General features: G+C 32.9%; 1 protein-coding gene across 1 annotated transcript; it reads left to right on the top strand.

The window, feature by feature from the left end:
• Window positions 1-67760: 67760 nt before the first annotated feature.
• Window positions 67761-199489, top strand: LOC129222798 (uncharacterized). The gene is made up of 4 exons (XM_054857343.1): window positions 67761-68109; window positions 124891-124960; window positions 130615-131195; window positions 198863-199489. Exons 1-4 carry the CDS (start codon window positions 68041-68043, stop codon window positions 198884-198886), a joined length of 744 nt encoding a protein of 247 aa, XP_054713318.1. The 5' UTR covers window positions 67761-68040; the 3' UTR covers window positions 198887-199489.
• Window positions 199490-288358: the final 88869 nt, after the last annotated feature.

Raw genomic sequence — 288358 nt, 5'->3', positions numbered from 1 at the left:
CTTATCGAATTCTGTAATCTTACTATCATTTTATTCCACTCATGATAAAAATTAAAAGTGGTTTAACTAAAAACACGAAATCTCGCCAAGGCTACTTTGCTCGCACAATACTAAAACTATAACCCTAAACAAATTTGGCGAAACCTTTCAGCTGAGAATAAAAGGAATAAAGTAAATTCTTTCTCGGTTAAACATTTTTCATTTTGTTCTACGATAATAAATTCAAGAAAATATTTTGCATACTGTCCATTCCAACTAAATGCTGCTGTAAAATATGATTAGTTAAATTAATTTAAGATTAAAAAATACTCATATTCTTACAAATTCATACAAAACAATAAAAATTTTTACCTGGTATAACGTTATCCAATTTTGTTAATCCAGAGTTTTCTTGTTTACGCTTCCACCATTTAATACTTTTTTTGAAAGAAATAAGGAAAACTAACATTATTTTGAGAAGCTTGAGAATACTACTAAGGGACGAATTAATTTCTGTAGCTGAAAGCAAACTAAGACACATCGATTGCGTTAATAAATACTCAGAACAAACTGCCTGTGTTTACGTCAACAGACACACGTGGAACGCAACGTGGCAATGTTTTAGTTCCATCGGCAGTTTTGTAAATCACCGCAAGGTAACGTATTCGAGCGCTGGAGTTCCGAATACCAGGTAAGGTTTTTTTTTTTAACTGTTTTGTGTGAATTTGTAAGAATATGGATTTTTTTTTAATCTTAAGTTCGAAAGAAGGATTTGAGAACATTAGAATTAGGGCTTTCATATCCGCCTAATTTAAAAATAATTAATCAAACCAACCTAATTTACTGCAGTATTTAGTTGGAATGGGTAGTATGCAAAATATTTTCTTGAATATATTGTCGTAAAACGAAATGAAAAATGTTTAACGCTGAGAAATTTTCCCCGCCAAAATAGTGGGATTATAGTTTAGGGTTATAGTTTTAGTATTGTGCATGTCAGTTAAACCATATTAATTTTTTATCATGAGTGGAATAAAATGGTAGAAAGATTACAGAATTCGATAAGTTTAAAGAAATAATGTTAGATCAATTGAAAAGAAAACTACCACCATATATCCGTGAGAATTTTGTTGATGGCATGACATAATTAAATCATAACGCAGAAATTAGAAAAATACGGAATAGAAAAATTTTAAATTAACCGATTCGGCAATTTGAGAAAAATAACTCAGCTACAAATGCAAAACAATTAGCGCTAGCCAAGCAAGGCAAAGAAGTATCATCTTTTGATAATAATTCGTAATGTCATATAATTAAATTATCTAGCATTAATTGTTATTCTTGTCAGGCCACAATTATTATTTAGTTTTATCAAGAATTGATAAATATCGAATTCAACATCGTGGAAATGGCTGCTTAGAACTATGAACTACGTAATTTGCATTAATTTTTGACGTTTAGTTAAAGTTAGTAATGCTTCTTGAATTCTCATTTCTTTCTACGTGGGTCAGAATATCATAAGTCTTTGAAAATTAATTTAAAAAGAATAAAGCGAAAAAATCATGCATACGAACAAAATTTACTAGGCTTATTAGCATTTTCTTCGTTACCCACGTGCGTTTGTTTTACCTTTTTCGTCCACCATTAGAAAGTGGATACAATGCCCCTATAGTTCGTCAGAGTTGCGAATTTATTTATTTATTTATTTTAATTTTTGACGTCAAAGGAAAAATAAAATTCGAGACGTTTTATTTGAAATCAAAAGAGCTGCAAACGGTGTTTCATAAAATATATGTATTTTGATGTGCTTTTTATTTGTTATTATTTTTAACTTATTTACTTTTAAAAGTTTTTTTTACGCAGCTAGCTATTTTGCTTGATGAGAGAGGGCATATTTTGTTTTGTTTTGTTTTTTTGAAATCAGCTTTAAATGTTAAAAAGAACGTTCGACATAATCTGCAGTCTTAGCTAGTTAAGGAAATGCTAATCAGATGCTAGAACGTCAATGTTGATAGTACGGGAATGTAGGCTCGTTTTGTTTAGGACTGAACTTCTTACTATATTATGCGGGAGATGAATTTTCATATTCTAATTATAATGCGTATTTTGGTTAAATTCTTTTTCTACAAGAGAGAGAGAGAGAGAGCGGGACTTTCACATTGTTTTAATGTATCGCTTATTTTAGTTTATATCAAATTTTTCCAAGTAGACTGCTCAACTAACTCCCAACCAAATAAGATTGCTCAGGGGTTGACAAACACCAGGGAACAGGAAGTGGAATCCCGTAGTATTTCAAAAACGTTTCGCTTGCAAAAAATGTTAACTTTTGTACCTTGAAATCATTTTCGAACATTTTCATTGGAGAAAAAAGAGCATTTAAAGCATAAAAAGACCTGGAGAATAGAGAAAATTTGGAGCAGAAAAAAGCCTCTCGTAATTGAACGTTTTGTTTTAAATGTGCTTGGACAACAAATATTGAAATTTTACAAAAAGTCCGAATGTGCTTTCGAACCACAGTCACTCATTCATATTTAAGAATATCAAAAAGCATGCAACGATGGAAAACAGTTTCGTTCGACGATGGTAACTAACGATTAATCCTTCTCTTAACCGTATGTTTATCTTTACAGCGTATTTTCGTTTTATTTTGCTCAACAAATAGATTATTACTTTAAACAATTGAAGAAACATTTTCTCAGAAACATAAACGGATTTTTTTTTTTAATATTATTTTGGTAATTTTTAGACACGTTTTTTTTTTCCATTTTCAAAGGTATTTTTCAAGAAAATTTTGTTCAGAAATATTCTAGTTCTGTTTATTACAATGCTTAAAAATAAGTTAGTAATGAGACCTAAACTGAAGAATGTTGACTTTCGCCTGTTTTTCCACGGAAATACTCTGTCTTTTGGCGATATCTTTGGTATTAGAATGTTATTTACCGGCAAATGTCGACATTTACCAGATTTCGGACTTTTACGGTAACATATATAATGTGCGTGCATAGTGTGTGTGTATCCAGGTCCGGATCTATAAGGTTTGGACCCCCAGCAATAAAATCTATAGGGCCCCCTACCCAGAGTTTAACAGTGTATAATTGCAACGTTAGTAAGTATTAGTGCTATATTTTTTTTAATTATTTTTTTTCCAATTTCATGGGCTGCTGTGTCTCTTAAGGACTCCCTCCCCCCCCTGCACTGCGGGTACGCAGATCCGGGCCTGTGTGTATTTAAGTGTATGTACAAATAGTTATGTAAGTTAATAGTTATGTGAAATCATGAAAAATAAAAGAAATTTCTATATACATTTTAATAATTGCAAAATTGTGCCATAGATATCGTATATTGCCATATTTGTTGATGAAATGTCGCAGATTATTTGACCGAAAGCGGAACTGATGCCCAACAAAGGGAGGATGTTTCACAGTTAAGGAAGGAATAGCCTCAACCCCGCTCATGTGACAACTTACTCTGCATTGCTTGGAGATTACAATGGAAGCAGCCAATTCAGCTCGGAACACGCTCGTCTGTTGTTGATGGGTCGCATTTGTGTCGCATTCCACTGGATTAAGCTCTAATTACTAGTAGCAGTTTCCTTACTGATATGCTTCCGAATTGTGTAGATTTGGTAAATTACACGTCTTTGCAGCATCAGGGACGTAGGTTCCGTAGTAGTTCATGGCGTATTGTTCTTTTTTGTTGTCATTATGGCTTTTACTTAGCAATGATAGATTATTTTATTTTCCATTTGAAAAATATTTTTGAGCAATCAAGTTTGCTTATTGACTTTGATATTGCAATCATTTTAAAAGCTTTTTTTTTTTTTTTCAATTTCTGTCTTGGTTGGGGGAAAGTTTTTATCTTTGTCTCAAGTAAAAATGAGAAGAGCATTAATAAAGTTGTCAAATTCATTTCAAGGCTGAACTTAAACAAGCACAGATTGGTGGATCTTTTTTTTTTTTTTTTTTTAACTTTTCAAATTGAAAAAAAAATTCCTTGGTTCAAATAATCAGCTTATAAGCGTGTTTAAAATCTTTTTTTTCTTTATGTATTAGTTTATAATAAATAATATAGATTGTAATAGCCTAGTAACACTTTGTTGAAATGCTTAATCTAAACTCACTTTTATTTAAAAAAACATTGCTAAACAATTTATTTATTTATTGGCAGACATTTAATCTTTTTGCATCTTAATGTTTATTCCATTTTTATATTTGAATCGCACTTTTTTCCTATGTGATAGATAATTTATTTTTAATGATTGCAATGTGTATTATAGAATAAATTTAAAAATAGTGTCATGAAATCAATTTAGAGTACTTTTTGTGTGATTGTGTGAGTGTACTGATGCACGAGGTTCATTTTTTTAAGAGTCTGGATAGTTCATACAAAGTGGATCAATAAATCTGTTTTTATGAAACAATGATCATTACTTCTAAAACGTATCTTGTATAGCACATATTTTTGCACAACATTTTTTCTTGTTAAAGGGCTTCCTTGAGACTACGAGACAATTGTACGCAATGTATTTCGAATTTGGCACGCAATGTCATATTGGGCTTGTTTACAAAGAAAATGGCAAAAATTAAGAGCCCTTTAACAATGAAACAAACAATTGCCCAATAGTCCCATCATAGGTAGTTCCACTCTAAACCCGCTGTCTACTTGATAAATTAAAATGTCTGCCCCCCCCCCCGATCCACTTTCTTTCCTACCAATCATGTTAAATTTCTTCTCGCGGTTTGAAAATATCGCCTTTGAGGCGACTCATTGGTCAATGTAAACGTGCCCTCAATTGTTCTCTAAAATTCGTTTATGTAAGGTTGCTTAAAAATTATTTTATTAAGTTTAAAAGAAGGATCAGTTCCTCATTAGAAAACTATGACGGTTGCAAAACTGGTTGCACAAAACTATTGTGACATTTTGTCGATTGTAACCACATGGTCATCTAACGAGAAAGCCGCCATTTTAACCCAGACGTGAAAGCTAATGTATTTGATTAAAATGTAAAAATTTTAAAAGGTAACGAACAAAATTGTATTCATTACTCTTCTTAATTATAATTTTTAATTAAACGTATGACGTGTCCCGTGCAGGAGAAAATGAACGTTTCTTCGTGGAATGATCTCACGTCCATAAAAGTGCCTAATTTATTGTTACGACTGATTATCTACTTCTACTTCTTCGAACGCAAAACCAAGCAGATTTAAGATAAGCTCCAAAATATCTATCAATTAAATTCATTCTCAAGTACTTGCTTTTTTTTACGTGACTCATTTTCACAAGAGTTAATATTTATTCAAAAACAAGTTTCACAACCGAAAACTAAAAGCGCCGGAGAGAAAGAAAAATATAAATTCTTAAATCCTGAAATGCATCCCTATGTCAAATTCGGATTTTTTGGTTTATTGAAAGAGCAGAAAAAGTAAAATATACAAAGTTTAAATGAAAGCATTTCCTTTTCTTGGAATGAAATATCGTCCTTCAAAAACTCTGGCAAGAACTTAATCAAATTTTCGTGCGCTTCGGGGATAAACTGCTTTTTTCATTGTCCTAAAGAAAGATTTGAAAACAATTTCATGAGAGAAAAGTAATTTACTTCTTGTCCTTTGGCTTTCAGAAGATCAAATTAAGAATGAAAAATCAGGACGGACGATTCAAATTCTAATAAAACGGCACGACGAATTTCGTATGGTTTATGTTCCAAGCTCAACAGTTGCTACTAAGCTCGACTGCAATACAAATATAGCTGTACTTTCTGTAAATAGTTTGTTAGGGTTTAAAAAAACGAATTCATCTCATTTATGTGACTTGCTGTTTGTTAAAAACGCAGCGTAGATAAATCCGTTGCGGATTTACATTCGAATTTTCAAAATAAGTCCAAAACACCTTTGCATGTACCCTTTTGCTTCTTCACTTAAATAGTTTCTGTAAATTTTAAGGAATTATTAAGCTAAGGTTAAAAAGTTTATATATATATATATATATATATATATATATATATATATATATATATATATATATATATATATATATATATATATATATATATATATATAAGAAACACTATTATATACTGTATTTATTATCTGGACAAGTCAACCAAAATGAACTTCACATTTTGGGATTTTTTCATTTTTTTTGGTTTGTTTAAAAGAATTTTTCTTTCTTGTTCAATCCTTATATTGCTATCAAATATATATATATACATTGTTCTATAATTCTTTTATGCCCACTTGTAGAATAAATTACCTTTAAATAATATTTTTTTTTTTATTTTATGGCCGCCTTCTTACTGAACTGCAGCTTCCGAGAGCTATGGTGGCTGGAGTTATGTGCTCGGAGATAAAGAGAGACTGGAGGAAAGAGAGGAGAGCCGTAAAAATATCTGTCGAGCTTCACGACATGCAGTATGCTACAAGATCATGCAGTATGCTATAAGAAAACAAACGTTTTCAATGTTAAAATGTTAGAGCTTCCTGGCATACAAAGCTTAATTTCTACGTAAGCGAAGATCCTGTATTTCGTTTTTTTTTTCCTTTAACTTTTCCGTTTTTTTACGTGCAATATTCTTGTACGTAGTGTTTTTTTTTTTTGTATGTACGTGTGTGAACATGATTTCAGTAGAGTGTAGGACTGCCGTACTTCTTTTTCCGGAAGTGAAACTCTGTACATGTATAGAAAGAGGATGTTTATGCATTTTAAGCCTTTTCATTGGAAACTCATACAGTAATTATAATCCTGCTTCGTCGTTTTGAGTGCATAAATCTTCAGGATACAGCAATGTCAAAATCGTTTTACCATCTTCAAAGCATTAATAGTATTTGGATTTATTATCTTCTAATTTTGAGTGAAATGCAGTATCGTTACGCTAAGAGTCAAACTATTAACGTACCTTTGATAGACATAAATTAACTATCAATGAGTAAGCACAATAATCTACAAAAACTGGCTGATTCTAAGTTACTGCATATGTACAGTCGTATTCGTTTATTGCAAAATCGAAGAGAGCAAATAAAAATTTCGTTATAAAAAGACGAATAACGCACAACACAATGTGAGGTGGAATTGAAGCTTTTGTGATATAGCCATATACTCCCTATGCACGGTTCCACTATAGGAAAGGTAAAAGGCAACATTTGCAGAAATGAGTGTTTTGATGTTGGAGGAAACGATGTTTTATATTTCATACTAAAAATTGGGAAATGCTGTAATTTGATGCTTTCTTCGTGTTTTACTTTCAGCGGCAACCAAATAAGCAAGCTTACACAATAAACCTTCAGTACAATACATGACAAAAATACAAAAACAAAAACTAAAAATGCAAAACGAAAAAAAAAATTACAAAATGAAAAAAAAAAATGAAAAAAAAAAGTGAAAAATGAAAAAATTGCCAAGATTGCCCTTTATTTTCCCATGGCAGTATGAATGGGAAATAATGTTTCTCTCAATGAAAATTATGAAAAGAAAATCTTTCCAAAACGACACATTAATACTCTTCAGTAAATTACCGTCCATTAGAAAGGGCTAAAGCAGAAATACATGAAATTCAAAACCAGCTCAGTCATTTCCGAATATACCATGCCTTGCCTTCAATCTTCGAGTTGAACCGAACCATTGCTTCGGTCACTCGTCTGGTCTGTGCTAATTCTATATTAGCTACCAGTTTGTTTGGCACTCTTGGCTTCCTTAAGAGGTTTTCCATCTCCAGCTCAGTCGCTTTCCTATGCCGGGCTGATGAGTGCTATAAGCACGAAACAGCAGTCCTCGGCTGAAGTGACTGAGCTGGCGGTGAATTTTATGTACAATTAATAATCTATTTCATGTCACAAAATGATCGATTAAACTTACTAGAACTAAAATCAACCATAGCAACACAAGAAATAATAATATTCTAATGAAACAATGGCAGTAACAGCCCATAATAAACCACAACTATGTCAGTGGTAGCTCGGAAATCCTATTTCCAATTACTTCTGAAATGCATCTCCAGCAGGAAATGACAATATTCCAGTCACAGCGGCCATTTCATGAGTCCTTGAACTTTCTCAAGACAACCACCTGTTGATTAATGACGTATAGTTCAAGTAGTTTGTTCATGAACGGAACACTAATTACATCAAGGCTCTTCGGAAGTTTCGCTCTAATTTCAAAATAAAATGTCTCAACCCTTCGTTTCGTACTTTCAACTAGTTCAAACTCATCGTTGATTTCAAGCGATGAAACAAAACCTTAGGTCTACACAAAATTTGCTTTGCATTTTTAAAATATGTTTAGTCGTTTTATTTTTCTTTCTCTGAATGTTTATAAACATACAAAATGATTAAATATAAGATAGGAGGGTATTAAAAATTTGAAACGGATGCTAATTTATGCACATCTGTGTAGTGAACTAATCAGTAAGACGTGTTGGGCACTTAACTGGAGGGTCCTGGGTTCGATGTCAAACGGTAGAAGATGTTCCACGCTCACGATTGGTGACTAGGGCACATTAAATCGGTTGTGGTAGCAAAACACCAAATCATTTTTTCTTGAAGTTCTGATTCAGGATTTGCTCAGCTAGTGGTCTAGGTTTAAAAAAAAAAAAGAAAATAAAAAAAAGCTGTCTTCAGGGCCCCCTTTAGCCAGTTAAACTACGTACTCTGGTGTTCGAATTGATTGGGACAAAGCTATTATTTTGCGATCTTTCCAGTTGATTGCCAAAAAGGTTCAGTAGCTCCCACTAAGTTGTTCCAACTGGCTTAATGTGCTCTGGATTCCAGTTTTGATTGCTTAGAACTAGTTCAGGTGAGAAATTACAAATATTAAACAGTTCTTTAAATTGTTTCTATGAGAAGAGGAAGTTACATTTTGCATTCGTTCATTTTAGTACTCTAAAAATGGATATAACTCCTAGAAAGTTTGCAAAGAAAATCGTACTTAACAGCGACGCATCTATAGCTGTAAAAAATACTACTTTCATGATTGGTATTAATATATTGAGCTTCTCCGGGCGTCTGAAGAAAGGTATTAACTGAAAGATTTCCTCCTTGAGAAAAGGGCAACTGTGAAGGAGAAAAGAAAAAACTCCGAAGTAGGATCAGTTCCGATTGTGAAATATCATTATTAGACTAACAAGAACTAGCCAATGGGCGATTCTCGAAAAAATGTCCCGTGCGTAACGCTAAGTTTATTTTTTCCAGGTAACCAAAAGCCTTCAAAAAATTATGCTGTTGGGGAACTATACATTCTTTAATATAATATCAAAGCATAACAGTTAATCCCATATTTAATTTATAGTTATTTGAACAAAATAAAAAACTTAGTGTTACACACGGGACATTTTTTCAAGAATCACCCCAATACATTCATGAGGTATTTATTGCCAATTGGTATTCATTGTTCGAGACCGCAGCGGAGACCTCTCACTGTTGGTCAGAAGAGAAGTTGACAAAAGTTCGATTTTTTATTACCAACCATAGGAAATATGTTTTTACCTCCATGGATTTGTACCTGTTAAGTCCCATTATCTTTAGCACTGTCCCCCTTTAACTCTCTAGATGTTATCCCACTATAGTAAAAGAATGGAAAATGTTACTTTCTCTTATAACGAAAACAAACTAAAGAATTTTTCAATATTCACGATTTTTCATCAAGATTAGTTTTAAGCAGTCAAAATTGACATCCAGATGACTTCAGACAGACAGAATTGTTTATTGGAATCCTGTGGAGCTAGCTGGCAACCTAGTTGAAAGTGTCCTTCAAACACTGTAGTATATTGCCGTATGCATCAGGTAAGGGGCAATAACTGCAAATTTTTCATTTTTAATTTTTTTTGCATTTTTGTCATCTACTGTACGTTATCTTTATTGTACAAGCTCACGTATTTGGTTTCCGCTGCAAAAAAGGAGCGAAAAAAAAAGGCAATTCCAGTACTTTTCTACTGTTAGTATTGAAGCCACCTCACATTTCTTAAAATATCTCGAAAGCTCATTTCTGCAGATACTGCCATTTACCTGTACACGCCAATATAGTGGTGGGACCCTGGGGTGTATTGTAGAATATATGAAACATTATTATTCAAATAAACCTACTATTAAAGTATCTAAAACTTTTTACATCTCACTATCCGGTGACAATAGGGGCAACATTCGAAGGAAAAAAACAGCATCGGAGAAAATCAAGATTTTAAGGCATCATATTTAGTTTTATCTCTTTCAGTTGCTTCTGCTGGTGGTTTTTAAGCAGTGAAAAATGGATCTTGAAACCTATTATTATTCATACAGTAGAACTTGAATTATCCGAAACTCGTATAAACGGAGCTCCGTCTTTCCAACATCTGTTTTCTTCAATTAAAATTTTTTTGTAGGTGAGTAAACAGTAAAAAAGCCATTGATGCCATACATTCCAGTTTTGGGCAACGAGTTATTCGTGTGTTTTCAGTATTTTTTTCTTTTTCAAACTTATCAGTAAATTTTTCGAGCGTTAAATATTTCTGATTCTCAAACAGCTGTTAAATTCAAAAGTGTGATTAAGCCTGAAAATAACTCTTGTTTTATTTAGCAGTGTTTTAACTACGTTGTTATGTTAAAAATTGAAGAACAAAACAAAGTTGGCTGTATTATGACGAACCCAATAAAAGTTGAAGTTTACAATGTTAAGTCTTATAAAATTTGTTGCGTTTTTCGATCATTTGTTGAAAAAAGATACTGCTTAAAATTATATGTGTAGATTATTAAAAACATCCCATTTACTCGTAGTAGGTGTTTTGTATACGTTTGCGTATTTAACTCATTGTTAAAGTTTCTATTTCCGCATTTTTAAACAGCTTCTTTTATCCAAGCTTTTTAATTTACTGAAAATGGTTCGGTCTATAGAAGTTCTACTGTACTTAGAAGACATTGATTTAAACTACCTTAAATCTAAAAATGCATTAATATAAAAAGGAAGAGCTTGAATCTATAATATAAACCATATTAAGAATATCTTAGTGCAATCTGAGACGATAAGTGTTTAAATAACTTGTGTAAAACATCCGGCTGTGATTCCGGATTTTCAATGGAGTCCACTTCAATTTAGGAACCAACATGACTTACCTTTGATTGATTTTGCTTGTTTTATGTTGATATGAAGACATTTAGGGTTTTTTATGCCTACCTAATATGCAGGGTGTATCAGTACAGCATTTACAGACTTTCATGGCAGATAGAGTGTACACCTAGACATCGGGAAATCACTTAGCAATGCATGGTCGGAAATGCTTTCCTGACGCGATAGTGACGACACAAAGCACGAGAAAGACAAGACAAGAGGAGAAAACATGTTAATTATTTTTAAGGCAGCAAAAATGCTGGTAAGTTTTTGTCTGGGTACACGATAGATGTCGTTGCTTCGGTTTACGCATGCGCACACGCGGTTTTTGTTGCCGCGCTCGCTTTGACGTTCGATCTTCAATGCGCCGGCAATGTGAGGCATCACGACCTAGAGTCATAATTTCGAACACCTACTTTGTTGACGATCGTTGACTCCTTCATGTTCTTTTTTCTTAGTTTTTGGTGTATTAAAAATAATAAACATGTTTTCTCCTCTTATTTGTGGTCTGTCTTTCTTGTGCTTTGTGTCGTCACTATCGCGTCAGGAAAGCGTTTTCGACCATGCATCGCTGTTTGATCTCCCATCGTCTAGATGTACTCTACCTTTCTTGAAAGTCTGTTAACTCTGTACTGATACATCCTGTATAATATTGAAATAATCTTATTCGAAGCTTTGCTTGCATACTAGTCTTCCCTCAGTGTAGTGAATTGTGAGAAAAGTTTTCATTTGAATGTTAAAATGATCGTAATCAACAAACTTTCAAAATACTTATGCACAGGTAATATTTAACTATAGTGCCTAGAAAGAGTAATGTTAGTAGTTAGTAGAAAGGTTTCAACGTCAATAAAAAGTTTTCGGACATCCGATACTGATTTAATGAGAGGATAATCTACTTTAACACATTTGACAAAATAGTAGCATTGATTAGTAAATTTTCTCCTACTTCAATAATGATCTTTTTATCGTCGATATTATTTTCCACATAATTTCCATTATAATACAAAAACTACAACATTTGGAGATTTTTTAAATTTTATACAAACTTAATATTCGTTAGTCAAATTAATAAGAACACTTTCATTTCTAATGGATTTATACGTGGTTATTTCAGTTTCATCTGCGGAAAGATCAAGTTTTATTTTTTTAAAATAGGGAACATTTTTCTTAACTGCATATTTCCTGATGAACATTTTCTTAGGTAATTTTTTAGTTAAGTATATTGGCAGACTTGGGAAAATTGTCAGAATTGCCTCATATTTCCAAAAAGGTTTTTCCCGAGGCACCAAAACTTCCTCACCATTTATAGTATGCTTAAAATGCGTTTCAATAAAATGTTTTTCGAAATGCAGAGCACAAATTGAGCAATATTTATCAAACACTTTATCTGACCTGGGAATTAAAGAGTTCCACTTTTTTAGTTTTTCTTCATCTGCTGGAGCTTTAAAACGCGAAACTTTTTTCTTGCATGATCTGTACCCACTTTTGCACCCTGGTACGAAACAAGATCAAGCTTTACTTCTTCTAATGTTCCACTTTGATGTCTCCATTAAAAGCCTTAAACGCTGTTTTATGAAATATTCACGAAATATGGTAAAAAAGATAAACACGGAACTAAATTGCAACAAAATCCCGCGTCTACTAATGTAAACACCACGAAATTTAACGTGCTCCTTAACCGCACTGCCCTCTAGCGGTTTTCTTAAGATTTATCTTCAAGAATCGCGGGGAAAAGAGCACTGGTCGGCACACTACTCTTTATAGGTGCTATAATTTGACGGTTTTGGTCTGAAAAAACCATTGACTAATAATAAAAGTATACCGAGCTATGGCAACCCTTTTGCTGCTCACAAACCAAACCATGTGACTGGTGTGTATCCTAGCAACGACGGGAGTTGATCGTAGCAGACGACGTCTTCCAAATCATGGATTTCTAAGAAATCATGTTTTGCCAAGAACTAAGCTTTAATTTCGTATTCATAATACCCAAGTGCAAGAAAAATGGTTCACTATTGCTGTGCATTTTCTTGCAAAGAAAAATATGAAAAGAATTAGCTGTAACATTTCACAAGTATGCAGTATTATCAATATTAGATTTTATTTAATTTCTTGTAATTTTTATTTTTCGAGCCGTGTTTCGCTATGAAGTTTACAACTATTTCTATGAAATATTAAATTTTATCCGTGAAACACATTGGGATACATTTTATACACTATTTTGCTAGCTTCTGGAAGTATTTTTATCCTCAGAGAAGTGAAATGCATTTTGAAAACGTTTTTAAGTGTGAGCAAGTTAGTCTTAATGTTGGCGCAAATTTTTTCCCGTCAATTTGAAAGATCCCCTTTTTAAACTGAAAACAATCTTGATTTTTAGTTTTCGCTTTTATGTACACATAAAGTCTTTAAATAATTCGTATTTCTATGTCGAAATTTCGAAATTTCCGAGAATATCAAATTTGTTCCATATTAATTTGTGATGACAACCGTTTAATTATACTTTGACGGTATTTAGACAGTTTGAAATACCAAACTCGTTTTCGGAAGACAACTTATTTCTATCATATTGATTTAAGAAAGTAAAGTGGGAAAATAATTCAGTGTTTAGTTTACTACAGTGGCGGATTTCTTAATTAGCTACTATCTAGTATAGCTTACGGGGGACAACTTCTTTAGACAGCAAATTTTTGAAATTTTAAATTCTTTCGGCATTCATTAGAAACGTAGTATCCCCTAATTTCTTTCATTTTTGCAAAAAATGTAGCACAGGCAGTAATTGTTTCAGCATAATATAGACGGCAATTTGTTTCAACTTGTTTGTGGCGAACACTTGTAGTTAACACATAACATTACACTTAAAATGATTAGTACCAAATGAAATAAAAGTTACTGAAAATTGTGATCTAAAACTAATTACTAATGTCAAAATAATTCATAACTAAAAGAAAAATAGTTCAATCTTTTCACCTGGAAAAAAGTTATCATGAAAATCCATTACGTCTCAAAATAGAAGTCGAGTGCCAAACTATAGGTAATGCCGCCATCTAGCAACCATGCTGCCAAAGTTTTCGCCAAGCCACACACACCAGTCACATGATGTATCTCTGAACCAATTTCTTCATCAGCAAGACTGGGAAAGCTCGGCCTACTCTTATTCTTAGTTTATGGAAAAAACATATTGTTGCTAACAGAGAAAACAAAATTTAATCGTTTTTAAATTAATCATTTCACATTAAATATTTTTTATCAATCATTTAACAATCACTTTATCTGCTTCTCATAGTAACATGTGCAGCACTGACGACCAAATCTGAAAAGAAATGACCTCTAGTCAAATGCTTTATCGCAGTGGAACGAGCCAGTAAAGAAATGATTTCTTGAGTAAAAATAGTATTGTGTAAGCAATCAAAAGAAAATTTAAATTAAACAAACCAAAGAGTAAAACTTTCTTTCTTCGTAAAAACCATCTATAACGAAAAGAGTTGGAACTTAATCAAAACTTTGCAGTCCTTGAGGGATAAAGGGAAGTCTTTCTTGGCGCTCGCAGAAAATTCGCAAATAAACTTTGCGACAGAAAGCAATTTACTCGGTTTTTTAAATCGTTTTTGGTTTTGAGAGGTTGAAGCATTTTCTGTAATACTAAGCAAACCCCTTTAGATTCGGAATTATGAAATCTTTAAAAAAATATGCTTTTATTTATTCGACAGTGTACTATGGAAAAAAGTATCTTATAGACAAAATTTCAAGTTTGTAGGTGAAATTTAAAATTGGTTTAAGTTCAATATTCCGGACATATATTTTTTAAATGAATATTTCAGACAAAAAAAAAGGTGAAACATCAAACAAACTCCATTGTAAATTTTATCCAAACAATAATAAAACATATATAAGCATTTGAAAAAAAATATTTTTTTTTTTGAAAAATAAGATACAAACTTAGCTTTTTCAAAGAGAATCCAAGGTTGGAAAAATGAGCCAGTTTAGATCTCCTAACCCCTATTTGGTAGTATTATCAATCCCAAAAAAAAAAAAAAAAAAAAAAAAAAAATCTTACACAGATAATGATAAGGCGGAATATAAATAGTTGACCACAAAAAAGATCAAGTAATTTAATCAATTATTAAATAATTAGCAGATGTTTAAAACTCTTGTCCGGTATACCTGACGCCAAGTCTGAAGGAGTTAAAGGAAATTGCAATGCAAATTCTGTGTTGAGAAACATTCAACAATAATTTTCGGCAGTTGTTCGGCATGTATTTCAAAGCTTAACTGTATTGGCCAAAACTCGTGTTCATCTTGTTTTATTTATGTTGCTAAACTTATCTTCTCAAATTTTGTAATTCATTTAAAAAATGTGAGACTTATTCTATTTGAAGTTTACTAACGTTTCCATTTGCTTGCATGGATAGTTTTATCATAACCGGAAGGAATTTTGGGTCAAAAATGTTTTATTTCACCCCTTTTAACAGCGGAACTACGTCTACTTTTAAAATGAAATTATAGCTCTATAGGTAAAAGAAAGTAGGCTCTCTAAATTTCTTTGCAATAAATATTCAGAAAAGCAAAATGAATACTAGTCAACTCAAATTTGAGCTCCGAGGTGCTCATAGTTTAAATTAATTCCATACGAATGAATAACTAAGCATTGGTGGGATTTTATAATTATGTTCACTTTGCAAGATCATCTGAAAGGAAGCCACAAGTACAAATTCAATTGGAATGAAACTTTCATTTCATAAACGTTTTAAAATGGTTTTTTTACGTGTATGAAACGTTTATGTGTAACAAGGGCTAAATGTAGTTAAAAATTTGATCGTCACAGGCCTACCGAAAGGAAGAACGTATAAGCGAACTTTCACTAACATATTCATTGTGGCACCTTCTTGTTAGAGTTCCTCCGTTTTCCTAACAAGTTCAAAAGAGTACCTAGAAAGTTAATTTTGTCCTTCCTTTGGTGCACAATTTCAAACTGCAGTTTTATGCACTTTTTAGTAAAATCGTAGATGCAGTTTTGAAAATATTGTGGTTTCGATAAGTCAGCGAGTTGAAATGGTATCCTGGGTAATGACGTCACCGTTGTCGCAATGTCCTAACTGTCTGAAAGAGATATTCTTAGCCTACTGTTAGGAAAAGCATCAAAACCTAGGACATCTCTTTGAACAACACATGTGTACAAAACATTTCGAAATCAATCGAAATAAATTAAAAGCAAATTTTTTTTCCCCATTTGGCGATCTTTGTTTTATTTGCCTTTTTTTTAAAGCTTTTATCTCTGAGTGTTTTTTTTTTTTTTTTGGTGATTAAGAGATTTTTTTTTATTTCTCCCTCTCTCCTCCTTCCCCATCCCCCCCCCCAAACAAAGCTCTTTTTGAGACAATTTTACACGTAAAAAATTTCAGAATAATTTTGTCCACGATCTTCGAAACTAAGTTTCCTTTATTTGTTTTAAAGGGTGTAACATTTCAAAAACATAACAATATAGAAAAAAAAAATGAAACCTAAGAAAATATATATGTGCAATTTCAATAGATAAATATTTTGCTCCGAATTTCAATTTCATTGAATTAGTTTATTCTTAAAAATTATTTACTTCTTTTGGTACAGCTATTCTTTAAATGGATATTCGTTTCCAAGTTTCGTTTGATTCAAATAGAAATATACATTGTTTAATTTAATGCCGTAAAATAGTTTTAAGCTCTAAACAAGTATCTATCGTTCGCGTGCCTCGTTTCAAGAAAAGTGTTCTCACAGGATTAAAATAAAGTCCCTTTTGTTGACTTTAGAAATATCTTCCAGTATCAAATATATTTCCATTGAATTTTTTTTAAACTGCTGATAATTGTGGCGAGAGTTCTAATGTTTCCCTTCGGACTAACAATAGGAAGAAATATTTATTTTGAAAATAGCTTTTGTAACAAATAGCTAAACTGGATCTCTTGAAGTAGTCTTAACGGGCACTTTTATTTACATTTAAGAGAGAGAAGTGCTTTTATTCTATTTAAGGATGGCACTCATATATTTTATCTGTATCTAAAGTTACAAAGCTTTTAGAGAATACAAAGAATAAAAATATAAATATTACTTCGTTTCCACTTATTTCAAATAGTCAATTATTATTTTTAAATCATTTTGCAAGCAGCAATCTGCAAAAAAGTCGGAAAATAACGTGAAACTTACAAATATGACACAGATTTATTTCATAGCTTTATTTCTGACGGAAATAATAAATGAAGTAAGTTCATTTAATGATGAACTATTCTAACTGCTTGTCTAAAAGAAATATATTTTCAAAATGTCATTGGTCTAAAACCTAGCACTAGTTATTAACCGTTTCAGTTGGAATTATGAAATAATTAACCAAAAATGTTGATATTTGGTACACAAGGTACTATGCTAAAGAGTATCTTAAAGACGAAATTTCAAGTTTTTAAGCAAAAAATTAATAGAGTTATGATGGGTCTAATATTCTGGACTTGTATTTTTGAAATTAATATTTAAGATTAAAAAAAAGATGAAATATCAAACCAACTTCATTGTAAAATGTTCTCCAAACAATAATAAAACATAATATAAGCTTTTGAAATGATTAATGAAAGATTGTATGTTTTTTAAAAAATCAGAAAGAAAACCTCGTGTTTGCGTTGAAAATCCAAAGTTTGAAAAATGAGCCACTATCCATCTCCCAATCCCTCTATGTTAGTGTTGTCAATCCCAGAAGGAAAAATTCTTTCGCAGATAATAGTAAGCAGCATGCAAAGAGTCAATTACAAACAAAACCAGGTAATTTAATCAATTATTAAATGATTCGCAGCAGTTTAAAGTTATGTCCGGTATAATGGACGCCGGATCTGATGCAATATACCAGCCAGCCCGGTTATTATGTCTAGAGACTACAGTTTTGTTCTTGTTAGAACTCGTCAGTCTGGAATAGTGAATAACTAAGCTGGAGGCAGATGTCATCTCATTGAAGCTGAGAGTGCCAACGCCAACTAATTTAATCTTACCAGCGAGTCTCCGCAGCATGGTGCAGATCGATTCGTGAACTGCACCATTAGTTATTATGTTGGAAAAATTCTTATTTGCTTTATGCAGGGATAAAAACCGCTGAAGTATTTAGGGAATTAAATTATGAATACATTTTTGAAACTTTTTCCGTATATTTGGAAGCTCATATCAATAACAATGGTTACAGTAATATTAAAACGAATTAATGATACTTAAAACGAGTTGTGTTTTCTTATTTTGGTCATTTATAGTATTAAAATATATCAAGCAATATTTGCTGCATAACTGCATTAAAGCAGCATAATACTATATGTTGCTATGGTGCAGTAAAATAGCAATGTAAATAGTTTTATGTTGCTATAGTTTTATGTTACAATGCAAAAAACTATTTATATTATAAACTATGCAAAAAGATATTTAGTGAAAGCGCCTTGGTCTTGAACTACGAAGCTATCTTTAATAAAGAAGGTATTGGTGTGACCTGGGGTGAATTAAAAATATACTCTTTAAGTTTAAATTTCAGTTTAAAAGACAAACGATTAGTTTGCCGTCTTTTCCTGTTACTTGTTATGTCGCATTTAAAAGATTGAAAAATAAACATACGCACAATTACCTTTTTATATATTTTTTGAATACATATTTTTTTCCTGTTTCTTTCAAAATGTATCATGCTCATTAAAAAAGTACTTAAATTTTTACGACGGAGCTAACTGCTCCTAATCGCATGAAAGAATATATTTTGTTCAACTGTAACAAAAGAAAATATATTCTTAAACGTCTGACTTCAAGTTTTTCTCCTTAATTTGTGCAACTAGAATAAAGCTGAAATTGAAGATTTCAGCAGTGGTTGAATAACTCCAAACGAACAGGCGAAAACGAAATTTTTATTTGTCTCTGTTCATAAAATTCCTTATGCACTCGACAAATAAGTACAGTTACATTTTTGTTAGAGAAAGAAAAAATATATAAATTGAAATTAGAAGTGGGGAGAAATGATAGGAGCTCGTATGGCAAGATAGGAAAGTTAATCTTAGTCTTTTAGAAAGAAATGAACTTGTCTGTTCCCGACATTTCTCATTTGCTCTCTGAACATTTTTTATTTATTTTTATTTTTTTCTTGGTTGGTTTCCTTTCTGAATTGTATTTATCTTTTCTTTTTCTTCTCCAACTAGGTTTATTTATTTTATTTATTTCTTAAATATTTGGCGATCTTTATCAAAAATCAAATGATATTTTGAGGCTAACAACAGAAAAATGTCAGACAACCAAGAATTTATGAACATTTGAAAAAAAAAATGCCCCCATCTTACCTGCAATATCTTTTCACCAAAAAAAAAAAATATACTTAAATACTGCAGCTACGAATTTTTCACGTTATAGAAATTTTATTCATTAATATATTACTATGTACGCTCACTACTATATAAGTAAACAGTTTAATAGTTTAATAAAAGACACACTCATTAATTTAACGTATGTAACCATTATTAATTTTGAGTTAACGGAATTAGACTACGTGTTGTTCGAGTGCGAGATACACTTGACAGCATTTTGATATGTTTGAGATGACTGCAATGGGGAGGTCCTGGGTTCGAATCCTGGCTGGGGCATAGATTCACACTCTCTCTACTGTCCTTGTTCTTTCTTTGTGTGAAAGTGTTGTTTTGCTGTGAATGGTTGTTTACCCTATAAATGGGTCTTTATGACATGTGTGTATTGTGGAAGTTGGACTTTACACCAAATTACGGTACAGTTTTAAAAATGAAGCAGCGCACCCCAAATTGCCAGCCTGCCTGGCACACTACAACAACAAAAGAACAAAATGTATACCGTAGAAGCGGGTGACTATGGTACAGTTTTAGTACATTTCTGACTGTAATTACTCAACATACATCCGAAAAAAATGAAGTTGTGGTATGATTATAATTTAGGACCTTGACTTTTGATTCCAACCCTGAAATAATTGAAACTTTACCCACATCCCCTCCAGGTCAGTTTTTCTTTGTACTATTCTCTCCCTCTCTTTGCGGATGAGAATGGTCCAGAACATGTTTCAACGTTTTCACATAGGTTTCTGTCGCTTGTATCAGACTCTACCTACTTATATTTTAACGGGAGAGTTGTAGATGCAAGTTATGCTGAAATTTAAACTTTGGAGAGTCAGGTACATCATAAAATCGAGATAAACCAAAAGCTTTATTTTCTTCATAATTTTTGAAGATGGATACCAAATTTTATCTATTTCAAGTCACTGCCAAAACTTACCTAACTTCGACATTGTTGAAACTTTCAACTCACTTGCATTTGCACCCGTGATTTTTCCTGGGTACATTTTTCCCTAATAACCCAACTCACCCTCCAAAATTTCGACTAATTACTGTACCATACTCACCCTCTAAATTGTAATCTTTACACATTTGTAACTGTAGCAACATCAAAATATTTTATTCTTGAATGAAAATTGGAGGTAACTTTGTATAATATGAAAACGAAAGGTACATACGAAATTGTGATTCCTTCTGCAATATAAGTCCATCAACATAAATTTCCTAGCTACCTACAAACACGTAGCACCAGTTGTTCACCACAAATAAATTAATTCAGAATTACCAGCTTATTCGTCTGGCGGACCGTTTTGACAGTGATAACAACTCTCTCACTACCAGAGAAGGTTGCACAATAGTTCCTATTTTAACTGGGCTAGTCCAGAGCGCACTACGAACGCTTATTACGCCAAAACTGGGGTTTGTACCATTTTCACTCTCCAAACCATTCTCGCACGCTTTTGCTACGGTACAACTAGTATTTAAGCTAACAGATTTAAAATTTTCTTCCCACACTATCTTGACAGGGGTGCCCACCAAGGGGATGGGGGAGTCACGGCGCAGACTGCGCCTTTGAAATTTTTAGGGGGGTGTTTTGACTAGGGTTTCCAATTCCGAAATCCTGAATCCCGCGGGATTTCGCTCTCAATCCCTCAGGATTTCCAATTCCGATTTTTTTCCAAGTGTTTTCCAGCTTTTGCCGCTCATAAAACGATTATTTTCACAAGCATCATCTCAAGTTTGAATCTTCTTCCTCGTATATCTGCAAGAAGAGCAAGTGAAACTGAATGTCTCATATGACTAATAATGGATTTACCATTTCAGATCACAATAAAAAGAGAGTATATTTTTCTGCGAATGAATTGGTATTATCATTTGAGGTTTCAATTTTCATACGTTCAGCAATTGAGAAAATGCGTAAAACTTATAAGCATTTTAAAAACCATCATTTAAATTTAAAAATCCAGTAAAATACGCTTAAAAAATAGAGCAAGTGTTATTACATATTCTAAAACCCGCTGAGTAGCCTATGGAATGTTGGAGCACTTCTGTAAGCTATAGTAATGCACTTGAAAACAAAAGGTGCCCTCCAAAGAAGAAAGCAATTAAAAGTTTGACATTATTTATGCATTCGGCACGACTTTAAAAGGGGTGACAGAGACTCGTATGAAACCCAGGATGACTCATGGCAGTGCAGTAAAAACAGCTCTGCTTATGTTTTTGAATTCCTCTTTAAAGTGAGAGGTAACATTAGCGAAGTTATCCAAACACTTTTACTGAGACTGCGACTTGGTAAATGGTGAAATGAAATCAAGCAGTATTCACCTCCTCTTGCTGTAATGAATCAAATTCACTGATACAGTGAACAACGTTAATGAAGCAACAAAGGTTTTATTGATGCAAGTTAAATTGGATACAGCAAAACACATATCCAACAGACATCGTTTTTGTCCAAAATTTGCAGTTCTTGAGCCCTGCATACGAAAAGAAAAATCTATTTCAGAATGTCATGAGGTTGAGGCAGATATTTTTCAACCTGACCACAAGCATTTAATTTTATTAAAACCAATTGCAGTGGAGCCAAAGTACGTGTTTTCATCAAGCGCATTTCTTTTAGAGTAAAAATCTTTTACCATTCCATACGAGCGGCGCACCAAACGATAATTGCTAATTAGGACCTGACTTTGTAGTGCTTTACAATTGCTGTTCGGAATTCAAAAAGACTACTAGTTCCAAGTAATAAAAGGCAGTCCATCTTAAAGAACAAAACTTTTTCTCTTTGTTCTTCAAAAAATTCAATTTTTATGACAAAGTCAATCCCGCGGAATCCCGGGATCCCACGGGATTAGTACTTTACAATTCCGAAATCCCGTGGGACTAAATTCGGTGCGGAATTCGAAACCCTAGTTTTCACAGGTATTTTTTTTTTATCTTCGGGGGGGGGGGATATTTAGGATTTGGGGGGGGGGCTTGCTCTTTGAGACGAGAGCAATCCTGTACTTGGGTCAAAGCTAACCTAGCAGCATCGTAATGCTACGATTAGAATCCAATTAGCCTTCACAATGCCTTCACAATGCTGTCAGGTTAGTTTTCCTCAACTATAGATACCATTTTAATACGTTTGAAAAGAACAAAATGGATGCAGTACTAATATTTACACTCACTGATTTAATGTTTCCTATCATTATAAAATTCAAGTCAATGCACTAAGTCGCGGTCGAATTTTAAACGTTCCATGTTTGGAAAAAGGTGATTTGATGAGTATTACAGATATTTGCATAAATCATAGCTCGATGCATGCTTAAAATGAGGGCGTTGCATTAGAAAACTTTATTTCGAAGTAAACATGGCTAGAATCGGTAGTTGTGTTCGACGAAGTGATGTAACAGAGTTCAAAAAGGGGCAAATTGTTGACCTGTACCAAAGTGGGACAAAATGCAAAGACATAGTGGGGATTAATGGTATGGGATTGCGAACTGTTCAAAGCAGTGTTAAAAGTGGAAAGATGGCGAAGAAGCTACCTGTTCGCGACATCTTTGCAAACGTACGAACCTTGTGATCTGGACGAACGTGACCGGCGTTCTCTGAAGGGATTAGTGAAGAAAAATCGCAAGAAATCGACAATTCAACTCACAGCACTCATCAACGAGGGAAGTAAAACAATTTCCAAGCGCACAATGCGACGAGAACTTCAAACATCGGGACTCAGAAGCTGTGTTGCAATAAGGAAGCCACTTGTGGGTGCCATTATTCGAAGAAAGAGACTGCAATTTGCAAAAGATCATAAAAATTGGACTGTTAATGATTGGGGAAAGGTCATGTGGTCCGCTATGTCAAAATTTACGCTGTTTCAAAAATCAGGGGTTCGAAGAGCGCCACACGAAGCAATGGACCCTACATGTCTAGTTCCCAATGTGCACTTTTTCCGAGGCCCAGACCACCTCAATCCAATCGGGAATCTGTGAGACGTACTCGAAAAATATTTAAGATCACACACCACACTTCCTTCATCTATCGAACGTTTAGGAGACCTCTTGATGGAATTGTGGGCCAAAATAAAAACGGATACTCTACAAAAGCTCACTAAAGCTATGCCACGGCGTATGAAAGCTGTAATACGCACAAAAGGTGGTCCAGCCAAATAAAGGCATGCGACTTTTTTTTTTTGGACACGTAGTGTACATTTCGATTACACGCTGTCCATTTGCATGCCACACTAGATGATAATTAACAATTTTTGATGAGATCAAAAGAGATACAGACTGGGCCTAGCTTTGCTAGGCCTAGAGCCTTTTTTTGGTTTGAAATTAAACTTATAATAACAGTACCTTTGCACTTCGTATGCAAATGTCAAGAAATTTATATTGCAAAGTAAAAGCTTCCTTAAAAAAAGAAAAAAAAAAGCTCAAAATATCGAAAATTATTCAATAAATCAGAGCAATGAGTCAATTACCAGCCCATGTTAAATCAGCGAGATATCTTGTTTAGAATTTCTAGGAGGTATGTTTTACCGAGCCAGTTCATAAACTGAAAATTAACAACAAATATTGTTGAAGCATTGGCAAATTCTATTAAAATAACTGAGTTACTGCAGTTCGGGAGCTTAAAAGTAATTTTAAATACTATAACAGAAGGTAAATGGTGTTAAGCAAAAATGAAATGACAGTTAAAAAATATATATATTTATTTTACTCAATTTTATTTCCTTTGGGAAAGTATTTTTATTTATTTATACCTTTATATTATTCACCTTTTCTTATTTTAACTAAACCATTCTTATTTACTTATATATTTTACTCTTTTTTACCTGACATAAAAAGTATTTTGTATCTTCGACCTTTTCCTATTTCCTGTAAACCATCCTAATCTATTTTACTTAAGTTTTTTTTTTTTTTAACTTTAGATTACCGTAAACGCGGGATTTGGCTTCAGTGTTCTTCTTTGGCCCAAACTGAGAAAAAGATACAACGCTCTCTGCTCTATCTGTAAAGAGTTTGTTAAATATCGGCTGAAGAACATTAATGTTTTATGTAATAGTGCAGTTGTACTTATCGTTTCCGTTAAGGCCTATATTTAAAAATTTTGACGAAAAAATACATCTCTCAACCTAAAATCTTGAAAAAATCTGTCAGAAGGATTTGGAAGTGGCCGATAGTTAAAGGTCCTTTGTTTTACAATCGATGTAAAACTAGAACTACACTTGCAGAAACATGTAGAGAGCAAAAAAAAAACTTATTTTTCCTTTAAACAAATATGTGTGACTCAAACTTCATATTAAACGTCATTTTTCTTTCAATGAAATATATTATTTCGTATTAAAACAATTCTTTCTTTCGCTCCAGCTAACTACACAATGATACTAAACAGGGAAAACTACCTTGAGCCAAAGAAACCCAAACGCAGCTATAACTTAAACAAATAAAAACAATTGAGAAAGAAAGTAACACTTAAAAAAAATAGGATAACTGCTCAAAAATTATAAATTACGAGTAACGTTGAAAAAAGTTTCCACAACTTAGAAATAGGAACAGTAACAAAATTATTGAGAAAAGATGAAAAAAGTTTCAAGGTGCCAAACTAACCCATATTCAGTTTTTACTCATTTGTTAATTTATGAGTTTTTTTTTTTTTTTTTTTTTTTTTTTTTACACATACGACATGGATTCCTGTTCCAAGTTTTTTCAATGCAAGGTGTTTTTGTTGAAATTTTTAAAAATATCAGTTATGAATTAAGGAAAAATGTAATTTTTAAATATTTTCTCAACAAATTACTCCACCACAAACAGCAAAGACCAATTCCAAAGAGAAATGTAAGCAAAAATTTAAACGGCGGAATAAAGAATTTCTAAGGAACAAGGGAGAAGACACTCTAACAGACAAATAAACCGGCTAGTGAAGTTCGGTCGGGTGACTTAAGTCCAAAAAACGTATAAATTAAAGGGGGGGGGGGAGAGCAAAACAGAATACTTTAAAAATATGCTGAAAACTGCAACTGAAATTTAAAAAGACTATGACATCAAAAGCAAATTTAAACGCGAAAAAAAGCGACACTAACAGATTCTTTACACCCGCAAAAAAAGTTCAAAAAAGAAATAAAGTTTTTAAAATTAATTATTTAGGTGAAACTGTGTTAAGATAGTATTTCTTAAAATAAATTTAAATACCTATTTTTTGTAATATTGTTTGAGAAATCGATGATTTCTAAAAAACTTGAATCAATTTTCCCTTGCTCTTTTGACTTATTCTAAAATCACCTTAAAACCAGAGATTTGCTGAGTTTTATAGTTTCAGTAGAAATAAATAACTTTAAAATAGAGAAATTAATTTCATCAATTTAAAAATATTGTAGTAATGAAATAAAATTAATTTGCATTTCATATTAATGTAAGATTTTTTTTTTTTTTTTTTTGCTCTGCTAAAACATGGAAAGCATTCCTTTTCAATAAGTTGGTCAAAATTATTTTTTATGCCTATGTATTCTCGTATTTGGTTTTCATTAACTTTTTCTGCTGTTTCTTGAAGGTGTTCCGTACGCGATTAACAAACGTATGCGGGAAACTAATGATTTTTGAAAATAATGGGTCTTTCCTTATTAATTAGTTTTTTTCGCAGCACTCTCTTATTAATGATTCGTAATGTTTTCGACGAATTCACAAATTAAAAAACTTTTGTCGCAAAAACTGTAGATCCTTATAAAGGGTATTAATCCAATTGTGTGTTTCAATGCCAACATCGAACGTAAAATTACTTGAGACTTAATAATAATGAATATCTACTTTGTAAGCGTAATTTTTTTTTCTTTTTCTTTTTTTTTTTGCTTCTCTGTTAGTGTCTCAGCTTGTTTTCGTAAAATAATAGCAAGTTCACCACGCAAAACAACACACACACACACACAAAGTACAGTTTGCAATATCTTGTCACTTCCCGTATTGTGGGAATTTCTCGCATTGTGGGAAATGCAGAATAAATGTTTTATCGTGTCATAAAAGACCTTAATTTATATTAGAATTCTGAAAATGATAGCATGAGAAAAATACCTGATACAAGTAAAATAATACAGACTAGTTGTTAACAAAGACATATGCGTATATTCACAAATATAAATAAAAGTTCTTTTACCTCAAAAAATAACGGGCTGATGTGTGCACCACATAATTTAATTTTACGCCAATTTAGTAATCTTTAATCATTTTTAGGAATTTACCAGAACCTTGCCTCATTCGGACGTGTCACTCACGTTAAGGAATCTACTAACATTTCAAATATTAATTAGTTTGTCGCAAACCGATGCAAAAAAAACGTTTTAAGGAGTTTACGTTTGCCAATACCGACAGTTTTAATGTAGTTCAATGGATAGCTGTCTAAATATTGCCAACAGCGCCAAATTGAAATCAAATTCGAAAAAAATCTTTTTTTTTTTGCTAAAGATTTTATTAATTTGGTGTTATATAGTCAAGTTGGCGGCAAAATTGTGCGACGAAAGGTTTGGCAATATATCGCCAAATTATAACATAACTTGAGTTTGCATTGAAATTAGCACTGACTCTATCCCAAAAAATGTAAAAGACCCATTTTGGAACATCCAAATGCAACCAAAAGAAGAGATGCACAATTCTAGATTCCACTAAGAGTCTACATACCAAACTTCAACTTTCTACGGCATACAGTTTTTAGTTAAGCAAAATATGTACATACACACGTACAGACGTCGCGAGAAAACTCGTGGTAATTTACTCGGGAATCATCAAGATTTCGGGGGTCTATCCTTTTTTAGGCACATATACATGTTAGGTCGGGCCGAAGAAACAACATACCATTCTTTAGCAAAAGGAAAATTCAGGCCGATATTTGAGTGAAATTTTTTGTTTACAAATGCAGTACTTCCTTTCCAATGAAAGAGGAAATAAAACAGCCGTGAAGATAACGGAGTTACATTAAGTGTTAAAATAAAATTTTTAAATTGAGAGTAGGGTTTTTTTCTAATGTTCAAAATAAAATTTTACAAAACATATTCTTTCTGGGTTTTTTTTCTTTGCTTTCATCTACATTTTTAGTTGTACTGTATCCCTACTATAAAAATCAGAACTTTTTTAAAATTATCTTCAAAACAAGCTTCTATGAAAATATAGAACTCATAAATTAAAAAAAGTATTTTTCAAATGAACAAGATGGTAATTCAAATAATATTAGTCAGTTCCAGAAAAATTTTCTGATGAAAATAGATTTGGAAATTATTTATTTCTTCCACTTTTATAAAATCTACAGTAAAATTCGGATGAACCAATTAAGCGCTTACGTGAATCGAGTTTTAAGTATTAAAGCACCTTATTAAGTTAGAGAAGATTAAAAAGATAGTAGCTTAATCCTATTTAAGAAAGTTTAGCATTCCAAAATGGAATCAGTTATTCATCCTTCGAACTCTCTTAATTCTATTTGCTTAAGAGTCTTAAATCCACAAATGAAATTATCTAATAACATCGTAATTCAAGTACTTAAGTTTATTTTATGCATTTAAGTATATGCTTAAAGGAATATACTCAAAAGAATTCTAGCCTACTTTGGGAAAATATTAATTTTGTAGTAGAGATGAGAATTCAATACCAATCTTTTTAATTTTTTATATCTTTCTGAAACTAGTATCGAGAAATTAAACAGATTATGTGTAACGCCAATCTTAATTTAAATATTTATTTTGAGTTATGTTTCTTAGCATGAAACTGAGTTGAGCTAATCTAATTAAAAAAATTGTATCTTGTTTTGTAAAGGATTGCCTCATGGAAGTCAATTAGCTTTTCAGCTAAAAAGTTCAATCAACATTTTACTTCTGCGGATTTAAGCATTTTTTACAAAAATGTTGGCAATAGGAAATAGAGTTAATCATTGATAGCTTTTTCGAACAGACTTCAAACAGGAGACATATCGATTCATAACGTACATAAGTTCTTTTTTTAAATTATTTTTATTATTTAATGCTATTCTACTACTCAACTTGTGAGTTTTGTTTCGCAAAGATAATACGATGGAACAAATCTTGATTTTTTTTCTCTCCTCAAATCAATTCATTTTGTACCCAAATTTGGTATTCTGTCATCAAAATTTTATTTCTTCCAAAATTTAATGCTGACAAATAAGGTAGAGTATTTCTGACGTGCATCGCATGCTAAATAAGACGTCTTTTAAGAATTAGAATAATTTTCGATCCAATTTGAGATCCACGTAGTTTGAAACTTCATAGCAAAATAGAAAAGGAACGCCAATCCTTTTTTGATACATTCGGAAGTAATTGCCTGTGTTCTCTGAAAAGCAAGAGCTTAATCAAAACTCCGCAACACTCCCGAGATCAAGTCGCACCGGTTTTCTTCTTCATTCACCACAAGAGATTTGAAAGCAAATTCGTAAGGGAAAACCAATTTGTTTCGCGTTCTTTGATTTTGAAAGAGACTCGTTGCACAAACGTTGTAGTCCAAAAAACAGCGACGGAAGTAAAATTTGACTGCACGTTTTCCTTGAGACCTGTATCAACATTTAAATACCCCAGCATCTCTACAGTTGCGTACTATCAACTATTTTTGCATTTTGTTATGTTTTAGATTTTGTAAGAAAAGCAGGTCTCAGCAGTCTTAATTTTGTAAATGTAGCTAAATTTTACCAAATGCCAAATTAAAATCTGTAATGTGTTCTTTTTTTACATATTGAATAGGTTAATTGGATTTTCTGATAGAGTAGTGTTTATAAAATGTTCAGTATAAGCTACAATGCTTTCGTTTTGACAATGCTGAGTAAATACTGAGTAAGGTTAATTATATTTTATTACAAAGAATTTTTGTCAAATACTCAGTATAATTCACATAACTTTCTAAAAAGGATTTTGGAACAAGCTAATTAAGTTTTCTGAGAAACAAGCATTGTAAAGATGCCTTAGGAAATATTTTTAAGAAAAAAGAATGTTTGAAAAAAAAGATCAGAAATATTTTGCGCTGAAATAGAGAGAAAAACAAAACATCGAAGTAAATTGTCAGTATAATGCTGTTAATAGCTATTTCAAGGCGACTCAATATAGAGTGCCCTAGGTTTAGCTAAGAAATACTTATATCCCAAAGACTGTATATCTTTACATGCATGAAACCAAAGGTTTCCTATTAAACTGAGGCCTATAATTTTATGAATTTGGGTAGAATCATAAAGAATAGACGGAAAGGGTAAAAATGGGACCGGTGGATGCATATATAAAACACTAGCATAAATGATTATAAAATGACGTTTACTATTAAAATAATTCATTTAAAAAATACTTAAGAAAAAAGAATTTTACGTGGGCTTAATTACTTATTTTGATTGTGCAATGGTCACAGTTTTTCCTCATATCTTACAAAATTGGATTATATAGGGCAGCGTTAGGCAACCCATCCATCGCAATCGACCGGTTGATCTTTATCACGTTTTCAGTCGATCGCAATAACATTCTGGACCTTGTTTTTTGTCAGATTACCATCAATAAGCATTATTTATAAAAAAAAATTGGTTCATCTTCTTAATTAAAAGTTATTTGAATATTTTTCGAAACGTTTTATAATCACTAGAAGTGCCACAATTTTTAATTTTCAAGAACAAAATAATTTGTTGCCTTTTATTCTTGAAATATGTCCACAAAAAGTTACTATGGATTTTCAGATGAAATTTGGCACGCATGTTTTACAAATTTCTGAAATAGGAAAACATTGCTTTAAATGAAATTTTATCAAAGGCATAGCGAGTGGAGGATCACCCCCTCCCCCTCCCCTTTCCAAGTCAATCTTGGTGTTTGGCAAATCTAGAAAGTAGATCGGAAGTTAATTTAGGTTGCCTATCGCTGAATATGGTGTTCATGAAGTATTGCAATGATTAAGAACATTTATTGAAAAAAAAAATCTATTTAAGAACTACGCATAGCTATTTTTCTTTTACTTTGATCCCTATCTCATGAAGCATATTTCAATTGATACAATATTAGCTAAAGGTTTGTTAGAGGTGTTAACGTAGACATAAAGGTGCTAACGTAGAAAACATAAAATGGATCTGAGTGTATTGGGAAAGAAACTCCCGGGGGCGCCGCGAGGAATGTGTAGATTGTCAACCTCCAGAACCTTTAGTTTTAACACATACAATGAAATCCCGTTACAACAAACTTAAAAGCACCACAAATATTTTTCGTTGTAACGGGAATTTCATTGTAAAGGAGTTCAAGCACTGCAACAGCAATTACTTTGGGACTAAAAACTCATTTCGATATACTGGTATTCGTTGTAACGGGATTTCACTGTATTGTCAACTCTAATATGACAGCTTATATCCGTACAAGGGATGTTATTATCAAGCCCTCTCTCCAGAGTAGGTAATCTCTGGGTGTGCTAGTTCCTGGAACGAAGTTGAAAATCATCTAAATCTTCTCAAAACGGTATGAAAAAATAAATAAATAAATTTTATTTATCTTAGCAATGTTTTATCATCATAGCAAAGCTGCACACACACACACACATACTAGACATCAATCGCATATTTTAGGAAAATTATTATTTTTGGTACGAAAGAATAATTTTTAACTTACGTATTTTATGACGTGAACCACAGCTTCAATGCAAAACCCCCCGGGGGGGGCGTAGATAGTGGCAAACGCCACTAACACTTTGAACAGTTTCTGGAATGGACCAATTTCAAACAAAAATAGTCAGGCCGGACGCAGGAAAGATCCTAGATATCTTGGAATTTCAGGATCGCAAATCGCAAATGACCTTGATATCCGGGCTTTCTCCAGAGCCTAATCATCCTTGATATACGTACCATCCTGATATCTAACTTCTAAATAAATTTAGCTTATTTTGCTTCTATGCTTTTTTTCTTCATAAACCATTATATAATAGCTTAATCTTCATAATCGACTAAATCGAAGGACTATGAATTGAATGTGTGTATGCACAGAAGTATTAACATTGTTTTGACGATAAACAAAATTCCAGCAAGGTTTATCGACTTGAGTCGGGTAAATACCGGACTATTAACGCACGCAAGTCACTGTCATTTTAACTCGAGAAAAGTTTGCTAAGTTATGAAATATACTTAGTTAAAATGTAATATGCGTAACATACTATGGCATAGTACATAAAATACAGGATCCAGGTAATTAAAACATAAAAGAGGAGATCCCCACCCCCAATTTGGCATAAGCAATTCTACTTACACAAAAGTGACAAAATGTTCAAAAATGACAAATGAGGTTACAATATTGAAGAATGCTCAGTTGCATTATTATATTGTTTTATATACCATACAAAAATATATATTCAGATAGTTTGAAACTTTATCAAAAGGACCATAAGTGCAGATTCATAAGTAAAGAAATTCCTTTTATAAAATACTAAAGTGAACAGAATTTAAAAAACAAAAAATGTTAATAAAGTCATTATCTTTTATAATAAAATCGGAAACTAGAAAATATATGCTGTAAAATGTGCAAAGATTAAATATCCTTGTACGCTTAAAAATATAGAAACCAAAAACTTGATCATGATTACAAGAGAAATTAAAAATTTTATGCTACTTGTGGCATGTTAACATCAGTAATTTTTGATGAATTTTCAAACAAACATTGTCTTTGCATTTACTTGTAAACAAAACTTAAGACTTAAACCAACTTGAATAAAAAGAAAAGAATAAAAACGAAAAAGTCAGAACAACATACCCAAACATAACTTCTTCTTCTAGTAGTTTATTTGTTACACTTATCATAAGCGGCTTTTACCACAAATTATCCCAATTTCACGATCCGATAGGCTGGAGATAGAAAATACTGCATTGTAACCAAACATAACATTCAGAAAAACGCTTATCGGAGCAAGGGACCCCGGACCTTTAGATCTTCAGTCTAACGCTCTCCCAACTGAGCTATTTCTTCTTCTTCTTCTTCTTCTTCTTTCCAGCGTTTCCACGCAAATAGTTAGGTGATATGGAAACAGATTCCTTCCACCCTTACTGAGCTATTTCGGCACCGAAAAACGCTCCATTGTTTTGAAAAACGTGGGAAACTAAAATGTGATGCCAAACTTCAGAAAAACAAATTTTACGGTAAATGCGAACTATGAAGCCTCTCTAACGGTAAAAATTATCACTCACGTAATACGTACGGTGAAAAAAAATCGAATGTTTGACATAGAAAAATATGAAATGTTGTGACTTTATCACATCAACTGTAAAACATTTTTCTATTCTATTCTATTCTATTCAAGAGTCACAACTGACTTCAACTGCATTTATGTCGAGGACTGCATACTGAGTGCCTTGCCTCCATTGTTTTTATATACCGATAGATGGCAGCACCATCACCGGATCGAGCAGTTAATGAGAATTTAGAACTAGTCCAAGAGCTAATAGCTACCTGGTGCTAGCACCCCCAGAGGTATCGTTTCACTTGGAGGACATTGAGACCACGAGCATATTTAACGTCGCCCAGTCTCCTTTAATGACGACGGTGGGTCTTCGACCAGCAAGGATCGAACCCGAGGCCCTCCGGCCCCGAGTCCAATGCCTTACCCATCAGGCTACCACGGCTAAAACATTTTTAATCACGTATATGTGTCCTAGCCAAACGGTCAGAAAGACTAACTCCGAGAGCTGCCTGCGCGCAGTGAACTTGATTATGGGATCGATTCCCACTTTCATCCTGGGTGTTATTTCCTTTGGGAAATGAATTTTGCTTCGGTTTGTGCTATCTGTGCCGTTCATGGATCTACCTGTGGAGCTGGGTAAAATGTGTGTAATCTTAATATTTAAAAAGAAAACTACTTCTGCTATCGGCGTTTTCATAATAATGTCTCAAAAATTAATAAACGGGGCTTTTCAGTTAACTGTTTCAGAATCCTAAGAGGGATAGGGTACATCGTGACGACTTGAAATCATATAACAATGTGGGGTCGGAAATTATCAACTATAAACTATCAAAGGGACCTCTGGCCCTCAAACTATGAAGGACTGCGTGCCAGGCGCCTTGCCTTCAGAAGACAACACAATAGATGTTGGTGCCATCTTTGAACAGTTCGGGAATTTAGAACCAGGCCAGGAGCCGAATAACTTTCTGGTCGGGTACCCCCAGAAGTATCGTTTCACTTGGAGGACATTGTGACCACGAGCATATTTAACGTCGCTCAGTCACCATTAATGACGACTGTGGATCTTCGACCAGCGAGGATAGAACCCGAGACCCTCCGGCCCCAAATCCAATGCCTTACCGATCAGGTCACCACGGCCCCAGGGTCGGAAATTATTTCGCGACCCGGGAAATTTGAGATATTCAAGACTGTTTGAAGTTCCATGCTCCAAACATGTGAAAAGTGCATTGTAGCCGTTGGAAAAAAAACTTTGAGCTCTTACTTTGATCTATGTGCCCTTTGCTTTTTATATGCATTATTAAAAAGATTTTTAGCTTACGGTCTCTTTTCCTTGTGGTGCTTCTGTGTACATCACCGCTTGAGAAAAGCATTTCCGGCCCCGCATTGCTATATGATTTCGAGCTGTCACGATGCACTCTACGCCTCTGTTGTTGTTGATATTTATGACACTCAGGAATCCGACCCCGAATAGCAATACTACTCAATTTTAAGGCAGAAGAAGGGTACGGCTTTCGTTTAACCGAGAGCCTCTATCTAGGTGGAAGCCCGATTTGGCTTAGACTACACGATAGATGGCAGCACCATCTATTGACAGTCTGATAATTTAGAACCAGACCAGAAGCCGAATGACTTCTGGCCTAGCAGCCACAGAGGTATCGTTTCACTTGGAAGGCTTGGCGACAACGAGCATATTTAACGTCCTCCAGTCACCTTTAATGAAGATGGTGGATCTTCGACCGGCTAGGATCGAACCAGGGAACCTCCGGTCACAAGTCCGATGCCTTACCGATCAGGTCACCACTACCTCTTAGGAGTTCTGAAACAGCTAGCTGAAACACACTGAATATTGAAATGATAGCAATATAATTCGCATTAACAAAATCAAATAAATCTATTATTTGCAATTATTTTGGGAATAATAATGTAGCAAAAATCAATGAAAATCTTATTTGAATTATTTGAGACAAAAAGGCATTTCGTGAATATAAATTTCAACGAAAAACAATCAACGGGAGAACACGTGCCTCCATCTTATGTCAGTTTTTTATCCATATCCAGTTTTTTTTTCTCAAAAATTAATTTCAAAGAAATAAGAACAGGCGGGATGAAGAATATTAACGTGTCATATGAAACAATTTCTGGAGGAAAAACGACGGACGACATTTTGAAAATTCTTTAAGAAAAGAACTTTTATACTCCGACATATTTACGTTTAATTTCTATGATTAAGAAATAAAAACAAGTTGTTTTGTCTCTTATTTGAGAAAAAACAAGAAGCGAGTTTCTTTTTTCTTTGTTTCGTTTTCATTTTCTGTTTCAGTTGCCTCTTTCTAAGTGGAGTTAATTATTTTTTAGGACATGATAGTTGGAAAGCAAAAGTCAAAAAGAAATGAGCAATGTAATCTACGAGAAACGAAACAACATAGAAAAATTAATTTCTCAACTGAAAAAAAGTAGGATGCCTGTTTTCGACATCTCATTTCTTCTTCATTAGAGATTTCTTTTTGTTTCAATATTTCTTGTCTTGTCGTTATTGCTAATGAAACTTTTTCAGTTTTCTCATTTTTTCTCAGCTACCAATAGAACCAAAGCTTTCACAAATGCACAAAGGAAATGTCTATATGATTGTTTTGAGTTGAAAAAAAATGATTTTTTAGTTTAATGATATGATATTTCTTTTCAAAAAACTACAATATGGAAAATAAGGGGAAAACGCGTACACAGTTAAAACTGCGATTTGTACATTGCGCCTTCACGTGTGTAACGTTGTAGCACCGGAGGAGACTCCATTAACATAGTAGAACTCGCGTGCCAAGCAGCACACAAAAGGTCTCGGGGGGGGGGGAGTAAATGATCGATCCCATCTATTGACTTTTGCTTAATACAATTTATAAATGCAAATTTTAACAAAGTTCAATGTCCATTTGAAGGGCTACGGGGAAGAACGGTCAAAGTCCACGTAGATTATTACAGTCAGCATTCAAGAGAAATATTATTTGAGCAAGATTCCTCATAACGAGTGAATTTTAACAGGGAAGAATGAGGCTAACTTGGAAACGATTCGAGATTTCAAGCTCACAACCGTAATGAGGAAAATTTGATCATGGTGGACTATGATCATTCTTCCCCGTGGCCCTTCATTTGTAAGAGATATTTTTCACTTAAATAGCAATTTAAAAGACTTCAAATTGATTACTACTACACATTTTCAAGAAATAATATAATTATTTTATGCGTGTTCTGTAATTGTTACTGTTCTTTATGAATAGAATGATTTTTCAAAGCCTTATTTGTCCACATGAAGTGGTTAAAATGTTTTTAAAGAGAAAGTCCTTCATAAGTTACTAATCTAAAAACGATTCACACTTTTTTACACAAAAATAGCTAGAAAATCAGTTTTAAAACGATTTGTTGGCAGACATTTTTAAATTGATAAACGGCATTCTACAGTGTCGGACATATGATTTGTACTATTTCGCAAGAAAGCCCGAATATCTGTTGCACGGGACATTCTACACTGTTCTATTACACGTATACATTTGCCGGACACATGAAAAAATAGCAACATACTATTTCAATTCTGGGCAATAAAGTATCTCAAAAATTAAATACAGTGAGACCTAAGTCGTCTTTCAGATTTTGAAGAAATAAGAAAAATAGAGTTTTCAAATACCCTTTTGTTTAAATTGGTTTATCTCCGACATGGTCTTCTGAGAAAAACAAGCAAAAATTACCATTTCCCAGAAGAAGCAGGTAACCTGGTTTCGACCAATTTTACTTCATCCACACATTTCCCCAAATTTATATATTTGTTTCCACAGCAACATTTGTCTTTCTTAGCGAATTCCTTTTCCTATACATTTCGTCACCTTTAATACCTTTACTGATAGAAAAGCCGGCATACCTCGTAATTTTTTTTCTTTAAATCAGTTCCTTTCGTTTTCATTTATTGATTCGTTTAGGATTCATAGTAGTTAAAATTTTTAGGCTTTCATGTACATCGTCCGTTCATTTTAAAAGTAACTTCCGAATATTACATTCACTAATTATAGTTAACGACAAATCTTGAGTGTTGTAAGTCGTAAATATCAATGTTAGTTGCATAATAGTTTTTTTTTTCCTGAATACCAGCCTACTTGTTAAAGATATGTTCCGTCAAACAACTAACTACGAATCCGCCAGAGACGTATATAATGTAATTAGCTGCGAGTGGTGTATTCCGTTTTGTGTTAAATAATGTAGGGACACCCCAAATCAAATTTGCATATTGCTGTGAAGTGCTAACTATCACGAGCAGGAGTTAGAAGTTGAATAAATCAATCAGTTTTCTTACTAATAATAAAGCTGAAAGTCTGTATCTCTGTCTGGATGTCTGTTACGCGCATAGCTCCAAGACCGTTCGGCCGATTTTCATGAAATTTGGCACAAAATTAGTTAGTAGCATAGAAATGAGTACCTCGAAGAGATTTTTCGAGAATTCAATTTTATTCTTTTTCTGTTCTAATTTAAGAACATTTTACCGAGATAATTATTATAACATGGACGAGCAAATTCCCATAACGTGGAAGAGCAAATATTACTACAACGTGGATGAGCAAATTATCATAACGTGAACGAGCAAATTACCATAACGTGGGCGTGCAAACAAACATATCATATTGGCAAGAAATTCATCATCCATGATTTGTAAATATACAGACAAACCAAATGACTTTTTAACTTTCTACTTCGGACAAAGCCGTGCGGATACCGCTAGTAATAAATACAAGACGACTCGTGCAACGCGTCGGCAGCGGCGGCGCCGGCGGGTTCAAAATTCTATTAAATCTTTCTGATTTTTTATTTTGATAAGTGCTAAAAGTGATCTCCTCAGTATTGATAGTAGGACGAAAATAAACTCCATTGCGATTATTTCCCTGCAGTGAAATCATAAAATTATGGCTTTAAAACAATGAAAATGATAAACGTATTATGCAAGAAAAAAAACTGATATTTAAGTATGTTGTTAATACGACATTGCTTTCCGTTACTGTGATAGTTTATATTAATCATTTTTAATTATTTCTGTATCATTAATATAAATTACTGCTTTTGAAGCTTATTGAGGTACATAATAACGCCTCTTGGTTACAAATACGACACAACTCGGAAACTATTCAGAAGAAACGACAGCACTGAAGATGTTTTGCTTAATGCTCATTTTAATTTTCTTTATTCTCAAACACAGCAGTACGGTCAAAAAAATATGATGTTATGTTTTCTGGTTAGTTTGTGTTGTCTAAACTGACAATGTATACTTTAAGTTCAAAAACGTTTCTGTTAAATCATGAAATTTTAATGAAATTCACCACTGATTGCATAACTCAGAGTTTCCCAAACTGTGCTTCGCGGACCCCTGGGGGTCCGTGAGTCCATGCCCACGGGGTCCGCGGTGCTATCTAGCTAAAACATTAAATATAATTGAGATTAAAGGAAGAGTAACAATATATTAATTCAAAAAGAAAGCACAGTTAAGGCAGTGAGAAGCAAAGGGATTTAAATAACAAAATTAAAAATTTGAAGATAACCAGTACACATGGTAGGTGAACATTTCCTCTCCTTTGGGGCAAGATAGTACTGGTAGCCATGATAGGTGCTGTCATACAGCATGATTTAGGGAAAAAATCAATGAAAGTTTATCTAGGAGCTTATCTTTAAAACGCGTTTTAATTAAAACTTGAAAATGCTCATTTGCATCCCTTTGCTTCTCACTGCTTGAGTTGAAAAATCATTCCACATCTTTCACCAAAACCGAGAAGGTCTTGCTACCATTCGGGGGAGAAGTGGAGGAGTTGTCTTCAGTTGTCAAAAAGAAAGTACATTTAAAGAGAATAAAAAAGTTCTTGGAATATACAGGTACTTATCAAAATAATGGAAACACCTATAAATAAAAGTGACATTTTTGAATGTGCTTCGTACGTAATAAAAAATAAAACTAGATATCTGGGGTTTTTTTTATAAATAACAATGTACATATTCTGGTAGTATATGATGGATTAACTGAAGTTCTGGGCGCCTTGGATTTTTTTCAAGCGCGTGAAATATCGGACCTCTCAAATTTTAAAAGAGGCCAAATTGTTGGAGCACGTCTAACTGAAGTGTAACTGAAACATCTCAACTTTTTGGTGTTTCTAGAGGTACAGTATCTAAAGTCATTACATCATACACTGTAAAAAAAATCTGTAAAATTTACGGAAAAAAACTGTCAGCCAGGACGCCAGTTTTCTTCCGTTTATTTTACAGAAATCTTCGGTATTTTTATTATTTATTCAAGCTGATTTATTATTTTATGAAGATTAAAAAATGAAACTATACTTTTATAAATACATTTCAATATTTACTATACTACTACGAAATACATGTATACAAAGGTAAATTTCCGAATATGCCTCTGTAACAGATGACAAAAAAACATAATAATAAAATATTGATTAGGATGCAATGAAATGGAAGTTGCAAATGATTTAAGACTTACTCGCTTCAAATAAATATAAGATCAAAAAACTCGAGCACGAGAACCAAAATCCAAACAGGCGGGCGAAATTTCGAAGAAAAACAAAGTACGCGGTGAGGCGATGGTAACAGTTAACGCTTATAACCGGTTACAGATTCAAAAAAACAGAGAAATAGTGTATTTTATTACTAACAGTTTTTTTCTGTAAAAAATACGGATAACTTCTTCAAAATTTACAGTTTTTTTTTACAGTGTACACGCAGCGCGGTAAGACAAGCTCGGCAAAGCAAAATAGTGGGCGGAAATAGAAGCTTAGTAAAAGAAACCGACGGTATTGAAGAGGATTGTAATGTCTATAAAAAGCGGACAATATCAGCAAAAATAAGCAGAGAACTCAATCACCATCTGGATTCTCCAGTGTGAGTGATTGTAGTCAGAAGGCACCTTTATCAACAGAACATTTATGGCAGAGTAGCGATTCCCAACACACTTGTCACAGAGTGTTTCAATTATTTTGATAGCTAACTGTATATCTTGTATATTAGAAGGAAATGGATTAAATGGTGTCAAACTATTTTCTTTCTTTTTTTCTTTTCGAGTCCAGGGGGGGGGGGGTAGTAATTTTTTTGGAAGGGGTCCGCGAATGTCTAAAGTTTGGGAACCTTTGGCATAGTTTATACGCCACCACACACCAGTCATGTGAACTATCTTGGCAATTTTTGGCAAGAAAGAGCACATTGAATTTTTATTTTTACTCAATAATTAGTACGTTTCTTTGCCTTGAGATTTATGAGTTCTGTTACCGGGGGGAGGTATGGTTTTAAATTTCAAAAACCTCTAAATATGCGACGTGGTTTGTTAGTTTTACAGACCCTTAGTTGAAGTAAAATAGCAGACATTTTCAACCTAATAACCTTAGTCAATTGTTCAACTTTTCAAAACATAGAAAGATGCTGAGCATAAGATAATTTTTTATTAAAACCATGATCAACTAAATGAAAAATAAATCTTAAACTGTACATTATTCGCTGGGAAAAAGTGACACAAACAAATATAACTAATCTCAGAGTTGAAACACTATGTATCAAAACATAAAAAAAGATCCACTGACAGGTTTTGAAATTTATTTTTTTGAATCCGTTTTTCATAACAGCCGTGCAAAGACGTCTTTAAAATAGGAAAATAAAAAAAAAGATTATAAAACTTGTTATTTTACTAACTAAATGAAATGTTAGATTACTACAACCAGTTTCAAGATATGTCAAAACTACAGACCTCATGTGCATTTCCACCTCAAACGAATAATAAAATAGGAGTTTCTCTTTAATTTTTCATTATTCTTAGTTGGCAACTGACACATATCTGCAAATTTAGTTTCAGAATTAATTTGTTAAATAGTAAAACATAAAAAAAAGTCCACGGTTAGATTTTCAAAAGTATTTTTTAAACCAGTTTCATATAACAATCGTGACATCTTCAAAATGGATTTTCGAAAATTTAAAAAAAAAATGTTATTTTACTAACTTAATAAAATATTAGATTACTACAGTCAGTTTTCAAGATACTGCAGAACCATAGATCTCCTGTGCCGTTTCGAAATTTCGTAATTACACATTCTAGCTCGCAGCAACAGTCGAGGCCTGGAGATGATATTAAATGAAATTCGTCTAGCGGGATTTCTATTAATTTCAATTTCTAATATATGCTTTAATATTTTGCTTCTGAGAGTGAAAATTCAATTACAAGTTAGAAGGTAAATTAAAATGAATTTTTCCAACAGTTCTCTACTATGTTATTATTAATCCGAAAGTCAAATACTTTTCCGCTGACTCCCTTTTGTGCATTACGCTTTCTTTTTCTTCATTTTCTACCGGTAGAAGAAGGATAGTTTTTAAAATATGTTAATCAGCACGTTTTCCCTTAATTTAGGACTCGAAAAATATGTATTTCAAAATCAGAAGACCGAATTTCTTAACGGACAATTTTTTAAACAGTTACATGAAAATTAACTTTTCTTAGTGTCTGTACCTTAGATTTATTTCAAACTAGTGGTACCCGCACGGCTTAGCCCGTAATAGAAAAATTAAAAGGTCTTTTGGTACGCCTGTATATTTACAACTAATGTATGGTGAATTTTCTCGCCAATTGGCTTGTACTCATGTTACGGTTCCACGTTATGTTAATTTCGTATCTCGCCAATTGGCTTGTGCCCGTGTTACGGTTCCACGTTATGATAATTTCGTAATTTACTCGTCTGTCTTAAGATAATTTTGTTCTTAAAATTGGAATATAAAAAGAACCACATCGAATTTTCGAAAAATCGCTTCGATGTGCACACCCCGATGCTACAAACTAACTTTGTGCCAAATTTCATGAAAATCGGCCGAACGGTCTAGGCGCTATGCGCGTCACAGAGATCCAGACATCCTACAGACATCCAGACAGAGATACTTTCAGCTTTATTATTAGTAAAGAAGATATGATAAAATAAGTTTGCGTGTTTGGAAAAGACTGATTGGCATAAATATGTTTTTAAAAATACCCTAAAAATCACGTAATATATTTTTTTAAATTTAGCATCGTATTGCATCTTTGTTATAGAATTATATTTTCTTTTAGATTTCAGATTTAATATAATCGTTTCTTTTTTCTTCTAAATTAAAGTGGGAGAAGTGCACGAAATGCTTGCTATTTTTTCAAATGTTTAAAAATCCTTTCTTCGAAACTACCAAGAATGTAGTACTGTTGGTAGTAACATATTTGAACATCGTTTGTAAATATTGCATTTCAGTAAAGTAATTTACCTTGATTTTGAAAATGAACACATTTTTACTTACGTGTCATTTTTTGCGTTTGTGCCTTAACACATCACTTTAAACCATGCATTTCTGTACAAAAAGTGCATGTTTTAGCACACCACCCATCCAAGGCATGTGTGTGTGTATTTGTCTGGCTCTTTGCGTGTCCGTTTTTGTATGCGTGATAATAATTATAACAGTTATTCCAATTGTGTTATGTGTAATAATTTCTAGCATTTTTTTAACACCTACTCAAGAGTTTTTAGAAACTCTTGCATTGATTAAAAAACAAGAAATAACACAAACAATGATCTTTGCAACGATCTGAACACGCCTCTCACACACTTTTTTAAAATTTGTTACGAAATGCGAAAACAAAAATAAAAAAGAATAGATAAGAGGCAAGTGATTTCCGTGCTATCTAGTTATATGCAAAATATAAAATTCTTTATTCTCCAGTGGATAACAGTAACAATATCTCATACTGAAATACTGGCCACCTTTTAAACTCAAAGTAATAATCGATGAATTTATTTTTTAATAAATTGAAATTAATAATTCTAAACACTTTTAATTAATGTAAGTATCATAATTTTAACTAATTTGTTCATCTGCAGTGCACTTTGAATTTGGTAAAAAAAGAGACTTGACGTATTTTGTACGCATCATACAAATTATTAATGAATTTTCGGGGTACGATCAGGTGGTGATTGGCAAGAACTTTTATTCGTCATGTTTTTGAACTTTCAATCGGTTTGAATATTGCTATTTATTATTTAGAATCAAAACTTTAAAAAATATATATATATATAAAAACATTTATTGTAAGATGATCCATTTGTTTGAAACAAAAAGGGCAAGGCTTGGATTGGAATCATTTTTATTTGCTCTATCTTGTTGAGTTATCGAAAGAAAAGTTTTCATGCCTTAAATTGCACACATAGTTGCATTCATTTAGCATTTAGCTAAAATTTTAAACTTAATTGAAAAAGTCTAGAATGAAATTTGGCAATTTAACTCCTTTTAATTTCTCACCTATTTAAATGAATAATCTTTTTTTCAATTATATACTACTAGTATATGAGCAATAAATTGAACAGCATCATTTATGCATCAATTGCACTAGAACAAAAGTTAGTACATGTTCCGAAAGTTAAGATACATATTTTCTTTCCATATTAAGCAAGATAATCAGCTTTCATATCTTAACTTCTTGACTACACAAGAAATTATGATCATTAAATTGATTTTCATGCACTACTAATGCATATAATTTAAATAAATATCAATCACCCCACGATCTCTCATTTTTATAATCAGGGATGAGCATTGTTATTAACACTGAAAGTTTTACATCGCTGCTTATCTTTCAAAATTAACGGAAGTTTCCCAAAGTATTAGATTTACCTCTGCTAGTCAAAGAAAAAATGTTTGAGATCTTTGATTATTTAAACAGTTCTTATTTTCCTCAAAAGTTGTTTTATTTACGGTCTCTACACCTTATGAAGCATGTAATTCTTGAAAATACACACTCCGCAGATGCTGTACTTATTACTTTTATTACGTACGTGTTTTAAGTTATGTGTTTAAGTTGTCTTAACTAAAAAGGTAAATCAAAAACTTATTGCTAGATCTAGGAATTAGTGGAAAACATGAATAACTAATTTTAGTTTTGGAGTGGTCTAACAATTCAAAAGTCTTCGGTTCATGGCTTCAATTGAGCTGGTAAATTTCCACGATAAAAACTTCATTATAAGGAATATATCACAGCAAATTAATGATTCTGAAGACGATTTAATTTTTGAACAGTCAAAATTCATATAGATACATTTAAAGAAAAAATATTTTCAACTAGTGCTCCCTACAGGAGAGGAGAAAACCCAGAAAATCCGTGAAACGGAATGTTTACGTCTATTAATAACAATAACTGATTTTTTTGGAATAATAAAAAAATCCAACTGGCTCTAAATTTAAATTTTGAGTCGCAAAATTGTCCTTTTCACACATTAAAGGGAAGTTTTACACTATTTTTTCTTTTACTTAAGTCTGATAGTTGAACATCCGTTACTTAACACAACTTTCATTTTCGAGGTATATCGTGCAACGCCGAACAACGCAGCTAGTTTTCTATAAAAAGAGACAGTAAAGTGTTACAAATATTTTTGAAGATTATATAACGTTGCCAGCTAAAAGGTTATCTTTACTAATAATAAAGCTGAAAGTCTCTCTGTCTGGATGTCTGGATCTCTGTGACGCGCATAGCGCCTAGACCGTTCGGCCGACTTTCATGAAACTTGGCACAAAGTTAGTTTGTAGCATGGGGGTGTGCACCTCGAAGCGATTTTTCGAAAATTCGATGTGGTTCTTTTTCTATTCCAATTTTAAGAACAAAACTATCATAAGATGGGCGAGTAAATTACGAAATTATCATAACGTGGAACCGTAACATGGCCACAAGCCAATTGGCGAGGTACAAAATTATCGTAACGTGGAACCGTAACATGGGTACAAGCCAATTGGCGAGAAAATTCACCATACATTTGTAAATACACAGGCGAACCAAAAGGCCTTTTAATATTTCTATTACGGGCAAAGTCGTGCGCGTACCACTAGTTAGAAATTAAGCATGCGTTTAACTAAGAAATCTTAGGATCTATCATAAAGAAAACAAAAAAAAAAAAAAGCTTCGTCAAATTTAAAATGTTCATAACAAATTCGACGAATCCTATGTTTTTATTGAAATCTGCCTGTGTTAGTTTTATATTAAATTTACGCTATGATTTTCAATAACGTGGCTCTTACAATTTCAGAACTTCTGAAGATTCGCAGAACTAGTTTAACTCAGGAGATCTGAAACCTATCTACAGATGTATAAAAGAAAAGACAACATAAAACAGACTCGATATGAGAAATTTCAAAGCCTCAACTTTCGTATGATATATATAATGCGGCGCCTGATACTGTTTGAAGTACCACTTGAAGGGGAGCAATATGGTTGCCTTTAATGGAGAAATATTGCATTTCTCTCGTCGTATCTTTTTTTCCTTTTGTTTTCAAAAAGGTACTACGAGCGGAGTTTTTATGGCGGCAAGAATGTTATGAAGAAACCAGATTGTTTTTACTTCTTCTCAAAAATGATTCTTTTGCAAACTTAAGGTTGAGTTCTTTCGAATTTTGTTGGAGGAAGATCGAAGATTGTGAAGAAAGAATGGTTTTTGAAGGAAAGAAAGCAATGTATTGAAATTCTTATTTAAACAACGAGTATGTTAATTTTAAACTTTCCAACTTCATGAGTTTGTGATGAAACGTTTCTGATTCCTAGAATTAAAAATAACAAGTTTATTATTGTTATTAACAAAAAAGACCAACTGTTCAACACGTAATTCTTTTTAATCTTACTGAACGGTGTACAAGCTCAAAATAAGGACATATAAAAAGAACAGCAAACTCAATATTTAGATTATTTTTATACCAGAAAAGAGAAATTGAGAAGATCTTTTGGATATTTTATTTCAGTATTTGTTTCTAGAATAAATTTAAGTATTTTTTTCTGGAATAAATTGAAATGAAATATCAAATCTTTTGTTTGATTTGCTTTGTATGTAATTTGTTGCAATTTGTTAGCTAAATACTTTTAATATATCAATGTAGAGGGGAATGAGGGGTCGAAACGTCCCTTTTTATAAAATGATCCATCTTTCCATGGATACCAATAGCGACTTTGTTTCAAAAAGTACTTTTAATTGTTTTGTTTTTCCAGCATATCAATATTTATTCTGGGAAGCATTTTAACATTCTTCCTAAAATTCTTTTTTGATGTGCGGAGGAAAATGAATTAGTTGAGATAACTTACCCTTTTCAAAACGAAAAGTTTCGACACCTGTTTTGAAAATTACTACACATAAATAAAGAACAAGATAATTTATGTGTAAAAAAACTTGCATTGAAATATTATTTTTCATTTTTGACTAAAAAGTAAACTATTTTGTTTATTAAAATTATTTCAATTTTTAATAATCAAGTTTTAATAAATTAAAATTATTTCAATTTGTAATGTATTTTTATTCATTAAATGAATGTATAAATAAACGAATAAAGGAATAACTTATGAAACAACAAATGAATAAATAAATAAAGCTATTAATGTAAAGGAAAAAATAAATGAGTGAATGAATGAGTAAAAATAAGACGAAAGAATAAAGAAGTGAATTAATAAATGAAGGAATACAGTTGAACTAATTAATGAATGAATGCGTAACTGATTTAATAAATGAATGAATAAGTAAACAATAGAATTTTTTTCACTTTGCACCATTCATTTAGCCTCACGTAGACTTGGGAAATTGTATTAAATATTTAAAATCAAAATGTTCTTAATATTAACTGAATAAACATTCTACAGTAGACATCAGTAGACCTCAATTAATACAGAAAATGTTAATTACAAAAACACCATCTTTTTATAATAACGAAATTGGGCAAGACAACGAGCTAAGCACACTTTCATTCATTGAGCAACAGGGAGGTTGGTATTTATCAATACACAAAAGTTTTTTTTTTCACTTGTTATGAATTTCTGGAATTGAAATTGTGCTTAGTTGCTCATTTGCTAGTCCATTTCTCCTAACTTTAACACTTTTTAAGTTGCTTAAATTTTGCAGTTAGTGCTATGCCGAAAGTTTAAACTTAATGAAAAAATGGTCATTAATTCACGAATTTGATGGACGAACTAACTGCTAACTGAAAACGACGGATTAAGCGTACTTCTTTCATTGCACAATAAAATGTTTGATATTTAATAATACACTGAAGTTTTTTTTTTTTTTTTACTTCAGAGATTTCTGAAAATAGGTATAATTTCTAAATGACTGCAGAAAAAAGTTCATGCTGCACGAGACATTACCCAGTATTGAAATAAAGTATTGCGACTATAAGTCGCACAAATTTGTAGAGAACTGAAGACACGTGTTTTGAAGCCATGAGCTCAACTGTTTTGGATTGAAAAAGACTTCCTTGTAACCCCGAAATTAGTGTCTGCAGTTCTTTGCAAACTTTTCCGATTTAACACTAACATTTTTCTTTTACTTTTTCTGCACAAAGGTATTTTATTTCTTATCACCCATCATTCACTTCATTCAAGCAACATTTTTATACGAAATAATCTTCGCACTATTGAAATATTTCTTATGAAATAGTACTTAATAGAAAACCAAAGCGATGTATACGGAATTAAATATCAAATTCCGCCCGAAAGAGTTGACTAAATCTTATTTATTAAGTCGAGATTTCTCATAAGACACAAATACGTGAAAAGAAATACTTTAGACAAAATAAATTGGAAACAGTAAGATTCAAAACGAAAAGGTTGAAAGAGAGACGTCTTTGAAAAATCCTAGGATTTTGGAGTGGCGTAACACGTTTTCGCACTCAGGGAAAGGTAAGTCGGTCTTTTCAATTTCACTCTGACAAATTACTTTTATTTTATTTATTTCCTTGCTTCAAGTAAATACTAAGAATACATCTTTCCAACGGATCTTTGTTGATTCTCATTTAAAATATGCTTCCATAGTGTTGTCTAAAAATGTCCTCTGCTCCATTTACTCTGTTGCTATAAATTATGAATTCAATTTTAAACTATTTTTTTATTAAAATATTATTACTCACTGTCGTTGTAAAATTGAATGTGATTTTTATTTAACTGCGTTAATTTGTGTTAAATGCTTTATTTGCTCCGATGTTGAAAATCATGAATTCATTTTTACACTATTCATGTATGAAAATATTGTTACTCACTGTCGTTGTAAAGTTGAGTGTGATTTTTATTTAAATAAATGCTTCAATTAATGATTAAATGCTTTATTTGCTCCGACGTTATAAATTATGAATTCAGTTTTAAGCTATCTATGAACTAAATTATTATTTCTCAAAATCATTGTAAAATTGAATATACTTTTTTTTGTAAATAAATGCTTTAATTAATGTTAAATGCTTTCTTGCTCTGATGTTATAAATTATGTATTCAGTTTTAAACTATTCATGTTTTAAAATATTATAACTCACCGTCATTGCAAAATTGAGTATGATATTTATTTAATTCAGTGCTTGATTTTTAAGCTCTTTTTTATTTTATTTTACTTTATTCATGACTAAACAGGGTGAATCTGAAAAGTGAGCAAAATTTTAAGAGATAGTACAGTGCACCTAGGTAATTCGGAATCACATAGCATTGCAGGGTCGGAAATGCTTTCATCATGCAGTAGAGGGCGTTCTACGACCTACGGCCCGCACACCACATTCGGGAACGAAGCTGATCGTGTGGTCCGTGCATTGTTCCATGTTATAAATCAACAAGAAGTTCCGTCTAGAACTAAACGTGTCTACTTTTTCGAATAGCCATATCTACTTTCTAGTATCTGATCAATATTCCCAAAAATAGCTAAAATCACAAATTGTTTCAAACATATTTTTTTAACATTTTAAGCTGATTTCTAGGAATAAAATTTGCCTCACTCGTCTAAGAAATTAGATACGTAAAAAAAATAAATAAACAAATAAAATAGCAGCACCATTTAAACAAAGATGCTAATACACTGTTTTCCATTAGAAAAAAATTCTTTAACCGATTTCAAAAAGAAAAAAATAATAAAATTAATAAACTAATTAAACTAAATACATCATATCAAAAAAAAAAGTTTGTTTTTCCCCTGTTGCAAAAAAATTATTTTTAAATGAATTAATGTACTTTCCAAAATAAATAAAAAGAATAAAATGTCAGCTTAAAAAAAAATACTTTTCATTGTCAAAAAAATCGTCTGCGCATATCTTAATGCAGAAACATAAAGGGCTTCGAGTTTATCCACCGAAAGCTGAATACCTGAATAAAAACTTTAGAGTGAAAATAAAAACAAGTCTTATTAACAATAATTATTTCACAGTTAAAACCATGGCTGCGGATTCGGAGTCGGAGTCAATTTCAGTTTGGAATATTAGAGTCAAATTCGGGAGCCGAAGGTATTCAATTCAAAGACTCAGAATTGGAATCGGTCATTTCCCGTAGAGTCTGCAACTCTGTCAATGTTTGCGGAGTCAGAGTCGGACCTATTTTGAGACAAAGGAGTCGGAGTCGAAATTCCAAGAATTGAAGTCAATAATTTTTCCTCCGTGTATAAACTTTTGCCAAAGCTACGACATCAGAGTTGAAGTCGGGGAGTAGGAGTCCGACTAATTGTCGGGAGCAGGAGTTGGAGTCGGAGTCAGGAGCCCTAAAATTCTCGGAGTCAGAGTCGGGAATTTGTCGTCAAGAGCTATTTCCAACAAAATTTGTTTGAAGTAAATCCGCCTTCAAAACGGAATCTGCATTGACTTTCAGTTTCCCCGTAGGCGCTAATGTTAAGGGATTTGAACTGTTCAAAATTGAACGGAAAATTGTTCAAATCAAAAAGATATTTTATATACAAGTTTTTCATCAAAAGCTTTTTCCTACAAAGTTTGAAGCAAATTTGCTCACAGTTCGGAATTGCCTTGCATTTCCTCATAGGCGCTAATGATAAGTTTTTTTGAACTGTTCGAAATTGAAGGAAAAATAGTTCAAGTCAAAAAGTGAAACATAGAAATAAGATATCCTCGCTGAAATCTTTCGAACAAAAAAAAAAAAAAATGTTCGAATCGGACTATTCACTCAAAAGTTATCAGAGGGGGGGGGGGGCAGACTGACGGACCGACAGACAGACTGACCGACAGGCAGACCGACAGGCAGACCGACAGACAGACCAACAGACATTTTTTCCCATCTCAATACCTTACTTTCCAATTTTTAATTTTTCAACATTTATTTAATTATTACTATTATTATTTTTTTTTTTACTTTTTTTTTTCGTTTTTTGTTTTTTGCGATATTTTCAAGATGCATTAAGCCTTCTTCCATGCCTTTTTCTTCTTTCTCTGACTTTTACTGGGAAAGTAGGCTAAAAAGCACGATTTGGGAAAATGTCAGCCAATTTTTCAGCCAAATATTCGATACTAGTATGAAGTGCGGCCCTCGGGTAGAAAAAGGTTGGACACCACTGCTTCAATACATTTGTAGTTTTTTTTTTTTTTTTTTTTTTGTGAAAAAAAAAAAAAAAAGCTTTTGAGTTAAGTATAGCAAACTGGATTTCTTTCGTGGTTGCTTTTTAGCGACGCAAGGTCAAGATTTTTTCCGGGTGGAAAAAGGGGCTTCTTGCAGCACCAAAACATATGCATGCAACAATGTTTCGATTTTTTTGCTTCGGTAATGTTAATTTTATCATCTCATTGCATACTCTACTCGAAGAGAAAACTTTTGTTTTATCGAACTCCCTCTATTGCATGTCTGACCCTGCAATGCTATGTGATTCTGAATCCTCTAAGTATTCTATACCTCTTAAAATTATGCTTACTTTTTCTGACTCACCCTGTATAGTTAGTCTGCAGTGGGCAGGTAAACGGTAGTATCTGCAGAAATGAGTTTTCTAGCTATTTGAAGAAAAGTGTGTTGGATTAAATACTAACAATAGGGAAATGTTGGAATAAGACGTTTTTTTCGCTCCTTATTTTCAGTGGAAACAAAATAAACAAGATTGTACTAAAATGCTAACGTACAATAGATGACAAAAAGTGCAAAAAAAAAAAAAAAAAAAAAATGAAAACTGACGAACTTACAAACTTTTACTTGCCCACAGTAATACTGTTTGAGCAATCAAAGATGTTTTATTTCTTTCGGATGGTTATATTTGATGGAAAGTACACTTTTCATGGTTTTCCTTTTTTCTCAATCAAATGGAAATTGACAAAAGGTACTTTTCCGTTATAAAGCACTACACTTGGCACATTTTTAGTTACAGGAATGTTTTTTCCCTTCAATTTTTATATTGCTGCCATGTTCAATCAAAGTTGCATAGAATGCACTTGTTTAGTGAAAACATGCATTATTTTATCTTTTAAATTGACTTTTAAACGAAACAAAACATTAAACACGACTATAACCTCCTTTAAAATAAATAACAAATTGGGATTTAGTTTATTTAAGCATGGAAGAGTACGATAATCCCAGTAATAATAATATTATAAACCAATACTCACGCACAAGTCATTAAATGAGATGAAGAGTTCCAATGAAATGATTCGTTAACTAATTAAAGCAATGTTGAAAGCGAAATTTAAATGTGAAACATTGCATCAACTGAATAAAACAACACTAAACGCTGCACTAAGCATTGCGTCTGCTTAAAAAAGGTGACTTTAAAACTCTATTGAAATGCAAAATATTTTACCAAATGAATATTTTAAATTATTGGGAAAACAATAAAAGTTGCATTAAAATGCAAGATTAAGCATATTAAAACGGAAGTATGGTGAGAAGCGATGATTTTCTGTTTTCTCCAATTTAGAAAGCATACAAGTAGCCAAGTATCATTAAAAACTATTGTAGGGGCTTATAACATAAAAGCACTTAGCAAAAAATGTTACACAATGAAAGAAAGAAGTCCATGACAGGTAAGACAGTGGGTAAAGGTACCTTTTGCACAAAAGGATTGCTCTTTTTGTGCAAGAGGATCATCAAGATTTTTCATGATTGAAAATGAGAAAAAAACCTGTTCAATATTAGCACTGCTTTTGGTATTTGTTCTTTTACTTGTAACTGCAGTGTCAGGGAGAAGAGTTTCAGTACAATGAAACTAATTTTTAAAAACTTTTTCTTTTTTAATTTTAGCGTACATGAGCAAGAAAGACAAACTTGAAGAAACAGAGAGTTTGTACCAATACTGAAAAATTCACATTTTATGATCAGAAAACTACTAATTATAACTAAATATTTTTGTTTAAAAAAAAAGAAAGAAAGGAAAAAAAGAGAGAGAGACATTAATTTTTTGAGTTTACTGAGCTGCAACCGCTCAAATATCCAGAATTTGAAAAGGGAGAGGTCTGAGAAATGTTTTTGATCGTTGGCTATATTTTCAAAGAAAAGTCTTGTCATGATATGCGTCAACTAGTGTACTTCGGTTAGATATCGACTGCCCAAAGTTCTTTTATTTGAACTTTTAAGCAAATTTTTTTTTCAAGCAAAACATTTGGTCTTATTCATAGTTCAGCATTTTTGAAAGTGGGGAAATAATAAAGGCAAAGTGTTTCAAAAAATAACTTGCTCAGATTCAGTTTTATACCACAAAATATATAAGAAACTGTAAATTTTTAAAAATATAAATAGTTTACTATAATCAAGTTTTACGTTTTTCATAAAAGTTTGTTATCAGAAACTTAAAAAAAAATTCGGTGACTGTGCTAAATTTCTCAAAAACTTTAAGGGATAACGAGAGAGTGAAAATGCGAAAGCAAGACATTTTATAAAGGAAAAAAAGGGAGGGAACATTATTTTTATATTTATTCTCGAAAAAAATGTAAACGAACGCATTAATTTTTTTTATTCAATTCTATTTCTAATGGGGGGGGGGGGACTTACCCCAATGAAGTCTGCTCGAGTACAGCATTGATAAGTTGTTTCAACGACTATTTTTACTGTTCGAGTTTCAGTCATTGTTGTTGATGAACAAAATAAAAGCTTCCAAACACTAACAAATTGATAAATTATGCTGAGGTCAACTCACTCCCCCCCCCCGGGCGATTGCACACCCCTTAATGCTGCGTTGATTCCTCCCGAAATGAGACCCCAATACCTTCCACTCCCTCCAAACATACAGACGATATCAAAAATCCTCTCGAATTAGTCCCCCCTTCCCTAAGAATTTCAATCGCACGATCTGCATAACCCTTCCCCTCCTGCAGATAACATTAAATCATAAAAAATAGTTCCATCTTTTCATCGTGTTTCCTATCAAATTGGATTGCAAGTAGCAACGTAGTTAAGCTATTTACGTGTGGTGCCATCTATTGGTGAAAATATAATTGAAATCGCTGTGTTGTAAAAAATCAATATCTTTGTGGGGTTTTTTTCCGTTCAGCTATATTTTCGCAAGAAAGTAAAGACAAATCATAAGTATGAGCTTAAAGAGAGAAGAAAAAAGAGTTGTTGATTGAAAACCATTTGAAAAAGCTTTAAGATATTTAGTTATATTTCCGGTAAAACGTATATATTTGAATGCCAATGATGAGAGACGCGATGAAGTTTTAAAATATTAGGCAAACGGATAAACTTTTTTTTGGAAGTATGGAAAAAAAAAAGTTTCAAAACAGGGTCGTCATTTGGGAGATAAGGGGGTGGGGAGTTCAACTGACCCTACCTGGATTTTGGAAATATAATGTAATTACGCATTTTGTTCTTTTTCCCGTACGATAAGTATTGAATACAAACTCTTTGCCCCCTCCCCCCTTTTCTGGAAATTTTTGAAATGATGGACCTGGTATTAGAGTTCAAAATAATTTTCTTCTCATACAGAACCGCAATCACAGTTTTATTTATTAATTTTTTAAAAATGTTTTAAAGCTTGATCTTTTATTTCCTAGTTAGACAACTTAAAATATTCTTGTTAAGTTAGATAAAAATTAAATGAATCGTTTTCAAAAACTGCTTGTTCTAAAATGTAACCAATTTTAAATCGAAAGAGTAAGGTTTTTTTTTTGTTTTTTTTTTTTTTGAATATTTTAATTGATAATATATTTATTTTAAAAGTTTTCTTAGCAAAATAGTTTTTATTCTTTCCAATTGTTTTTTAATAATGAAAATAACGAAATAATATTTTAATAGCTGTAACTTGACTGCGAGAAAATAAAAAATGTTTTCTTATTTCTGGTATTTATAACCACTATGAATAAAAAAAGGTTATTAAGAGTAGTAAATTACATCTAAAGTCCTTATCTTAAGGCCTTACTTTTAAGCATTAAAAAAATTAAGAGACGAATATCAAGTAACTGCATTTTAAATTTTGAAATGTGTTTAAAAATTGCAATTTGCTGCATATTATGCAAATATAACTAATATTATTATAATAAATGCAGAAATTAATAATGACGTATTATTTGTCATCTTTTGATGGTAAATACTACTATGACTATTTGTGGACAATATTTCTAATTATCAAATAAAATAAATAACAATTACTTGTTTTAAAACTTACAATAAGTTTGATGCTTACTGTTTCCAAGTGGGACTTCTGCTGTTTAGTATCCTGATAAAAAAGATAAATTTATAGAAAACCCTAAAACTGTGCTGTGTTTGTAGCTTTATGAGGATGAAATGTAAAATAACTGTAAATAATGTATTGCGAATATACAATGGTAAATGACGATATATAACATTTCTTTTTGTGTTTTGTATGCAAAATAATTTTAGGCTACGGCTTGGGATAAAGAGTAAGTGAGGAAATTAATTACTGACTTATTGTACGTAAAACAAGGGGCGAACTAATCAAACCGATCAAATAATTTGTAAAAGTTCGTAATTTTATTAGTTATTTAACTAAAGAAATGAACTAACGAGTAACTAGTAAATAATCGTCCTGGAAAATTTTTTATAAATAACATGCGCTATTATCTAATAATAGTAAATTTTTCAATAATAATTTTTCTCCCCCACAAATAGGACATTTTGTTTCTTTGAGATATTCAGAACCGCAACACCGTGTCAACTTTACTGGAAGGGCGTTTTTCAGCCGCTGTACCCACATCGCGGTAAAACCAGATTTACAGAGAAAGTGAAGGAGCAAAATCACAACAGAAGCCAATCACGGTGTCGTATCAACACGATTTCCTATCAAATTAGAATAAAGGCCGTGCCTACGTGGCAATTGAATCAATAGAATGAATTTTTGAAGAAATTACAGTAAAAGACGTTACTTATACAATTTACAGTTTAAATATAACAACATATGATTACGCCATTTTGAGATTAATTTGCTCATAAGAATACACGAGTAATAATAACATTAAAATAAAAAATATTAAATAAATAAATTAAATTAGTTGCTAGCAATATCAGTATGAATATTAAAGAAAAGATTTAATTCTGAACTATCGGTAATTCTAAAGTTTATCGTATTAACTAGAAAGGAAAATAGCAGAATTCATAAAGTGTTGGACTCAAAGCTGTTTGCTTCCGACATTTTTATATTATATTTCATTTATTTATTTATTAATTTTTATATGTTGCATTTCCCAAAATTATTTGATTGGATGCATTTCTTTCTTTCTTTCTTTCTTTTTTTTTTTTTTTTTTTTTTTTTGAGTGTCTGATTTTTTTTTTTTTTTTTTTTTCAATACTTAAACCAGGAAAAACTGTAATGATTCTTCAGACGTTCAAGCTTCGAAGCTCTTGCAGTAAAAGTTCAGAATAACCCCAAACTATGAAAATATCTGTGAGAAAAGGGAGAAATCAGTTAAAAGTCTACGCATTAAAATAACAGTAATATAACATTCAGTTTCAAGAACAGAAAATGAACGGAACGAATTTAAAAAAAAAAAAATGAAAGTCACTTCTTTAACTTAATAAAACACAGAACAATAATTCATTTTTGTTTCATTTTTTCTTACTATATTAAACTGTTTCCGATTGTTTCTAAAAGAAGTAATTAGAATGATTAGCAGGTTCACAGCAAACTGAAAATTTTTGGGGGAGGGGACAGATTTTTAATTTACCGAATGAGAATCCAAATTTTGCCGATATGATAAAGATTGATAAAATGAAGCTAGTACAAATATCACACATCATAATAACTAACGAGAAGAAACATTTAAAGTTATTAAAAATTATTTGACAAAAATTAAAACAAGAAGAATCTCAGTATTCCAATATTGTTTCCTAATTTGCCGAAACATCATCGAAATTTGCCCAAAAAGGAATTTTTCAGACCTTACTGTGACCTCCTATAGGGGTGATTGGGAACGTTAGGAGGCACAAGTGGAGAAAAAGAAAAAAAAAACGTTACCTTCAGCATGTAGAAAAAAATTGAGAACGCAATAAATCAACTAGAATTACATTATTTTTACGTTTTCATTAAAATAAAAAAGAAAAATTTATCTTTCGAGAAAGATATAATTAAACATGATTTCTCAATTTAAAACTCTAAATGTATAAATTTCTATGAAAAAAAATTGTTGAAGAGGATATTTAGTAAATTTAAAACTGCTTAGTCAACATGAGATTTTCAATTTTAAAAACAGACAAATATCAAACTACTTTAGGTGCATTACGTTAGTGGTTAACTTAAACAGGTGGTCATTTTCTAGAGGTTCATTTATCTCTACTAATAATAAAGGTGAATGTCTCTCTGTTTGGATATCTATGACGCTCATAGTGCCTAGACCGTTCGGCCGGTTTTCTTAAAATTTGGCACAAAATTAGTTTGCAGAATAGTTTGTAGCATAGGAGTGTGCACCTCAAAGCAATATTTCAAAAATTCGAGTTTGTTCTTTTTCTATTCCAATTTTAAGAACATTTTACCGATCAAATTGTCATAACATGGGCGAGGAAATTATCAAATTATCATAACGTGAAACAGTAACATGGGCGAGCAAATGAACATAGCAAACTGGCGAGAAATTCATCATCCATTATTTGTAAATATACAGGCTAAACAAATGACCTTTTAACTTTCTACTACGAGCAAAGCCGTGCGGGTACCGCTAGTAAAACATATGACTAATTCTGTACCTGAAAAAAGCAGCAACTTAGAGAGGTGGTCAACTTATAGAGGTTGATTTGTATAATACAGGATTAATTATGTACCGGGAAAAAAATGGAAACTTAGACAGGTGGTCAGCTTACTAGGGTGGTCAATTTTACAGGTTTTACTCTATCACGTTTGGAGCTTTTACATCGCTAAAGATCAAGGAAAGTTAGCTTTAGTTTTGAGATGAGCTGTTTTGAACGCGTTCTGAAAATCGTAGTATCCTTTTTAGGAGCTGTCCATAAGCGATGCCACGCTTTTTATGCTATATTTGACCCTCCCCCCCTGCAAAAAGTGTCACTTCACCTAATACCCTCTCCTCCCTTTGTCCCATGTTACGCCACATTACATAAGCATTTGATTATGAAAAATGCTTGATGTCACACTTCTCGTCCCCCCCCCTTCTTCCCCCTGTCACGTGTTACCCTATATTACGAAGCATATTTTTATTTAAAAAATGCGTAATGTCACGCTTTTTATTACCCCTCCCCTACCCCTTCTCTTCCTCTTGTCACATTCTACGCTGTATTACATTAGCATATTTTCATGAAAATTCCTTGTTATGATGTCAAACTTCTTGTCCCCCCCTCTTCTCCCTGTCACGTGTTACCCTATGTCACATAAGCATATTTTTATTAAAAAAATACGTGATGTCACGCTTTTTATTACCCCTCCCCCGCCCCTTCTCCTCCCCTTGTCACATGCTACGCTGTATTACATAAGCATATTTTCATAAAAATTCCTTGTTATGATGTCAAACTTCTTGTTACCCCCTCCCTCCTCTCTCTCCCCTTTATCACAAGCTCACAACTTTACGAACTCCGCTCCCTCTTTAAAGCGTGACATTATTTCTGCCAACGCCTTAGTATTTTAAAACATTAATAATGCTGTGAACTATGAGGCATAGAATGAAGAACATATTGTCAGTTTTTAGGAATGATATTAGGATGGTCATTTTCAAAAAATATAATGACATTGTCGAATTTTAGAAAAATATTTTTGAACAGATTTATCTCTTGAATTGAGTTAATGCAGAAATAACATTTCTAAACAAATCCCACTTCATAAATAGTTCCTAAATTACTGGATCACTAAGCTTATCTTCAAAAGTAAACTCAAAGAAACAAGAATTCCAACAGAAGCAAGCGTATGTCTTTAACCTTTGAAAATCACAACTTGTATCAAATTGTTGAATATCATTTTATCAATTGTTATCTCATTCAAAGGCAGAAAGCAATTTTACTCTGCATCCCAAACATCTAAGCATTCCTTAAATCGCAACACCAGTAAATCAAAGCATAAGAAAAAAATCGAACTCTCTTTTTTTCCCATTAAACATTCTAAAAGGCACGAAAGTCGTCCGACTGTGAATTCCGAGCGGGAGTAGATGAATATCAAAGGAATCGATTTCCGATTATTTTTATAAATTCAATTTCATTCCGTTTCCTCTCTTGCCCAAAATTGATACCTAGTTTCATTAAATTAACCCCGCTCCAATGAAAGACAGATCAATGAAGATCAAAATCTGCTTAACTCTCATAACTCAGCGCAGTGCACGAGGATTTATAATGTCAGTGAAAAGATTATTTTTAATCCACTCATCAATACACATATATTAAATCTGATATTTATCATCGGACCATAATTTGATATCCCTTCAATGGGCACTTTGTAAGAAAAATAAGCACTATTATTTATACTGAGCTATCTCGTTCCTAAATTAAATTTTGCGGCTTAGAAGTAATCAGGTCTTGTTTTGGTTATCATATTTTCTTTGGGATATGAGGAAAGTTGCAGCAATATTTTTTCGATACGGACCGATATTATTCGATTTTGAATTGGATTGAAAGCTGGGGATTTTATTATCATCTCGTTTTTATTAATATTTCTCTATAATTTAATAAAAATAATGTAGTTTGCATAAATGCGTAAAATAATTGAAGGGATGCAAAGAAAAATTAATATGTATGTATATTTTATAAAAATGAAGACAAAGAGAAGGAAAACATACAACAAAAAAGAGCAGGAAATAAAGGAAAAGAAAATATGCATGATACTTAATTGTATATTCAAACTAACGAACTACATTTCTTTTCTTTTGATAATGATATTTAATTCTCTCAATACAAAGGTTTTAGCGTAGATTGCAAATTTATTATCAATCTTAAACCAATATGTTTTTGCTTCAAATTACAAGTAGGTTGTCCACTTTGTATCAAGTTCTTAATTTATTGTATTATTTATTTATCAAGCGATTTTAAATCAAACAGTTTTTACCTAGAAAATTGATGATTTAGCGTCTAGAAAGATGATTTTGAAAATATAAACGTAGATTGAATTAAAAGAAAGAATTTTGAACTGACTGTTTCAGTTTTTACGTCGTGCCAATTTTAGAAAAGTCTATTATGAAACATTCTTATAGAACAGGTTTAAAAAAAACATTTCAGCTTCGTTGAGATATAACGAAATTGAATTTTATTGATTTCGAAATCGTAGTTTCTTGGACAGGGGACTGATCACTATAAGAATGTCATAACTCACCAAGCAACATTGCGTATAAGTGAACGTTATTTTACTAAAAATGTTAAAATACCTTAAGAACTGTCTGGAATTGCATTTCTTAAAGTAGTATAAGAGACGAATGACCATATAAATGCTACCGAACAATAACGAACAAAAGTATGTTGTCCTTTATTAAAAAGTTGAAAATTCTTTCGAATATGTCGATAGTGTATTGTCTAGGAAAAGGGTGGGTTTTCATGGGAATCCTACGAGTCCTCCGCTCGAATACTAGAATCTTAAAAATGCAGCCGGAAAAGTCATGAAATGTAGACCTTTTCAATTTCCAATTCTCGTGACTTTTTAAGGCTTGATACCGTTTAGGTTTCAAGACTTTGAGCGCTTAGAAAAGAGGTACCTATAAGTGTCCAAACGCTCCGCTGGAATATTTTTTAAACTTAAATGTGAATTATGATCCAACTCCAAAAGAGTAGGACCTGATAAGCAAAAAAACGGGGCTCCGAGGTTTATTAAAATTTTGTAGCCTTTTGGAATTACCTGCTAGCTCGGTACATACTATACAACGAAGAAAATATTTAAAAACATTCTTGATATATTTTTTAAAATTAGAAACTGTTGTAAAGAATTCGTTCGTGATTAAACCAGTCAGCTTTTTTAAAAATATAAATGTAGATGAAGTAATTTGAATGAGCTCCCAAAAACGGTCATCCTAAGAATGATCTTTTTGGCATCATAAAGATTTTTTGGCTATTTGTTATGACAACTCAGCTTGCTCATTTATTTCCCTTACCAATGACTAACCAAAAATAACCTGTTCCGTCCTTCCCCGTCCCAACCCCTCTTCATCTGCCTCCCCCTTTCCCAGGTCTAATCATACCATCTGGGACGTCAACGTAAAATTTTCCTTATAATCCTTTTCATTGTTTCCTTATTACTTTCAGCAGTGTCAAAATATTCCAGAAATTTCAAATACAGTGAAACCCTGTTACAACGAATACCAATACAACGAAATATTAGTTTCAGAGAAATAAATTTTTAGTCCTAATTTACTATCAATTAAATTGCTTGAATTCCATTATAACAGAATTCCCGCTACAATGAACAAAAGTTCCGGTCTCTTGAACTTGCAACAAGATTTCACTGTATAAAAAATTCTGTAAAAATTTCTGTATGAAAATTATTTTGAATCCTTTCCCCCTTCTTAGCAGAAAGATTTTCTAAGTATTGTGAGTGATAGCGACTGCCCAGCTAACATACTTCTCTTTCCAATGACTAACCAAAATTAACCAGCCTCCATCTCCGTCCACAACCACTCATTATTTAATATATTTACTAATATTTTATTTTGAAATTTTGAACCCCGCCCCCTTTTTTTTGTTAATTTTTGCTAAATTAAAATTATTAATAATGGATAAGTAAAATATGTTCTATCAAAAAATACTAACTGCATTGTGAGCGTGTTAAATATAACATTGCGAACTTTTCATATGTTCTAATCAGGGACGGCTCTAGTAATCCGGCCGCCCTAGGCGATATTGTCAAGCACGCGACCGCCCCCCCCCCAATTGAATAATAATAATAATAATAATATGAAGTAATGATATTTTAATAAAATAAAAATAATGGTAAAGTGTTTACAGTGGGATTGTTTCCTTCAGTCAAAAGTACTACTTTTAGTCACTGAAATTGATAGAATGAGTTTAAAAAAAAGGACCCAGAAAATATTTTCATTTTTCCAGCAGTTATTTTTTATTTAATTTTTTTTTTTTGAATGTCCGATTTTGAAAACAAGGCGTGGTCTTTATAACGTCACAAATGATGGAATTTGGCGCATCTTTTTATCACGTTTCCACGTTTTGCTAATCAAGAAGCGAATTAAATATTGCGCTCTACGCTTGCTATCAACCTTATCGTTGCCAATACACGTGAGTAAAGATGCGAATTAAATATTTTGCTCTGTGAATGGCAACGCTGAATGGCATTTCATCATTTGTGATGAGCGTAAACAATGAAAGCGCACCGATTTAAGTATTTTTTTTAAGTTTAAACTTAACTAAATTATTTAAAAAATGGTCAGATCCTATGTTTTTAAGCATGCTCTTTCAGAAAAAATACTTTTAAAATTTTGGAAACGACACCATTATAGGGAGTTTGGAGTTAAATTCCAAACAGGGTTTTCCATATCCAAGCACTGGTACACACTTTAAAATATATTTTTTATTAACATTTAAGTAGTGCATCTTATGGCGCTGAAACAGATATTAATATTTTCAAACGATTTTTATATATATAAATCTCGCAATTATCCGTCTCTGAAAGTAAATTGAATCTCTAGTTTACTTTCGAACTATGTTTTGCGTATCTAAGCACTGGTACACTCTTGATTATTGTTATTATTATTATTATTATTAATACATATTTTTAGCATTGAGACAGTGAATCTTATGGCACTGAAACAGTTATTCATACTCTTAAAAAAAATTTAATTTCGAAATTTGCCACGTCTAAAATCTGCCGCCTAGGTCGCCTACCCCAAGTGCCGGGCCTGTGTTCTATACAGACATAACAATAACTCATACATAATTTGCTATGAGCAATAACTTTATTTTATGTTTCAGTTATTACAAGTTTATTTTACGCATAAAGTACAGCTAAAAAAAGCACAATCTCTTTCGTTTTTCTTTCTATTCCACTGCCAAGATATCTCGTTGAGAAATCGCTCAATAGATGGCAGTGCAATACTGATCATTTTAAAGCATTCACGAAGGAAATCTTTCTACGGATGCTTCATTTACGCCTCGTTTTTGGAATTGCAAACCATTCCAGTTTTCCCAGTCACTGTCAAGGTGTGAAAGTTCCTTCAGGGGAAAAAAATTAAGTGCACATAAAAATAATACCTGTGTGGGAAAAAAAAGTGAACGCGAGATGTTGTGTTTGCTCATGCAGGACGAGTCAATATTTCAACTATTAACTCCTCTTTTCCTTTGGTTTTTATTATTTCGTTGTCCATTTTTTAAAGATAAAACATGGTTCAGTAGAAATCAAATAGAAAAATTTTCTTTCTTGATGCTAACTCCGCCCTCGTTTCAAAGGATTTCTTTTTTTTTTTCGTTTGTTTGATTTAAGCAAAAAACGCTAAGCTGCGATTTAAAATTGCATTGATCAACTGAAATTGTGGAAATAAAAACAAAAAACTTTTCAAATTAAAAATGGTAATGGTACTCTATCAACCCTCCCCCCTTCCCCTTACACACACAGACGCTCACAAAATACAACAGTTTAAGTCCTTATAGAGCGGTGTATTTTGTATCTTAATCTTATTTTTATATTTTTTTTTTCTTAACTAGATGCAATCCTTTAAGATATTTTCAATGAGAGAAATTTCTTGATGCGCTTTTTCCTCGAAAAGTTACCTTGATTTTTTTTTCCTGCAAATTTGAGTAAGCATTAAAGTTTTGATTAATTAAAAAAAGAAACAAAAATTTGATTTTGTCACCGGTTATATAACAACCAAGGGCAAACAAACAAAAAAAAAGAAGAAAAGAAACGCTTTTTACGCATATTAACACTTGCAAATTTAATCATAAAATCTGTTAAATTTTCATTCTGTTACTCATTTCATGTTATCAGTCTACTGTTTTTGAACTTTACTACAGTCACACCCGTTTGTAAGTTATAAAAAGTGAAATTACTTACATTTTGCGATAGCGTTGATTCCCCGTTACGTGTTACTGTGTATTATTTAACCTTTTAATAACGAAATTATGGCTGCAACGAAATTTTTATTTAGTTCATGCGAATTCGCAATAAACGGGCGTGACTACTCTCGGGCGAGCAATTCCGTTACTCTGGTTCCCTGTAAATAAGTAAAAAAAGGGGGAGGGGGAGCAAAATTACCAAATCAAAATAAGACAATCATCGCAACCAAGTGTCTTCTAAAAGACAAAAAAAAAAAAAAAAGGAAATTTCACTTTATTTTTTTTTCTTTTTTTTTCCACCAAACCATTTTTAAATGTAAAAACTAATCAGGTGTATCCCGAACGTAAGTTTTTGGGAGAACGGAATTTTTCAATAAGCCGGATGGAAATATTGGCGAATGGTTAAATGTGGGTAAGAATAATGGGGCATCTAATGAAAAGGCTCAACATTTAAAATTGCAGTGTTGCAAGTATGTTTCCAAATTTGCCGAATCATTGGGAAAAAAAATCTGATTAAGTATTTTGGAGGTCGCAGTGACCTCCTGTGACCTCCCATCGGGGCACTCCTGAAACTAATGACTAAACATTTTCAAAGTGCGATTCCAGTAAAGGAAACGGAGGTGTGGCCAGTTTTCTTTATAGGCGTAGAACAAAATTTTTTTATGAAACAATAAAAATCGACATGAAAAACTAATCTTTTGTGTTCATAAAATTTGGTTTGATATTTTTTTCTGATGCCGAATAGAGCAACAGAAGGCGCCTTTCTTCTACCCAGAAAAAAAAAAAAAAAAAGAGGAAACTTCCCTGACATATACTTTAAAGCCAGTCACAGGGAACTATTACAAACAGCAAAAATTAAAAATGACGATAGGATATGTTAATGGGGGCCGGGAAGAAGCCAAAATTGTTGTATTTTGTGTGATTGATGACAAAAAACTAAGCCCTTGTCCTTTTAGCACAAGCCAAGCACCCTTACGCCCCCAAACCTTATTTTTTGGGAGATGGGAGAAATTTTCAATTTATCGAACGAAACTCCGAATTTTACAGAATTCTCTAAGAGGCATCGTTAAGAAAAAAGGATCAGTTTTGCAACACTGTATCCGAAAAAAGAAACGTTTTGGGAGAGGTCAATGTGACCTCCCATCAGGGCACGCTTGCAAGGTGTTGAATTTCATAACTTCTGGACAAATGTAGTCATTTACTCCACAGCGGAAACGCATACCTTATTACAATATTCCTTCAGACTTTGTGCTTACGAGGTTGTTAAAAACGATTTTGATGAGTAGGTAAGGTCCTGAGAAAAGGACTTCTGGGGCCGAAAACGCTCTCGAAGCTTTTAGTATTTTCTTTTCTTTTTTTCCTTTTTTGCAGCTTGAAGTCAACCCCTGTTTGAAGAGCCAGGGTAATTCTTTCTTCCTGCAGGTCTTGCTGGTTGACCTGAGGGAGAGATTGTAAGAAGTTAAGCTGCTTCTCAAGGTCACTGTTCCATAAAAACTTTTGCGTAGTTGTAAAAAGGAAAGAAAGTGGATGTAAGAAAAATGTGTTCTTTCATGTATGTAGGGGAGTGTATTTGAAACATAAAAATGTACCAAACAACTGCCCTCCGAAGAATCTTTTTTTTTTCTTTGGAAATCTTTCTTGAAATAAAAATTGCATTTGAATAAGAACGAACAACGTTATGGAGCATAACTTTATATATGTGTGTTTCATTTAAGAATAATTCCATTTTAATAGATTTATCATTTGATTTCCAAACCACCATGTCAAGAGTTAAAAAATGTTATATTCTGGTTTCATTGCATGAGTTTTACGAAGAACAGGGACTTTTCTTCTATGTAATGTAATTATACTATAACACAGTTTACTTATTAAAATAAGTAATATTTTAAAAATTTTGATATGTAGAAGGAAGAATACAAAACGTGTCTCCTTTTCCTGCTCATTAATACTGCTTAGTGTATGCTTAGTATATTATGTTACAGAAGAAGCATAGCGATGATTACATATATTTTTCTTCTTAGTTTCACTGTCCGTGAAATTTATTTTGCATCACGTGAATAATACTTAATTTCATTATTTTCATGAAATAACTTTTGCGAAATATAATGTCATTTTGTTGGTGCTTAACTTCCTGAAAAACCAATCAAACAATATTAAAACACCAGTGTACATGATGAGTTTTGTCTGCTACCGTTTTTATTTATCTATTTATTTTTTTAAGACCTTGTGTACTCAGTCGAAAACGAAACTTCATACAGTATAAGAGTATTATATACAGGTTCAAGATGTTTGGTGAATGTGTGCCATTTTATAACTCATATGAGCATTCATTCTTCCATGTTCTTTTAATTAAACGAGAAACATGGCTTAAAATAGTACGTTTTCCTATTTCTGAGAAGTCAAGTTTAATAGCTTGTCAAAAATTATCTTAGATTTTACGTTGACTGTGGTCATGGAGCAAAACCCTACAAAATTCCAACAGTAGCAGACAACATCAAATTAATATGCTTAATATTTACATTAATTTTTTGCGTATATGTAGTTTGTCCTTTTTTTTTTTTTTTTTTGTTCCTGATAAATGAGTGATTTTTAATGTAAACATAGTTTTAGGGTAAGAAATGCTTCATTTGGTTTGGGGGGAAAAACAAGTGCCAACTAATTTTGGCAGAATTTGCAACCGACAAAACTTCAGTGTTATCACACATTTCACAAATAAATATTTTGTTTAAATAGTTAAATATTTCTAATCTACTCTTATCGTATTCCGCTATCAACAGCTATTCTACCAGAACATGCTGGTTTTTTTTTTTTTTTTCTAAACGACTCGTTCTACCCGTAATCTTTACTGTAGATTACTGATTTCGATTCACCGCACCAGCTCCCTTCATCCCTACGTCATCTTCAGAATCTCATCCTCTTCGCCTGCGTTCGAAGTTCGTTCTACCCGCGCCTCCAAGCAGTCTGACTACCTTGCCATTCGAACCATCCCCCGCTCCTTCCCTATTCTTGGCAGTTTGCCAAAACGCTCGGCTTGTGCTTGTACTTGCTACTACGCCAAGGCCTTTAAATTTCAACTTTTTTTTCCCTCTTCCTCCTTTGTCTTTGCTTCTCGTATCTTTAACTACAAATTTTCGTTTCGCGGTTCTCTGTAACTATACCTGCAGCTGCAGGCGTTGTAATAATTTACAACGGGTCTAGTGTAACTAATTATGGTGAAAGAAGAAGTGTGACCAGTTTTGAGACAATGGGAAAGGTTATATGTGTGTAGAATATTTTTCATAGAGTTTCAGAAAATTGAAAATGTGCTTAGTATCACGTTCAGTCAGAATGTAGAGGTGGTCGGTCTCGGAAGGGGTGGGGGGGTGGGGGGGGGGTCATGACGCAGACAGCGCCATCGAAACTATTAGGGAAATATTCCTCGGAATTATTTTAAATTAGGGGGGGGGGGTCATATTTAGAAGAGGGTGATCATCGCTCTTGGGGGAGAAGGATGGGGGAACCTTGCAAAAAAGGTTTTCTTATTTTTTCCATACATCATCTCCAAAATACTGGTTGAGTACAATGTTTTTAACTGCACAGGATACTTGTAATACAAACCTAGTTGTTGTCTTGTGTAAACAATGATTATCGTACTTATCATTATAAGCGTACTGCCCAGAATAGATGTTTTCCCTGTCTCTACTATCAGTTGCCTGTTTTAAAAAATCAGGTATGTAATGTGTATTTTTGTAAATCAGGCCCGTCATACTAAAAATCATGCCATAACGTAAATTATACTAAAAATCATCATCATATTGTAATCATAAAAATTACAATATAAAATTATGTAAATTTTGTACAAAAAATAATGCTGATGCACTTTAATGTAAACACATTAGCTTCCAAAGTCAAGGGGGCAATTACCCCCTCCCCCTTCGGACCTCCCTAAATGACGGGCTTGGTGTTAAACCGTTGAAAGAGTGACTGGCTGGCACTATGTTTTTATGAATGCGACTAATATTTTATCTATGCTTCAATTAATACTATCTCTAAACTTCTTTTTGAAAAGTGTTTTTTCAATTGCATTCTTCAAAAAGTGAGTTATATATAGTTTAAACTTGTTTCTCTGCTTTAACATGAGACACTTGTTCTCTTTTCAACTAAATTCGTATGTAATTAGTGTAAATTAGGGTAACTAGTGAAAGTACATACTTTTGAACGGAAAATATTGATCATTAAACATACATAAAAATGCTCATACATAAATATAGAATGCAAACATACATAATTACGCAACGCAGAAAATAGTAAGTTTGTTATGATAAATGTGTATTCCTTATGTGCGAAAAGAATATTTTGTCATAATTTGAGAGTTTGAAAAGGAAAAGATTCAATTAATAGTTTTGACTTAGTTAAAAAGCCACCATTATGAATAATAAAATAATAATAAAATAAAAATAATAATAATAATAATTAATAAACAAATAAGGGGGGGGGGGGCAATGATACGATAGTATTCGTGTTTCTAATTACAATTATTAATAATTGTTGCGCTTTCATTAAAAGTTCAAATAATAGAATTGTTTATACAGCTACAGCCCTTTCAGGTTCTGCTATTTTTACATTACTCGAAGCACTATATTCTCACAATTTAAATAGATTCAGGTTTTTTAAATTGAATCATTTTCAAATGCTAGTAGATATGTTTGATATGTTTCTCACTCATAATGTGTTTCCGGTAAAATGCATAAAGTGTTCTCTCTGTTAACCTGCAACTATTAAGTGTTTATCCTAATTGCGTTAATTAATTTTGAAATTAGTGACTTTTTTTCTCTAGTTATTCCATCAGAACCCTACATTTGCTCTTATTTGTGCATTGAATAGTATTTCAAAGTGCTTTTGAAAAGAAAAAAAAACAGCAATTTTCATCCCCGATCTCTCTAAAAAAAAGTGACAAGTGCCAAATTTCCCATTCACTGAACGCCTCCGTGCCAATGGAAAAGTCCCCACGTCTCCCCAATCTTCCCTCTCAGCAGTGGCACGGTCCTCCCAACTTCCGCCTGTGACGTCATCTGCCGGTCGAGTAAGTCCCGAGCGCAGTCTTCCCCTGGCTTAGATGGACGCGAGTTACGGTCGCGATTGCATGTGAGAATCCGCGTGCGGCAGATCCCGATGTGACTCCTGTTATGCTGCACACTATATATTCTGTGGCCGTGAGCGCACTGCCAGCACACTGAATTCACGGTCCGGCAACGCGAGATGCTTGCTGCTGCTGCTGCTGTGGTGGTACCAGAGGGAATGCTTTTTTAATGTTGTACTCGGAACTGGAGACCCGACTTCGATTTGCGAAACCACTGCGGTACCCGACCGGTGGTTACCCAAAACTGTGATTCTGGTTTTTTCTGAGATGCTCAGATATTTGACGCACAAACTTCGTACACAGTCTCTCAATGAAACCGAAACGTACCACGTCAAGGTAAGCGATTTTCAATTTGGTACCACGGGACTGTGCGCTCACAAACATGACACTCACTGACACACGGACATTTTTAAATCACTTTTTTTTTTCTATCTACTCTTCACATCCGAATACACAGCTACTCGGAGACATCGCTGTCATCGCAATTGCTGTAGTATTTTCTTAAAAATCGTTTGCATCTCAGATACAATAGGCTATCTCAAAAAAAAAAAAAAAAAAACTTTTTAGAAATATATTTAGGAAAAATTCCCCTTATGGAAATAAATATCTCTTCCGAACATAATTAAAAAAGATTTTTTTTAATGACATAGTTATTTTTATAAACCGGTTTCTTTCAGGAAGGTCAGCTATTATGCCTTTCATGTGCACGTAATAGCCCCTTTTCACACCCCTGCGCTGTTCGCTTTTTTCAACATTCTTATATAATACTTTCAAAATGGACCTATAGTAGAGCAGTACATTTCAACAGTAGTTTATAACGCATAATTTTAAACAATTTTTCCATCCGAGCATTGGCTGAACTTGTGACACTTAGCAGGATAAAATTCTACTACAGAACGTTAGCATCTTGATCATGATCTGTAGTCAAAAATGTTTGTTTGACACTTGGACATTGGAAATACTGTCATAATTAAATTGGTAGGCTTAGTACGTACTTAATGCACTAGGAAAATGTTTGCTTTAAGGCATTTCAGGAACTGATCGCTAAGACGTTATCTTTTGAGCAGTTTCTACTAGTACGCTTTTTGTCAGTTTTATTGACTTCACTTCCCGTGAAGATTTGAGAGAAAACGTTTTCGCTGATTTGAGCAGTTCTCGTATCGTCTGTAGCGAATTTCGATACTTGGCAATTCTTTTTATAACTTTTGTTTAGTTTTCAAAGTATATGAAAGAGAGTGGATTTTTCAAAGCTTTATTTCGGAATTATCTTTGAAAATATCTCTTTTGCATACTAGGAAACTTTGCTGGTTTTCCATTTTGGCAGCTATGTCTTATTTATATCGCTACTTTCACACTTGGAATTCAAAGAAATGTCGACTTTTGCATCTGTAGGTGCATAAAGCAGTTAGCTGTATTGATCATAATATTTTCTCTTTATTTTTTAAAAATACAGTTCAAAAGATTTGCTTATTGTGTCGGTCAGCATTTGTACCGGCCGTAAAAAATAATAATATTAATAATTGCTAAAACAAATCGTCTTCAGCAATTAAGCCAGTTACCAGCTAAAGTATTACATTTTAAGATTTATTTTTTAAAATTATTTCGGAAAATTCCCTGCCAGTAGTTGCCACATTCAAAAGTTGGAAAGTGCAATAAATATTCTATCAAATCGCAGGTTTGCAACTTTTAAGTTTTTCTCCCCCCCCCCCCTTTTTTTTTTGCTCGATGCACTGAGATTTTCTATGCATTTGTTGATCTTACCGTTGGACATTTTAGAGAATGAGTCTCGAAGTTAACTCGTCGATAAAAATTCTTATTATTTACATTCACTTTCAAGTGTTTTGGAAATTTGAGTTCCTTTTGCGGAATATTAGCGAGAGAAAATCCAAAAAATAAAAAACCAGAAAATAAATTAAAAAGGAAAAAAAAAAGAGAAGGAATCGTACTATTTTATAACTATATTTTCCCCAGTGCAGATCTTAACTTCTCCTGCTCACAGAGTGGCCTTGAGGGAAAATAAGCAGAATTTCGTCGAACGTCATTTCGAACATTGCGTTCGTTTGGATTTGTGTCAGGAATTTTTACGGAGATAAATATTTTTCTGACACTTGTGTTACGTAACTGCCGGTGGAATTCTCTGCCTATATGCTTGTTAATTTAACTGTACATACGAACTACTAAATTTTAATGCGCGATCTTAGAGAAAACTTGATTGCGGAATTAGGTCAAACGAACGATTCTCGAAGAAAATCGTTTAACAACCTTCAGGCTTGAATTTTTTCCCTTTCCATTTTAACTTGTTATGAATGCTTTTTATCGAACTAAGTATCTTGTTTTGCCAAAGAAAAAAAAAACTTAAAGAATTTGTTCTCTGAAGTTCCACGATGCGTCAATGGTTGTTTCAAAGGAACTCCACCTGCGTTGGAACATTACAACAACCATTAATCAACACTCCTACAATGCGGAAAATGAAGATAGAATGTTTCTCGTTGCATCTAGTGAACGATAATTTTTGAACCTTCATGGTTTTCCATTTTGTACCAATTGAAACAATCGAATTTTAATAGAATGAACGATCATTTATGATCAGAACTCTAAACATCGATTGGAAACGATTGAGTTTTTTTGCAGTAGAATATATTTTTCTCGTTTTCACCCTAATGAACTGTATCATTTCTTCTGATGATCGATTTTTCGTGCTTTGAGATTCGACGCTTTACATTTGAGAATTTTCAAAATGGATGGGTACAGAGTGTCTGGTTTTTCTCTTCCGTTGAGAAAATGGTTCTTTGTGTAGCTGAACGCGCTTCATCATCGAAAATAATCTTCTTTATGTTTCGTCACCATGCTTCCCGTTTAGTAATAAAATATTTTTCATTTTTTCTTTCCACAATTAGAGTTTTTGTTAAAAATACGCTTAAACAAATTGCAAAATACATGCATGGACTACTCAAGAACTCTTCAATTTATTCATAAGAGAATTCCCTACCAACTCCCTTCCACAAATTTGGAATTGCATCTTTTTAATATTTTGTACTATTGGATTTATTCAATGTGTTTCATTTTCTCTACATACATCTTGCATTAAGTTTTTTCACTTCATTCTTGATCGAAGAAAAACCTTTTTTTTAAGAAAAAATATTATTTTTAAAATAATCGCAACCGGAACGAGAATTATTTCTGAAGTGTGACAACGTTATTCTTTAGTTTAGATTGAATATTTGTTTTATAATTAAAATTACTTTTTTTGATGCTTTTGATATCAGCGGCCTTTGTTTTTTCGGCGGTGTAATAGAAATATTTTTTACTTTATATTTTTGTTTTGACCTCGTAAATATATGTACTACTTTACCCCATTCACAAAATAGGCATATATATTGATCTTACAATAATAAATTTCAAATGCAAAATTCGTTCCGTTTAAATCTCATTTTAAGAAGATCTGTATTATCTTTATGCATAAAAATTAATATATTTATAAGAGAGAAAGAATTCGAGAGAGAGAGAGAGCGAAAGAAATAGTGCGAAGAACCGTAGATCACGATACTTGTCGTAATAAATAAGATACGGACTTGCAAGGTTTTTTTTTTTTTTTTTTTTTTTCGCATAGCAGGTTTTCAAAATATTTTATCATGTGCTTGTCCATTATTGATTTTAAATTTTTATTGTTAATTGCAAAAAAATCTGTAAAACACGAAAAATTAAAGTCTTAAATATCACGCGTAACAAGTGTCTCCCCCCTCCCCTTTGTTTTAAATGTGTTTATTAGCAATAGAGAAGCAGAATATAGTAATTATCCCCTTAAAATATGAAGTAGAGCACTATAAGTTTTTAAATGTATTTTAAAAAAGCTACTTACAACTGATTAATGTAGATAGAGAAAATGGTCCGCAATCATGTGTATAAATTCATTGTTACCCTTAGTGTGATTTGAAAACTTATTAATTCTTTCATTTCGAAAATAATAATAATAATAATAACATTGCTTGCGCGACTTTTCTTTTGACATACGAAAATTACTAATTTTAAATGTATGGAAGACCTTTTTAGTTTTTCGATTAAAATAATCTTTAAATTCGATCTTAAACGGGAACAATACGGTTCAATTTTTATGATATAATATAATCGCACCAAAATTGACTTATTCAGTGTTACAACTTTGCTACACTTTACTTAGAACTTTTTTCCCAAAAGAAAAGTTAAGTATATACCCGAGTTTTAATACCCGTAATTTTAAATAGGAATAAATCGACGGTAACTAGAAAATGATATTGCATTACATCATTTTACGTATTGTTTTGTCTGGAATAATCGCAGAATATTTTTATTTCATAGAGTATTTTATGTGAGTCAATAAATACGACTCGTGCATTGCTTCTGTCTAACGGCTTAATGATTTGTGCTACTCAACTCGCTCAGAAATTAAAATCGGTGCCACTTTTTTCATGTTCTATCAGAGCTATGAAAATTCGGGTATAAGTTAAAAGTTCCGTTTCTTGTATGAAATTTATCGGTACTCATATTGTCAATTCTTAATATCACCAGATTGTACTGCCGTAGGTAGGTAATGGGTAGTAACTGCAAATTTTTCATTTTTTTTTTGCATTTTTTGTCATCTGTTGTACGTTAGCTTTATTGTACAAACTTGCTTATTTGTTTTCCGCTGAAACAAAAGGCGCGGATAAAACATCTAATTCCAACGTTTTCCTATTTGAATCCAACACAAATTTCTTCAAATATCTCAAAAACTCATTTCTACATATACTGCCGTACAGCAGTGTAGTTGAAGCATTTTTGTTTGTTATTTAAAAGGTGTGATAAAGGTCCCGTCTTTTATCCAAAATGCTATCTTTTGTGGGCTCGATGTTTAGAAATTTCATATCCAAATCACGTATACATTTGACTCTTTCATTGTAATCGACACATTCGATTCGCTATTAGTTTCATTTTTTAGTCATTGCATTCTCATTCCATAAATAGCTACTCGTTTTTTTTATCCCGAAAAATATTTTTATAGTGGTTAATAGTTTGAAGATCCAGTTAATATCTGAACTGAAATCGATTATTTCTTTAATGATTTCTCTTTCCATACCGACAAATGAAATAATTATGCATATTAAGAGCACAGATAATTAGAAATGAAATAATTTTTATTGACTACGGCCTTCGTGTTTTTCGATTCCCTTTTTTATAAATTGATTTTTACGCTTTCTCATTTTTATTTGTTAATTATTTCAAATTTGAAACACAGCGGGAAACATCAGAAGTTATTATAAAGTTACCCTTTGGTCCTGATGCGTTCAATTTCAAAAATAAAATTTAGCACCTGTAGAAATTCGTTGCATCTCATCATTTTCTACGCTTTCTTTAGAAAAGTTCAGTGCGAAAATACATTACTTGAAAATCTGGAAAAGTTGATTTTGAAGTTTAGAGCTTTCTTTCTTTATAGCTTTTTTATTTACGCAATCAATTTTTTGAATATTTCACTGTGGTGCTGTATTAAAGGTGTATGGAAGTTTTAATCGTAAATTTTGTGTGGATTTTATTCTGGCTTCCATGTAAAAAGCAAAAAACAACATTCATTTGATCAAAAATCTCCCTTTTTTTTCCTATATTAACTTCATGTGTACGTTTTACGTTCTTCAGTTGCTCACAAGTTCCATGAGTACTAAACTTTAAGTTCAGTATTAGCAGTAATATTTTCAACCCCGCGACAATCGTATTTCACTCTTTGAAAATCGTAAATACGCCTCAAAAATTCAGTCATGCGTATTTTTACGCTTTCTATTTTAAGTAAAAGTTCAGCATAGTGTAAAATCGGCGAAAAAAAGCAACTTGAATTTTCAAAATATCACACTTGAATATTTTTATTTCTTTTTACATTTAAAATGTTAAACATTTAATGAATGTTTAACATTTAAAATGTTGACCATTTTAAAGGTTAAACATTCAAAACAGTACACCTCTTTTTCCGTCCCATCTTCTATCTCATGCTTAGAAAGCTATGTTAGATTATTAGATGATGATACTATTCTGTTTCATATATTTCACCCCTCTAAAGGAGCAAGAGGGCAAAGTAGTATTTTCGCATCCTGAAAAAAAAATATAGCAATGTTTCTGAGTGTTCGCAAACATTCTTATAGTTGAAATAAAAATGAACGTCTTTAATTCTGTGTAGAAACTGAAGCATTGCTGAATCTTTCTGTTCCACGTAGAGTGACAGAAATGGAATATGGCAAGTGTATTCAACTTTTCAAGTTTTGGAACTCTTAGAGCTTACTGTTTTCTTGAATGATCCTTGAAAAAAAATTTATATCTTAAGTTTTATCGTGCTAGAATTTATAAAATTATTGTTGCATCTTTATTTTAGCACAATACAAACATCTTAACGAGATTATTAAATGAATAGGTAGTTCTTTTTTCTTTTTTTTTTTTAAATTTTTTAAATATATAATGAACAAAAAGCTACAATAATTTCAGACAAATGAATAATAATAATTTTAAAAAATTTAAAAAAGAAAAAAAGACTCATATTTGATAATTTTTGTTGCACAGTATGTTTTACGTCTGGAACCTTGTTATCCTATTTATAAAATATTTATTTATATTTAATTTTGAAAACTAACCGCCTTTAAGAATTCGAACTTTTATTTATTTTTTTTCAATTAAATTTTACTGAAATTTTCGCTTTTTGATAAGTCAAAAGCTTTCACTTTCGGAACCCCCGTCAAAGTTCCACGGAACCCTACTGTTCCGCGGAACCCAGGTTGAAGACCTCTGGGAAACGGCAAAAAGATGCCACAGCTTCCTCTTTGCTATCTAATCATCTGTTGATTAGAAATTCGATCTTAGTTATCATTCGCAAACGAACAGCTTTTCCCCCCTTTATCGAATCGTACACGTTCGAGCTCGTTGAGGTTTGCTTTTCTTTCTTCTTCCGCTCGTTATGCGGTCATTCGCACAGCGGCGGTTTTCATACGCTACTAGCCCAAAAGTAAAACTAAAACGTGCTCCCGATTGTATGCTCTGTTAGTTTTTTCACAGATATTCCGCTTAATCGGATAGCTATTCGATTGGGTGAAAGTTGATTTGGTCTGAACTCTTTTGTTCGCAGGAAGCCTTCACTTATCGCATTAGTGATGAAAATGTATTACAACCGCTTCCTTTCTGAAAGTCGCGGTTTTTGATTTTTTTTTCTTTTCTTCTTATTCTCTTCGTTGATTTAGTGAGTGTATTCAATGCGCAAAGGGGGAAATTCATTGACACCATTGCGTTGTAAGAAATCAGAAAATATGTAGCAAATATGTTTTAATAATAATGAATGACTTATTTCTCGAAATTCGTAAGAAATTTGAATATTATTTTTTTGCTATTAAATATTTTCTGATGCGCGGAGTTGTTAAGAAAGCATTTGAATGCTCTATTTCATTGACGCTATTGCGAAATCTTTGTTCCGAGAAAACAAGAAGGTTTAGAAAATATAATTTTGAATAAAAACAAATGTCTTATGTCGCGAACTTCGCAATTTTAATATTATTTTCTGCTAGTATTAATATTTTTGATACAAGTTGTTATGAATGTAATTAAAAACGCTAATTCACTGACAAGTCACGTAACAAGAAATTAGAGAAAAAATGTACTAAGTATATTTTAATAATAATAAATACTTTTTTTTACGAAATATATCAAAGAACTTTATTTTTTTTTCCTAATAATAAATATGTTCGATACGAGGAGTTTTTTTAGAAAATGGAATTAAATTCATAATATCATATCATTTTGATTGGCTATTGCGAAATCCTTGTTACAAGAAACCAGAAAAAGTGCAACAAATATTTTATTAATAACAAATGAATTATGCTTCTTAAGTAATTTAAATATTATTTTTTGCTAATAAATATATTTGATGGTAAGAATTGTCAAAAATGCAATTATATGCGTTGCTATATTTTTGCTTAAATTAAACTTCATCTTTATTCTTATTTTTCACTTACTTTTAAATAGTATTAAAGCTTTTCAGTAAATCTTGGAAATCTGTGTAGTCTTCTTCGTAAGTTTTATTGTAACGTCCTTACAATATAGAATGTGCATTCATAACAATTTTCGAACGATATTCTAACGAACTATGTCGCAGGATTCGATAAAGCTAATAAATCTTGTTGCATGTATATTTATTTAATATAAAGTGTGCCTATATTTCATTATTCAAGATCAAAATTGTCTTTTAAAACGCAGTGCAGTAGTAAAATCAAATGTTGCATCACAGACTTTTTTAAATAATCTGTAACATTTTCTTGAGTTTTGAATACTACCAAACTCTCCTTTTTTAAAAAAAAATTCTTTAAATGTATTTCAGAATTTTCGCGCAAGCTTCTTTATATGATCTTCCAATGCATAGTAATATCGAGCATTAAAATTTATAAGAGATATATATGCAAACTCATGAGCATTTGAAACAAACGAATAAAACAAACAAAAACCAATGAGCTTGATTTTAAATATACTTCTCCATTGCTCCTAAGAAAAAACGCATAGTTTTGCTGCTATTATTTTTTTAATCGATATCATACGAACGGATCATTTTCAGTTTAATAAGTTCTAATAATTTTAATTCTGAGTATTATGAAACCTTTTTTCCCAACATTTAAATTTATTCAAACAGCTGAAAACAATTCAACAGATCTATGGTAAAAGTCTAAAGAATATTAATTTAACATCTGATATAGCATTTAACATTAGTTAAAAATAATAATTTATTTTGGAAATATTTACCAGTAAATTTGAAAACTAGATATACATCGGCTGCCAATTCGCAACTCCAGAGCTCGAATACGTTACCTTGCGGTGATTAACAATACTAAAGAAAAAGGTAAAACATTATATTCCACGTGTTTTCTTTGGGGTAAATTACTGATTTCAGACAGTTTGTGGTGTAATGTAATTTCAGAACAATAGACAAGAAAGCTTTCCACAAATGCAATGAAAAATTACTGCCATTCACTAAGCGTCAAAGCTAGTTATAAGTTACGGCATTTGTTTATTTTACCTTTTTCATCCGCCATTAGACAGTGGCTGCAGTGCCCGCTATAGTTTATTGGAGTTGCGAATTGTCTGTAAAGATATCGTATTAACTTCAATTTAGCAATCAAAATTGCCGTTTTCAACCAAATTTGAGACTTGATATGTTGTTGTTTTATAAGCTCTCTCATCAATGATTGGAGCAATATATAGTTTTGCAAAGCACAGCATAGGTTTTCGTTTGCATGATTGTCTTTTCGAGACAATATGTTTATACAAAAAAAAGACAAAAAAAAAAAAAAAAGAACGGAACAAAATGACGGCGTTGTATAGTTTGCACGTTTTGTTGATTCCGAGAGAGATCTTTTCGAAAATAGTTTACGTTTTGTACAAGGCATTACCTTTTTATCTTTTTTTTTATCTCTGTTTCCTTTTAAATTGTTTTTGAAACGTGGAAGATATTTTTCAGCGGAAGCATACATAACAAATGTTTAGTTGAAAATCCTGTTTGTAGTTCTGCCTTATTTTTGCATATCCGCTCCACTTTTAAAATTCATATTCGATTTTGCAGATTTTTTTTTCTTTCCTTGAACTTACTTGTAATTTCTTATACTCCTATATATTGAGAGAATGTTCTTATATTGACGAAACAGTGGATTTTATTTTTTCCAGCATACATGTTTGAATTTGTGGAATTTTTCGTTCGACAGTGCGCGACATTCCATGTTTGCTTGTGACGTCACAGAAAGAAACCGTATGATCATTCTAATGCATGAAATATTTGAGCTGAACTCGAAGCCGGTTCCATCCAGCTGGTTCTAGTTCTAGCTCGTTAATTTCTGAAAATATCATCTCGAAAGATTTTTGTGCTGTGAAACTAACGCGTACATTCGCTGGAATGCTTTAATTATGTTTGTATTGTACATCGATGATTTTAAATTTTCTATCATTTCGTCTAAATTAATCAAACTGTTGCCAATTTATTTTTAAAACTTGTTATAATGTCAGAATTATTATTTGGATTATGATCTACTATTTCAAACGAATGATTTAAAATTTAATCCGATGAAAATAAATGTTGACAAACACGAAAATGCTTATAATTTGTTCGTCATATCAATTATTTTCAGTAAATTCCATCTTTTCATTTAACATGTTGTTTGACAAAGTTTTTTTTTTTTTTTTTTTTTTTTTGTAAGAATTAAGGGGTTGCCGGTGATTTTTTCTAAAAGTGAAAAAGGAAGTTCTAACTGAAATATAAAGACCTTTTTATTTACTCCGACTTGTAGTCTAAGAATTTCTCAATATATTTGCCGTTAGAATCACGAATATAACTAAAGCAAACGGTACAGTAACGGTAATAAAAATTTGAATGTATAGAAAATTATAGATAGACGTCGTGTGTCGCTTCCGGTCAACAAGTTTTTTTTCTTTTTAAATCAAATTATGTCACATGAAGTCCCCGGTCAACAATGCTTAAACACATCTTTTGTGAAACTCGTATGTATCTTTTTTACACTTTGAATAATTTTTTTTAACATCTTTCACTTCGAAAACGGAAAAAAAATCTATAGATATAACACCTTAACAAATTAATTTTTTTCGTTTATTTCATAATTTTATTTTAGTAAACGAGTTTAGTTTTGTAAGATTTTGGTCACAGATATTCTAGAATGTTCAATATTCCCTCAAGTTATTTATTTCTTAATAACGATCTAAATTGGAACTTCTATAAAATCTTGAAAAGCTATTTTAAAACGGGGAAAAAACAGGTTATAACATGTAAAACGGAGATTTCATATTTTTAAACTTTAGAAATTAGCAACAAGTGTTATAAGAGGGAGAAAACTTCTCAGTACACACCTATATATATATGTATGTACATATTTTTTGTTTGTTTGTTCATGACGTAGTTTATGTTTATAATTTTATGTGTAGATTACAACATGGAAGTGAATACAACAGTAAGGAATTGCAGCATAATATCAAATGTTTTTACGTACACTGAATTTCATCTAGTAAACTTTACGTAATTGCTTTTGTGTGCGGAGAAAATTTTACAATGTATTATGAATGAACTCTTGCTTCTGAAAATAGAACTTTTGCTTGTTTTGTCGTTAATTAAAATAGTTTTGTTTTACTTTCTTTTTCTACCACGTCTAAACACTTTTTTTCTCAATTTGTGTGCTAATTTCTTTCAGGGTTATTTTTTCTATAGATATAAATTTTGAGGATGCTTTCGCATTGTTGACTAAAATTTATTATTTTTAGTATTTTCATCATTTATTTTAAATGTATTTATTCTGGAAAATTGATGCAATTTCCGTGAAAATTGTTCTTTTATATTATTTTTTTGAATAAGCTTTTAAAGAAAAATTTAAACGTAAATTATATCAATGTGCTATAATGAATGAAATTTAATGTGTATTTGCAAATGTGCGTTGTATTAAAACATTTGAACAGGCTAATTTAATACCTTTTTACCTTCAACGTATTATAAAAACGTTACTAGCAAAAAAACATATATTTAATTTTTCATACAAGATTTACCTTTTGAAACAATTTCCAATAACACAGTTCAAAAAAATGGTTTTTATTGTATCATTACGTTATACTGTATGAGATTAAAAGCGTTCGCAAATTTGCATTTTATTAAATCATGAAACAGGACTATCTAACCGACACCTTTCCCCTTCAACGTATTTCAATAATGGAACTAGCTGCAAGCATAAACTTCTCTCTTTCCAGTCTAAATTAACTTTTTTGAGTATAGTTTCAAAGAGAAATTCAAACTTAAATTATTTATTGTTACATTATTCTGTATGAAATTTATGCAAATGTGCATTGTATAAAAACATAAAATAGGGTTATCTAATACCTTTTTACCTTCAACGTATTATAAAAACGCTACAAGCAACAAGTATATATTTCACTTTTCAGACGGTTTTAGTACTGCAAAAAGAAACTACATTTTTGTTTCATTCTATTCCCGCTGGATTTTAAACTAGCATTATTCAAATGCTTCTCCACTTGCAGCAATCGATCGCAGAAAGCAGTCGGCATCGTAACTTCTATATAATTCGGTATAGCTAGAGAATAGTCGACTTTTCTCGCCGTATTCCAATTTTCGGAGGGAAATTTTGCGCAATGTGTTTCTAAATTTGAAAATATGTATCTTTTAAAGTTGCTACTTTCACAGACAGTTTTTGTGTGACAAATAATCGCTCATTTTTTACACAAAATAGTAGCAATTTCGTGCTGACTTTTTTTTTTTTTTTTTAACCAGTAAGTTTTTGGCTAATGCTTGTTTGGTAATAATAGAGATTAATATGTTACGCAATCGAATACTGTTTACTTCTAGAGCTTACGAATTACCTTGTAAAATCAAATAAAAAAGTAGCATTTTTCGTTGGCATCGTAAACAACGAATTTAAACGTATTTCGTTGGAAATAAATACTGTATTTCCTGGCCACATGGGGACTTTTTTTAACTCTAAAGTATGCATGTTAAAAATTCAGGAAATGTTCAGGCCAACATTCCAATAAATTGAGGTGTTTACGGTACGGAGAATTTTTTTTACGTCCTAAAAGTAAACGATTATACCGCCAATTGACACTTTTTGTGGTGCACAGTTCAAAACATATTGTCCATTTTTTAGGCTTAATTTGCCTTTCGGCATTTCGGTTAAATCGCAAGACTATGGATGTCGAGAGCAAGTGAATCAAATTCCGCACTTAGTATCCGTTTAATCATCACAGCTGCCCAACTACACATACGATGCAACTTTTTAATTTTCTCTTATCGTAAAAATTTACATTGAACCACGATTTTACGATAAAAGACACTGTCAACCAGGGTGCTGCGGAGTCAGAATTGAACTGATTTTGAGGTAAAAGAGTCGGGTTTGGGAGTCGAAGGCTTTAAATTCCAAGAGTCGGAGTCCGCATTTGTCCACAACTCTGTCATAGCTAACGAGTTAAGAATCGTAGTCGGAGTTGAAGGGTTTTAAACTTCAGGAGTCGGAGCTGGGGTCAGTCAATTTCCATGGCGACGGCAGGTCCGCACCCCTGCGACCAACATGAATACCTAATCTTTTTACCGTACATTTTCAAGATTGTTTTCACAGTGGGTCAAGTCATCTTACGTCAAATAGACTGATGCTATAAATTTGTTATAATATTCGATGGCAGATTCACTTTTTCCCAGGGATGTGGAGTCGGGGTCAGAGTCTAAGAGTCGGAGTCGAACTGATTTTGGAGTAAGGAGTCGGAGTCGGGAGTCGACGGTAAAAAAAATTCAAGATCCTTAGTCGATCATTTTCCCGCAAAGTCTGTAATTCTTCCAATGCTTGTGGAGTCGGATTCGGACTGATTTGTGGGTCAAAGAGCCGGAGTCGGTCATTTTTACTCCGGTTCCGCAGCCCTGTTTTTTCCGCATTACCTACGGTCAATTGTTTTTGCTTTTCTTCAAAATTTCGTTATCATTGCTTTGAGCCTTGAAAATATGAAAATCGCGTATGATTAGCAGTAATTTTAGTCAGCGTAAATTTCTGGATATCTGCAAAGAATGAAAAGTTGATAAATTTTCCGTCAATAGCTCGGATTTTTACTACATAAAATGTTACAATCAAAATGGTTACTAAGCTTATTTTCTCTCTAACCCAAATATCTTTCGTAAACTATAAGGTAATTATCTCAGTGCACATTTTGTTCCTTTGCGTCTGATCCAACAATTTCTGTGTAAATTCTAATTTGATGAAAAATAGTGTACCATTTACACCTTAATGACTGATCCAAGTACTTTTTTGTGTCAATTCTTACTTGAAAAATACTGCGTTCTTGGCGCTGATTCGTCGCATCCAAGTAGTTTTCGTAACTTCAAACTTGATAAATCACTATGCGGTTAACTCAAGTGCTTTTCGTTATTTCTAACTTGATGAGTCACTGTTCGTCTTTTATTCCGGTTTTTCTGATCTAAATAGTGTTCGTAAATTATTACCTGATGAACCGCAGTACGTCTTTTGCGCCAATTCGACTCATAGGTCGGGAAGTACGATAATTCGATAATGGAGTGGAAAGATTTTTTAGGTGTAAGTAGAATCATTTATTTTTTGCCCTCCAGACGGGATATTTATCAATTTTAGGCTTCTGTACCTGTAATAATAAAAAATGGCTTTTTTTTTTTCAAATAAAGCTTATGAAAGACTAATACACTCATAGTTCCAAGCCGTTCGAGGGGAAAAAGAAACCGTTGACGAAAAAGAAAAATGCATCTTTTGCTTTTTGAGCAATTTTTCAATTGCGTTTTAATTCTTTAGTATTCATGTAAGTATGAATTCATTATAGATGTAAATAATGTTTCAGTAGCGGTTAAATATACCAGTTACATTCTGGAACGTCGGTTGAAGAATGTTTGTAAAAAATAAATATATATATTTTTTAATCCAAAATTAAAATTTGTACGGTTTGGAGCGTTCTAGGTTAAAAAAATTCCGTAATGCCTTTTTCCGTGCAATCAAGTACGAGTACTTCACCTCCTTACTGAGTTTGGTGAAGATCTCGTGAAAATGTAGATTTGTAAGAGGAACATGTTTCCGAACACACGCACAATCTGCTTTACTTGTTAGATCAAATGCTTCGTTTGAGAATTTGTTGAAACTTTGTATGCATACCAAATTTCAATTAAGTTCGTTCAAGAAAAATTCATATATGTATTGAAAAGACTGCTACTTGGGAGTCCTAAGTCCCCCACCCCCTTGGGAGTCCTAGTCACCCCCTAGTCCTGCTTAGCTAGGAAAAGACAGATTTGAACTACTCTTGTTGAAGTGAGGTCTCCATATGGAGAGGAGTCCAACTTTGGCCTCGATAGATGGCTGCTCCATCTTTATGCGTTCAGCAAATTTTTAAAGGAGGAAGGAGTGTATCCAGGAAATTTGCACCCAAGGTAACTTCTAGCGACCGACCACTGGGCTTTCGCACTCACGGATTGTATGCTTCTCTAGCAGCGTCTTGATCCGAACAGGAAACCATCTGATCGTGCCCTTTCCACTTAGCTACCGACGATTTTGGTCGTCATAATCAATTTTATGTGAAAAAAAAATTTATTTTTTCATAAAAACAGTACCGGAACAGCGTTCCGGTGCGTTGCGGCACCAAATTACCTCTCATGAAAACATATGTACACAAGATAATATCTGTGCACACAAGCATTTATCTATTTACTTCGGAGTTTCGGATGGAAAAAATCAGGTTATAGGAAGTGCTTTCAAACTGAAATTTACTGCACGCAGGGTATTGTTATAATTTAGATCGCAGCAGATAATATAACAAGTTTGTGCACTGTGTTGCTCTAAGTTAAAAAAAGTACCTAATGGCAATATTACTTGCTCAATGGTTCTTGAGAGCATGTATTGCAATATTTGCATGCAGAGCTAGCGTGACGTTCTTCTTTATAAAACGATCCATTGGTTAGAACTGCCTTAACTATTCCATTTTGATAACCTGTAGTATTGATCTTAAGCGACATAACGCAAAGATCTTTTTGTATCTTTTGTTGAATGTCATATTTGGCTGTTTTTGCCTGTCACGCTTTAAAATTCGTTTCGTAGTTGAACGAACTTTTTACAGTGCATATTCATTAGTAAAAACAGATACCTATTGTTAGTGCTGGTTTTCAAAATTGTGTTGACTATTTTGATGTGTTTGTATGAAAATCATATAACTAGCTCAGTCAGTATACAAGATTGGAATAGTCGGGAAAACTGGAAATTTCGGAAGAATTTTTTCCCCCGTTTTTTAAAGATTAATTTCCGTTCGAGAAAAATCAAAACTTTCTAAAACGTAGTTGTGTATTCAAAAAATTATAACATTTAGATTCCAATGCTTTTTTTGTTGAAATATTATAATATGTTCAGTATCCACAAGGAAAACATTCACTAAAATGTAGTTTTGTGTAACAAACATACATAAACACGCACAATCTGATTTATTTGTTTGTTCAAATGCTTTGTTTGTGAATTTGTTAAAGCTTTGATATCAAACTATGCTCGTTTCGCTCGGAAACCCCCGTTAATAAGTTAATTTCCCTGTATAAAGTATTATTTGCTACTTCTCTCATTAAAGCTGTAAATGTATACACAGAGCAGGCTTAGTATATATCAATAATATCAATTAGTGGATTTTTTAAGTTAAAAATATTAATATATTTTCGTTTAATGTTTGTGTGTATGTGTACAAGGTACACACATATATACGTATAAATGCGTGTACAATAAATGTCTTACAACTTATTTAAAAATTTAAAAAAAAAAACACTGTCGAAAAATTTGATTTATAATTTAAAAAATATCACATCTTGCTCAAAATTTATAACTGATGACTAATTGGTTACTAGAACTGGTTTGACTAATTTAGATAATATTTGGTCTTTTGAACACAGAAAGCTACTGACCTTTTTTCTCAAATATTAAAAGTTTTATGATGCATAGTTTTTTTAAAAAGAAAAATTTATATGGATTGCAAAAGAAAAAGCAACATGGATTGCATATATATCTTTTAACCATTTGTTTGTCAGAAAGTTATAGCTATTAAATGCATTTTAATTTGTAAAAACGCATTTTTACCATTTTTTATAGCAATTGTAGTTTTAATCTAATTAGAGATGCGCACTAGGGTCAGACACAACTTGCGCCATTGAATACTTTGGGGGCGGGGGGTGTTTTAGGGGGCCTTCGTCTCTTTTTGGGGTGTTTTATCCGTAGTAGGCATTAAAGTATCGTGTAGCATTTAAGGAACGTAGGAGAATAAGGTACCTCAATATACGTGTGAAACAACTCAAGGGGTTCCAGGGGTAGTCCAGGGGTTCTGAATCCCCCCGAAATGAGTAAGAAAATTCTAAATTGAAAATGTTCATTTTCCGCACGTAACTTTCCTGTTCGAAAACATTAAATTATTGTTATTATTTTTATTTATATTTATTTATTTTTTTTAAATTTATTTATTTATTTATTTTTTTTTAAGATCCGTGAACCAGTGGTAATGTTGTAAGCTCGGAATCAGAAAGCTTTGAGCTTGCATCATTGCGGTTTCTTTCTTTCTTTCTTTCTTTCTTTTTTTTTTTTTTTGTCTTCCTAAATGATTACATCTATCTACCTTTTAACATGCTCGTATAAGAATATAGAATATCCTTGATAAGAAACATTACCAAGTTGAACACTTTGCTTCGCTTTAAAAATCTTATCAGGTACAGAATTAAAGTTCTTCTTAGATAGATTACGGTCACGGTTAAGGTTTTAACAAGGAATCACTTTATACAAGGACGAATGGACGAGTTTTGAAAGCAAATCTTAAGTGCAGCGAGTCAGATTTCGTTCGCTTTCGATTGCGAATCTGAAGGAAAAAGCATTCACGAAAGCGAAATTGTTTGTAATTAAAACTAAGTTTCGTCGCAAATGAAGAAAATCATGAAAGCAGAGAGTCATTTAATTAAAAGTGACGCGCACGAGGGTTTGACTCCGAAAGCTGTTTAGAATTCGCATTTGTTTCATTTGGATTGGGTGCTAATGTTTTTCGTGATTTCCTTTCAAAATTAAAAATATCCTTGAAATGTACAAATGCATGCACCAATGATGGGCATAATCGAGAACTTTTGATAATCGAGATCTCGGGAATCGAGCACATCTGATAATCGAGTGATTAATAATCGAGATATTTCCAAATCGAGAAACCGAGCGATATATAATCGAGATCTTTTGAAATCTTTTACTCGAGCGATCGATAATCGAGATCTTTTGAAAGCGAGAACTCGACCTGTGAATATCGAGAACTCGACCTGTGATTATCGAGAACTCGAGCTGCGTTAATCTAGAACTCTAGATGTGAAATCGAGAATTCGAGATGTGTGAATCAAGAACTCGAAATACGATAATCGAGAACTTGAGATGTGATAATCGAGAGCTCGTGACAATCGAGTTCTCGAGTGATCTTAAATAATCGAGTGATTCGATTATGAGAACTCGATTATGCCCATCACCCGCATGCACGCATGCATATATATTACTAAAGGATTTTTCAAGGAGTGAAAATACTCCTTGATATTTTGTTAGAGGAGTGATTTTCCTCATTGGAGGCGTGAAATACTGGAAAATCCGAATGCCAATACGAAGAAAAAATCCATTTTAACAAAATAGATGTGAGTTCCAAGTTACTTGCAATTATGTTGCTTGAGTTTCATTGCAACAAAATCCCCGTTACAACGAGCAAAATTTACGGTGCATTGAAGTTCGTTGTGACGGGAGAAAACTGAGTACGTAAACAGTATAACTGTCTAAAGATAAGGTGCAAAATGGTACGGAAAGAAAATGTGTAATGGTTTGATTTTTTAAACCTTTAGAGTGTTTACATTTTGAATTAAAAGCGATTTTAAAATGATCATATGTAATATTTTTAAAGTTGAAACCACCCTTTCCTTTTATTTTCCCTTGTGATAAATTTTGTTAAAAAAAAAAAATTCGCGGATACACGCGTGACTGAATTCTTGAGGATTATTTTCCATTTTCAATGCGTGAAATAAATTTGTAAAGGCGACAAAAATAACCCGTCATTTTTGTATATGTTCGTATAAATATAACAAGGACGACTCCAGTTTCTAGTTATGAAGAATGTCATTTCCCGAAAGGGGGAGAGAGGTCATAAGTGCCATTTTGAGCATAAGTAGGGGGTCCAGGGAGAAGTTTTCGAAATACGTTCCCAAAGAACGATTTCAGGCCATCTTTAAACACTTTAGAGGAGTTCACGATCCCTCTGACTCTCGCTGGATTCGCGTCTGAAATGCACTGGGCAAATTTACATGAATGCTCGCTGGAGCTTATCTGCACTTTTTCTTATTCGGTTATTTCTTTTACAAATTCGATCATGGGCGCCGCGAGCTTAAATTTTTGGTTGGGCGGAAATTCTCAATGCAAATGGAACTCCAAAGTTTGTCGAATGATGATAGTTTTGCCGAATGGAACTCCAAGTTTCACCGAATGATGATTATTTTGCCGAATGGGACTCCAAATTTCACCGAATAATGATAAGTTTATTGAACGGGACTCCAAGTTTCACCGAATGGTGATATTTTTGCCGAATGAAGCTCCAAATTTCACCGAATAATGATAATTTTGCCGAATGGGACTCCAAGTTTCACCGAATGGTGATATTTTTGCCGAATGGAACTCCAAATTTCACCAAATAATGATGCTTTCGTCGAATGGGACTCCAAATTTCGTTGAATGATGATGACTTTTTCGAATTGGGTTCCAATTTTCGTCGATTCATGATAATTTTTTCGAATGGGGTTCCAAATTTCGTCGATTCATGATAATTTTTTCGAATGGGGTTCCAAATTTCGTCGATTGATGATAATTTTGCCGAATGGGACTCCAAATTTTGTCTAAAGATGATAATTTTTGCAGAATCGTGAAACAAAATTTGCCGAATAAGGAAATTTCTGGGAGGTCATAGTGACCTCTATAAAACCTTCCATTGGGCCCCCTGCATTCAACGTTTCAGAATATGCTTCCACTGTCTAGTTCAGTGGAATATAATGTATCTTCTTGGTTAAACATATATTTGCGCATGTGTAGTAGAATATTAAATTATGTACAATTGATAATCAGAACATTGAGGAAAGTAAGTTTGAGGGCTTATATTTACATAACAAATCAGAATTGATGATAGTCGAAACGTTTATGTGTAATTAACTGTATTCCAAATAATTATCATACATATTTAATTTAAGAATTATTTTTTAACTAAATAGCTTTTTTCAAAGTAACTAGTTAACCAATTTTAATGTAATGGAGTTGTGTCCTATTCATGTTTATTTCCTAACTAAAGAGAGGACAATTTCATTGGTTTGTTTCTTTAACTGGGAATGAGCAAGCCATGTTTTGGAAAAGTTTGAATGCAGTTTCAGTAACCTTGCATGATTACCAAGGTTGCAGCCAACAACTATACAATGTTAACGATGTTTGAAATGGTGAAACTTATAATGAAACAAAGCTGACTAAACATAGCCTGAATCTAATTTTAGTTACCTAAACATTCCGTTTTCCTGAGAATTAATGCTACTTTCTGTCGCGGAGATTTAAACAGCGCTTGAGAGTCTGAACTTCTTGACAATATGTTATTTTTTTCCCCTTTTGCTATATACATTGTATAATATTATATTTTGTTTGGGTATGATATGTATAAATAGTACTATTAGAAATAATTTAGCTAAATTTGGGTCGGTCTTTGGTCGTAGTTGGTTACGTTTATTTCTGGAGTAGTTCTACTTCTGATAGTTAAATGGACAAAACTAGAGCAACTACCAGCAGGCACCTTGATGAACGTTAGTGCAAAAATTTTCGACACATCGTGAATTTTTTTTGGAATAACCAGTTTTTTTTTTTTAAATATATATATAAATCTTCTTTTATAAAATTTAATTGCGTATATTTATTGTATCGAGTACTTTGGACGTTCTATCTCTACCCACACGGCCGTTGGCAGATAAAGGGCAGTAAGGGCATTTTTTCCCATTTTATTTTATTTTATTTATTTATTTATTTAATTGCATTTTTCCCATCTATTGTACGTTAGCTTTATTGTACACTAGTGGTACACGCACGGCATTGCCCGTAGTTGAAAATTAAAAGGTCATTCGGTTCGCCTGTATATTTACAAATAATGGATGACGAATTTCTCGCCAATTGACTATGTTCATTCGCTCTCCCATTCCACGTCATGATAATTTCCCAATTTACTCGTCCATCTTATGATAATTTTGCTCCGGAAAATGTTCTTAAAATTGAAATAGAAAAAAAAAACAAATTCGAATTTTCGAAAAATCGCTTCGAGGTGCACACTCCCAAGCTACAAACTAACTTTGTGCCAAATTTCATGAAAATCGGCCGAACGGCGCTATGCGCGTCATAGAGATCCAGACATCCTCCAGACAGAGAGACTTTGAGCTTTATTATTAGTAAAGATAAAGAAACTTGCTTTAGTCTCCGCCATGGAGAAAAAAAACCGTTGTAAAAACGTCTAAATCCAATATTTACCTGTTTTTAGTATTGAATCCAAAACGTTTTTCTTCAAATATCTCGAAAAACTCACTTCTGCAGATACTGTCATTTACCTGCCTACTGCGCAGCACACTTCTCTTTCTGAGCTCAACTTTGCCCATACTAGGGTGATTTACACAATAATTACATCAAACAACTTCCCTATGATCTGTTTATTTTTCTCACTGAAACATAACTCTTTTACACTGATCAGAACTACATTTCCAAAAGCAACGCTTTTTGACTCTCTATGGAAACAAACTATTATTTCTACTAATGAAAATTTTAACGACTCGAAAATTTTCAAATATGAGCTTACTTACAATTAAGCTTCAATTATAAGTTTAATAGCTTTCCATCGCATGTAGATTAAAGAACCATTAAACGCTATCCATCTGTTATGCATTTTCCATATGTTTAAATCGAACGCTTAGCCCAACCCCCATGCCGTAATTTTCGATGCTTAATTGTAATATCTTTGCGCTGTAACAACTTCACGTATCAAATTACATTTTAAATCGTGGCAATGCGAGGAATGCTTCAAATGATTATTTCGTATAAACCTGCTTTGAATATACAATGCCAGTGGGTTGGAACTATGTGATAACGTGTATTGGTCTTCACGAGAGGAATTACCTGTGTTATAGTCGTTACCGAAATTGCAATGATGTTTGGGATAGTGGGGGTGTTTCCTTCAGTCAAAAATACTACTTTTACTCACTGAAATTAATAGAATAAGCAAATATAAATAAATAAATATTAAGAATAAAAAAACATGGAGCCAAAAAAAAAAAAAACTTTTATTTTTCCAACACTTATTTTTTATTTAATTATTATTTTTTTTAACGTCAGATAAAAAAAAAAAAGACGTGGTCTTTATGACGTCACAAGTGATGTACTTTGGCGGACTACTCCATTGGTGAACTGAATATTTACACTTTGCTGTCAACCGCAGTGTAGCTTGGAAATAGCTTGAAGCACATTAGTTGATTTACGTATTGGTCAGTTCATCTATAATCAGAAATATTACATCATGCAAAAGCTTTTCATCTATGGCAGCTAATAAATATCTTCATAAGCTGAGAATAGTAGCGATGGTAGTTTTTTAATAAGTAATACCTGCTTCTGAAAAACGTTAATTTTACGAAAATCAAACTACGGGATCACCAAGAACATTGTGCGATGAATCACCAAACATTTAAATCCATCCTAAACTTTTGATATGGCACATTTAACCCTTCTAAACTCGCGGCAAAACAAGTGATCATCGAGCGTGAATATTTTTCTCGCTCCACCTACTTCATTAAAAAAAAAAGTGTTTTTTAGTTCAAAGTATTTCATTTACTCTTCATTCTTAACAAGTGCAACATGAAATTGTAGTATTTCTTGAATGAAATATTTGATGAAAAAATATTTTTTGTAATTTGTCCTCTAGATGTAAGTATTTCGCTGACGGCGCGAGTTCTAGAAGGTTAAATGGAGCTTGCGAGCCAAGGTCGGCACCGAACCCGTGACCGAAGGGTCGCAGATTCCTTACTGGCTGGCTCAGAATTTCCGTACATGCTAATGGGAAACGATGCGATCAAAATCTGTTGTGGTCACTAAGGCTTATAATTCCTATTTAAAATAAATACTTCTGGCAGTTCTGGAGCTGGGGTTGCTGGACTCTTGGTCTGACACAAAATTATCTAACTGTCAATAAATGGTTCTTCCATATATCTTGTGTTGACTAAGCTGAGTCGAACTTACACCCTTTTGGTGCTGGTTAAAATTGAATCGCGCCTGCCTGCGCTAAAAGATTGAAAGAAAAAATGCATTCTGCACGCAAACCTTATGGGAAGAGCTTTGCTTTGATTTTGGTGTAGAACTGCTGTCCACCTCTGGCAAGTTGAGCTCCGATGCCCGTCCGATTAAACGATTCCATTTGCTGAAACAGGGGTGAGGAAAAACGGCTTAAGAACTTACGGATTTAGTTTCTAGTGTTATTTCTCATTTGGAGAATAATATAACTCAGGTAAGAAGTAGTAAGCGGTACAGGATTTTTTCGCCAGTAAAAGGGTTGCAATGGTAGCTCAACTCAGCGTCTAACAATTCCTCGTCTTACTGATTGCTCTCCTTTGAAAGAAATGGACTTGCTCAAGGCCATAACTCAACTTCTCAGAGTTGGACATTAGACAAGTTTAGCAAAATTCAGTTGCACCTCACATGGAGCCTTACGGCTGTTTATGGAAAACTAAGTATTTTCTTCTTGTTGGAAAATGTGTCAGAAAGACCCCCTCCCTCCCGATGGAACTTAAATGGGAGGGGGGGGGGGGCGAAGATTGTCCTGAAATGGAACAATGTTTTATTTGTAAAAAAATGCATGCAAAAATGATGTGGTAGTTTTAATGTGAAAGAATCTCAAGTACTTCTTCGCCTCATTTATTTTTTTTACTGCCATTTAAAAGCGATTCTCAAAATTTGAATCTTAAAATAATTTTACAGGTGAAATAGTTCCAAGAAAAATCATAAAGCCCTGGAAATAAAATTAACAAAGCGGGCTGCTAATCCGATTTTAAAGATTTTGATTCCCCTGTGGCTGGGAGTTCTGCTTGCTAATGGAAGCTCTGGCATTACATAACGTGGCTCGAACCGTCAGTTATGTGCGTGTAGTTTGCTCTCAGCGAGTAACGAAAGAAGACTTAAACTTTTTTGGCATTCGTCCAAGAATCACACACGCTCGCTTTGCTCTGCGCAAAAGCTGATTCCCCCACTTCTCATTTCAAAACCACTTTTTTAGCCTCTAATCTCCAAGCATAGAGCCGAATAAAATTTTACGATCCCTTTGACAACTGGAATTGATGTTCGCGTAATTCAGCTACAGGTGTGCGTGTGTGTCCCCATCAATTTTATGTGTTTTTTAATTACAGGACTACAAATTCGTTCCTTTACAGGAATTTATTTACGAGAGCTTATTGTGTATACAGCAGAAACCGGTAATCCGGTATAATTGGTATGTGTTCGGAATACGAAATTTTCGTTGGTCAACATTTCTTTACAAATACAAATGCAACTATCTCCGTATGCGACTTTCTATGGTTTTGAGCAAAATCTTACTTTTTTTTTGTTTTGTTTTGTTTGATAGAAATGCGTTAAAGTAAATTGTTGTATGTGCAGTGAATTAAACTAGGCAATGCATACCATTTATACGTTTCGGCAAGCATTGTATACAGATATATCTCGATGAGAGGTCACTGGGATCTCCTCAAAATTTAAAATTTTCGGCAAATTTTGTCTGGCTATTCCACTATTTCTGTAAAATTCATTCGGTAAGTTGCGAATTTACACTCTTATTTTAAATTAAAGTGGGTATTTATGTATTTAATATTAAAATGACAGGCTTTTCTATGTTCAATGAATTTTGTCTTCTGTTCTAAATTTAATTACTGTCGTCACCTTGGCAAAATACGGTTACGTATAAAACAACGCAGAAAAAAGTCAGATTCTTTTTTAGAAGAAAGTGCATTAGTCAACATTTTATTAATTTATATGTTTTTTTTTTTTTTTTTTTTTTTTTTACGTTAATCATACACGAGTCGTAAAATATTTTTATAGCTTAAAAAGTTTCCTCTATGAACTTGTTTTCAACGTACCGCAACCTTTAATGTTCCAATTAAAATATGTTTTATTTCTTGTTACTTTTTCCTAGAGCACATATTGACTTTCTATAGAACGTTGATGCTCCGTAGAATCTGGAACAAAATGCTACTCGACACCACAGCTCCCTTTCGCATGCCAGCACATTAAGGTCAGAATTTAATTGAAAACAAAATTTAGAGATGAATTAGTAGAAGTAATTGTAATGCATTTAAAAATCATTAATTTTGATGTCGAACGTGTACCCTTAGTGGAGTTATTTATTTAATTCGGCGCGGGATGTGCGGTGGTCCTTTAATTTCCCCCCCCCCCCAGGCGCGAGTCCTTCTCTTTCTTCTTTATCCTGCTTTCATAACTTCTGTTAATTTTCTTTTTGTTACTTGGCCTTCTGTTCCTGCTTGAAGTTGAAGTAATCGCTGACTCAATAAACCGGCTTTTTTTCTTTTTTTTTTTTTTGCCGAACTGCTCGTTAAACCGGTTCATTTGGTATCGGTAAAGCAAAAATTTTATTGCTCGCCCTAGCGATCTATTTTTTTTTTTTTTTTTTTTTTTGAATTTCTTGGCTCTTTGAAAGGAAAAGCTCAAAATCGACTCTAGACTAGATTAATAAGTAAAGGGGTAAAGCTCTGGACTAGGGGTTCTGAAAAGTAGCCACTAGCTACCAGAGTCACGAAAAATTATCGCTTTTGGTAGCCATTTTTTAAAATATATATATTTAGCGCAAAAAATACATAACCTGTAGGAAGTTTGCTTCGAATTACGTTGCCAAAGTGGAGTCGACTATTGGTTGAACGTCTCTGAATTGGAAGCGTGTTGTTGTTGCACGATACACGATATGAGTTTTATAAAAAAAGAAGCAAATGGTCACCACTTTTGGCGACTAAAACTTGATTTCTTGGTAGTAATTCTCAATGAAATAACCACTCGTTGGCGGCTGGCGACAGCTAATCTAAAGCTTTATAAAAGGAGCACTCTTTTTTTTCTTTTTTAAGTTAGGCTGTGTACGTTTTTTTGCTACATCGTAGTATAAAACTGACCATTGTGCTGTTTCTTAAATTTTTAAGTCAACAAAATAGGTAAAGTTACAAACACATTGCATGGATTAAAAGTCATCGTAGCTTATTCGTTAGGTCGCTGGACTTGTAACTGCAGGGTCCAGGGTTCGATGCCAGCCGATCGGATACCTTCCGTATTGGTGACTGGATCACGTAAAAAATGTCGTAGTCAAAGTCCCCCAAGTTTCCAATAAAAATGAATACTTTTGAGGTGATGGATGAGCAGTGGCTTCGGCCCTTAGTCTGGAAAAATGAATAACAGGGCTGCCCTCAGGGTCCTTTTAGACCGGTTGAATCTCGTGTAGTGATAGGTACGGGAGAGCCCTGCAGTATAATGCAATGAAGGAATTCTACAGGGTCGAATTGATTCTCTTGAATCGTTCGATTCTATTAGATTCTCCCTTAAATATTTGCTCTCCGAACAAAATATTTCCGATCTAATTCATTATTATGTATCGTTCCACGTTCTTTTGCTTCAGCCTCGTCTGCAATTTCTCAACGGATACTGAAATAACGAAGACTTCAGATGATTGGCGGTAACAGTTCGATTGGTCTGTGCTTTTTCGAACAAAATCCTCCACTTCACACAAAAAGTGCTTCGGAAGCGTTATCGGACTACGTGTGGAGTTCATTAAGAAACAATTGTCCGATAACTTCTAAACAATGTTCGTCCCACCGTTTCCGGGGTGCATACAAGCGTGGCAAGTACGTTAAGAATTAATGGACGCTGTGATTTAATGGTCTGCTTGCTTCTGGAAACAACCCCCAATCGATGACTGCAAAACAACAGAAGGAATATTTCGCAGGGAAAAATCCATTTATTGGCGATCAGCGCGTATCTTTGGAACATGCTACGTTGGGTAAAATAGAAGTTCTTGAGAGTCTGTGTGTATCTCTGCCTGGGGTTAATGGTCTCTCTAGACGCTCGTTATGAATCGTTTTGTAATAAAGAATATTGAATGATCGCTGAATTTCTTAGTGGGATTGAAATTGCGATTTGACTTTTATCTAGTCACGGATCTGGGTCAACGCTGATCCTTTAAACTCGCTGGGCTGAGTGAAATAGCTCTTATACATGGCGGTCATTCTGGGGTTGGGGGGGGGGGGGAAGCAATCCCTTCAAGATGACGGACCTGCTCCTATCAAATTGTATGGAACCCCGACTTTCCGCAAAATTCCTAGTAACGTTGCCATTCCATCGAATACCTTGGCATTGCGTAGACCCGCGTATCTCAACCTTTTTTTTGGTTCATGAAATGCGAAAATTTTGAAAAACCGTTCACAGATCGGCGGTTTTTATTACTATTATTATGGTTAGTGTTAATATTAATACAAACAAAACTTGGTATTAAAGAGCGGCCTCGTAATTAGTTACATTTTTCTGTCATGTCATTTACATACATAACGTAAATGACATGACGTAAGGATGAAAAATCCTAGAAACTTGTTGGAAAATTCTTCACAAAATCCAGTCTAGTAAAGATCATGAGCAGTAACCAGTTGTAAATGTGAGCGCAACTTGATACTGCCACTCTTCAAAGACAAAATCATGAAGTTTAGACCCTATGACTTCAGAAATTTTGTAAAAATATTTTACTATATATTATTGCTTTGTTAGGAAATTTCTCTCTCTCTCTCTTTTTTTTTTTAAATTTTTTTTTTTAACGATGACGGATAAAAAAGTATAATGTCCAGTCACATTTTCCGCAGACCGCTGCCGTTCCATCGGAACAGCTGAAGACGTAGTACAGACATTCTATGCAACGACTAGGTACCATATAGAAGGCAGGCGATTCATACATTGTCAGTAACGTGCATTTCTCTCTAAGCACGTTTATAACCTCTTTACTCCCGTTGTGGATCACTAGAAAATTAAAAAATCGCGAATCTAGGTAAACACGTATCTTTAAAACTTGTTGCGTGAAATAAAATAATAAAATTTTGTGAAATTCCTGCATTCAATAGTACAGATCATTCATTATATGAAAAAATATAATAAGTTATGCTCAGATATGTTATTAAGATGTCATATGTTAACGCAATGTATCAAGTTTTTTCTGAAAAGGTGTAAATGTATCCGAGAAGTTGAATCATTTGCATCAAGTTCTGTCGCATCTATAATTATGTTTAATTTTCCGGTACAAAGTATTGCTCTATGTTTCTTGTTTTCTTTTTTCATGTAAGACTATAACAATCTTAAAAGTTTTACTTTGAAATGAAATACCAGTGTAATGTGATAAATGCTACTTAGTCAGAAAATTCTCTGCTTTTAAACAAAACAAGATTTTGATATTTATAAGAAATTAGCATTTTTCTTGTTCGTTTCATTTTAGATTTGTGCACACTGAGAGTACTAAATCCCTTCTTCTTCGAAAAAAACTATTGAAGTTTTTTTTAACAAGTTCTTTCCTCTTATCAGTAACAAACAATATGTTTTCTGAAAATTATTTAAATTTAGCAGCATTTTTTTACATTAGATTGTTGCGTAAATTAAGCGTTTTTCGTACCATGTTCGGGATTCATGCTCTGCCGAAAATAGGTTTGCATTTGAAATATTCGTCAATAGATGGCGCTAGTAGCCATTTCATAGAAAGGCGCGAACTATTTCATTTCAGAATTCTTAGAGCTATATATGTTTTCTCTTTACCTTTTTTGTTTTCAATTTGCACTTTTCCGTAGTTTTTTTTTTTTTTTTTTGTGAATTCAAATTTTTATAAGGAAATCGCTACTTATCAATTCTTTCTTGCACAAATAATCAAATTTTGTGTTTGATGTATCAATCACTTTGATTATGAATTCGTTCTACGATTTTCTAAATCAGATAGATTTATACTTATTATTATTTTTATTTGTATTATTACTAAATTAATTAATTCATTCATTTTTGCAAAACTGAAGTGTTTTCTTCCTCTTTTTCTTAATGAACGAATTTGTTTTCCGTTCCCTTTGCTCGCACTCGTACTCGTTTTATATCATTAGCACATTGCTTTTCACGCAACCTCTAACTTCATTTTACAAATTTGTCCTTTCGCTGTTCAAGTCTATACTATTTACAAAAGATATATTACCAAAAATATATATCATTATATTAAGTTGAAATTAGTCGTTTGAAGGAATTGAAATTAAGAGTTTAACGATTGAATTGAATTAACGATCCCTAATTATTTGTCCCTTATCATTACAGTAAATGTCCGCTCCCGCTGTATATACTTGGAACCTATGTCATACGCTATACGCGACACCTTGTTGAAAAATATGAAAAATTGGCTTAAACGCATAAGTATTTTTTTTTTTATTACAGAAATTGCACTTTATACGGGTTTATTTTATTTATTTATTTATTTTTTTCGTTTTTAAACTGATAACATTCAAATATGTATTATATATTCAGTAACTAATGTTCTTTGTCGAGGTTCGTTTACGTGAGTGTAATTAAATCCTTAACTCTCTTTCGAATTCGTGACGGAGTAGATAAGTCACCTACAACAATTTTGTACAACCGATACAAAATGAGTTTCTTTTAGCCAGTGTCGGCTCCTTTCATTTATCTATTCACTTTTTTTTGTGCAATTTATGATCTGCTCTTCGTTTGTTTTAATAAAATGCTGTCTCTTTCCTTTATTTCATTTATGGATAGGTACAAATAAGTATCAATGTTTTGCCCTGTTTGAACTTTTGGCAACGTTCAGGCCAAGTAGATCTGCTTCAACTCAAAATGGATTTCTTTCGTGGTTTGAGTGAAATGAGCATGTAGCAATGTTTTCTGACTGGACAATCCTTATAGTTTGCTCAAAAGCTGTTAAAAGAGTACGATGTTACTGCTTGATTATTACAGCCGGAGAAATGTTTCATCGCTACATTGTTACCATAGAACATGTAGTGGACAATTGAAATTAAAACTAAAGAAAGCGAATAGTACTTTCAATATTTTGCAAGTGATTTAGTCACATGTATACTGTTAAAAATGAATGAACATTTAAAGGCAAATACTACCCTTAAGTGGAGTTTTAACAGTACAGAGCACATTTTACGGGAAAATGTCGGTCGGTAAGCCAAGTGACTTACACCGATAAGCGTATAGTTCACTTTTCCCGTTCTCTCGTCCAGCACCATTCAGCACCGACGAGGCATGGTCTATATCACACCTCATGCTGCTCCAGGTTCACATATTAATTAATTAAGGGGAAAACTCCAAGCTGGGCTGACACCCAGTACGGGACTTTCCCCGGCGCAACGCACCTCGACCGGAGACCACTATCGACTGTCGGCCTCCAAACCCAGTAATAAGGGGCCTGCTCCGCTGACTCCTCGTGTGGCGCAACCTAAGGCCTATCGTTAACGGGTGGAGAAAAGTAACATTCAGTATCAGCGAACCGTTCTGTCAACGATGAGAAGTCGGGTTCGAATTCCACTGCTCGTTCTTTTCAGTCAGCGCAACTAGCTACGCCATTTTAGGTTTTCTACCGTATAATTTTGCAGTAAAATAGGACTTTACGGTTAAAAACTGGCAACATATGAATACTAATACTGTTTTCTGTAAATTTTAATTTTTTTTTCACTGTTTATGCATATTAAAAAAAAAACGTAAAATGCAGCCTAACTTAGTCGGTTATTTTTGTAGTGTTTTAATATACGTAATGCTAATGTCCGATAAGAATCAGCTGTCATCTTGGCACTAAAAATCGCTTTGGCAGAATAACCCTTTTGAAGCTCTTCCAAAGCTAGAGGAGGGGGGAAAAATACCTCGTTGTTTTCCTTGCGCATTCTATTCATTTCTGTGTGAACTGATGCAACAATTTGTTTACCAAAAATTTAGTCTTTTAACACCGACACTTGTTTTGATTTGCTTGTTGAAACGGGGGGGGGGGGGAGAGGGGGAGTAAAATGTTCTTTTTAGAAACATTACTTAGGAAAGTAAGGTTGAAGGCGGGGAAAATAATGAAAGAGAGAATAAGGTAGGAAAAAAAAAAGCATTTTTCCGATTAGAAATATTTAGCGGTAGGTGAGTGCTGGGGACGTTGGATGCCGTTAAATTACCTTCGTGGCAGTCTAAAAATGGCTCTGCGAAGAAAAGAATTTCCTGCAGCGAGCACGCTGCGTGAAATTGACTTCCCAGAAAACCTTTCTTTCAAACATATTTCATTACTTCTTTTTTGTTGACCTCCCCCCTTCTAACCTTCGTGCATCTCCACCAGAGGCAGCTGTTCGTCTATTGCCATCGCGCGTTCTGAAACTTTGCCTTGCATATATCGTCTGGTGGCTGGAATCTTCTTCCGCCATGTTGCTTCCACTTTTCGGTACGTGGGTTTAAAAATTTAAAGCTCGCCGCTTTATTCATTTTTGCATTTTTGCTTTATTTATTCATGTTATATTTTTTTTCCAGCCTTATCTTTTCCCTATCCTTTTTCTCCGTGACTTCAGATAAACGCCATTACTCTTTGAAACTATCGCTTGCTCTTTTAAGCCGAGCCGCGGTTCGCTTTAAGAACGGCGGATGAGAAACTTTTTTCTAAATCTTTACAGAGCGATCGTTGATGAGAAAGATAATATATTTCTTCAAAAAAATATTTTGATCCAGGAAATTCCCGAAGTTTTCTTGTGGTGTATAAAACACCTGGAATAAATCAAAGAACATGCTTTTAACCGAAGCGCTTGTAATTTTGTTATCTTTTATAAAATACAGTTTCTAAAATGTTCTTTGGTTTTTATCTTCTCCTTTGTTCTTTTATCTCGATATCGATTTAGATTTATGTAATCGTGTGTTGTAAATTCTTTTCTTTGTACAACTCGAAAGATCGAGACAATAATTCAATATGTATTGTGGTTTTGGCAGCAGCTTTTGCTTACACCAGTTGCTGTGGGCACCAATGTGTTATTTGTTCTCTTTTCTACATTTTTATTACATAAGGTCTGAAGGTAATCTAACATTTGAATTTATTACTCTTGTTTTATTTTTGTGATACTGGAATGTTGTATTCTTCTCCACAAGTACCATCAAATAAATTTGAGAAATAAAAATGAAATGAAAAAGAAAAAGTGGAAAAAAATATGCGTTTGAATGGTCATTGTGAAACGTTCGGTGTTGTCAAACTCTTCGAAAAGGAAATCCTTTGATGCAAAAAATAATAAAAGTATTAATAATTCGAAAAATAAATTAAATTAAAGTAAATAGCGCAGTAGTATCCATATTGAAAAAGATTAAGCTTTGCATTATTCAAAGACTCGCAGTTTAACTGAAGTTACATGAAATCAACTGATGAGTTTCATAAATGTGTTAATGCTTTGAGACCTTAAGGAAATGTATTTTCTCTACAACTTTAAAATCTTGCTTGTCTCTTTGATAATTTTCGTAATGAAAAAAGAGAAAAACGAATTGGACTGCAGAAATTGTTTAAATTTCCTTCATTTCTTCATCAAAGCATATTTTAATCAATTCATGGCATAAAAATGAAAAATTTATTGATTTTTTATTTGAATTTTTATCATCAACTGAAATTAAATTTTCAATTTTAGCTATTTTTTTTCTTGACTTATTGTTAATATTATTAATATTTTAATGAAAATAGGTCATATCCATATTTACTCATTAAAAGAGCTATTTTAATCATTTGTTTTTCTGAGTAATTTGGTTTGCAGTCTAAGAGTGGAGAACCTTTACACTACCATCTGTCTATGATATGCTTATTTTTCCTGATTAAAACGTTGGAGGTAGGCTTGATTCCGATATCGAATATTGTATGACCATCTGGTGTGAAAAATAGTTATGTTTATTTTTCACTTGTAGATATTTTTAGACTAAAAGTAGTATTAAAATTCATTATGAGATAAAACTTTTTTTTTTTTGAGGGAAATTAAGGATCGACACTGCATTTAGAAAATGAATGTTTGGGGCACAATTTTAAATTATCGCGCTTTTTTTTAAAGAAAAGAAAAGTCTAAATTATAATTCGTTATTCTTTCTTTTTTCTTAAAATTCAGTTGTTTAGTTAACTGTTACTACATTTTTTTATATTTATATTTGTCAAAGAAAAAAAAAGAAAGAAAAAAAAAACACGCGTCAAATCTTATGTTTATACATTTGTAGCGTGCAAAAGAAACTTACTAAATATCACTGATTTATTCATTCAAACTTGCTTGCGCGATTTGAGATTGTTACACAATGCTCGCCACTTGCGATATAATTTTGCAATGTATCTGTCATTATTCCCATACTTAAAGTAATTTCAAACCACTATTTTTTTTTATTACTCGGCATAAATTAGAGGTGTTATTTTTATTTGTAACATTTTTTCGAAACTTTAAATTTTTTTTTCCTTTCAAATACGCTACTATAAGAATACTCAGAGCCAATGGCCAACGGTATAAAATCCGCTGCAGAAACCTTGCGTAGAACTTGAAGGTCGGGAGAAAGAGAGAACGAAAACCATTGAAGGTTGCGTTTACTACTCCGGAACTACGTCATACGGCGCATTTTGCGCGGGAAGCGGCGCTGCAATCAGTTTTGAAGTTGTAAATCGAAACTCCCTCTCTCTCTCTCTTCACTGCTGCCAACTTCTCGTATTAAAATAACGCTCCGAATGCTTTCACGAAAGTGCTGTTCTGTTCTATTTCCTGGAGCCCTTAGCTTGGTGACCTGCTTGTAGAGCTAGCTACCTCGCTTTCCGAACTTGATGGATTTTTTTCTCATGTTATTATTTTTTTTTAATGGAAGGTAGAGAACATACTAGTTCTTCCGGGTTGATGTCAATCGTCTGCTATGGAGAATTTCATACGTCATAACCACTTTTTCAGGACTTCTCTTTTCCACTTATTTTTTTTTAATTTTCGGATGATTTATTCTAGTTTTGAACTGAAAAATGTTGAAGATATTTTGGATTAACTTGTATCCTAAAAGCACTGAGGTAAACAGCCTCCTGAAAATAAATGTTAATTTTCTTTGCAGTCAAAAAAAAAAAAAAAAAAGAAAGAAAGAAAAAGAAAAAATAAATCAGTATTTTATTTTTTGTCAATTAGTGAGCTTTTCAATAATTAGAGAAAGATAGAAAAATTCTTTCTGCATTTCAAACACGGAATAGACTTGAAGTGTAATGATAATTTCTCCATCCAAAGCGTCATCACTTGCTTTTGCTGAAAATATGAAATGGTACGCAACTGAGAGTTAAACCAATAAAAAAGCTTGGAAAGATGAGATGATTTCTTCTCATTGAAATTGTCAAAACTATGTTTAAAAATCTGAAAATCAGAATAAAGAAAACTAATTTAAAATTTTTAATGAACCTTGGCAGAGTGCTTCCATCAATTTCACATGCTTCCAATGTATTTTCATATATTCTTCGAGAAGAAGGCAGAATAGTGAAATTTCAATCGACCAAAGTGTAGTTCACGGGACGACAACTTTTTTTAGTCATGACAGAGCCACATTCTGCAATCATATGAATTAATTTCCTAGGTGTAATGAAAAGAGCAAGAATAAATTGCTTCAAAACAGCATCCTTAAAACGCTTAAAAAAAAAAAAAAAAAAAAAAAAAAAAGTCAAGGCTAAGAGATAAAATATTATTCAGCATTGTTGACATTATATAAAAAAAAAAGAACTCAAGGCTAAGAGATAAAATATTATTCAGCATTGTTGACATTATAATTTTGCAATTATGAGATGATTAGATGATTAACAAAAAGTCAAATTTTACTCTTTATTTATTTATTTTTTCAAACAAAAGTTGCTCAACTAAAAGTTTGGTATTTTCCCCATTAAACGATTCATTAGAAGTTTTCACCAATCTATTATACGGGTTTGTTGACCTTGTTTTCCTCTTATTCACTCTTCTTTTCCAGCTTGATGCAGCTGAAATTAGCTTAGAAGACTACTAAAGAGACTATGTAGATAGTTCAAAAAATTTAACCTTCACCAGATAACGCAAAAACATTATAGATGCTAGCTTTAAAATATAATTACGAAAGAGGTCGAGGTTGAATCCTTTTTGGAGAAGCTGTAAAGTTTATTTTTGAAGGGTTTTCTTGTTTTTTGAAGTGGGATTACTGAAAATTTTGGAGCATGTATTTTCCGTAATGAAAGAAGAATTTTAAAATCTTCATTTCATTTCCAGAATTTTATCGACGCTAGTAGTTTTTTTGTTATTCATTTTTGTTTTGAAACACTTGCGTATTCAACACGATGGTAATTCTTTTTCAAACTATGTTATTTCATAATGCATCTGATAGGTTTCTTAGTTTAATTAACTCAAGTTCTAATGTTTTTATTTATTTCTTTATTTTGAACTGTCGTTTTTATCCTATAACCAATCACTTTTTAATTATTCTGCAATTTCAAGCATGTAGCTACTTAGAAACACCTTTTATTATCGTATCAAAATGGTTTTCCTAAACTTCATTTGAGTATTTAAAAAAAAAAAGTCTGTATCAGTTTTGCGTGGTTTGCTGATAAATCTACATTTTTAAGCCTCCTATTTCGTCCAATAACTCTTTACAAAATTCTGACGACTGTTTTACAGAAAAAGTAATCTACTGCTACTTTTGTCAAAACGGTCAAAAGCTTTTAGTTATTTTCAACACTCTCATATTTTACTACACACAGTATTTTTTCAACCGTTTCGTAGCGCTAAAAATTATAAATTTGTAGCTATTTCTTTTTTTACCTATATTTGTTATCTTTGTAATGTTTTTACAGATAAAAATAATTTAAATTGGTTTCAAACCACTTTGAAAAAATTCAATGTCTTCATTTCAAATCAAAACTAAGTAATCTAAATTCTATTTTTTTATTTAATAAAAATCTGTCAACCATGGTGTCAATCCTATAAAGGTACGGTCCCCAAACTATACTTTTTCAAACTGCAGCATTGGTTTCCTATTGATTGTGATGTTTTTATAGCTAAAAATAATGTAAATTGGTTTGAAACCGCTTAAAAAAATAAAAAATCAATGTCTGCTTTTTAACTCAAAGCTATCTAAATAATCTAAACGGACTTTTATTGTCTAATTCACCAGGATATCGACCTTATAACATGTGCGTTCCCTAAAATAAACTTTTTCAAACTAAGGCATTGGTTGTCCACCCATTTAAATACAATCAACGCGTGCTCATCAATTTGCAAAAATGTTTTTTAAAGTTATTACTTTATATTCAAAATAAACTTTTAATGGTTAAAACATTTCTTTGCGCAATGCAGTTTTCCCCCCTCTAATTTCTAAACAAAACGTTCTAGGGCATGAAATGTGAAATAAATTTATAAACAATTGAATGTTTGTCATGCAACTATGAAACATCAATTGAGAAAAAAAAGTTGATTTAGTGGTTTTCAACGTCAAGTTACTTGGATAGATTGTAAACATTAATTATCTGACTCAATGGGAAAATGTTTTGGGTTACAAATAAAGGAAATAATATGCTCCATTAACTTTAATAGTATTAGTTGACATTTATTGCGTGGGTGAAATCTCTTCCCATGTGAAATCATGTTTGACGAGGTAATTCAACCCTAGAAAGGACCTTCTATTTAAATTCTAAGCAACAAGTTCCATGTGCTACAAGTTTTGAAAAAAATCTGTTAGTCGTACAGCTATAAATCATTGACAAAAAAGTTAACATAGTGTTTTTTTAACGCCTACTTACTGAGAGAGATTGTTTACTTTAACTTTCTTGAGAAACAGAGAGAAATGTTCTATGTTACAAATAAAGGAAATAATATGCTCCATTAGCTTTAATAGTATTTAAATTTGCTGACATTTATTCCGTTGATAAAAACTCTTCTCATGTGAAATCATGTTTGACGAGGTAATTTAATCGCAGAAAAGTGATTCACCTTCCTTGTAAACATCCCACGTGTTATGTTAAGTAGAAGTATAAGTTTTATACTAGTTATATCTATATTTAGGAGCAAGTGTTATTATTTTGTTTGCGTTGAAAGTAGTTCTTTTACTTTTCCATCGTGTTTGCCCTCGACGCTCGTTTGGTGGACAAGACTTCTTCGCCAACTAGAAGCACTAATAAAATACAGTAGAACTTAGAGGAAGTGATATTAAGGAGACTGGAAATTTTTCCCCTCGAAAAGAGGAGCCCTTTTTCGGATGTATTTGAGTTAATGTATGATGTAATGGTATAATTTTATTTTAAACGTAAACTATTAACATTAAGTATAAAAAACATAAAATTATACTTACTAAATAAAATACATAATTATTCAAATTTCAAAAGTTATTCTTTTGGTAAATAAAATTTAATCAAATTTGGTAATGGCATTGTTTTGTGACATACAGAGATTATTTTTTAGCTATTCGTCAGATCATGTAATTTGCAATTCAATTCAATGTTTAATGTTTGTATTTCATGTTTTTTACTTAAAGCTATTTATAAGCTGTTCGCAATCAGTTCGCCGTCCCTTGAATAAATTACAGGGAGAAAGACTGAGCTACGGAGACTGAATCGGATGCTTTAAAATTCCAGGTGTCTGCGCCGGTAATTTTTCCTCCAAGTCCGCAAACCTGAAAAATAACGTAATACAGTAGAATCTCATTATTCCGGATTAATAGCGGATCCAGGTAGTCCGAATTTACGAAAGTGCGGATTAAACAAAATAACCAATAAACTGAGACGAGGTACATAAACTACTGTATGTGCGCAGTAAAAATTGTATTTTTACTTCAAGAGAATGAACCATAAAACTGCATTACAGAAAATTACTACAAAAATGGAAAGGCCTAAAAAATACATTACTTCGCTAACTCGCCCTTTATTTATGCAGTATGGGGATCAAAATATATGATGCCCGGATCAAGTCCGGTTTAATATGATACGGACTAATCAGGGTTTACTGCAGGACTGCGGAGTCAGAGGGAAAATGACCGACTCTGGGAATTTTAGAGCCTCCGACTCCCCTACACCAAAATTAGTCCGTCTCCGACTCAGGAAGCACCAGCAGAGTTGCGGACAATGACCGACTCCTACTCCGACTCTTTGAATTTTAAATTTTCGACTCTCGACTAATTTATCCTAAAATCAGCTGGTTTACTGTACTACCATAACAACGTTTATGTTCTGAAAAAATTCCTACTTCGGAAAAGTTTTCGAGAAAGTACTTGTTACAATATAGTACTTTTTGCCATAGTGACGTTCATATTCTCACAAAATTCCAATGTTTGAAAAGTTTTCGTGCTAGTACTTGTTGCGTTATAGTACTTATTGTCGTAATGACGTTCATGTTCTCACAAAAGTCCAACGTTTGAAAAGTTTTCGAGATAGTACTTGTTGCGATGTAGTACTTATTGCCATAATGACGTTCATATTCTCAAAAATTCCAACGTTTGAATAGTTTTCGAGATAGTAATTGTTGCGATGCAGTACTAATTGCCATAATAACGTTCATGTTCTCGGAAATTCCGACGTTTGAAAAGTTTTCGAGATAGTACTTGTTGCGATGCAGTACTAATTGCCATAATGACGTTCATGTTCTCGGAAATTCCGACGTTTGGAAAGTTTTCGAGATAGTACTTGTTGCCACAATGACGTTAATGTTCTCAAAAAATTCCAACGTTTGAAAAGTTTTCGAGACAGTACTTGTTGCGATTTTATACTTATTGCCATAATGATACTCATATTCTCCAAAAATTCCAACGTTTGAAAAGTTTTTGAGAGAGAACTTGTTACCTTAATGACGTTCATGTTCTCAAAAAATCCCAACGTTTGAAAAGTTTTCGAGATAGTACTTGTTGCGAATGGAAAGTATGAAAGGTTTTGTTTGAACTACTTTTTCTTTTCGCTCTGTCACTACGTTCGTTTACCATTTCGAACGAATCTCTGCTCTTCCCTGGAATGGGATTAACCCTTTCTTCTCGGTCGACGAACAAGCGGACGAGGCTATGTATAACGCGCATCGTTCCTCATGCGTACGCGCGTAACGCACTGGCGTGACCAAACAAAAACCGAGGAAAGTTGTTCCTGGTCGCGAAGGACGCGTCATGCGTGTCGAGACGGGTGTCTCATTGGCATAAAAGGCAAACTATCAGCGAGGAAATTGGGAGCATTGCTAGGTTGCTCACGAGTGAGCTGCTTTCAGATTTATGGTGATTAAAAGTCCGTACTCGGATATCCATATTTAAATCGGTGAGAATGGAGTGGTGAAAGGGGATGTTTGAGGCTCAGCTATGGTGGAATTATGTTCACAATCCTTGTTGTCGAATTCGCGAGCTTCCTGATGAGCGTAATCCATTGTTTTTCGTGGAATTTTGACGCAATTTCGTTGAGAGAGTAAGAAAGAAAGGATTACCCTAGCTAAGTCGCTTCAATGCATCACAATGTGTTACTAGATTTGAATATCATTTGATGTTGTCGCACAGGGAATGGTCAGAAAGGCTGTTTGAAGTGCTTAGAGCCTCGTGCAAGAGTTTGTTCAAAAAAAAAAAGTTTGTTCCAATTTGTCAAAAACAAAAGTTTTTACAAGCTGTTACAAAAGAATTTTTGCAAATAAAACGATCGGTTTTAATTAGACGAACAATACTTACTATTTAATCTGGGATCTTCCGAGACGGGTGTCTCAATGGCATGGAAGGCAAAAAAGTCTCTTTGGATCATCTAGAATCTTGTTCAGGAGTCGTTTAAGCCGGTGAATTTGCAATTTGTTTCAAAAGGTTTTTTTTTTTTTTTTTTTTTGCAAATTAAAGGGTTGAGTGTTATTAAAACGAGAACTTCATGATGCGGAATATTGATTCTCATTATGCTCTAAGTAGCAGAAAAACGATCTTTGAAGAAGTCCACATCAAGCAGTAAACAGTGAAAAGGCCGAGAAATAAAGAAATCTTTAGCTACCCAAAGATTACGTATTGGTATCAGAATACGACTCAAAGCAGGTGCTCAAAGTGATGGTCAGCATCGAAGGGAAAATACTTTTTTTTTTTAATCATTGTAGTATTTTAATACTGGCGTTGCTAAGAAAAAATGTGAGAAATTATAACATTTTTTTTAAAATTAGGGTTGATGTTCAGCGGAAAGGGGAGGGAGGAAAAGTAAAAGAAGAACTTGATTCCTTCTAACGGGAAATTGTTTTCTAAAATCAACCTTTACGTCTACTGGATATGACGAAAATTTTACCCCTCATTTTAAACTTATTTACGGTTTAATATGGGCCAGCATTCGATTTTCCGAATTCTCCAATTCTCCTTGTTAACTCGCTCGAATATTAATGTGTGTGTTTATTATCGGCAATCCAGTGCAGCATGAATTGGCTTAAAAGTACAATTTTACGAAAACATAAAATACTAGTCTTTTTGCGCTTTATGTTCCGCAACTGCGTTATAAATTCCAATTCTTTCCATTTCGAAAAACTTCGTGAGTTCGAATATGCGCCTAAATTTTTTTCCCTAGAAGAATTCTTGTTTTGAAAACTAAGTAGTAAATATTTCAATGCATATTTTATTTTTAAAAATGTTCTTTAGAAATTGGTTCTTTCACATATCAACCACAACCAGTTCTTTCTCTACTCTAGAGTCACTCTACCTTTTGCTCATGAATAATATTTGCGTTTTTCCTAAACTTTGAGATGCTTCTAGTTATATTTTCACAACGTATCCGATTTTGCTCAAGATTTATGTCTCTATAGCTTGGAGGTAAAATAATACTTGACGCAAAATGGGCTTTGCTGTGAAAATATTTATTTTTATTTTGGCATCAATATTTTCTTAATTACCTTCTGGTGGTCAATTGCGTATAGTCTCAATCAATATTGAAAATCAAAAATTTGATTTTATGGAAAGAGAAAATATTTGAATGTATACCACTATTCATATTTCATTTTTTTTTTTTTTTTTTTTTTTTTTACAGCTGATAAATCGCATTTTAGCGCTTGGAATAAAGTCATTTTGGTTCTTCAACTTATTTTCCACGAATATCGTTATAAGTAAATTATGCATCACCATAACACATGCCTTTTGTGATTAATGATTCACTTACGAATTCAAAAAACGATTTCACTTCTACCTTTGTTTAAAACCTATATAAATATACTTCTTAAAAAACAATTCTGTGTAAATGTTCTCTTAATTGAATAGTGTGTTAATGGCAATCTGTCACAAGCAGACGATCGTTTCGTTTGAATGTCTTTTCTGTTTGAAAAATTTGACGAACATGCTAACTGAAAACGTAATGACTGACGTCACGGCATCCCCCATTTAACGGATGGATTTAGCTTCTAACTCTTAATGGATGCGTGAGTTCTATGAGCATTACGTGCATGTTGCATTTCAAAGCGTCCGTTAATGTGTTATTTAGTGTCATTATGCACCATTTGAGTATGAAGTAAATACCTGTTAATACTTTCCTAAGAAACATTCTAGTTTTGATAGTAATAAAAAGTCAATTGGCAACAGTTTGGGTTCTTTACGTTTGCGATTCCTAACCTTTCACTTCACTTGAAAAATGAGCCGCATGTATTACTAATGTTTTTCTTTGATTGAAGAAAAAAAATGTGGGAAGGTTGGGTGTTGAAAGATTGCTAGGTGGCTCTAATAGCATTAATAAAGTGAATCCATTACAGGAGTTGATACTTTTGCGCATGCGCTTGTCTTGCTTCAATCGCAACCATTTGTATGTGTATTTTTTTATACATCACATTTTATAAGTCACAAATTTAAATAAATAATTAAAATACTGGGTAACTTTTGTTTTAAGTATTTAGGTTTATACTTTAGTGTTTACTGTTCTGTTATAGAACTTACATCATCAAAGGTTTTATTACACAAATGTTATGTTATGTTTCGCAACAATTTTATAATTGTTTTTTTTATTGTTTTATTACACCTCTCATTAAAAGATAACATACATTAAACGAATGAAACAACTTTTTGCTACTTATTACAAATAAGCGGCAAGATAATTTTGCATGTTTGTTTGCTGATATAACGGGGATTTTTAATCAATTCAAATCAAGAGTACTTCCTGTGCAGCTATACTCTTTTTTTTTCTTTTCTTTTATAATTCATTTATCTGAAATTAGTAAAGAAAACGCCTTTGGAAAAAATTAATATACAAATGTTGTTTTGTCTTTTAATTCGATGCATTTACTTTTCATTAGTAAAAGTTTATAAATATTTATGTGACGGAACCATATATCAAATCCCCTAATACTCGGAAAACCGATTTTTTGCTAAGAAAAATTAAGAGAAGATGCTTTAGAAATTGTTTGGAGAGATTTATAATGGCTGCCATTCTTTTTCCTTTTGATCTGTTAAGTTATTTTCTATTGAATTCACGTCAAATAAATTGAAGAGCCATATTCATTTCCTAAATTGAAAACACGATAGCGATCTATCTCCGGTGTCTGAATCGAGTTAATTTGACTTGATGTTGATATTTTATTTGTGGAGCCAAATAAAAAATTTTAAATCTCATAGAATTGTTATTAGCGTTTATGAAGGAGTTTAACAACTCTAAATTTCCTCCTAGTCTTTCTTCTTGAATAATTGAATTTTGTGAGTTTTTTTAATGATTGTATTTGTTCTTTTTACATTGTCATTTTCAGAGTTTTGCTATTTTTAGATTTTCTTTTTTCATTATAAGAAGTATTACTCCCCCCCTCTAATGTTTAACTTTAACTGCATGTTATGTCTAATTTTTAGGGTTTAACTTTTGTAACCCGTTAGGATAAGGATCGTCTTCATTATTGTTTTCATTTTCATTTCACTTAACCTTGCTATTGTCTTTCATTTCTGTCAGGCTGTCCTATCTCTTTCGCTGTTCTACAGGAGAGCAGGGCCGGATTTAAACTTAATGGGGCCCTAAGCTATTTCAGGTAAGGGGCTCCTTTTGTATGAACAACGTTTCTCTCGGTGGTGTAAAAGGCATTTTATTCCCCATTAACCCCAAAGCAATATTTTGAATTTTTTGATCGTGTTTTAATATGTTGTCCCTGATGTTCTTTTTGGATTGACCTTAGGAGGGTATGGCATCAAGCGAGTGACTCAGGACTCCCCTTTAAATAGACTTTAGAATATCTCGAATTATAGGGGGTCCGGGAGATTAGTCCCCCGGTGAAAATTTTGAAAAATAGATATCAAATTCTGCATTTTGAAGCCTTATAAGACGTAGTTGGAACTACAAAACTATCAAGACAGAAATAGGCAAACAAAACAAAATTATATACCCTCCCAAATTAAGATAACACACAGTAAAAATTGTTTTTGATTCGACAAATCAATGACAGCAGTTGACAGAGAGAAAGAGTGTGGGAAGAGAAACGATAGTGCATTGTTACTTGCTCACATTGGCTTTCGGTACAATTCGTTTTTAATCATACCTCCAACCCACCGATAAATACAACAATAATTTAAATATAAAAAGATCAATAGTAAAAAATGCTTTTAAAAGAAATGGTGTACAGATTTAGTAAATGGGTAACGAGAGAGTAACATACTGTCGGTTTGAACAATTCATAATTTAGACATTTGATAAGAAATAAAATTGGAGTCTAGTTTGCTTATGATTTTCAAAAACTTGTAAAATTATTTAACGCACTTCATTTGTACTTTCCAGTCTCCAATATTTTAGTACTTGATTGTAAATTTTTACAGTCCTGTTCTAACTTAGTAAGAAACAGCTATTTTAAACTTAAAAGAAAAAATAAACTGTAGATTTCTTATGACAACTTTTCTTCAGTCGCAAGTGGGGCAGAAAACGAAAAAGGAATTGAGGTAATGCATTTTTTTTTCGTACTAAACAGATTGACAATTGTGTAGAAAAAGCAAGATGGTGGCAAAAGTGCTGGGACTTTTTACCCCTTCTTGCTGGAAGGGAAAGAAGTAATTTGGAACAGGTTTCAACTTCTTTTTTTTTTTGGATGTTTGGGTTTGGCCATTTCTTGGCCTAATTTTACTGTACTAATATTGTTGTGACTTAGGGAAAAAAAACAGCATTTGCATTTCAATTTTGTCCTTCACTATGTTCCCGATGCCTGCCTTTTCTGTTCAAAAGGATTTCCTTCTATTCATGAAAGATATACATTATAATCATCTTTCTGGAAAGCACCAGAAACATCCTCTCGTAAAGTAGGAAAAGTTTTTTATTCCATCATTCCCAAAACGGAAAACGAGATAATCTAGCTGGGATCTATCTGCACATTTTCTAATAATACCCCATTATCGATTGTTTCTCTTCTTATCTGTCCACATTGCTTTAATCTTGCCAAGTGCTCTAATCCGCTTATCTCGAAAGTGAATGTTGATTTAGCTATTCTGTGGAAACTTGAAGCAACACGCTCGCTTATGAAAGAACGCGGGTTGTGTATGGCTCTTTTTCCAGCCCCTTCATCCTGGCAGCACGTGTGTGCGCGTTTCATTCATTTGGCACCATGCCAAACAGTCCCCAGTGAAGTAACAAGGTTAAATTATGTATCCTCTGTTAGCGGCTGCTCTATTTCGGTTGGGCTCGCAGCTCTCCTACAGCGATTTACTATGATATGAGTTTTTCTACTTCACCACGGTTAGGTAAGCTGCACAGGGGGCACTTGCAGATTCAAATAGTTTCGGGATCAGTTTTGCGTCATGATCATTTAAGAGAAGTCGCGGTGCTATTTTTCTCTCTCTTCCTTTATTTAACTCGCTGTCAAACCTCACGATTTCTTTTGTTGTGGAAAAGAAACAAGATTAGATGGATCGCGTTTTAGGTTTAGTTTATTTGACTGCTTCTTTAGTTCTAAGCAAGAATTATCTTTTCTCTTCTTCATAATTGGATTTAATTTTATGTTCTTAAAAGTAAGAGTTTCATATCCTATTTCAGATTTTTTGCACAAATCTTTTGATAGAAAGAAAACGTCTTCAAGATTTTTGTTATTTAGAATCAGGAAGCAATTCATAATTTATGATTTATGTAGTGTCCAAAAAAATTACTATCAAAAGCATAACTTAAACTAAAAGTCTCAAATTGAATATTCATTAAAATATTTTCTATGTAGTTTCAAATGTTTTAAGTCCAAACCATTAGTTATGAAAGAAAATAGAACTGAGACTTAAATTCATTTTTTTTCAGAATTTTTAAGTAATTTTAGCTATGTGTTCCATCTTACGTGTATCTACAGCAGGGATGGATACAAGGGAGGGGCGATCGTCCCTCCCTTGAGAGAGTCTCCACCGGAAATTTTTCGAAAATGAAGTTCAGAAACGCAAATTTAGACGAGTTTCATTGATGTTGGGAAAAGAGAGGTTTGGGACCCTATCCCGGAACTGTTTCGGAGTTCAAGTCCGAAACTTTTGTGATTAATATATTTGTAAAGCAGTATACATAGTAAAAAGTAATTAATAAAAGTCAATCGCCTCTTCCTTGAAAAATTTCTGAATCCGTCCATGATCAACAGTTATAGAACTTTTAACGAATTTTTTGTTTCAGTAACAAAAAAAGCTTCTGTATTTCCTTTCTAACCATCCTTTTTTTTTTCTAAGAAAACAGGTAGAAACTTAGGTGATGAATTAAAGTGTTTTAATTTCATTACGATAAAATTTTGATGCAAAGTTTTTCAATTAAGAATCCTCAGAGAAGGGGCACGGGCCCTTCCCCATTGTCCTCGCCTATGCCTGCAAGTAAATATGATTTATTTTCATACTTATCCTTCCACTGGTTCCGAGAAAAATAGCTGAGGGGCGCTTTCGCGACGAACACTTCCCATTGTTTGGACAGTACAAGCCGTGCATGTTAATGAGACATAAAAAGGGCTACTCTCGAGTTTGTAATGAATCTTCTTGGAGGGAAGAATCGCGTTTTCTTTTCCCGCGCAAGATATCACAGAAGGGCTCTCCAGCCAGAAGTGAAGTCTAGTCTCGGTGGCACTTGCCTGAAGTGGCCATTCTTTTTTTGCCATAAATAATAATAATAATTATAAATAGGTTTCCGTTTTTGTTGCCGTTTCTGAAGAGAGGGACGAGAAGTGCGAAAGGTTGTCTAGAGAGAAGCATCCAACGATGATTGATTTAGCGCAAAAGTGGCAGGAAGTCGGAAATTATTATTAAGTAACCCTTTTTTTCCTCTCCTGTTTGTCTGATGCCTTCCTCCTGAGGAGGTTTGAAGAGTCTTGTCTCAGTTTTTGTTTCCCATGTATTCTTAATTGCCATTTGTTGGTATCACAACGGTCTGGAGCCGGAAAGAGTGATGCGAGTTGGTGTTGTTCTTTGGTGCACTTAATCTGTGAGTTCTGATTTTAGGGGACGGAGGTACAGCTTATTCCGGGACATTATATTGTGTGGATTATTTATCCAGTTCTACTTTAATTCTCACATGCGTAATATTTCAAACTGATTTTTAGGTAAATTATAGTTGTTTGTACATTTCTACTTTTTAGCTGTGACAACGATGGTTCTTAAATCATGAAAAACAACAACAACAACAACTTGTTTTTGATTTGTATAGAAATAAATTTTAGACATTCCTTCGAAGACACAATTCTACATGTTACATTGAATCTTTATGAAATCTTAGTTGTCGTAACATGAATGCAAAACATATTCTCTCTCTCTCTCTCTCTCTCTTTTTTTTTTTCATTTTCAACGCAACCCTTCTGCAACATTTCATCAAACTCAGCTCCTGCTCTTGTTGAAAGAAGTATTTTCCATGAAAAATGAAGTAAAAGGCATGATGAAAAAAAATGAACTTTCACAAGATTAAGTCTAAATAAAAATCTGAAATAAAAAGTAATCTTCGAATAAGTTTTGTATTATACAGGGTAGTGATGGAGCTGGAGGGAAAATATGTGCGACTCCGACTGCTGGAATTTTATAACCTTATTGTTCTCATTTAACGGTCCTTGGCGTTGTGGTTCCTGTTTCAGCTTGGACCAGGGGCAGCTGCAGCCCCACCGTCTTCAGCTCCTGAGCACTAATCTCCCATTAGCCGCTTCTCCTGGTCGGTGGCGTCCATGTCCTACACACACACACACACACACACACGCTCACAAACATATACGATCACACACACGCATCGTTACGCACATACGCACTCCCACACACACGCCGTTACACACATACACGCACATGCCTATAGTGCCTACACACTGGTCTACGCACACACACAAGCCTATACATGCACGCACGTGCGCCTGCACACACAACCGTACGCCCGTAACCGCCCAGGAGGAGAGGCAGGCTTGGGGGGACAAGAGCCGTTTCTAGAAACAGTAACTCCAATGAGTAGGGTCCTGTCGTGATTGCGAAAAACATAATTTGAATTCAAAATTTCAGAATTCAAATTAATTTCATTTTTTTATCCCCAGTTATAGTCCGGATCTACGACTCCGACGTCAGCAGCCCTGGTTCTACAAACTTGGCCACGTACCTAAAGCGACAAACTCACGGGGGAATAAAAGGCAACTTACTCTCCCTTGTTTTACTTATTACTGTAAAAGCGGTTATTTTCGCGGGCTCGTTGTAATCGCGAAAATTTAAGCCTCGCGAAAGTTTTGAACTTTATAGTGTTACTAGGGTACCCGCACGGTTTTGCCGTAGAAGAAAATTAAAAGGTCATTTGGTTCGCCTGTATATTTACAAATAATGGATAATGAATTTCTCACTGATTTACTATGATAATTTACTCGCTATGTTATGATAATTTGCTCGATAAAATGTTCTTAAAATTGGAATGGAAAAAGAACAAAATCGAATTTTCGAAAAATCGCTTCGAGTTGCTCACCCCTATGTTACAAACTAATTTTATGCCAAATTTCATGAAAATCGGCCGAACAGCCTAGGCGCTATGTGCGTAACAGACAACCAGACATACAGACTTTCAGCATTATTATTAGTAAAGATGATTAACTTTCGATCCTGTCGTAAAATGTTCAACTCGCGAAATTACCGATACCTTCATTTTTGCGAAAATTACTTTTCACGAAAATAAGTGCTTTTGCAGTTCTAAACTCAACAGGTTGTTAAAATTCTGTGGGGCTGATGAGCAGACGAGCTGAATGTGTAATGCGGATTTTGAATGACTTAAACGTATTACTGCATTCCTCGCACTAGAAAATGTTTATGCCCTACAGAATGGATGCAATGTCTGGGATGAAGTTATCCAAATTTTGTCAGGAAATCATAACATCCCTAATGTGCTCTTACAGAATGCGAAGGAAATGCATTGCGGGAAAGTCTTCTCCCTTCTATCTTAAGTATCCAGATTTCAGACGACTTTTAAAACAAACGGCAATCGTTCCTCGTCTCCATTCTAACAAGCCTCGTCTTTGTCGAAGAAGAATTGAAGAGCGGGCGGGTAAAAATACGACGTTTCTAGAGTTTTAAATCATTTGTAATCGAAGCAATTCGAAGGAAATAAATAACAGCTCATGGAAGGGGGCTGGGGGTTGCTTTAGAACGAGCGATCGAGCTGAAGAGGCGGCGGACGCCTCACTGGAAAGCATAGCGGAAAAAGGAGCAAAATTTCCGATTCGGAATCCTGCGGAATTCCAAGTAGCGGACGGCGCCACATAACTGGGTTGTCATGAATAAAATAGGAACAAGAATTGCGTTTCTGCGAAAGTGGTGCACCCTTATCACAACTTTATCCCATTGCAATGGTTTCATTTACGATAAGGGACTTCTGTTGTCCGGATGGGGAAGAAAAAAAAAAGGTTATGGGAAAAAAATGGGGGAGATATTTCACTGGCTGCAGATATTACGAAGTAATTTCAGTTGAGGAATTTATTAACTTACTTATCTGCGGAAGATTATCTACTTATGTTATTGTTGTGCAGTTCAACTTCCTCCACAAGCGCGGACATCTTCATTACAAAAAAGGAGCTTAAGATAATTAAGAATTAATGGCGCAATTTTTTTTATTGGATTTAAGAAAGCAGAAAACTACTGCTCATTAATAAGATTATACATTATCTTTTAATGATATTATGCATACAGTTTTCACAATTTATTAAATTAGTTAATTAAGGTACATTGGACTTTGTTCCCAAGTAGATTATTTATGTATTTTCATTAATTATTTTTTATAGTTTTATGTCGTTCAGTTACATGAACGGCAGCGAATTCCTTCAGGTAATTTAAGATGATTAGCGTTTAAAGTGATACTGAACGTTTCGATTTTAATCCGATTTTGTTATGTAAAAATATTTTCTTAATTCCATTATGATGTTTTTACCTTTAATGATACTACGTATATTTTTTTGCAACTTATGAATATCATGATAGTCATATTCTTTACGCAATCACTTAATTAATTGTGATTTATGCAGCATGCTCTCAAAATAAGGATGCATCTTTCAAGCAAAATATTTCAGTAGTATTACAAGAAAAAAAATAAATAAATAAACACATAAGTTATGACATGACTACTAGAGCAAGAACTGCATGAAAACGGCAAATTTTCGAAGAAGCTCTACATTACTGAGTTTTTTGATCACTTTGAAATTCTTTTCATTAAAAAAAGTTACAAAAAATGGTTTTGCTCTTAAAGAGAATAAAAAATCGGGTAAAAAATGAATTTTTCTCGGAACGCCAATTTTTTTTGTGCATACTGAATGTGTATTTTTTTTTTTTTTTTTTTTTTTTTTGCATAATATCTCCAAAACTATTAAAAACACTATAGAAGGCCAGTCGTGTTTTTATTCAGATGCTTATTTAGGTAGAGATAAATACTTTTGTGCATGTTTTTTGAATTTTTATTGCATATTTAAGAATTTTTAGTGCGTATTGCCATAATTTTGTTGTGCATATAATTCGAGTTCTAATAATTTCTATCTTCTTTTTTTTTTGTATAGTCAATGGGTCGGTCCGAGTTTTTGAGCTTTTTTTTTTTTTTTAAAATCTTTTTCCCCAATAATACTGTCCAATCCAAAGACCATTCTTTCGAATGGTTTGTATCTTCATCATGTGTTTGTAGTCGGCGATGTAAATATTGGTCAGAAAATTTGACGTAGAAAAACTGATGAACTGTTTTTAAATATAATTACTTAATGTGCCATTCTTTCATTTACATTGGATATTTTGTTCTCCAATAGATTAGGAGCTCAATGTTTTTTTAATCCCTTTATATACTTCTAATGATAGAAAATTACTTTATGATTTTGGCAACATACTTAAACATATATATTTATTAATACTGGGCGAAATAAGTTAATTTGTTTCTAGAATTCTCGAATTGGTACAAAAAGTGCTTCGAGAATCATTTGTTTTCTGTTTAAAAAATATTCATGTTAATAAAAATATTCAGAAAAATGGCGTTCAAAGTAGAAAGTTACATATTCTTATATCCCAAGGTAAGAGAGAGAGAGAGAGAGCACTTCGTTTTTACTTTTACTTCGCAAGTTCAGAACGAATGGCTCTCGTCTCTTGACCAGGGCTGCCAGATTTAAGAACAGTAAATACGGGACAAACTTCTAGGAGTGAAGGGGGGGGGGGCGTAATATTTTTGAGATTGAGGGCAATTACTGGATATGGTGCATTTTTAAGTGGTGCTTTCCGACGTAGAACGTCTCTTCATGATAAATCTGAAATATTCAATCGTATTCGTAATAAAGCATTAAATCTTACAAAATGTCGTCGATCAAAGTATAAAAATTGTTTCCACTGCGATTGGCGATATATTTCCAATATTAGTCAATGAGCAAAGAGGAAGCAATCATTCGGCTCCTCATGGTCTGCCACCAAAACAAAAACCAAATTAAAACAAAATAATTTTTGTGTTTGCTGCCACATAATTTTCTTATTGCTCTTTATTTCATTTTTTGTTTTTAGTGTTATTTTTTCCCTTAAAATAATGTTTCGTTTTATTAAACATTGTCAGTAGCTAGAATACGGGACTTTAGCCGTCCCGTATGAAAGTTCCCCGGGACGCGGGACAATTTTTTAAAATACGGGAATGTCCCTTGAAATCCGGGACGTCTGGCAACCCTGCTCTTGACCTAGATGACAAAAATAACATCATAAATGTTTGCGAATCTGCATATATTCTTTGTTTTTCTTTCGTAATGTTTCCACAGTCGTGTCTGCTCTTGTTATGAATTACGTAATAACTTCAGCCTTGCATCCCAAGATATGAAGGGTTCATTTTTTTTCAATCGTGGCTTATTTTTATATTTCTTTTCTGTTACTTAATTTCATTGAAAAAAAAAAAAAAAAAACCCTGAGATTCATTTATGTTCTGAGGTCTTAAATACAAATTATGTTTTCTGGAACATGAATTATTATAGGATCCTCCTGATTAAGTTTCTTGTTCCTACAAATGGAATGGAATGGAAATTGAGAAGCAATCGCACCCGTCATACGATGACTGGTGATTTTCTAAATTAAGTAATACGAAGCACATCCCTAAAAAGAAATGGTAATTAGGATGCGGTAATAAAGATACAGCTGTTATAGCCAATTTACACCCATACACGTACCATAAAGATTGTATTTACAGCGTATGACGTTATGAAAACTGTAGAATTATTTTTGTGCAATTTATTAGACTACTATTTCTACTATCACTTTAAGCATTGCTTCATAAGATATTGCTTTTTTACCAAATGTTTTTTTTTTTTTTTTTTGCAAACCAATTTTGGTCTAAATTAAACAATTTTTTACTTTAAAAATTTAGATTTTAAAAAAAAGTTTAAACTTTCTATAATAGTTTTGTGTAAAAAAAAGTAAATGAATAAATAAAATTCAATCTATTAAACAAAAACATCAAGCAGAATATTTAAAAAAAAAAAGCTGTTAAAATATAAAATCTTGCCATTTTCCCCTCCCCCACTCTTTTTTTTCCTCTTTTATTTAAATCCATCATTTACATTGTATGAGTTGGCAAACCGCATACATACATGTATACAACAGAAATATTTCTCATTTTTAATGTATGAACCGCATTATTGATAAATGACGAGTTGGAAATAATGTTTCTCTAAGTCAATTTCATAAATCTTTCCATAGTGAAAAAGAGTTTAGTGGGGAAAACTAGCAATATTTCATCTCCTCCAACTACGGAAATTTCTTTTGGCCCCGTTTTGCGAATAGTTTATCTGACGTTTCAAAATTATTCAGAAACAAATCATCCAAGGATAAACGATTTTTTTTTTCTAGTTGAACACAGTGATAAAAACTTTGCGGAAATTCACATTTTATGTATTCTCCAACTATTAAAATATTTATAAAAAAACAACAAGTTATAATATTTGTGTTCTGCTCAACATTAATAAAAAGAAAGTAAAGGATTACCCACCATTTACTGGAGAAAGCTAAGTCAGAAGGGGGAAAAAAATCAGGAAATTACCCGTCGTTGTAGCAAATGGTTTTAAAATTTTCCATTAAACCTTTTAATAATGAACGGGAAATAGTTTTGTTCACTTTTATTTACCTACGCATCTTCGGGTTGGAAAGCTGAAATATTGATTGGAAAGGACGTTCAGCAACAAATAATGGCGGCGACTTTTCCGTAAGGCTAATGATTTTCTTTTCTTTTTTCTAAGTTTAAAAATAGATTTTAATGCATTTCTCAACATGAAGCTGTATTCTTTTCATCGCATCCGTCAGCAGCGATTGATTGCTTTTCATTCGGGTTCTCTTTGGAAGTTACACTGACAGGGCTAGGAAATGTTTTTGCCCAAATACGATGAAATATGGTCGGGGGTGCTTGCTGACGTTATGAATAGGTCCTTTGATGACGGTATTTACTCTCTTGCGATGAAGACGTGTGTACTGCATTGATTGATTTCGCCATTTTTTTTTTTTTTTTAGTTTTCAACATGTGTGCGCAAATCTGATTGGAGATTAAATTTGCATGCCTTGGCAAATCTCCTTGATGTAGATCATGGCTGCTTAATTTGCAAAGGACACTGACAGGGCTAGGAAATGTTTTTGCCCAAATACGGATGAAATATGTTTGGGGGTGCTTTCTGGCGTTATGAATAGATCCTTTGATGATGGTATTTACTCTCTTGCGATGAGAACGTGTGTACTTCATTGATTAATTTCGCCATTTTTTTTTTTTTTTTAGTTTTTAACATGTGTGCGCAAATCTGATTGGAGATTAAAATTGCCTGCCTTGGCAAATCTCCTTGATGTATATCATGGCTGCTTAATTTGCAAAAGAACTCGTGGGAGCTCAGTCTTCGCACTTTATTTTTTCAATTTGTGTCAATTTTCTCTTTATCGGCAGAAATCAGGCTATTTTCGCATTAAAATCAGTTCTGAAAATTATAGGGCTGCAACACTATTTTTGTTAGAAATTTCGCCCTGATGTAATATTTGACCGTGAAAGACCAAAATTGGAAAATCTATTTCCGCCGTTGATGCACCGGAGATATTTGGTTTTTCGTCGATGCCTTTGGTATGTTAATGTTGATATTGACCATCAACGGTCGACATTTACCAGATTTCAAAATTTCACAGCAAGATATATATAAATAGATAGAGATAAATCTAATATTTAGTCAAAGAAAACTACTTTGTGTCGATTAGTGGTCCTCAACCGGTGGTACGAGAAAATCTTTAAGGAATACACGGCAAACTTCTAAAATTTAGACAAGTTATATTTTTAAACATTTTTTACCCTTAACGTTAAGACTCTGGTGTCTCAAAAACATGAAGAAAAGGTTATTTATAAATCATTTTTATTCTATAATTTAGAAAAAACATGAATTTAGATATGTCCGGTCCTTAGGGCTAGCGGAAATAAAATCGAGACAATTTGCGTTAAAAAAGATGAAAGCAACGACTTTCGAAATTTTATAGTTTTGGTCAGAAGAATGTTGTGAAGAGATATAATAAGTTTTCTTTTTTCTTATAAGGCCGTAAATGTATTTATTTCAAAAGACAAATATCAATAAATTCAGTCTTGAAATTTAAATACCAAGGGAAATGGCTAATAACGAGTGATATCTAAAAATACGTCGGAATAAATTATTATAAGCGGGGGAAAAAAGCAATGAAGAGAGAATAAACTACTATTTAAGTGAACAGGGTATGATTGTCTTTATATTTTAAAATAACCTGAAATTAGTGCTCATTTCTAAAATTTAAGAAAATTCGGATGTAAGCAAGTCGAGTACCAAAAACACAGATCTTGATGCTGATTTTATTAAGTATGTGGTTGATATTCTACTTATCCCTTCTCCTCAAATATTAAGGGAAAAAAAAGGCTTTTTAATGAAAAGGGATGCATAAATAAACCTTCACATTGCTTAACAACTTCCCTAGCTTCCCGTGTTTACGTCTGAGAAACTATCACTTTAGTTGGGGCAAACCTAACCTGGCAGCGTCGAAAAGCTGTGAGTGGGATCTGCGTAACTTTCGAAATGCTACCAGGTTGGGTTTGCCAAAACGATAGACTGACTCTTCATGTTTATTCAAAAACTACAAAATCGTCCGTTAAGAAATGACAGGCGAAAATTGCTTCTACATTTGAACGAATGCCTGTTTGACGATATTTTGATAGTTGAAATTTTAACCCGAACTCCAGTGAATCGACCCTAAACTCAAGCAGATAGCGTTCATTATTGACCACTTTTTCGTTTCTTCATGCTCCAAAAATGAGTCTTACCAGAAAAAAAGGTAAGTTGCCGGATCCAGTTCAGCCTTGTCAAAATAAAGCATTTCCCTGCATGTCAAACATTACCAAAAAATATTGTCAAATTATAATGCCATGGCGCGAGTTTCATTGTTTGGTGGACTCGATCAGTGCGTTACTCGATCCCTGTTATATAAGGATACCTTATTCCCTTTTTATCCTTCAATTAGAAAAAACGAGAACCATGTATTTTGACGAAAGTCAGTAGAAAGTTAGGAAATGTTATGATAGATAAATTGTAGTTAAACAGTTAAATTTTAAAATCTACTTAAAGTTAGCGGTTGAAAAATTGAAAAAAAAAAATCTCTCTTTAATTGATTGAATCTTGAGACTGGTATGACCATTAGTAATCGTCTGTGCTCTTTCATCAAAATCGCTTAAACGAAAAGAGAAAAGAAAGAAAAAGGTGTGTAGAAGCCAAAATGTCAAGCAGTGTGTAAAAGAACATTGCAATCGGTATTCTGTCCGTTCTTACGTCCATTGTTGCGCATCGCATTCAGATAGGCTTAACTTCTCGTTATACTTCTGGATAAAAAGAAGAAAGAGAAAATAACAATACGTGGATAGAGAATAGGAAAAAATAAAAGAATAATCCTCGAAATCTATCAGTGGAACAAAGAACTGTTTTTGTTCGCTGAATCACAAAAGACATTTGCTTTTCGGTTTTCGGTGGGGGTGTGCTCTTGACGCGACAGCTAAAGTAGCTTTGATTGAATAATTATGCAAAGCAGGTGCCTCCTAGTTCATTAGCGCCATTGTTCGCCTTCACGTTGCCAGATTCGCCCTTTTCAATTCGGACGCGGAAGAAAAATTGCAATAACTTCTCCCGGTTGCAGTGAACATTTCCTCGCTGAGCAAATATTTCACGTTTGACGGATGTTTCGCGCAAGAACAACAATATACTTTGAAATTTTAACGATCGGTAACGTATTTCAGGATCATGGATGTTTCGAATTAGTTTAAGCATTTGTTCGCTTCAGAATTGAGAATCCTTTAACAGAATTTTCTGAAAGTCGTTACGAAGATTCATTGTTCTTTATTTTTTACTTACTTAACCTTTAATGATGAAATTGCCGAGCTAAATTCGATCTCTTTGTTGCAGGACTTTGTTACAAAGTATTTGATTAATACCTTTTCTTTATTCCGGCGTTTCCAAATTGAATCACTTTTATTTTCTGCTTTTGTTTGTAATTCTTGGAGAAAAACATTTTTTCTATTGACATGTATTTCACAATTATGCGAGTTATTTGGGGCCTTTCCTGACCTTGACCTACTATTTTTTGCTTTTCACCATATGTGCTACGAAATATAACTCACTTTTCATCTTATCTACTGAGAAATTCATTTCTCACCAATTGAGGCATTGAGACCCAGGGCCAGGTTAAGTCATGGGCACATAGGGCACAGGTTAAGGGCGCCAAATCTGTACCTTAAGTTGAAAAAAATGGAATAATTTCAAATCGGACTTAAGTAACATAAAATGTTAAATAGCAACAGCAAATGAAAAAAAAAAACAAACCTCATTCACAACTTTCAAATCCAAAATATTTTATTCCTTTATTAAATTGAAAACCGGAGAAGGGCGGGGGGAGGGGGAAGATGCACCAAATACAGTTCGTAACCAGTGCTTAAAGATGTCATAGTCGAGCCCTGGTGAGAACCAAATGGATGTAAGTTCCAAAATTAAAATTTTGGAGATAACCAGTGCAAATAGGGGAACCTCACGTCTTCTTTGGAGCAAGAAATGGCACTAGTAATCCTGGTAGCTGCTGCTATACAACAAGATTGAGAAAAAATTTCAATGAAAACCTATCTAGGATCTGAATTTTAAAAGCGTTTCATAAGAAACTTAAAAAAATCACTTACATCCCTTTGCTTCTCACTGCCTCAAATGTACTACGAAAAGTAATTCACTTCTCACCATATCATATCAATTTCGAAATATCACTCGCTTCTCACCAATTTCGCGAGGGAATATTCGATTCTCCAATTTCATTTAAGTAACACTGGAATTATTTACTTTTGTTTGCACGAATTACAAAACAATCACTGTCCACCTAAAAGCTGGAGTTTCAACCTACAACTCACTCTGGCAGGTGGAGAGACTGTCATGTGGCTGATAGTACCGTGATTCCTCACTAGGTAAAAGCGCTAGTTGATTAGAGTGCATGGCGCAAGGTACACCATGGTCAAGGTACAACAATCTCCCCTACACCAATTATTTTGGATAGGCTTACCATTTTCTCTTAGTAACGAAAATACCTTTTAGTAATTAATATTTTGTATTCGAGTTTTCCTTTTAAATTTTATGTTCTCAAAAAATGAACGAATTAAATTGCCGCCGTTGTTTTACTTATTTGGATTATAGAAATACTGTGCTGTGTAATTCCTTCAAACAGAACCTTGAAGTTAACAAGCAAAAAGTTCTTCGATCATATAATTCGTCTTACCATGATGAAGTTTCTAGATCAGTAGCAAAAGGATACGTACTTGTTTGGGGAAGTATAAACTAATATCTTTTAAAATTGGGTCAGTGTCGGTCAACCTTGTATAACTTGGAACGAGTCACTTTATCTGCCATGGTAGTTTGATTTTTTGATTCTTAATTTGATAAAACGAAATTGTAAGTGATTTTCAAGTAGGCTTTTTATTTTCTAGATTAAATTAGTATTTTAACACGTGCCCCTAATAGTCCATTGACCAAGTAGCATTGCAAATTTGGGTTTTTCAATAATGTTTTTGTTATATATTTTTTTGATTACTAATAATTTTTATTGTTATTTGCAGACAGACGATGATCGAGATTCTGGGACCGAATCAGACGACGAAGGTGCTGAAATCGAAGAGCTCCAGAAATGTGAGTAAAAAATTCGATAACTCTTATTTACACGAAAGGTTTTTAATTTTTGTGACATTTGTCTTAGCCACCATCGTAACCAAAACTCACTTTTGAGCTAGCTCAAGGAAGATAGCCTACATTCTTGCCAATCATCATATTGATCAGAAAGCAAAGAATAACAAAAGAATATTGGTGGCATTGAGTAACAACTAAACGTTAAAATAAATAAATAATAATAATAATAAAAACTATAAACTACATTACAGATGTATGCTTTATTTTTCTTATACATTTTGCATTTTATGGTTGTTCGAAAAGATTGTCCGTTTTTAAAGTCTTTCTTATATTTTTGCATTGGGGCTTATTTTAAATCAAGCAACATTTTAGTTTTCAAATTTGAAGTATGATTTTTCTGTAGATATTTCAGTTGTTTTTGTTGTTAAGTTTAATTTTACTCTCACTAATTTAAATTTGAACTGAGCCATTTTCAACTGCTCATCAGTTCATCATTTTACATTTACGGGTTCATTACAGCTTCAAGCATGTACTGTTGTCTTAACGTGGTCACCTGATTTTTTTTTCTTTTTGACACCTGAAACTTCATTTAGTATAAATCGCACAGACTCACTAACGAGGTTGTGGCACCGTGTGCTATACTTTTTATTTAAGAAAAGGAGGTTTTAATACAATTATAGCCAGGGCCGCCGAGAGCTTAAGCGGACCCCTTTTCCGTTTCATTGCTGGGACCCCTTCCGCCCATGGAAATATTTACTTTAGTTTTAGTGCCAATATCTGGTAATATTTTAACTATGTAATAACACCTGTACTCCAGTCAATTCCAGTCAAAAAAAAAAAGTATCCCTGAAAATTATAGAATACTAGCTGTACCCGACGCGCGTTGCTACGCCAACAAAAAAATACATCATTATACTGATTTTCATGACAATCGGTTGAACGGGGCAGAAGTTGCTACTCTGCAGTGCCACCTGGTGGCGAGTGGCTTCAATGAGCATATTATGAACCTTCTCCGTGTAAAAATACATATATATAGCAATTTTCATAATAATCGGTCCAGGTATCAAGTGAAGCCGTGACTATACTCAAATTTTGTGCTCACGCAGTTTGCAATATCAATCAATCGCTAAAAATATCAAATAGAAAAAGTTTTAAATCCCCCCGTTGCATGAAAATTCATAAAACAATAAAGAAAGAATTTATTTGTTCAAACTCAAGAAAATGACAACAGCTAACTTCTTATCAATGAGATCTTTCACGCGAATTAATTTTTGCAGCCGATCATTTTATTCGTATTTATCCAATGGATTGTGACTTAAATTGGAATAAAAAAGGAACTACCGATCGGATTTTTTTCGAACTGGTCTATAAACATTCCCAGTACCAAAAATAACAAACGGTGAAAGTTTCAGCCAAATCTGCCGGGTAGTTTTTGAGTTCATGGATGACATACAGACAAACATTCATTTTTATATATAAAGATGATAATACAAACAATTTTTAAAAATTGATACTCATATTGTAATATTTTGTTGTAAGTTGGAAATTATTTTTGACATTATTAAATGATAAACTTATAATTAATGATCTTATAATTAACAATTGAAATATTGATTGAGACCTTCTAATATTCGGTGCAATATTTATTTAGTTAATATTAAGCTTATTTGTATTTTAATGCTTTGCACAGTTAGTCATGTGCATGCAGGGCAACGTGGATGGGGCGAAGTGAAATAGTTAATTTCGTTTAATTGTTCAATCATTTGTTCAATCTCTCACTTATTCTTCATTAATTATTTTATTAACATACCTTAATTTAGCAATTCACTTATTTATTCATTTATTCACTTACTTTCTTATGCATTCACTCATTTATTCGTCCTCATGCATTATTTAGTTTATTTATTTTATTGTTCGTTTATTTTTTTAGTATAATTTCATTTATTCATTCCACCATTTATTTATTGATTCATTTCATTAAAGATACTTTTTATGATTGAATACAAAATATTTCTCTGCAAAAATATTTCATTTTTTACTTTACTCCATAAGAAAAGTGAACATTTTCCTTTTTGCTGTAATTTTCAAAACGAATTTCGAATTTGTTCATTTTGTAAAAGTTCCGTTATCTTAAGCATTTCACTTTGCCCCACATTCCCCTACTATTCCGATTCCTTAAGACCGGACCCCTAATGTTCTGATTTGGCTGATCGGAGCTGATTCCAATCGGTACTGCACGACTTTGACAGGTTATGATCACATAGACTTTTATAATTACTTCGGAAAGGCTGACACTCCCAGATTTTATTTGCGCAGATACTGAATTTTCTATTATAAAATTTTACCTGCAGCGCGCAAAATTTAAACAACATTTTGTATTTCGTGCATCGTGCAAAAACAAATTTATTGTTATAAAATGAATATAGTGAATTTTCTTCACTTCGGAATTTTAATTAATGTTCAGAAAACTTTCTATCAAAGGAAAGTTCATTTTTCTTTTTGAGGGTTCCCGATCTGTTTATGTATTTTTCGATTTTTATTTAAACGCATTCTAAAATAGTAATGTAATATGGAAAATTGTTCACAGAAAAGTTCCCCGTGTCTTTCAACAAAGTGTATCCAGTAGAATTGCCTTTTTGTGACACATTTTAAAAGGCAGCATTTTATTCACTTGCGAAATGCATTACCCTTCTTTTGAACGTTTCGAGCTAGCAAAAGCATATTTTCCCCAGTGAAACAAACAGCGTATATTTTATCTGGCATTTCGAACTCCGATCGAATGACATTTGCATTTTATTCTCTCTCTAAAGGGGGCCTTTAATCTTTCTTAAATGCACAGAAACTTCATATGCTTCAATTTTTATGCCCCTTTATTTCCATTCCTTTTTTTACCCAATATACATTCTATCTACAATAAGTATATTTTTCATTTCAGCTATAAAAATAGTAAATATATTTAAACTCTCATGAATTTTGGCAGTTTATTTGTATAAAAATAAATATTTCGACTAGAATTGTTGTATTCCTTCCTTTTTTCCATCAGTTATAGTTTTAATATTCGCAACAAAAAATTTCTATAGACCCTTATGACAATTGGCAATGAGACCAATAATCGTTGACTGTCAAAAATGACGTCATATGGACACACGTAACAGCTGCTTATATGTGACCTGTTTTGGTTTAGCTTTTGCTGTACTAAGATTTATTCCTTTATTTTTAAATATTTTCTTTAAAAAAATAGTTTTTATTCTTTTTAAAAAAATAGTTTTTAAAATGTTAAAGCATTAGATTTAATTCCTGTCTTTTATCATACACGGACTAGATTTCTGGTTACATTTTCAATAATGTAATGATGTTTCGGTACTTTGCCATTATACGCTCACAATTACGCAGAAGATATTTGCCTCGGGCTCCGCCATTTCTTAGGACGACTCTGTTTGGGTCTGCCACGCTGAAAAATATGACGAAAACGATATTATGCTGTAAACTTAAAAATAGGGAGCTTAGGGGAGCTGAAAGTACTGAATCATAAATGCTGCCAAATCAAGCAGCCTCTTCAAAGTGTGGAAAGCTTCCCGAAGATTCCAAAATTGAATGTTTGTGTTTATGCCTTTTTTTCTCATGCATTTGAGAAGGAGTTTTCTTGTTCCTAAGGAAAACTCTTGGAGTAGTTTTTACTATAAATGTATGTCTCTATTACTTGTTTCCAAAAATAAATATTGTGACTTCTAATTTACGTGAAATAAAAATTTCGTTTGTAAAAGATATTTTTTTACAAATGTAAACATTTATCTTTTCTCAAAAAAGCTAAAAACATTAAATCAACGTTTAAAATTAAGAGCTAATAATTAAATTCCAGGGGTGTTTTGAGATTTCAAGTAGGGGTTGTTCTTTGTTACCACGAAACTCGTGTCTACAATTCTATTGCTAGTTGTGAGTTTTCAAAATTGTTGTATATGTGTTTACTATCCCTTACAGTTTCTATGAGATACACTTGATAAAACGTTAATTTTACTCATTTTTTTATGTGCACAAAACAATGAATGTAATAGACGATCGGAAAAAAAAAAAGACAGTCGACCAAAATCCTCACAGCAGCTTTAAAACCTCACTTAGTCTATTATAATTAATAGAAAACACTTATATCAATTAAAAAAAATGTTTAGAGATCTTGTCGAAACAATACCATTTTGGAGCGCTTTCCAAATAAATTATAGAAGTCGTTAATGTAATATTTTTAGCACCAATTATTAATAATCCGCTTTTGAATGACTTTTTAAGGGGAAAATGACTGGCCTTTATCTATTGCAAAATAAAATAACTACAGAAAGACATTTTTATCATCATTTTTGCACATGAGTGTGCCAAATGATCTTCTAACAAAAGTAGTGAAGTAGGTGCTTCAAATCGTCCATAACTTACTGAAATATTTTAAGTACCTGGGTTTTAACTTATTTATGGTTTGCAGGTGATATCAAACAAAAGGAGCGTCGAGGGTTGTAAATTCAATGACCAGCAGGATGCGCTCAAAATCCTCTTTGCGGCAAAAATATTTCTTTTAATTTCAGAAGCAGCTGCCTTCTTAAGTTATATTTCTTCTCAGAAATCTCAAAATATTTAGTTGTTTCAAGTAGACAGAAGTTCCGACTCCGACTACCGGCCTTTTTACTAGGTACTTTCTACTAGTACTCTCAGTCTAGGAACTAGAGTTGAATTGTCAGAAATGCATTTTTTTAAATTTCTGGTATCAACAAAATAAATAGGTCATTTCACATTTCAACGAAGAATTAAAACCTATAGTTTTTTTTTTTTTTTTGTAATGTAATATGTTAAAATTATTTAAAGGATAAAAGTTTAAAAGCCAAAAAAAAAACTATTAAAACCAGTTTAACGATCTCGAGAAAACTTTTTCAGTACTATGCGTTTCATTTCCAACATACTATTCTAATAATTTAAACTCTATTTCGTTTGACTTGTGTGTTAGCTCTGTTGCCTCTTCGTTGCTGCTTCTCACAGTATCTTATCTCCAAGTTTACAATTTGTGGTATTGCGAATTGATTCTTTCAATGTGTTCTAATGATTTGCTCATTATCTTGCCCAGGAGTGGATTAAATTGGTTTTGGGGCTATGGACTATCACCGAGGGTTATCGAAACTATCTCATTAAATATTTTTAAATTCATTTTCGCATTGCATAAAGGTGTATTTTTTAACTTATTTAAAACACACACACACACACAAAGCATGAAATGTGTGTGAGGTACACTTTTTACTCTCCTATTCCCCCTCCAAAAACTATCTGTGTATCCGCCCCTGATCTCGCTAACTATAGTGAGGCTGTGATGAGTTCAACTCTTACTATTGCAATATTTATTTCTTTTTCGTGTAATAGGAAAGGGTAATTGGCGCTTCGTTGAGCTCGACAACTTTTGTAGTTAGCTTTTCAAAAATTTTCCAACCCAATTCCGCGCCAATAACACATTTATTTTTCACTGAACTCTCTTCAAACATTGATCATGAACATGATAGGAAGAAATTGATCAAGCTTATGGTTCAACTATCCAGAGTTGCACTACACTAGTCCTCAAAATATGTATTGATGTATTGAGAAAAATGTTCCTCAGACTTTCGTATTTTGACCCACTGTTTTGCTTTTAGACATGGAGAGCATCATCAGCTTGGACAGCAGCCGCCACAGCGAGCACCACCGCCGCTCGAAGCGACACCACCAGCACCTCCCTTCTCAGGTGACAGCGGAGGACGACGGGGCCGCGTCCTCCCCAGCGGACGCGCCTCCCTCCCGCCCCCCGCACCACCGCCACCACCACCACCACAGACGGAGGACGAGCCACCACCGGTCCTCCCCAGCCTTAGCGGACTCGGCGCTGCCCTCGGACAGCGACCACAACGTCGATCACCACAGCTCCGAGGAGGAGCTCGAGGTGATCAACAGTGGGAGCCCCACGACGCCCCGGCTCCCCCAGCCGGAGAAGCGCAAGTGGGACTGCTCCGCCCCGTTGGACGATGAGCAAACGCTGGGCGATGACGACGAGAACAACTGCCCGGTTGAGTTTCGGACCTCGCCCCCCGCCCACGCCCACAAACCGAGCAAGTGTCTGAGGCAGGCGCACATCCCCGCGCACGAGCTGTGCTCTGTTTCGCCTAGGAAGAGGCACCGGAGGACCCCCACGGGACAGGCTATCCAGCGGCCCTGCCTGGACTTTGAAAAAATGCAACAGGTAATAAATGGATGTGGGCGAGCGACGAGTCTGTAGAGCTGCAAAGAGCATGGTGTCACGAAACTTCCCGCGATCCGAATGTACTCAAAACAGTCACAGGTCTGGAAGCAGATCGCGTGAAATCACTGCTACCTCCCAAAATTTTCGTTTATTCGACAAATTTTGTCTAACGATTCGGCAAATTTGGGACATAATTGCAATTTTGCAATCTCCATTTTCATTGGATGTACTGATGTGTGCATACCCGTATTCATCATTCGCCAAAATTTGGAGTTCCATTCGGCAAATTGAGAATTTCTTTCCCCCAAAAATGTAAGTTCGGGGCGCTCCTGTCCGGAGGGGTCATGATTGAAATGTCTAAAGCTGCATTTTGGGGACTTTTGAAATTCACCCCAGACCCTCTATTTGAGCACGAAAATGACACTTTGACCCCTTTCCACATAATGACCCCCTCTAACACCTGAAGCTCTGGGGCGTGCACAGACATTTTGGGGCCCGTCACAAATGACTTTTACGGCCCCTTCCATATTGTTTACCCAACATCCCTACACATATTTCACCCTTATTTTAAAAGTGTCGGGCACCCTTCAGGCACGAGCCCGGGCTAACAGATGTCCTTTCTGCCTACCTCTACATGCCCTTGCTGAAGCTGTAACCGCCCTTGGCTCAAAAAGAGGGTGTTTTTATTCTTGAAACTCCTTCCTTTTTTTACAAAATCGTAGGACCTATATTTCAGTCTACTTCGGACAGTTACTGGCACTAAGGAGACCACACAAATCAGTTCTTCTGTGTGCACTCCGGTGAAATTGCGAGGAAAATTGTGCTAAAGCTACTTCTCGGAGCAGACTTTTTTCCACAATGCTCGATCTTATATCATGTTTATGACGACTTGATGCTTAATCTTGGACGAGCTCATTTATGTTTGAGCTTTGAAGAAGATAAAATATTTTCTTAAGTTTTTCCGACCAGTTATTTTTGCATTGATAACACAAAAAGGCTGAAGGAAGTGACATCATGTTCGTTGCAGTTTTATTATGAACTCCATACTTGTGAACGACGTCGTCAATTGAAATTTTTACCATTAATTCTTTAAATGCTGGAAAGTGCTTCTGTAAAGAAATGCGTCAAATGGACTGAAGACCAAGCGTTATGGTGACGTATACTTGTCGTTACTTTTCTTATTGAATCTATCCACTTACTCCATAACCATTTATTAGTATCTTTCAGTTGTATTTCAGATTTTATGTTATTGTTGTTACCTGTAATGGGGCAATATTGGCTCCTCACCATTTGCAGACATAGTGCATTCCCCAAGCAGTGCTAACGATTCTTTTATGCGCCACCGGATTACCCCTTGTGAATTTTGACACCAGTTGCCCATCAAATGGACACACCTGGGGTTAATGCAATTCGAATCGCACTAGGAATTTGATTCAGCCGGGAGTATCCAAACTGAATAGATTCTCAAGGAATCAAACACACCGCTTAATCATATGACATTTATGCAGACGATTTTTGGCATTTTGATGATCCACTGGTTGCGGATCGGGTTTGAGCCCGGAAACTTGGGCATGAGAGGCTAACGCCTTACCTCTATCAACTTCTGCAGATGTTTCAAATTGCACTCTTTTTTTTCTTTTTTTTTGAATTAATACATGAATTTTGTTCGGGCACACCGCAGATGACACAAATCATAATAGAATTGACATCACAACAGCAACCGATGGGAACCGAACCCACTACCTTCGGCATATGGAACAAGTTTTTTAATCAGCCATGGAGGCCGCTCATTACTTATGTTGGTCCTGTATCTTCATTACAGTTAGTTTATTGGTTTCAAAACCAATCATTTCGCCTCAGTGGGTAATTGCCAATACTTAAAAGTGATCGGTACTAGTCAAACATGTTTTGTCAGATGGATGCCATGCTAAATACACTATCATGAATTTATCTGGGGGAAATACCTTTTCATGTGTACTTGCTTGAACTGTGTGAACACGCATAAATATGAATAATTATCCAGCATTCGAAGGGTTAATCCTCTTAACTGTCATCGATAAATTGACCTTCCTAAAGTGGAAAAGGCCGCGTTTCTGTGATATGCACAAAACTTCTTGATGTCTACCAATGCACGTTATATCTATATTTTCACTGTTACATTAACTTGTTATAATGTCTAATAAATATTTAGAATGAAAAAATGTATAGCTTAAATTACTTTAGAGACAATTTTATTTTACACATTGCTCAATGTTTCTTTTAAGATCCACAAATTTCATTAACATTTCAATGCCAAACTCTTGGAAAATACATGAAGGTAAACATCTTGAAAAATAATTTTACTTTTATTTTGTATGTTCTTATAAAATCAAAGACCTAAGATGTCGTTAGTCATCACCATTTCCTGCGTTTCTATTTAATTAGGTCTCTGAATATCGAATTTTAAAATTCCTAAATTTTGACCTACTTGTTTTAATGTTCGCAAGGGGGCACTAAGTAGGAAGTCGCTTTAGTACATTTAAGGAGCTCGAAAGTAACACGAAATATTTAATACAGCTTTTATATAAATTTTCATAACATGCGTTAAACCTTAAGATTGCTCTTCTGGAATTTGAAATTTATTTAGTGGTAAAATAATGAATATTTTAAACATTTTTTCATAACTGTGTTATGGCAGTGACCAATGGCGCACGCCTTTCAAATGCTACGATAAATGCTATGATTTAAATAAAAACAGCTTTTCTTTGTTTGCTAAATTTGATCGTTCAAATAACACAAGATTTGTTTGAAAGAAAAATCTGTAATTAAATTTAGTTATACTTCAATAATCATATACAACGGTATCCCCCCCCCCAGATTATACGTATCATTTATTTTCTCCTCCTTATATTGTTTCATCATGACTTAAAGTAATTATGAGTTAATTTTTATTGTTGCAGGGTTGATATATAATGAATTCTCTGAGCGTGACTTGTATAATGCGATTTTAAAATACTGAACATTGATTTATATTTCACGTTTTGTAAATCATATGAAGCAAAGAAAGAGTGAACGACCATTTAATTATTTTAAGAAAATATAGTTAAAATAGCCATAAACAAGGATAGTGAAAACTCGTGTCTGCTAACTATTTAATACGAAAACTAATAATTGTTCCTTTTCGTATGAGTTGATACAGCCATTATTTACAGTTTACAAACCGAAAAGCTTCAGAAGCGAAACTCAGCAAAGTGAAATTTTCAATCGATTGGCAATTTAAAACCACAATTAACATTATTTTTGCATATGAACTGCATTATGTGTTTTGAGCTACGAAGTTTCAAAAAATTATCCGTACCTCGCTCCCGTATAATCGTTTGTCTCTTTTAAATGAATCGAAATTATTCGAATCGAAAACGCATTAGGCTCTAATATTTACCGAGCGGCTCACTAAAAGATAATTGGATTGTGCACGAAAAAGATAATAACAACAGAATATCTCTAAATATTAATGTTGTTCATATGGATATGCATTTGCTTTTAGTTCAACCTGGAATATTTAAACGAGAGGTAGACCGATGGTAGTTATGATTTGTGTTTTTTGTTACTTTATTTGTTTACTGAAATTTTTTTTTTTTTTTTTTTGCATTGAAAGCGTATTCTAGAACTAGTTAAGCTTGCGTAAATAGTTTTTGATTGGTTCTGGTTTAACATCCGGTGGATATTGTTACATATTTAATATGCCTCGATTAAAACTTTTCTAGTTAATGTGATTGATACATTTGAAAATAGGTATTTAGTCTTTCAAAATATGAAAGTAACTTTTTTTTTTGTATTGATAACGCTTTTCAAATAAAACCGTAATGAATGTATAGTTGAATATAAGTTTAAATGAAACTAAAGGTAATCTATAAACAAACTGAACTGCTGTGTTAAAAATAAATAGCATCTAATAAAAACGAACAAAGTGTGATGCCATTTAAAAGGGAGACGGGAGTAGTAACATTAATTATTGTGGCAACGTGTTCATTTTAATACGTTTAAAACCTAAGTTCTTTTTCATGAATTTTCAAGTTTAAACTTTTAATTTTGAATAGCAGGTCATCACGAATTCGAAACTCATCAATTTTAACAATATATTATAGTGTTAAACATATTATATTGTTTTTTTTTTGTGTCAAAGTAACAATTTTAAAAATGTATTTTTGATCTTAAAGTAGTATTTAATCATTCATTAAGTTTATTCTGCACAAAAAATAAAATTAAAAAAAATCGGCGAAACTTAATACTTATTTTTGTAATTATATGGTTAAGTACTTGATCCAAGTTTTGTTGACACTCGTACTGATTCTAAGATAATCAGCATTTTACGCCATAAACTAAAAAGTCATAAAATAATCCTGCAATGAGACGAGAAATTTAATACATTCTATATTCGATGTTATAACAACTGGTAGTCTTCCGGAAAATCGATGGCGTTTGCTTTTGAGACATGAAATTAATGATAGTAGTTCAATGTAAAAGGAAATTATCATTTATGTATGACATTTACTTTAGTTATACGTGAAATTAATGACATTAACTTTAGCTGTACATGAAACTAATTCCCCGCCACTGTATATACATGCATCATTAACGAAACCAGTTTGATTTAGAATGTTAGGAAAAAAGAGTTTTCTAAATAAAACAGAATGTTTTGTCAAATTAAGCACTCTTTACACGTGTTTTACATTTTGTGAGATACTTATTATTTACAATATTTTGGGAAGTTTAGTTGTTTGAAGGCAGCATTGTTCCTTAATCATTCTTGCACGTAATTAAATAAATACATTCATGCGTAACCTGTGGATTTGAAACAATCCTCTTTGACAAATATCTCACAGTTTGAGATTTCATCAGCTACTGATGACAAACGATGTTACCGTTGGGTGATTGAACAAAAGCATTAGATTATCTACTAAATGTGGAATGAATGTAAAGTAATGATTTGGCTATATAAATACTAATAATTGATTAAATATGAATGTAGCAAACGTACTAAATTTAATTTCACGGTAGACTACGCGTATTGATTAGTATAAATCTATGATAATATGTCAACAACATAACTTCATAAACACTGAAAACATATGAAATTGTTGTCGTATTACCATTATCTTGCTGAATATTTTAATAAAATATATGATTCGATTCTTGATTTTTCTCACGATTTGCTATTTGTGTTATACTTTCTGTTAATAGTGGAATCGCGTCTTTTTCTGTTCCTGGTTGCCAAGTTTACGAAGTTTGATGAATTTGTTTTACACATATAAATGAGACTTAATAGGATCCTTAGTAAACATAGCAAGTCTTCCTTGGTACAATCACCTTATATGTTTTCTCAGCAATCCGTCTAGACAAGATTTTTAGGCTGTGTATTCTGTTAAAAATGTAATCGCTAGATTTATTCCTTATTGCCAATTTTACGAAGCTAAGGTTTGATGAATTTGTTTTTCACACATGAATGAGACTTAATGATAATATGTTCCGTGATAAACATTGCAATTTTTGATCGCTACAATCACTTTATAAATTGTGTAAGTTATCTTTTTAGACATGCTGTTTAGACTTCGTCTTCTGCTAAAAATGGAATTGCTGGTTTTATTCTTCATTGATAAGTTAACCTAGCTAAAACTCGATGAATTTATTTTGCATAGTATAAATGTGATTAGCGATAATAAGTTCCGTAATAAACATTGTAATTCTGTATCGGTACAATCACTCCATATATTTTGCCAGTAAACATTCTAGACATGCTGTTTAGGCTGTCTTTCGTAAAAAGTGATATTTCTGTTTTCATTCCTCATTGCCAAGTTTACTAATCAAAGTTTGATGATTTTTTTTGTACATTTCAATGAGACTTACTGATAATAGGTTTCGTAATAAACATTGCAGTTCTTGATCAGACACTCGCTCCATATATTTTGTCAGTAATCTTTCTAGATATGCTGTTTAGACTTTGTCTTCTGTTAAAAATGAAATTTCTGGTTTTATTACTCATTGCCAAGTTTACGAGGCTAAAGTTTGATGAAATTGTTTTGCCCATATAAATGAGACTTACTGATAATAGGTTGCGTAACTGCGATTCTTGATCGGTACAATCACTCCATATACATTGTCAGTAATCTTTTTAGACTTGCTGTTGAGACTAAAACTCTGCCCATTATTTTCAAAAATTGCTCTCAGTCAACCTTTAATTATTTTTTGCATAATCAGTTCGAAATATCTCCAGATCTGGTTTAACGAGTTTCAGATTAACGAGCATTAAATGTCCCCCTTCCCCTGAATTGGCCATAACAAGTTTCTTTACACCCGAAAACAAACATTATTTTTAATGAATTGCACTATTAAACACTTGAGTACCCTATTAAACAACTAAGTATTTGCATGTATGTTTTTTAATTTATAATACTGTTCTGAAAACTAAACTGGAATGGACTCTAGGGGAAAGTCTTTGTTTTAGCTAATATTCTAATTAACTATTTTTAGCATGGCAAGCACGTTTTCTTATTTCCAATCATTTAATCAGACTGAGTTAGTAACTTTGTATTTTTGATCATTTAATCACGTTCAGTTTGTTATTTTGCTTTGAATAGCTTTAAATGCTGGCCGAGCATTACCGACTTTTTTTCCTCCTTATTTATACGTAATTGAGTTGCTTCAAAGTGATCATGCCTAATTAAGGACAACGGAATAGAGTAAGTGTGCATGTCCTTTTCTGGAACAAGGTTTATATTTTTACCTTGAAGTGTTACCTTTGTGACTGTAGCGGTGCGATAACAAAAGATAGTCGAAGTCAAAAGGGTAAGGACTTATGGGTGCGGCAGCAGAGTCATAAAAGCCATTACAATAATGGCCCGGAAGAGAAACTTTTGAAATTAGTGCATTTTGACGGTGGGGAAAATTTAAAAGCTGCGATGCATTTGTATCTTTTTCGCAGACACTCCTTTCAAATTCGCACTGTCTGAAGGCATCCAGAGCCGAGAAGATGTATGATGTCAAAGTTGTTTTTCTTTCCTCGGCTTTATCGCTATTAAAAATTCAAGGGCTCTTTGAGTTTAATTCCTTTGAGTGAATTAGGTGATTTGTGCTCTTGAAACATTTATGGCAATGAAACCGATGACGGAAAGAGATTTAAATCTTTTAAAGAAAGACCTTGTAGCCTTTTGGAAGGTTTTGCTGATCTCTTTTTCATTCAGCACTGTTTGCTATCTCACAAATATGTTTATGGAAGTACATTTACATATAGAGAGAGAGTTTTTTTTTGTTTTTTGTTTTTGTATGAGAGCCATGTGTTATCAATTCCAAAATACAGTCCAACTTGTTTGTAACGAACATTGATTTAACGAGAACCCACATTTACGAGAAAATGAGAAATAGTTTGTGCAATGACAGGTCTATATGAGCATAACTCTTAGCGAGCCAACTCCGTTTAAAGTGAGCAACATTTTGTGATTAATAAAATTTCTATTGACTTCCAACTCAGCGAATCTTTCTTGAAAAAAATCCATTGACATTCCGATTTCAACTGAAAGTTCGTGATGAGTCATAAAGCCTGAGAACAAGTGATGATTTCCCCAATATTTTTTTGCCAACTAAAAGCCCTGAAACCATATTCTTAATTTTTTTCTTTTCCTTCCAAATATTTTTATTCAAACTAGATGGTTGACTTTCAAACTTTAAGGTGAACTGGTTGTAATGAAACTCCAACTGCCTAAAATAAAATTCAGTGGAAAATATTTTTCCGTCACTGAAAGGCGAAAGACAATACATACGCTTACCTCAAAAATTGAAACAACCGTTTTGTAATATTTTAATATTTTTAACACCTGGTTGAGAATGTTGAACTAGCTCTTCAGTTATTACATTTGATTTTAATATTTTAGTGATGCTCTTTAAGTAAAGTGATGCTTTTTGTTTACATTCGTTCTGAAATAATAGCATTATATAGTACTTTTCAATCTCTATGATTGTTAAAAAATAACTAGTGTTTTCTTGTAATTCAATTTCAACAATGTTCGTAACTGTACTCGATAATTTGTAAGCGACTGTAATACCAAGTTTCTTAATTCTGACTTTCCTCTTGTACATTGCAATGTAGTTCCATTTAACTCTCCTGGGCGATTTTTTTTAAACAGTAGATTTATTTTATTTGTAAGATTGAAAAATTATGCAGGCGCTCCTCTTTTTCTTCTTCCACTGAACCGGTAATGTTCGTTTCAAATCATGGAAGGCCATCGGGATGAACAAGCACCCTGTATTATTATTCCTTCTCGCACGAACATGATTTGAAGCCGGTTCTGGTCGTGATCCAGCCATTCCATTGCTTCCAAACAGCATCCTTGGTAGAAGGAAGAATCTTGTTTTGCATGTGTAAGATCTTGACCTTCGTGGTATGATCTGGACTTCGTAGGTGTATCAAATATATGATGATGGTCTCCATGTTAAATTCGAGATCCCCTTAGCTGACTTTTTCATTCTTTGAAGCGAGTATAAATGAGGCAATGAAAAGCCAAGATTGGGATATAAGTGGACAGTTTCAAGTTTTGAGTAAAACGCGTTTAAAGTTCAGGTCCTGGGTAGTCTTTCATTGAAAAGTTTTTCTAAATCATGCTGTATAACAGAATCTACCAGGGCTACTAGTACTATATCTTGCCCTAAGCCAAAAGGAGAGGTTCACATACCATTTGTACTAGTTATCTCCAAATTTTTAATTTTTTCACTTGCATCCGTTTGCTTCTCACTGCCTAATATGAGGATATATGAGTTGAGCATACAAGATTTGAAACAATGACTAAGCCGAATTTCCATGATGCACTTGATGATCAATTGATGGTTTCTTATTTAACCAATCAGCACGATATAACCACCTGCGGCTGATGTATCAGTAAACTTAGATGCAATGTTTCGCTTTTGTATAAAGTTTACAAACGCTCAACTGAACTTCGAGAATTTAATTGCCGTCGCAATGATAACTTGATTTAACCAATCAAAATGAGCAGTGTCTCCAGTGAAAGAATGATTTGCAATTAAGTCTAGAAGCATTGATTTTCTACTCGTATTAGGTTGGTGTCTCTCTGCAGACTCTGAAATTAACATGCATTCAGTTTATTTTCATTCTTTTAAATCTGTGTAGAAAATTCGTTTTAAAAACGACCGTAAGATAATTCTCCATAAATACGTTATTGACCGTAAGATAACGGGTTCGTTTTGCTTTTTTTCTGTAAATCCTATGGATACTATTTTATTGCAATGAATATCAAAACTTATGCACTATTTTTTTATTATCACAGCACATTAATTTGTTCCGCATGAGTTATAATGACATGAGCTCTAAGGCTTTAAGAAACACATATGATCTTAAATATACTTAAATAAGTTCAACTTGGCATATTGCCGCCTCAGAGCAACAGTAAGATATCTAATCCTAGGAATAACAGTAAGATATCCTACTTTTGCTCTGAAGCGACGATATATAATTTATATGCTATTAAGTCTTAGCTCCACATTTTTTAAATTTATATTAATGAAAAACGGCACCTTATATATTCAGAATTTTTATTTTAATTTATTTATTAGCAACTGGTGTAAAAGTAACTCGAATGTCCACTATCACTAAAACTTATCACTTTTTTTTTCATTGGAACCTTGCCATTTGGAGATTAGGAGACAGAGGTTTCTTAGTTTAGACTCAATAAACAGAAATAAGATAAAATAATCTCAAAAATGGATTTTTCAATCGGAATTATTATTTTCTTTTTTTACGATGCGTTAATAGAAATGCGTTTGTGATTGATGTACTACTTTTAGAAACAATCAAAGCAAAGATTGCAAATTAACTGAAGTGTAATAATGTTTGGAAACTATACCCATTTATCTGAAGCTTTGTTCCACAAAGAATGTGAAAAGTGTTAGAAAATCCTATTCCACAAACATCAGAAGTGGACATAAAAAGTTATAAAATAGTTTAGACAACAAAATGTCTACCATCAAGACACTACAGCCGTCTCTTAAAACCCACATTTCAACAGCAATGCTCTCACACCGAATTTCTGTAGGTTCAGACTCCCCAAATCCTTAAACTGCAAATTGCGCCAGGCGACATTTCTTTTCCTTTCGAAAATCACGCCGAGATCCCTGCTCTCCTATCCTAGACTTTGTGCTGAGCTGCTAATAGATTTTTCCTATTTATTTTCCTTAAAAAAAGAAGGGGAGAAAAATCTAGAACTTTGTATGTGAGTGAAATGTCAAAAGTTCAGTCCTAACAGTTTCTGTTTGCCCTAGTCTAGCTATATAGCAAGTTGAGAAATAGAACCCAGCTTTAAAGCTCACCATTCGCGGTGCCGTATCTGTTAGTTTATCCAAGCACGTACTAGTAGCTGGCGAATGGACTTCATCCCCGAGATCAAAGATTTAAAGTTATTTAATAAAGAAGACATTTTTTTTTCTTCTAAGAGTGGCTTGGAAAAGCATCACCAGATGTTGGACTAAAAAAATAAATAAAAATATATTGCGTTAACAGGGGCATGTTATTTTTCCGTTTAAAGAGTAAAAAATATTTGACATCTTTGAAAATGTTTGCTCGAATATATTTCATACGCTTTTGTAAATTATTGCTGTCAATAATATTTTCTGCGTTTTTAGGACGAACATTAAAAAAAAAAAGGTCACTCTGCATTTTTCCTCTTTATATTAAAATACTAGTATAAAAAAATATTAAGTGCATTTGTAATGTTGAACTATTTTGTTATCTGCTTATCAGTATCAATAACTGGCTCAATCCATCCACACGGGTGTAACACTTTTATGCATATACTACAGTGAAATTCCGTTACAATGAATACCAATACAATGAATTTTCCGTTTCAACGAACTATATTTTCAATCCCTATATAATTGCCATTACATTATTTGAATTCTATTACAACGAAATTCCCGTTACAACGAACAAAATTTGCGGTCCCTTGAAGTTTGTTATAACGGGATTTCACTGTATTTCAATTTTACTTCCTGAATTTTAAACTTTGTCTTTGAGTTTCCATACATTTGTGTATAAGGCATCATAGTGTTTCATATTAAAAAAGTATCAGCTTCTTAAAAAACTTCTTTGTGTTTAAAAAGTAAAGAATTGGACTCGTTGCGGGTGTGACCGTACAGTCACATGCATAATGCGTACTAATCATTATTTTTTAATCTCAAAAAATGTTTTTAGAGATTTGATATTTCATGTTATGACACGTAATGGTCTTTTTCTAAAAATATATGTTACTTAAAAGCCGAAGTTTAAAAATTTGTGCATTAAAGACAAATATATGCGTAAAAACGTCGCACCCGTCCAAATAGATTGAGTAAGCTGCTTTTTTCCGTATGTTTTATATAAGGAGCCATTATTATAATATAAATTGTCAGCTTTCTAAAAATCTTTGTGTTTAAAATAACCGGTTTGAACGAGCTGCGAGTGTGACTGTACAGTCACACCCGTAACGCGTTCAAATCATAACTTGTTTTGTAAAAAAAAATATTTTTAGAAATTTGATGCTTTATGACATGATACGTATTGGTTCCTATTTTGAAATATATGTTACTAAAAAACCGTAGTCTAAAATTCTGGTTATCAAGAACAAATATGGACGTAAAAATGTCCCACCCGTGCAAATGGATTGAGTAAGCTGCTAATTTTTATATATTTGTATGTAAGGAAACATTGTGCATTATAACAACATAAGTATCAGCTTTCTAAAAATTTTCCTTGCATTTAAAAAATAACGGTTTATACGCGTTGCGGATGTGACCGTACAGTCACACCCGTAACGCGTTTAAATCATTGTTTTTAAGTACAAAAATCATTTTACAAATTTGTTACTTACAACACCATTACATAAGTAATGGTGTCTTGCTTAAAATGCTTGTTACTTAAAGACCGAAGTTTAAAATTCTGAGCATAAAGGACAAATATATACGTTACAAATTCACACCCATTTAAGTGGAATGAACAAGCTGTTATTCATATTATTATTTCCCTTTACCAGATTTTAATATATAACGAGCTGATGTGTGCATCACATGATTCCTTTTACTCCATTTTAATGTCATTTCCCCATTATTGGCAATTTTACTGTGATTCCATTGTTTACTCTCTAAATATCACCAACAGTAGTCAAATTGAAACGAAATTTTAAAAAATCGCCAAATTTGTTGCCAAGTTAGCTACAAAACTTGGCGACCAAAAGACTGACGATATATCGCCAAGTGTCCGACAAATTATAACACCACTTGAGTTTACATCGAAATTAACAATGATTTTCCCCCAAAAAGGGGCAAAAGAGCCCTTTAGAAACACCCAAATGCAACCACAAAAGGAGGTGCACAACTAGACCCCACTAGGAGTCTACGTACAAAATTTCAACTTTCTAGGACATTCCGTTCTTCAGATATGCGACATACATACGCACGTACGCACATATGCACATACATACATACGTACATACAGATGTAGCGAAAAAACTCGTTTTAATTAACTCGGAAATCGTCATAATAGTTATTTCGCGTGTCTATACATTCTTAGAAACTTATCCACTTGTGGTCGAGTCGAAAACAAAACTCAACATTCATTCGAGGGTAAGCAAAATGGAAATTAGGGTCGATTGTTGAGTGAAAATTTTTTTTCGCGAATACAATACTTCCTTTTTTTGTAAAAGGAAGTAAAAAAGAGGACTAACTAAATTTTATCATCTTGTTTTTGAAAACAGAGCATTAAATGGTTGATAAAAATTTCTCCAGACTTTTGTTTGCTTTTATTATTGATTTACTGATTTGCTACACAAATAAGAATCACCATCAGAAAATATATAGAATAATAAAAGTGTGTAACAAACTCATAAATCTTTCATCGTTATATCCGTGTGTTTTTCTGCTGTTTTAACTTTTGAGACTGATATAGTTGCTACTTCCCTTTTCTTAATCTTTCTAACTACTTTCAGACTTCAGAAAAAAAAAATTATTGGTTTAAATGTTTCAAATTTGCTGTTGTTTATGTATTTTATTATTCGTTTTTTTTTCTTTCTAATTCTGAATTCAAATCTTTCGAACATTTTTTCTCAGGTTACATATTCTAACGTTATTGGAAAACCTTTCTTTTCTAGTATCAATAGAAAAAGCTACCCAATAAAATACTTCGCTCTTGACATTATGGAGCTAACTATCGCTCTAAGTTAATTATAAACTAAATAAAAAAAATCAAATGTTCTTTCTCATTAGAATTTCAGCTTTGTTGGCGTTTTTACTCATTTCTAAAGTTACTACTGTCCATTATGTTAAATGGAAAACAGTAGCATCATTTCATTTCTGAAAAGAAAAATGAAAAAATAAATAAATAAATAAATAAATGAATAAAAGCTATCAAATCAGCAGCATTGTTAATTTTGTATGATAAAAGAAAAAAATGTCCTTTTTTAATTTCGTAAAAAGGCATTATGCATCAAAAGAAAGCATATGAAAATAACAGCAATTCATTACAATAAAAAGGAAGAAAGGAATAAAAAGATATTTTTGGAAGAGTATAAAAATGTATGTGTATCTCCTGCAACAAAAGTGAATATCTGCATATAAAATTAGAAAAATGTCATCTTGAGGGGAAAAGTTTATGAAGGAACTGAATATTCATAACTTTTTTTGTCGTGCATTTTATTTTAAGCGTTGAGACTTAAGATATGCGTTGAGACTTAAAATATAACGATCAAATTTTTTTTTATCTTGAAGCGAAAAACAGATTTGGATGAAATGGTTGTGCGTTCTGTTATTAAATATTTGATTGTGAAGTTTTTTAAGACTTAAAAGTACGTTATGCAGGGTATTTATAAAGTCTTGCACGAGAGAAAAAACAATTTAAGTTTTGTGTACATAATTCTTTTTTTACTGTTATCCTTGTCTCAGAAAGTTCTTTCCCCCACTGGTGCAACATTAACTTAGGGCATGTCGGTGGCGTAAACATCTAAAATTGAAAATCTTGTCTGCGAAAAAAAAAAGCTCAGGGTGCTGTGAGGGGGTGTTTGAGAGGCATTTAGTTTTAATACATATTGCCAAGTGTAATGTGACAATTAGAATCCATAAAACGATCGTTATGACCAAACCCTCACCCCACCCCCCTCCATAAGGTAAATTCTGGCTGAGCTAGTGCCTAGCGCGAAGTTGAAAATCGTCTCCATTTTCTCAGAACTACGAAAGTTACACGAGGGGCGAGGTATTATCGTTGAGGGGGAAAAAAACTTTTTCAGAGAATAATTAGAATACAAGAAGAATTATGTTTAAATCTGCAGTCGGCTTTTTTTTTTCTTTTCTTTTTTTTTTCTTTTTCTTTTTTCAATAATTTTTTTTTTTTGTGCAAGATTTAAAAAACACTTTTGAATATTTGTTACTACTATGGATAGTGTGTTATGCACATTGAATATGAAAATGGATTAGGAATTAAAATAATGAATTAAAAACTAGTGGTTCCTGCAGTACCATATATGGTTTATTTGAAAACATTTCGTTTTGGTAGTGGTTAGAGGTGCAAGCAGATATTTTTTTCTTATTTCGTAAGATTCATCTTATGTTTACGTGGTTAAAAATTGCCGCTCGTATTTTTCTGTGATTTGACTTGAAATTACTAGCCCGTTAAAAAGTTTCAGTAAAATACAAAATAAAAGGGGGGTTGAGGGAGAGCAAAACAAATGATGTTTCGACTCGTTATTGAAAAATGTAGTGTTAAAGATTTATATTTTATATTGTAAAAATAGAACCTGGTCAGCTAAGAGTAGGGTGGACCGGGGCACATTTACGCACGGGGCACGTTTACGAAGTGCCCTTTTTTCGAAACGAATTATAACTAGAGAGCCAACAATCATAACCTATTGATGTTGCTCCTTAGCAAATATTCTCACTAGTTTTTGAGCATTAGTCGAGTTTTGGTCCAACATGCTGAAAGAATAATCTGTTTTCTACCAAGTTGAGTAACTTTTGTGTTGAACGGTTTGAAGCTTATTGTGAATAAATAGTACTTAGTTTTAAAAAAAAGAAAACAAATATATAAAAATTAGCAGAATTTTGTCCTTTTTTTGAGAATCATAACTGTATGAACTGAAATGTTATTAAACTTTTTTGCGCATTTAAAATAAATCAAAACTTGACGACGGGCAAGTTTACGCGTTGAACGTCGAGCACCTTTACGATCGTTCTTACTGTGTCTTACTTAAACGTGCCCTGACACTTTTTTCGCTTCGTACTGTCTCAAACAATTTTTAGTATTTTCCAGCTATTTAGTTTTGAAAATTACCATTTAATTTTTAATTAAGTTACTCATTCGTGTCTTATAGCTTACAGTCATATAGTGCTGTATTCATTGTAATGAATTTGCTTTATTTTAGCGATGATAAGACATTATGTTCAAAACACAAATGTTCAAATAAATTATGATAACTCAAATAAATATTGGTGTCAAAATAAATATGCATAAACGTGCCCCGTGTTCGGGGCAAGTTTATGGAACCGACTTGAACTTAAAATAAATTTAAAAATACAAGCTGAGCAACAACTGAACATTCTAATTTTGACTCTATTAACTACTTCAAAAAACCGCAATGTCTAAAACTTCCTAAGTTTAAACATAATAATTAGAAAATTCATTGAAAAAAATCCGCGTAAGCGTGCCCCGGTCTACCCTAATCAATCTATTAATTGTAAAACTTTTTAATTAATAAATTTAAAAAATAGCATATGTAATCAGGGTTATATCCATTGCATAAAAATACTCCTTCACATTTTTCAGAAAAGTGAAATTCATTTTAGAGGAGTGAAATGTTCGGAAACAGTGAAGACCATGACAGTCATCAGTACCATTAAAAAACTTACTTTGTAAGAGTGAAATAGAGGATATAGGGGAAAAGATATGCGTTTTGTTTTATTTTTAACCTTTAGAACGTTTGACATTTTGCGTTTTTTTTTTTTTTTTTTTGCTTTTATTATTATTTCCCGCAATGCTGAATTTTTATTTAAAATATAATGCCAGAACACACGTTTGACTACATTTTTGAGGCGCATTCCCGATTTGCAATGTTTTAAACATGCTTGCAGACGCGTTAAAAAATATTTTGAGGTAATATGATTTTCATAAAAAAGGCCATCAAAACACATCACTTAAAATCGACTTTTCGATGAAGTTGAAAATTGCAAGTTCAGTTTTCCAAGCTACAAAACAGGATGCAATGGATTACTTTCACAACAAGCAATTTAAGTGATTTTATTTTCACTTCCACCTGGCTTTCGTGAGTAAAATATGCCGCTAAATATAACAAGTTTTCAGGCGTTACAACAACCCTTCTTGAAAGATTGCCGAGAACAATGGACTATTTCCCATTCAGTTCTGAACTTCAACAGAACTGTTTTAGAACCACCCTAATTGGAGTTTTCTTTTTTATTTTTTTGAAATAAACAAATCGAATTACAAAAACTGCAATCTGCGCTAATGCGTAAATGCATATTGCATGTCCTAGAGTGCCAGACACCAATTGTATCTGCCAGACATCAAAACAGACGATAGTTTTTTGTTACTGATGCAAGGCCTCACAACAAGCGCACGATTCTGTGATTTAATGCCGCTTTTTATTTTCTTTCTCCACTTCAGATGGATATGCATGCATTTTTTACGAGGCTGTCCCGTATTAAATGAACAATTTACGTCCTTTCTTCCTGATTACAGTTCACTTTTCGTTTTTCTATTCGTTTATTTTAGTTATGCAGTTTATGTGTTGTTTTGTTTCCTGATGTAATAAAAATTGTACACTGATCCTTGTGCTTTAAATGGTTTGAATCGGTGGAAATAGTTTTAGGGTCGATCGTGCATGAAAAATTTTAAGCCAGACTTGAGTTTTAAGTATGATTAACTGCTTTATGTTGCTCTCTTTGACAAATTAAGAATTGTCAACATAAAGTAAACATTTTGTATTCGTTTTGAATTTTTGGTTGCACAATATAGTTTAGAAAATATGAAGCATTGATAAGGAAAGGAATGTAAGCTGACATCTCTTTCCTTATCACTGGGGTGTAAAATTTCTGGTGAAATGTGAGATAGTTTCTAAACACCGTTCAAAATTCTGTTTTACAGCTGCTCATTTTATATATGCAACTCAGTTTTACAAATAAAATAATTTTTACATGAGCCGTCACATAGCATTTGTGGGGAAAACGTACTTAGTGACTCAGTCTGTAAATGGCTACAGCACAGGAAAAAAAACAATGTGTTTTATGATTCCATGAAAGCAAATCTGTTGTAATCAAGTGTACGCAACTCCAGTTTTGTTTATAGATAAGCTAAAGCAAATGAATCATTCAAGTCATTAAAGGAACACCCGTTGAAATGGTGCAAAACACTTGGCGTGGATTTGAGTTTCGGTTTGACATTTTGTACGCTACAAATGAAGCTAGTTTGGAGTTATATAAAGTTTAAAATTGTGTTGTGTTTTAATGTTTTATGTTGTTTCGTCACATAAAAAAAAAACATGTACGTACCAAGATTTGGCGCTTTTATTATTCGCAAGCATTTTAGCAACAAGGGAAAACCGCGAAATATTATAAAAATCATCAAATCTGTAGCTGCGGTGGCATTGATACGTTAAGTATCATTTGTTCTTCTTTTATTCAAGCATGAAATGAGCCCAATATTTTTTGCCTACGCTTTATAATGTTAGGGATACGTCCCCTCCCCCTCACCTCTTGCGTAACAAAAAAAAAAAAAAAAAAAAAAGAAGCCCTCACCAGTTAAAACTGAACAACACGACCACAAAAAGAAAAGAAAACAAACAAACAAACAAACATACTGTTTGCATCAACTAAAGCCGTACTACACAACGGCGTTAACTCATGTATTTTCAACTTTTATTGTTAATTGAATATTGGATTTTTATTAGCTACTTGTTGAGAGTAATGTTGTTAATTGTTTGATTGAGACAGAAAAAAAAAAGAAAAGAAACGAGAGGAAAGCTTGATAAATTTCCCCATTGTTGTGTTTAATCACGAGCGAAGTGAGTAATTGTTCTCTCAGTTATAGAACATGCTTGTTATTTGTTACACGCCCAACGTTGATGATTTTCCTTGTGGTGCAGTTCGGAGACTATTAAAAATGAAAAATAAGTTTATGAACTTAGTAGAACTCATTTTCAACCGCCACTGAATCTCGTTTGACCGTGACCGTGACCTTTTCAACTGGTTGGCCACTTGTTGATATTCTAAAATAGCGAGTGAATGTACGAGGTCAATCCGTTCTTTGTGGCATCATTAAAGACGCATAAATTATATCGAGCTCTTTCGGTTATTTGGATGTTGCTTTTTGTTCATTTCCTGAACTTGAGGGCAGGAAATCTTTACCATAATACCATACATAATAGCATAATAGCAACGGCGATAGCTACACTCTTTTTTATTTAATGAAAATTTGTCATTGCATTAGATATAACATTGGAAGCATAAGATTCAACTTCGCGTCACTTAGAAGTGAGGTTTAAGTTCTTTTTTTCTTTCCGAAGAGAGAGTATAAAGCTGAGTTCTTTTTAATTTTATATTCTACTAGTGGTACCTGCGCGGCTTTGCCCGTAGAAGAGAATTAAAAGGTCACTTGGTTCGCTTGCATATTTACAAATAATGGATGGTAAATTTCTCGCCAAATTGCTCACCCATATTACGGTTCCACGTTATGATATTTGGTAATTTACTCGCCCACGTTATACAGCCAAACCCGCTTAATGGAATAGCCGATTTGCCAAGAAAAAATATTATAAAAAGCGGGATATTCTATTCTCCGGGATCAAATTAACAAATTACAACGGTTCAGTGCTTGAAAAATCTATTGCATTAAGCGGGATATTCCTTTAACCGATATTCTAAAAAGCGGGCTTGACTGTACGCCCCCATGCTACAAACTAATTTTGTGCCATGTTTCATAAAAATCGGTCGAACGATCTAGGCGCTATGTGCGTCACTGAGATCCAGACAGAGAGATATCCACACAGTGAGAGATCCGGACAGACTTTCAGCTTTATCATTTGTAAAGAAAGATTGGAACTCTTGCAATTTTTTTTGAAATACTTATTTTGTGTGTTTGTAGGAATCCCGTTGATCGCAATTCACGGGTCGATTTCAAGTTCAACGTTCTAAACCATGAATTTTGTCAGACTACCTTCAATTAACAAAATTTTCTTGAAAACATAGGTTCAACTTCTTTGAATATTTTTCAAAACATGTTTTACAAATTTTTAAAGTAGGAAAAATTCGTTTGAACGGATTTTGCCAGTGACACAGCAAAGGCGGGATCATCTCTAACATCACCTCTCCTGAAGTCGATCTTAGTGTTTGCCCAAACTTGGTAATTAGATCGACAGTTGGTTAAAGTTGCCTTGAGGATCGTTTTACAATTAATGGTACAATTCAACTATGTTATGGATAATTCTGTACTTTAGCGGATGTTTTCATCTTAGTGGTTTGTTTTATTTGAAAGGCAAAGTAGTGCGTTTTGTCGTCAAAAAAGCAAATTCATTTTAACTTTGACCAAGTATTGTGTCACATACTTGGGTTTTTGTAGTTATAGATGATTACTAAGAAATCATTAGTAATATAGAAATCCACTTTTACTGTCAGGTACAACATATGTTTATTGTATTACTTGCTACTCATAAACAAACTGATCATGTGACCTTTGAAGACATTTACACTAAGCACAAACTCATAGTCATCATCATCCTATATTCGTCAAATATGTTTTTTATCCCTGAGTATAATGATGCCGTAAGCCGTAGCAAAGGATTTTGCGTAAAATGTCTGCAAAGTTCAAACTATAGGTAGGCTTAGATTTAAAAAGTTTTTAAAAATCTTGTTGATTAGTAGCATCTTCCAGAACTATCAGTACCGTATAAACAAATAAATAACAACGTTTAACTGCAAACAAAATTGCAGATTACTGCATATACACGTGTTTCGGTGTTCAGTACCATCTTTTACAACAAGATCGATGAAAGTTTCTCCTACCATTAGTTCTCTCCGAAATTTAAAATTTTAGCACCTACGCCCCTCTGCTTCTAGTGTTGCAAATTTTCATACCAAGAAATTAGTTTCATCCAAAAAATATTTAACTGAACAATAATATACTAGTTTACACCGAATTAATACCTTGACTATTAGTAATGCACTGCATTTCGTTACTATGCCTGATATTAAAAACTGGTACAACAGAGAACTGAGTAGAAGTCATTGTTTGATAAATTATTTCTTAAACATCCTGATTTTATTTCTTTGATAGTATTGTTGAAATCTCAATTCAAGTCTCTAATATACGTGGATAATTTGGCAATTTCCTGCTCAACTATTGCGACGCGAATAAAGTGTTTTAGAGTGATATTTGTTAAAGGAAATGGCCATTTTTATGGAGCAAATTTAGCCGCAAATGATCCTGAACGGTTGTGCCTTATTGCCGAGACAGCTACTTAGATTTTTCCAAATTCACTTCTTATTTTTATCATTCCGAGAAGCAAGTAAAATTGTTTCATTACAGTGTGGGAATAAACCTGTTTCCATTTCCCGAAAGTAGGCAAAGCAGAATAAAACAGAAACAAAATACTTTTTCCCCACAACACAGGAAAGCATTTGAAGGTCTCTTGATACAGCTGGGCCACTCCTGACGTGTGCCCCGTCAACCGTAGAATATTCACACGTGGTGGCAGTTTTGGGAAGAAACGCTTCGTTTCACAACTGCCCTTGCTGAGTTCGAATTCTTTTAGCGCTACGGGAAAAGTGGAAAAGTTCGGTGCGTCAGAAAAAAGAACCTGCTTTTCTGTTTCTGACATGTTATACATTTTTATAAGAAGTTACGTTCTTGTCTCACATAGTTATATGTATATCGTTAAAAATATAAATCGTTGTTTTATTTGTCTTTGGGCAATTCCACGGGCAGTTGGATGACATTTTCAATTCAAAGCCTTGAGCATTTTGTTACTATCCACGCAAAATATACGTCATTTAAAAATACTTTCCCTTGGTTTATTTTTCTTTTTAAGCTGAATTTAATGGCGTGATTCAGTGATGCTCAACCATATTTTACCCAAGGGCCGCACCCCATAACAATATGATTCTCTCTGGGCCGGACCGAATACATACAATATTAAAGACCATTTAATTATTTTTTATGAACAACATGGCATCGAAAAAGAGGGAAAACTACAAAACAAGATTTATTGTTTTCATCGCTTGATGGTTGTTCCATAAATGCGAAGTGGGGATCTGTTTCCCAGAACCCTAAAGTTCCCCAAAGTGGGGTTCATGAACCCAAAATATTGAACTCCAAATTTAAGACACTGTGACTAACCCTGTTTTTCTATTTGTTACGCTGAACGGGTCACACAGTTCAAACTCATGGGCCGCAGTTAGGCGCTACTGGCTGTAATTGAATTTCCAATGTTTTTCCTTTTTTTTTAAATTTTTAATAAAATAGTTTAAAACGTGGTAATTGACTGTAAAGCACGCTACTTGATTCCACTACATGATTATTGCTCTGTATGATCTACTTAGATTTGGACCATATTTTAATAAGATTACCAATTAACTAATGGGGTTGACTAGAACCAGGGGCGGCAAATAGGGGGGTCAAGAGGGGGCGGTCGCACCCCCAAATTTTTTGCGCAGAATGACAGAAAATGGGTGAATTCAATTTATGTAAGTCGGAAATCAATGTTCATTAAAAGAAATCTCGCTGGTTCTCAGTAACTGTTTGATGAAACTCGACATTCCCAGACTATAAAAAGTGTTTTTCGTTATTTGGATAATGACAGGAATTCTTGAAGTATTTTCCGGCCTTTTCAGAACATAGAAAACTGATAGAGAACCCTGGTTAATTTTATTAACTAAAGAAGACATTTTCTCATATAGGCTAAATATTTCATACTTATGTGCCCAGTGTAACGATGGTATGTCCAATATGAGAGGCTCGTGCAAAGTGGTGTGGCTGCATGGTTTTCACAAGAAAATTTCTTGATATTTTACATTCACTTTACGCTCATTTTTTAATGTATATTTATTTAATGAGTGTTCACCGCTTTCTTCTGCTAGAAACACGTTTCAGCTGCTCAATGCATTATATGCTTTCAAAAAAACTTCTTAAAAATGCATGTGATTATTGAATTAAAAAAAATATATATATCAACAAATACCTGTTATGCGTATAATTATGCAAGCTCGGAGTGACACAAAATGGTCTTCAAGAGTTAAAACCATAAAAATATTTCTCTATAACTTCAAAGCAGTGATTTGAAGACTGGAAGAATTATTACAAAACGATTCTTTCAATGATGAAAAAGTTCATGCCTTTTAGCATGTTTGACTTCGTTTGAATTTTTATTCAATTTTTTTGTACAGAGGAAAGTTTTTGAAAAATACTTTACTCTATTAAAACATCTTCAATCCATTACCCTCAATTTTCGAACTATTCAAGCCACAGTTCAATCTACAACTGATCTGTGCACCACACTACCATAGTTCAATTTACAATTGAAACAGAAAATGGATTTTACATAGATGTGTGTTTCAATCAAGTGTGAAACTTAAAAAAAAAAAAAAAAAAGACAAAAATCCACATGATGATGTGAAGTCAAATACTGATTTTTAAAATTTTGTATGAAGTAATAGATTCAGTTTCGAATGAAATTAACACAAGATTTAATGATAACTATTTTTCTGTATGGTTGACCCTATATTATCTGGATTGGATTTTTGAAATGAAAAATAAAATGTTTCAGTTATGAATAAAATTTTTAGCACGAGGCATGAAAAATTACAAGCAATATAGCGACAGACTAGTTATCACATCTAGAGACTGCAGTTTCTTCCTTGTTATGGACTCATCAGTCTTGAATAGTGAATAACAGAGCTGGAGGCAGATGACATCTCATTGAAGCTGAGAGCGCCGACGAGACTAGATTATTCACTGATGAAAAATTAAGCAACTCACAATTTTTGAAGTTGCCCTGGGTGATTTTGAAGAGCAAGATATAAAAAGTGTTTTCATACATCACTTTGTTACTTCAATTATCTCAGTTAGTAGAGAAAGATTTTTTATGTCTCAGGAGGTTAGAGAATTATTTTCGAAGCACAAGGGGGAAAATATTCGAACGAAGTCATACATACTAAAGGGCATGAGCTTTCCCACCATCTTTTATATTTAGCTGTACTGGCAAAACAGCACGACACTGGGCACTGATAGATTAGTAACACGATTCCCTGCTCTTCCGAATTCCAAAAATCATGCATTAAAACTTTTCCAAAAGGTATAAAAACTTTAGTATCGAGATGTTTTGTATAACTTATTAGAAAGTGAATCAAAATTTTAATTATTTCTAAACACTAATTTTTATTCATATTAAACCGATTTTATGACCACTTCCTGTTAGCTAATGTGTGCTTGGTACCGCACTGTGGTAGTACATATTTAAGATCTCGACCCCCCAAATGAAATGCTGAAATGCCGCCCCTGACTAGAACCTTGTTAGAGGACAGGGCGACATATCCGGCATTTTGGTTCTAAGACTTATTTTGTTCTTGACTTGTTCAGGCATTTGTAAATACAATGAGACCCCGATTTTATTTTCCTCAAAGAACTGGGTTAAAAAAAAAAAAAAACGTAAAATACAGGAAATACATAGAAAACAAAATTCAAAAAGAAAAAAACCATAAATAGTAAAGATGACACTTTTAAAAAGTATAATATCTATATTTTACGAAAAGAACATTATCATACATGCCATTTTAGATCATTTTAACTTATTTAGTTGCTCAGTCGGCGTTTAGGGTGAAAATAGTCCGCAATAGTGGAGTCTGTGCTAGTTCGTAATATAACCGGATTGAGCAATAGCATTTCTGATTTTATAGATTTACTTTCAACATCGTGAATTAACTTTTAAAAAACACAAAACGAAATATATTGCTTTAAGAACATATTTTTTCTTTCCTTTTTTTAGTTCCCAGGAAAACGTAAAATGCAGGAATTTCATAAATAAGAAACTCTCTATCCGGGTTAAACCAACATTAGTATGCGAAAAAACTGAGACACGGTGAAAAAAACTAGAAATGCGAAGAAAACGTAGATTCGTGGTACGTAAAATCGGGGTTTCATTGTACGTTAAGTTGCTATGTCGTAAAAATAATTGATGATAAGTTGAGTAAAACGTCACTTTAGGTAAATCTAGAAAGGTAACTTATTGCTCAAAATAAATAATAATTGATTGGGAGATGTTTTCTGTAATGGATCCCTTTTTCTTACCTTACTTGTAACTTATTTATTTTTCAATTTCCTGTAACTTATTTATTTTTCAATGGGTTCTTGCGTAATATGATGGCACCCCTTGTTTTTTTAGAATAACTATACATGGTTTTTAATTTTCGAATATTCAAATTTACTCATTATTTTACCCTAAGTTTTAGTCGTTTGATTTTAGATTTTGCCTGGTTTTTACTGCGTATGTCATCAAGTAGTTATGAATTGTATATGAGCATAAGTTATTGAGCTTGAGCTTTTTTGTTGTCTTCGTTATGTTAGAAGAGATATCTCTTTACGAAGTTTGAAGAGATTCCAAGCATACACTTCTTCAACTTCTCAGAATTGGAAAACTTCGTTACATTTAACTCACTCGCTTTAAAAAATGAGTGCGGTTCCATCGACTTTTTTTTGAACGTAAGCTATATAATTACTAAAAGCTGTAGTTGTGAACGGAACAACTGCTCCCATAGCTCAAGTGCTATGTCATCAACTGCCACGATAATAGTGACGTAGTGGAATGAGTTTTCTGAAAGGTACTAGTTTCAAGAGAAAGCTTTTCGGCTTTCTAGGAATAACCATAAACTGCGAATGAATAGAGATCCATCCTTTCTAAGAACTCTGGGAATTTCCGGTACCAAAGCTGCTTACGAATGCTCTTAGCTGTACAGCAGCTGTCGTATTGGAATACATTGATTCCGATCCGACTTTTAATTATCGTCCGAATTCTTTGAAGAATACTCATTTTACGGGAATACAATTCATCTGAAATTCCTCTTCTAATTTTCTTTTGTTTCGTTAGAAAGTTTCGTTATTTGATCAAAGTTCTAGAATGATAGTTATCTTGATGCTTTGAGACTTCATATTGTATATTAATCGACTTAGTTTGTTATTAATATAATCATAACAAGGATGCGAGAAGAGTTCTCGTATACTTTGAGGATAGTGCATCTATTATACACTTTCTATTTATTAGAAACTTAAAACAAATTTGACGGCCGAGTTCTTATAAATAAAAATAACAATTCCATTGTCCTGTTGGGTGTATAACACTAAATAAAGATCAAATGGCGTTATCTCTAAATTATAACTAAAAAAAGACATTGTATTGCATCTATTATCTACATTTTTCTAAGATATTGCATGTATTATGTACATTTTTCTAAGATATTGTATCTTTTATATACATTTTTCTTTTTATAAGAAAAGTAAAAGTATTTGACAGTCGAATTCTTATAAATAAAAGTAATAATCCGAATGTACTGTGCATATACCACTAAATAAAGATCAAATGGTATTATCTCAAAACTATCATTATTATTTTTTAAAGACTTTTGAAGAATTCTTCGCACTTTTTTAAAATGAAGATGTCAATTAAACAAGGCTATCTATTTTAAAGGACAACGAATATGCTGTTTGTTTCCAGACAAACATTTGCAAGGCACTTTTCAAAAATTTTAACTGTTGGACTATCATCAGTTACCTTTTCTGAGAACTATTATGTCTGTCATTTTGCACTATGTCAGTGCCTTCGCTTACAAAAAACTCCGCCGTGGAAATTGGTGTATGTCACTTTGTCACTTACGAACTGGCATCTCTCACCCCCCCCCCCCCAAAAAAAAAACTATCGTTGGCCATTAAAATATCCATAATTAATACTAATATTTATAAATAAGTATATTTATTTTTATTAAACTATATATCTGGGTTCGCCGATAAATATCGTTCGATATATAGCACGATATATATCCGATATTTATTTTGGAAATATCATGATATTTTCAATATTTATTTTTTCAACTACGGTATTTTCAATATAAAAATTACAATCATCACAGTAATATTGTTCCTTTATTATAAGAAAAACCCAAAAAGTTATGTAGTGTATTTTATGATGTACTAGTACATCATTAATGTAACAAAGTAATATAATATTCCTTTTTTTATTTTATATTATTAAAATAAAAATTATTAGAAATGTAACAATATTAATTCATATTAAAAGTAACTGATTTAAATTTTAAACGTTGGTCAGAAAAAAAAAATGTTTTTTGACTGTGCACCGACTAATGCATATTTTTTATTTCTGAATCATATTGATTAATTCCATTAAAGTTGATAAAAATGTTAAATGAAATATTAAATATAAGTAATGAAAGAAGCCTTTAGTAACTTTAGGTTTACATATAACAATAAAGGAAATTAAAGAGTGATTTGAGGATGCATTTACTATTTTGAAGACTTTTGTTTGTGCTGATTGAAAATATCGGATATATGTATCAAACTATCGGATATATGTCAAAATATCGGATATTTTCGAAAATATCATGGTATTTTCGAACCCCGCTCTATATTGCATCTGCTCTCCATATTTTCATAATTTTTCTAAAAGAGAACAAATGCTAGAGAATTTAGGGAAGGAGTAGGTTCTTATCTATACCCATTGCCGTTTTGAAGAGAATACGCCGGTACGAGGAGTATATCTTCTGGTTTCTTTCAAAAAATAACGTCATTCCTTTCCTTATCAATTAATTAGCATATGTTTCATTTTGATTATTTAAAAAAATAATAATAATTTTAAATTCTATCTCTCATCATTATCTTATAGACATGAAAGTCAATTTTACTAATTTAGCTCTTATCACTCATTTTTTACGATGCATTTAAAGTTTATCGTAGTTTATAGATGAGTGTGCATCTCGCCCTGCTATATGGGATATATTTTCAGAAGACTTTCATTTTTATATTTATTTTTAAGTTTGTAATCCAATGTCCTGATATGTAAGCCAACCACTGTTCGTTATTTTTCGTCCTATGTATGATTCGTTACATACGTAAATTCTCTCTGGCATACATCTGGTGCAGTTTTTGCGCGTAGTCTAATTGCCACGAACAAAAGGGAAACGCAACAATTTTATTATCCAAATCACCAAGCTAATCCACCAATAAAATATTTAAATGAATGTCCCTTGATACATGGTTAATTAATGGATCCTCATTGAAAATGAATGCTTGTCAACGCGTCAACTAGGGTAGGATTTACTTTCAAAAAGCTGTTTTACATACCTAAAAAACGCACCTATTCTTTGATTAGCATAACCAAATACATTTTGTCAAGCCTAATGAAAGGCATATTTATTTTAATTGCTTTTTCATTAGGAATGAAGAAACAATGCACTTTAATTAAATATTTTACTTTGTTAACCTTTACAAATTTTCTATTTCTCTTCTTTTTTTTTATTGGGAACATTGAATTAAAAGATAATTTAAGTGTCGCATACAATAACAAAGCGAAGTCCCGCATTCACGGCTAATGTAATGTAATCATTGTCTAAATCGTTAGGGGATATCATCTCAACTCCCTTTTAAATCATTTTATACTTTAAAATTTATGTAGAATTTCCGTCGTTGTGCATGCATTCTTTTCTTTTTTAAAAATATTTTTGAAAATAGAGTTTTATTCCCATTGTCTGTTTCTTTCTTCGCTGAAAAATATTTTTTTTTCTCTTCTTCAAGACAGTATGCTTTATCTGTTCTAAACGGCTAGCATGTTCCAAATTCTATTAAGAAAAAAAATGTAGATATTATACCACATAGTACTTTTGTTTTCCATTTTAAGATAAAAACTGCATGAGTTCTTCTAAAACCTCGTGAGAAAAAGACATTTGTTCGAATAAAAGAATGTTGTTTTTATCTAATCCCCTCATTCCTTATTGTTCTTTTTGTATGTGTTTACTGTGTATGTTTAGTGTTTTCTATTCCTTTTCAGTAAATGAAATACTTATTCTGTTTGCTTAGATTCCTGATGGATTCGATTTACAAATTGTTGTTACAAATTCAAAATTGCTTGAAGTAACATTCGCTCAAAAATAAGTACTCTTTCATAAAATTGAAGAAGAGTTTTTTTTTTTTTTTTTTTTTTTGAAGCGTTTGAGTTTTATGTATTACAAAATTCCTTCTGTATATGCTTGAGAAACAGTACAGCTTGTACGAGTACAAGCTCTACACCGTCTTGTTGCAAACAAAAGATCACACTCAGTGACTGTAAAAAATGGTTGCAAATTTCGCGTAGTAGTTGCCATTGTTAAGTATTTTGTATTGAAAATGGCAAACCAAAATCTTTTAGAAAGATATTTTGAAAAAAAAAGAAAAGTTTTGAATAAAAATTTGAAACCTCAATTTATTTGAAAAAGCAGTTTTAGCCCTATTACTATAATAATAATAATTATTACTATATTTATTTTCATTAATTAATTTATTTTTTGAGTTAAAAAAATATTAAAAAATCACATGTATAAGTAGACAATCGTATGTTGTTAAAAAAAATCTTAATGAATTTCAAATTTTTAAAATTTTTCTACAATCTAATGTTATTTATGATTCAAGTTTATGAATTGGCGTGGTAGAAAAATTTATACTACTTTTGTTATTTTTAAATTAACGACCTTATCTGTGTAGTTCATTTATAACTATATAAATAAAAACAAATAATTAAGTGCTTTATCTCAAAGGCATATAACATTTGTCATGCTTTTAAAAAGAAGGCTCCCCTTTTGCGAGATATTTATCTATATTGTTCCTAAAAAGCAATACTCTAGGCAACGAAGAAGGCAGCGTAATTATTTCAATCAGTTCGCATTAGTGACCGCAGCAGTAGGTTTTCGTCGAGTAATGAGTAAAATTCCAAGCCTCCATCCAGCAAGTTCATTGAATTAACTTAAAACATTTCTCTGTAAAACGGTTTTCAACCACAGCACACAAAGTGTTGCAGAGAAGAGAGAAAACCATGAGCGCTGTGATCAACGGATGAACGCGTTATCGATGTAAAAGTTTTATTTATTAAGTTATGTTTTTATTGCTTTTTTTTAAGTTCAACTTTTCAAAAAATTTAGAACTTTTTAATTTTTAAAACCTTTGCTTATTTCTTTATTTTAGGCAAAAAAAGATTCACATTACCTCTAAGAATAAACTTACCAAAATTGTATATGAAAAATTTTCTTTCTCTTTATTCTTCTTTTATTCGTTTCATTTACGAAATATTGTGTGCTTTTAATTTTTCAAAATAATTTTAATTCATTGTGGTTATTTTATTAATGTGTTTAAATGCAGTTACCAAATATTTCAAAGATCAACGATAAATGTAAGCTCAATGTTGTTTCTGAAATCCAACAAATATTTTGAATTAAACATGGATAATTTAACGCCACTTCCATCAAACTTTTGCAAAAATTGGGTAATAAACAAGACCGATTCTTACTCCAACACCCACTCTTCTCTCCATCTAAGAATGTGCCTTGTAAAAGTCTCCTTTGCGGTTTCCTAATTTCCCTGTTCGTATTCTAAAATCCTTAATAGTTTGACCTCGCGGGCATACTTTAAAGAATATTAAATGGTTCCATTCTCCGCGATACCGTTACAAATCGCCGTATATTACATCTGAACCAATTTACGCAAGGGGTGCTAATTGCAATCCATAATAACTGCCGTCGTACGTGTACATATGGAGACGAACTGGCATAATTATATAACACGCTGTTTATGTAAACGGAACGAATGGTTATGCACTTAAAGGCGATTCCTGCCGCCTTCCAGTGCGATTACTGGAAACGACATCGCCTTGTGTTTACATTGCAAAGTTTCGATTGGTTCGGGGGGCCTAAATTCCTCCGCGCAAGTCATCAGGATTTCGCACCGAACTCTATTCCTCCGCAAAGTCATCACATACACTATGAGGGAAATAGCGGCAACGGCGGATATTGGCCTTTTAAGCGTTCATTTCCGTCCGTGTGTGCATGTGTGTGGGACTTCACTGGAGAAAACGTAATAACAGATTCGTTGCAGCTGACACGATAGAGATAGGGGATGCAGCTTGCAGGTCGATGTGTATATCGATTTGCGATTTTCGGCATGGGCATCCCTTCCCACTCTCCTTGCTCGAAAGATAGGCTGATGTATGTGGAAGAGCAGATTTGTAGTGTGTGTGTGTGTGTGTGCTTGTACCGCTGGAGTCTTTCTGGAGTACTTGACAGGTTTTCGGATGATAGTATAGAGTTATTGAAAAGTCGGTCGACAAAATATCAAGAACTACCCCAACCGAACGACAAACGATGTGGTTGCTTGAGGAAACATCGCTCTACATGCTCTTATTTTTTTTTCTTTTTGACGTTCGAATATTTTATCGGACACTTAGATCGTCGGTTTTAGCTTTTATGCCTACGTCAACGTTCCCTTTCCTTATTAGTCCATGACCCCTCCCCCACACATATTTTTGTTTTGACGTACTCTTTCATTAAAAGTAAAAACGAGCATAAAAATGAAAAATAAAAATGAGCTTAATCCTCTTCAAAGCACAATTAAACGCAATATTAGTGCATACAATCGCTCTGCAATCTACATGGCATGCTTCTATTTTCTCTTTATTTGACGTTTGAATGGTTTATCGTATTAATAGATCGTTGATTTTAACTTTTACGCATTCATCCAGTAATGCAGTTTCGGGCATTCCCCGAAATGTTTGTTACTTCCTTTTACAAAAATTTCACTCAAAAATCGACCTTAATTTCCATTTTGCTCACCCTCGAATGAATGTTGATTTTTTTTTCCGACTCGACCGCACGTGGATAAGTGCCTAAGAACGTATAGACACGCGAAATATCCATTTTGACGATTCCCGAGTTAGTTACAACGAGCTTTCTCGTGACGTCTGTATGTACGTATGTATGCATGTATGTGCGGATATGTGTATGTGCGTATGTATGTCGCATAACTCAAGAACGGTATGTCCTAGAAAGTTGAAATTTGGTACGTAGACTCCTAGTGGGGTCTAGTTGTGCACCTCCCTTTTGGTTGCATTCGGGTGTTCTAAGGGGGTCTTTTGCTAATTTTTGGGGGAAATCATTGTGAATTTCGATGTAAACTCAAGTCGTGTTACAATTTGGCGGACACTTGGCGATATATCGCCAGTCTTTTGATCGCGAAGTTTTGTCGCCAACTTGGCGACAAATTTGGCGATTTTTTAAAAAAAAATTTAGTTTTAATTTGGCCCATGTTGGTGATATTTAGAGAGCAAGCAATTGAATGACATTAAAATTGCCAATAATGGGAAAATGACATTAAATTGGAGTAAAAGGAAGTCATGTGAGGCACACATCAGCTCATTTATTTATATTGAGGCATCCAAACATTTTTTGCTAATTACAACACTGCCTACATCAATGCTTCCCTTCCTTATTTGTCCGTGAACGCCCCCTCCCCATTTTTGTTTTTACTTACTCTCCGTAAAAATACATTCAAGTAAAAGCAAGCAAACACGTTTCAAATAGCGCTAAAATGAGACTAAACCTACTATTTTAAAGCGATGACGTTTATTGCAACTGTTTTAGTCGAAACTGGTGAAAACAGCTATTTTGCAATCAGTTCAAAAAAAAAAGGCCTGAATAACCGATATTTTCAGCCTAGGAAATATGAAAGAAGGCACACGATTAAGGTAATCAGAGGAGTTTCTTGTTAGATTTATTCATATTCAAATGCATTCATAAATAATAAATTTTTAAAGTGGAACTGTGTATTGTCCTGCATTTAAAATTTTTCACAGTAAAAATTTTATCTGATTATTATTCCTCATCGAGATGCAAAAATGTCAACTTTCAATTTTTCGGATTAACCGATATTTATTGCCCCGGAAATATAAAATTAGATATGAGAGATAAACGAAGCAGAAGAGTTTCTTCCGATAACCTAATCCGGTTTTATTATTTTCTTATTCAAATGCATTCATAAATAAGATATTTGTGAAGTGAGTAAGAATGTTGACCCTTATTTTAACTTTCAGCCGTAAAATTTTTAACTAACTGTTACTATTCTTCATAGAGTTTTACTGTTAGTTTAGAAGCAAACGAAAGTGTGAAACTTCTTTGTGAAGAAGTTCTGTGTGTATATGTGTATATATATATATATAAACCAAAATGGCCAAGTCCTCACAATATCTAAATGCTTCGTTTTTCTGCCGGCAGTAAACTTTTATTGCTTCAGGTAGCACTGACTAAAGTAAAGAAGTCGTTCTGTCCCCCCTTTCGTTTTTTTATATAAAGCTTGGATTGTTGAGGATATAAAACCAAATATGCACCGTAAAAGATACCTTAAATTTCATGCTACACTTTACCAGATGAAATATATGTATAAGATGTTTGCCATTGGAAATTTTTTTGTATAATGTGGGTTTAGAGTTTTTTAGTCAGACAGCCGTTTAATTAAATAATTAGTTATTTATAAATATTCTGTTTATGCAAAAAGAAAAAAAAAATGTTTTACGAATATGCTATACTTTTCAGTGACTAATATAAGACCATTTTTTATACGCTTTTCCCATAAGCAATGTACTGAAAACGTATTGGTATAAATTTTTACAATTATTTCACGGACACGTCACGGGTTCAACAAATAGTTTAGACAACAGAAATAAAAAAATGCTTGCCTAAAGGTAATTAAAAATCGTTCTATAGAAATTGAATAAATTTTAACATGTGTCAAAACTTAACCTATACAGTCAACTCTGGATAACTCGAAGTCCCCAGGAACCTGCTAAAACGTTTGAGTTATTGGTAGTTCGAGTTATGAGAAGTTTCCACAGCAGTCTCAAGAGTTTGGAACGCAATAAAAGCTTCGAGATAAAGGAATGTTCGAATTATTAGCTTCGAGTTATCGAGATTCGACTGTATATGTAAATGCTTGTTGCTCTTGTTGGATATTTTTTCATCCATAAGCTCACTTGTTTTGCATTGAAAAAGGCTTACATTGTAACGCCGAAACACTTGAATGCAATAATCTACATTTTTTGTTCAGTAAGACGTTGCTATATCATATACACTCACAAGTGTTTGACCCAGAGCTTTTTTTTTTCTTTCTTCTTTTTTTATATAAAAAAATAATATTCATATTTGCTGCTTGATGTCAGTGCACTGAATTTCGTTTCAGATTTACTTATTTTTTGACCAAAAATTCATAAATTAACTGATCATCTTGCATTGAATGCCCCTCCCCTCCCCCCGGCCCCAAATCATCACCTTTAACACAGCTTAGAACAATTTGATATGACTTTCGTTGGCAGTAGTAGGATTTATTCTTATCATCACTAATTTTGTTGGTCTTTTATGTGTGGAAGGCTTTTATTTTTATTTAAATTTAAATCTCAAAATAGTTCTCGTTTTTCTTATCAAGTTGTCGAAAATTCGAAACATTGTATTGATGTAATTATACAGCATTATTTCTACTTAGCATAGTTTCCAAACAACTTATTTTCACTTTTAAAATTGATACTCAATATTGCACATTAAAATAAAATAAAATAAAATAAAATACAAATGTAACGTTCGTATTTCGATCACTATTTAAAAGAGAATGCAACAATTACATGCCTGATACATTTCCTTGCGTTTTGTTTCAAACTTATACAACATGATTTTACGGAACATTCGAAAGGTAGATTTCTGTCGCACATAACACTTTTACCGAAGCACACTCAACGATGCGTTTAAAAAGGACTGTCAAACTTTCGATTTACCAACAAGATAAATGACGACAGTTTTCTTCTTTTCCTACACGCTGCTGCAGCAAAAAGTCGAACTGTCGAACTAAAACTCAGGGAAGGGAAAAAATGCTACATTAAACTAAAGATTCTTTTCAAAGTTATTCCTCTAGGTTCTTTAGTTGCGCAGGTAATTAAGACAGACGAGCTATGAATCATGAATGACATCAGAGAATGTTTATCATTTAATGAGTCCAACCGAAGATTAATGGTGCGCATAGGAAGCAAGTGTTAATGCCTTAGCAGCGTGTTCGATGCATTGGGCTCTCTTTTCGACCGCTTTGTGGGGCAACGTCTCATTTATAAATATCTAGTGCCTATCTCCATAGTCGACTGCATTAAACATTTTGACTGAAAGCGATAAATCGTAATCAAGCGCTTTAATGAAACTTGGTTATACTGGGTTTGAGATATTGCTGTGTTGTTCTTTCTGCTGAGCTTTTATTTTGCGAAAAGTAGATCAACACACGATAGTGCCTATAAATTCATTTTGGGGTAAAATATCTTCTAAGTAGGTCTTCTAACTTTAGTTTTATTACTAAGCACACATATCTTCTATTATTTATTAATAAGTATATCTTCTATACTTAGTAATGAAACTAAAATTTTAATTATGCATGGTGAATTATATATACCTTGAATTGAATTTCAATCGGCTGTGTAAAATCCATTTGACTAAAAGAGAATAAAATGAACTTTAAATTGTGTAATAAAATAAACTTTAAATTATGCATGGTAAGTTATATATACTTTGAATTTCTATCGGCTGTGTAAAATCCGTTTTGACTGAAAGCGAATAAATCGTAATCAAGCACTGTTATGAAACTTGGTTAAAGGGTCAAAACAATCAAAATGGTCCAATCGGCTGTGTAAATACCATTTTGACTGAAAGCGAAAAAATCGTAATCAAGTCCTTAAATAAAACTTAGTTATACTGGGTTTGAAATATTGCTGTGTTGTTTCTTCTGCTGAGCTTTCATTTTGCGAAAAGTGCATCAACACACAATAATGCCTATAAAATTCGTTTAGGGTTGAATTAAGTACTTAGTATGAATTAAATTTTTAGTTATGTATGGTTTTTATATAATTTGTTATATAAACCTTGATTTAAACTTTTATATCAGTCATAGTCAAATATATTATTTGGTAGTATGATCTACTCGACTGTGTAAACACTATTTTGACTGAAAACGAATAAATTTCAATAAAGCACTTAATTGCGGCTTGGTTATGCTGTGCTTGAAATATTGAAGACCTTTCTGCTGAGGTTTCATTTTGCGAAAAGTGGATGAACACGCGATAATGTTTATTAAACTCATTCCTGTTTAATTGTTGTAACAGTTTATTGTAGTTTAGTAATAACGAAATTTGAATTATGCATGAATTGTACATAGTTATTAACATTTTGACTTTAACTTTATATCAATCAAGGTTGAATCAAGGACTTTTGTAGTACAGTCAAACATATTAAAAGCGTATAAGATCTTTGGTATATTCAACTGCATAAAACACGCATTCGACTTAAAGATAAAAAATTTTGATCGGATACTTTTATGAAACTTGGTCATACTTGCTTTGAGAAAAAGCTTTCTGTTGAGCTATCGTTTTTCGAAAAGTAGATCAATACACGACAGTGCCTATAAATGCCAGTTCTGCCTTCTGTCGTGTGCTTAGTGATAAAATTAAACGTTTAATTATTTATGACTTTTGTATAATTAATTATGCCAACCTTGATTTAAATATTATATCAATCAAGGTTAAATAAATTCATTTGAGAATATAATTGACTACATAAACAATTATTTTAACGAACATGAGTTTCATACATCGGAATGAAATCAATTTAAGGAAACTTGGTTGTACTGAGATTGAGATATTGCAATTTTGTGTAGCGAAAACCTTTCTACTAAGATTTCATTTGGCGAAAAGTAGATCAATTCACTAGATGTCTATAACTCTATCGTGTCTATAAAATTTCTTTTTTCTTGAATAGTTAATGATGAAATTAAACTTTTAATTATATATGATTTTATACTGTTAGTTATGTAGCATTTATTGAAACTTTATATCCACTAAGGTTAAATAAAAGATTCTGTAACTTAAAATGCGTTCGTAAGCTTTGTTTCTGTGATAATATTCGAATATCTGTTTAATAGCCTACGAAAAGTAGGTCAAAAGGGGAAAAAAATTTTAATCGGTTGTGTGCTTATTTTCGGCATTTTAATCGAAAATTTAAAACTGCGTATATGAGGTATGCATTTTAATGGAGAATATTTTAGTTTTTTTGAATCCCATATTGCTTATTTTCGTAGAGATAAGGTTTCAGTTAAGTTCGTTAAGTAGCCATCTGGTTTTCCTCGGAGAAAAATAGGTCATGTGCAAAATAGTTTTAAGATTTGTTTGTTCTGCGGAATTCAAATGAACCTTCTCTCGCTCTTCTCCTCATGCTATATATGAACAGCTTACGTTCTTTAACTTATCTGATGCACAGATTTTTCGTAAACTTTTGTTAGTTTTTAGGTTTTAGATGTATTTTTTATTTTTATTATTTTCTATTTATTTGGTTTCGTGATAATGTGCTCTACATTACCGTAGAGGTTATTTAAAGCATGTTCCCCACCCCCCCCAAAAAAAGAAAAAGAATAAATTTATCCTAGCCGCTATAAAAGAATTATTTTTTAGTTTTGAGGTTATAAATTTCATTTCACATAGAAATTTGTTTAAAACTTGATTAATTGTATTACTTGTTTTACAATAGAGTTTCGATTAATTTTGCAGACAGCTTTCGTTTGGTCAAAAGATAGCTTACTTTTGAATACGTTGGTTCTCAACTTGAAAGTTTATGAATGGTTTCAGTTGCTTATTCATATCAGTTTACTTATAAAGGTGTGCTAGATTAACGCAATCAGTATTAGGGCTTTAAATGAAAATCAGTTGTTTTGAAGATTTCAGTTCATGAAAATTAAGAATTTGTTTTTGAAATTTGTTAACAACAAAACAGGTTGATGTTTGATTAAAGTTTAAAATCTTTTATATTTTATCCCAGTTTTTAATAGAATTTTACCCGTATGTACTGTTCCCAACTGTTGCCTACTACAGGCAGGAGTATCATTGGAATTCGTTTGTATGAGCTTCAAAATTTTGCTAAGTAATTGAGTCACTCATTTAAATTGAAAACTTAGAAGTTTTATTGTTTCTTCATGAAATGGAAGTTAAGACGCTAATTTGGTAGAAAAAAAAAACGATACTAGTCTGATTGAAAGTCAAATAAAAACTATTGTATATGCGTCAGCTTGCTTTTCCGACAGAATAGAGCTGAAATAAACCCTAAGCAAAAGATAAACAGGAATAAAGACTGAAAGTTTGTTCACTTTGGCGTTTGTTATTCCTTAGCTCTGAAAACAGGCTTTCTTGTAAGCATCAACCAGCTGCATGCACTCTACCCATATTTCTCTTGTACTTTAGTTAAGTTGGCACCTTTTTTTCTGCTTCCTATTTGTTTTTGTTTGTGACGTCAGAGAGGTGGAAAACGAAATTCACGTGCGGAGGAACGCCAAAGGAGTTTAGCCAACTGTTGCTTATAGTCATCACGTTTTTTTTCAAGCAAAGCAAAGTATACATAGCTCTCGCAGGGAGAGCTGTTTCTGAAATTTCTTAAGATCATCCATCTACTCCCAGCAGAAGTTTTCAATCTCTCAGCGCATCTTTTCCCTCCCTCCTTTGACAAATAAATCCCTCCTTGGAAATATTCATCAAGAGGCCAACAGAGGCAAAGGTCTCGCCGACACCCCATATCCCAGTTGTCGCGGAAGTATCTGAAGGACCCGCAGTTAATGGCGTGTTTCACCCCTGCAAGTGTCTTCATAAATATATGGTGCCGTATCTCCCCAATCCTCCAGCCTGACAGCAAGGAATGGGCCATTTTTCGGGCTCTTCGTTAACGGGTCTTTATTTTGGGGCCTTGATTTTAGTTTATGTCCAGATCTGGCTAAGTCGGGTGAAATATGAGACAACTCGTGTTGTTTTTCAATGCTTTGTTGTTTGCTGTCGCTTATCTGGTGATATTAATTGGCTTGTTGTTGGTACGGAATGGAACTGGCTATGAATCACACGTACTAAGTTATCCATGAGAGTTATATATTGCGTCTCGCCTGTCTTACGTGTGTCTAATCGCTTCTCAACTTTTATTTTCAACTATTGCTCTCATCAATATGATTGTTTTAGTTTAAAAAAAAAAAAAAGTAGTTGTTTTTGGATTAAAATGCGACTTGATTCGGGTTGTTTGGATCTCGGTGTGAAAAGTAGATGTTGTAAAATAATTATTTCAGTTTTTAATTTATTTCTCAAATGTAAGACAAACAACCATACATTCTTCAAATAAAAAAAATAATAATAATAAATAAAAGCTGCACCACACAAAAAGCTCGATGTTGTACCAGAGCTTACTCCTAAACCAAAATAAAAGTGCGAGAACCCTTTAATCTTTATAGTTTATTTTCATACAGCCTGAAATCATTTAATTGTAATAATAAAAATAAAATTGAAAGAGCTCCCGCCAACAGTCATTCAAATTAATCCCTGTGTAAAACCAATATTTCTCTCCAGATCACACGTCCAGACAGAACAAGCAGAGAGATTTCTCTCAAATTAGTATTTTTACGAATCTTTGCTTTGGCGAACCTAAAAATGAAAATATATTTTGTTTTGTAAAGATCAAAATCGATGTTTGTATCTGTTGATTGTTTCATCATTGTACTACTAACGTACGTTTTCACGCCAAGCCCATTCACGAAATGTTGTTATACATTCTTTTAGTTAGAGCACGTTTACTATGCACTTATAAATCATACATGTATTAAGAAATGTTTTTCTAGTTTTTCATTATCAATCTTCAGTAACTGTTTGTCTGTTGGTTGTAGTTTAGTTCATAGTATGTTTTTTTTAATTTAACTATATCCTATAATATTAAAAGTTTTTTCTACTGATGATGATATAATGAGTAATGTAATGAAAGCATTACACCTGCAATCTAGAATCACGTTTTTAATCTCGAATTAATGTATCCATTGTATCTATAAATGACACAACATAAGCTTCAAAAATATACGCCTTCAAGTAAACATGTAATTCGATTTTTTGCCCTTGCTGGAAAAATAGAACATTGCTATTCCATCTGCAAAACATTCACTTCGGAAGACCCGCCCTTTCCTCTCTTACTTTCTTTTCAACCATATTATTAGATGCACCCTTTTATCTGAAACATTCCATAATAAGACAGAAAATATCAAAACTGAGCCTGCATTGGTAACGTGAACATGGAACAGTATCTTCGCCCAGACGTTAACAGTTGTAATCAACGATCGGCCATTAAGTGATCCATCATCATCAGGTAATTTTCCCAGCCAACCACAAAGGACAGTTTATATTGGATAACTTGGGGCTAATTTCACCTAGCTGAGTAATCAACTAATAGATTTTTTTTCTCAATTGCATATCCCAACAAAAGAACTTGAAATTCCTTTTAGTTGAAGTTCAAAATCCTCATTGTTTATAAGCAATTACATTAAGATGTAACACGTAAAATACGGATCAATTTTTTTTTATTTTCGCATTTGATTGTCCGTTGCTGTTTCTTGGCTCTGATGTTGTTATCGTGAAGTAAGGGTAAACGTTCCGAGGCGTTGTTTTTGTATCTGATAATCTCGCCGTAAAATGCGCAACTTATCGCTGTAATGTAAGATAATAATAATAAAATAAGATAATCAATTCTTTATAATTTGAAATGAATGTTATTTTTTGTTACAATCCTGGCAAGAAGTTAGTTTACATAACTGGTGCGTGATGGTGCAGGAAAATGGATGGACACAATAGATTCAATCATCGTGCCACACCATCAATTCTCCTAATTAGAGAATAATAATAAAATAAAACAAAAATGCATTATTTAAAATCTGAGTTGAATGCTCTTTTTTTGTCAAAAAACTAGCACGAAGTTATTTACAAAACTGGTGCGTGATGGTGACGGAAATGAATGAATACGATAGATTCAATCATCGTGCCACACCATCAATTCTCCTAATTAAAGAATAATAATAAAATAATGTTATCATGGCTTATTTAAAATTTGAGTCGGATGCTCTCTTTTATTACAATGCTAGCACGAAGTTATTTTACATAACTGGTTCGTGATGGTAGCGCAAAATTGATGGATACGATAGATTCAATCATGCCACACCATCAATTTTTCAATTTAAAACATAAAAATAAAATGAAGTAATAATAAGTTAGTTAAAATCGAAGTTTAATGCTCTTTTTTCTCACAATACTCGCACGAAGTTAATTTACATAACTGGTGTATGATGGTGGGGGAAATGGGATGGATACGTTAGATTCAATCGTGCACATCCTCAAATTTCAAAATTAAAAAAAGATAGAAAACTTTAATTATATTCTATTAGTTAAAGTTGAAAAATCCAACCAGTGACCCGTTGCTGTGCCACTGGAAGACGCTATTGACTAGGGCAGTGGCGTAGCCAGAGCAAAATTTCGGAGGGACATCTGGTTAAATCTCGTAGAGGGTTAGTTGTAGTCCCTTTCCATGGTCCCAAAAAAGATAATTTCCGTACTTCGAAGTGGAATATATCCTCAAATCACCCCCCTTGAATACTCCACTGGTCCGGTGAACTGTTCCCGATTCTTATAAAACAGTATTCTAATGTAATTAATAGTACATGCATGATAGTTAGAACTTCAGTTTTATCATCAGTAAAAATCAAAAACACGTTTATTGTTGTAGTGTTGTTATTGTTAAAATCAACAACACATTATTATTTTGAGCCACCAGCGCAATCACAATTTTATCTTGGGAGAGGCCGGATGTTGCTCATACAGTCCTTAAATATGTATACATTTACATGTTGAGGTTGGCATTGTGACTTAGACTAAGGCTTCTGGGGGAGTTAGGTTTTTGGGGAGAGCCTCATTTCACCCCTATCGTTTAACTCAGACAAATTACATGAGAAGTGGACAGAAAAAGAAAAAAAAAGTAGTAAAAGAGAAAGAAAGCTGCAATTATATCTTGTCAGAAAAGGGAAAAAAAAAACTTGTAGCAAATTATTAAAGGAACTGAAGTGCTATGATTATTGAAAAAAGTCATTTTCGGTAGTGTGAACTACTTCTACAAGCGGCGTAAAAGTAAAATACAGAAAAAGTGACAACTATTGTGCGCTGAAATCACTCACACTGTGTGTTTTTGAAGTGTACTGAACTGGAACAATTCCACAGAGAAAAGCACAGAGGAGCAGTACTTGCGTGATTATGTACAACAGCGAACGAAACTTCAAGTGCGTTTTTTAAACTTATTTATTTATCACTTTTTAAATAGCACCGTTAAAAATCGGTCAAAGAGTCTATAGAATTGCAGCAGGGGAAGAAGAACATGATTAATCGAGACATTTGGAAACACGCTTGGCCCTCTCTCATTTGTCAAGGCTCCTCCTCCCTACCTTCCTTTTGGCAGAAGAAAAACTGGCGGGGAGAGAAAAAATAATAATAAGATTGCTGGGGTGGTTTGGGGATCCCGACGTGACGTCCGAAAGTTTCGTCGAGATCTGGAATTTCTCGAGGATCTGCGGAAGAAAGAGACTTCAAGGAATAAGAAAAGAACGATAAAAAAACTGCACCGGCAGCGTTATTTCTTTCAGTTCTCTTTTGAAGAAGAAAAGTCTTTAGTTGAAAACAAGGTTCTAAGCTTTATGATGAACGTTCTCTCCGAGCGCGGTCGGTTAACTTGAAATACTAAACAAGTGTCAAGCGAATTAGACCGCCATTGTGGGTCACCGATTTTCAAGCACAAAGCGAGATGCAATATTTGAGATACACAGAACTGCCGATTATCTGTGTGCTGATTATCCGGGGTGTGAATTTTCCGTGCTATGAGAAAATTACTTAATCGTCGCATACATTGTTGACCACTTTTTCGTTTATTCATTCCCCTGAAATGAGTCTTACCAGTAAAACAGTTAAGTTACCGGCTCCAGTTCAGCCATCGCTGTAAACAGACACCATGGTATAAGGAAATCTGTTTGCAAATGAATTAGAGGCGCGACATCGATGGCAAAACATCGATGTTAGAAATTAAAACATCGATGGTATTGATACATCGACCAAAAAAAAAACATCGATGCTTTAAAACATCGATCTTTTTATCAATATATAACATACACTTTCGAATATACTACACTAATTTAAGCAATGCAAAAGAATACGTACCCAACGAATATATTGAAAATACTGAACCTCAAATCATAAATGTAATTTAATAGGAATAATTTCGCAACATCTTGGTAATACAGTAGGACAAAAAGTGATAATAACGCATGCAACGATTAATACAAACTAGTTATAGTAATAAGGAAATATTTTCGAACTGAATGAAACTAAAAATAAATCTACACCAAAAAGGAATCTAAGAAGAAATGTATCATAGCACTTAATGTTAGTTCAATGATGAGAAAGCGCAAATTATATTAAAAATACGAAATTAATTCTAACAATTATTATTAAGAGCAAGAAATATGTGTTGTACTTTTAGTGCTACATAATTAAACACAATTTGTAAGTAATAGAGAGACGACTTGTAGAGAGAAGTCGATTATAACCCCCATATTTGGCGTTGACAGTATGGAGAAAAATAAGTTTGTTTACTTTGTCCCCCAGAAGCGCATTTCTCTTTTCGCCTACTATCCCACCAGTCAGAGAAAAAAATTCTTTCCGATGGGACAGAAGTTGCCATCACTGTCAAATACTTTAACGCAACTATTTACTAGTTCTGAATTTTTAAAGTTATAATTTTTACCTTAATAATGTATAGGATTTTCCTTTAGTTTAGGGACTGGAGTATTGAAATAAATTGCAAGTTCTGGCACCAGACTACCCGTGTTGAGTTCTTCCAATAGCTTTAACTCCTTCCTCACACTCTAATTAATCTTCTACTACCTTGTAGTGATCTTTTCAAAAATCATCCTCTACACAGAAAAAATAATCTTATAAAGTGGGTGCAAAAAAATGATTTTTTTTTTAGCAATTCCATAAATAAACTTAATTGCCTAGCGAGAAAATTGGAGCAAATTTTATTATAATTTTCAATTAAAAAGCAAAAACATCAACCATCGAAAAACAATCGAAACCAAAACATCGATGTTCCGAAAGCATCGAAAGTAAAACATCGATATTAAAAACATCGATGTTTCATCGAAAACAATGTTTCCCAAACATCGACATCGGTGTCGTACCTCTAAAATGAATGCTCATTTCAAATGCCATTCTTTAAATTTAATTGTTTTCTCTTTCGATGTTATTAAAAAAATTGAAAAAAGTCCGATTTTGGAAAATAAAAGTTAGTTTCGGAATAGTGTTCATAAATGGCGACTATATGCGGCCCGTCTTGGCATGTTTCCAATTGCCGGTTTCTGCATTTGTTTCCGCGGTTTCTGCTCGCGCCTTGTTTGTTGTTTGGATTTCGAAATCATTTCTGACACGGCTGCATGTCACTGTTCTTAAAAATGATATTTTTAGTATCGTTTATTTCTTTTACTCGTATTTCTCATCTCGCACACATTTTCAAGGTCAATGCTATTTTATCTAATGACAGTTCGTTTTGTTGAGAAGTTATATTTTAGTTCGCGATTTTCTTTTGATTTTGAGATTGTAAAAAGTTTATTGAAAAGTTAAAAATTGGTAAGTAATGGAAATACGTAAATATTACGTCTTTTTGAATAACACTCAATTGTGGTATCATTGGAGTTACATTGTGTTTGTGTCGTTGAAATGGTGAACACTGGTGGTCAAACAACGCTGGGGCTAGGATATTAGGTTTCTTAATAACATTTCCGCTTCTGAAATGTCAATTAAAAGCTTGCGTAGTGAACCGGACTTTGATCCAAACTTATATTTAAAGTATAAAAATATGAATTTTATGTTTTAATGAAGGCACTTTCATGTCTTAGCTGTTTTCTCCATAGTTGGGACAAATCTAACTTGTCGTAATGCTGCGATTAGGATCTGCGCAGCCTTCACAATTCTGCCATGTTTGGTTATTAATTACTAAATTCGACCACTAATATTACCATTACAGTCGATTCCCGCTGCAACGCGATTCGACATACGCGAAATGGCTATAACGCGAATTTTCCGAATTTATAGCTAACGCGAATGCCTCGTCCCCAACACGAATTATTTTTGAAAGAAGTATTGGCTTTGTTATTAGGTACTAAATACTGATTTCGTGAATATTATTACATACCTTTAGCATCGCTGACAGCGAAAGTTCCCACGCCAAACTAGTCTACACGTCGCGCTGTTAGTGCATCAAATAACTACTCAGTATCTTTCATTTATCTTTCTTTCATTCTAAATATTAAAGTTGATGAAATATAATGGCATCGTAGTGCGCTGTTAGATCTAAAGTTTGTGAAGATGGGAGGGAAAACAAAGTTTTTTTTGACAAAAAAAGGGTTTAGATTCCCGATATGCTTGAACAATTATCAAACGTCAACGGTAGCTCGACACAAATATGCGTGATTCTACCATTCATACAACTAATAAAGTCGAAACAAAAAGATATAAAGTTCAGAACTTAGTTTCAATATTGAAGCTTGCAAAGTAATGTCTAAGCAAAGTAAATATTATGATAATGGAAGCTGCTTTTGTATTGTGGTGTAAAGATATTAGGAAGATGAGCAGTTGCCATAAATGGAAACGTTTTAAAGAAAAGGCAAAGCAACTGCATTTAAAAATGTATCAGATAATAATCTGATCATGGAGCTTAAATCATCATCATCTTCATTTTTTACTCATAAATATTACTACTAATCCACTGTACAATACTGTTGTAGTGCAACGTTTTATTATTGCTACACACTGTGCGTACAGTGTTGCTCTATTTAGTCTTTGATCATTCATTTTGTGTACTTTAAAATATTTCATATTAAATAAAACAGTTTTTTTTTTCAAATACAGTAAAATTCAGTTCTTTAAGTAAGAAACTGTAATTTACAATTGAGGAATGATTTAAAGCAGTTTAAGGGGTGTTTATAAGTGTCTAAAAGAATTTGGTATGCTTCTAAAAAAATTATACCTAAATTTTTCCACAACGCGAAATTTCGACTTACGCGAGGAGTCTTGAAACGCATCCCTCGCATAAGTCGGGACTCCACTGTATTTTTTTCTGATGAAAGTTAACATTCAGAACAATAATTTTAACAGGCCATGCTTAGTGTTTCTTTGAAGAAAAAAAAAGTCATGTTTTCATTTTAAGTCTTACAATATTTTTCTTACAAAATGGAGATTTTTATAAAAATATTTCCAAATTCAACAGATTTTTTTAATCGAGTAGTAAAAATTCACAGCTACGTAACTATGTACTTTTCTTTGTTTCAAAGTGGGAAAAATGTTTATGTTTGAGTGTATAAAAAAATATTTCATGTTTAAGTTAGTGCAAATTGTTTCATGCTCAACTCAATGTGCATTTGGTTTTAGAACCAGTGTTCTGTATTACTTCTATTCACATCATTATTTGTGTTTCGAAGAAAATTTTGGAAAGTTTGATAACGCGCTTATGTCCCTGTTAGAAATTCAATTCAACGGAATTATCTACAAAACAAAATTAAACTCATCTAGTTTAGTTACTTGTTGCCTAAATGTTTAATAATGATAATACACAACATTTTGATTTTCTTCGAATAATTTTTAACATATTATTCAAATAAATCAAAAAAGAAAACATAAGTCATTTGTCTTAGAACTTTTTTTAGAACCGTTTCTAGGAATTTTTCCAAAATCCAAATTTATAGTTTTATCTGGCAAACCTTTTTATTTAGGCTGCTTTTAATTATACATATAATTTGAATATGTCAAAGTTTGCGCAATGTCTGAATAATTCCATAGTTACCCCGCACCCCATATACCACCCTGATGTTGACTAAGGTTTGAAATTCGATTTGTTTTCGGAGCATTTCCATATTGAACTATAATTACCCACAAATTATATCTCAACTCTGATGTTGATGGCATTTTACATCGCATTGGCCCACATCACGACGTACTGCGCTTTGAAATATGTGTGACCTCTCGAGTTCAACATTGTGTAGTATGATTAGTATCCGAGTTGATTAAACCTTAGATAGGATTTATATGGATGGATAAATTCTCGCTTTAATGAATTGATCAGTCTCCTACAAGACGCGAATTAACAGATCTCGTAAGCAATCAGTTGAGAACGCCGTATGCAGTTCAATAGATCATCTTCCTTATAATCAAAAGCCGGGGGGAATTGTACCACGTGTTTGCTGAGCCCCTATTTCTGACTGAGGGATGGTGCTCATAATGTAAAACATAGTAGTGCTTTGCTCTGACGTGCATCGCTGTATAATGAATAGGAGCAGTGTTATTGGGCGGACTAAAATTGGTAGTTCACATCCAGAATTAGCCTGAATCGAAAATTTCTTACTGTTAACAGTTGGGAAGTTGCAGACTAGTAACCGTGTTAAATGTTACGGTTTTTTTGGCTGTGGTTTTTTCAGCAGATGGTATAAAACAATTGACAGTGGAAAGGGTGAAGTCTTAAAAAATCCGATTTTACATTAAAATCGAAAACAGTTTTGGGGGGTGCATAATTTTTTACTGAACATTATTTTCATGTAAAATGGTCATTTATTTTGAAAAATTAAAAATAAGTTACTTCTATGCATTATTAGTGAGATTATCATATTATTTTTAATTTGCGAAAAAAAAGTATTTGTTTTAACTTACACCCGTTTCAATGTCAGTGCCTCAATTGTTGACATACGCAACTGATTGAATTCGCAGCTAAGATTTCTTAATTATGTAATTTGATAAATAGACTTGGATTGCTGTAATCAGTATAGTATTATTTGTATTCTTTCGTAATGAAATACAATAAACGCTTGGTGTGGGCAATGTGGTTTTTTTTAATGATCCGTTCATCAGAGGGTTGTTTTTTTTTATAACACGCATATTTTGAACACGTTCATTAAAATGAATGAATGAATTAATTAATTTCGAAAGTTCATCAAAAATACTACATTAATTAACGCATAAATAATTTTAATACCAGAAAAGTAGGCTATAAAAATTGTGAAACTTAGTTTATTAACTAACGGGCATAATCAAGATTACAAAGAAAAGCTGTAGAGCCAGTGTTGCCGAATGCTTCATCGTAAAATAGAGAAGAGCAAAAATGAACGATCGGACGAATTGAAACAAACGTATTTACAATGTTCTAAAAAACCGTTCAAAAGAACATCCGTTCGTTCTTTAGGAGATCATGTTGTTCCGTTCATTTTAAACTGTTGTTCTTTTCGTCTCGTTTAACTGAATTTAACTACCCCCCCCCCTTTTGTGGGTTAGCTCAGGGCTTCCCAGAGTCTGTGCCGTGGTATCCTGGGGTGCCTCAAGAAGAGGCGAAGGGTTGCGCGAAGTGTCCATGGCTTTAATATATTGGTAAATAATATCGATTAACTAGGATGCTGTTAGAAAATTCTAATCCTTCAAGGGTACCACACGCGAACCCATACCTTTGCCTTTGAAGAACATTTAACTGCTACATGACTACAATTACAATATGTCAAATAGAATTTTATTACGAAAATTGTAGTTTCGCATTTCAGAGTTGTATGACGTCTTTCATTTTTTCTTTTGGTACACCGGTGCAATTTGGTTGCAACTAAAAACCGGCCACCTAAAGCACTAAACAAAAAGTGCACGAAGCGAACCTGAAAAGATCACTGTGATGTCTGCTGCTTAAAGTGAGCTCCGAACTCAAAACATGATCGGGAAAATTCAAAAAAAAAAATAAATAAATAAATAAAAAAAATAAATAAATAAATAAATAAATAAATAAATAAATAAAACCTAAAAAATAAATAAATAAACTAAACTATGTACTTTTATTTGAAGTTTTCGTAACTAGTGAGGACTTTCAGCAATGGATGCATTTTTCTCATAGTTCATTGGTTAATTGGCAAGTGCTTTCGTAATCAGATCATATAATGAAAAAAGATACATGCATGTATCCATACCGTGGTACCCCAGTACCATAGTGGAAATATAAGATTTACGTGAGGAATGGAGATCTATCTTTCCTGTTGCAGAACCGAACGGCAAAAGCGCAACATATCATACCTCAAAAATAAGAACCATGTAATAATGAATATCTTACCAATTCATTCTAGGATACAACCAATTCTAATACCTAAATTTGACCAAAGCAGTTGAGAATACAACTTGATGCTTGAAGATTTAACTACTTCGCTCCTCATTTGTACAACAATATTCTTTGACAGGCCTCCAGTTATGATCTTGTACAACAAGCAGTTAACTAGCGCCGCTCAATGTATAGCAGAAGATTGTAGCGTTTCCTTAATTTGGGGTCCCCATATGTGATTTTAATGTTTGATACGATGACATCATTCCATGGAATTAAACCATGTAGTATCTCGTTTCTATAATAAGTTCACGCGAAGCGATAATTGATAAATAAATTGCATCTTGTCTCCTTGTCTGCTTTGTTCCTGTCGCTGGAATGACGTCGAATTATGGCGTACTATTCGATAACGGGGGATTTTCTCGTCAGCTTGTCCTGTTGAGGAATATGTTGCAATTTGCGTCGAGGCCGTTGTGGACTTTCTACTCGCGCGAGATGTTTTGCATCGTGAGTTTTATTCTAGAAAGTTGAAAGATACAAGTGTTGATTTTGAAGCTTAAAGCTGTTCCATCTTCCAGGCCTATAATTGAAAATTCGGACACTCATAAAAATAGTTTCATGTTGATATTTCTAAATCGGAAACTATTGCGATAAGATCTCTAGTCCAGGAATGGGGAGCAAGTAATATTTTAGTTTGCCTAGTTATACCTATTGAAAATAAATGCAAAACAAAAGCTCTTAAGATTCATCTACGTCGGTTTTCAGCCCAAAAATTCTATATGCTGAAAATTCGAACAATTACAAAACCCTCTTTACGTTGACCTTTCCAAATCAGAAATTATTGCGTTAGGATCTCTAGTCCAAGAATGGGGAACCAGTTTTTTTAGTGTGCTTATTTATATCTATTGAAAATAAATTCCAAACAAAAAGTGTAAAGATTTATATGTGTCGATCTGTAGACCTTTCTCTGTAGAACTAGTAAAACAGTAGAACCTCATTTATCCGGAATAACTGGGACCGAGACAAATCGGATTATTGAAAATTCGGATAGTGTGGGTTAAAAGCGAAACAAATCCTAAAATTTTCAGACTAACCATTCATTATGACAAGAAAAAATCTTATTTTGCAGCAAAATGTAATAGAATTGTTTAAAAGAAGTTTAAAAATATCAAACAGTTAGTCACATAATTTCTTAACAAATAATTGGTCATCTGTCTTCCGATTTAAAAAGTGTGTCGTTTGAATAAACTAAAGTAAATCTAAAGCTGTATCATTACAGCTAAACTGCAATGATGTTTGTTAAATTATTCTAGTTTACTGTACAATATAGTTCTGCCTGTGCTAGAGCAGTGTATTACTTAAATTTGTAAGTGAAGAAACGTTTGTTGTTTGAACTAATAATTATTACTATAGAGTCCTGAAAGTTGGCAAGTTTGGAAATAACGGGTTATCAGCAATGGAGTTCAACAATAAGAGACTACGTGCGGGTTTTTTTCGCCTTGCTATAGCGAGGAAAATTTTAGGACTTGACTGGCAATCGAGTGATGAGTTTTTGAAACTCTACTGTATAGTAAATGTCAATAAATTACAAAATAACCACCCACTCCCTGAAGGCTGGGGTTTTTATCGTAATTATTTCTTACTTGTCTATGTTGATAGACTTTCTTCTCTTATAGGCAAGCTCAATGTTGACCTTGGTAATGTTTGCCTCTTTCTTGGAAGTTCGGTGACAAAGGGGCATGTTATTGCGTGGAATTAAGTTGGAATACTTTTGAAAATTTGCTGCAAAAGTAACTCAAATCAACTCAGCACTAATTGTCCTTTCCAACTACCCGAAATAAAAAAAAACAATTCTCAGAATCATAGCTCAATTTATCAGAGCGGAACTATACAATTTGTTGAATTATGACTGAGTTCTCGAGTACAGAAATATGTTCACATACATAACAACTACACTTTCTTACGCGTCCTAAAACTAAGTCAGTGAATGCCTTTGAGAGCTCAGAAACTAAGAATTGTAGTCACGTATTGTATTTGTTAAAAGTGTTTGACGTAACTGCGACTAGTGCAGCGCGGAATAAATCTATTGATTGTCCTTTACGTCCTCAGTTAAGGACGACTCGAGGCCTATGGACCGAAATATCCTCGACTTGAAAGACGCTTTTGAGCCAAAGGGAGTAATAACCAAACATCCGAACTAGTTTTAACCAATTTCGGACTATTAGCGCAATACGTCCTGAAACTTTATGTCTCTTCTTAAAAGGGAAGGACCATAATAAAACTGTCGTGCGATGGGATGGACAGAGGTGACGGGGGAGAAGCGTGGAACGCCTTTTAAGGGCTCACTCCCTGCTATAAAACGGATAGCTAATTTTCGGCCTTGATTTATCTTCGATTGCTGGCGTTTTTACGGACTTTTGCTCTTCTTTTTTTCGCTTTTGGAGCAAAAGCACGCGTTTAGTTGGAATGGAGCATTTTGGTGGGGCATGAAAATAGTTTGGCGCCGTTTTCTTTGCTCTCTGGACATCTGTCTGTTCAGAGGATGTTTTATCGGTGGTCTCTTCGAAGTCTTTTCGTTGTACGTGGTGATTCCTGGCTGATTAACAGCTTTGGTTTATCCTAAAACACGGGGTGATTAGATCGGGGGTTAGGCTACTGTGATTTCCTGAGGAATAAATTGTTGAGTATATAGTATAGACATTTTTAGCTTGTTTGCGTTATCCTCATCAGAATTAAGATCAACTTTGAATGATAAATTTATTTTCTGAAATTGTATGGTTGTAAGCACATAAAAAGCACAGAAAGCAGAATAAAAAATTATCTTCATTTTTTTTTTTTTTTTTTTTTTTTTTTGAGGAAAAGGAGTGATATTGAAAAAATAGTTTTCTAAATCCGTAGTTCGAAACCTTTTTAACGCATACATTACCCATATATTGCTGATATATTACCTTTAAAAGCGGTAACATATTAGCAATCTCTCCCCCCCCCCCGAAAAAAAGTTTATTCTTAATATAACTACAGTTATTTAGCTGAAATCATCATATTGTCGCGTGAGCATTGAGTATTAAAGCTAGGTGACTGCAAATTTGAAATAAATAGAACTTTCCACTTTAATTGAAAAGTTTTGTTTGAAAGACGGCATAAATGTGACATACACTTAGAGATGCTAGCCTTTAAATCAAAGCTTCACATTCCCCTAACATTCGTTGCAATGAAATCCAATTAACGTAAAGGCAATTAAATCGGGATTGAAAGGCTGAAAGTATATTACGTTGAAGCAGATATTTCGTTGCATTTTGGCATTCGTTGCAATGGGATTTCACTTTATGGTTGAGTTTTTCCCCGAAAGCAGCATGGAAAAAAACTGTATTATAGATACTTACTTGTAGCATTCACCCCACAATAGTCATTTTGTAAATGAGGACTAGTGAAAAGCTGAAGTTAAAGCTTATGTTTTCTCCTTGCAGCTATTATGTAACACCTCCTTTATCCGGAATTTTTGATTTCCCGTAAAAGGTCCGGTCCCCATCATTTCGGTTAATCCAGCCTCTAATTATTGCATTAGTATAAAGAAATAAAAATCTAAAATGTCCAAACCCAATGGTTCCCAACATTTTTTTTCCTTTTTGCTCGCGGGTGGCACCTTAATACTAAGATAAATCTCACGGGCCAAAACACATATAGAATTAAAATTAATTTAAATATTTTTAGATAACAATGGGAAAAATTCGAAAAGGAAAGGAAATTAAAAACCAAGAATTGTTGTTAACACACTATTACATGCTTTTTTTTTATTGATGCAAGGTTTCGCAAGGCAGTATGTTAAGCATCACTGTTGCCAACATTGGCATCATAAATTATTCTAGTATAATAAACAGTTCAAAAGTTGTCAAAAGCAGAAAAAAAGGTGTTCAAAAGTAAAGAAATAAGACAGAAATCAGAAATGAAGAACTGAAAAATAAAAATCTTAAATGATTCATTTTACATCCAAAAATATGAAAATTATACCATCCATGCTTTGATGTATGAGAATTTTTATCACAATCATTTGAATGAGATTTTTTATCACAATCATTCTTTGCCAAAAATTCGGCTCGTTTTTTTTTTTTTTTTTTTTTCTATCATCACTCTAGCAGTAAAGACACTAGTATTTTAAACCCTGGTTGCAAAACCAAAACTGATACTAATAAATATTCAATAAATGCTGTTGAAGGATTTCATTTCATAAAAAGCATGTACTATCAAGAAACTTTCTCCTAAGTTTGTTCATTCTCCAGTTTTCAGAAGTATGTTTAGATTCTCCAAATACAATTGGTTTTTTTTTTATCTCTTATGATTAAGGAAAAAAAATTCAGGTTTTCTTTTAAAAGCACTATAATTTTCATCTTTCCTTCAACTTTGTCGAACATTCATTTTGTTTTATTTGTTTGGAACTCTTTTCTAACTTTTTAATTTTTTACTTTTGAAGAAACTTTAAAATACATTTAACTGTTAAATGAGTTTCATATCTGCATTATTATAAAAAAAGTGAAATATTTGAATTTCCTTTACTGTATGATTTATAAATGTTTTCAATCGTGTGATCTGCTAAGAGAAATATATATTTTTTTAAACTTCGACTTCTTCAATTTCTCTAAAGTTTCTCGGAAGGAGAAAAACCTTTTTAACATTTTTAGGTTTGAAGTTTCAAAATTTTTTTCTACCATACAAGAACTCACGTAGCTTTAAATCTGTCTTCTATTTTAATCCACATTTTAAAAAGAAAGAACTCTTTATTTTGCACATGTATAGCGCCCCCCGAACTTGGAAATGTAGTTTCCTCGCATCAAGTTTTCCACATTTATTCTATTCCTTTTTCTAAGAACTCGAATATTACATTTTCTTCCATCTAATTTTCTTTAGAGTCTCGTACGCTGTGATGAAAATTGATTTTCTTCATCTTAATACAACTTTAAAGAAATAAGCAAATAAGAAGGAAAAAGGGAGTAAAAAAATAAATAAATAAATGAAAGATCGTAAATAGATCCTTCAGCTTCTGAAGAGTTCTATTAAAGCTTCCTACATGAATAAAATAACGAACGTATTTGAGTGTAGTCCCGTTTTGTTATTATCTCTCTGATGGAAATTAAAGACTTGATTTTAATTTATTTGCTCGATTTTTTAATATTTTTCTTTTGTTTTCAGTGTGGAGCTCGAATAATAAAAAATAGAACACGCGGATTAGATATTTACTTGAATTTCGTAATTTACTTTGGAAAAAGGAAGCAGAATCTGGTCTGTGGAATTAATCACTCTTCAGATCTTAAGATTGTGGATTCTTTTTTATTCAGTAATTTGATTCACAATTTTCGCTGGAAATTGATGATTTTAATTTCGTAGTTTCTGATATTTATTGTGTTTTACTTTCCCTCTTTTTCCTGCTGTTTTCCCCAGAAAATGCTTCTGGTGTTTAATTATAGTTATTAAAAAAATTTTGGAAAAAAAAAATAGAACCGACTTCAAAATTGCTCTAAAAAGTGAAAAATAATTTTATTCTTTAAACACCATCCATAATACTTTTAAACATGATTTTTGAAGTTGGCGCAAAAACGATCGATAAAATCATTCACAGCCATAACTCAACTACAAGTATAAATTTAACCAGGTCCAGTTTCTTCACTGCCACATGCATTACGCATTGATGACAGCATATTTGAGTAACGATATAAATGTTTCGTTCCTAACTTTGGATGATTTTTTGATAAAAATATGAACGAAGCATGGTTACAATGGATTTTACTTTTTGTTTTTGCGCCAACTTCAAAAATTATGTTTAAAAGTATTATCGATGGTGTTTAAAGAATAAAATTATTTTTCACTTTTTAGAGCAATTTTGAAGTCGGTTCTATTTTTTTTTTCCAAAATTTTTTTATTTCATTCTTTTTAGTGTAAATGTAGATATTTCAGTAAAAGTAAGAAGTTACCTAGTAAGAAGTTCGGCTCTATATCACTGTATTGCTTTAGAAAAGCCTTTATTCAAAATTATCATTACAATTACTATTAATGTTACTGTTATATGGCACCAAACTTTTATAACAATGAGTTTCATATTGTCGCATAGATGAAGATAGCGAAGACAATGTGAAAGCCAAATGAAGCGAATACTCGTTAGTCTCAACTCGAGATCTTTATTCAGAACCACGAATGAACGTAATATCTCCTTATATACAACTTGAGAAAGTGCTGGAACTTTCCAGACTTGGAAAGATACAGACATTAACAGAACATTCGAGAAAAAACGGGAAACAGTAGAAACGAAATTTTAGTAAAATTCACTTTGTCCTAGTCGGGATTTGAACCCGGGCCGCTCGTGTGGGAGGCGAGAATTCTACCACTGAGCCACCGTTATCCACGGATGAAAAGTGCGAACTTCGCTACAATATCATTTAATAGGGAAATTGCATAAAATTTACTGTTTTTTGCCCATAACTTTTTTCTAAAGAACAAATATGGTCAAACAAAGTAATGGGACTTAAGTTGAGTCATCCCCTATCCATTAAAAAAAGAATCATCAAAATCGGTTCACTAGGTGAGACGCTATGAGTGGACAAACAAACAAAAAAAAACATACATACGGTATGAACTGATAACCGCCTCCTTTTTGAAGTCGGTTAAAAATGGGATGAAATGCATTGCTGTCTATTTTAAACCAAATTTGAAAGCAGTTATTTCGAAATAAAACTACCTTGTACTTTTTATGAAACTACGTGGTAGTTATAAAATAGAGGAGGGTGGTCGAAAGCGGGTAGGCCTTCGTATGCCCCCCATGTTGTGTTAGCGGCGATGAATACGTATGTCGTCTTTACCTAAACAGCCCGGAGTTATTATCAGTCGCAGCGAAGCAGTAGCAAAGCAGCATAGCGCAAACAGGCTCAAAAAAAAAAAAAAAAAAAAAAAAAAAAAAAAAAAAATACATATTTCTAATTAAAAAAATTTAAAAAAAATTAAATTTTGCAACTTGTGATTAGTCGAAGACTAGCTTCTTTTTTTTTTTTTTTTTTTGATTGCCAATCATATTAACTTATTCTGACGCTATCCACCTATAAAGTTCGATGGTCATTCCGTTTTTTTTAAATTATTAATTTAAGGTTAAAATTATTGAAATGAAAAACGTGCCTTTGGGCAAAGCGGGTATAGGATTTAATCATATATTTATTTAAAATTTCTTGACTCGTGTACTGACATAGATTTTTTCTTTCAATAGGATAAGTGTAACTTTAAAAAGTTATTTTTTAGGATGGCAATTAATTTTAGTCTATTAATTAACTCAGTTATTTCTTTATGTTTTATAAACAGATTGTACTGACTTTAAATAGGATAAGTACAACCATTTTATATTTTTTTGTATAATGGCAGGTAGCTAGTCAACTATTTTAATCATTTATAACTTAATATTTGATTGGCAAATGTACCAAATCACAATTAGTTAAGCTTACCCGCTTTGGGGTACTTGGTAGGGCAAAGCGGGTTTTTCACGTGTTTGTTAAGTTTGATACTAAATAAATATTTGGTTTGAAATAATGCAAAAACCAATTTTTATTTTGAAGTTCAAGAACCCTGCTAGGAAAGAAAACCGAAATTGTTGCGATTAAAATCCAAAAACTACAATTTTCGAGCGTTCTCCGAAAACCTACCCGCTTTGTAACACCCTCCCCGATTACATTGATTATAAGATGTTACTATACAAAAATAATAAAATAATGCGTTCGTTGATACATTGTAAAAGCATTTTTAAAAAATCGTAAGTAAACTACTAAACAGTTAATTTCAGTGTTGGTGTAATAGGAAAATGGAAAAAACTCAATACTGTATTCAAATTCTCGCCACATGTTGCTCAACATTGTTATAGTCATACCAGGCGCATAATATTTGGTTTTGGCTTAAAATGTTGTAATATCTTCGACAAAGGTTCCAGGAGTTCTATCATCTATGCATCCTTAACAGAAATCTAGTGGAGTAGTATTAGTTAGTGGATGAGCTACAGACTGAATGTTGAACAAGAATTGGAAAGTTTAATTGACATTCTTGATTTTTGTTTTCTCTCTCTCTCTCTCTCTCTTTTTTTTTTTCTTTTTGCCGTATTGAAACGTATTTCACTTGAGTGGTTTTGTAAAAAGAAAACTTTATAAATGATTTTACAAAGTGTTGAAAAAAGCATGTCTTTAATTACATTCGTATTCATACACTACATTTTTCTAACTAGTGATTGAAGTTAATAGTTATTTTTTGTTAAATAAATGACTTATTTAGTGCAGTAAAAACTGTAAAGTTGACAACTCTACTAAGATGACCACCTGTCTAATTTGATCACTGAAGTACCGCAGCGCAAATGGTCAACTTACCGATTTCACTGCACATCTTATTCATGAAGCCTTCGTTTAACAAAATTGTGCATTTTTGTTATCTTTATTTAGCTTAATAGTTTCAAATATTTGTAATATGAGAGCATATTTACGGTTTTGAACAGTTTTTGAAAAATTTCTCTACAAAAGTCGAAATCTTTATCTACGCATTATTTATTTGAAGCAAAATAACAATTATTGTTTTAAAAGATAAATCTTTTCTCTGTCTTGGTATATAAAATAGAGGAAATTTAAACGAAACTGAGCCCATTTAAACGTTAGTTCTTAAATTAACTAACAGAATTTACCAAATAAGATTACAAATTTCTACATTTTCCTTCCAGGTTATGTATGTAGACAGTTCAGCAAAAACTTTTTTAAGATCAAAGTTAGATTATGTCAATTTTAATTTCTGTTACCAAAACCGCTAAATAGCTTCCTTCCTCTTCAAAATCCATATGTAAATCATAAGTAAAAATAGTGATAAAAGTTCACCACTTTAACAAAAGGGATAAAACTATCTCTAAGCGCCTACAATAGGTAAAATGCTGTAAAAAATATCTGTGTAGTTAACAGAACTGATATGAGGAAAAGATAAGTCTTTTGGCTACACGTTTTGATCATCAGGCAAATATGTGTATATACAGTAGTTGATCCTTTCTAAATAATTAGTCTTATCTTAGAAATCTCAATACTCAAATGCAAGATACGCGTTCTTGAAAACTAAGTTATTAACTAGTTTCCGTATTGGTTTTCAAATTCGTATGAATATTGCTGGAAAAAAAGAGATTCATTTCATTATCGAAACAATACTTTAGAAGTGAATACAGTTTGTAAAACTAATTTACATAAAGCTAAATTTAAATTCAATGCTTATCAGGCTTATATGAAATGAAGTTAATAGTAACATCGAGTTGAATAATAGCCTTAAAGAGTTTAAAACACTATCTAATGTGCGGTTTGCAGTTAAGGTAATTAAGATATATTTAGATAAATAGAGTGTCCGAATCAAATGTACCGAATTTGGAGAGGTAGCTTGAAAGAAGGCTTAAAAGAAAAATGCACTTTCTTTTAATAAAATATTTCTCTGTGTTAAAAAGAAATATATATTTCTTTCAAAAGAATCATGGAATGCTTGCATATAAGTTTGTTTCAATTTAAAACCAGCATCTTTCACACGCGAATTTTTATACGCGTAATTGATTTGTTACCGCAAACATAATTCAAATTTATTTGAATTGACTTTAAACCACTACTTCTTTAAAACAAAATAAGGTTTTAAATTGAAATTGGCTAAGTAGTCTAAATAAGCTGTTTTTGACCTGAAAAAGACTAGTCAACCATGACATTTAACCTATTAAAAGGTAACTTATCCGATGTATTTTTTTTTTCTAACTTCAGTAATATCACACTTCGTCATTAAACAAATATTTAAGTAAATACAATAACAGAGGATGTAGTCTTATTTATTCAACTTAGCACTAATTTTCTTGGGTCATTTCCTGCCTATCAGTCATTCCTTATCACCAACGTAGCAGTACGAAATCATGCAATTGCAAGAGTAAGGTAGTAGAACTATACTTTTAAAAAAATTCTAAGGTTATACTGAAAAGAATAAGTATATCTCGGTGCTAATTTCTCCTCTTTGTGTGCCTGGAGAGTTGTGATTTATATAGCTTTAAAAGTAAACCATAAATATCTTGTTTTGGTTTTTACTGTCGAAAGCTTGGAAACACGTTCTTCATTTAATACCGTGTTTTTCAAGATGTGCTTCATTTTTTCAAAAGCTCGCTTAGAAAACTGTCAGCGGCGCTTTATTAATAGTTGTATTTCATACAATATTCATTTTACGGTGCTCCAAAAAGTTAGAAAATTAAGTTTTGTTGCTAGCTGCATGGAAATCTACGAAGACTTTTTTTATTGCGGTATGTAAACACCTTTTTTAGATGATTTTTCGGTATCAGAATGCGAAGCAGATGTAACGATTTCTAATGCACACTTTTGTAACAATAATTTTAGTGAGTAAAATTGCGACAACCTGTATACTTGTACATATAAACGCAATTAGAAAAAGTTTTAAGAGAAATGCAGAGTTTATAACAATGTAGACCTTTTTTAACTCAGTTTAATTGCTTTTATTTGTACAAGTATACCCGTTGTCATAATTTACACATTTCATTGCACATCGTCAGACAAAATTTACTGAATAAGAACATTTTTGAGAGGTCACATTGACCTCCTATCGGGGCGCTCCTGATAGTAAATTTAGTGTCCGAAAACTGGTAACAATCTTTAAAACATCAAATAAAAACTTCAGAGATGTAGCTTTGAAATATATGTCTCTTTTTCGCACTCTTCTCTTAGAAATCTTTAGCCTTTCTCTACGAACAACAGTAGCTAACGAAAACTGCCTGTGCAGACACATAGCTATACGTCTGTATTGGTAATCGATGCTCTAACTTCCACCTGAATTGCCGGTCGAAAGAACGAGAGGGAGATAATTTGTCTTTCGAGGGGTTAGGGGGCCGTACCTTCTTGTCTAAATGTTTCGCGATTGATTGATATAGATTTTGGTGCCATTTATTATGTAGTTTGCGTTGCCGTTTTAAGGAATTCTGACAAATGCAACCGTCTTTTGGGAAATTCTGTTTCAAACTGTAGTAATGGGAATGTGAATTAAAGGACTGGAAGAGCTGCGCATAAAAGGCGGCGCTTTTATGCTGGCGTAGTGTAAGAAACGGAAATTTCGTCGGTAAGAGGTCTTTTGTGAGAACTGAATACTACGTACTTTTCTCTTATTGGTACGCCATTTGACGCATTTTAAATCTCAGCGATTGTTTTTAATTTTATTCATTTCCTCCATGTCTGGTCAAAATTATATACAAACTACTTATTTGGCGATAGCATTTATTTTGTCCTTTTCAATGACCTTTTAAACAAACAAAGCCCTTAAACAAAAACATTCCGCCAAATAGTAATTTAAGCCTTTAAAATGAAATAATCAAATGAATAAAAAAGTATATAAAGCTTTCAATAAAGCGAAATTCTCGAATGAAATACTCCTCCTACTAAGAAAATAACAATTCAATCTTCATTAAAATGTTCAGTAATGCATCAAATAACTTTTGCGATTGTTAAATAAACATTAAAAGTTCCATTAGAATGTAAATCTATAAGTTATCACAAACTTTTTTTTTTCAGGACTTTTGCCACCTAGACGAAACTTAAGTACAAAGGCAAAAGTTTATGGTAATCTTACTGTAATTACGTTCTTCAGATTCACAATTTTTCAAAAAATGTTATACATGCAAATGCACCATTTTACTATTTAAGACTTTAGTAATAAGTTCAAGGATTTTTTTTTGCAAAATGCACATTTGTTCATACTAGTTTTTTTTTTTTTTTTTTTTTTTTTTTTGCGTTTGAAAGCTTCATTTTATAATTGGAATATGTAACATTTATTCATATACATCATACATTTACATACTTCTATAACGTAACGCTTGATCTTCATTAGAATGAGAATGCGTTCTTAAAATATACAAAGACAACACTACTTGCACTAAAAGTAAAAAAAAAAAATTAATTTTTTCATGCATTTTAGTTTATAAACTAATAAAGATATGCGAATTTTTCAAGTTTGAAGGCAGTTTAGAGCAATATATTAAGCATCTGTAATATAAAAATGTTTTAATTGTTGCCTTAACTTGAGGACTTTGGTATGGAACTAAATAAATTCTTTTGGGGGCCTCCGTGGCTCTGTGGTAGAAGCTTCGTCTTTTAAGATGGAAGTCGTGTTTTCGATTCCCGCCGGTACCCTGGGTGTTATTTCCTTCTCTTGTGTTGTAAATCCTTGTGTGTGTCCGGAGGCACAGGCGCTTAGCACGCAGCCCTCTATGTATGTGAAGCTGTTTAGCGTCTGAATGAATAAATAAATTCCTTCGCACAAAAATGTTGATTTTTAAAGGAAGAAAACATTCTGCAAAACATAAAACAGCATAGGTAAGCAATTCTGCTAAAAAGTAAAGATGTTTTAAATTTTAAAATCCTTTAATATATACTTCATCGTCCAAACTTCCTTTTTTTTTAACAAGATTGCGTGGAATGGGATTACAAACCACGTAATATTTTGAAGAAAAAGTTCCCCCCAAAAAAGGAAAGAAGCTCACTCCAGTTTAAGAAAACAATTCATTCTAACGAAACGTAGAACATAAAACGACATCCAAGTCGCAAAACTTCTTTTATTTATATTATTAAAATTTTTACACTATATACTTCAATTACCAAAATTATCCGCATTCACGCATAAAGTTTGCAACTTAGTAAACGCAGGAATAGTGATTGTGAATTTTTCATGGTGAATAAAATCAAGTACACATTCTCATATTGGCTTAATAAACTTAAAGTGAAATGGTTTGTCATTCACCCAAAATTTCAATTCCTTGTTCAAAAGCGTCAACTTGAATCGCAAACTGAGCCTGCAAAGTTGGAAAACATTCCGATTCGCGAAACTGTTAAAACTGATCAACATTTCGTTGTCAGGAGAGCCGAATTAACTGGATTACCTTTGCTTGCCATAAATATTGTCTGATACTATGAACCAGTGGTGGAAGCTGAGATTTGCCACCAGGCCTCTTGATAAATGGAATGCTAGTGGATTTCACAGTTGGGGAAATCCAGTTGTCAGAAATAGTGTGTAAAGGAACGCAATGCAAATAAACGTTTCATTGTGCTTATTAAACTTATTGCGTTTGCATCAAGTGACTAAAATTTTAACTTTACTGCAGATTCACATGTGAATTATTTTTGCACTTGATATTTTCCGTAATGGGCCATTCCACGGAAAAACGGCCATTTTGTCCAACGCGTGACAGCTTATATATTTAAATAAAACTAATAAGTTAAAAAGGTACCGCACGAAGTTTTTGTTGCTTAAAAATTTACAAACGTGTGTGTATTTCTTAAGCAAAACTTTCAAAATTATAATGTTTTAGTGAAATATATTAGTGTCACATGCAGGGCAAAATGTCGGCTTTTCCGTGGAATGGGTCTGAAACTTGCCGCAATCGTTCTAATCGTGTTCGACGACTTGTTTGCTTTCAGAGTAGCGAAAACAGAAAACTATCGTTTAAGTCACTTTCATGTTTGTTCCTCATGTATTAATTTTACATTTTAATGAAACTTATTGATTTTTTTAACGACTTGATGTATTTTTTTATTAAATGATTTTGCATTGTTACAGTTTGAGGGCCGTATGAGCTTCCGGTAGAATGTAAAAGTTTGCTATGACTTTTTTTTTTTAAAATGAAGAATACATTTTTTTTTTTTTTGACTTTTATTTTGCCAACATGAAGATTCGAATGACTCAATAACATGGAAAAATATAATTTATAAAAAAATTTCAAGATAATTTATGAATTAAAAAAAGATAACTTATAAGACACATGTCCGATAGCGGTCCTTAAAGGGTTAATGGCGCCTTAACGACGTTTTATTTAGTTGATGGACTCTTTCAGTGGATCTTATCATATTATTTAATGGATTGGGCATTTATTTGGCGGGTTATTTCATTTTAAGGCTTTATTTAATTAATTGGAAAAATATTATTTATTTTAATGGAACTTTTCGTCTTGTTTAAAGGGTTGTATTCTTTAAAAGTCCATTGAAAAGACAAATTATTACATGTTATCTCCAAGCAAGCAGTCTCTATGTAACTTTGACCAAAAAATGGGAATAAATAAAATGAAAAATAATCGCCATGAATAAAAATGCGCCGGAAAAGTACCGTACGATGAAAGGATGTTTCTGAAGAACAAACTTAGATTTTAAGTAAGACATCAGTAAAAATAAATTTTTCTGTGCTCTATTCTCTGGTTGTTAAGCAAAATGACTTTGTATTTAGAGTGAATTTATGATTTTAAACATTAAAGTGTATCATATGTGAAAACTATATCGAATGCTTATAAAAATATTTACATTTCTTGTTTGTTACTTTTCTTTATCAAAATTTTTAAAAAAAACTTTAAAATTAAGCATTTAAAAGATATTAAAAAGCTAATGGGTTTCGTCATTCAACTAATGCTGCATTTAACTGTTATTTGTTAGAAATTAAATTCGTTCAAAATACTGGCATTTCATATTCACGTAAGGCTACAAAAAAGCATTTTTCTTTCTGAAATTTCAACCCTTAAATAAATTTATTTTAAGGGGCTTGCGTTTTTGTTAACGTGTTGCGTTACCTGTGACACTCAATGAATTACGTTTTATGTTTAAACAGTTTTTGACCATTAAAAAATAGTCCCGCTTTTTTCACTCTACTAAGCAAAATAACTGCGGTGGCCCCAGAATTGTTTTTCTCCAGAACATGTAACGTGTTTCCATCTGAACACTTTGTATTTTTCCAAAACTAATTTCGAATTAGTCAGAAATCCGAAAAACAGATACAATGATTATCGAAATGTTAACTTCAGTGATGATTTCAATTATTTTGTTTGAAAATAGGCTTAAAAATTTATTTAATAATTCACCTCAAAACTGTTACCAGTGGTTAATTGGAAGATTTTTTCAATCCTTTACTTTGTGCTCGATTTCTGTTTTATTGCAAACTGTCTAGCTGTGTAATTACTTTGATGAGACGCACCTTATGGTCTATCCCATCAGGCTAATATCGTGTAATTATTATGTGAAAAGGGTTTCATATTGGTTAACGATCCCACTTCCGATTGCAGATTTTATTAGCATTCGTTTAACGTTTTTAATTTCCGGTAAAGACTTCTAGCATGTGTGTATGAGAAAGCAGGATATCCTCAACCCTCGCACCATCTGGTGTATTATGAATGAATTTTGAATAACCTCTTATTTGCTTTGTTTAATAAGCCGTAAAATTCGAGCAATATTGATACTATAGCTCTGATGCAAAGGTTGATGAAAATGGTTTTGCTTTTATATCCCCCCGTCCTCTCTTCCATGTTGATTTCTTTTTTTCCTTCATCCTGTTTAGAGCCTGATGCTTTCAGCTGTATTACTCTTTGTGAAATGATAACATGTGTGTTCAATATTAGTTGAGATACAGGAAGCAATTAATCTCCGCGTTATTTTTAACAGTCTGGTTATGCTGATAGTTCTCATTTAGTTTTTTTTTTTTTTTTTTTCTTCTAAGTCTCACCAATGAACTGTTAATTTTCTTTTTCGGTAAAAAAATTATAAATTTGTTTAATAAAAATTAAATATGTTAGGTCGAGTTAATCTCTTCAAATTTTAGCGCTCAGACACTTTTTCCTGTAAGTACTTCAGCACTTTGTTTTGTTTTGTTGTTTCAACAAAATACTTTTAAGTTTTTGACAGTTTAGAAAACTTAACTGTCAGAAAGCTTAACTTAACAGACTTAAGAAAACAAATGAATGATGCGATCCTGAAATTGCAGTTTACGTAATTTTTTTTCGGTTTCATGTCGCAGTTTATACTGTCAAGTCACCGATGAAACCTACGAAATGAATGAAAAATTTCGTGTCAGTCACTGATGACTGACACGGCGTGAACAAAAAGTTCAGTGCCAGTCACCGATGACTGACGCGACAGCGAACGCATTAAAAAAATATATTTATTGCAAAATCTGACAATGTTATCTTAATTACAAGAAATAACGTAGCTAGCAGCTAATTACAAAATAAATAAACTAATAAGTAAATGAATAGATAAACGAATCTGATAAACCGACGTTTTTGATCGCATGTTTTAAGAAAAAATAGAGAAGTTTCATTTCAGTCTAGCTGTTTTACGAAAATATTTGCAATAAGTGAGAGGTTTGTTGTGCCAGTAACGAAGTCCTAGAATTGTAAATTATTATGGAGCTTGCCATTTTCCGTATAAACACTGCAATTAGCTTTGCATAACTTCTGAAGAATATATAATGTGTATGCTTGCATATATGAATGCATATTCTTTTGAAATCACTGAATAGTGTTTTCACAGAAGTCCTTATCTATACTGGCAGATCGCTGGAGCCCATTTCCATGATAAGATACTTAAGCAATTTCTGCTCAGTCGCCTGCTCGGAAATAAAACTGAGGCAAAACTGTTAGTACATCTGTTAAATTGCAGTCAAGTTTTGCCGAACAATCGTTCTTTCGTCATCTGTCGCACGATACTTGATGCCCCCTTTAGTTGGTGGCCGATTGGTTTGTGAGGGGAGTTATGTGCACGCGTTCCACAAGGTTACTCAACTCAACTCGCTCCATCTGGTGCACGGGGCGCTTTGTGAATGGCGACTTCGCGTGACACTGGGAAGGGACACGAAAGGCCCGCACTCTATTCTCAGGCCTAGATGCCTCTATCGATTTAGAAAAGCTGCACGATTAGCTTTTAGTGCTTGTTGAATCGTGAGATTAATCGGAATTTGTGTGGTTTTACGTGGCTTATATGTTTGATTGTTAGTTCTGATATGTCTTTTTGTTTGCTCTGAATATATTTTTTTATTGGTCATAACTTTTTTATTTTTTTATATTTATTTATTTAAAATTGGGAGATCGATACTAATGCTAAAAAGTTTAAAGTAGTTTTAACTGAACCAATGTACCCATTTCTTAAAATGTATTCAATTTTTTAACAATTAGCTTTCATTCATGTCAAAATGCAATTTCCGAAAAAAATTACGAAGATAAACTAAGTGTTACAAATTGGTTTATTTCCCATTTTTGAAAATATTTTTTTTCTGAAAGTGAGTTACTTTTTCCCTCAATTTTAACTTTCTCTCTCTCTCTCTCTCAAAAAAAAAAAAAAAACTCTTGAAAGACGTTCTGCCGCTGTTTTCATTTTCGCTGCTGACGTCACAAGTCAGCAAGTCGCTAGGGTTACCAGAACAAAGTTTCAGGACATTATCAAACTTCACCAAATGAATATTTGATTCAACTAACAATTCTCGTTTCGCTAATACTTGCTCGCAGTGAAAAATCACCAAAAGGTGATATCTTTACAAAACGGCAAGCAGGCGATTCGATCCAAGATGACTGCTTCACTTGTGACGTCACACGATAAACCGTCTTGTCTTAGAAAAATGACATTAAAAAAAAAAAAAAATTAAAAATCAAATGTTGGGAAAATATAAGTATTTCCTGGTTCCATGGTATTTATTTATTTACCTATTTTTACTTATTTTATCAATTTCAGTGGCTAAAAGTAGTACTTTTGTCTGAAGGAAATACCCCCATTTTAAAGCTTTAGAGGCGCCAGTCTCATATTTTAAGGCTATAATGTTTCAAAACGTATTCTAAATGTATTTGCGGAATGCAAAAAAAAAAAAAAAAAAGCTACTGTTACACAATTATATGTTGAGTAATTAACTACTCTTTGTACGCTTATTTTTCCTTTTGAAAAATATTGATTTTGATCATTTTTAAAATGATTAACTTTATTAACAAATTATAGCGAGTGACTAAAAAACGTAATAAAAAACCATACAATCACGAAACTACGCCATACTCTCTTCATAACATATTGCAAACCATTGCCGAATTCCTTTAATGTCATTTGGGCAATATTTCTTACTCGGATAAAACCCATGATGACGAATGCTGCTAACTTCCGAAATACATAGGAATTTTCGCACCAAAAAAGCCTTCCAGGACATTAATTTATTTGTCACCCCCTTTAACAGGGAAACTTGGCTCAAAATATTGTCGACACTTACCCACGCGTCGCAAAGAGCTTTCTGGACCGAACATTTCGATTTCGCTATTCAAAAAGCGACTGACGTATTTATAGAATTCTGTTCTTTCTTTTCATTTTCCCCCCTGGATTTTCAAATCCCCCCCCCTCTTTTTTTTTTCGTCGTTCGTACACCCCATGTTTTCTCCCTTTTCTCCCACAGAGATTTCGCTTGAAGGGAGGATGGAGGAGGGAAGGGCAGTGCCGGACCTAATGGACCATATCCAGTCAAAGAAAGCGACTGGACCATTAGATCGAGATGGAAGATGAATAAGTTTTTTTTTTCTTTAATTTCATCTTTTGCTACCATTCTCGTCGTAAGGCATTATATTTAGAAGATGTATGTGTTCGTAACTTTTATATCACTTATGTGTATTTGCCCTTTAAAAGAAATACCGCACGCAATTCTTCAAAATGGTCACTTAGACAACGGACATTGTTTTAATTTCGAATATAAGTTACGAATATGAGCGTTTCAAAGCTTTTTAAACAGTTTTTCTTTTCTTGGAAACGTTTCGAATATTAATAAACATTATTAAATGTAACGAATAAATAAATACCTTTGTGTTTTAAAAATAAATGAATGAGTTACCAACATTTGAATGCACAAAAATTACTTCAGACACGTGTTTCACGGTTTCAACCTTTTCGAATGACATTTTATCCAAAAACTCATACTTCTTTGAAATGAAAAAGGGGCTTCTTGTAACCCCGAAACACGTGTCTGCAGTTATTTGCAGCAAGAAGTGATAGTGTTAGCAAACAAAACAAAGTAGCACTTGGTGATGCCGTTGTCTGCTTGGCGCTGGGTGATTGAAAACAGCGCCGATCAGATAAGTGAAATGTTAATGATCAGAATCGCCAATTCGGCAAGCAGTTCCTGGAAAAGGCAAATGTTGGCGCCATAAAGCAACTTTCTCTGTTAACTTCCGCTATAACTTTTCCCTGAATGCACTATAGTATTCTATTAAAAGTTAATCTTCAAAACAAAATTATCTTGATTCCGAATGTCGCCAAGAACCTTCATAACTGAAGGTCTTCCTAGAGCCACTATGTAACACAGTCGAACGCATCAGCTTAAATTTCGCCATTTTGGACGGGATTTTTCATTTTTCTAGAGCTAGGATTACCAGAGCAAAGTTTCGGGTTTTGCCAAATTGGCCAAAAATAATATTTTATTTAATAAACAATTCACGTTCCGCTAATAACTACTCGCCGTGAAAAATACCAAACGAATAACTCGCCAGAAAAGACAACCACTCAAACACTCGTACCGATTCAAACTTTGACTGATCATAAGCTAATGCGTCAACTCGTCTATATAGTGGCCTTAGGTCTCCCCATCTGGAGTAATATAGTTCATTGAGCTCATAGCATGTATCTACATTTGTTTTTTACTTTTCGACTAATTTCTTTTTTTTTTCTTCTTTTCAGATCAATAGGGTGCGACTACTGTGAGGTGTGATTGTTGACCGTCTTCTCTTTCTGCCTTCTTCATGTGTCTCTCTAAATCTCTCGTCGTTTTAACGTTCCGCTGCGATGACGTCATCCCACCAGGGAGACTATTTTATTCCGCTTGGAAAATGAAGATATATGAAAAAAAAAATCCCAAAGCCAACTCTTGTGTATTAAATGTGCGCGCGCGCGCGTGTGTGTTCTTTATATGGGTAACGACCGACGCGTTTCTAATCGAATTCCCTTGATTTTTGAACTTGATGTTGTTTTCCCCCTTCCCATTGGTCAGCTAATCTATTGTTGTAAAAGAAGGAAAAAAACAAACGACTATACTGGAATAAAATTGTGGTCCAAAGAAAAATTGAGAACATATTTTGAATCTGATAATTTTTTGCCTAACTGCTATCTGCAGTAACTTTATTGGAGTGTACATAAGAAGCAGTACCTGGGATCAAATTATATAAATATTTACTTGAGTGGTATTTGTCACTGGAATGCATCAATAAATTATAGTTTCTCTTATTCTAAAATCATTTTAAAACTTATATGGACATGCTTAAGCTATTGCAAATAAATGTTCCGCTCAAAAATTCTTCAAAAAAAAAAAAATAATAATAAAAATAAAAAAATAAAAAAATAAATAAATAAATAAATACATAAATAAAAATAAATAAATAAAATAAATAAAAAAATAAAAAGATTTTAACAAATATAACTTCTTAACCGAGAAAGGAAAATCATACATTTCCGTAACCCTATCGTTTTTTTTTTTTTTTTTTTTTTGAAAATTTGTATTTGAAATGTTTGATGGGTAATGTTAATAACGGATTTATTTGATATATTTTCAATTCTATGCGTTTTGTGAATTTTTCTTTCAAAATGCACAAAAATGCTGTATTTCGTGTGAAATTGAAAATTATTTTTTCTGAAAATGATTTTAGAAAAATGAACTTACATACATTCCACGCTTTATTTTCATCAATTTGTTTATTTTTAAGCATTTAAATAAACACTTTCTTCTTAAAACCCTAGCTAACTATCAAAAACAATTGAAACAATAAAATTTAAAGTAAAACAATTTTTGGGGGAGGGGGGAGGGGGCTGTATATATAATTATTATGATCATTTTTTTTCTTTTTCGTCTTTAGTTTCTTCATCATCTTTTCCTCCCACCCCTCCTCTGCTGCTTTTGTCCTTTTTTTTTAGTTCTAATCAGATAATAAATTAATTATTTTATTGGTATTTTAGTTTATTTAATATCATTAAGCAGGCGAAATATAGAAACTCTAAATGAACTCTCTGTTTTCTTATTGTTACCCCCCCCCCCTTTATTGTATGAAAACCCAAGCAGCTTTGCTATATTATATATCGCATTCAATTTCTATGTTTCAATTTATTACGCAATATTTTTTGCCACTTACAGGGGTCAAATACCATTCAATGCTCCATCGAAAACATACTGAGATACATATGTATATGAATATATCTATACTTTATAAAATGAAAACACTATTTACCATATATAAAGATTTTTCTATATCTCACGGTAATTATTTCATTTATGGTAACGAACCCTCACAAAACACTCTTCTTTGTGATATGAGTGGATATATACTAAGTGGTCTTAATTTTCTTGCCTTTTTTATTTTTATAACGCTGAAAAATGTTATTTTTTGCTTAGAAAAGATTTGTAGTGCCTTCTAAGTTACGATGGTAAAATGAAAAAGTGGGATATGCTTTGATATTTTCTGATCTCAAAGATGTATAAAATATCTCTTAGAGGAGATAAATAACCAAAGATATAAAGTACAAAAAGTACAATGAAACTTTTTCTTATCTTTATCCGGATTGTGTGATATTATTCACGCTATTTCTTTCTGCAGATATGGTAATGAGCTTCGAATATGCGTTCTGGACTTTCTTTGAATATTTATAACTAATGTGTGAAATATAGTTCGATTTTTTTTCCAAAATAATTTCATCTGATCAAAAACTTTTGACCCAATCACATTTAATACTAGACAAATATACATCATCGTTTAAATGATATTAAATAATACGTAGTAAATTATGTCATCTTTTTTTCTTTTGTTTATAATGACAAGGAAACATGAATTATTAAGGAATTGGCTTGAAGACATAGTTAAAATACAATTTGTCGAAAGACTTATTGAATTATTCTTAAAAAACTATGTTTTACTTTTCTTTTTTTAATTTCTTTCTTTCTTTTTTTTTTTTTTTTGAATTTCAAAGTAACTTGATTACAATTTTTTTAAAAAAAGGTACAATATATATAATTCTGTACATTTGTATTGACCATGAATCAAAAAATCCTTTTTTTTTTTTTGAAATTTTAAAAATAACAGGATTAAGTACTGAACATATAAAATGTTTTAATTTCAAATTATTTCTTTTACCTTAATTTATCGAAAAACTGAATGCGGCAGCTAAAACCAAGACTAAAAATCTTTTCAAAATACTTGGTTTTAATAATTTTATTGAGAAAATAGTAATGATATGAAATCATTTTAAAACTAGTAATGGCAGACATCAAATTATTAAATTATTTGTTACATTTGTTCTTAAAAACACATTTTTAAAAACCCTATGAGCCTGATATATATATATTTTTAAATATCGTTATTGAAATGTCGTTAAAATGTAAATTAACATACAGAAGCAGTGTTTTAAAGAAACGCATTATATATCTTTTGTATTACGTTTATTTTAAAACTATTGTACAAAAGCCATGTTAAGATTTTCGATCTTAATTGCAACTCTTACTTTTTTTGTTTAAAAATATTTTATGTCTGATATTGTCCTTATTTTTTACATTTTTTTTTCTAAGTATGACATGAATTTAAAAAAAAGAAAATTATTTATTCTTCTAAAACTTTCTGTAACTTTTATTTTCTTTACCTGAACTTTTTGATAACAATAGTAAAGTTTCAAACCCATCCATTATACATCACAAATGCGCCAAATACATTCGACAAATAAAATGCTCGTTCCCTTTAGCAAACATATGAAAATCGAAAATTAAACCGTTAAAAATACTTATTATATAAGTAATAAAGATTTGAGGAAATACTTGTGCCAGATTATTATGATTTTTCATGAAACTGATGTAAAGTTTTTGCGTCGAATACTTTACAATACAAATAAATACAAATACAAATAAAATTGTGACGACCAGCAACAGGCTCTTGGCCCAGCTTGCCTTGTCCTAGTCAATTTATTAGTCCCCAATGAAGATCAATGGCCTTCTTAAAGCAATCCACCCCCACTAACGTAGTAATTTTTCTTTATTTTCAGGTTAGCCTGAAATTTGAATAGCTTAAAACAATGACCCCTTATCTTGCTATCGGTGCAAAAAATTAATCCATTAACATCATTCATTTGGATAAATTTAAATAACTGAATCGTGTCCCCTCTGACTCTCCTTTGCTCCAGGCTGTACATATTAAGCCTATTAATTCTTCTATCATAATCTAAACTTGAAAGTCCACTTATTACTCTAGTTACCCTTTTTAAAACCCTTTCCAACAGACAAATATCTTTCCTCAGGTAAGGCGACCAAAACTGCACAGAAAACTCGAAATGGGGTCTTACTAAACTCCTATGTAAAGGCATAAGTACTTTGATCATATAATTACCACTGCAGGAAGAAATGTGCGTGTAGTTTGTTCCGAGACGATATTCCAAAAAGCAAAAGGTGCTGTCGAGGTGTAAAATAAAAAAAAAAAAGTCTCCATTAGCTGACCAATCTAGACAGAAGCAAAAAGATGGCAAACGACGGTCGTGTACCCCGCGTGTGATTGTGTAATTTACTCGTATGTATGTGAGCGTGAGGACGACAACATTGTTTTTTTAATCCGTCTTGTCCGACTCAGCCACTCCATTGGTCGACACTCCAGAACTCTGATCAATATAAAGCCGCTAAGATGCACAAATGATCGGTTTCATTCAGCCTACATAAAAAACACGTAAAATGGAAAATAATTAAAAAAATATATGATTGATTTTGTTCTTTTTTTTGTGAAACGACGGAAATAAAAAATCTTTTTCATTGCTAAGTATGCGACAGATGTGTTGTTATATATATATATTAAATATATATATATACATGTCCGTTCTGGGTCAGTTTATTGTCACCTGTAGCACTTAGCAATATTAAACACATTCAGTAGTATTTATTGTCTCCTGTGTCTTTATTCATTCAATCACACTCACACACACACACACACACACACAAATGATTGAAAAAGGGGGGGGGGTAAGATTATGAGTAACATTCCAGAGAACACGCGGCAAATTTTCTCAGAATTTCATCCACTCTTACGTGAAACCTTTTACGGATATACGGGGAAACTTTCTGCACCTTAAGCAAAAGAACTAAAACTGTACAGTCGACTCCAGATACAACGCGATTCGACTTACGCGAAATGGCTATAACGCGAACTTTTTGAATTTATAGCTACCGTGAATTCCTCGTCCACAACACATCATCATCATCATCTTCATTTTTTATTCATAAATTTTATTACTGTATCTACTGAACAGTACTATTATAGTGCAGCGTTTTATTACTAATACATACCGTATATCCGTGCTGTTTTATATGTAAGAAACTGTAGTATATAGTTGAGGAATGGTTTAAAACAGTTTGAGGATTATTTATAAGAGCCTAAAAGAACTTGGTATGTTTCTAAAAAATGTATATACATTCATTTTTCTACAACGCGAAATTTCGACTTACGCGAGGGGTCGTGGAACGCATCCCTCGCTTAAGTTGGGACTCGACTGCACTTTTTGGGGGGTAAAAAGAGAACTTCAGATGGAAAGGTTTTGAGCTCTCGACCGTTGAGCAGCAGTAACGATGAAAAACCATTTTGAGCTCCCTATCTCTGAGCAGCAATTAAAAAAAAAAAAAAATGTGCTCCCGGAAGCTGGGAGCATCAGTCACAATGAAAAAAAAAAGTTTTGAGCTCTCAGACGCCGAGTACATACAATGAAAACAATTATTGAGCTCCCGTTCACCGAGTAGCAGTCGTGATCAAGAAAAAGAAAATTCGCACGTTCTGCATCAGTCACATTGAAAGAACTTTTTGAGCTCCTAGATTCTGAGCAGCAGTCATAAGAAAAAAAAAAACAATTTTTTGCTCTCGGAAGCTAGTAGCAGCAGTCACAATGAAAAAAAAAAGTTTTGAGCTCTCAGATGCCGAGTAGTAGTCACAATAAAAACAATTTTTGAGCTCTCGGGCACCGAGTAGCAGTCGTGATCAAGAAAAAAGGATTTTGGAAGTTAAGCATTATTGAAAAAACAATATTCAAAATAATATTTTGAACTTTTAGAAGCTGGAAACGGCAATCACAATGAAAGACTCGGGCACTGAGTAGCGGTCACGATAAAAAAGAAAATAAATGAAAAATATATTAAGTAGACATTAGGACGTTGACTCACAGTCATAATGAAGAAACGTTATGAGTGCTGTACGCTAAGCAACAGTTACAAGTAAAAACAATATTCAACTTCTAGAAACTGGAAGCAGCAGTCACAATGCTCTTAACTTGAAAAAGTAAGTCTTCAACTCTCGGGCGCTGAGTAGTAGACACAATGAAAGGGGGAGAAAAAAAAGCGAGCTCCCTAGCACCGAAAAAAAGTTACAATAAAACCAAACCAATTTCAGACACTTAGCGGCATTCATAGGGAAAAACCGTGTTGAGCTTTCAGGTTTTTGTAACCACGAAACACGTGTAAGCAGAATACTTCTCGATTTGGGTTGCACATTTTCCATTTTCTCATAATTGTAAAACGTAAATGTTCACTTAATATTTCAAGATTATAGTCAAAGAAGAGAAGGTTTTGCTTAATTTTTACTAAGGATCATAAAACAAGACACTTTAAAATTGTTTTTTTTTTTTAAATAATTCAAGCTAAGTTAAAAAGTATTAATTTCCACCAAATAAAGAGGGAAAAGGGAACAGCATCTTGCAATTTTTTTTTACCAAAAATGCTAATGCCTTCAACTTTTTTTGGGTTTCATGCCATAATGCATTCTATCTTTGAACATTTTGGGATCAAACAGAAAACCTCTTTGCATCGAGCATGTTACATTTTAACCGCAAAACTCCTCCTAAAATTGGACAAAATAAGCAAAAAGCAATTAATTCAAGAAAATGATTAAAATTTAACGAAAAAATCTATTACCACTAATTTTCTAACTTGTGAATGGGTTGAATTTCCGTAGGAACTTTATTGAGTCTAGATTTATACTCACTAACAATTATAATGACTGTAGAAATCTTGCTACTAATACAGTGCAACAAAGAATAATTTTATTACTGATTATTGATTAAATTAGCAGCTTTAAACGCTTTGATCAATTTTAAGTTAGTTTTAAAAACAAATGTTTCCTTTTGCACTAGTTTCTCTAAAAACGCAGCGCTTCTATATCATATGAGACATTATCGAACAATGCAGTGCAGTATCCGTAGAAAAGAGCAATAAATATGAATAGAAAGATGAAATTGCTAAATGTAATAGTCATGTTGTTCGGCGGTACAAGCAACTGCATCAAAGCTCTAACTCTTCCGCATTTAAAATGGTGTTTCTTGTATAACTAAAACTAGTGCATATACTTCAATTTTATGCTCCAGAAAGTTGCCGTCTCTTAAGCATTAAAAATGTAGGGCTCAAATCTTGAAATAAACAAGAAAAAGACAAATTTATTTTAAAAGCCGCTGGCACATTAAAATTGAGGTAAACCCAATAACTTAACCAAAATAGTACTGTTTATGCCTGTGATTAAAATGCCTTAAATTAATTGCGTATGATCACATAATGATATGCGTAAACTTTGGAAGTCAAACAAGACAATTTGCTATCTTTCTTAATAATACATTTATTTTACTACACACAAAACTGCAATTGTAAAATGATATTTGGAAGAACTTTTATTGTGGCGTGTAGGGACTCTTAAAAAAAGAGAAGGGGGGGGGGTGAAACTAATTTACATTACATTTCATTATTTTTACAATAAAGAATAATACACACGTACTTTCAACTGCTAACAGCAAGAACCATTGTTCGGTAAACTAAATTCAAGAGAAAATGCAACTTTTTGCCATTTTTAATAATATCGCAATTTATCTATTGTAGACAAATATGACATGAGAAAACATTGTCGATAGTTAAAATAAGAAATAACAGCGTAAATTAGCAAATTGCGGATCAATGGCCATACATTAATTACGTAAGGATTAGTATCATATGCAAAGAATATCAAAAAAACATTCAGTCTAAATTCCAACTTTTTAGTAAATATTTCTTTACACAAAAAGTTTTTTTAAAAACAGTTTACTAATCGCGAATTTAATAACGATTACAGTGGTGTAAGATTCGTATACAGTAGGCAAAGAACTGTATTGAAATGTTTGTTCACATTACGAGCAACAAAATAACAGTTAATAATAGTTCGCAGCAATAAAATAATATAACTTATCTGTTGAAAAAAATCTTTGATTTACGTCAAACTGGGAGTTTTGGTGTAACTGATATTTTTCTGCAGACATTTTATTATTTTAAAAAATGGAATGGAATCTTACATTTGAATAGGGGGAAGGGGTTTGAAAAATCTTACGCATCCTTGCATGAAGGTAGGGGAGTCAAAAGTTGCCAAAATCATCCATATGTAATTCTTGAACAGCATCTTACTGCCGACACAAAAGCTTCTCATCCATAAGCTCACTTATTTGCATTGAAAAAGGTGTTCCTTGCAACCTCGAAACACGCGTCAGCAGTAATCTACAATTTGCGCTGTTATACGTTATTATTTTTTATTTTGCTTAAGCAAAAGGGTGTATATTTAAATTTATCGTCGATATTAATACTCTTTAGTCTTTTCTCATTTTTTTTTTTAATTTTTACCTGTGTTATCAAAAGAATGCATCTAAAATTTATCGCGGTTAATTAAGTGCTCGAAATTTTTACGCCATCGCATTCACTACCTACACTCGATTATATTTAAGATTAGATATCATGTTTCTAATTTAAGCTGTTGCCCTTTTTTCAGCGTCATATTCTGGTAATAATGGTGATTAAAAAATAAAAAGCTCCAGCTAATCCTCAACCAAGTAATTTTAAACTAGGGATTAATAACTGCTTAAAAAAATTATCCAAACTCATACATGTTGTTTTTTAGAAAACTAAAAGTCCAAATAAATACATAACAGCTTTTGTTTTAAAAAATGCATTGTAATTCGTGAACATTAGATGTTCAAATTCTAGTATCAAAAAGAATATAATCTAATTTGAATGTTGAGAACAGACAGTTTAAATTTTTTTTGAATAAATTTAATTCTCAAATTATGCTTTGTATTGTAAGGTTTCTAAGAAAATTGGCTTAATATTTCAGGATAAGTTTTAATGTGTACTACGTTCCCTTAGCATATACACTTTCAACATTTCCTATTTTCATCAACTGAATTTTCTTTTTTTAATTTGTAAATGTTACAAAATTAAGTGTTCAATTTGCGTCTTAACCGTAACAGAACTAATTCTTATAACATAACCGTTTTTAAAATCTTTATTTCTCTGATATGCTTGCAACGAAGTAATGCATCTTAATCTGAATTTTAACTTCCAGCTTGAAATAAACATATCGAGGCAAAAGGGTTAAGCTTACGTGTCATTTGCAGTTTGCAGGTTTTTTTTTTTTTTTTTTCCCTGTTAGCTAGAATAAGCTAAAGTTCTTTTCTTTGGAGAGAGACCACTCAGAAAAAAGAAATTTAAATGGTAGACTGGGGGAAAATATGTCTACTAAACACAGTTTTCCTGCAGCATAAATGCGGCCCTTATTGCCTGCCTACACAATTAAGAGTTCCTCGGGTTCTCTGTGCCGAGGGCTTTCATTATACTGAAGATTGGGGTAGCACGATGTATCTTTCGCAATGGATATGACGATCCTTGCCATTAGGTTTGAAGCCCCTTTATGAAGACTGAACTTCTTTGTTGCAAGGCCAGTGACTCCCCATTGATTACCTGCCCAAAATGTGGGCAGTTAGATGGTTTATTTGCTATTGGATTTGTTTCTTTTTGAGGTCCATCAGCATGCTATTCACCAACTCGCTCCAGAACGTAAATGACGTAGGAAAAGTACACCCCAGTATCAATTTGTAGTCTTTATATGGCTGGTGAACGACCTTTCCAATGCTTTCGAGAACATTATCTCCAAATTATAGGAATAAAGCATATCGGTTTCCAACAGAGCGGCTTTTTTTTTTTCTTTTTTACAGAATTAGTGAAACCTGAAGCGAATTTCAGGTTTGAAAACCTGTTTGGTCTTAAAATATCTGGATAGAGTCATGCTTAAAAAAATCAACAGGCCTGGTGAACGAAGAACAGAAAGCCTTCTCTGTAGGTTAATTTTATAGACAGGATTATTGTAGTTTTCCTTTATGAACCAAATCTACACTCAAGAAAAATTAGAGATGGAATGAACTTTTTTAGCCAAAGAACGATTCGTATGATAGTCGAATGCATGAACTCTGAGAGTCGATGCCTCTTGTCCGTTTGGTCATCACCCCCCACCCTCCATCTCAACCATAAAACTGAAAAACCTATGCTATCCCGACTCTGGACCCTCTGGAAGGCCAGGTATCTAGTTTCAGATTAGGCTTGGCTAACATGACCTCTCGTCAGCCCTGGTCGGCTGAACACTACAACTAAGAAAATAAAACTCTGGAAAAAATAGAATGTTTCACTTTTCTCAAAAATGTTTGTTCGAAAGTAGACATAAAATACCTCTAATCAATTAACATTAAGAAACGGTAGTTTAATAACATTTAAATGATAGCTTCACATTCCCCAGAAATCGTGAAAAAATTGAATTCTAGAGTTTTCCTCTAAACAGTATGAAAAAAATCTGAATGGTAGTTACCTACTTGTAGCATTCACCCACACGATATTACGGATCTGAATGCTTTTAGACATTTTATTTAGATACATAGCTCAAATAGACCGGTGAATGAACAGCAGATTCATTTTCAAAAATTCATACATCATTAATAATTGTAGCATTTAGCACAAAATGGTAAACATTTTACATGAAACACGTAACTATTTCTAAAAATTTGGGAGAACTTTTATAGTTCTGCATCGTGTTTTTTTTGGGGGGGGGGGATGAAATGAAAGTGCTAAAAGAACACTTAAATCACAAGACAACTACAATTTTCAAGTGCTTCTGGAAATGTAAAGAATCTAGTTACTACTGTAAGTTAATCTGAGAAAAATGTTTTTATTATTTAATAATAAAAAAAAAAGATCCGTTCATTCATTGGTCGGTGTACCTAATTGCTTAATGCAATTGCATTTTCCTGAAAATTTGCTTTATAACTTAAAAAGAAAACATGCTTGGCGCTTCAAAAGATGAAAACCAGTAATATCTGCAGAAATTTTAAAAAAGAAAAAAAAATTCTTATTTAGACAACGAGGTCCAATGTAGATGTACTCAGTACGATGCAAGCATACATGAGAAGGTAAATGCATGAGAACAAAACTCTACTTTGCGAAAAAAAAAACTTTAATTCCTAATGAAATCTTTGAAAAATTACAACGTCTAGTAAATATGTTCATTTTTTAGATTTAAAAACTACATATTCAAGTTTTATAAAGTACTAGCGGTATCCGCACTGCTTTTCCCGTAGTAGAAAATAAAAAATTCAAAGGTCATTTGAATCGCCTGTATATTTTAAAATATGGATGATGAATTTCTCGCCAAATTGCTATGGTAATTTGCTCGACCATGTTACGATTCCACGATATGATAATTTGCTAATTTTCTCGTCCACGTTATAATAATTTGCTCGGTAAAATGTTCTTAAAATTAGAATAGAAGAACAAATGGGAATTTTCAAAAAATTGCTTCGAGGTGCACACCCCCTGCTACAAATTAATTCTGCTCCAAGTTTTGTGAAAATCAGCCGAACTGTTTAGGCGCTATGCGCGTCACAGAGAGACATCCCGACACAGGTCCAGATATCCAGACAAACTTAGAGCTTTATTATTAGTAAAGAAGATCTCTTTACATCGAATACCATTACAACAATACATCCGTTTTAATCAGATAAATGTTCATTGTTTTTTTGATTCCTTGATATGCATTGAAACGAAATTATCGTTACAACGAACGAAATTTGTTGTCATTTGAAGTTCGTTGTAACGGGATTTGACAAGTTATTTTTTGGAGAATTGCACGCACTACAGTTAACACCTTTACCCAAATAAACCAAACTGCTCTGAAAAGTGTCATATTAAACCATCACATTTATCCTTCTTAATGACTCCAGTATCTGCTAAGGTAGATGCTGGTTATAAGGCCTACCTAAGAGAAATTTAAAATAAAATAAAAACTATGCTTCCGAATCTACAAATTGTACTGTTAATTAAACATACAGATCAATTACTATGAGAAACTGACAAAAAATAACCACTTTTGCCGAAAGCAAGCACATAAAATAACCCATTTTTAAAAGTCTTGTCATGAGGCCTTACTACATTATAGTAGGTGTTACGAGCACCAGATAGTTTTCTAATTTCGAGTTGGCAGCACTGAGATTCTTGCAAAAGGGCGTTGTTGTATTGAATTGTGACTTCATGGACCTTTTCCGACTTGGTTCGGATTCATTTGTAAGGTTTTCAAAATTATTATTCCTCTCTAATTAATCTAATCATGCGTAGTGGAGAGAAGGGACCCTGTATCCACACCTCTTCACATCACCACGCCTAAGTGCAGAAGAAGAAGGGCCGTGGTAGCCTGATTGGTAAGGCATTGGACTCGGGGCCGGAGGGCCTCGGGTTCGATCCCCGCTGGTCGAAGACCCACCGTCGTCATTAAAGGGGACTGGGCGACGCTAAATATGCTCGTGGTCTCAATGTCCTCCAAGTGAAACGATACCTCTGGGGGTGCTAGCACCAGGTAGCTATTAGCTCTTGGACTAGTTCTAAATTCTCATTAACTGTTCGATCCGGTGATGGTGCTGCCATCTATCGGTATATAAAATAATGGAGGCAAGGCACTTAGTATGCAGTCCTCGACATAAATACAGTTGTAGTCAGTTGTGACTTTTGAATAGAATAGAATAGAATAGAAGAAGAAGAATTGTGACTACTTCGAATGTTTGTCTGCTGTCAATGTTAAATTTCGAAATGTGTCGTCTTTTTACACATTTTTTAATGTACTTATGTTCTAGTTTCAAATTAAAGTTCTAACAAGTTTAAAGAGTTAAACTGTCGTTTTTCGAATGGAATGGAAAATTGCTCTCCCAAATAACCAAGCTATTTCGTTATTAAATTGAACATTTTGTAGGTGCCCTACTTCGGGACCTGAGTTACTTAAAAAGTTGATCATTCGTACAATTTAGACTATCGAAAATAGGACACTTGCACTATTTGGAACATTGTAAAAGTCTGGATTCGTGTACGATTTGGATTATTGAAAATCGGACTCTTAGACAATTTGGATTATTGTGCATTTCGGATACCTACAGGCTTTTGGCTAATTGAACCTTCTTAGAAAGGGGTAAGTAAAAGTATCCACTTTTACGTTATTATTTGAAATTGCTTTTTGACATTCATTATGGACTTAAAATCATTGAAAGTGATGCGAACACCATATTGGACACTAGCTACACGCATTTGTAATAAAATAGAAGAAAAACAAGCACAACAATACAAGCACAACTATTGAAGTCTTTAAGGATTTGAAAATTCAGTTAGATGAAAACACTGTACTTTTAAAAGTTTTAAATGAACAAATTTTGAGGGACAGATGAAAAGGATATTGAGATTGAAATTTTCGGATATACAGAATTGAGTGATAGAATGCGTTCGTTAAAATTAAAAATGCATAGGAAAACTTTTGAATTCAATAACGATATCACATATGATAATAAAAATGTTTCTGGGTATGAAAAGTTAAATTTAATCAACACTGTGCACGTGCCTAAACTTTGCATAGATAAATATTACGGCAAAAGCGAGATATTTAAAATTTTGGAGTCAGTTTTAAAATGCAGCTTCGTTAACGGATGTTGACCGATTTTCGTATCTAAAGTCACTACTTGGTGATTTGGCTGCAAATGCAGTAAGCGGATTTGCGTTGACAGCGGAAAACTATGAGAATGCGATTGAAAATTTTCAATCTCGTTTCGGAAGACATTCAGAATTAGTCCAAGCTCATTTGAATAATTTGTTAAACATTCAATGTGTAAAAAATTCTAGGGATTTATATGCATTACATGCTCTTTATGATAAATGTGTTATTGAAATTAGAAGTCCAGAATAGCTTAATGTGTTGCTACTGACACATATAATACATTACTTTGCCCCTTGATCTTAGAAGTTCTTTCGTCTGATTTAACCCTCAAATTGACGCGAAAACAATCCCAGAAGACAAATTTCAGCATTCAGGGCTTAATGGAATTTATTAGAATCGAAATTGAGACTAAAGAACGAGTTGACGCCATCCACAAAGCGGAAACCCAATTTTCCCCAAGATCAAAATATTCTAAGCTTGGAAAAGAATAAATTTGCCTTTTTGATAATTCGAAGAATTTTTCTAAAAAACTACTTTAAGAAATATTACAAACCTCTCTTCTGAAGTTGAACTTTGACACATCTCTTATTTCACATTTATTTAAATGGTAAACATTGAAAAGGGTTCAAATTTGACCATTTAAAAAAAATTTAAAATATGTTTTTTAAACAATCTGCTTAAAAATTCCTAATTTTTTGAAAAGTTTAAATTTCAAGCTAAATTGGTACGCTTTTATTCATCTTAGGCTTACAATAAGTAAATGATAAAATTTTTCATAGAATATTTTTTTTTTTTAGATTGCAGTCTCTGTTTAGTTTGATATGAAAAGTATATTTTCATAGGAGAAAGTTCATAAATTCGGTAATTTTTTTCATCACAAGAATATCGCGTTTCTTTTTCTATAAAGTCAACTAGATTTTTTTTAAAAATATACCTGAATGATATACTCTTCCTTATTTATCCAAAGTTAAAAACTAATGGAATCAGTTAAATAATTTTGAAGCTACTGTATGTACAATTCTAATTGAGTGTTTTCTTGATTTTCTGAAAAAGGTTAGAACTGACTTTCTAGATGCTGTAACTGAAGAAAAACAGAGTTTTCTTTTCAAAACTTTAAAAATAATCTATGTTGGTCCTGTAACTGAAATGTTTTTGGTTTTGGCTCTTGTAATCAATAAAAGTTCAGATATATTATGAAATTTTTCAAAAATCTTTTAGGAAGAAATAAAAAAAACAGTTTTAATATAGCATCATGGAACAAAACTATCTAGAATAGAGTGAATTTTGAGTGTCATTTTTTTAAAACAACACAATGATAAATTGAGTAATCGAAACGAAGGGAAACATTTTTTCATAATGCATCTTTAAAGTGATGTTGCAGTATTTCTTTAAGTACACTAAAACGAAAATTTTTTTGTTATTTGTGAACAGTAAGATTGCTTGATGCTTTTATGCCAGAAACAGGAATTTGTTTGAATTTTGATTTACAAAAACAAAAAAGCTAAAATTAATTTGTTTCTAAATTTTGAAAAAAAAAAAAACTGTTGATGCTTTTGATGATTTAGTTAAAATTAGGAATTTCAAAACTAGGAAAATAATTTTTGGACTAATTGAAATATGATGAAATTCACAAGTTTATTTTTCATTTAGAAACAACATGCCAAATTTTTATTAAAAAATTACTATTTTTTTTTTGATGGCACATACTATTAGAGTTTACTTTGAGCTAATAGAGACATAGAAGCGCTGAAGCGGAAATTATTAAAGTTGTGCTCAAAGAAGAAATTTAAAAGCGTTTTTAGAAATTTTTGCTCAAATACTAAACTGCTTTTTGCCCCTATTTATCTTTTCGTTTCTCTCATGTATTTCATTTTCAACATTTGCCAAAATATTTGCCCAAACATTCTATTTCTTGTACCGTTAAAATTTCAAAATATTTCAAAAATGAAACTACATAATTCTGAGAAGAGGAAAAAAAATCTTTCTTCATCGCAATTTTCAAGGAAACTTACAAATCTTTCTTCACTGCAGCATTTTCTCATTTTTCACACACTGCATATTTTTCTCAGTCCAAATATATATTCTCATAAACCGTTTTCGTGTAACATTTATTCATTGCGAATAGCCAAAAATGTTTTTTAAAACATCAAAATGGATTTTTATGAAAGAAATTTTTCTCGGAAGATCCAAACAGAACTTCTTTGACTTTTTTCCGTGAGGAGCCGTACTCAAAAACTAATTCGCAGCAGATGCATCTTCCGAAGCTAAGATTTACGATGGCAAAAGTAAATAACTCACACAGTTCTAAGTAACGAAGAAAGCGGTGCGAAGTTCTGTTCACTGTCTGTTCTCTAATGATTCAACCTTGTTTGACATGAAATGAAATCTTCTTGTGGTAATTTTTCTTCTTGGTAAAGTTCCGAGAGACTGGGGAAAGGGAAATGTGCACTGCAGCGGGTGGAATTCCAGGTACTGGGCAATTTACTTCAGACAACGAAGTGTAAAAATGATACATGAGGTTGAAGATATAGTTGCGGAGGAATGGCGTTCCTGGTTCCTATAAGAATTTTCAGACCTAATTAATTCCCACAGCCAATTTTTCATTAACAATTAAAATTCGGTTAATTGCTTTAGAATGGGTTTAATTGAAAGTAGTTTCATTGTGTTTATATTTTAGAATACTTTAATTGGGCATTAAAAATAAAGATGTTTAAATATTTCTGAAGGAATGTTTTTAAGTAAAAGTTTTGTACTTAGTTGCAAGTTTCCAATGATCTGTTGGCATTAAATTTTTGCTCCATTTTTGATTACATAGTTAATTTTATTAAACACAATAATTAATGTGTAATGAAAAAAACCCACACACACACAAAATATTTATAGTCGTTGTTGCCACCCTACTACCAAAATTATTTACTAGGGGATTTAAAGAACATATTGATAAAATTATCTTCATAAACCTATATGTAATTTTCAAAAAATACGCTTCAGTAATTAAAAATCTCCTAGCTTTACTCGAATATTTGAACTGTTCTGGAGCGATTAGGAAACTCAAACAACGGTCTTTTAATTTAACATTAAATCTTATGTTGTAAAAAAGTGATTCATTACAATTATTATATTTACAAGGTACAATGGAAGATGCAAGTTTTGTAAACCAGTTTGATAAACAACCTAGAAGTTTAGCAGAAAATAAAACTGAAACTGGAAGCAACAATTGGCTTAAAATTCATAATGAGTCATTCCCAATTATTTATATCATTTTTCTAGGGTATGAAGTTAAAAAGGCAGTATACATGTTGCATTGCTTAGTGAAACTCTTTCCAAATGTGAAAATCATTTGTTGTGCTACATAATGGGGTCGTTTACAAAATTTTAAAAGTATATTTTTCTGAAAGAACATGCTTAAAAACATAGGATCTAACCATTTTTTAAATAATTTGTTTAAGTTTAATATTGAAAAAAACTTAAATCGGAGCGCTCTCATTGTTTACATTTCTTGCCGATGACATCACAAATGATGAAATGCCATTCTATGTTGCCATTCACAGAGCAAAATATTTAATTCGTATCCCTACTCACGTGTGTTGGCGACGATATGGTTGATAGCAAGCATAGAGCGCAATTTTAATTAGCTTCTTGATTATCGTAACGTGGAAACGCGGTACAAAGATGCGCCAAAGACCATCATTTGTGACGTCATTAAGACCACGCTTTGTTTAAAAAATCGGACAGTTTAAAAAATTAACTAAACAACAATAACTGTTGGGAAAATGAAAGAACTTTCTGGGTCCATGTTTTTTTTTTCTTTTGCTTATTCTATCAATTTCAAACTAGTCAAAAGTAGTTGACTAAAAGTACTACTTTTGACTGACGGAAACAACCCCATTTGAAATTCGTGGTGGTCCATTCTGGGAAAAAATGATATTCGCTATAGATACAAATCAGCGGTTTAAATTCAGGGATATAAAGTAAAAGTAAAGGGAATAGGCGCAAAAGAAAACAAGATTTAACTATCGATAAATAGCTATCTCTGTTCAAAATTAAAATATTTTTATGCTAGTGATTCTGGTTTAAAATAAAAATTGCCTTAGCACTACATCTATGAATTTAAAACTTTTAAAATTATTTCAGCAAACTGCTTAGTTTTGACATAAAAATATGTTTAATTTATTAAAAAATCCAAAAACGAAAATTGCAATGTTAAAAGCTTAATGCTAATTAAATTGTTTTCTTCGTTTAAAATTTTTATAAAAGTTACATGTTATTTTTGTCATAAAGGAACGTAACCGCTTTAACAATATGAAAATTTATAAATTTATTTAGGAAATTGTAAGACCACACTCTTTATGAATTAGATATGATTTTAATTGTAAAGAGCTGCTATTGTTTTGCATTTTTAACTTGAATCATACGGTTTTGTCTTTAATAATAAAACTAAACCTAACCATATCGACAAAATTTAATCATTTCTCGTAGTGTAGTTTGACAACTCTTAGAAATTTACAACAGTGCAGTGAAATATAATGAATTATGTTTCAGATATAAAACGGTGATGTAATTTTTGTTCAAAAATTTTACGCATCTTTTCACTAACTAAACGAAAACGGTTTAAAAAAATAATAATAAATCTTTTATTTCGCTAAATAATATTTCAAAGTAAATCTGGAATGTCTTGGGAAATTTCGTGATTTTACAGTACTTGCATATTTATTCTCGAAAAAAAAATTCTCAACTTTATCAAAGCATTGCAGATTACATGTTTTATTGAAGGAAATGTTCACATCTTCACCATTAATGCAAATTGAAGTTATTTTCAAAAAAGGAAACGGCGTTTTTCTTTCGTTCGTCATATATTCTTCAGAGAGATAAATTCTGCTTAAAGAATAAGAATATGGAAATATTTCCCTCAGAATTTTTATACATTTCCGCTCTGCTTAATGACTTTTAAATTTAATTTTGCTACTTAGAGACGCAAAGCAATGATATAAAATGTGAGTGAATTTTGACTTTTAGCAAAGTAATTAATTTCTCACAATGATGCAGTTTTTGCTGGATCTGAAGTACGTCAGCGCCACATTTGAAAAATTTCTGGAAGATAATTCAGTTCCAACTAAATCTGAAACCTGGAAAACGCTGATGTAATTGGTTTTGCGTTTCTGTTATTTTGTGCCCTTGTCATAAAAGTTTCACCTAACAACGATTTAATCAAAGATTCTTCTGTGGCAGATCCGCTCAAATTCATTTTAGATAAACTTATAAATAGAAAAAGAAGTGGGAAAAAATGTAAACAGTATTTAATGAGCTTCTGGAGTTTTCTGGAGAGACATTTTCTATTATTTTATTTTGAAACGGAAATTGAAATTTTTTCTTAAAATTATTATTTAAACAAGTTAGCACAAAATGAAAAACTGCATATCGTTATTGATGTTCCGACTTTAGTGACGCATTTTCAGTTTTGATGCCATAAACATATTTATTTAAAAACAAATCTGTAACAATTGTTTCAAGGAACAGATTCCCATTATATTTTTAAACCTCAAGACAATTTTAATGTACTGCTTGCTTAAAAACTTTGAATGAAATAATATAATTATTTCATTAATATCTATATCTATTTGCTCTTTCCTCTTCACTTGATTAATTTCCCATTTCTTGACCAGTCGTCTTTTCTGTGTGATTGCTGAAAAACGAGTTACATGTGTCTGTCGCCCACTGGATTTTTGTTTTAAAGGGTCATTATGTCTATTCATGTTACCCGTTTAAGATCGGAATTGGGGAATTTCGACTTTCACCGATGATTTACGGGAAATATTCGGTCCATAGCCGATGTCTTTGGTATGTTGTTGATATTCATTGGGGGGGGGGGGGGGGGCTGAATGTCGACACTTACAAGATTTCGGACTTTCCCTGGAACATATCGTCGCCTCAGAGCAACACTAAGACATCTAATCCCAGAAATAACACTAAGGTATCCTACTGTTGCTCTGAGGTGAAGATATATGGTGAGGCAAACAATAAGACGAGGACAGGTTACTTTTCCTGCATAGATTCTGTATCTCCGGCGAAACAACTTTTACAGAATTCATTTATTTATTTGTATTTTTAAAAAATGGATCAGCGGTAAGATTAGTATTTAAGGTGGCGACTTGGTGACGTTTCGCAGCAAATTTCACAATAAAGCTTTAATATCTTTACAATGGATGGAAGGGCTCTAGAACTTACCTAACTCAAAAAAAGTGCTGTGAGCTAGAGTTCTCAAATTTGCTTAGTGCAGAAATACGAAAAAAAAAAAAAAAAAAAAAAACAAGCGCAAGAGTGCTGCCTGAATAGAGGAGAAGGATTTGATATTGGTGTGATGATGACAAGTTGGTTTTCCTGCATAGATACTCTAACACCGGCGAAGCAACTTTTACAGAATTCATTTATTTATTTGTAGTTAACACAAATGGATTAGCGGCAAAGTGGTATTCAAGGCGGCGATTTGGTGACATTTCGCAGCAAATTTCATAATAAAGCGTTAATAACTTCACAATGGATGGAAGGGCTTTTGAACATACCTAACTCAAAAAAAGTGTCGTTAGCCGGAATTTTCAAAGTTGCTTGGTTCCGAGATACGAAAAAAAAACGAGCTGATGTGGGCATCACATGACTTCCTTTTACTCCAATTTTAATGTCATTTTCCCATTATTGGCAATTTTAATGTGATTCAATAGTTTACTCTCTAAGATATCACCACCAGTGGCCAAATTAAAACCAGATTTAAAAAAACAAAATCGCCAAATTTGTCACCGTTCTTGAGTTCTGCGACATGCATACGCACATACATACATACGTACATACGGACGTCACGAGAAAAGTCGTTGTAATTAACTCGGGGAATGTCAAAATGGATACTTCGGGTTTTTATACGTTCTTAGGCACTTACCCGCGTGTGGTCGGGTTGAAAAAAAAAACTCAACATTAATTCGGGGGTGAGCAAAATAAAAATTATATGGCCGAATTTTGAGTGAAAATTTTTTCGCGAATACAATATTTCCTTTTTTGTGAAAGGAAGTAAAAAAAAGCGCAAGATTGATGCCTGAATAGATAGGAAGGTTTTGGTATTAGTGTTGGATTGGCTTATAGATTATTGTAATAGTGTGTGATGGAGCTCTGAGTCATTTCCCTCTCTGATATTAGTACAAGACTGAGTAACATTTATTCAAGATTAGGCTGCGCCTTTAGGTAAAGGTTGTTAATAATTTAGTAAAATGATGTCCTAAATTTTTTTTAGAGCTTCTGAAGAGATTTTTTACCTTATTTAATTGTTTTAACCCATCGAAATTCTAGCTGCGATTTTCATTGTAATCGCGACGCAACATGAGTTGAATGCACATTGATTAATTAAATGTTGTTAAAGGCTAAAAATAATGTACCACATATTGACGAGAACTAAGTTAAAGCGATTAGAAAATTCATATACGTCCTAAATCATATATGAATCAATTCGCCCTTAAAAGCAATTTTGGAAAATTATTTTTAAAAAATACCTTAAAATAAAACGTAAAAATGAAAAAGAATGTACTACCATTTTGTATATTAATTCGAGTAGATAGGGGGGAGGGTGGAGATTTATAAAATGCTATTATATAAATATCCCCTCCCCACCCCTTTCTCTCTCTCTCATGTGAGAAAAGTACATAACTATTACTTACTTTTCATCTGAAATTAAGAAAGCTACAATTTCAAAAGTTGGTTCAATAAAAAACAATTTCTATCCACTCTTTTTTTCATACTACGAAATAGTATCTTACTCTGTGAGATTCATATAATAGTATGCAAGTAGAAGTTTAATTACATAAAACGTTTCGTTGATTTCAATTGAGTTATAGTATTTGAATATGCATTTATCTGACATCATGCATTTCATTTATAATAAACTCGGTAAAACTTTTATCTCCATTTTTCTTCAACAAAATAAAGGACCCGCCAAAATAAGTCGTCCACGGCCCCGCAAGAACTAGGGCCGTCACTGCCACTTAGCTACAATTTAAAATATAGTGCTCTATTTCTGCTACTAACTCAGATCAGATAGAAGAGTTGGAGGCAAATGATCTCTTTTTCTCAAAGCGATATAGCAAACCAGTGGGAGGAGTAGCCATCGGATAATTTCCCTCCATTACGGTATCTCATCGTCTGTCCAGTTGACAAAATTGACGGCCAAAAGCGATTTGGTCAAAGGGAGGGAGACCGGGGTGCGCGAGTCATTGTGTCCATCGCACGTGGGCGTTTTGGGGAACAATGGATGACCCTCTCCATCACAATATAATCAGAAGTTGGGCGTTGTCTTCGTGAACCCTCCTGATGTAAGATAAAAGGGGCCAGCGAGATCAAAGAGCACTTCTTGCCAAAGGAGTTGATTCGTTCTTTCTCTGTTCTTCGTTCCTTCTTCACCACGATTTTCAATTCACAAAAAAAGAGTATTTTCTGGCTTTCAGGATTTTTATGTTTTAAGACGTCTTTCACCTTTACTCACGAAAAGTATGGTGTAGGGGAAAGCAAGACATGTTGAAACAATTGAGGTAGAAGTTATTTTAAAAAAATCAGAGAATTTGGCTAATATTTATCTGGTGTGTGATTGAAGCAGTTTATCGACTATTACGTTCACGTTCAGTAGTTTTTATATTGAAGTTTTTGAAAAATATTTGATTTTAAGTTTTTGAAAACTTAGCTAAATTATAAGCTTAAGCGGGTAAACCAATACCTTTAGTTAACTAAATTTCAGACCAAAAATAGTAAAAACTTTACCAGCATGGCCCGCTCTCCCCTGTATTACTTCTTACAACAGTTAAGTGAATGAATTATTTTGGTTGAAATGCAAACTTCCGCTTGCATCGTTAAGACCGAATTCTGACGATCTGCTTGATAGCTCAATCGGTATAGCATCATAAAGCCTGTCAGACTTCAACCGAACGGTGCTGGGATCAAGTCTATGTTCGAGTAGTCTGCCTTTCTACTGTCGTGGGAAGTTAAGACGCAGTATTTGCAGAAATGAGTTTTTAAAAAGCAGGAACCAAATAAGCAAGCTTGTACAAAGCTAAAGCGCAACAGAGAAGAAAAATGGGAAGAAATCGAAAGCCCCCAGATGGCGGATGTGTCTTTACCTATTCTACGATTCAGAGCTTTGGTTGAACACAGGTGGCGCAAACGAAGAAAATCTTCGACAATGTCGAAATAATCAATCTTGCAACGCGCAAATACACTTAACTGTGCATTCTCAAAAATGTAACAATTTTTATCCATATATAATGATAAGTAGTTGTAGTTTTGTAGTATAGGCCATGTCGTATATGTTCTAAGCGACGTATGACTCTTGTTCCAGATAAAGCTGGTTAAAGATGAATATACATCTTTAAAGATTTTCTTAGAATATGAGTAGAGCTTTTTAAGTTTGAAAACGACAGTATTCTTGATATTCCCCTATGCCACAACATGGCACGAGTATCACAAATTGGACATCGCTACATTGTATAAATATATTTAATGTATCACATTCTTCTGTAGATTTGTGTTACGTGTTGCATACACATAGATTCATATTCATACAATATTCCACATATTCAATGCTCTCACAAGGCCCTTATGGTGTAATATGGAGTAAGCTAATAATGCCATTTTTTCAATACATTTTGAATACCGTTGTATGAATGTAACCTTATGCTTTATTGTATTGATTTACTTTTGCGCTTTCATGTTTAAGTACAGTTTTATCCAACTTCCAATTTACGCTTTCCAAAACTTCACACGAGGTTTAACCAATAAATTACAACTCATAATCCCAAGTTCCTTAACCACTGACATAGAATAAGTATTTTGAAAAGGAAATAATTCTTCCATTCATGCAGGAAGCCAAGAGTTATTAATGTGGCTTCCACACATTTTGCGCAGCATAAGCTTTCCCTCAAAATGGTAGTTTAATTACACGTTGCACATCTCGCCAACCCTAAGCGAGCGGAATAACATGGACATTTTCCAACTCAAGCGTGGCGTATACCCGAGTCAGTAGATCAGTTGACTTTCTCTGTCACCCACGACCTAGTGCTTTTAAACGCGGACAAAATTTCTCATATTCTCTTAATTACCCGATTCCAGAAGTAAGGGGTGTTTATAAAGCCTTGCACTAACAAAGAAATTAAGAAAAAAAAAAACTATTTGAAGTTTGTACTTGAAGTGACATAGTTGTTTGTTAATTGTTGCCAACAACAATGAAAAATAATATTTCAAAGTTAATATACTTCCGCTTTTTAATTGTTGCCAAAAACAATGTAAAGTAATAGTAATTATAAAGTTAGTTTTGTTAATAAACCCAATAAATTAATTTCAAGGCTGATCCTAAGCAGGCATGTATATATGTGGACTTAAACCAGTCTTCTTTGATTCAAGTCAAGTAATCAGTTAAAAAGCATAATTTACATTGTCGAACTTCAGCTTTGAAATTAGTTTGCTGACTTTATTAACAAAATTAACCACGTAATTACTATTATTTTTCATTGTTTCTGGCAACAATTAAAAAGCAGATGTCAAGTATTGTTAAGTTTACATGAAATACACCGCCAGCTCAGTCAATTCCAGCCGAGGACTGCAGTTTCGTGCTTATTAGCACTCATCAGCCCGGCATAGGAGTGACTGAGCTGGAGGTGGAAAACCTCTTAAGGAAGCCAAGAGTGCCAAACAAACTGGTAGCTAATACAGAATTAGCACTGACCAGACGAATGACCGAAGCAATGGTTCGGTTCAACTCGAATTTTGAAGGCAAGGCAGGTATATAAATGGCTTAATATTGTTAAGTTTTCTCGTTATTTCTAACTATTCCCTTCATTAAAAGACATATTTGTTGTGAATATCCTTAAGTCAGGCGCAAAAAAAAAAACAAGAACGTGGTATGAGAAAAAACGTGCTGGTGAAGTATTTATTAGTTCAGAATGTAAGAAAAAAAAAGAAAAAGTTTCACTTCAATTGTATGTCTTTACACCACACTATTTTAGAAAACACACTCACAGTTATTTTGAAATTTCCCCGGAGATTTCGTTTAATTTTCTTTTTTTTCTTTTTTTTTTTTTTGCCAAAGATAGCCTTAAATTGACTTTAATTTAGAAAAAGTTTTTAGAGCCATTTCCTCGCCCTCTTTCTACTATCGTTACCAAACAAAGTCTAACGCAGCGTTTATAGGACGCCAATTTCGAACTATCCAAAGCAGCGTCATTTTAGGGTGTATCTATATAGCTAGCTCCCAAAAAGGTTCTACAAGAGCATTTTTTAGACTTCAATGAAGAAATTCGGAGATAGTCCCAGAACTCCCGATATCTTCGAACGAAGTCCTCGAAGTTGGATCAGAATTGTGTTTTTTAAGGCATCAATGTCCAAAATTCGAGGAGCATGAACGTTTCAAAAAATCCGATGTCGAAAATTTTCCAAAGGTCATTTTCTTTTTATTTTTCGTCTTTTTAAAATTATTTTTTCATTGATAATTTCATCCCAAGATGTCGATTATAAGCCTCGACCTTCATTTTTGAAGTTCTATATTGCGCTTTTGTTGTTCAAAAATTCTACATATAGATTTTATACTGTTTGCCATTGGTTTTGTTTTAAAAGCAGTATATATATTTTTTTTTTAATAGCGAAGTAAAGGGACACGAATAAATAAGCAATTGAATCATTCAAATTTTTGTATTCAAATTTTTGTCAAAGTTCTAGGTTTTTTCCTCATCTTTGATTGTAGCATTTCGTGAGTTAGTTCGATAATTAAAATATATATATATATTATCAAGGGAAGAAGTCGGAAGTTGACAATATTGCACGGCACTCCTCTCTCTAAGCTCCAGTATTGCGGATTTTTTAAATAAATGTTGAGCATAAATATTAGTTAGCCTTAAATGTATTTACTTCAAAATTTGAGAAACTCGAATACTCACTAAACTTGTTTTCAGAAGTGCATATAATATTGTACTTCATATACCAGATTTTTATCTGACTTGTAAAGAAAACAAATCGAAATTCCAGAACAAAAAATCACTTTTTAACACTGTTTTATGTAAATCGTATACGGAACCGAGTAAAAAGTTTTCTTTAAATTAAAGCCCCGAAACAAAAATACTTTTCTTGTACTGCTCTAAAGTTACATAGACGATGGAATAATGTCTGAATATTGACGGGTGAAAAATTATTAATTTACGTGTAAACTGCTTTTAGTGATAGTTGATATCTAAATGAGTTTAAATAAATCGTAAAATATAAAACTCATTATTTGCAAAATTTCATTTTAAGTTACATTAAAAGTAGCTGGAATACGAGGTGTGATTAAGGGTTTCTCAAAAATGAATGCAAAATTTATTCAATTATGGTTAAAAGCACAGTTCCTACTGGCAGACTTTTCTTTCTTTCTTTCTTTTTTTTTTTTTTTTCGGCTCTCTGTTACACTGCAAAGCTTCAAACACTTTTTGAACACGAACACGTGTCTCCTTATTACTTCCTTATACAAAAAAGGAAGTATTGTATTCGCAAAAAAATTTTCACTCAAAAATCGACCTTAATTTCCCTTTTACTCACCTCCGAATGAATATTGAGTTTTTTTTTTTTGCCTAAGAACGTATGAGTGCCTAAGAACGTATAGACACACGAAACATCCATAATGACGATTTCCGAGTTAATTACAACGAATTTTCTCGTGACGTCTGTATGTATGTATGTATGTGCGTATTGCGTATGTGCGGATATGCGTATGTATGTCGCATAACTCAAGAACAGTAAATCTTAGAAAGTTGAAATTTGGTACGTAGACTCCTAGTGGGTTCTAGTTGTGAACATCCCCCTTTGGTTGCATTCGGGTGTTTTCTTGTTCATTGTTAACTTCGATGGATACTCAAGTGGTGTTATAATTTGGCGGACACTTGGCGATACTTGGACGGCGGACACTTGGCCAGTCTTTTGTTCGCCAATTTGTCGCCAAAATGGTGACAAAACTTGGCGATTTCTTTTTTTTTTTTCAATCTGTTTCAATTTGGCCACTGTTGGTGATATTTAGAAAGTAAACTATTCAATCACATTAAAATTGCCAGTAACGGGGACATGACACTAAATTGGAGTAAAAGGAAGTCATGTGATGCACACAGCAACTCGTTTTAAAGTACTTTGATGCAGAGGAACAGCTTCCAAAACCCTTCCAAGAACAGTTTTTTGGTTGTACCCATATTTTAAAAACCTTTTGAGAATGCATTTTGATTACTGAAGCATGTATGTTTTTTAGAACACTTTGTAGCACACTTTCTACAGAGCTTATGGAGCACTTATTTGATTATCCTAGCAGTTTTCGCTGCTAATTTTACACTAATCTCCCAGCTCAACTGTCAATACCGCCTGGCAATCGACGGTCTATAACGAAGGCAGGCCAATCTCCGCATTCCTGACGACCGACAACAAGACAATTTCTTATATTACGAGTATCAAATTGAAAGATTCTGTTGAGTGATCGATAAAGAAAGTTTTTGAATTATGTTTCTAGGAAATAAAGCGATGTTTTCACAAGTTGTGTCACCAAGTGAGTTTCCAGTCTGGTCTCAAATGGGTCTTCAATCTGTTCTCAAATGTTTCTCAGTTTTCCTTGAACAAATTTTCCACGCGGGTCAGCCTCTAAACACATTTTAGTACACGTTCTTTTTAACGGAGCGCATTCGGAACACATTTTCAAGCACCTGGGACACTTTTTCTGCATTAAAGTGTGTTAAACGTGTTTTGAATGTATACTGAAAGAATGTTAGGAAAGACAGATGGTATAAAATTTTAAATTAACTGTTAAAAATTAAATATTATGAATTGAAAGTGTTAAGAAATTAAAAGGGTTTTTAACTCTTAATACATTTGTAATTTGACGCGGACTTTATGATTTTGAAATGCGTATGCTCTAAACTTGAATTTTTCCTCTTTTTTCTTTTCGAAATCGGTTCCATTGATTTTCAAAAACGTTTAGTTATGGATGATTACTTTTTAAATGCCTAAATTAAAATTATTTTACATATCTTGGAAACAAAATTAAGGTGTTATAAAACAATTTATTGATAACCATGTACCTGCGTTAGATAAAATAAATAATTTATCGTACATTTCTTTAAGTATGTTTTTTCTCATGTCTTCACCCTATACCAGCGCTACCGACCAAAAATTATTTGTTTCACACAAATTGCTCTTGATACTACTATTACGGTTTCACCATCCATGTAAAGTTTCCGAAATTCCCAAATCTCCCTTCTAATGATTAATTGCAAAATCGATCTTTTAGTATCAGGACTGTTAACTATTTCTGAATTCACATGAGTAAACTAATAGTTACAATGGTTAAATGATTCGAAATGAAGGAACTATTGTTTAAGCATTCCATTAATTATGACCGCTTATGAAAGTGAAATGAAGTAAAATAATTAATATTTCGCCAAATAGTAATTAAACGTGATTTGGATATCCTGACGGGACTACATGCCTGATTTAGATATTAGTTTTTCCAAGATAAGAAATGAGCATACATTTCGGAATAAATGGCGATTCAACCTGGAATTTGTGTAATCATTTTTCATAAAATCTGCTGGAGTCGGTATCGTTGAGTGTGAGGGAGAAGTAATAAATCAATGTCAGTTTGTGACGTAATAGACCTTTACTAATTTATTTATATATCTATTTCATCTTTTTGAATTATCATCAAGTTTTGAGAACAATCTTTGTTATTACTTTTCCATTCATCAAACTGTTCTTAAAAATAGCTCCCCCTCCCCAAGAAAAAAGAAAGAAAAATTGTTTTGACATCCTGAATTCAAAATTTGTTTTTCGCAATCACGAGTGTGTGTATGTGTGTGTCTATAAGCTGTTAATGTAAAAATTTATTAACGGTGTGATTTTTTTTTTTTTTTTTGAAAAAAAAAGATCAGCTGAAAAAATGAATCAAGTTTAAACATAAAGTAGATTTTCTCATATAAATTTCATTTTCTAGTTCTAGACTTAATGAACACCCTGTGTATATTGTATGACTTTGAGTTTAGAAGAAAAGTGTCCACCATGTAAAAAAAATTGGCGACTGATGAAACTTTTACAACCGGCCGCTAGCGACTGAATAATTTCTACAGGTTTTTTTTTAGATTGTATATGATCCATTCCTTGTCGGATATCTGTAGCTTGAGAGACTTAATTGGAAAATTATCTTATCATAATTTTAAAACGTATGTTTTAAACTCATTTTATTCCATCCGTTCCTACTCTCTACTTGTTGACGCTTATACATCCAACTAATCTTCTTGTTATCCCCCATTGAAACTTGTTTTGAAGGACTCATTTCATTCTGCGAGTCACCGATGTGTGAATGCTTTGCTTGTAAAAAAAAAAAATAGTTGACAATTTTTTTCACTATTGCAACTATTTCCGTCGCCCAAATTTACATGACACATGCTTAGAATTATCTTATAGTATTCGTTAAAAAATGACAGTCTTGGTGTCTTTAAATGAAGTTGTAACCATGGACGAATGATAATACTGGTTTTCGTATTCAAACCACGGTGCAAATAATTTGGTTAACCACTGTGTTGTGACGGAGGCATACACTTAATGTCAGGGAAAAGCACATAAGCTGATTATAATACCCAGACAATGCTTATTTGTTCTACCTGGTGTGTTGGTTATCATTAAGGAAGATGATTATCGAGGATAATATCATTCATGAATGACTTGTTTGAAGTTTATTATTGAGAATGTCATTGATGATAAGTCGACTTTCCAGATATTTCTGATGTAACTATTGAAAAATAGGGTTAAACAAAATTAGACTTTGTAAGGACGATATTTAAGACATAAGTTAAGTACAATCTCGTTTATCTGGAATAAGATGGACTAAAGGTATTTCGGATAAACGAAATTCGGATAATGCGGGTAAGTAGTAAAACACATTCAAAAATAAACAGATTTATCTTGCATAGAAGCAAAAAATGATTCTTGGCAACTAAATTACGTAGGATTGCTACTCACAAACACTTTATGATTTATAGCTCAACTGCAGTAGTGTCGGGGTGACGCTCCAAAATACGCAAAGTTGTTTAATGTATTACTATATTTTATTGCACAACCTAGGTAAGAGCTGTGAGTTTAACCAAAACATAGAGCGAATATTTGGCACATTTATAGTTCCGTTCTTGCTATCTCAAATCAAAATCATTATTTAAGTGAATATATATATATATATATTTTAACTCTACAAATTTGATCCAGATAAAGAGGAGCCGGATAAATGAGGTTCTGCTGTATGTTTTTCGAGTTTTATCTTGTTTAGTTCCTAATCAAAGTAAGAACTAATCAAAAAACTAATTTACAGTAAAATCTGGTTTAACAAAACTTGTGGAAAAACTGGTTTGACATTTTAAGTTTACCACAAGTTTCTCCCGCCTGTTTTGGAATTGCATCATCAATGCGTGAAGAGAAAGCTTCGAGATGTACATACGATTTATAGGGTTAAAGCAGTATCTCTGCGGCTGTGATCAGATATATAGGACCTCAGGTTAAACTGGGAGGTTGATCACAAGACGGTTAATGACGGTATTCTACGGTTGGTTCTGTCGCACGCTTTTGGTTAATATTCATTTACACGATACACGGGGCATCGAATAGAGCGTAGATATCGTTTTCAGAGCTAAACTTCAATTTTTGGTGCTGCTGAATTTTTGATTTGTCAAAAATGCTACCTGATCTATCGAAGCGGCAACGAGATTCGGCTACTCGGAGCACGACCAGTCGGTCAAATGGTAAAACAACTTCATGATATTTACTATTTTTCTTTTCCACTGATTAGATAATTTATAACATGGCAGCAAAAAAAAAAAAAAAAAAAATAAAATAAAATAAAATAAAATAAAGAAAAAATAAAGAAAAAAGATTCAGTAATTAAGATCAATTTTCCACATTTTTTTAAAACCTTCCTTTATTCACGCACATAAGTTTTTCACAAATCAGTAGGCTAAGCACTGATTCGCTCTTGTGGTATTTTTTTCCTTCTTGCTGTTCAACTTTTCCCATATTCTTGGTAAACGTACAAATTTTCAGCCTTTAATGTTTGCAATACGAGTGACAATATTTGTTGAGGATAAATACATTGCAGAAGTCGTTAATGACTTCGGTTCTTAACTAAAACTAATCTCTAGATTACTATGCGCCGGAAGGAAGTTTGCAATATTTAGATACGAGATTTTTACCCAAATGATATGTGTAATGATCAATAGAACGGGGGTTATGTTTCCGTTCGATCCGTTCCGATGGTGGCCCGTTGGAGCAGGAAACTACGAACCCACTGGCTACTTCGTCATCCAAACAAATTCAGCAAAGGAAAGGGAAGGATGTAAAAGCTTCAGGCACCATTTATTACCTCGCGCTGGCAAAATTCTGAGTTTCCGATTTCCATTTGTGCCGTGCCCTAAACAAAATCGAAAATGTCGATCCTGGGGTTTGATTTATGGAAGTCCTTCTTTAATCATCTCCCGTTCCTTTTTCTCTTGGTCGAGTGGGAACTGCAGTTCATTAGGCTAGTCGCAAACGCGACACTCTCAAAACGTTGATGGATTCAGTCGCGGGGCATTTGCCCGGGCATGGTGCTTGTTATTGATGGGGAGGGGGGCTCCAGATAAATGCTAGAAGGTGGAAAAGACAAGGAAGTACGGTTTGCGGAGGATTGACTTCGAATTAGGAAGAGCGAGTTTCGGGGGATCCATTAGGGTTTCTATCTATTTATCAGCAGCTTGTAGTGTAGGGTAATTACTCTGGGGAATATGCCGGTTTTTTAATGCACAGTTTCTTAATGGAAAGTTAATACAAAAGACAAAGAAATGTCTCACTCTGGCAGTTTTTTTCGCCAGTTTCTAATGTTTTCATCAATACAGCAGAATTATTCGGATGGTGCCGGTAGTAAAGGTACAACCTGAATCACAATGTTTGTGGAACAGAATTTCTCCTTTAATTAAATCCCCATTAATGGTTGAAGTGTTTGTTTCTTGTTGGCAGCTGAAATTCCATTTATTCTTGCAATTTTCATGGTTTGATATTTTTTTAAGCAGAAATATTTATAATGTAAAGTACTATTACTTATGAAATCGCTTTTAGACTCTAAAGAAAGTATTAAATTATGTAACGCACTTTTACTACGATTTTAAACATGATTATTTTTGGTTAAGGTGAAATTTCAGCTGAAATATTTAGAGATATTTTCACGGTTTCAAAGAAATTTCTCACTTTAAAATTTTGTCCGAAAATTTCTTATTTTTTGATCAGTACAGCACATTTTTTTAGATGGTCTAGGGTAGGTGGAAGCACTACGAACTGAATAATAATTCTATTGTACAGCAGCATAAATCAAAGATTCCTTCTTTAAATAGATTCCCATTAACAATTGTTGCACTCTTTATATATATTGCGCCCAGTTGAAATTTTGTTAATTCTTGTAGTTTTGATTGTTTGATTTGGTGTATGTATTAATACCGATAATGTACATATTTTTTCGCTCATGATATCGTTTTGCATTCCAAGTAAAGAGATAAATTGGTGAATGTACTTTTGCTATCATATCACGTTTAGGTGCGCCCCGATTTTAAACTGGTGGGAGGAGAAAATTTTCAGTCTGCCAAATGAAACTCCAAAATTTACCGCATGATAAAATCTGAACGTAACATCATTGTGTATATTTTTATACATATTGTCTTTTGAATTTTCAATTTTGCAATACTATCTTCAAATTTCCGAATTGTAAGAAAAGATTTACCGAATGAGGAAAGCTTTGGGGAGGGGGGGGGAGATAGTGACCTCCTGTGACCTTCCACCAGGATGCTCCTTATAATATACATTCTCTTTTGGTTAATTTGAAATTTGTGTTAAATTTGAAAACAACTTCAGAATTTATCTGACATCACAAACAACTTTTTCTTCAAGAAAGAAAAGTAAAAGGTTTGTGAAAGAAAACTCCGTTTTTTAAGCAAATAAGTAACAAAGTTAATAAAAAAAACAAAATTTGCAATCATCAGTGTTTCAATTATTTTGACTAATACCGAATACCGTGAAGTGTCGTAAAACTAAACTTTAGTATTTCAACTTAATATTTTTACGTACACTGCAAATAATCGGTACACATTTGAAACTCTTTAAGTGTTCCAGTTGCCTGAATATGTGCTAAAATGTATTTCGAATGTGTTATGTACAAAGAAATGAAGCTGAAATGTTTTACTAATCCGTTCCGTTATAAAGAAAACGTTCCAAAAGTGCACCAACTGTGTTTTGCTGGGAATCTCTATTCAGCCGAAGTTTGGGAATACACTTGAGAACACATAGCGCACAGATTTGAGAGTGCTTGTGAAATTACTGCTTTCTTAGCTATGCCATGTTTGTAAACAATCTGGATCGGCCGCAATCATTTTCCTGATATTTTCGAATGCTCAAAAGGTACGCCACTTTCCTTTTTTATGTTCTTTACAGATAATTTTTGTATTTGTACATTTACTGAGCTTCATACTTTTGTTTTAAATAAACTAATAATTTACCATACCATAAAATGAAATCCTGTGTTTTAAAACTGTGTGGTTACGTTAAGACTAACGTGTTACGATTCTAATTTTGAAACTTGACGCTTGATTTAGGGCTCCTGTCCTTATCTTTCGATTTAGAATTTTTTAAGAGCATCGGAATTAGAGGTTTAAACAAGGGCTCCTAAACTACAGGTTATGACCCAAAAACATTTCTAATGACGGTCGAAGGGCATTCCTTACGCTGTTCAATTTCAATCTTAAAAAAAAGCATCTCTTTCATCTAAATGCTTTTTATAAGTTATGTCATCTGCTTTTTGTTTTTACAAATAGCTCAGGTGATTTTATTTTTCTGGTTAGCAATTTTTTGATACGTTATTATTTTTGCTTGTGAACATCCCATAAGATCGATCATCTTGTGCACAACTTTTTGGTTTAACAAACCGAAAAAGAATGAATCGCTGGAGGTTCTGCGGCTTAGATTTGGTTAAACTTAAATATGATCAAAATCTACCACAATAGTATGAATGAGATTCGAACCTAGGTCCAGAGATCAAGATTCTTCTAAGTAATGATGTTTGACAAAATATATTGTCTAATGTTTTATATCAATCAATTTTATTTTGAATTTTGAGGATAAAATATTGCGTACCATTTAGAATCTTATTTATGGATAATTAATTTTATCATCTGTTGGAGTTAAAAAAATCATGAAATTTGAGTTTCATGATCGATGTTTTGCAGAAATGCCAAGCAAAGTATTGTTCGAATGAATAATCTGAGTTCAAAACATTAGCTAAAAATCTTATTAAGTATCTTAGTCAAATTTTTGAAATCATTAAAGCAATTAGAGCAAACAGGAAGCCTTATATAAATGTGTGTTTTGAGTACGTACAATACATGTATCGGGTCTCGTGTTCTTAAAAATGGGGTCTTGACACAAAAATAGTTAAAACCGCTAGTTCAGAAAAAAATGCTTAATAGTTTTTTCTTTAATCCCACTTTTAAATTTGCCGTGTGATAAAAAACATATGAATAAAAAATTTCACCCTTTATTTCTTTGAAAAAAAAAATCTTTAGTTCTATGTAAAACAGGTGCAACCTGATAACGTAAACACAAAAACATTTTTTTTTTTTTTTTTGAACCATGGAAAGTTCTATGAAAGACTTAGTAAAAATTGTTGGATAACTAAACGTGATGTCTGTTGCAGTGTAAAAACTATTTCAATTGTAATTTAGTTGTTATATGTTCTATCACATTGAGAGTTAGATTAAGGGTGGACCACAGACTGAGGAAACAGGAAATATCAGACCTTTTTAGAAAAATACCGAATTCAATATTATTAGTAACGCAAGTTTAAGCCATTTTAACAGTTCTGGAAAGGGCGTAGGGAGATCTCCCTCGGAGATTTATCTAGTCTAAAATATGTTTAAGCTGTCTTAGATTATGTAAAGATGGGGAAAAATATGGAGAGGGGGGAAACATACCTCTAGGAAAAAATGTAAGAATGCAGGTTTAAAATTGTACATTTAGGACATTTTTAAGGAATTTTGGGTTTTATGTTCCGGGGTTCATTTCAGCGAAAAATATTTTGAAGCTAAAGTGTTAAAAACATTTTTGTAAGGTAACTTGAGGAATAAGGGTATTATTAACCACAGTATTTTGAAAATGTTTTTTTTTTTTTTTAAGTATAGTTCAAAGCTATCTTTGGTGATGTTAGAGGAAGGAAACTCTGGTTGGAGGGGGGGGGGGAGTGGTATCCGGAAAATTGTAAAAACTGATGCGTCTAAAACATTTTAGCTATCTTTGATGATGTAAAGAGAAAAGGAGGAAGACAGGTATATAGAAGCTTTTTTTTCGGAAAAATTATTATTAAAGAAAAAATAGAAGGGGAATGTGGGGGGGTAAAGTGAATTTGCTAAGTTGACTAGATTTTTTTTAAAATGAACAAATTGGATTTTTTTTTTTTTTTTTTTTGAAAATTACACTTTACAAATAAAGAATATTAAAAAAAAAAAGTGGAAATTTTTCCCTTTATTTTTTTCATAGAAAGAGTGAAAAAAAATATTTTTCTGAATGAAAAATGTTCTATTCACTCATAAAAAATGAATTTGTTCAAATGAATGATTAAAAGAACTGTAGAATGAATAATAAAAAGATAATGAAACAATGAATGAATACTTAAATATATAAAATACTTAATACATGAAGAAAAATAAAATGATCGTATTAAATAGTGAATGAATAAGAAAATGGGTGAAGGCATGAATAAATAAGCGAATTAATGAATGAAGAAATGTAAAGAAATTAATAAATGAATCCGTAAGTGATTTTGTAAATAACACTGCGCGGCAAAAAAAAAAAAAAAAGAAAAAGAAAAAAAACCTTCAAAATGCTTCTGAATTTTGTAGGCTGATTCGTATGTAGAATGACCCCCTGAATCCGAATATGACTTCCGTTTCCTCCCCTATACGTACCAATTTTTTTTTAAAGGACCCCCAAGTTTTTTTTCAATTTTCTTTAGTTTTAGAGCAGTTAATTTTTTTGGAGGTGAAAGGAGCTTTATGTTAACTGCTAACATTGTTTTGGTGGGCAAGAGAGGTTCAAATTTCAAGATCATGGACACCGATCGCAAAAAGGGGAAATTGGGGGGGGGGGGGAGTATAACCTCTCAAAATAAAATAAAAATTGAGAGTATAAGACTAAGCTTCTATGACTTCTATGTCCAAAAAAATGTTCGCGACGTAAAAATATATATATATATCATGTGAATGTCGCACGTTGCATATGAGTTGAATCGCAGGTCTTCATTCAAAAAGGCATTCCTCTGGCTGATTTCTATGTAAAATGACCCCTATGACCCCTTGTTTCCAAATACGACCATCTTTCTCCCTATCACGCCCCCCTTTTTAGAACCTACCCCCTCCTATCCCACGCCATTATTTTATTTGAAGGGAGAAAAGAGCATTACAATAACCGTAGACATAATTCTGAATGATTAGATATGTGCAAAGCTCAAAATCTTATGCATATGTAGCAAAAAGGAAAACAGGGGGGCACCCCTCCAAACACGCTGTGCAGCAAAAATTACTCTCAAATGCTTCTGAGGCTATTCCTGATTTGAAAATTTGAAGGCCGCTTGATTCTTCTGCAAATTTACCCCCTGAATCCAAAAATGATCTCCGTTATCCTCCTACATGTACCGATTTTTGTACAACTCCCCCCTTTTATTCGGGGGGGGGGGGCAAGTTTTTTTTTTACTATATATGCACAAGATTTAGAACTTTGCACATTTCTAGTCATTCAGAATAATGTTTACGGTTATTGTAATGCTCACTTTCCCCTCAAATTTTAAAACAATAAATGACTCTGAATCAGGGGAGGGGGGAGGTTCTAAAAAGGGGGCGTGATGGGGGAAAGATGGTCGTGTTTGGAAACAAGGAGTCATTTTATATAAGAATCAGCCAGAAGAATATCTATTTGAATGATGACCTACGATTCAACTCGTATGCAACGTGCGACATTCATGAGACAGTTTTTTTTTTTTTAATTTTTTTTACATCGCGAAAATTTTTTTAGACATAGGAGTCATAGAAGAAAGTCCTATACTCTCATTCTACACCGAAATGTTTTTTACAAACATCTTTTTTAAAAAAGCAGAATGAAAAGATCGTTTTTCGCGATTTTTCTGATATTGTGTGTGGGGGGGGGGTATACACCCCAAGTCCCCTTTTTTTTGCGATGGGTGTCCACGATCTTGAACTTTGAACCTCTCTTGCCCACCAAAACTATGTTAACAGTTAATATAAAGCTCCTTTCACCTCCAAAAAAAAAAAAAAAAAAAACTCTAAAGCTAAGGAAAATTGAAAAAAATTTGGGAGGGCTTTAAAAAAAAAAAAAGGTACGTATAGGGAAAAAACGGAGGTCATATTCGGATATAGGGGGTCATTTAACATAAGAATCAGTCGACGAAATGTCAGAAACATTTTGAAGGTTTTTTTTTTTTTTTTTGAGTGACGGTTGAGTGAGTAAACGAAATAAACTATTTCACTTTGTTCCATTCACCTTGCCAATATTAGAAACACAAGTAAGCTTAAAATTAACTGAAAAAAGTAAAAAATACCGCATTAAATGTTAGAAGGTCTCAATTAATATTTAAAATGTTAGTAACAATAATTTTATCATTTTATTCTTACAAAAATAATTTTTGACTTAAATCAAAATATTACAATTTGAATGTCCTTTTTTGAAAATTTCCATTATTATCATTAATTTTAAGCTTCAGATGTATTTTTTTCCTGACTGGAATAGAGTACATGTGCTACTATATAGTTAAAATATTACGAGATTGTTGGCAGTAAAAGTAATTATTTCACCATTTCACTTTGCCCCACATTCCCCTAAAGCCTACAAATAAATGTATAACGTATTGCTTGTGTTCTCGTAATTAAGCGTATGTTTGTAAAAAAAAAAAAAAAAAAAGGCTTTTTCTCATTTTTTTTTTTTTAGGTAATGGTTTACCCGGTTGTAGAAGAATGATAGTTTCAAGCATTGTTATGTAAATTTTTTAATGTGTATCTATAAAGTTAAATAAATTCATTTTAAACATATTGTGTTTAATGACTAGATAAGTTTGATAAACTCAGTTCAGTGTTATGTGCGTAAGTTTGAAACATAAATCCCATGCGTATTTTAAATTTAGCTGCAGTAGTTAATGAACTTGATATTAACTATCTGATTGAGTTAGACCTGAATGTATGGCATTTAGTTGCCATCTGGAGATTACATGCCATACGAGAGAAGCTAAAAAGAGTACTCAACCAGTCACGTCTTAAGAACCGAAACGGCCACACAATTTTTACACCAATGAATTTTCATACACAAATCATTTCTATTTTGAAGCAATTAGTTTGCAATGTAATAACAATCCCAACCTTAGTATTACATGTTGCCTTTCAATCAATAATAAAAGCCATTATTAATTTCAGGATCCAAACCGCACTCCTTAAAAACAAGCACAAACCTGGAAGCTTATACAAAAGGTTTGTACTCACCTTTGGCGGGAGGGGGGGGAGGGATAGAAAAAAGGCAAATAAATGGAATTTCAGTTAGATCTCATACGTTAATACCTTTTCCACAGCTCATGTTTTAATGTAGTACATTTTTTCCTCATTCAGGAAATAAATAAATGTTTTGAATAAAGTGGCTACTAATGGTAAAAAAGGGCTACTAAACTGAAAGTGTATCCAGCCACTGACGACTAAGTAATTTTTTATTTATTTTGTTTTTCGCGAACACTTTTCTTCCTTATGCAAGGAACTAAAACTAAAAATAGTTAACTGATAATTGTCAGTGCCGGATATACGATTTTTCCGAGCTAGGGCAAATCTTGAAATTGATGCTCCTACTCATTCTCCTTCAAGTTTTATATTGAGTTTCAACAAACCCCTCCACACCACGGAAATAGAACAAATTTGTTGTCCCCCAAAAATTGTCTCACGGGGGAAAGGATCCCAACTCCCCCCTTCGCCCCCAGATCCAGCACTCATCGTTTTAGTTAATATTCAAGGAAATAATTAGTCATTAAAGAATTCCACTGCACTTACATTTTTAAAAGAACACAACTAATGTTTAAGGTCATTGATCAGATACCAAGCAATAGATCACTGAATTAGCACGAATTCAAACAATGAAAGCAAATTTTTTTTGATCTTGAGAAATTAAAATTTTTGAAAATGAAATTTATGAAGCAACAAACTGAAGTTATGTGAGCCTTTGTCTGTACACTTTTGATTACTTTTACAGTATGGATTAGCTTTGAAAACTAAAATATGGAAATAAATATTTTAAATATATGCAGTTTCTGTACTAAGTAATACTGTGCACTACATTTTCCTGCAACCTTTTTATTGGTAAACATTGTTCGTGTGCAATTCTGCTGTAAGATAGTCAATTATCTTGGAAATATCATTGTATTTTAAATTTTCATAGTAGCTATGCTGACTAATAAATAGATTCATCCAAAGCCTAAACCATCATCAGCCTGCAGTCTCAAAATAAACACGAATTTAGTGCATATTTATAATTTCCAAAAGCTACTTTTATATTTGTGCGGTAGGTATCCTCGGATGATATTAGTGCGAAGAAATTGTTCTAAAACGCATTCTAGAAACTGTACCTGTATGTGTGCCACAAAATGTTCAATGAAGTGTTCAAAAACGTGTCTTGAACGCGATCCTATAAGTGCTTTAAAAGTGCGCTAAAAAGAATGCTGAACTAAATATATGTTTCGAACTGTGTTTCTAGAAGTGTTTTGGAAACTGACCCCAAAAAGTGTTCTAAAAAAGGGGACAAGTGTACGTGTTCAAAAAATGTTTTAAAAAGTGATCTTACCACGGTTCTAATAAATGTTCCGTAATAAGTGAAAAAAGGAGACAAGTGTCCGTGTGAAAAAAGTGTTCAAAAAGTGTTTGATTATTTGCAGTGTACACGAGTCGAAAAGTTGTATGCCATAGTTATAAGAGCTGAGTACCATGCCTAGGGATTGCAATACCTGACTGAAATTTCAGTACCGGTATTCGGTATTTTTAAAACGTGATACCGGAATACCGGTATTTGAAATTTCTAAAAAAATGCTTGAAAACATAATTTTTCGTAGCCACATTTCATATTTTGTAAAAAAATTGTATTTATGAAAAGTATTGTGAACAAATATAAAATGAAGGAACAAATGCCATAATAGTAAAAAACAAATGCATCTATTGAATGTCTCTAAGCCTGGAACTCATCTTAGTGCTCAACTTTTCTACAGTTGAAAATCCTCTTTCTGAATTCAAGCAGGTCGGTGATACTGTTAACAATGTGCAATACACCCCCTCTAATTGTCTAGAAGTCCCTTCATGTTCAAATAATCCAGTCTCTTTCGTGTTATTTTTGTATAAATCCTTTTGTGTGTGTGTGTTTTGTATTGTGTGAGTATTATTATAATTATTTAATTTATAGCTAGTTGTAATTTCTTTCCAAAAGACGATACTTTTCCAATGTTAACATCATTTTCTCTTGAGCAAGAGAGGTTTGCGTTTGCTTTTATTAGCCCTTTGGTTTGAAATTGACGACAAACTTGACAAAATTTGATCTTGTTAGTTTCTCTTATTCGTTTTCGCTTTCTTTTCAAAATTCTTTACAATTTTTTCTGTGTAAATATCCAAAAATATGTTTCAATTGATTATGCTTTACCTCCTCTATGCAAAATTTTAAGGCACTATATAATTTCTAATTATTATCTTGGCAAGTATAAAGTCAAATAGCGAACCAGGACAAAAAACCAATAATGGGGACAACAAATTACCATTTGTTATGCTAACAAAGAAAAGGTTTTTGTCAAAATTTAGTACAAGTAAGACAAATAATTAAAAAAGAAATCATAAAGTATTGCTGCAGTTGATGGTTGGAATAAATTGTTCATGGGACAAATGCTTTAAAAATTACACTCAAAATAAAATTTCGAAAAAGGGAAAGTGAGTGATCAGGTAAATGAAAAAAAAAAAAAAAAAAACATGGTGCAAAAACGCGCACGAAAATGCGATTCATCTCACCATCTAGTAATGACAATATCATTGTGCAATCTTTCCGCTGTGTTTGTGCAATGATATTCTATTAGTTCTTGCTTTTGAAGCCAAATTTTTACATCAATACATTGATTCTTGTTCTGCATCATAGAAACAAATGTACATTTAAAATATAATAGATATTTAGTAAGTTAAATTGGAAAATATTAAATTGAAACTATTTATAGTTTTTAGATAATACCGAAAATACCGGTATTTTACTTTAACAAATACCAGTTTCCCGAAATTGTAAAATTGCTCGAAATACCGGTATTCGGTATACCGGTATTGCAATCACCAATCATGCCTAAGAATTAAAGATCGGTATTGCAATCACTAATCATGCCTAAGAATTAAAGCTACTTTAAGAAGACAATACACTGACAAATAAATAAAAATAGAGAAGAGAACATTATTTTCTTTTAATATTTTCTTTTTACAATAGTTTTATCTTGAACTCTAATTGCATTCTTCCTTTTTCCGAGCACTGAAAATACATTTCGTAAATATTTTGCGATTAATGAGAGCAATTTTGTCCAGTAACATTCCACTTTGCAAATAAAATACTGAAACTAAATTGTAAAAAAAAAAGTCAATCAAGAGCGAGAAGCATTATGCTTACAAAATATCAAATTGAAGAGTTGTAGTAGTCAATATAAAATAATATTTTGTATTTTCATTGGATTACCAACTATAATAGTCTAGTTTAGTCAGCCATAAATGTAAGACATTTGGACAAATTGAGATCAAATTTCGTAATCTACAAAAATATCTTTCCAAACTACAAATACACTAAGCTTAACAGTCTAAAATAAAACATATCCTAAAAACAGTCTAAATCAGTTTAGCTACACTCAGTACGTTACTTTCTTAAGCACGTGGGTTTGAAATTCGAACCAAAAGAGAAAAACAGTAACGAGAAAAGTGCGCTAGTGCGTGAAACAGTAAACCACATTTTACTTACCTCTTCCACGAACCTTCGTTACATTTGAAGATTTCACAGAAACGTGGTTTCGACAAAGACAAGACGGCATTGCCTTTCGAGAAATTCAAAGCTTGAGCTTAACGAAATTGGTTATTATTAATCGAGTTCTTCTCGTCTGGCATCGGGAAACGTTATTACTTTTATCTTCTTGTAGTAGTTGAACAATTGTATATTTTCCTAACAAAATATTTTCCATTGCGATGTTCTTGAATTTATTGAACTATTATAATTTTATTGATACTTCTCGTTTCACTAAGCGATTCTTGTTTTAAATACAATTTAAAAAGCATGTACATAGTTTCATTTTGTCAGAAGCAAGAAAATCCGAACTTTTCTTCATTTAATCATAATTATATTTCAAAACTTATTTCATATTTTTTTTTACAGAAATTAGTTTCAAAAATTTTACTTATAGTACTGGGATTTCAATATAATTCCTCTAAACCAAGCATACATATTTGAAGTTGATAACTATGCTTTCTATAGGTTTGAGAAAATCATGCATGCCACAAATGTTCCATTTATATTGCTGTTTTTAATGTAAAGGTGCTCAAAAATAACGTGAAAAAATTTTTAAACTTTAATTTTTAAAAAAATTTCATTATTTTATGTGTGTGCATTGATTTCTGTAACGTTGCATGTTTAAATGTTTATCAAGCATTCTACTTATTCTTATGAAATAGTATTATTATCATTATTAGCACTTTTTTTATTAATTGCTATCACTGTTAATGTTGTTATTATCATAAAATGTTTTATTAGTTGATGTCGTTGTTAATGTTATTATTGTCATAAACATCGCACGTGTGATACCATATATTATTTTAAAGCATGAATTAATCACATGTGATACATATCTGATGTTTTTGCGTAGTCGCAAGAATGCTCATTTCGAAACGTAAATGGTACTCTAAAAATAAACCGTGCTTGAGTTCTCAAGGTTTATATTGTTTTTTAAACATTTTGCCTCAATGAAAATTAGAATTTTTTTCATTTTAAAATTATTAAGTATACGTACAAATCAAGACTAAACACTCCGATTCAATCCAAGCATTGCACGTACCTATAAAGTATCATCATAAATGCTGACTAAATTAGCTTTGAATTGCACCTCCGCTAAAAATCCAAAACGCCAGTAACCGTATGTATCGTTGGCAGTGCCATCGGAAGTAACAAATTGCCGAAAACTGGCCGATTCCGCCCTTTGAAACAAGAACTTGCCACCCCCCGATCTTCCCACTCGTTTGAAGGGATGATTAAGAGCATTCCAAATTCGAAACGCGCATCTACTTCCGTAATAGATGCGCAGAGCGACATTTCTGGTTATTAATCATCGAAGATTCTCCGTTTCCAGTTATTCACTAATTACCGGAGTTCCATGCATCAGGGCCTGAATCATTATTGACTCGAATTTCCCCATAAATGACCTCAATTAAACAATTTAAAGATGAGAAATTCCAAATCGACTGTGTTCTAAAGTTCATAGACTGGAATCGGCTCAATATAGACTCCGGTTTCTTCATTCGCAGCGTTCGACGAACTGTCTAGTTCTCTAATTCGGTTTTGATTGATGAATTATATTCCAGAGCGTGGTTCACAGCCACGTCTAGGAATACTTTGCTAAATTAGATATGTGATACTTAAGAGTATCCAAGCACGCTGAGGAGATATGGAAATTTTGTAGTTTGAAGCTGCATTGGAGGGATATTTGTTGCACATGATCTAGTCGAAATTCTCATCATATATCATACATCGTAAAGCGACGACAGTTAGGTACAAGGTCTTCAACAAATATAAATATAAACTATGTTATTAAATACCTATCTACTGTCAGTAAATGGCAATTGTGTCCAAAGCCAAATAATAAAAACAAATTTAAATATTTCTCAGCCTGATTGAATAAGTTAAGTAATAGGAGATATCTCAAATATGAAATGTTTTAGAATAAGGAATAGCAATGGAGGGATATTTGTTGCACATGATCAGCTCAAAATCCTCAAAATTTATTACATACCATAAAACGATAATAAAATACAAGGTCTTCGAGAAATATATATATATATATATATATATATATATATATATATATATATATAAACTATGATATGCCATATCTACTTTTGGTAAAAAGCAATTGCGTCCAAAGCCAAATAAGAAAGACAAAATGATTTTTAAAGATTTCTCAGTCGAGTGAATAATGTATCAAAAAGGAAATGTCTCAAATATGACCTGTTTTAGATTAAAATATAGCAATGGAGGGTATATTTGTTGCCCATATTGTGCTCAAAATACTCAATAAAGTATCACATACCATAAGATTTTTAACGAATATAAGTAAAAAACCATGTTATGCCAAATCTAATGTCAGTAAATAGCAATTATGTCCGAAGATTAATAAAGATAATAAAAAGAAATCTGCTTAAATATTTCTCAGTCAAGCTGAATTAATTAACTAATTGCAATACTATGAAAATTGAAATGTTTTATATTAAGCGAACGTAATATTTCTTAACCCATGATAACTTGCTGGAAGAAACATTTACACTAACACTTGGAATATGGAAGCTTGTTGTCCAGTTTCCATCAATATTAATACACCTCATTCCATAGATTTTTGCTAGAAGAATATAAACTTCACCAAAATATTCTATACTTAACATTCCATGCTCAGTTCCTGTGAATTGTCTTTTGCCCATGTGACGTATAATTTTTTAAACCAAAAATATTCCATTTTCTCTAAATTTAAGACACTAATAGTAACGAAATAAAGGTATATTTTTGTAAAGAACGTAAAAAAAATATACTAAAATAGTTAAATTGCACAAATTTTCAGAGAACTGCACAAACGTTTTTCGGGGTTGCAAGGAACCCTTTTTACAGTGCAAAAAATTGGGCTTACGGATGATGGCTTTTGTTGAATATCATTTCGTCCATAAGATCACCTTTTTAGCTCTGAACAAGGAGTTCCTTGTAACTCGAAAAACGTGTCTGCAATTCTATGCAAATTCGTGCGACAAATCATGCAATAGTTTTTTTTCTCTAATTATTACCGTTTATTGATTCTCTCGTGTGCAGTGCCACGTTAGTATTAATTCACATTTAAGTTACGAATGTAAATTTTTTCCATGCATATTAATACTTAAATTTAGAACAATTAATTAATGTAGAACAATTAATTTCCAAACTGATACACGAGGTCTTACAGGTAACAATTTGCAACTGACAAGACGACAGTTCCTACTGTAAATATTAATTAATATATAATAATTTATTATATAAATATTCACATGGGCTGAACAGAAACATTAGGTACCACGATGTTTCCAATATATTGTGCAACTGATGAAATATGATAAATTGTACACATTTTCTAAAATGCTGTTTTTCAAATCAGTCAAATAATAAAATACTTTACAACTACAACTGCTGAATCTCTAGGTACATCAAAATTAGTTTTAATGAGACTGAGACGTTTCTACAACAAACAGGAAATCACCACTAATTATACTGATAAATTTGCCTAGTTGGTATTTGTAGTACCTATCAGAAGGATATGTATCAGAATGCATTGAATTAAATCTTAAAGGAGAAGAAGACGGGTCTAAAAAAAAAAAAAAATCAATGCTGTTTTTCTATTCGGTCAAAAAATGAAACATTTTGTTGAATTCAGGGTATTTTGCGTCGAAAGTAATCTCAAAAAGACGTATCTACAACAAACAGAAAACCATCACAAACTAACTGGTACATTTTCCTAATTGGCACTTGTAGAAACTTTCAGAAAGATATCTGTTAGTATGCATCAAAATATAAGGAAACTAGTCTAAACAAATAGAAAATCACCACTAATTTTAAATGATGAATTTGAACTTTAAACTTGAACCAAACTCTTCGGCTGTAGAACTAGAGCACTTTGTAATAATTTTCGACTACACACGAGTTCATGTGCGCAGACTTAAGAGTTTTGCCGCAAATTTTATTTTCATGCTTTCTTTCTTCAAAATTACTGTTACAAAGTTTTATAATCATTTACATCCTCGCACATCACCATTTCACTTAAGATTACACCAGCACGATAGTGCTTTCCGTGCGGTCGTTCTTGTACATTTCATTCGACTGTTACGTGCAACACTTAGTAATAATCTGAGCACTCCGGAATCCTTGAAACTAGGTGTGGTACATCACGAAAGTAGGAACAGCTAAAGCTAACGTCGCAACGCCCCAAAGACAATTAATCAAATTTTTTACTTTCCTCAACATTTTTTAAGATTCATTGCCACTAAAAGAAGTCCAGTGATAGCATCGTATGGATTGCGCAACAATGTTGAATTAGGATAAATTGTGGGTGTGTTATACTTTGGTGAATTAATGTAAATGTGGCTGAATAAACCACTACAAAGCCATTTAAATTTGCAGAAACATTTGTCTCTTTCTTCATGCTAGACAAGAAAAACTCATTTGTTTTCGTTAAGGTTTCTGACAATTCAATTTCTATTCCTAATCTTACGTTTATTTGTTTGTGTATGCACATCAATCAATCTATGTAATGTAGGGGAGGGTGGGCCACAATGAGACATTGAAAATTCAAAGATAAATACGATTCTGACAGCTACCACCACCACCTAGGAGGAGTAAACATAACCAAAATGCTTTCCCGAATTCTTAGTTCCATGCTGATCTGTGCTTTTGTTTTGTAGGAAAAAAAACTTACTGTTTGGACACACTGAAAATTATTTGGATAATTTCTTGCATGTATTATAATCTTAAAATACTTCAACAACTAAGCTAAGTGTTGTAGTTTATGTTGTTACTGACACTTTAATCTTCTATTATTCATCTGTATCATATTTAACTTATGGTTTATTTTAATGATATGAAGCAAAAATCTTGATTTTGTTGTTTGGCAAATAAGACAAATTTTTTGGATCACAATGAGACGTCTCATTGTAGCCTAAGTAGCAGTAAGCAAGTCTTGTTTTAGTTTACAAAAAAGAAATTTAACAATAAAAAATAGGCTTGGTTTAAAAATATTTATGTTTTAACTAATTATTACATGTGACCCGGGACGTTAAAGAAGGGGATTTTGTCTTAGCTCAATTCCCTTTGAGTAGAAAAAGCTCAAGCCGGCGTACTTTCTATAAATATGTATCTGTCATTACAAAGTGTTCTGATAATGAGGTAGAAATACATCGACTGAAGAGTTTTTAACTCCTCTAAAAGCAAATTTATTTATAGATAACGATATTTCGAATATTAGCATCCAAGATATCCTGGAAAAACTAAATTAGCTATATATCCATTTAGAAGGGAGAGTGCTCAAATGCAATTTTCAGGATGTATAAATACAGTTGAAAAACACTAAAACCTAACCTTTGCTTATTTTTTGTTTAAATACCTTATTGAATTGTTTAAATGCAGTACTGAAATGTTGAAATGCTGTTGCAAAATGCTTTTTAATAACTCTGTTCCGAATCAAGTTTCTTTAATAAACTAGCTAAAAGTACTTATTTTGCAAATTTTAGGTAAAAATACAGTGATTACTCAGCTGCCCCATTGTGGCCCTACTTGATGTCTCATAGTGTCCCATAACTGGGCCACAATGAGACACTTTTCATTGAATTTCTAAAGCCTCATAACTTTTTTTCTTACATTAAATGTGCTAAATTTGGTGCAATATACTATAATTCGATATCTTTAATGTAATAAAATACGTTTCTGTGCTTCAGAACTCACCAGTATACGAAAAATGAAAAATAGGTGTTTTTTGTCTCATTGTGGCCCACCCTTCACTTTATCTGGACATGTTTAAGACACTTGTAGACTTCATTTTCTTTTTCATTAAAATACCACGACGAGTTTTTCTTCTTGGCGTTGATGGACTTCCTCTCCAAAAATCATTTGTGAGTACGCTGAAAACTATTAATTGTAGTAGTGTTGCACTTTCTATAAAAGAATCTTTGAGTGGTTAGAATGATCAAGTCATGACGTTGTCTAAATCATGCTGTACAGCAGCTCCTACCAGGGCAACTAGTACTATTTCTTAACCCAAGACACAGAAAATAGAGAGTTTCACCTACCATTTGTACTGGTTATCTCCAAATTTTTAATTTTGCCACTTTCATTCCTTCGCTTCTAACTGCCTCAAATGTAAAGGGATCATGATACAATGGAGAGGATTTCCTATTACTTTAACTGATTGTCTGAAAATTTTTAAGCTTGGGACTTACATCTTTTTGCTTCTCACTTTCTGAAATATATTTTGTAGGGATACAATTTTTTAAATAATCATTCTTTACGAGCTCCAAACAGGTTACACTAACGGGAGGCGAGTTTCTCAAAACTCTTATGGAGGTCCATTGTCTTGCATATTGCAATTTTGGTGCGTTGTGCTGTGCTAAGAGAAAATTGGTTCCACCAGAACTGCTGTGATTGATGTAATTTATTCCAATTTTAAAACAGAACATCGAAACCGTTTTGTGAAAAATATTAATCTCAGTGAAAATGGTTCAGAATTGCAAAATCTCATTGTTCTTTCTAAAACTGAATGTAAACTATCGCTTATAAACTTCAAGTCATTATTTATTGTTATTAAGCTTACCCTCTAAGCATAAAACATATAATTTGACGCAATATTACTCCACAGTTTAAATCCCATTACTTCGCTAAATATTTTAATTTCGATCTTTATTTCGTGAGTTTTAAAAAGAGTTCGGTTATTTCGTTCAGTTTATTCAGCTACAGTAATTCATAGATCGTTCAAGCGCTGTTTAAGCACATTAACTTCAGCTTCATAGAATTTCGTTTTGATGAGGAATTAATTTTAAAAGTAATTCTTTATACTGAAAATTACTGAGAATATTTCAGTCTTTGTTTATAATATGTTTGTATGCTTGCGTCAAAAAATAACGTTTTGTGACTAATGTTCTGATATTTCTTTCTCAAGGCCCTAAAATTGCACTGGTAGGGGTTTTTAGAATCTTCCTGTAGTTAATTTCGCTATTACACACGTGCCTTAAAATATTTGTGACTAGGGCAGTATATACTAGGAAGTGTAACACTTTATTTCAATTCAAAATCTGCTTATATCAGTCAATAGGAGGGCAAAACGGCTTCCTGTTATACCAGTGGTCATATGGGCCATATGCCATTTTCATACAAAGTGTAGGAAAAAAACCTTAACTAGTAGAATGAAGCTAACTACAGCTCTGATAATACAACTCCAACACAGCTTAAAAATCTAACCCACCAGAAACTTTGTTAAAAACTATTTCCCCATGCAATTAGCTGTACTAAATGAAAAATTGAGAAATACTAAGTACCTAGAATTTCCAGGACAAATCGTAGAATTGCCTTTAATTTAACATTTTGGGGTAATAAAAGAGGCGATGGCTGTGATAATCTAAATGTCATCTGTACTTTCGATAAATCATAAGATTATAGGAGTACTGTGATTGCATATGTTCGTAACTATATAGAATGAACTGCGAATGATGATTAATGAGAGTTAAGGTTAAACTCCTTTATGTTATTTCTGTATCTGACTGTGCCTAAGGCAAACCTATCAATATATAGCCTTAATATATAAGAATCGTGGAGTTGGGATAGTTTTCTTTCCTTTGTTTCGATACATATTACATTAATATTGCTTTCTTCCCTAAAGGCATTAGGGGAAAAAATGGAAAGCAGTGAATGTGATGTGTTTTTACTGTCTAAAGAGAGGGGACGATTTTGTCAGAAATATTTTTAGGATTATATTTAATGCAACTATAAGAGGAGCATCGGGTAGCATGAAGTGCCATTTTTGTTTGTATTTTTTCAAAACATGTAATTGATTTAAATTTTAAACTTAAAACTATTTCGACTTTAGCTAAGGAACCAAATGCAGTTCATTTTTTTTTACTCATAAGGAGTGAAATGTAAACTTTGCAAATCTTTTTACAACTTTTTAATTCAGAAAAATTGCTCCAGTTACCTCAATGTGCACTAAAATATGTTCCGATTATACTCCGTTAAAAAGCAAGTGCACTGAAATGTGCTCCTAATCTGTTCCGAATGAAACCAGCTCAAAATATTTGTTCAATTTAAATTTGGGATCATATATGAGGATCAGCTGATTAGAACGCGTCCGAAATGCATCAAACTTGTACCACTTACAGTCTTTCCCCACACAGATTTGTCTCTTTAATTACTGAACGTCCCTCGTAAGTTAAAAAACTGTTCGGAAACAAATAAGTGTTCTGAAAAGTGTTCTCGATAGCTTTGAAAACTGTTCCAAAAAGCGTGTGTTAAAGTGTTTTTGGAAAGAGGAAAGGTGTCTGGTGTTTAACTTGTGTTGAAAAGTGTAAGATTTGTAGAATATTCGAGTGATATAGAACTATTAATTAGAAGAAGAGACATGAACTAAATTTTGCAAGAAATATATTTCAATGAGGCGTATTAGATCCATACACGCCATGTGACCACAGTGTTAATCAATGCGTAATAACAACTAATATGGTGTTTCTCGACAAAAACACGATGTCAAAAACCAATATCACTACTCTGGCTTCTTGAAGAGCTTTCGTTCCTTTTTTACGCTTTTTCATTGGAATGCTCTTTTTTTTTTTTTTTTTTTTTTTTGCAGGTTGATGCTTATACCTCCCTTAACTCGACGGAGCGTTTCGTAATTAAAACACTTTTTAACTATACAGAAACAAATAGAAATTGCTGAAGGCTGGACCTAGCAAAGCTACGCTCAGCCCTATTTCATACTGCATCTAATCACTAGTGCAGAGTTTGAAAATTTTTCCTGCATAATTTCTTAAAAATAGAAACAAAGATTCATTCGCACCAGACGTTTTGAAGAAGTTAACTTGACCAAACTGAATACCGACCATGATTGGATCTCTTTGAAGTTGTTTATAACGTCTTCCGCTGAGGAGCAGCATCAATTAAATTTCGATACATCAACTTGTATTTGAAAGAAAATGCATGAATTAAAAAAAAAAAAAACATCGAAGTATCTGAATTACGGCACACGAACAGCAAAGCTTCCATTAAAATCACATGAAAAATTGGGAAAACTGGATAGAGTAATTTCATTCACAAGCGGAAACTGTCGGCAAGATAAAACGCGAGGTTTAACATACAGTTTATCTTCACGATCAAAAAGATGCAGATTGGATTCTCACATTTCTTCTGATCTAAGAGATACGAAGTCGTTACAAAATAACAGTTTAATGAATCTTCATCTTTCAAACAGATTTACGTGTTCAGACTGCCTTTCGACAACACCTGCAGTTTAGTAAATGATTTTGCTGCAAAGACGGTTCACTTAGTACATTAGTGTGAGCAAATTGTATTTTGGTGTAGATTGCACATCATTTGTGCTCATTAAAAACGATCCGTTAAACACAATGTGCATATTAAAGTTATTTTCACATTTTTTTTTTATCTTAAAAAGGAGTGAAAGTTGGCGGGATTATTCCAAAGATTAAATTTTGAACTGAATAAACTAAAAGAAGCGGATTAAATATATGGCATTATCCCACACCCAGCAACCTTTAAGTGAGTAACTAGTCCTAATAAACTGCGCCAGGAATGTTTTTCTTTTTATCACCACCTAATACTATATTCTCAGCATAGATTTTAATAATATTCTTATTAATTGATAATTGAATGATACTTTATATTCCACATTTTTTATAAATTTAATAGAATGCTGAATGAGATACCGGCTAAGTATGAAATACATATCACATTGTCATATCGTTGTTTTGTCTGATGGTATATGAAATAAATGTCGTAAGTCTTTCATATAGAAACTAGTAGGTCAATTGTGATTTCTTATTTTTTATGATAACATTTTGCTTCCCCAAATGAGAAAAGCAAACATTATGTTTTGCACAACTTTCATTTTTCTATACGTATTTTGAATAACTAGTTTTTTTTCCTTTTTTAAAGGCAGATTCAGCTTGTTTTTCGGAATAACATTTGTAATTTTGAAGATTGTACGCCATTTATATATGGCCTTATTGTAACCTTTGTTAATACTTTGCTTAACTAGCCTTTGTCATTCTACATAATGCCGGCGTTTATATTTTGCCGGTGACATTATATGTTATACATAAAAGAAGTTTGTAAACATTTTTCGTTTGTTTGTCGGTGTGCAGTGTGTCGCTACCTAGTATTAAAATTGGACAATATTACTATGTACCCTAGTGTGCGGGGTGCACTTAAAAAAAAAAAATCATATTTTTTCTTCTTTTACTTCAATTTCAAACACATATATCACATAAATCCTCTAATAGAGGGACGAAGAGATAATTACACATCGAAATAAAAGCGATCAAAGAAAAACTCTTACTTTTCGGAAAAGACAAAATTTAGTTAATTAAGAAGTAAGTTTTCTATATAATTAGAACTGTAGTTTACATGCAATTCCCTCTAAACATGTACTGTTAGAGCTTTAATATTTACGTTACTGGTAAAGAATAATGTAATCATGTTAGTGAATTCGTATTAAAAATTTTAATATGTAGGCAGATCAAACGCATAAAACCGACATCAAGAGTGAATTCTTTTGTCCAATAAGGTAAATGAAATCAAACGAATAATCAATTTCACCACTTCTTTGATATGAATATTTTTTAACTAGAACAATTCATTCTAAGATTGTGCTTTGTTTAACCTTAGTAAAATAATCTAGTTACTAAAATCCTACAATCTGCTTAGTGATGCATGCCCTTATCATTTATCTATCATAACAAAATTTTAATCCTTTGAAAAAATAGCGGTTTATAAAGGCTTAGTTCTGCCTTTTTTAAATATGGGAAGCTAATCTAATTATTTTAACAAAGCACTCTTTACTTCCTTTTATAGTCTTTTATGTAAGAAGTGAGAAAGATTTTAACCAGGAACATTAAGTGGAAAAAAAAAATGCTTTCATATTTACGGATTTATCCAAAATCATCTTTTGAACAATAAAATACTTTTAGCTACGATTTATTACGAATAAATACCTATTCAAATTTGAATCCACTAAATAGTTCCCTTTTTTCACTATTATTACTATTTTTTGGAAATATTAGAGACATGGCCGTAGTCTTCCAATGGTTTAGTGGGAGTTGCATTTTATGTCTTAAAATTTTCTCTCAACTGATACAGGTCCTGCGGATCATTATTTTTTAAAAACTTCATAATAAATTTTTTTAACATGCGGTGTGTCCAGTTAATCGCCCATTTCCCCCCTTTTTTTCTTTTCCGGAAATTTAAGAACTTCCCTTAATGCTTTGTTGGTTTTGCATAATTATGCAATGTAGAGCCAAAAGTAATGTGGTACCTCAGAATATCGTCTGAATCCTTGGCGAAGTCTTGTAATTCGACGAGGCTTTCAGCCTATAGGTCTCGTACGCCTTTAAGTGACTTGGACATCGTTTTCGATTCGGTCGCATGACGAATTTGACAAATTGTCGAGCCGAACGGGTGCCCCCCACGCCACCTGAGGGGGGGGGAGGGCATGGCGGAAACTTATACCATCGAAATTTTTCGGAGGATGTGTTTTGAGGGGGCATTTTTGTCTTTCTTTGGGGAGGGGGCTCGCGCTTAAGCGGGTTCATGATATTTAGGAGGGGTGCCCTCTTGTTCTTAGGACCTTGGGCAAGGGAGGATGGCACCGTGTGAATCAGATGGCTTTTCGTCCATGCAACTGGTCTAAAACGGCAGAGGAAGAGGCTCGACTATTATGAGAATCAATGTAATTGATTCAAAGATATACCGTAAACTGGGGCTACTTGAACCCATGAGAAAAAAAGTGTTTAAAATCTGTCCTGGTCCTATAAAACTCAATCTTTAGACTTAAAAAACCTTTTCCATGATAGGTAGCAGTACTAGTCAGAGGCTGGTGCATGAAACACAGTTTCTGCTATTCCTGCCTTTTTCTGATTGAGGTTACGATTGCAAGTTGTTTAAACACTTGTTTTTAGTGTGTGCAAACTTTCACATGTAACTTCATGGAAACATCTGATATCATCAAGGTGAAGAGTGTTTTATGTTTGCATTCTATTTCTTAATGAAATAACAATGTTTTAAGGCTATAGCTATACAGTTAACACGGTAACTAATATGTTAGTAAAAGTGCACTGGTTGCCTTAAAATGGGGCTACTTGAACCCAGCGTTCAAGCAGCTCCGCATTTCATCACTAAATTATGTTAAGTAAGGTTTGTAATCTCTTAAAATAAAGAAGTTAGTTACTATTTATGCCCGTTTATTGGAAGATCTGGGGAAAAAAGGGTCCGAAAGTAAAAGAGAATCCCTGGAAGTATTAAACATGCGAATTATTCAGAGAAAACATTACAATTGTGTCTGGATTCAATTAACTCCACAGAAAGGTCTCAGAGAGTCGCCTCAGCCCATTTTGACTTAAGTATATCAACTCTAAAAAGGAATTTAAAAGATCGTTCACAAAACAAGCTTGTGTATCCTGTAATATTTAGTAGCGAGGAAGGCAAGCATTCAATATTATAATATCAGAGAAAATAATCACAAAACAAGCCTGGGCATCCTGTAATATTTAGTAGCGAGGAAGGCAAGCATTCAATATTATAATATCAGAGAAAATAAATCCACCCAAGCTATTAAAAAGAGTAGTTTTCATTTTCTCTAATGTTTAAATAATGCACATTTTAATTGATTTTTACTGCGGTTTGATTATATTCCTGTTTGAGAAATTATGCTATGCCTAAAAATATTTTTTAGGTATATACGTTGATTTTATATTATTTATATAAATAGTTAGCACACTAGAATGTAGTTTTGAATTATCTTTCAAAATTATTGGTCCTTCTTGATCCTACCTGTTTTACAGCCTTTTCGAATGGATTTGCTGAGTTGGACCATGGATTTACTGAGTTGGGTTCAAGTAGCCCCAGAGAGCGGGGTTTCTTGAACCTAATTTTTAAAAATAGGAAAAAAATATAAAGGCTTAAAATTGTTGCTTGAAAAAGGCTTAAGGTGGTAGCAGAACGTCTGAAAAACGGTAAAAAACAAGGTTATCAACTCATATTATGTGTTTAATCAACAAATCAGTATAAAACTCGCAAAAAATTTGAAATTTCTCGTCCAAGTATCCCCAGTTTACGGCACACTACACCTGACGCCTGAAGAAGAAGCCAGTGATGCAGTCAAATAAAATAATATATCTTTTAGGAATAGTTAAGTTGTTGGCGATTAGACAATGTAACTAATGAGCGCAATAATATGCATCTACAAAAATTTTATTTAGAAAGTAAAGTACATTAAATTTACAAGCAACATTCTTGTCAAAATAAATTGTATGAAAGAACCTTACTACAGAGTAAAGAAAAAAGAACTGTGCGCTATAAGATATCTAAATGTAATAAGAATCACTAAAAATATCTATCTACAATGTATCGTAAATGAATAATAGAATTTAAAATTTGAGCGACCTTAACATTGGCGAGTTATCGCCAATTTCTGACTTTATTTCCGTCTGCTTTAAAATCCCATTGATTCGCCAAGAAAAAAAAAGTGTAATGAGCACTTTTGGTACATTCCATTGCAATAACAATGAAAGGTGCGAAACTAGGCCCTATACAGATGCTACATAAAAAATATAATTCTACGGTATTCTGCTTAGAAGTTATGAAATATACATATATACACACGAACATACACGCAGATGTCATGACAATGCTCATTGAAAATAACTCAGGAATAGTGAAAATGGATATCTATTTTGTCAATAAATGTGTGATACACTTATACGTGCGTAAAAACAAACTGAAGAAACCCGATAGTATTCATTCTTGTTGAGTAAATAAAACTTAAGGTCGAAGTTGGACTGATTTTTTTTTTTTTTTTTGTGATTACAATATTTCCTTTACAGATAACTCACGATTATCCACGGGATCTCACACGTTCAAAAAAAAAAAAAAAATCAATAAATAGATAAAAATATATAAATAAATCTGCGATGACTAACTGAATGTAGATAAATGCACACATTTTAGCTTAACAAGTGCAAGATTATATTTTTAGACATTCCTATTTCTTTCTTTCCCTTTCCTTCCAGTAACATCAAACCTTCCATGGTCACCGATTCCTGACTGCTTGAAACCTGATTTTTAAATCTACACTGCCTACTAATTTAAACTTACCCCACTTACTGATTTTTAGATCTACCCGACTTACGCGCGTAATTCAGTAACTGGACTAGTCTTGTTCAAAAAAAAAAAAAAAAAAAGTCCCTACCTTACCCTGTGCATTTTTGGTGTAACATAGCTTGATCTGTTTCAGTTGATCTTTTAGCACCATTTGGTCGCGTATGTAATCAATTTGCAGTAATGAGCGATCCTTTTTTTGCTTTTATATACATTTTTTTACACTGTTACGATTTTAGCTACAGTTTAAATGTGTGCGAGTGCTATTGCATGCACTAGTATCGTGTTTCACTTATTTTGTGCATTATCCGCGGATTCGGTTATCCCCGGTTATCATGCCACTCTATTCAGCGAATGCCATGCATGAAGTACAGTAAATTGGGAGTTTACTGTACTTCATACTAGGAAGTAAAAATGTTTTGCGTCATGCTGAAAAAAGTTGTCTGTTGAGTGAATACAAGAAAATATAAATGCAGACGAGCGCTGCATTACGTATAAAAAATCTTTCTACTGAGGGAAATCAGTAAAAAGTGAAAATAATACCGTTTATTTTTAAGATACAATCCATGCCATAAACTAGTTTCGTACGTCTGAACTGAAAAAAAAAAGTTTTATTCTTTTCGTCTTCTAATGGAATCCTCCCACGAAACAGGTTGGTTTAAATCAAAAGTTATGTACATGAACGAGCAAATTGATGTATAAATAATACCGCCTTGTCTGTAAGCTCTTTTTAGCTGCATTTGCGAAACTAAAATGGTTATTGTTTTGCTAACGGTTATTCTTTGATAAAGAATCTTTCTACTGAAGGAAATCAGTAAGAAGTTAAACAAATACTTTTTATTTATAAAATACAATCCATGCCATGAACTAGTTTCTTAAATCTGAACTGGAAAAAAAAAAAAAAAAAAAACGCATTGTATTTTGTTTTATTCAATTTCGTCTCCCAATGGAATCTACCCACGATACAGATTGGTTTAAATGAAAAGTTATGTACACCGAGCAAGCAAATTGATGTATAAATAATACCGTCTTGTCTGTAAGCCCTTTTTAGCTTCGCTTGCGAAACTAAGATGGTTATTCTTTTGCTGTACTGATCCCATCTTCTGCGGTTAAATCTCTTTCTGTCAGGAAACAACCTGCCAGTTTGGAAGCCCCGAACTCCCCCCATCGACGAAGAAATGAGGTTAGAGGGAAGCCCTTCGTCTTAACGACAGGCAGACAGCGAGAGGCAGACATCCCCCTGCGGGGGTTACAGGGATAGAAGCAAGGACAAGAATTCGCATCCTGTTCCCTCCACCACCTCGAAGACGCAGGAAATCCAAGCAGAGAGATTTTCATCAGAGTTTTTTTCTCCTTGCCTCGGCGCAGGGTTAATGAGGAGCATTTAGAGGGAATTCTTCCCTCATAAGACTTCTTTATCTTTTTTCCATATTCCTACTGTCTTTTGATTTGTTTGAGGATAAAGAGAAAAAGAAGGGACGGAAATGAGAGAGGTTTTTCTTATTGAAAACATGCGTTAATATCCGGGAAAAGTTTAAATGTAGCAGAGAGTACTTAAATAACAGTGGATAAATTTTGTCTAGAAGATACATTTTGATTTACTGTGCATGCGTTTTTTCCGCCCGTACAATTTTTAACAGTGATGAATGAAGAGATACTTAGTTTCTTAACTGTAATCACCAAAAAATATTTCTGAAGGATAATTTTTTTCTACAATATTGACATAAAGAGTAATTTGAAGCAATATACACTTGTTACAATCTTTTTAATACGGGGCAAATCTCTTTGTAATATGGTCATTGAGAAGGTGTTCATTAATAGCAAAAATATGTGTATGTTACAACGTACAATAATGTTTTGTTCATGCGTAATTCTTCGAAAAAATCATTACGTGCAGAAAAAATTAATTTTTTTGATATATATCTTTGAAACTTTAAAGATATATATATATCTTATTTTTTTATGATTCTTTGAGTGTTCGTCAAAAATTAGTTAGTTTGGGCTGGGAAAAAAAAAAAAACATTGATGATTTTAATAGTTGTGGATTTTTACTATCAACTCAGTAGCAATCATAAAGATCTCTTGTAGCTTCTTCCTAACCTAATTCTAAGATAGGACACTCTTTAGAAGCACGTATAACACCGAGCTAAACTAATCTGAAAGCAAAATGGTGACTAGAAGCAATGATGATAAATAGGTCAGTGCCAATAATGTTTGAGATCAAAAAAATTAGAACAGCATAAAACCAGTTCGAAAGGTAACAAAATCTAATAATATTAATAGGAAAAAAAAATTACGGGCGAGCTGAGTTCGGGAGGGGGGTGTAGGGGGTTTAAGGAGGGGAACGGTTTATCACGATTTCCGGAAAAACTAAGAGTCCTATCGAAAAAAACTAAGTTACAAAGTTGTTGATAATAAAAGGATCTACAACTTTTGTATTTGCACTTTTTTCTATAGCCTCAAAATATATGCGAAAAATTCAAAAAAACCGACATTTTGGTTTTTTATTTTTATTTCCCACAAAAAAAAATTTTTTTTTCACTAAATTTAATGAAAAGTCACCTTAATATGTCCCAAATACACTGTAATTTTTTGGATTTAAAATATTTATTTTTTTCTCCTTATTTTGATTCAGTAGTAAAAAAGCATCAGAATTTTCAATCAAAAAATCTCACGTCAAAATATCTGATTTTTTAAAAAAAAAACGGGGAAAGGTTTTTTTCGTTGGAATCTCTACTTTTTGATGGTATAAAAAAAAATATACAATACCATAGAAACTTTTCGCAAAAAAATGAAGAAAATCAAAGAAACTCTAATTTGAAAAAAAAAAAAAAAAAAATCATCACTATGTAAAATTTTAAGCTATTTATTCAATTAACAGCAAACACAATAATTAAACAGCAAACACAATTGGAAAACTGATTATTTTTCATAATATTCAAGGTGACACAGTTCAAAATTGCTGAAGTAGCTCATTTATCCCATCCCACAGTGTAGCTTGCTATTCGTAACTACAAAAAACTATAGGGGGCACTGCCGTCACCGTCTAATTTTTAATTATTGTAGTATATTTTTATTTTCAGTTTGTGTCAATGTAACATGTAACATGGAAAATTTCATTTTTCGAGTAATTAAAGTGTACATTTTAATAAAGAGCTTGAAATTTTTATAGTTATGACTTTTTTTTTTCCTTCAAATTCGAGTTTTTTGATTTTCTAAATTTTTTGCAAAAAGCTTCCATGGTATTGTATATTTTTTTTTATACCATCAAAAAGTAGAGATTCCAACAAAAAAACTTGCTCCGATTTTTTAAAAAAATCAAATCTTTTGACGTGAGATTTTTTGATTGAAAATTCTGATGCTTTTTTAATACTGAATCAAAATAAGGAGAAAAAATAAATATTTTAAATCCAAAAAATTACAGTTATTTGGGATATGATAAGGTAACTTTTCATTAAATTTAGTGAGAAATATTTTTTTTTGTGGGAGATAAAAATAAAAAAAATCAAAAATTCGGTTTTTTTTCAATTTTTCGCATATATTTTGAGGTTATAGAAAAAAAGTGCAGGTATAAAAGTTGTAGATCTTTTTATTACCAATAACTTTGTAATTTAGTTTTTTTCGATAGGACTCTTAGTTTTTCCGGAAATCGTGATATACCGTTTCCTCCCCCCCCTTAACCCCCCTTCCCGAACTCAGCTCACCCGTAATTTATTTTTCCTATTAATGTTATTAAATTTTTTTACCTTTCTAACTAATTTTATCCTGTTCTAAATTTTTTCGACTTTTTACCATTTTCAAAGCTATTGGCACTGGCCTAAAAACAAAACAATGAAACAAAAAAAAAAAAAAAGCTAAAAGATAATTAGTACAAATACTAAAATAGACGGGGGCAAGATACGGTTCTAGTAGCTCCGATAGATTCTGCCATATGGCATGATGTAGAAAATTTTGGAATTGAAGCCTACCTAGGGTACTACCAAATTTTGTTCAAAACCTTAAAAGTCCACTTGCATCCCAGTGCCTAAAACCTCCCTCTCCCTTAAAACTATGATGAACTAAAGATTACACAGGATAAGCTCTATTCTTTCAGAATTCATTTCTCATAATTTCTAACGGAAATATATTGCATTCAAATCTTCTGAAAAGAATCTAAGTAAAATTTTAACTCAAACTAGCAAAATTTCACTAACTCAATTTTACCATTATCAACAGATATAATAAAAGATCACTCTAGTATTTCTTTTTTTTTTTTTTTTTGAAAATAAAATGACTATCCACAGCTATTGAAAATATCACAGTCTTTTCACGAAAATCAACAGAAGTAATACTATTTGGAAGAAAACTAGGAAGTATTATTTTTTTTGCTTCAGTATGCAACGCAGAACTTTTAAATTCACTAAAAGGAAATACTGAAGAAAAGCTTTGCATAAATGGAAGGTACATGACTTCATCTTGCACATTTAGCAAAAACTTCAGGACAAGTCGTTTAAAGTCAGAACCATTCAGCTAATTGTAGATTCAACGACATTCAGTGACCTCAGAAAAGCGCTAATAGGTTAAATAATACGTTCCAGGTAAAATAAATTATTAATTTCAATTTCAATTTCCGTAATAACCCAGTAATTTTAATTATATCCAGTACTACCAACTATAACATATACCTTTCATCACAAAATCACTGCATTTCACTTTTTTATACATAAAAAGAACCGGAATGAATGCGGAAAGTCTTTGTCTCTTTCTCTCTCTTATTTATTTTCAAATGTCTCGTTTTGTTAAAGAAAAAAAAAAAATCCAACAACTCCTGTATTTTGAGATCCCCTTAATTATAGTTACGGGTAAAATTACTTTCATGTATTTGCCAGTAAAAAGCATTTAAAATTTGAATGCGTCGTTTTCTCTAAAAACCTTTGTGAACGGGGTCATGCTCTGGATCTATATATATATAAATGAACGTTTGTCTGTATGTCATCCAAGAACTCAAAAACTACCCGGCAGATTTGACAAACTTTCACCGTTTGTTATTTTTGGTACTGGGAATGTTTATAGACCAGTTCGAAAAAAATCCGATTGCTAGTTCCTTTTTTATTCCAATTTAAGTCACAATCCATTGGATAAATACGAATAAAATTATCGGCTGCAGAAATTGATTCGTGTGAAACATAGACTAATAATAAGAGTAGACCGAGCTATGGCAACCCTTTTGCTGCTCATAAACCAAACCATGTGACTGGTGGATATCCTAACAACAGCGGGCGTTAATCGTAGCAGACGATCAACGCCAGCGCGAAATAAAATAAATAGAATTTATGGAACACGGAAGAATGATCTTTTATGGAGTCCGATTTGTAAATTTGTTATTCTAAGTTGTAAATATTTTGTTAATATAGTGAGTTTTTCGTTTAGATAGTATTGTGCATTTTCTTTAGTCAATTTCAATAACTCTCTAAGCAATAAAAGATGCAAGCGACCAAGAAGAATCAGCAAACGGTAAGATTTTTACCTACAGTTTCAATTTAAGATACCGATTAGTACATTTTTGCGTTAACGCAAAACGTTTACGCCATTTCGTTCACGCCAACGCTGACAGCTCCAAATGAAATAAAAGTTACCGAAAACTGATCAAAAACTATTACTAATGTCAAAATAATGCATAACTAAAAGAAAAGCAGTTCAATCTCTGCACCTGGAATTTTTTTTTAATGAAAACACATTGTCTTAAAATTCATGTCGAGTGCCCAAACTATAGATAATGCTGCCATCTAGCAACCATGCTGCCAAAGTCTTCGCCAAGCCCTTCCACTAGTCACATGATACATCTATGAACCAATTTTCTTTATCTGCAAGAGTGAGAAAGCTCGGTCTACTCTTATTATTAGTCTATGTCGCCAAGCCCTTCCACTAGTCACATGATACATCTATGAACCAATTTTCTTCATCAGCAAGAATGAGAAAGCTCGGTCTACTTATTATTAGTCTATGGTGTGAAAGATCTCATTGATAAGAAGTTAGCTGTTGCCATTTTTCTTGAGTTTGAACAAATAAATTCTTTCTTTATTGTTTTATAGCTTTTCATGCAACGGTGGGATTTAAAACTTTTTCTATTTGATATTTTTAGCGATTGATTGATCTTGCAAACTGCGCGAGTACAAAATTTGATTATAGTCACGGCTTCCCTTGATACCTGGACCGATTATTATGAAAAATGCTATATATATGTATTTTTCCACGGAGAAGGTGCATAATATGCTCATTGAAGCCACTCGACACCAGGTGGCACTGCAGAGTAGCAACTTCTGCCGCGTTCAACCGATTGTCATGAAAATCAGTATAATGATGTATTTTTTTGTTGGCGTAGCAACTCGCGTCGGGTACAGCTAGTATATAATATTATTTGCATCTTTTCTAAACATTCGTCGCATGATCGAAGTTGCATTAACTGCTAGCGTGCCCTAAATCATTACGGATGCTATAGTGAGCATCAGGCTTGGAGTAATCGCCGATTACGTAATCGTAATCTGCGTAATCGATTACATTTTTGTGTAATTGTAATCATAATCATAATCTGTCAATGGGACACTCGTAATCTTGTAATCGTAATTTTAATCAAGTGTTTCTTGCATAATCGTAATTGTAATCTAAGTTTAGATAATCGTAATTTTGTTCCGTAATCGTGTAATCCCGACTTGCTGAAAGTGAAAACTTTCTAGTTGCGTTTCTACAATGCTATGCAGACGATGGGATCTGGACTGAGGAAAAGATAAGACTTCAATAGAAACGTACAAAGGACTAGACAGCAGAGCCTTTAGGCCCTGCTGTTAAAAGGGCTCGTTGGCGAAGGGTCATAAACATGCCGCATCTTAGTGGGTTTTGTACCCTGTAGGTGTCATTGACAGGAACGCGTCCCCAAGTTGGATTGATCATCAATTTTCCTTTTCATCTGTGAATGATAGACAAAAAAGCGGAGCTACCGCCTCGGAAAGAGAACAATATCAACAGTGCTGTACGAACACATGTTTTCGTTTCGACAAAGTTCTAAAAAAACAGTTTTATGCCTTTGGTGTTTTTTTTTCTTTGTTTACTTTGATTGGCGGAAGAGGAGTAATTTTGTCAAAAGAAGAGCGAATTTGGATTTGCACTTCAGTGCTCATTCACACGCACTATCTTAGCGGTTCTTTGATTTTTGTGATGACATCACTCTGGTAAGTGATTTTTCAAAATATTTTCACATCTAATTTAATCTTAAATTTATGCTTTATATTTCAATGCTGATACTTTTTAATAGGTATATAAGAGAAAAAAGTTTGCATTTAAAGATTTTAAAAACATTAGTTTTAACCTTTGTAAAAACACTTGTTTTTGAAACGGAGATATAAAAATATCATTATAAAATGCTTATGCATGTGGGGGAAAAAATAATGCCTGGAAATCATAGCAAAATTTATTATACTCATTTTTACTTTTTAAAGTGTTTTCCAATTATATTGCTTTAAGAGTGTTCAAGCACCATCTTGAGGACCTCCTGACCAAAAATTTGCAATACTTTAATACGACAGTAAAAAGCTGTTGTCAGCACTAACTTCTAGAATGAGTCACTATGAAGAAACGGAAGCATTTCAAGTGGCTTCATTTTTAGACCCAAGGCTCAAATGCAACTGGTACGATTCAAGCACAAAAAATAAAATAAAAGAAATTATCAAGGAAGAAATAATGTCAACAAAGACTGTCATAACATTTGCACTGAATTAGAAGATAAGGACACAAAAGATGTGTCACCAAAACAGCCTGCAAAAAAAGGGAAATTGTTCGCATTTTTAGAAAAACCAGCCAGCACTTACAAAAATAATAATTCCTTAATACAGGAGAAAATCGAAAGCGAAATAAATGCGTATGAAACTAGCGCACCAAATGAGCATAATATTGATCCCCTAGAATACTGGGGATCCAATATTCATGTATACCCATTACTGAGCAAAATTGCTCCCAAGTACTTGTCAATTTGTGCATCATCTGCACCTGTTGAGCGGTTATTCAGTATTGCCTGAAAGTTTTATACCTCACAGAGAATGAGGATGAAACATGATACATTTAAAGCATTGGTATTATTAAAATGCAATAAAAAATTGTCTTGATTGCAGTATTTATTTTGAACATTTATTTTCCTATCATTTATTTATACTATTTGAATATATTTTAATACTATGCATGTTTTGCAAAATTAAATACAAAGGGTTTTTTTTTTTTTCAAAAAATAGGTTGAATTAAATAATATTATAGCAAATTGTAGAGAATAGAATGTAGAAATATAGTACATAAATTTTAGAAACTGTATTGGTTGCATGAAAAATAATGATGAAAATTTAAATCATGTACAAAATGCATTATAATGTGGCAAGTCATTTGGATATAGGACACCTAATTACCTGTGCAGGATATATGGTCAAAATAGTTATGTAGCATTTAAAAGCACAATCAAAAATCATAATTTTTTAACTACGACATTGTTGCCGCAAAATAATAATGAGAATAATATAGTATATGTGTGCATGTCATTTCCTCTCACGAGTCTGTAATCGTAATCAAAATCGTAATCGGCACATCGTAATTGTAATCGATTACATTTTTGACGTAATCTAATCGTTGCTGTAATCGTAATTACGTTTTGGCAGAGTATTATAATCGTAATCATAATTGTAATCTCCTATTTTTCAAGCTGGTAATCATAATCGTAATCGATTACATTTTCTCGTAATCAACTCCAAGCCTGGTGAGCATAATCGAGAAATAAACATCCATTGATTAGAAAAGCGTTTATAAAAAAAACCCTTCTTTTGAATTAAATTTGAAATTTTGCATATGCACCTTAGGTTAAACCGAAAAAAGGATATTTTCGAGAAACAACTTCTAATAGGAAAAAAAAAGTTGTGTATTGCCATCCTAAACATGGGGAAAATAATAAAAAAATTAATGTTTATGTCTTCAGATCGCGCATTGGCTGTAAAGTTTGAAAAAAAGGTAAAAAATAGTCAATTTTCAAATATTTTTATAAAAATCGAAATGTTTAAAATTTTGGTTCTAATCGTGTTTAAATACTTTTTTAATAGTTTTTTTTAATATATCTTTGAAAATATTTACATTCCTTTTCAGTTTTCAATTCCCGCAAAGGCCGCAAATTTACGTTAAATCAACCAAAAATCGATGTTTTAGCTTTATTTGTATATTGCAGTATTTCTTTTAGAGCACAGTTCTGTATTTTTTACAGTAAATGTGCACTATAAAGCTCTTTACTGGAACTGCAATTATATTGTGTTGCATTAACAACCTACCCGAAGTAGGTGGTTGCACTTTGTGTTCCACCCTGCTATTCCCAAGAAGACTGGACTCATTGACAAGATTTATACATTTATAAAGTAACTTGCATTAAACAAATTTCTACGTTTCTATCAAGGTTTGAAGTTTTGGCATTTATATTTGAAAAATATACTCCTGTTTGTGAAAATTTCAACACCACGAAGGACTTACGCGAGTGAGCCAAAAATTGCAGGAAATGTAAAGTAGGGCATGATTGCAAATGATTAGAATTGCAGACCGGTAGCGCATGCGTATGCTGAGCAGCACTCTCTGAACGGCGGATCGAATCAAATATAAATAGACGGCTGTAGCGAGTCGTGTATGATTATCGGTGGTTATATGCTATAAACGTTAACTGAATCTTTACAATGCCTCTTCGACGAAAGAAAGCGAAATTTGAGCAAATTTCGGAGTTTGAACGGGGCAGAATCGTCGGCCTTCGTGAAGCTAGATTGTTTTATCGTGCAGTAGCCGCTTGTGTACAGCCTAACAGCATCACAATCATGCATGTTTGGATGCAATGGATGGACGAGTGTTGGACAGCTCGGAAATCCGGGAGTGGACCCCGAAATGTGACATCAGCTCGCGATGACAGACACCTGGCGTGTATGGCGCTGATGGACCGCACAGCTTCTTCTAGACAATTTTCAGCACAGTGGTCAACAGCTACAGGTGTTTCATTGTGTGCTTCATCAATTCGGAGACGTCTGCTGCAGCGTGGACTGCACGCAAGGATTCTCTTATACAGGATTCCTCTCATGCAAAACCATCGCCACCTACGGCTATAGTGGGCCAATGTGCATAAGAGCTGGCGTGCTAATTGGCAGCAGGTAATCATTTCTGATGAATCCCGCTTCAATTTGTGGCACCACGTTGGCCAAATTCGTGTCAGGCGCTATGCCGGTGAACTGCACATTCTGGAGTGCATTATCGAATGGTCTGGTTATGGTGGGGTGCCATAGCATATCATGGACGATCACAATTGCTACGAATTGTGGGCAATTCGAACAGTACGCGATACATAAGCGAAGTTTTGCAGTCCCAAGCTATTTCTTTCCTGCAAGGATTGCCAGGGACTCTATTCCAGCAGGATAATGCCCGTCCACATGTCGCCAGGTCTGTCAAATCCTACCTTTATTCGCTTCGGGTACAGCTTCTTCCTCGGCCTGCATATTCCCCGGATATGTCACCGATTAAACATTTGTGGGATTTCGTTGGGCGGCGTCACGCTCGTGATTCTCGTCCTGTTGCTTCGACAGACGAACTTTGGTTGCGCATACAAACAATATGGAATACTCTTCCGCAGACAAATATACAAACTTTGTTTCACTCCATGCCGAGTCGTGTAGCAGCTCTTATTGCGGCACGTGGTGGCTACACAAAATACTAATTTCTATCTCTTTTTATTGTTTGTTTGGTTTGAAAATGTAATCATTTATTTGTAACATTACCACTCAACTGTGTATTAAATTGCATTCAACTATGATGCTTCCTTCATGGTGTTGCAATTTTCACAAACGGGAGTGTATAAAGGATTTCATAGAAATTCATCTCTTCCGTCTAATACCTCAAATGAATTTCTGCAGATTCACTGAACAGTTCCACAATCCATTCCGCTGTCCGTGTGTGATATGGGAATTTTAAGAATACGTACTTAAGCAAATGTATAGTTTCTAGAAAGGATAAAATATCCTTGTGTTTCACACATCATCACTGAAGCGGAGGAAGTAAACATGTTGATCTATTATTTAACTAACTTTAATTCTGTTATTTAACTAACTGCTATAGTTCGAAGCTTCAAATTTTAATATTCATGGAAGAAATTCTCTTATAGTTATAGAAGTGTTTCTTGATTGATAGTCTTTTGCGTTGTATAGATACCCTACTCTAACCCAATTCCTATATATTTCGCCTTTAGCGCATTGCCATAAGCAATAACAATTTCTGAAGGAAAAAAAAAGTAAGGTTTCTTTGAATCATCGGATCCACGATGTTTAGAAGTTTATCATGCATCTGACTTGTAGATTTTGTAACTTTGAACAAGTGTACATGTCCATGATTCATGGAAGTTTGTACTTTTCTTTAAAATTTATATATAACTTTGATCTAAAAGAAGAAATGCTGCAATAGACAAAATAAGCTACAAACGTCGATTTTTGGTTGATTTCACGTAACTTTGCGGCTTATGCGCGAGCTAAAAATCCTAAAGGAATGTAAATATTTTCAAAGATATATTAAAAAACTATTAAAAGGAAGTATTTAAATGGGATTAGAACATTACTTTCAACATTTCAAACTTTGAAAAATATTTGAAAATTGACCATTATTTACCTTCTTTTCAAACTTTGCTGCCGATGCGAGATCTGAAGACATAAATATTAATTTTTTTAATTATTTTTCCCATGATTAGGATGGCAATACGCAACTTTTTTTGCCATTAAGTTACTTATCGAAAAATTTGCTTTTCTCGGCCCACTCTAATGTACATTCACATAAAAATTTTTTAGAAAAAGCATTATGCTTTAAAAAGTTAAATTAAAATTATATAATCCAAATGAAAGGATGAGGCAAATGCCCAAGAAGAGAACCTCCGACTCCCACGCTCTTTCCAAATCTCACCAAAGGCAATTTAATTTGCAACTTTTGGACTTCAATTTCGAAATATTTCAGATGGGCAGCTTCATAACAGTTTTTTCTGCCCTCATCTGACCAAAAATATCATAAAATGTCCTTTAAAGGGGAAAGGATGAGGATCATAATTTCAAGCAAAATCCAAGGTCCGTACAATTATGTGTGGGGGGGGGGGGACTAAAAACCATTATGTTCTTTGCTTATGCTTGCCCATTTCTAGCGGGAATCCTTGCTACGCCTATGTATGTATACATGTGTGTATACCCATGTATATATTACATGTGTGTATGCCCATGAAAATATACGTGTGTGTGTGTGTGCTTGTGTGTGTGTAGTTCTTGAAGTACATATGAGCCTTAGCTTGATTATTGAATATAACTACGCAGAAAATATATTAAAAATTTTATGTTCTGAGACGAAATTAAAGGCTTTAGTTGAAAGGTTTTCGCTGATACAATGATATTCTTAAAATTCAATAACATTTTAACTCGTTATTTGCTGTCAATAGAGGATGATGTCAAATTATTCCACTTATATAATTATTGCAGGTTTCTGAATACACTAAAGGTACAGTTATTTTCATGACAAATACGAGATTGCACCGAAATAAATTATGAATGCAACCCTGCCACAAATTAAACAGGGACTCTTCATAATGATGTTGAATATTTATGCAAACGAAAAGATACAGAATAATTAATTTTAATAGTTATCATTACGGCAAATGACACCAAAATTTATGCATTTAGTGAAACCATTAGTGCAAGATGATTAAGGTTAGCTGTGGAGTTAGGGGAAAAAAGCCTTCACTTAAAGCTTTCGAATTTTATTTCGTAAATTAACTAATCCATTAGTAGTTCTCATTATTTCTTAAAACCGTTTATTTGGATCTTTTGAAAACAGTTCTTAAATATATTGATGTCAAATTTTACTTCTATAACGCATTTTTATCTTCTTTATATGTACTATTAAACTAACAATTATATTAATTATCTGCTTGGGAACGCTTATAATTTGTAAGAGTTACCAGAAACCTAAGTGTAAGATATTAGAAGTTATGACGAGTTTTTATATTATTGAGTTAATTTAAATCAAAAATATATTAAGGCGATTAATGTGAACAGAGTTTAACGGTAACCACATTTTTTTTAGTTTAAAATTCAAAAGTTCCTATTAGCAAGGTAACTAAAATGGCAAATGTCTGGTGATTACCTAGGGTGTCTGTCACGTGTGGGTCACGAAGTGTCACTGGAATGCTGTCAATATGTTGCAGTACAGTACTGGCCAAATTATTAGACTAAAGATTTTGTTTTTTGTGCACTATTTGTACTAAAATACTATTTACTTTACTGTTAAAGTACAGTACATACTGAACACTGATTATTACGTTATTTTAGCATAATTTAATGTTTACGGGTGGCAGCACTGTCTGTTTTGTTTATGTTCTTTATTTGTCTACTTACCCGGAACATAACCTCAATCAGCTTAAACAGTTCACTAGTTCTTTTTATTAGTGTGTTCTGTTATATTTAAAGTTAGTTTTAGGTAATAGTGAGTATGTGTATGTGAGTATATATAATAGTGAGTATAAACAATTTTTTACCTCCTTTTTTAAAAAAGTGTTAAGAAATGGTGTAAACCTTGTGAAAAGTATGCCAAAAAGACTTAAAATGCTTATCAAGAACAAGGGAATGCATACTGAATATTAGATAATTATTTTACTGTTAGTTAATGTGTCTATAGTTATGAATCAATAAAGAATTTACTTTTAAAACGGTCTTAGTGTAATAATTTGGCCAGCACTGTAAATTATGAATGTCATTCCACGGCGACATCACAAAGTGTCGACGTACTAACGTCTTTATAATGACATAAAGTATCCGAACATAAACTTATAGTTTCAGCAGTTTTGCTGTGAAGTCACGTGAAACATGTTACAAATGTACACAGTGCAAACTTATTCAGGAAAAAAAGGAAGCAGAAAATGCCAAAATTTCAAAATACAAATTTAGGAAGGAAACAAAATGAAATACAGTAAACTCACGGTTATCCGCAGAATTAGGTGGCACAAGTGCCGCGGATAATAAAAATCGCTGATAAAACGCGAAATGGCTGAAATGAGGGAGAAATAAGGTAAAAATTGTCCTTCATCAAAAACTTAGCTGTATGCATAATACTTTCTCCAAACAGTGAAAATATGTACAGTACAGTAAAAATGTTAGTATTTTTGCACAAAAGAATTTAAGATTGATAGTGAACAAGTGTATGTACGATGAAAAAAAGCACCAAAAATAAATAAATAAAGCAAAAACAACTGAGTTTAAATCTACATTCGACAAAAAAAACATTCATTGATATTTGCTTTCTACTGCGAAAATACATGTTCCTGATTGTTGATTGACTAGCGGATAATCCACTTGTGGATAATCGGAAGTTAACTGTTCTTGAATAAAGGACTGATACGTCATCAGTGGGAAGAATAGCCTCTTAATTCGCAAGGCTCTTTCTATTTAGCATGAGGGAAGGTACCGAAAACATGCTACCTTTCCGAAGTGCTTCAACACATGAACAAATTGGAACACAATATAACAAAAAACAACCAGAAACAACATAAACTAAAAATTAAATGAAAAATTATTCAAATCAAGAAGTAAAATGTAGGAATAGGCTTCGTCGTCGAGATCTTTCGAACCAAAAAAAAAAAAAACTATTCGACAAAACCATAATTTCCAATTAAAAATTAGCTGCCAATCGCCACTTCATCACCATTTTAACAGATAAATTATCGACCTGAAGTGTACAGAAGGCGTTAATTAATGGTAATATCTTAACCATCATATTCATGAAACAGCTGAAGGGCTACGGGGAAGAACGATCAAAGTCCATTTTTCTAAAAAACTCTGGTTAACCTATGGGAACACGTAGATTATTACAGACAATATTCAAGAGAAATATTATTCAGGTAAGAATCATCATAGTGAGTAAGTTTTAACAGGGAAAAATGAGGCTAACTTGGAAACGATTCGAGATTTCAAGCTCACAAACGTAAGGAGGAAAATTTGAGCATGGTGGACTACGATCATTCTTCCTCGTTGCCCATCAGCTTTTATGAGCTACTTTTTTAAAAAAAAATGTACTTCTTTCATTTACTAATGCATTTAGAACTATTGGTTTCAACAAACTTGAAAGACATTTTGTTTTTGGTACCTGAGGTAAAATAGGGGCAACTATTTAAAACCGGTCATTGAATTTGCCTAGTTTTGCCATTTATATAAGTAAACCACAATTGAGGCAGGTTGAAGCAAAGGGATATGAGTGACAAAACTAAAAATTTGGATCTAACCAGAACAAGTGATAGGCGAAACTCTCCTCTGTCTTAGGACAAGATACAGTACCGGCACTGGTAGGTGCTGTTATACAGTATGAGTTAGAAAAAAAAATTCAAGGAAGGCATACCCAGGATCTGAACTTTAAAAACGTGTTATTCAAATCTTACAAACATCTACTTACATGCAAGACACCGTCAACTCAGTTATTCCAGCCGAGGACTGCAGATTTGTGCTTATTAGCACTCATCAGCCCGGCTTAGGAATTGACAGAGCTGGAGGTGAAACACCTCATAAGGAAGCCAAGAGTGTCAAACCAACTGGTAGCTAATACAGAATTAGCACTGACAAGACGAAACTGCAACGAACTGCAAATGCACGAAACTGCAGTCCTCGACTGGAATGACTGAGTTGGCGGTGTCTGTCAAGTATTTCTGCCTTAGCCCTGGCTACAGGGCGGAAACTTACTGAAAATATCATGCCTTGCCTTCAATCTTCGAGTTGAACCGAACCATTGCTTCGGTCACTCATCTGGTCAGTGCTAATTCTGTATTAGCTACCAGTTTGTTTGGCACTCTTGGCTTCCTTAAGAGATTTTTCATATCCAGCTCTGTCAGTTCCTAAGCCGGGGTGATGAGTGCTAATAAGCACGAAACTGCAGTCCTCGGCTGGAATGACTGAGTTTGTGGTGTCTTTCATGTATTTCTGCCTTAGTCCTAGCTACAGGGCGGTAACTTACTGAAAATCTACTTACATCCCTTTACTTCTAATTGTCTCATGTTATGATTATGACTAAATAAGGAACTAAAAATGAGACACCGATTACGATGACGGTTTCACAAAAATAAAACGAAAACTAGGCTTATGATTAATAAATATTTAAACAGAAAATAGTTTACAATCGATATCACTATCGATTACACACAACTATTCGAAATCCAATCAAAGGACTCATTTAATTAACTACTGCATACTACACAATCTGAGTTTCAAATAAACCTGACGCATCAGACAGTTGCTTTTTAAATGGAAGTTTTAAAGCGAAACAACAATTGCGAGTAATTTTCGAATCAATAACTGGCAGACGTTCTTGTATTTATAAAGAAAAGTGTAACGCATTTATCAATGCCAACTTCAAAAATGATTTCGATTTTCTCTTCGGAATGGAGAAATCGAATAATAGGATATTTCATTAAAAGAGAAAATTTGAAACATTTTTCTGAAATTTTATTAAATGAAAAATGGCTTTTTAGAAGCTGAATGCTTTAAACATTTTTCAGCATTCAAGCGATGTAAGTGCTTTAAAATTTCCATTTTCAGACCGGGCATTAAACGTTAAAACTGGAGGGAATTAATGCTATCAATGTTTCGAGAGACCACTTAAGTATTGGAAGAAAAAGCAAATACTTTTTCGGAGGAAAGCTAATGGATGCTTGGTTTTGAAAATTGATTTTTTTCAAATCCTGTTCTCTCTAGCTGTATTTATATTTATTAATTATGCTTTATGACAACTTCTTATTGTTAATTTAATATTATTATTGAATAAAAAAGAGTTACATGCTGAGCCAAAAGTATCAAATAGTTACACTGCCGTGGGCAGGTGAAGGGCAGTAACTACGAAATTAAAATTTTTCCTTTTTTTGTATTTTTGTCTCCTATCTTATGTTAGTTTTATTACACGAGTTGGTATATTTGGTTTTCACTGGAAAAATAAAGTTAAAAAAAGTCTAGTTAAAACCTTTTGCTATTTTTGATAATGAATCCAAAACGTGTTTCTTCAAGTATCGCGAAAAATCATTTCTGCAGACACTGCAGTTTACCTGTCCATTGCAGTACATCTATTTTTTCGAAACATAAAGTTTCATAAATATTTTATCCGTACTTTGTTAGTAAAATTTTATTTTAAATATACTGCCGTGCTAAGCACAAAAGTTGTATCTGCACTTTTTGTCAAAACTGAGTTAGGGTCACCAGATACTTCTTCGTCACACATTTTGCCTAAATTCAGTGAAACCTCGTTACAACGAATTCCAATTCAACGAAATTTCCCTTTGAACGAAGTAAATTTTCAGTCCCATTTTAATCTCCAAGATTGCTGGAATTCCATTACAACGAAATTCTTGTTACAACGAACAAAATTTTCGGTCCCTTGAAGTTTGTTGTAACGGGATTCCATTGTACGACATTTTATGTTCATTTGTCAATGGGAAATATTTGTTAAAATATTTGAAAAAAGTTGCATCTGGATCAAATACAGGGAGTTTCACAACGGCAGTTTTTCATTTTGAACTCTGTTGCACATACGATTTTTTCGCTTAGCATGGTAGTATATTAGTCAAATTCTTTTACCAATAATGATAAAGTATTGTTTAACAAGTTTTTAAATCTTTAAAACAGGACCTGGATGCTTGCACAAATTGCCTGTGAAATATTAACAAACTGAAATTAAAATTTAACTTTTTTATTTTGATTAGTTAGCAACACAAGCTTGATTGAGAAGAGTCAAGATTCAGTTACATTACAAAAATACAGTCGGACCCCGATTTAACGAACCTCTATTTAACGATTTTAACAAATTTCTCGATTTAGCAAATTTTTCTTTTACCCCCGACTAAAATGAAGGCAAAAACCCCTATTTACCGAATAATAAACCCCGAATTAACGAATTATTTTAACAGCCAAAAAAAAATTTTTTTTTTTGTTAGTTTGAGTTAGGAAATATTGGATTATTTTCTAAATAAGAAATCCATCTTGTCCGAAGCAGAAAAATATTTTTCTTGGAAATAGCAATATTTGACTGGCGAGGGGGCAACTAAAGAAGAGCGATTCTGTTGTACAAAGCGATAATGAAACTCGTTAAAGCTGTTACTTTTCTAACGCTTTACATAGAATGGAAACTAAAAACAAATCTCATGCAGCAGGCCGTAAATGACACGATATTTTCTTCTCTTCATAAAGTCGAACGAGAACTATTTCGAGTCAAGTATCAAGATAATTGTCAAAATCTATTGCTCAGCACAATAGAATTTCAACTTAACTAGTGTGTAAAAAGTCGCTGAAGGAATACTCAATAAAAAGTGTACACATTCTAATGATGGATATTTTTGTACAGTTGCTTATTTGGACTTTTGATAAAGTAAGTGCAATTAAAAAAAAAAAAAGAAAAAAGCACCCGATTTTACGAATATCTCCGATTTAACGTGTGAAAGTTTCGGTTCCGATGAATTCGTTAAATCGGAGTCCGACTGTATAACACATTAAAAATTAATTTACGCATAAAAGAGGAATATTGTAGTGATGAAATTGCTAAAATATTTTGAAGTTGCTACAGACAGAGAAAAAAAAAGGCATTTTTTCATGACGTATACGTCAGAATTTATTTCTTCCAACTCTACTCCCACTGTAAATTACTATCGACTAAAATATACAGAAAATTATCGCTATTATTATGATTTTCCCATTAAAATGTTCCTGCTTCTCTCAAGATTTTAGCCGGATTGTTCCTATGTCCATAGTTTCTAACACTTTTGTATACACCTAATTAAAACTTTCATATGATTCTTCAAGTCAAATCTTAATTAATAGTAATAATAAAAAATAACCACTCAAGAGAGGATTTTTTGAAATTTATTTTTAATCCTCATAAAAGGTTTTTTTCCTTGATAATTATCAAAATGTCTGCCTAAAAATATGATTTCAATTTATTGCGTTTAATTATTTCATTCATATTAAATTGTTCTAACCAATTTAAAATTTCAATTCTACCAAACAGACATTTAGTTAAAAAATAAGAAAAAAAAGTTAAATAAAATAAATAAAAACAAAAAATAACATTATATATAAATAAAAATAAATAAATAAATAAGCAAATTCAAAAAAAAAAAAAAAAAATCACATTAAATGAGCTTAGTATGTTTAGATTATCAATTTTTTGTATTCGTATTTTAGATGCTCTTTAAAAATGTCTTCATTTAAAATGCGTTTATGAGATAAGTAAAGTATCGTAAAGAAATGGATGCTACTTATTATATTGTTTCACTTCCTTTTTTAAGGAGAAATGACGTTTTTAACGGCACTTTTAAAGGGTGGATAAAATGCTGGGGAAGCTTTTTGAAATAGATGGTAAATAAACTTTATTTTTGATACATTTTCCTACAAAAAGTGCACCAGAATGCTTAGAATCAATGTTACAGAAATGTAATATGTAACATCGTATACCTTTCAAATTTTAAGCTCAGTTATGAAAAGCAGCTGCATTCAAGTAAATATTATTATTTTTTCATATCTACCTGAAAAACTTAAAAGATAAAAACCCGAAACTGGAAAATATTGTCACTGGAATGTAAGAAACACCCAATTTCATTTTTTTAAAGTTTCTGCTTAGTTAAATCAAGAATAAACTGAAGTTTTGCTAGAAGATTTTACGAGTTTTAGTTTTCCTCTTGAGTCTCCTTTTTTAAAAATCTTTAACAAATTCTCAGCAGCCTTTGTGGTTTTGATTTTTTTAAAGTTATTTTGCTTCCCGTTTCAAAGTTTAAGGAATACCAAGAGGTTTTATAATATTTAAAAAATAAATCAAAATCCGCAAAAACTGGTGAGCAAAAATTAAGGACGAAGTCGAAAAATTAGCATATCAGCTGAACGAAGAGGCAGAGCGGACAGAAAGACCAATCAGGAGATTAAGTAAGAAGATGTACGGTAGCACATGCAGGATATGCAGGCAGACGTAATGGGGGAGTGCCTGAGTAGTATAAAGCATGCTGTCGGTGTACGATCAGTATTTCTGGCAAAGAGATTGCACGCCGTATAACAGTTAAAATCACACCGAGTTGCTGCCTCAGCGAGAAATGGCGAATAATCAATCTGTTAGACGACATCTGGATGCTTTTACCCGAGGTCGAATCATTGGGAAGTTGGAGGAAGGCCGCAGTGTGACAAGTGTGGCTGCAGAGTTCGGAATTGCTCACAGCATCGTTTCACGACTTTGGAGACAATTTCAAACTACAGGAACAGCTATCCGGGGGTTCAGTAGTGGTCGTCCACGAGGAACCACACCCGCAGATGACCGGTATATTGTCTTACAGGCCAGAAGAAACAGGCGGCAGACAGCGGGAGAAATCGCTAGACAGGCGACTGTACGACCGATATCGCGTTTTACCGTGGCCAGAAGACTGCACGGTGGTGGTCTGTTTGCACGACGCCATATACGGTGTGTACCTCTAACGCCTGCCCATCGGAGAAGGCGTTCTCTGTGGTGCCGGGAACACCGGAATTCGAGAGACAATGAATGGGGACGAGTACTCTTTACAGACGAGAGCAGATTCAGTCAGAGTAGCGATTCTCATCGCATACTCATCTGGAGAGAGCGGGAAGCCGCAATCATCCCTCGAACATCATTGAAAGGGACAGGTATGAAGGTCGTGGTGATCTCGTTTGGGGAGGCATCATGCCTGGTAGTCGTACAGACCTTCACATCTTCGACGCAGGTTCAGTCAACGGGACCCGTTATTGTATCGGGATTCTTCTTCCATATGTGCGTCTTTTTAGAGGCGCTATGGGTCCGCAGTTCCTTTTCATGGACGACAATGCACCATGTCATCGCACAGTAGCTGCCGAACAGCTCTTAGAGAGTGAGGATATTGAACGTATGGATTGGCCGGCACAATCTCCGGATCTCAATCCCATCGAGCATGTATGGGATTTTCTAGACAGACGCTTGGCAGCTCGTATCTTACCACCAGTAACGATTCGGGAGATTCGATTGGCGCTGCAAGACGAGTGGACAGCAATGCCTCAACAACTCATTGAAACCCTCATTCTCAGCATGGGCAGACGCTGTGAAACGGGGGAGATCATATCCCCTACTAAAGACCGGATGTTTCTTGCTGGACACCCATCACAGGGATGTTTCGGCTTTCAGTCGCATTGCGCTCCATGCTACTTTTTCAATAAAGCTTCTTTTTATCCCTCTGATTTCTCTTTTAGTAAGTGTTGCTTACATTACTCATGTCCTTACGTATTGGGGATTTTACGGTATTAAATGTGTTGATTTGGAAAGCTTTTGTACAAAGTTATATTGAAAAAACCGTCTCGTCCTTAATTTTTGCACACCAGTGTATTTTGCAGTAGCGTAGAGAAATTTATGTTTAGCAGCTGCCAATATTATGAAAATGCAAAAACAATCTCATTATTTAATTTTTAAGTAATAGCGTGCTTGATTTAAAAAAAAAAAAAAAAGAATTTTTGAGTATTCTGGTGTACGACATTTCAGAATGAAAACACTGTTTTATGTTGACTGACTTCTATATATGTGCTTGTACAATATTTTAATAATTTTGGATCGTTATAGCGCAAGGTCCTCTAACTCTTTCAATCTATGTATTCCTTTTTATATATTATTCACCATGCTTACCTCCAAAGAAACCACTTTAGTTTAATATAACGTGCTACATAAATGAAAGTGTAAATGTTAAACTGTTAATTTTTTTACGAATAGTTATTTGAACTTAAACATTTGAAAAGAAAAATCGTATACATTTTAATACAAAGTTTTCCTTTCTTAAAATTAGAAAGTTGCACGCAAATCAGTGAAAGCCCCTCTTTACAAAGTTAAATAACTTTAGTTACACACTTAAATTGTCCTAAAGATCAAAGCATACTTCCCAGCAGTGTCTGCCAGCTGTTAGCTTTCTTTTTCGGCAGCAGACCTAAGTATTGCAAACTATGTTTTGATGTAGAATCACACGAGCTGTTGTACCCACGGACAGTTGTACGTACTGACGTTGATAGGAAAGTTTTCGAGTGTCTAAGCTGAGTCTGGGGACTATTCTGAGTTTTTGGTATTGATTTTTTTTTTTTTTTTTGTTAAGGGTTTCAATTTTCATATAAATTTAATTTATTATTTCCATAGAGAGTCCAACTAGTCATGTATTTCTTTAACATTTTGTTTAAAAACATATTATAATCTCTTAGGAGTAATTTCTTTTACAAGAGATTATTGAAGTAAGATATTAGGAATATTGAACAAATATTTGGAGAAAATTGTATTCAGTTGATTTTTTAAAGGTTAATTTGTGTTGGATTTTTTGAATGGCTGTTTGAATTTTTTTAAAAAACTTACATGGCTTATCAACAAGTATGAAATGAAATTAAGTTCCTCAGACCTTTTTTTCTTGTTTGGTATGTCTATGGTTGTGGCCTGGATTCTCGGAGGCACAAGAATAGGCGCAAAAAGATAGTGGTTTTTAGTTCCCCCCCCCTTATTGCGCACATTGAAAATTGCTTGAAATTATAGTCTTCTCTCCCTCTAAAAAATCAAATGCTATTTTTGGTCAAATGAAAGCAGGAAAAAAGTTTACATGACTCTCCCTCGGAAATTTGTCGAAGTTGAGTCCTAAAATTGAAATTTTAAATTATCTTGGGTGCTGTTAAAAAAGAATGGATTGTGGAAGTCAGAGGTTATCTTCTAGGGAGGGGCAATTGCCTCTCCCTGCCCCTCTTTGGCTTATTATGGATATTTCCTTGAGCTCAAGAGCCCCAGCACATGAGATGAACGATATCTTGTACCTACTTGAAAAATGATAATTTGGGGGAAAAAAATGCTGAAACTGTAAAATTTTTAATTGACAAAAATTACCAAACTAGGTGACAAATTTTAGGTTATGACGAAACAGTTTCCCAATTTATTAGCTTTCCACAGTAACCAGCAAAAATTGAAAAGTCCGAGCAGCTTCCTCTTATTTCCAAAAGTTTGTCCCACTTAAAGTTCTAGCATTACATTTTTTTCACATGTTTTGTACGTATCATTTGCAGACTTTCGTGTAGTTAAGTTGAGTCCACCGACTGAGAATAATCGTTGTAGCGTGTGATAAAACAAGCACTTTTTTTCAAACAATCTGTTATTGATTTCAATCACCTTCCATTCAGTAAAACGACCCAGAGGATGATGATAGAACAAAGTAATGATGCATTTGTACAAAAACGGGAAGAGTAACTGTTTGCACAGCTAACCTGCAGTTGGACGTTTGAACAAACTATTCGTTTGTTTCTCTTTTGTCAAAAGGAAATTCCAGTTGTCACCAGACAACGATTGTTTCGGGACGTTGACCGATGAGTCTTTTAAATAAGCATCGATAAATGGAAGTTGATACTGCTTCATATAGGGAACTTTTAAATTAATACTCCTCTAAAAAAGGCAACAGCGTCAGAATATTCCAAATTTTGGCAACCTGTGTCTGGCATTAGCTCTATTTTAAGAAAAGTATGGAAGCATCCACAACATGCATTTTTATTGGCTATGGCAATTGCTTAGCTCGCAATTTACGTATTAACAGCACTATGACAACTATGGTTGCTAACCGTGATTGCGATAGGAAACGATTTTAAAAGTATAAAATTTAAAAGTGTTTACCGATAAATTGGCAATAAAATTGCTTTTTGATGATTATTGTAGAACTACATTGTACATAAAATCATATTTTACATTCAGCAATAACAACATAATTCTATTTTTTTAAAGTCTTTACAATTAGTTACCAGTGTTACAAAAGTGCGAGTTCTAATCTGTGTGTGTACGGGACAAACTGTTTTGAGCTGTGCTAGAAAGTACGTAGGATAATTGACGAGCGTTATTCTGGTCTTAAGGTACAGAGTTTATCATTTTTTTTTTTTTTTTTGAAAACTTAACAAAAATAGAAACTAAATTAAAATCTTCAAATTTGACAACAGGAGATAAATTCAATTACTCTTATTGCCTAGTGACTAAAGTGAGACCCGTATGTGACTGTTAGGTGATTGTCACGAAGAGTCACAGTAAAGCAGTCAACATTGTTTAGCTTTCGAGAACTTGCAAATGTTCATCCACGGCGAGGTCAAAGTGCTGTGCAGTGATTTCTTTACAACGTAACCAAGTTACCAATTACAAATTAATAATTGCCGCGATGTCGCAGTAGTCACTTGGAACATATCACAAATGTAAGCAGGGGCTCTCAGATAGTATGTCACGGGAGGTCACTGAGATCTTCCAAAAAATTCCTTATTCGGCAAATTCTGTCTGATGATTCAGCAAAAGCATCATCATTCGGCGAAATTGGGAGTTCCAATCGGGAAAATTGTCATCATTCGGCTATATTTGATGTTTCGTTCGGCAAATTGAGAATTTCCGCCCTGCAAAAAAATTAAGTTCATATCTCCACGGGAGTGTAACTCCTGTGAGTCGTCACAGTTGTGCCATTTTATGACTGACTGTTGTGACTCGTAATGACGTCATTGTAACTTTGTTACGATCTGCTGTGCTGTCAGAGTAATTGCGAATGTAAACAATGGAAATCGTTTAATTACATTAAATATGCCTTTTCTGCGTTCACGAAAAAGATAGACCGAAAGTTAGCAAATATGTTTTCTGAATGTTCGTGAGTGTGGCACTTTTGGGGATTTTCTCTGGAACTAAAAAAAGGAAACGAATACTATTTGCATCCGACGTCTGCCAGGCACCAAATGTCTTATTCTAGCTAAACACGGGATCGACGTCACCAAATTGTAATTTCTGTGTTTACATCTAGTCTATATTTTCCGTATATGCTGTATAGTTTCTAATTTAAAATTCTTCTTTTTCTTACTGCCCGCAAATTGTGAGCATTACTGGATTTCAATTCGGTGTCACATAGTTACTACCAAACTTCAGATATATCACTATTTGAGGTTTATTAATTCTGCTTTCAAAGTTACTAAATGCATTCTACAAAGCATTACTTTAGAAATAATTATACTACACGCAGTTTGTAATTGGGAAACCAATTTCAGGATTATAATACGACCTGAGAACCTTGGTGCAATAAGCTCTAAGATCAATGATGTTCACTATGCCTTATCTAGCATTTTAATCTAAATTGATTATACCGCGCCTTTAGGCTCGGCGTAAACACTGCCATGAGATACTTTAGGTGGTACTTGAGTTTACATGATTAACTGCGGTTATTCTTTAGAGTAATTTAATTGTTATTTTATGAGAATAGATTCCGTTTAGGATGTCAGTTACCAAATATAATAATTTCGATAAAGATGATGCTCATCGACTATCACGTAACACATAACTAATTAACTCGTAGAAAATGTTGTTAAATACAAATAATATAAGAGGAAAGATTATAACTGAGATTTGTATTTTAAGGGATCAGTTGTTATTTTTAATGAAGGTAGATTTTTTAAATTGGTGTTTTCATTGTATAATACTGATTTGCATGACGTTTATAGGCTGCGTATCCTACGTAATCGGTATTTAGTAGATTATGATAAATAATTATTCAGTTGTTCCAGACTCAACTTCTTGAACTTTTCAGTAAACATGTTAATCATTAGATATATAATTCTACATAAGTAATGCGTGAAATATTAGGTACGTTAAAGCAAAAATAAACCTTCTGGTTTTTAGGTTCTTTTATTTTCAACATTTCATTCCACGGTACAGCAATAATACATGTTGAAAAATTTTTGACCTTAATATTACTAGAACAGAGTTGAAGAATAAGCGGTTAAGGTCACATAAAAAAAAAACGGTGACCTAATTGGCAACAATAATTATAACGAATTATCTTTAGCATATACGTATATATATATATATATATATATATATATATATATATATATATATATAATTAAGCAAACAGAATTAAAAATATTAAACAAATTATAAATAACAAATGATGATAAAACGGAAAAATGCAAACAGCTATTAAGTAGGAATAGAAAAAGAGTGAATCCAGCGCTCATCAGCCGTGGAGGATTCATTAATTATGGTCAAAAGACCAAAATTTTAACTATAAACTAGAAGAGAATGCTTAAGCTCCAGTACATGTAATATAGAGTAACAATGGGCAAACGCACCACTTGCTAAGCTAAAAACAATAAACTAGAGTGACCATAATTAATGAATCCTCCACGGCTGATGAGCTCTGGATTCACTCTTTTTCTATTCCTACTTAATAGCTGTTTGCATTTTTCCGTTTTATCATCATTTGTTATTTATAATTTGTTTAATATTTTTAATTCTGTTTGCTTAATTTTATATTACTTGGCTTTTTAGTTTTGCTGCGTTGCGCATCTATGGCCTCTTGGTGTGGTCTTTTCAATATTTTTCACTTTTATTATTATTTATATATATATATATATATATATATATATATATATATATATATATATATATATATATATATATATATATATATATATATATATATATATATATAGTTGAATAGCAGGCATGCATAACTCAAGAAACTCCCATTGCTCCACCCCCTTGGAGGAATACGCGCCAAAAACCAATGGGCACGGGTTCACATAGGGGCACATATGTGTATCAAATTTCGTTTGATTTCATGCGGTAGTTGTTGCTGTAGAAAGGCCACAAAAAAACCGGTCACACACAAACACAGACATTTTCAAAAAATGGTCGAAATGGACTCAGCACACCCCAAAACGTTCAAATCCTTTGAAATTCGGAAATTAGCACGAATCCAATACTTGCTTCCATATATTAGATATAGAAGAAAGTAAATAACTAAAATTCATGCCTAATTTATTTTTATTTAAATTCTTATCTCATTAGTTTTCTCCCCATAAGTGCAACTGTAGCTGAACACAAGGCGCTTACGTTGAAAACTGAAAATGACGTCTATGAATGTAAAAACAGCCAGTCCCTCTAAGGACGACTTTGAGGATCATTACCGCACTGTCATTAACAGTTTAACACCTACGCAAATGTTAATATGATAGTCTATATCCATCTATGGACTATTGTGACCGAACCCTGCCCCCCCCCCGGGAAAAAAAATTCTCGGGGATGAGGGTTTGAAAGACGAAGAAAATTATATCCGTCTGACACGAAGTTTAAAATTGGCTAACTACGAAGGTGCACAGTCAGATGTATATAAACATTGTGAGAAACCTTTCTGAGACAAGGATCAAAACTTAAAAAATCTGAAGTTTTTTTGTTTTCTATTTTCAATGAGTTTCTTTCTTCAGAGCAAGACTTTACAAACACTTTGTATTTTTTATAATGTGCAGTTAAACCACGTTTATTCAATCTAACCATGACCAACGGCAATCTAGATAAATAAGAATACAGATAAACGGGGGCCGGATAATTGAAGTTCAATTGTACTGAAAAAAAAAGTGCAAACACAAGATGTGTCAAAAGTAGTTGATCATTAACTAGGCACTGAACACTGAAACATTCCGGGATAATGGCTAGCAAAGTTTGACAACAACAAAGGGAAATATGAAACGAGCTCTTCGGATCATCAAAGTTGGACAAAAGGTTGGAAGAGGAATAAGTTCCTCAATGTCGCGTGCAGCAATATCGTCTACGGCGAGAACGGACGTAACGCACAGATGATTTTCCATTTTTCGGAGACACAATGTTACAATTTTTGAATTATTAAACTCACGTTGCTGACTTCACAAAGACAGACGCACGGAAGACTGAGTCGGTCATGCAGCCCTTTTTTGGTTTGCAGATGAGACAGCTGTCCTTGCTCAAGTTACTTTCGCTTTTGCCATGCAAAAGATATGCCTTTGCACCTGTCTCTATATCCTCTACGAAACAAAACAATTGTCAGGAGGGCATCCTATTCGCTCTCAAGCTCTAACGATTGAGCAAGAGTAGAAGTTCGCTGTACCTGCTAATGGCTAAGAGAATTCTCATTATAACTCTAAATAATTGCTGAAAGTTCAGTGCACTACAGAAACTTTGATGTGATATCCAATGTTTGTGTGTGTAAACACACGAAATACGATTCAGAAAACGTGCAATTCCAAAAATCAAAAATGCAAGGTGTCCGAAAAATTCTCGAAACATTCTAAAAATTTATAGAAAAGCAAGAACTCGTCGTATCTCTATGTGGTTTGCGCCATTATACTTCAAAGGTACACGAGTTTTTTAATGGCATCGTATCAAAAAGGAAAAGAAAATACATAAGCACCACACTAATGTGGTTCAGTACACAAAACTATTGCTGTGTGGAGAATGGGAAACATATGGAGGGCATTCTGAACTTTTCAGGTATTTTCAAGCAACTAATATAGGTTTTACCATCATTTAAAGATGTTGTAGTGGAAACAGGTTAGTGAATATTTTTGTTTAGTTAAATATCATGGCTCAATTCCGGGATTGGGCATGTTCAGCTGAGTCTTTTTATCCCTTCATTGGGTCAATAAAATAAGCACCAAGCGAGCTTCGGAGCTAAAATCCGGGGGATTCACGTTCGGTTGACCATCTAACCGGAACATTTTCCTTACACCCCAGAATCCTCAGTCTCGAAAACTGAGGTGGGCCTTGGCCCCTATGGGCTGTTGTGCCACTCAATTTAGTTTAGAATATCATTTCTCCAGGTCTTTTAAGCTTATTTTAAGTTCTGTTTTTAATAATGAAAATGAAGTTTGTAGCATACCAAGGGAAACGAATAAAATAACAGTTTCATTCTTACAAATACACACTATGAAACTTTTAGAAATGTGTTTTTATTTAGTTTTTCTAAGTTTGAGTTTTCAAGTTTTTCTAATTTAATTAGTGCTGGAAATAGCTATTTCTTGCAAGTAATAACATATTTCTTTTGAGTTAGGTAAGTATTTTTTGTTGTGATGAATTTGAACTTTTTCTCAAACATTCAAGTCATGTTTAAGACACATAAAGAAACCTTATTATAGAGTTTAAATAGAAGTCATTTTAGGGCCAGGTATTATTCAAATGTTCCATTAAAGGAACACACATTAAGGGTTTACGTATGGAAAGAGAGTTATCATTTATTATTATTATTATTATTATTATTATTTTGATGTACCTTTTAAATGATTTTTTGTACGAATAATTATTCATGATGGATAACTTTACTTTGAGAGAAACCTTTAAAACTTTTACAGCAAAACTTACTCAATGTCTTTAAGAAGCTAATTGCTTGTACAGTTATGCAACCTTAAGGAGCATAGTCTTGAATACAATGAACAAAATTTGTCTGCCATGATGTAGAGGAGAATGTAAATGTAAATCTTAGAACTTTTTTTTTTCAATAACCCGAACTGACCTTGCTTGATTGAGCTTTTTCAAAACAGTCTTTAATCCATTAGTCAAAAAAAGCATCCTAAAAAAAAGCATTTTAATGGAATATAGCATTAAATCTCTTATGAGCTTTATATAAAATAAAAATTATTTTCAGCTTTGACTGATCTACGTATAAGTATTAGTTTCATATTAACCTCGATCACTGAAAAAAAAAGTATTTTTGAAATATATAGGAACCGCTGACAACGCTTTAATTGCCATAAATTTATAGTATTCATTGATTTTGTATTTCGAACAGAAAACCTGTCTAAAGTCCTTCTTCTTTTAAAATTACAAAATAAATTATTCTGCTTATACGGAAAGGAAATACTATTGTCAGAACAAAAGTAGTAATTTACAGAATGTATGCGGAACATTTTATTCAAAAAAAGTTATTTCAAAGAAACAGATTAAAAAATATCGTACCATGCAATAGGTGTCACAAAAATGTTAAACCTTTTCTATCAAAAATTCCTCAGAGATATCAAAAGAAGCAAGAAAGAAAAAGGAATTCTATTGGTGCTAGTCAGCAGAAATATTTGCGTGCTTGAAAATAAAAGAAATCCCTGTTCTTCTTTTGCGAATTAAATATCTACTGATCTTGGACAAATATCCCATTCAACCTAGATTAAATGAACTTGCGAGTTACAAATGCCAAGAACCCTTTTTCCTATTTTTTTCTCCAGCTAACAACATGAAACCGATTTACTCTTAACACGACACCTTTACAAAAAGTAAATTACTTCTTTTATACATATGGAACTTTTGTACCTTTTATTTTTTGTATAGCTGAAGTATTAGCTGTGCGTCCATACAGGGTGCACAATTCTGTCGCGTGTTATGGAACCTGGCCAAGACCAGGAAAGCGTTTTTTTGAACCCTACACGCACCCGGCGATGCTCTGGGCGTGGTTTAGTGACGTCATGAGTGCTTTGTCCTCAGGTTATATTTTCTGCAATAAAATCCACCAAAATTAATAGGCAGTCGCACGAAACAACCTATCCCCATGAGCAAACAGACGTGCTAATACATATTTAAGAAAGAATTAGCTTCCTTAGGGCAAAAATGATTATTACGTTGATTAAATCCCGGAGTTCTACGAGAAAATGAAAAAAAGGAAAAAGGTACGAACAATGCGTTTGAAATTATAATCATTCTAAACTAATATACTATTAGTGACACAAGTTGGGAGTTTAACTACTACGGGAATGGCTTTGGAATATTAAAGATGTACATTTATTTTTTTTTTGAAAAATGTGCGGAATACATCACTGAATATATAATGTTCGGTGTTGCATCAGCATTATAGCTGTGTAGCTACATTTGCATAATAGTTTACAGCTGTGTTAGTGTGTTGACTTCCCACTCTAGCTTTTTAAAATTTCTTACCAAAAATCAAGTGTTTTACATAATATTTTAGTTAAACAGTATTAATCTATGTTTAAGAATATTAATGGACGGTTTTTAAATCATTAGTATAAATTCATGGCTTACATAACATTTTATTTATATAAAGCTGTTAAAAGTGCAGAGGTTTGGCGAATGAATCTGCTAGCATTCAGAACGTACGCATATATACTATCGTTGGCAGAAAAAGGGTAGTAACTGCATTTTTTTTTTCATTTTTGTCATTAATTGTATGTTAGCTTTATTATACCAGCTTGCTTCTTTGGTTTCCTCTAAAAAACGAGTGCAAAAAAAAAAGTATAATTCCAACATTTTCCGATTGCTAGTATTGATTCCAAACGCGTTTCTCCAAATACCACGAAAACTCATTTCTGCAGAATCTGCCTTTTGCCCGCGTACTGTAGTATATTGCAGGTAAACGGCAGTATCAGCAAAAATGAGTTTTCGAGATATTTGAAGAAACGCGTTTTGGATTCAATACTATTAATAGGGAAATGTTGGAACGAGACGTCTTTTTCGCGCCTTTTTTTCATCGGAAACCAAATAAGCAAACTTGTACAATAAAGATAATGTAGACTAGATGACAAAATTGCAAAAAAAAAAAAAAAAAAAAAATCTACAGTTACTGCTTTTTACCTGCACACGGCAGTATTCTTTTCTGTATGTGAAGTTAGTAAATTTTACGAATGGTGTTGCTGTACTGTTGTTCAGTGGACGCCATCTACCATCGCTGTTGCTGAACTAAGACGATCTCCTTTTGAGACCGTTATTGGTACCCAAGGGGGTACATGTATACTGTTTAACTTCAGGTTTTATAGACTTATCTGAGTGAATCCTGTGTAAGTTGACCACTTGCGGTGCACTACTTTAGTGGTCAACTTAAACAGGTGGTCAACTTATAGAGGTTGAATTATATGATATAGATCTAATTCTGTGCAAGAAAATAGTGGCCAACTTAGACAGGTGGTCAACTTACAAGGGTGGTCAACTTCACAGGTTTTACTGTACCAAGCTTTTATCATTTCTGTTTTCTATTCTGTAGTAGAGTGATCTTCTGTTCTTTAAGTCATTGTGAGTTTTAAAAAGGGCTTCGTATTTCTGTGATATATGATTAACTCCTGCTTGATTCCGTGGTTCTTTGTACTATCTTGACTGCAAACATTTTATTTGAAATTTTGCAACCTGAACATTTGTTCAACGTAGCACAGGTGGATTTACGACGTTTTTTAGAATTTCTCTAACACTTTTTCAAACACTTGAAATTTTCTACCGTATCACATAAACTTAGACAATCTTTTTGCCCGTATTACTTTGTTTTGATTACTTCGTGTAATTCCCATTAACATCTTTGCTGCATTGATTACTGACGTTTTTGCAGTACCTTGCTAATAATGCGTCAGAGTTGTCCGTGAGACTCACATATAATAGTAGACAGATCAATGTAAATCATCTTGACCTAAAATGTAAAATGAAACTTCGAGAAAGAACAAAAGTTAGAGGCTAATGTAAATTGTACATTGCATGTATTTTTTTTCAGCGGTGCCACCTTGCAAGGATAAAATATAGAATTTATTAGCTTTTATTGCACTCTTATAGTCTTATTACACAATGCAACTTTAGTTGCAGCTTATCCACCAGTTACAGGTTTACCACACATATTGGCGGATTTCACTGAATATATATAGCTGACATCATGCAGTCTGGAGAATTCTCGTTGGATAAAACCTGCAAATAGGTGCAACTGTTCTATGCAATTGGGTCGGCGACACTGAGCAATTATTTTCCTGCAGAAGTACATGGAGTTGCAGGAAACAGTTGCTGATAGTTGCACCGTGTAATAAGACCGTGGGACTTTAAGTTTTTGCAATAAGACAATTTATTACTTTTTTATACAAAATAATGCAACATATTAATTACTAAAATAAATTAAACATTTGTAAAGAATTTTGTCTGAATCAACGCTTTCAACCTCAAAAAAATTTCTTAAAAACAATCTTCTTTGTCCGTGGGTACAACAACCCGTTCACCCCGCGGACAGGTGCCTTTGTACCCATGGACACATAAAAAAATAATATATAAATAGGTTTGAGGAACTCAATTATATTCAATACATTTTCATAAGCTATTTTATATTGAAATACTTCAAACATCCATTGAAAATAACATTAAATAAAATCTCCAACAGAAATTAAACTTTGAAAATCAATCGAAGGTTTTTTCCCTTTTTTAAATTTTCCTTAATCATTAACATCAGTGAACTCTTTAAAAAAGTTATTAGTCTTAAGAAAGTTAATGATGTTATGAATAATTAATAAGTTTTTAAACAAAAAAAAAAAAAAAAAAAAACTAGATTCATGATAGTATGGCTCTCTATGCATCTACATAACAACCTCAATTTATATCAAATTGAAACCTTTAACCAAAATTAACCCACCACAAAAAATTCAATTTAGATTAAACAAACAAAAATCTAGAAAAGTTGACTTCAAATGAAAACAGATGGGATTGACGGCGTGTAGATCCTACACCAGGTGGGGGTTACTTCAACACTATAACTTCAAGCCCTACTCCAAATTCATCATCATTGTTGAAAGCAAATTTCGGAAAAATCAACTATTTTTAGGTACTTCACATTGTAAGAAGACTCATGTGTGGCCCATGGAGACTAAAAATTCCGTCCGTGGGTACACATGGTTGTGTGTCCTTGGGTACGAAGGTGTGCCATTTTGGTTTTGCAAGCAGTCACATCGACAGGACTAGTTTTACAACATTAAAAATTAGAAACAAAACCTTCAAAATATAGGGAATCATGATACTTACAACAAAAATGAATAATACAATCCACGACGGACGAAAAAAAAAAAAAAAAGAAAAGAAATTGCTCAGGTTTTTTTCTTTTACTTAGACCCTACTAAAACCAAAAAAATGTGATAGAATCTTAAACGTTCGTTTGATGGCGTTAAAACTTCCTGGGGTACTAAAGAGGGCTGTGACACACACGTTGAACCCCAATTAGGATCTCTCTCGACGATATCCGGAATTTCCCGACCAACGTTCGTAGGTACAACCGTCCGTGGGTACAGCATCTTCCCCTACAGTTTTATAATAATTATTTCACAATATGTAAAAAACAAACTTGTGTCTGGTACAAGAAAAATAAACATTGCTGAAAAAAAGGTACGAAAAGAAAGAAATGTCATTTCAAATGAGATTAACTATTCAAAATTAAATGTTAAGTTGATGAAAATCA

The sequence above is a fragment of the Uloborus diversus genome, chromosome 5 (assembly GCF_026930045.1).
Source record: "Uloborus diversus isolate 005 chromosome 5, Udiv.v.3.1, whole genome shotgun sequence".
In the NCBI taxonomy this organism is placed as follows: domain Eukaryota; kingdom Metazoa; phylum Arthropoda; class Arachnida; order Araneae; family Uloboridae; genus Uloborus; species Uloborus diversus.
Note: the sequence above shows the minus strand (reverse complement) of the source record. Positions and strands in the feature narration are given on the sequence as shown.

Excerpts from the sequence above, each read along its gene's own strand:
- LOC129222798 (XM_054857343.1), top strand. The coding sequence starts at position 68,041 with ATGCTCAGATATTTGACGCACAAACTTCGTACACAGTCTCTCAATGAA. Across the intron at positions 124,961-130,614 it reads AATCGAAGAGCTCCAGAAAT|ACATGGAGAGCATCATCAGC; the intron begins GTGAGTAAAAAA and ends TTTTGCTTTTAG. Across the intron at positions 131,196-198,862 it reads ACTTTGAAAAAATGCAACAG|ATCAATAGGGTGCGACTACT; the intron begins GTAATAAATGGA and ends TCTTCTTTTCAG.